Source organism: Microtus pennsylvanicus, chromosome 1 (assembly GCF_037038515.1).
Source record: "Microtus pennsylvanicus isolate mMicPen1 chromosome 1, mMicPen1.hap1, whole genome shotgun sequence".
Taxonomy (NCBI): domain Eukaryota; kingdom Metazoa; phylum Chordata; class Mammalia; order Rodentia; family Cricetidae; genus Microtus; species Microtus pennsylvanicus.
Genome location: NC_134579.1, coordinates 192,497,370 through 192,733,864, shown reverse-complemented (window position 1 = coordinate 192,733,864; position 236,495 = coordinate 192,497,370). Strand labels below are relative to the sequence as shown.

The 236,495-nt window shown below is 43.4% G+C and overlaps 1 protein-coding gene across 2 annotated transcripts; it reads left to right on the top strand.

Annotated features, from left to right (window-relative positions):
* The first annotated feature begins 27,410 nt into the window (after positions 1-27,410).
* Positions 27,411-230,728, top strand: Map3k5 (mitogen-activated protein kinase kinase kinase 5). 2 transcript variants are annotated; one of them, XM_075948136.1, is made up of 31 exons: positions 27,411-27,594; positions 27,814-28,516; positions 91,851-91,990; positions 105,558-105,581; positions 110,853-111,046; positions 112,159-112,327; positions 113,331-113,437; positions 115,177-115,347; positions 135,180-135,292; positions 145,093-145,252; positions 147,364-147,517; positions 155,568-155,675; positions 164,929-164,978; positions 167,676-167,771; positions 170,859-170,940; positions 181,434-181,567; positions 186,988-187,115; positions 187,508-187,644; positions 190,891-190,996; positions 195,360-195,517; positions 197,899-198,076; positions 198,847-198,867; positions 206,496-206,673; positions 206,764-206,932; positions 212,510-212,695; positions 216,331-216,436; positions 220,329-220,578; positions 225,177-225,289; positions 226,113-226,225; positions 228,707-228,783; positions 229,413-230,726. In XM_075948136.1, exons 1-31 carry the CDS (start codon positions 27,502-27,504, stop codon positions 229,471-229,473), a joined length of 4,479 nt encoding a protein of 1,492 aa, XP_075804251.1. In that variant the 5' UTR covers positions 27,411-27,501; the 3' UTR covers positions 229,474-230,726. The 2 variants fall into 2 exon arrangements, with proteins under 2 accessions (XP_075804251.1, XP_075804243.1); XM_075948128.1 differs by lacking the exon at positions 27,411-27,594 and having other exon boundaries at positions 27,703-28,516; positions 229,413-230,728.
* The last annotated feature ends 5,767 nt before the right edge of the window (positions 230,729-236,495 follow it).

Here is a 236,495-nt window from a genome sequence, read left to right as displayed (position 1 = left end):
TGCTATTCTGTTATTTTTCTGATGCTTACAAAATAAAAACCACAGCAAACTCTGAAAGCAGCTAATGAGTCCAAAGATAACAAATAGTGCCGTGTTGCCCAAGGTAATTTGAAGTCAGACAACAATGGAGCTAAGGGAAAGAACTGTTATCATATGCAATTAACTGTCTATAGATGTTATATAGTTGCACTGTGCTCATATCTCTGGGTAATTAAGGAAAACTTGGACTCATTAGTTCGTTCATTCAAACATTTGCCAAGCATGTGCAGAGTGGAAGATGAATATGTAATTTGCCAAACCAAACACCGACAAGTGAAAGAGATTATTGTTACCATTAAACCACTCAACCTGCACAGACCAAGTCATACACCAAGCACAAGGCTGGGCTTTTCACGAAACTCAAAAAGCGCTGCTGGGGTCCGTGCTTGAACTCAGGAGATCACAAGATAGGAAAACTGCTAACTGTACTGAAAATGCTGTTGATGTTAAGATAAATATGTACAAGTGTTTTGGGGGGGGCAGGAAAAGTTTTAAGAAGGAGGTCATCTGGGGTGAATGCCTGCGGTGAAGTGGGTTTTCCTTTAAGGAAAAAGCTGGAAACCATTGGGATCAGGAGAAAGGTGAAAACTCAGGAGATCTAAATCCATAAGAGATGGAAGCTCACTGGGCAGTGGTGGTGCATGCCTTTAATCCCAGCACTCGGGAGGTAGAGGCAGGTGGATCTGTGTTCAAGGACAGCCTGATCTACAAGAGCTAGTTCCAGGACAGGCTCCAAAGCTACAGAGAAACCCTGCCTCAAAAAACCAGAGAGAGACAGATAGACAGACAGACAGACAGACAGACAGACAGACAGACAGAGAGGTAGTGAAGGGTACTTTATGTAGACAAGACAGTTAGCTGCTGGTTCTATGCTCAAATGTGACGTCTTGTACACTGTGCCCAAGGAACGAGACTTCGGCTGCACTTTAACTAGAAGAGAACTATTCAGGTTTTCAAGTGTGGGTCATTAAGTGAGTTTTCATTCACTAGCAGCGCTAACTGGAGACTAGAGATTGGTGATGGGTGTGCCATTTAGATACTTCAGCAATAATTCAAGCAAATAGATGGTAAGCCAAGATGGGGTGGTGGTGTTTTGTTGAGAACTATGGTAGAGGGTGAGCTTAAGGGTCAAATAAAGAGAAAAAGTTTAAATCTTTCCCAACTTTCTTACTTAGTGTCTACATCAACACAGGAACTGTTGATTGAAATATGGACAATGGGAGCATGTGGTGATAATTTGTTTGTGTTTTAACAAATAAAGCTTGCCTGAAGATCAGAGTACAGAGCTAAACCACTAGAGGCCAGACAGTGGTGGCACACACCCTTAATCCCAGGACTCGGGAGACAGCGGCAGATGGGTCTCTGAGTTCAAGGCCACCCTGAACTACATTAGCTCGGTCCAGTCTCAAAGTGAAACAGGGTCAAGCAATGGTGGCCCACACCTTTAATCTCAGTGCCAGGGAAGTGGAGGTGGGCGGAGAGAGGATTATAATGCGGAAGAAGACAGCACCTCAGATGCAGTCTTCATTCTACTGAAGACAGCAGTCAGAGGGTGCAGTCTGAGAATTAGTAGAGACAGGATCGCCCCTTCAGTCTGAGGATTCAGGAGAGGTAAACCGTCTCTTCGGTGGTTGGCCACACTGCTTCTCTGATCCTTTAGCTTTCATGCCCTAATATCTGACTCTGGGTTTTGTTTATTAAGACCAATTAGAATTCATGTAAAGGAGCAAGTTTGGGACAACAACGAACTCCAGTTTAGCATGTTGAATGCAGATTGTGTGTAGTGCTTGACACAGCAGAACGGAGCCCTGACAATGCGTGCAGATAATATCTAAGCCATGGGAATGATTGTTGAGAATGGCATAAAAAGAGAAGAAGGCTAAAGACAGAAGGTGGGGACACAGTGCCACACGAAAAACCTGGCAGTGGAAAAGCTATAGAAGGTTAAAGAGAGCCACAAGATGGATACTGTCAGCTCATTTATTGCTTGGTTTAAGAATACTGCACAAGCCAGACATGGTAGTGCATGCTTTTAAACCAAGCCCTTGGGAGACAGAGGGGGTGGAGCTCTGAGTTTGAGGGCAGCCTGGTCTACAGAGTGAGTTCCAGGACAGCAAAGGCTGTAGAGAGAAGCCACATCTCGAAACTATCCCCTACACACACACACACACACACACACACCCCTCAAGCTGGGAGGATTTGCATGCTATCTTCTTATGTAGATTTAAATGTTTAAGGAGTGGATTAGACAATGACACACCAGGGTTCTTAATGCCATGTAAACAGCTAGTGAGTTCCTGGTATTCATAGCAGCTCTGAGTGCAGAGTAGACCAAAAACAGTGGCAATTATTATGATCATAGCAGGTAAGGATTTGCCATCAGGAAGGAGCTCAGATGTTTAAGAAATGGAGCATTTCTTTATTTTTTTCCCCGAGGAATTTATATATACATCCCTGTGGGGGGCCCAAAGAAGGCCTGAGTGAGTGTGTTGGGGAATGCTATTTTCAGCTGTGTGACTTTTGTTTATGCTGCATTTTATTAACTCCGAAGCTGTGATTCTTTGCCTGTCTAAAAACACCTGATGGTCCTAATAAAGAGCCAAATGGCCAATAGCGAGGAAGTAGCAAGGACAACAAGCAGAGTATAAATAAAAGGAGAAATCCGGGAGGAGAGAGAACAAGGAGCAAGAGAAGGAGGACAGGAGGACACCAGGGGTCAGCCACCCAGCGACACAGCAAGCCATGGAAAAAAAAGTAAGGTATACAGAAATAGAGAAAGATAAAAGTCCAGAGGCAAAAGGTCATTGGGATAATTTAAGAAAAGCTGGCAAGAAACAGCCAAGCTAAGGCTGGGCCTTCATAACTAAGAATAAGCCTCTGTGTGTGATTTATTTGGGAGCTGGGTGGTGGGCCCTCAAAAAGCCAAAAGAACAAAACATCACGCAGCATGAATGTGTAGAGAACAGATGAAGTCCTGAATGAATGTGTGCTGCTTGACATGGGCACAGCCATGTCAGGAACACTAATGCCTCATACCCATGGGAACTGCGAGATCCTTTCCAGAGCGAGGCTAAGAGGGACGGATGGTACAGACTTCCTCTGGTCTGCGTGTGAACCTTGACAGTGTGTATAAGTACAAGTGTGTACAAATGATTGAGCAGTGCTTGTGAAACCTAGCAACTGAGGCTTCAACCTCCCAGCTTGTGAAACCTAGCAACTGCGGCTTCAACCTCCCAGCTTGTGAAACCTAGCAACTGCGGCTTCAACCTCCCAGCTTGTGAAACCTAGCAACTGTGACTTCAACCTCCCAGATAGTTGCAGCCTGAGACCGCTGTCCTGTGAAAGCCTTGTCCTCCCTTCCTACAGAGACGAGCTAACTCCTCCTGTGCTGTACATAATAAACATGCTGACATTCTGGCTGTTGATGTCAGCTTTCTGGGACATATGTCTATGTGTCTTTTCTTTCTGTGTGTCATTCCCTCACTACCCCAGTCAGGTTTCCGGGACCAAGTCATGCTAGACGCAGCGTCTCCCCTTTAACTTTTAGAAAATCCGATCTTAACTTGTTTAAGGCTTTTGGCATTCAAAGGGGGGCGTGTTAGCATCTGACCTAGATTATAAAGCTCATAAAGACAGGATCAGGATGCTGTTCGCTCTCTAGTAATTAAACGGGACCTGGTAAATGGTGAAGCGTCTTGTCTTCAGACAGCTCCCCCAGTTGAGTCTGAGTGGGCGTGTGAATGTGCACTTGAGTGTCATGCTGGACATTGAGAAGATACCTGAGATCTCCATAAATTATGTTGCGGTACTTCTCATACTGCGGGCTACCTCCTTTCAACCTCTTCTTCATTACTGACATCTCAGAGTCAACTCTTAAGTTGTCCCTTCCCAAGGACACCTCAGTACTCTTGTTTAGTGAGTACATGCCTTCACCAAAGGTCTGGCCAGTTTCTATGCCAGTCCTCCAAGTAGCTGAAGGTAGGGGCCACATAGGTGCTGGTCACCTAATTGAATGAAGGAAAAATAATAATGAACCTATAGGAAAACACAACATCGTAATTGTCCTGTAGCTCTGTTAATGTGTGTGAAAGGATATTGATCAATTATTTAATCCATAACATCAGGATAATAAATATGTAGAAGCAGACTAGCTGGGAACTATGCCACCTCTCACTTCCAAATGAGACAAGCCCCAAAATCTTACTCTCTATTACCTCAGAATCTTGTGAGATGACTTTCATGAAGCAGATTCTTAGGCCACTCCAGGGGCCTATTCATTCAAACTCTCAGGATAAAATCAGACACGGAGGTTGTTTGTTTGGTGCTGGGGACCAGCCCAGACCTTCTCAAGCAATGCACACGCTCTAACATACAACCAGCTGGACCCACAGCCCAGAAATTTATTGGACAATGAGTACACTCCATGTAAGGCGTGCGTGGTCATGGAAGTTTGCACTCAACAGAGGCGTTTGTATGTCTGTTTGACCCAGGACCTTTGCCCTCAGGTCCAGCACATGTGGTGTGACTTCAACTGCATTCCCTATGTGCTGTTTTTGAGGATAATCAAGATGGCTTACATAATCCTGAATTGGTGTCAACATGAAGACTGTTGTTCACTCGTGATTACAAACACTGGCAAATTCAATCCCAAGTGAAACTGTTATTCTGATTACATAAAAGGCTCTCTGAACTCACAGGTAAAAGAGCAAGGTAATGGGCCTGTACTTTTCGAAAATAATGACATGTAAACTAAGAGTTTAGCTGGACTCAGTGGTACACGCCTGTAATACCAGCATGTCGTGGACTGGGAAAAGAGGATGCCATTGGAGGTCTGCCTGGGCTATAGAGCAAGTTCAGGACCAGCTTGGTCTAAAAAGTTATATCCTGATTTGAAAATAAAAAGAACAGGCTGGAGAGATGGCTCAGAGGTTAAGGATACTTACTGCTCCTGCAGAAGACCCTAGTTCAGTACCCAGTGCCCATATAGGGCAGTTGACAGCCACCTGCAACTGTGGATCCATGGGATCTGACACCCTCTTCTGGCGTTACTGGGCACTGGACTCACATCCACACCCCCCATACAGATACACATGTATACACATAATCAAAAATTCTTTAAAAACAGACACACAAAAAGTAAAGAACTGTTTTTGATTAGTGCCCACTGCAGAGATAGTGTAACTCATGCCAGACAAGCGTCTCAAGCTGGGTCTTGAGCCAGGAAGGTGCTTGTACCATCACGGGTACAAGCGACAACAGTATTCAGTGAGGTTTCACATCTAAGTTAATTTCCTGTCTGTGTTCATTGACTTTGTTTTTGTAGGCATGGGTTTTAGTAAATATATATGTGTGTGTGTGTGTGTATACATGCATACATATGTACACACACATGAACACATATATATCTTGCAACTTAATCTTAAACATTCAAAATGATAGGTAGACAATACAAGAGCAAAGAGAAAGATAGAACAAATACAATAAAATATTAACATTTGTAAACTTGTGCAAAAGGAAATGTGGAACTTCCCTACACTTTTTTTCTGCAGTATCACTGTCTGCAGGCATTTAAGATAAATAAAGGTAGTTTAAAAAGTCTGATGGATTAAGAAGAAACTCCCATGACAATGTTAAGTCAACTGAAAAGTTTGAGCATTATTCAAGTACCTACTGTTTACCAACTTCTCCTGAGATTGACTGTTCCTCTCTATTGCCTTCCAGAGGGAAAACATTCGAGCAGCTTCAAAACAAAATTAACTCGCCTTTCTCCACCTCCCCCACACGATTTGCCCACGGATTTCTTCTGAAAGATTTTTCTGTTCTTTGCACCCACGGCGTTTCTGTTGTCGGTTTGTTTTTAAGGCGCCACCTACGCAGGCACAGTCTTGCCTTCCTATCCCACAAGAAAACTCCGTCCTCTTTAGCTTCTCCATCAAGACTGAATACTCCCAGAAATTCCAACCAACTCTAAAACTGGATTTCTAAAAGTGAAAGAACCACAAAACAAAAGCTTTCATCACAAGTCTATGAGAATTACAATTGCTTTTCTTCTTTTCCCTTTTTTTCTCAAGTCATAGAGCAACTCCTCTTTGTAGCAAATTGGATGAATAGGAATGTTTATAAGGCAACTATTATATTAAGACTGCCTTATAGTGAAGAAAGCATGACCGAATGACAAAGGAACTTAGATTTTGACAGAAGACCCTTTGCCATTTGGGGGTTGTATTTTCCTATTTACAAAATAAGAATGGTGGATTTGATCTTTTAAAAAATATTTTTATTATAGCATTAAGGCCTGCTAAAAAGAAAATTCCCCATACTGAAAGGATATTTATTTCAAACTAAGCCCAGCAGAGGGTAGCCAAGCTTTATTCTGTGCTTGAATGATAACTGGGTAATGTTTCCTTTTATTGGGGAAGTGATGCTGAGCAACCTTCCCAATCTCAAACTTAATTAATGAAGTCAATAATTATCAAAATCACTCTCCTCAAGGACTACAAAACACTGTCACAAAATTAAAAGAAATGATATGAACCTAAATTAATTTTCTTTAAAATCTTAGTATTTGTTTTTGAGATATTCATCCAAGTATCAAAGATGTACAGAAGTTTATTTTAAGAAAACGATGTATGCATACAGTTAATAAATATTTGGAAAGTAAACAATGAGAAGTGAATTTTCTCACTCCGGATCCTTTAATTTTGAGTCTTAATTGTCAAAAAAGGAAATGTATCTAGTTTCCTATATCCATGGTGTTCTGAACCTGAAGATTTAACCAATCTATGGAAAGCATTTGAGGAACAAAATTATGTCAGTACCAACCACAGAGCAACATTTTCCTTCTTGTCATCTGTCCCCAGACAATGCAATTTATGCAATGAAGTTTTCTAAAGAAGTCTTATGAATCATGCAGAGCCTCCAGGCTGACATTAGCTGTCTAGAACATCATCATTTGCAGAGCGATGGAATAGTCTAGGTCAAGAGCCAAAGACCTCTTTGGCTAACTTTCATTCCTTTAGATAATTGCTTTACGATCAGCCTCTGTATCTGACCTAACAGCAGCTTGACTACCAGATAAAACTCTTGGTAGAGCTAAGCAAAGAGATTTGTAATCTCCACCAACCCTAAAGCTAAGAATTATTTCTCTTTCTTTCTTCCTTCCTTTTATTCCTCCTTTCTTCTTTCCTTCCTTCCTTTCTTCCTTTTTTTTTCAAGACAGGGTTTCTCTATGTAGCTCTGGCTGTCCTTAAACTCATTCTGTAGACCAGGGTGGCCTCGAACTGACAGATATCTGCCTGCCTTTGTATCCAAAGTGTTGAGATTAAAGGAGTGTGGCACTGCTGTCTGGCTATGCTAAGATTTCTATAACACATAAGAAGTATAGAAGAGAACCTCCTCTTGACTGCAGTCCAGCTAGGTGACTATTTCCTCTGCTATATAGGGAGTTCGAGGCCAGTCTAGGCTACATAAGACTTAGTCTAAACTTTTTTTAAAATTGCTTTCAAAGGGGAAAAGGTGTGTGTGTGTGTGTGTGTGTGTGTGAGAGAGAGAGAGAGAGAGAGAGAGAGAGAATGTGTGTGTGTGTGTGTGTGCGCGCGCGCGAGCGCACATGATTTACTTGCATATCCATAGAATATTTCTGAAAAAAAAAACAGGCAAACATGTCACAGTTTCTCTAGGAAGAAGAATGGATGCCAGGCAGTAGTGGCTACACCTTTAATCCCAGCACTCGGGAGGCAGAGGCAGGCAGATTTCTGAGTTCAAAACCAGCCTAGTCTACAAAGTGAGTTCCAGGACAGCCATGGCTACACAGAGAAGCCCTTTCTTAGAAAGAAAAAAAGAATGGAGACACTGAAAGTCAAAATTGAACAAGATTTACTAACTAATTCCTGTGTAGATCTTCTCTTCTGCCTTGTGGCAGTGACCATTTCTTGTTAGGACGAGACTCCACCCCCTTCCGTACATCAGACTCATGCATTGAAGCTCCAGCTTCTCCATATTTAGAGCTGTATTTAGGGACAGGGCCTACATGGCACTAAGTGAAGTTAGGAGACAGCATGAGAGTGTGGTCCATATGCAGCGGACTGGTGTCCTTATCAGAAGAGAGTGGCCACACAGTCGTTATTACCTTCCTTGACGTGGAAAGGCCGGTGAGGGTCCACCGAAAAGGCCACCACAGGGCCAAAGACTGCTGGCTGCAACATCCGCTCTAGCACCAGTTTCTAATACGGAATCCCCTAAACTGATAGTTTCATACACGGGCCCGGGTTTACACCTCAAGTTCCCAGACCAGCTAACAAGCATCCCTTTCGTAAGTAGACAGGGTTGGATGAGGTTCCTGGGATTCCTGCCATTAAGGAGCTGGCTCAGTAAGCAGGGATGCCCCTAGTTGATGCTCCCTCCTGTCGGGGGGACAGGGACACAGCGCCATGCTATTACCTTCTGTAGCCTCAAGAGTTAGCCTAGACTTTGAGGGACGTTCACTCAGGCTGTCCAAGGTTTGTAGTTTCAGTCCTAAAAAGAATTTCGGGACTAGCCAGTGTGTGAAGCACAATTGATAGTTTTAAGAAATATATTTTTACGTATATTAAGCCTAAGTTAATAGTTAAGAGAATGAGGCACTTAAGAAAACGTAAGACATAGTCAAGTGGGAGTGTATGCTTCCCACGGGAGACTATGAGAAGGTAGGACCTACCCAATTATCTCAGGATTTAACTAACTACCCAAGTATCTCAGTTAGGATTTCTACTGCTGCGACAAAACACCAAAAAGCAAGTTGGGGAGGAAAGGGTTTATTTGGCTTCCACTTCCACTGTGCTATTCATCACTGAAGGAAGTCAGGACAGGAACTCAAGCAGGAGTCTGGAGGTAGGAGCTGATGCTGAGGCGGCCTGCTCAGTCAACTCTCTTACAGCACCCAGGACCACCAGCCCAGGGATGGCACCATGCACCATGGGCTGGGCCCCATTTATCACCAGTTGGGAAAATGCCTTATAGCTGGATCTCATGGTGTCATTTCCCCAGCGGAGGCTTCTTCCTCTTTGATGACTCTAACTTGTGTCCAGTTGACACAAAACAAAACCAGCCAGTGCACCCAGTGTGAGCATAGAGTAACCCATCATCCTAACATTGGCCTTCGATGACTCAGGTTATGTGTCAGAACGTTGCTAAGAAAACTTCTTTACCTCCTCTTTATTTTTTTATGCATGGTGGGAGAGTGCCATTAGAGACGGCATGAATAAGGCAAAACCAGAAGCCACCAGTTGCATAAGAAGTTGAGTATATGCCCTTTCCCCAGAAAAGAGTTTCTGGTGAGATTCCTAGGAAACTGGGTCTATGGCTAGGAAGGAAAAAAGGCTCCCAAGTTGTTCATTGTGCTGGAATCCTTGCTTTGCTTTTCACAAAGGTGTCGATTAGAGCCCAGAGGGAAAGGGTTCATTTTCCTCCTCGTGTCCCCCACATTTTCCGTCTTTTTCTTCTGCCTCACTAACGAGTACCTGGTGAGGCTGCTGGAATGTAACCTGTCCTCCATCAGCCCATGTGTTCAAACACTTCAGCTCCAACTGTTGGTGCTGTTTAGGAAGGCTGTAGAAGCTTCAGGAGGTCTGCTGGAGTAAGTAGATCGCTGGGGTCAGGGCTTGAGGGTTTGTAACCCAGCCCGACCTCCCATTTCTTAGTTTAGACACAAGGTTTGCGGCTGGGCCCCTGTTCCCACTGCCATGCCTTCTTCTGCAGCTGTTATATCTTCCCGCCACAAGAAAATGATCTCCTAGAATTGTGAGCCGATACAAAAATAAACACTTCCTTCCGATCAGGTCACATCAATAAGAGAAGAAAGGAAGCATTCAGAATGTGCACTCAATAATGAGATACACTCGTCATTTCCAACCATGAGGTGATGATGTATATAAACTATACAACAGGGCTGGGAAAAGAGGAACAGAAAAGGATTCAAGAGCCTCGGAGAGCTGGGAAGATCAATGGAGGCCAGGACTAACCAAATCTTGACCTGTTTTTCATGAGAAGAAAATGTACATATTTTCCAAGCCTCCGTTATATTTGGATTTCTGTTACATGTACTCGGTGGATGGAACACATACCTCTTGAAGGTAGCTAGCTTTACCACACACTGATATGTGAAAAGTTTGGCTTGTGCATTCAGGCAATGCTGCTGTGGAAAGACAGCCTGTTACCATGCCCTCAGATTTTGCTGTAATTTTATAGAATGAGCTGGGAAAATGCTAGAACTTTTTGTATTTGCTATATAGGGGTTAATAAAATATTGAAGTAAGCAACCATCAAACAGCTGGAACATTGGCAAAGAGTGGTATGGGAAGATTTATCCAGTCTAAGCTAAAAATAGTACGGCCCGCCTGGGAAGGACAGAGGCTGGGCCGGCTGGGGTAAACTGTTGACCGGAATTCTGGCCATAAAGTAGTTGGGTTGGGTGGGGTGGGGCTGGGGCTTCAACATACTGCCTGCTCCTTGCTGTGAGATACATGAATATATATTGTGAAATAGGCCATCTCCCCTGAGAGATTTCCTGAAGAATAAAACAGTTAAACATACAGCTATTAAAGCTCACACTGGATTTCAGGCACCTTGAAGCAAAGTTCTGTGTTTTTAAGTTGTTTGTGTTTCTGACACCTTGGAGATAGTCACCATTTAGTAAACATACCATAAATGTTGGACAGCTGGAGTTCAACTAGAATATTAAGAAATAAAGTTCGTGTTTGCTTCAGCCTCTTTCCTTCTCTTGCTTCACATCCTTTTCTCCATCTGTACCTTCTGAAAGGAGTTCTGGGATGCTAAGGGTTTCTGTACAAGCAAAGGACTACTTGAAATCCATCGCTAGAAATATGTTCCCTGTGTATTTATAAGTGGATTACCAGAGGATTGCTCTTATTATGTATGTTTGTAATCTTACCACTTAGAAATCTCAGGCTGGATGTTGGGCACTGGGATCTGGGAGCCAGCCTAGTCTACATAGTGTGTTAGAGGATAGCCTGAGCTACATGATACCCTGTTTCAATAAGTAAGTTAATAAGTAAATGAGGGAGCCATGTGTGGTGGTGAGTGTCTTTGTTCCTGATGCTCAGGAGGCAGAGGCAAGCAGGTCTCTGAGTTTGGGGCCAGCCTGGTCTACAAAGAAAGCCCCTGGACAGCCAGGGCTACACAGAGAAATCTTGCATCAAAAAACTAAAGTAAATAATAAAGGAAGAAAGGAAGGAAGGAAGGACGATCCCTTTTACTCCACTTATAATAATATCTGAATATCAGATCTGTGAAATGATTTTCCAGGATTATCTTAACTATCTTCCTGTATAGTACATCTATCTATCTATCTATCTATCTATCTATCTATCTATCTATCTATCTATATCTATCTACCTACCTACCTATCTACTATCTATTTGTCTGCCTATTTATCTATCTATTATGCTCACACATAATGATTAAGATTAAGATGACTTTGACCAAGACTGTGGCCAGCGTTGGAACGGGCTACAGGACGAAGAATACAGAGGCTTAGTCTCAATATGCTTCACACCTCTCAATCCTATCTTTACTTGCAAATTTTTAGGCTTTGGTTTCTTCATTTGTAAAATGGAAAGAGCAGACCAGAGCAGTCATTTCCAGCTAAGGAGTTTTGGAGTTTACACCGAGTTTAAACAAACAATGCTAAGTATTGCGAAAACCTAATAGAAATCACACATTCCCAATGCTGCAGTGTGGGCCAGTTTAAAATGTCCTTATTTATTTTTGTTTCTAGAAAAAGTGGCTTCTGGTGGCAGGGTAACTTCTGACTGTGGTGCCCTGGGGAAAAGGACAGTTGGGTTACTTATTCCTAGCCCAGCAACCAGATACCTCAAGGAAGCAGAAAGTTTGCTCTAACTCGTGGCTTTAGAAAGTATTGCCCATCATGGCAAGGAAGAGAAGGTCTTAGGGGCTGGAATGTGTGGGGTCTTTTGTGGGCAGCCTGACCCCAAAGCAGAGTGCTTGGGCTAGACAGAACAAGAATTCTATATAATTTTGAAAGGTGAGCCTCCAGTGACCATTTTGTTAACTATACCCCAAGGGCCTAAGGTTCCATGGTCTGCCCAAATAGCAATACTAGCTGGCAACCAAGTATTCCAACACACAAGCCCACAGGAGAGATCTCAGACTCAAGCCCTAACATCTGAAAAGGTTTTTCGACATTATCTGTCTTAGTGGGCCTGCTGTCTGTCCCGCACACCTACCTTACTGGGACTCTCACTAGGAGCCATAATGAAGAGGGAGGCACCGAGGTACTTACGCCCATCAGAGAGATTCTTTCTCCATCCATTATAACCTAGACTCCAACCAAACATCTCAGCTTCACTTAGAAAAACTTCCTCTTGTGGTTAGAATATGCCCATATATTTATTATCTATCCTCATTACCATTTATGGGTTCTTGGCATTGTTGACCTGAAATAGAAGCCATTTTTGTATGTACGTTTGTTGCCCCTTAGAGAGTAACTTCCAAAACTGGCCAACACCACGGAAAATAATGAACTAACCATGTAGATGAGCATGGCTACATGTCAGGTTTCTGTAAGAGATATGCAATCATATTTAAGTTGTTCAGTTTTTATAACTACTATGGTGCTCTCATAAATATTCTACTTGCAAACATTTTCCCAAGACACATAGTTTTATAAGGCTGGTTTATCCTTCCTATAAAGATTAACTGAAAGTAAAATAGAAATACATTGTGTTTTCTGCCAGGTGAGCCATGATCATGAGTAAATTGGCAGATTGCCATGTTTAAGGCTGCATGTGGTAGTTATGGGTTAAAACACATAGGGAAAAAAAAGAATGGATGATGTCCTTCTTCCTCTGAGCCCTGGACAACATTGTCCTTGGGTATGAAATAGACCTTTAATGGATGTTTGATGGAGGGGATTCCAATCATCATCTTAAACCATCTTCAAATACACAATGAACACTTAAACTGATGAAGGCCTTTAGTGGCCCTTCAAGCTCTAAGAGTCCCTGATTAGGAGCTAATTGTACTCATTTTTGTATCATTCACCACTTGTTTCTCAATTGCACTTCCTTGTTCGAAGATTTTGAGCATGTGGAATGGAAGACGGGAGACAGCCAGTGTGAAAAATGGTATAGCGGAGCCTCAAAAAATTTAAATGTAGATTTGGGCATTGGAGGATACTTCTGTCATCTCAGCACCTAGAGGTTGAGGCAGAAGGATTATAAGCTGGGGACCAGCCCGGGATGCACAGTGAGGCACTGTCTTTAAAAGAAAAAAAAGTAATAAATGTAAAACTACCAAATAATCCTAAAAGTTCACTTTTGTGTGTATATTCGCAACTGGAAGTAGGAGCTCAGAGACTTTCAAGTCCAGAACTGTGTTCCTCACAATAGTAGAGAGGTAGAAGTGACTACTGGCAGATGATATGGTCTGAACGATTTTGTTACGCCCCAAAGTTACATACTGGATCTAGCCACCAATATGATGGAGGATACTAGGAGGTAGGAGGCAGGACCATTGTAAGATTAGCGACTTTGAAAACAAGAAAGAGGGTAAGATGGAGAGAGAGAGAAGGGAGAGAGGAGAGAGGGAGAGAGAGAGAGAGAGAGACTTGGCATGCAAGCATGATGACCTGAATTCCATCCTCAGAGCTCACATAAAGGTGAAAAAAGAGAGCCAAGATTGTCCTATGATCTCCATGTGTTCTGTGGCACGTGCCCTCCTCCCAACATAATATCTATGAATTGAACGGGAGAGAGAAAGAAAGAGAGCCTTTCCTCATTCTATCATATGAGAATCCAGTAAGAAGGTTCTACCTGTTCAATGTGAGCCTTTGCCCCCTGCCGGATCTGCTGGATCTTGTTCATGGACTCCAGAAGAATGAGACATAACAACTGCTGTTCGTAAACTACCCTGTTATAAAGTCTTTGCTAGGGTAGACTGTGACAGGAGGTGACCAGGTGAATGAAATATCGTGTGCAAAAGTGGGATACTCGTCAGACCTGAGGTGAAAGACATTCTCATATGGATGAACTTTGAGGACGTCATACTAAGTTAAATAAAACAGCCAGGAAAGAATAAATACTGTGTGTGTTCACTTATATGAAGTGCCTAGCGTCACAGAAACTGGAACAACTGGGAGAAGGAGGGAATGGGCAGTTATATTGCTTGGCGGGTATGAAGTTTTTGGTTGATACAAAAGTACTGGAAATGATTGGTTGTGGTTGTACAACAATGCAAATCTATGCGTCACAAAACTGCACACTTAAAAAAGGTGAAAATGGCAAATTTTATAGAATGTGCATTTTATCACAGTAAGAAATTAGAATCTTAATACGATTGTTGATGTAAGAAATATATTTACTTCTTTTATAGGTACAAAGAAAAAAAACTACCCAAACTAAAACTTTGGGTAGCTGATATAATGTAAATGTAGCCGAATATACATTCCCCGTTTGCTTTATGGAAAGGTAACAATTAAGAGAACAAAGGCTTAAGTTGGAAACCTAAGGTTGACCCTAAGTCCAATGTCTGTGTGATGGAGAGAATCTGGCATCTCCAGGTCTACATTCAGTTCTTGATCATATGTAATGATGGACCCTGCCTTGTCTAAGTGACTGGAGAGATGCTGGATAGACACCTCCTCTGCAGGCTCAACTCAGTTCCTCCTTGGCAGGGTCACATCGGCTGGCTCCGCTACAGCTCCATCGTGGTAATTCCACCGTGAAGGGCTGTGTGGGTTGCACATGTGGTAGGTGTAGTTAACTGTGAGTTCTCAGTCAGTAGAGGCTGTTTTAGCTATGTGCTTTCTAGGCTGGCATAACCACTATCCCTAGTTCACATAGAAAAGGAAAACTCCAAGGTCCCATTCTCACTTACTCTTCTTCACAATCATTCAGAAATGAGGATTCTTCTTTGCTCAGTTTTACTTACAATAAGAAACTTATCACTCCAACACATACCATTGCCCCTTAAAATATTTCCTCAGGAATTTCAATAGCTGCAAAATGGCATAAGTTCAAGTTTATTGAAAAATAATGTCATTAAAAAGTTTTAAAACCCGTGTATTGTTCTGAAACGCACCCAGTAGATTCTAAATGTAATAGCTATAGGATACTATTATTGTATTAGTTAACTATTGCTATGTAACAAATTTCCCCAAATCTCAACAGTTGAAAACAATCATTTATTATCTTACTGTGTCTGTGGATTAAAGCCTCATTCTGTCACAAGGCTGCCATCAAGGGGTGAGGCAGGGTTCTCATCTGCAGGTTTGACAAGATCATCTCTGCTCACACACATTAATGTTGGCTGGATTCAGTTCCTTGATGGCTAATGGCCAGAGACATCCCTCAGTTGCTCACACAAAAGGCTTTCCACATGGTGGTTCAACATGGCAAATGGCTTTTCTCAGAGGATGGGAGGAATGGAAGAAGGGAGAAAGACAGAGGGAGATGAAGGGAAGGAGAGGCGGGGGGGAGAGAGAGAACGAGCAGGAGGACATTAGAGGGTTTCTATAACCTCATCTTAGAAGCGTTATCCATCCCTCGTTGTATCCTCTATAAGCAATATTATGTCCGTCCAACCCATACTCTTCATGGGGGTAATGGGGTTCATGCAAATAAAAATCCCTGGAAGTTGAGATCATTGGCTCCGTCTCTGAGCATCTACACAGCAAAGGGTTAGAGATACCTATTTACCAGTTTGTAAAAGTATCTGAATTTAATTTTCAGAAAATAATAGCCTTTCTTCCTCTATTTAGACTCCTAGTTCCATTCTCCTCATAGTGTTCCATCTGTATGTATGCCTGCACATCACAAGAGGGCACCAGATGTCTTACAGGTGCTTGTGAGCCACCGTGTGGGTGCTGGGAATGGTACTCAGCACCTCTGGAAGAGCAGTCAGTGCTCTTAACCTCTGAGTCAACTCTCCAGTGTGCAACTAAAGATTTTTGAGACAGAACTCTGGGATGTTTGTCTCATTGCCAGGCTTCTCATTTGTGCTCTGCACACAGCTGCTAGCGTGGAAGGAAGGCTTTAAAAGCTCATAGTTCTTTTATTCTCCTCAGATTTTTTGCTAATGTTTATACTTTTCTATAGCTATACTCAACACTATTTTACTATCTTCCTTATGTTATATCATCATACTATATTAAATATGCAAACTAAAATTTCAATTAAAACATTTTCTTGGATCCATGGATTTTATATTTTCTAAATTTAATTATAATTTATTTATTATTAACACCAGTAGAAAGTAATTATATTATGAACATATAGCATTATATTGGCCAAGTCTACAAAGAACTTAAATAAAATTCAATAAATAATTATTGACAAAAAGCAAAGTGCCATTTCACTTAAACAACGGGGCTGCTTGCTTTTCTCGTTATACTTTCTTGATCATTATTTAGAATGAGTCAAGGCTACAAGTTATAAACAGAAAATGAAGAGTTTGCTATTACCAATTATTAAGTGTCTTGTTTTCAAGGGAAGGCACATCACATTCCTGTCAAGCCAATCCAAACTTAAAAAGCATGTGAATGAATAATAAACAAGCTGTGGAGAGACTGATGAATGGTAAAGAACCCAACTGAAAATTAATGTGGATTTGGAGGATTCAATAAACATCTGGGATCTGGGGGTAAGTAATGAAACTATCCCCTTTGCAAAGTCTGCATAACTATTCATTGAAATAGAAGACACTGACTTAGCCCCTTAAAGAATTTTTAAAGCCTTCCTTCCATGCTAGCAGCCGTGTGCAGAGCGCAAATGAGAAGCCTGGCAATGAGACAAACATCCCAGAGTTCTGTCTCAAAAATCTTTAATTGCAAGAACTCAGCGCCCCCGCCCCCACTAGAGGGCACCCCACTCAGGCTCAGGCCCCTTCCTACAGCTGAAAACTGAGGACAGTTACACCTAATCAGGTTGAGGTGATCTCACAAGGTACTGAATGGGAATGCAAGGGAGGGCAGTCGTGAGACAGCCAGCTCAATGCCCTGGGAGTCCAGATCCTCTGGCTATTGTTCCCTTCCCCAGGCAGTAAAGATGCTCATCCTACTACAAGTTTTATTTCAAAGTAGGGATGCATGGCTGTGAAGGTGGAACATCAAGGTCATCAAGGTCTTCAAAGCAGAAGCTCCAGCTCAGCAGGTGGTGCGCACCTTGGTGCAGCAGTTGAAGTGGCCTGGCTTGAAGCAGGTGGGGCGCCTGCATTAAAGAGATGTGGACTCCACATCTGGCCACACAGAGAGCTAAACACAGGGACCAAATAAATACTCTAGGCTTTACAAGTTTCACCCCAGACTTTCTTGAAAGTCAGCTTGCCCTGTTGAATTTAAATAGCGTTGATTGGCAAATTATACTTAACGCTCCTTGTTTTCATGTCAGTGGAATAAATTGAGGTTTGTTTAGAAAACTTTTCAAAAAAAAATCTTTAGTTGCACACTGGAGAGTTGACTCAGAGGTTAAGAGCACTGACTGCTCTTCCAGAGGTGCTGAGTTCAATTCCCAGCAACCACACGGTGGCTCACAAGCACCTGTAAGACATCTGGTGCCCTCTTCTGATGTGCAAGCATACATAACAGATGGAACACTATATACATAATAAATAAATAAATCTTAAAAAATTAAATCTCTCATTGCCAGGAAGCATAAGAATGACCAGGACTACAGAAACAACGTTTTTTTTCAGGGCCCTTCTCTACTACTGCATGTGCGGGCTCAAGGTAGGAGGGACTGGCTCCAATTGAGATGCTCAAGCACTCAGAGACGGGGCAGGCAGAATCATATTCATGCTCATGGCAACAATATAATTACTAGATTTGGTTACGAATGGACATAATGGTTTGATAAGACTGTCAGAACTCATTGGTGGGGGTTCAAGAGATAGCCCAGCTTCTACTTCTCTTGTAGAGGACCTAGATAGGTCCCCAGCACCCATTTGGGCAACTCACAACTACCTTTAACTTGAGCTTCATGGGTTCTCATGCCCTCTTCTGGCCTCCACAGGCACCTGCACATACAGTCACATACCCAGGCACAGACAGGTGAGTACACATAATTAGAAAATAAAATGTAAATCTTTTTAAAAGTTATTAGCAGTAAAGACACGAAAAACTTTTGTTGTTCAATTGTTCCACTGACACTCAATCCCGTTCATGCTGGGTAGTAGGACTGGATATTACAATAGTATCTCTTGTATGATTTACTATTTGAATACTTAGGAAATATTGATAATGTCACAAAGGCTAGAGGAAAAGTGGGTGGGAATAATACTATGGGAATTCATATCAAAGCTGTTAGAGCCAGCAATTTCCTCCAAGCTACAAGGAGTGGCCACGAACTTGCAGTGACCATCAATTTCTTCTGCTCACACCTCTGACCTTTCTCTTGGGGGTTGCCATCTACGCTATGGGCCCACAACTAAACAAGCCTGGGCTTAAGACTTCATGTAGTGTATATGGTTCCCAGTTCATGCATGGCCCATGTAGCGTTAGTTAGAGTCACCCCCTTGCAGTGCGGTGGGGAAGTCTTATTCTTTTCCACTTTGAAGAGGAACGTTCCTGAAATAGTGGGCTTAGAACAAGGTGTGTGCCTTAAAAAAAAATTTGTACTACATCGAAGTTATCCTGTCCTTTTTGTTTCTGACTTTCTTTCTTTCTTTTATTATTTATTTATTTATTTATTTATCTATTTATTGAGGCAGAATTTCTTTGCTTAGCCTCGACCGTCCTGGAACTCACTGCATAGATAAGGCTGGCCTGAACTCCCTCTCAAGTGCAGGAATTAAAGGCATGCGCCACCACACCCAGCTTGCCCTGACCTTGAATGAGTAGAAACACACCTTGTCTGGAGATTTTCTTAAATCGACTTCTGAATAGCCTGGGTATCTTAAAATTAGAGGTCAGAATAAACCTAGAACATAAAGGATAACAGAACTGCCTGTATCTGAAAAGAAAAATCCTAGCAAAGCAGCAGGCAGAGAGTTGACAAGCGATTTTAGATATTTGTGAATGTTAAAGCTTGGGTTTTATAGTGCAAGGTCATTTGTTTTACAGGTAAACTTTCCAATTCTTTCCAAGAAGAGCAAGGAATGCTGATAATCATGGTAACGTTCACGTGGTGATTCTCTAAGACTCACACACTCCAGGCCTCCAGCTTTCACAGGCGACTTTGGTGGGTTGGGTGCGTGATTGTCTCACTGGAAACCCTTGGCATTCCGAAAGGCTGACTGGGAATATATTGGTAAGGGGAAGCTCAAAGAAACAGAGGGAAATTTAACAGTGTGTGGGAGGAGAATAGGGACTTCAAAGGCAGGAAAATAAGCAAGGATCAAAAAAAGAGGGGGCGCAGTTCTGAATCTCTTCTAATAGTGAGGTCTCTGATTTTACAAAGACACAGATTGACCTTGTTGTTCAACGCTGCCCTGTCATTGGCAGAAGAGTGACTTAGGAATCTGAGAGATTTGATTTTTACCCCAGTATTTCCTTCTTTCTTCCCTCTGTCCCTGCCTCCCTCCCTCATACTCGCTCTTCTTTTTTTTTTAAAAAAAAAAAAAGGATTTGTTGTTGTTCATTTGTTTCTCAAGCAGGGTTTCTCTGTGTAGCCCTGGCTGTCTTGGCTCTGTAGACCAGGCTGGGCTCAAACTCATAGAGATAGGCCTGTCTCTGCCTCCTGAGTATTGGGATTAAAGATGTGTGCCACCACCACCTGAATTTTTAAAATTACATTTATTTATCATTATTTATTTTGTGGAGAAAGGGCATGTGTCGTGGCTCACCTGTGCAGGTCAGAGGGCAACTTGTGGGAATTGGTTCTCTCTTACCATGTAGATTTCAGGGGCTGAACTTAGGGTATCAGGGTTGGTAGCAAGTGCCTTTATTTGTGTTGTGACATTGGACATTGAAAAAGAGAACCGTACCTAATACAGAAAGTCTGAACCAATGAAAGTGCTGAGAATAGAAGGTAATGAGAGTTCAGTCTCAGGATGGGTCATTCACGTCAAACTCACCTCCCCAGAGATCGGAGCAGGGGGATTCTTGGAAGAGGGTATGGACAGAAAGTAAGACCCAAAGCATCGGTAGGAGTGCAGTGAGATGCTGTCTTCTGGACTTGATACTGGCTATAGCACACATGAATTCACAAGAGCCAAGGTTAGCTGTACGAGACCTGCATAACATCAAGCCATTTAAAAATCCAGCATGGATAGGGGAGGGGCTTCCGAGGCCTCACCCCCAGCTCGGGAGCTCTTGCAGTTGATAGCGGCTAGGAAGTAGGATTGTTATTTTATTGGCAGTACGTCCATTCTCTAGTGGATAGCGCACTGCTGACCACATGGGAAGCACTAATGTGATTTAGTGGGCTATAAAAACAAAGGACATGAAGTTGGGAGGGCGATGTTTTGGGGGGACTCCAGCAAGTGTTGAAGGTGGGGAGTAGGGTAGATGGGCTCATGATACATCATACGCAGGTATGAAATTTTCAAAGAATAACTAAAAATACCACTTAAAAATAGAGAGCAAGGCCTCTGGTTATTTACATGAGATAAAAATTCTATGAAAACCACGCATGGTTTGGAGAGAAGGTAAAATTCTCAAGGTGAGACAATAAAGGAAAACGCAGTGATGTTAATGCTGAGTGATACTGGCCTTGATTTCTCTATGTCTTGTTACATTTATGCTCTACACAATTTTACTTCGCTTCTAGTTTTGTTTGAATTTTTACTTATTTTAATGTGTGTATGTGCATATAAATACATTTTTATAATTCATAATGACCCAACTCTAGTATTTGGAACAGCGGCCTGAATGAAGCAAGCCATGTGTCTTTTTGTTGAAGTGTAATCTTGCTGGCTGCTGGTGTACTTACTCTCACACAGTCCATTGTCCTCTGTTAAAATTATTTTGATTTAGATACAGGTTCAGGTTCAAGATGTTTTCTTATTTCATTCTAGGTCAAACTATTTCATAGGCCAGTAGTGGTATGACCTTCTATCAACAGATTTAGAATACCTGGTTTTCTCTCTCTTTTTTTCTACATTGGTAGTTATTGATATTAATTCATTAAATGTAGCACATGCTCATATTTTAATTCCATTATTTGTTCTTTATTTATTGGTAGGCTACTTTTGTAAAGAGTAACTTTTCCTCTTTCATTTATGTGAGTACTCTCAGAAACACCTGGGATATGCGTGTTTCTTCTTTTTCCTTTTGAGACAGCGTCTTACTATGTAGTCCTGGAAGGCCTTGAACTCACGATTCTACGGGGTCAGCTTCCTGCGTCCTGGCATCATAGGAGTGCACCTGAAGGATATTCTGCGGCAACCCTGGCAGGTCCCCTGGCGGGCGGGAGATGGTGTAGGTGGGAGACAGACAGATATGCCATGTGGAGAGAGCTGGGGTATAGAGTTTATTTAGTGGGTATTGGGAATGGTAGAAGAGTTAGGGGTTATGGATGGGAGGGGAGAAGGAGAGAGAGAGAGAAGCGGGGGTGGGGGGGACAGAGAAAGAGGAAAGAGAAGGAAGAGAGAAGAAGGGGGGGGAGAGAGAGAGAGAGAGGCAGTAGTTACCTCTTCAGAAGAGGGATGGACAGAGAAAGAGCTTGAAGATGGAGAGAGGGATGAAATCAGCTTGTCTTGGCAAAGGAGAGGGGGAGATTGAGGGCAGGCTGGGCTTGTCTCTTAAAGGGACAGGGTACACAGGTGACAGGGAAGGTCAGCAAAATGATAACAGCACTCTTGGCCAGTTCACACTGGGTTATGGAAAGTGCTATAAACATTTAATTCATTTAATCCCTCTTCTTGCCAGTTCACCCACTTTATCCATGTTTAACCAATTAGTTTTTTTTAACTTCATTATTAATTCAAGATTTTTTTAGATTTATTTATTTATTATGTATACAGTGTTCTGCCTGCATGTATGCCTGCAGACCAGAAGAGGACACGAGATCTCATTGTAGATGGTTGGAAGTCACCATGTAGTTGCTGGGAATTGAACTCAGGACCTCTGGAAGAACAGCCAGTGCTCTTAACCACAGAGCCATCTCTCCAGCCTCTTAATTCAGGAATTTCAATGTGCACAGTGTGCTTTAATTAGTTGGACTTATTGTCCTTATCTCTATTCGAATTCTCCCATGTTTGACCTATCAATGAGGTCAATAACACATCCTAGGTTAGTTAATATTGCTCTATTTTTTATTTTTAGAGTTTGCACTTCTAACCTTTATTATTATATTATTATTGCTGTGTATAACAGTATCATAATTCCAAAGTCAAAGTCTACAAAAATAAGAAATGTTTTATTCAAGTCTTCTCTACCTATTCCTCCCTTTCCAATTTTTAAAAAATTTCTTTCCATACTAAGAAATATACAAACTTTAATTAGTTAATTTTGAGACAAGCTCTCGCCATTGCCCAGGACTCACTGTGTAGCATGGACTGGTTTCAAACCTGTGATTCTACACCACTGCTTCTTCTTGAACGCTGGGGTTACAGACCTACATCATTGTGCTCAACTAACTGTGTCCTCCAACGAGCAGGCAAAAATGTCTACGCCTATGGAACTATGTCAATGACGTCATCCAACAATTCTGTACATTAATTACCCAGTCTACACATCCTGGGGCCCAGCTGACCCGCTTTCTGTCACTGTGAGCCGTATTTGTCTTTTCTACACTCCATACTACTGACGTATGCATGTCTGTTATCCTTATCTTTGTCCAACATGATGTTTTGATTACCCAGTAATTGCTTTTACTTTTATTCATGCAATTTTTATAAGACAAACAGCGTTATTAAATTGTAAGTGGCTCCAGTAAGCTACACATATTCACCGTGTAGAGCTTGGAAACATTGGGGGAAGAGGGAACACAGCAGACTTGAGACTGCTATTCTCAGAAAGGGCAGTGTTCAACGCTGGGTTTCTGAACATTTCCTTTATCTCTTGCTAAAAATACCTATGCCTAAACTGTGCAAAGAGCATGGTTCATGCTGGGCACCTGCTTTCCTTGTGGAGTCTGGAATCTTTGTGAACTCCTGGCTACCCAGTCTCTGAGCTCCCCTGGTAGGTAACACTTCACATGCCCTGATTGCTACCACGTACTCCTGAGGAAATAGTACCCTGACAAACACTACTAGGAGGATTCCTAGTTGGGCTCTTGTGCCCGATTCCTTTGGGCATAAACATGAACCACATGCTTAGCTGTGTGATTCCTCTTAGCGAATTTTCCACTTAGAGGAGACCTTGAGGTAAACTTACATCAAGAAAGTATGTGTATTTATGCATTGCTTCTACTACTCAAGTTCATTGATCGGGTTTTCCATGGTGTATAATCTGCTGTTAATTGCATCTAATTAAAAATAAATTTAAATATGGGCAATGTGGCTTACGCCTTTGATCCCAATACTTGGGAGGCATGCAGATTTCTGAGTTAGGGGCCAGCTTGGTCTACAGAGTGAGTTCCAGGACAGTCAGGGCTACACAGAGAAACCCTGTCTCTAAACATCAAAACTAAAAAAAAAAAAAAAAAAGAAAGAAACAAATTTTTGAAACTGTTCCCACTCCATTCCATTTGGTTCTGTTTTGCTTTTTTCCTCTTCAATATGCTCATGTACTCATTTGCATCCTATATTTTCAAAAACGAATAACTGTATTAAAGTCTTTGGTATGTCTTCTAGTCAATTCTGTGGTTGTATTTTAGAGATTTTTCTCTTTATTATTGTTTTTGTTCGGGGTGTTTTGGCACATGTCATATGTATTTTACCCATTTTGTTACAGCTCTTTCAAAGTTTAGATTTTCTCACTAGATTTTTTTTTTTTGATACACAATTAGTTACTTATGGGTAACCTTATTTATGGGTGAACTTTCTGGTTTTTTAAGCTAACCTAAAATGCCCTTTAGAATACTCTGCTCTCTCCAGGTATTCTATGTGGTCTGTACCCTGGCTTCAGGAGGGTGGGGTGGAGCATTAGTTATCTCTGGATCTGTGTTAGCTGTGGTATTTGTTCATTTTAGGTCCCCCCCCCCATAATTACGCTATGCCCAGAAGTGGCTTTTGCCTGAACTGAGGTGTTTTATTCTATACCTGTGCTGAGAAGTATCCACCCGAAGACTTAAAGAGCCCTGCACACACATTCCTGCAAGTCTTCTCTGCTTCCTTCTCTCAGGTTTGAACGGCCCCATTCTGTGTTCAGCCCAGGACTGTTGGCCTCAGCTCATCACAGCACCTGCCTTGAAATTCCTTCTCATCAGAAAGTTCATCTCGCTCAACCTCTCTTCTCTCCTTGTCCTATCACTGCGGATAGTGCAATATTTAAAAAATACAAAGTGGTGGGGGATGAAGATAATCAAAATACATGGCATAAAATTCCCAAAGGAGAGATAAAAATATTTTAAAAGAACAGAACGTAGACAATATGTTGTTGCCATTTTCCTAAGGAAGTGAAATGCAGCTTTGGCTCATTTAAAAAAAAGAGATCTAGAATTGTCTCGATGTAAATAACTAGAAAAACCAGGGGTGGGGACTCCAGCAATGTAGTCTTTCCCACTCTCTCTCCTTCTGTGTGTGTGCACACATATGTATGTGCGCAGTGCATGTTTATATGTGTGCATCTGTGCATTCAGGTACATACTCAAGTGTGTGTAGAGGTCACATGTCGACTCTGAGTGTCTTCCTCAATCGCCTTTCCTCTTATATTTTGAAACAGGATCTCTCCTTAGTCCTGGAGTTTATCAATTTGGCTAGGGTGGCCAGCCAATAGGCTTCAGGGATCCACCAGTCTCTGCCCTACTCTGGCTCCCAGGGCTGGGGATTCAGGCACACACTGAGTACCTGTTTTGTTTTTCTTTTATAAGTAATGGGGGTAAGAGAGAGGCTCCCAACTCAGGTTCTGAAACTTGCAAGTCCCCAACTCTTGAGATAAATCTTTGTAAGTGGGATTTCTATGCCAAGCATAAATGTATATGGAATTTTGCTAGATATTAAAAATGTCTCTTTACATTTTTTTAATTGTATTTTTTGTTAAGACAAGTTCTTGCTAGGTAGCTAGCCTAGGCTGGCTTCAAATGTGAACTTTTTGGCTCAGCTTCCCAAGCGCTGGGATTACAGGCCTGGGCCCACACACTCATTATCTTCATTATTTTCCATCCCGCCAGAAATGAGAGTGTCCTTAGATCCGGTCTCAAAGTGTGTGTTGTAAAATGTCAGGAATTTTGCCAACGCATTTAGCAAAAGTGGTTATATTAATATAGTTTTCAATTTGTACTTGGATTTTTTCTATATAGATAAGAGTTATCTGTATTCCCATGACCATGAATTGTACATGGCTTTATGTTTCTTTCTAAATATATTTCTAGGGGCAGGAATGTATGCGGAAGTTTCTGTTCCCCAGGAGCTCCCAAATAAACACGCTGAGACTTACATTAACTATAAATTCTCAGTCGGTGGCTCAGGCTTGTTACTAGCTAACTCTTACATTTAAATTAACCCACATTTCTTGTCTACCCCCTGCCACTGGCTCATGGCTTGTTAACCTCATTTTCTACACATCCTGTTTCCTGTGCGTCTGGCTGGCACCTCCTCTGACTCTGCCCTTCCTCCTATCAGCATTCTCAGTTGGGCTCTCCCGCCTAAAACCTTCTTCCGTTCAGCTATTGGCCAGTCAGATTTCTTATTAGACCAATCACAGTGATTGTCCATTTTCACATGGTGTAAAGGAATATACCACACACAGATGGCTCACTAGTTAGGTGAACATACTACTCTAGTAGAGGACCAGAATTTCATTCCCAGTCCCTCTATCAGTTCCAGGGGTCTGCCGCCTGCTCTGAGGGTGCCTACATTCTTATGCACATATCCACAGGCAGACACAAGTGAAATACATCTTAAAAAAGAAATTTTTATCTTTTTCCCATTTTCAGAAACGCATGATTGTGGTACCGGTCTCAGATAACATTTTATTTGTCTACCTTACGCTCCATTTGCCATGGAAACTTATTATCAAGTTTATAATTTTTTCCTTTTAGAGTTTTGAATGCCAGTCCTGATGTTATTTTCATTTCCATGTTGTAATACTTACCCTTCTATGTATTAAGTACTTGCTTAGTTTAGGGCGGTCCTTGCGTTGACCTTAGGTGGCTTGTTTCCTCTGGATTCATAGAAACTTGGGAGCCTTAAGAAGCACTTGTTTAGGAGCCTGGCAATGCATGCTTACCACCTCGAAACTGGAAAGACCATGCCATTCAAAATGAACTTAGTGACTGCTTCAAAGGACCTTGAGTGGCAGGTGAGTTGCCCAGGCTTCCACTGTTTGGGGAGTACAATCAAGTCACAAAAAGGAAAACGTTATTATTTGGAAACTAGCAATAAAACGCTGCAAGAATGTAAGAATTAGTCATGGCTGTAGTCTGAGTTTGTCGCTTCCCCTCAGGTTCCTCTATGCAGCAGCACCAAGTAAGGCTTTGGGGAGCTTGACATGGAATTTTTATTTTTGTTCTTTTATAATTTGACTCACTAACCTCGAGTTAGGAAATCCAAATCCCTTATCTTTTGCAGCTTGCTCTGGTTTTCCTGACATGACCTAACAGCATTCTGAAAGAGTTCTCTGGGAACTTACCCATCTGGTTTTGCTTCCCAAAATAAGTGAGAGCCTTTTGGTTGCGCTCAAACAATCGACCCATTTCTTTTGTGTGCGGTTCGATTAAAGAAAAAAAAGGAAATAAATCAACTTCTTTCTTTCAATTTCGGATGATAATTTCCCCACATCCTCTATGTTAAACATCTGGCGAGCGCGGGGGGGGGGCATTTTAAGATGATAAACCAGAATATGAAATCATTCAGTCCTGGAGCTAATCAATTACTCATTAACGATAACAACGTAATCCACTGGAAATTTTACAAACGCAAAGCACCAGCGGCTGCCACGATAAATTTAGCCGACCACTTCTAAATTTAGCGCCCCTGTCACTTATAAACCACTTTCCAGTTGAGGCCTGGGCTCTAGGGTGCTAGCTGGGATCATCCCGCCTCTCGGCACGCGGGCCACCCCCGGAGCTTCCAGCGCCACTCGCGGTCCGAGTGCATGCGGCCCACGGGCGGACCCGTGCGAGGCCCCGTGGCTGTGCCCAACGCTGCCACCGCCTGGTGGGGCTGACCCCGACAATACAGGCTAGAGACATTTGTTAGCGCCTTCCCGCAGGGGTGCGCGCCCTGGGCTTTTCAGCCCCCTTGCAGGTTCTTTAAGGTCTGGGAGCAGTGTGCTCAGTGCAAGCTGCAGCTTCCCAGCAGCGCCCTCCCCAGGGGCGGGCCCTGGCTCTCGGTGCTGCAACGAGTGGGCGGCCGGAGGCGGGTGGCCGAGACGACGAGCGGCTGTGAGACCGACGCTGGGACTCGGAGGGTGCGGCGATCCGGTGAACGAGAAGAGGAAGGAAGGAGGAGGCGCCCCAGGAGTCGATGCAGGGGAGCTGCGGCCGAGCAGGGAGGCGGGTCCTTTCTGGTGCGGCCACCGCGGTTCCGGGACGCGACCCGGGGCAGCCCGCCCACCGCGCGTAAGGTGTTCTCCAGGTAGCGCGGCACCCAGAGGGCGCCCTCGCCCGGCCCGCGCTCCGCCGGCGACAACGCGCTGCTCCCCGAGCGCGGCGCCCTTGAGCCGCAGCGGCCGCGCAGGTTGGCCGCCGACTGGTCCGCCCGCCAAGAGGAGGAAGCTCTGTCCCTTCCCGCTCTCCGCGGCTGGCGTCCCCACCCCGTGGACTCTCCACCCTGCAGCGGGCTAGCGGCGTGGCCACGGAGGCGCCGAGGAGGGGCGAGCCGCCTCCGGGCAGCGGCGTGGCCCCGGGGGACAGGGCGCCCGAGCGGAGGCGGCGACGCGGCGGCGAAGGCGCGGCGCGCGATGGCAGCTGCCTAGCCCGGCGTGCACGGAGCAGCCCGGAGCTGTGGCTAGCCAGACGGTGCGTCTGGACTGGGGACCCCGGGGTCGCTGGCGCGGCAGCCCGGCAGGCAGAGATGGGCACCGAAGCCGGCCAGGGCATCACTTTCTCCGTGCCGCCCTTTGCGTCCGCGGGCTTTTGCACCATCCCGGAGGGTGGCAGCTGCCGGAGGGGAGGAGGAGCGGCGACGGCGACGGAGGGCGAGCCGAGCCAGCTGCCTCTGCCGCCACAGCCACCGCCACCGCCGGGCAGTTTCTGGAACGTGGAGAGCGCGGCCGCTCCTGGCACCGGGTGCCCTGCTACCACCCCCGGGTGTAGCGCCACCCGAGGCCGGGGCAACCCTGGCAGCGGGGGCGGCCGGAGAACCACCGTGGCATATGTGATCAACGAGGCAAGCCAGGGGCAGCTGGTGGTGGCCGAGAGCGAGGCCCTGCAGAGCCTGCGGGAGGCGTGTGAGGTGGTGGGCGCCACCCTGGAGACCCTGCATTTTGGGAAACTGGACTTCGGGGAAACCGCCGTGCTGGACCGTTTCTACAACGCAGGTGAGTGGCAGTTTCCTCGCTGTGGCCGCCGCCGAGTTTCCCTTGGCCGTCATCGTGGAGAATGTTTTGTTTTGTTTTGCTTTCACGGGCGGGAAGCAAGCTTCCCATTTACATCACGCCCATTGGGAGCAACCAAAGAGGTTGCGGGACTATCCTGGAGCCCGCCGCTCCTAGCAGAGAGGGTGTGTTGGTGCAAGAGACTGTTCGGGAGATTCGCTGATTAATGCTGTGGAGCCCCTGGTTCCAAGTCCAAGGCTTGAAGAACATTTTTTTCAGCATTGCGAGATCAATCAGTTCTCGCCAGTCGGTATATCATTAGGTTTTCCTTTCACACACCTGTGGCCCTCCGAGGTGCTGTTCTGTTCTCAGTCTTGGGAGGAGTACTGAACGCCTGCCTTATGCCAAGCAGTCAGCCGCCTGCAGAGTGTACGTGTGTGCGTTTTCAAAGCATGGCCTGACCTTGCCCAATTCATTTCACCTTCAGGTTTCTGTGGCTTGAATTTCCCATCTTCTTACCAATTTGAACAAATGACTGCACTACAGTGGACTACATCACATATGTGTGATCTTTGTTAGAGTCTTACCCAAAAAACCAGTGTGTGTGTGTGTGTGTGTGTGTGTGTGTGTGTGTGTGTTTAATTTGCCCCAGATACTGTGGTGGGTTTTGGGAGGGTTTATGATTTAACACCGTTAAAAGAGTTACTATGCTATTTAATGACAGATTTGGTTGTCCATTAGAGTGATTGCTAGCATATCTATGGGAAGGGGATGTCTCCTTTTTTAGCTGTTTCATGACCGAAGCAATTAGCTGCCTTTTAGCAGATGTCAGGAATGGCAACGTGTTGCTGAAACGCAATGAAATCAAGGAAATAGACATGCTAATTTTTATAATTGTGGTGGTGGGAAAATCAGGCTTTATATCTTCAAAAACAGTAAGCTGCTTATGTTTGTGATCGCGGGTTTTATATTTCAATCTAATTCTCTTACAGCCTCCCTTCCAAACACCTGAAGTAGGCTTATGTCTGTTTTGGAATTCAGCCAAAGCTGAATATTTTAAGAACAAGAAGAACTTCATGTTAAGGAAGCCAGACTAAATAAACTGGGAATTTCTGGTTTGGGTATTTTTTAAACAGTCTGGTCTTCATAACTGAACATGAATATAATATATTATAGCTTGGTTCTTGGGGTGGCTAGCTATAAAAATTACATAAACATAACTTTTCTAAAAATTATAGCACTCTTATTTTTGGATTATATTTTGGAAGAAGCTTCAAAGGACCAAATGATATGAGAGGAAAAAAGCCAAATAAAAACTTGAGCTTATTTTTATTGCAATGATAGAGCGGGCATATTTTCCCTAGGAGTCCGGAAAAAAATTCTTAAACCATCAGCTAATATGAAGGAAACTTTTCTAACAAGGCCTTTCTAACAAGGCCGTCCCCTGTTCGTCTCAAATACCATCTCTGCAGAAGGGAGAAAGGTTAAAGAGCGCAGACATTGGAGTCTGTCGCACTTAATCCCGTGTCCCAGCCTAGGATAAGAGTGTTACTGAATCAGGCGGGATAACGAATCAACCCAGCGCTAGTCCTAGGCCTCTTAGGCAGCGACTGGTTAGTGCAGAATGCTGACCCTGAAAGAGCATAGGGGCCTCTGGCTGCCTTTATGGAGGGCACGTTTGCTATTGGAATCAAAGAAAGTATTCTGCGGGGGGGGGGGGGGGGGGGGGGGGGGGGGTGGATTCTGGGATCAGGAACTGGCAAAGGTTTGCAGAGACATCAGGTGCCGTGAGGACCAGCGGTAAGTCTGGAGACTCCCTTGTTAGTGGCCAGCCTTGCAACCCACTGTTTCTGCCACCTTAGACAGGCCCGAGTCTAGTGTCTGCCCAGCTGGATGATCGCTTTGTCTGTTTGTTTTGTTTGGTTTTTAGAGACAGGGTTCTCCGTGGAGCCCTGGAACTCCCTCTGTAGACGAGGCTGATCTAGAGCATAGAGAGATCCGCCTGCTTCTGTCTCCTTAGTGCTGGGATTAAAGGTGTGAGCCACGGCCACCAGGCTGTGAGAAGGTCTCTTATTCAGCCTGAAGCTCTGATGGGATAGGGGTGGTGCCAGTTTGTCCTGACCCTTCGTCTTTCTAAACTGAAGGATTTGGGCCTTGATGGCAGTCAGACTCAGGTTTTCCCCTGATGTCTAAGAGAGTGGTCACTCTCCTTCCGTGTGAGCTGGCCAACTGTTTTCGTTGTTGTTTTGTTTTGTTTTCTGTCCGAGGCCAGACAGAAATATGTGAGACTCTTCAGTCTTTCAGGTTTCTCTCACAGGTTCCCAACTCTGCCATGAGAACTGCCAGAAGCAGTTTCTAAAGAAAAGGATTATGCCATTGAGAGTCTGAGGCTAGCCTGAGCTATCCAGTGAGTCAAAGGCTAGCCTGAGCTACACAATGAGACAGTCTCCTTTTCAAAAACAGAAGCCAAGCAAAGAGAGTATGGCTGTGGGTGACAAAACCGTACTGGTAGCCAGTTTTAGCTTGCAGGCTGGCTAAGTGTAGAAAATGCAGGTCCCTGGGTCATGCATGGTCTTTTCTCTATTCCCCACCTTCATCTGGAGATTGACTCCTTAGGACACAGCAGGAAGGGCATGGCCCCTCCAGGTGGGCTATTCATCCAGCTCTGTCCTATACTTGTGAGAAAGGCTTTTCTTGTGCCTTCTAGTTGGGGTTATTTATTTATTTGAAAAGTTCACCAGGGCAGAAGTGGAGAAAGAGTTGAATCAAATGTCTAAGATTTCCCTGAATCCTGTGTATCTATGCAAACAAGAAAGCAGGCCTATTGGAACAGGAGCTCCGAGGTCTGGATTTCTGGTCTTGTTTCTTCTGTAATCTTGAGTGAGTCATTTAAACTTTCAGGAGAGGATGGTTTGAATGACCTATTCTTCTTTAAATTTTCAGTCTTATTACTGCAAATGACTCATTGTACTTCATAGAGATTTGTAAGTGCTGGTTTATGGCCTGTCCTTGGTCCTGAGGCGATCAGAGAGTGGGAGGGTGGAGCCTGTGACTGGGCCATCACAGAGTCACAGAGCCCATGTAAAGGTCACTCAGAAGCCACAGATTCCCACACTCAGAGCTAGGGTAGATGGGGTGAAGGGTAACTTTTTTTTTCCTTATGGTTTGAGACAGGGTTTCTCTGTCTAGCCCTGGAATTCCTTGAACTCGCTCTGTAGACCAGGCTGGCCTCGAACTCAGAGATCCTCTTGCTTCTGCCTCCTGAGTGCTGGAACTAAAGGTATGCTCTACCACTGCGGGTCAAAGGGTAATTTTTTAAAAAAAAATGTCTATTAATGTTTTGCCATGGGAAGTTTCGGGTCCTCAAAAACTGGAGTTACAGACAGTTTTGAACTGCCATGTGGGTCGTGGGAGTTGAACCCAGGTCATTTGGTAGAGCAGTCAGTGCTCTTAACTGCTGAGCTATCTCTCCAGCCCCCACAGGGTAGCTTTTTAAAGGACGAGGCACCCGAAGCCAGATGGGAGACTGAGCAAGGACGGCCCAACCTGGGTCTTGTTTATTGTTGTGGCTTCTCTAGCACTGGAAATTGCACCTTGTGCATGCCAGACAGGAGCTCTGCCACTGAGCGGCAGCAGCCCAGAGCCTGGGTGGCAGCATTTGGAAAGGAAGGATGGAGCCCAAGTAGTTCAGCCTAGTAGAATGAAGAACGGGATAAAGAGTGCCCATATTGTTAGACTTTCCCCTATTCTGTGTGCTGATGTCTGTTGAAAGAATGCATTGGAACTGAAGTTTTCACCGAATTCTGGATTTTATTATTAGTTATTCCGGTTTGTTTCTGGACTGTTTGCCGTTCTCTTCTTCTCTCAAGTAAAGCTGATTCATGCTTTATTAGTGTTGTCGTGAAAACCATCCATGCGTCTTAGAGATAGTTACGGCTTTATATATAAGAGAGTCTCGCTCAGAGATGGTAGATACCAAGCCAGACCACACCTGCTCCAAGTCCTTTGCATGGTAGGCAGTAAAAGTCTGCAGAGGCTACGGGTGTCAGTGATACAAGGGGCTGCCTTTGTGGATAGACCTTCAGTGCTCAGAATTTGAACTTGCTGTGCAATGGAGGATGACCTTGAACTTCCGATCCTTTAGCTCCCATCTCTTGAGTGCTGGGTTTAGAGTCTCCCTTAGTACAGGGTATCGAACCCAGGACTTCATGCATGCTCAGCCAACCAAACAACATTCCCAGCTCTTAAAAATCCTTATTGGGCACTGGTTCTGTGTGTATCTCTGGAATGACCTTCCGTGTCTCCTTATTTTGCTTATGAAAACACTGAGCCGTAAAGAAGTTCTGCGTGTTCATTCAGGTTCAATGATTTAAGATTGCGTCACATCTTTCCTCGGTATGGTATCAGTGTTGGAGGCGGCGGATTCCAGATTCTGGCTTTGCCAGGTTACACCTATGGAACCCATGCACTACTCTAAACACTCAGGAAATGATGTTTCTGATCCTTTTTGAAATGCTCCTCTGGGTCTTAGACCAGTGGCTTTTGCTCTGATGCATTTTGTCAAATGCCCCTGATGCCTTTGGTAGGAGGAGCATCGGCTTGGATAAGGGAAGAGGCTGAGAGAGATGATGCGGGAAGAGAAGGGTGCTCAAGTGAAAGAGGAGGTACGAGCAAGATGTGGGAATACCTTCACTTCTTTCAGCTTTCTTCCTCGCCTACCCCGCTTAGGGCCTTCAGCTCCCCGCTGATGTAAGGCTTAGGGACTGTGCTTGGCTCAAAACCACCTACCTTCCTCTTGGTGGGCATTGGATTAGATGGACTGCCCACTTCCCCTTTCCTTCCCATGAGCCATTATTGCATCTGCCGGGGCCTTCCTCTTAGCCTGACTCATTGAAGATTGCAATCTCCTGCTCGGTGTTTCATGCTCTAGCAATCGTGGGGAGCCGGAAGGAAGCACGTGGTAGTTGAAATTTTAGGCTCTTAGCTTTTCTATTTTCATCCACATTGTGTTTTCATTGGAGTTGAGTTTACGCTCAAAGTGCCCCCCCATGCTGTTTTGCCAGAGTGGCGTCTGACCTCTCTGCGCTTTGCCTCCATTGCCTCCTGCCCACCTTCTTAAGATTTCCAGTTCTGTTTGGTAAAATAAAACATGAACCTTGGACCCCCCCTGTCTTAGACTGAGTTCTTGAAAGTTTTCCTGCTGACTTCTGCATTTCTGCTTTCGAGTCCAGTCCAGATTTTGTAAGTATTATCATTTACTTCGGGAGAGAGGATGAAGTATGTGTTCCCAGTGAGCTAGTAGTTCCCATGAACCCGTTAAAAAAAAACTCGAGAGAACTGAAATGTACTTGCCAAGACTTTGTTTTTCTAACTAAAGATATTCTAACATGAAGAGAAACAAAGAACAACAATCTAATATAATGGTCCTAAAAAGGAAAGATGTTTTTGTACTAAAAGATGAGCCCGTAAGGAACTGGGGGGATGGCTTAGTGGGTAAGGTGCATGCTTCAAAGCCCGAGGACCTGAGTTCAGATCCTCAGAGCCCGTGTGAAAGCTGAGAACACAAAGGGAATCTGCAATCCTAGTGGTGGAGACTAGAGCATAGCAGGGCTTGCTAGCTAGCCAGTCTTGCTAAATGGCGTGGTCCAGGGTCAGTGAATAATAAATAGAGGTTAATGCTGAAGATCAGAGGAGCAGAGAGGCCTGTCACTAGAGAGTTCTTTTACTTCTACAGTGTTCAGACCAAAGGGGCGATCCTGTCCTCAGACTGCCTCCTCAGATTGCATCCTCAGACTGCACTGCTCCTCCGATTGCATTGAGCTCCTGTCTCCCCCCCCCCCCCCCCCCCCCCCCCCCCCCCCGCCTTATATTCCTCTCTCCACCCAGCCATAGCACTCCTGTCTGCACTTCCCTAGTGCTGGGATTAAAGGCCTGTGACTCCCAGGTGCTGGGAGCACCTTTGTGTGAGCTCTGTTTCTCTTTGTAGACAGATTCAATCTCCAGTGTGGCCTTGAGTCCTGGGATTAAAGGTGTGAGCCACCACTCCCTGGCCTCTAGTGGCTTAGCTCTCCACTCTGATCTTTAACCAAGCTTTATTTGTTAAAACACAAACAAAATATCATTACAGTGAGGGACCCCCATCTTAAAGCACAAGGACACAATGTGGAGAGCAATAAAGGGAGACTCCTGAGGTTGTCCTCTGGCCACCTCTACATGTGTTAGTACAGGTAAACACCACATGCGCATGTGGACATACACACACACACACACACACACACACACACACACACACACACACATTTAAAAATGTTAATCGTGCATTCACCCAAATTAAGAAGGGACTGGGAAGCATGACTCAATGCGAGAACACTTGGCTAGCATTTGCAAGAACCCAAGTTCAGTCTCCAGCACTCCAAACAGCAACACCAGCAACCACAACACTGAGGGCAACCATAGCATGAAGACTCTTGCCATGTGGTGGCCCAAGCCTGCAGTCTTAGCCCTTGGGAGCTAGAGGTAGACAGGTTAGGATGAAAAGGTCATCCTCAGTTATAGGACGACGCTGAAATCAGCCTGGACTACATAAGACTGCGGGACATAACCTCAGAATAAAGGATAGGCCTTTGCATACAATAGAGGTATGGGAAAACTCAGAGTTAATCATTACTTACCCATGATGCCATGGGTGAGTGAAGACTGTATTTTGTCAATCAACACAGCAGTTTGTGTTCACAGCCTCTGGCCTGAACTACCCCGTGGCCTCTCTGTACTTGTCAGTCCCTCTAGTTCTCTAGAGAAATAAGTCTCAGTCCAGATTTCAAAAGAGGAAACAATGGTAAGTTCATTGGATCCAGGCGACCTACCTTCCTACCTCCGGTTGCTTGGACTTTGAAGAAGAATAGCCCCTGTGGTCACCCACACATACTTTCTTCTTGTCTTGGCATGCCACTGGGTCAGCTCTTGCTGCCTCGTCTAAACTTGGAGCACAGTGCAGCCTCTTGGCTTCTTGGATAACTGGCTAATTGAAACAAAGTATGATTTTCCTAAATGAATTGTAGTAGAACCTTTGCAAGAAAAGAGTGTGTGTGTGTGTGTGTGTGTGTGTGTGTGTGTGTATGGATATGGATGCATGCATGCATGCACGTGCATGTGAATATAAAAAAAGTTCTCAGTATAAAAAAAAATAGATTCTTTTTAGAGCTCCCATTTCTTACCCCAAATAGTCAACTTACAGATAATCCCGACTGGCCTTGCTTCCTGTTCCTATGGCCATGGTTTCTTTCCTCCACTTGGTTGACTTGGCCTGTTTGAGACATTGTCAGCTGGTAGCCTGAGCTGGTTCCCCTCTCTAGGTGAGACCTATGTGTAATGCCCAGCATTGTCTCGCCTCACCAGGGCTCTTGGCGAGTACCAGTTTCCTGGGAGTTCACCGCTACAGGCCAGTTCCTCTGTGGTAGCCACAGGGACTATCCCTTGCTTCCTGTTTCGGAGGCCTGGTCTGAGCTCTGTTTAGTTCCTGTTCGGGGCTCAGTTGGTTCACAGTTTCTTGTGGTGGAGTGGGAGATTCATACGCATAAAACCCAGTGAATGCGTAGGTCTCTGCACTACAAGGTACCAGCTCCGTGGGTCTTCTTAGTGCTTCTTTCAGCCCTTCTCCTCAAACACCCGTCCAAATCGGTCCAGCGACAGGAGACTGCTTGTTTTTTTTTTTTTTTTTTGGTCAGGGATTCTAAGACTCTCTCCCCTCCCCTCCTTTTTCTTTCCCTCCTCTCCTTTCATTTTTATTTTAACTTTTTACAAAGGCATAAAAACTGAGAGACAAAACACAAGCTATGCTGTGGTGATCATCTGAATGGAGACGAGAGGGGAGAGGGAGAGAGAAACGTGAAGAGGCCTTCTATATAGCAGGACAGGGCTTTGAGGCTTAGCTAGCGCTAACCAAGACACACAGCGTGTCAGAACACACTCCTTCCAAACAGACCTCTTCTCTTGCAGTGGGGACTCAGCAACGAGGAAAGAACTGCCCATGGTACATGTGATTCACCCATCCAGGAAGTTGTATTCCTTCACACAGGGAGTCTGAAAATGCCCATGACCTGTCTGTCAGTGCTTTCTGGCATCCGCAGCCTCTTTCATTCATACCTGCGAACTTCTTGCTCAACAGCAGCACCAGAGAGCTGCCCTAGTACGTATCAGGGGATGCCCGTCCATCCATTTGCTGACCACAAACTATATGAAACCAAGTATTTCCTAAGCTAGGAAACTCTTCCTCATTTAAAATTCTTGATTACACTGGGCCTGGCAGATGACTCAGTTGGTAAGGTGCCTGCTATGCAAGCTGGAGGACCTGGGCTCAGAGCTACAGAGCCCACATTAAGGAAGGAAGGGGGGGGAAGGGAGGATGGTGTGGTGAGTGCCAGACGGTGACTTTGTGGGAGAGGATAGACAGACAGATCCCTTAAGCTCCCTGCCATCTAGTCTAACCAAATCAACAGACTTCGGTTTCAGTGAGAGGCCATGTTTCAAAACACCAAGATAGAGATTGAAGAAAGATGTCCTGTGTTAACCCTGGACCTCCGCGTGTGTACCTGGATATTCATCCTTCTCCACGTGCATACATTTAAACTAGCAAGTGCACCCCACACATGCACACGATTAAAAAAAAATTCTTGACTATCTCAATTTGTTAAGTAGAACTAAACCTGGGGCTGGAGAGATGACATGGGGGGGGGGGGCTAAGAGCGCTGGTGGCTCAGCGTTGTTGTTTTATTTGAGAAGTGTCTTACTCGTTAGCCCTTTTCACACTGGCAATCCTCCTGTCCCAGCTCAGTGTTGGAATTACCAGTATGCACCATTACACTCAGCTCAGATGCCTCTTGATGTCCTATTCAAGCCTTCTAATCTGCATATTGTAGAGAGAGAGCCAGGACCAGGACGGACTGTCATCCCTGCGTCCAGCGGCACTGCTTTCCCCTCTGTCTTGGCATTTCTGTGTATATCTTGGTCACACTGGTGCATGGGGGATTTCACATGGCCAGGTTAAAATCCAAGTAGGACGTTCAGGGCTGTGTCGTCCACTCTTGACGTCTTAGCTGAATAGAAGGAATATATGTGGCAGTGTATTGTCTGTATTTTAAAGAATGCATGACTTGGTCAGCGTTACTCGAGGGATGGATTAGTCATGTCTTCCCACCGTTTTAGTAACCTGGATTGTCTCCCCACTGGAACACTTGGTATATGTGGAGTGTGCCCACGCACTCACTGCAGGTGTCCTCTGTGGTGACCAACAGTGAAAGCTGCAGGTCAGACATCTTAGTCCATGGTGGTCACATGACCATCACTGTGAGGGTGAACCGTGGCGGTGCGCTTCACGCTGCTCAGTGACTTCTTGCCAGTTTGATGACACCGGCTGACATTTTTCTGTCAATACCATCAAAGGAGACAGGAGCCTAGCCAAATGCTGGCTTACCAGTCATTTAAGCTCAGGCTTTTTTTTTTCCCAGCCCAGGCGAGTCTTGAGCCGGATTCTGAGTATGAGAGTCGGAGGGATCGGAGACAAAGACAGAGCAAAGAGCTGTTCAGTGGAATGATGTACAGAGACGGGCTCCCATCCTAGCCTGTTCACGCTTTCGTGAGCAGTTTTCTTCCGAGCCTCACTGGCTCATCCCTAATAAGATAACAGTTGTGCAGTAGTTCCGTCCTGATGGTTTTATTAACTGACTGAGGCAGAAGATACACTGGAGAGCTTTGAAATGGAGATGCAAGTCTTTGGGGGAAAAAAAGGATTTATAATATGTGACTGTTTCCATGGGAACAACTGACGTTGAGGAAGTCAAGAATTCCCTGTATTCCACATTCCTCCCTAACTGGCTAACTAGAAATAACAGTAGCAGCAAAACCACCTCGGGGGCTGGAGGTGTATTGCAGTGTTAGAGCCTCCAAATATCAAGGCAGGGGCCCTGGGATCGGTCCCAGCACCACTAAAATAAGTAAACATTCTTAAAGTGTAACTTGTAAATTTTTTCAATAGGAAAAAGAGCACCAGGAAGGTGAACTAGACGTTCAACTGCCCGAAGACCACAGTTGTTAAACACGTGGCCATACCTGGGTCATTTCTCTTCTCTTTAAAGTCATTCTGGAGGCTGGAGAGATGGCTCAGAGGTTAAGAGCATTGCCTGCTCTTCCAAAGGTCCTGAGTTCAATTCCCAGCAACCACATGGTGGCTCACAACCATCTGTAATGAGGTCCGGTGCCCTTTTCTGGCCTTCAGGCATACACACAGAATATTGTATACATAATAAATAAATTTAAAAAATTAAAAAAAGATAAAAGCTGCTTCTAGAGTCATTCTGGAGAATACTGAAAGCCTCTCCTCTGTTTCCCTTCCTGGGAAAACTCGTCATGGAAAGTCCTGTCTTGTTCTATCGTAAACAATGATTTTCAAATACATAAAACCATAACCTACACATACATGTCTGCCAAATATTTAATTAACTATTTAACCCTGTATTTAATTATGCATTTCATTGCACATGTGCCAGGGTCCTTGTGTGGAGGTCAGAGGATAATTCTGTAGAAGGATTGAACTCAGGTCATCAGGTTTCTGCAGCAGGTACTTTTACCTGCTAAGCCTTCCCACCATCCCTCTGCCTCATTTTTTATGCGTAAATCATGACTTCTCTGTGGCTCAGCATCAACAATGTCTCCAATCCGTATTTGCCTTTTATTATCCAAATGGAATTTTATTTGTTTACTATTCTTATTCTGGCCCAGCCATCCAGGAACTTGGCATTCAAATGATGCCATCTGCCTCTGGGAACTGTTTTAAAGATTGGGCAAGATCACATGCGTAGAGCATCTAGCCCAGCGCCCAGCAATCCTGTTGTTTATTTGGGTATGACTTGCTTGAAATTATAAGGCCAAACTCATGTCTTTGGTATGTAGAACTTCAGAGCAGCTACGTGTTCTCTGGAATAGGTTTAATTTCAATCTAAAAGAATACATCTATCGGAACCGGTGCAGAACACCAACTGTGTTCTCCTTGGTAACAACAGCGACTTCCCGGCATAATAACGAATCTAGATTTCCAGGCTCTACAGGAGTCATCCTGGCATATTCTTGGTGTGTTTATAGACTCAGAGCCTGTACCTCTTACCACATCAAAACCTTGGGGCCATCCTGTTATTCAAATGGTACCACGATCTCCACCATGATTAGAAGCCCGTGTGATAGCACCGTGTTCTAGGGCTTTCTCAGGGCAGCATCAGCTTCAGAGAGCAGGGTTAGCAGGCCGAAGGGAGCAACATTTGTCTTAAGTCAGACAGAGCTCCGAAGAGGCAAGTGTAGAGACAGAGAGACTGACCATCCTTCAGTCCAGGGAACTGTCACAGACATGAGTGAGGGCGTGAGAGAATTTGGATCCTTTCATTGGAGGGCTGGACTTTTATCATAGATCCTCTGGGAACTAATTGTCCAGTTTGAAAGGTGCGTGTTCCTTAGATTGTCTTCTCTTGATCTGGCTGTTAGCAGCGTCAGTGGGTCATGGGCATACCTGATAGAAATGCAAGTGCCTCTACTCCCTAGCAATACATACACATGTGTTGTGGTACAGAATCAATTGATTTCTACCTTATAGAAAAAAGCGACTGATATTTACACCTACAGACTTGCCATACACACTATTAACCAGTATTCCATCTGTTAGCAAATTCATTTCTACTTCTCTGATTATGTGTGGTATAACTTCTCATTTGATCCAGTTTTTATATCTATTATATAATATTTGGTTCTCTCATTAAATAATGAGTTAGTTGGTCAAGTGTGGTGGCCAATATTCAAGAGACTGAGACAAGAGGGTTACAAGTTTGACCACTTGCTTGGGTGACACAGCAAAACCCTATATTATTAAATAACAAAAGAAAAGAAAGGAGAAAAACAAGAATCGAGAAGAATAGCTCAGTCAGTAAAATGTTTGCCAAACAAGCATGAGGACCCGGGTTCAATCCCACCTAGTACCCACTAAAAGGCTAGTAATAGTGGACCATATTTGTATCTCTCTCTCTCTCTCTCTCTCTCTCTCTCTCTCTCTCTCTCTCTCTCTCACACACACACACACACACACACACACACACACACACACACACACACTAATATAAAAATTTTTAAATGAGGCAGAGATATGCTCTCCCTCCAAAAGCTCTAAACACCATTGTGCTTGATGACGACCAAATGGTTTCTCTGGTAGTTCACACAACACCTTTGAGGACTCCTAGCCAGTATGGGAGAAGCTTCCAGGTCCATACCAGCATGACTGTGCTGTGTTCTGTGACTCAACTATGTGGTGCCCTCAGCAGTAGAATTCTGGATGGTAATCAAGAGCGCTATATGGTAATAGCTTATAATGTTTGGGGGGGGTCTCTGGGTCTAAACAACTGAATGGGACATACTCTAGCAACATTTGAAATTATTTGGGGGTCACGTGTATAGCATTAACATATGTTAATCTCACTGTGACAAAGCCTAGGTTTGGAAGAATTGCCTTGGGAAATTAGTTTGGGTTGGTCCAGTGAAAATTTCAGTCTTCAGTTCTGGACAATAGAATTTCATTTTCCCCAGAATTCCTAGTTTCTGGGGTATGCTGAGTTTTTACTATTTAGCCACCACAGAGTAAGAAAAGGGCTGTAGACCATCTATCTGAGCAGAGAGCTTGGTTTACAGACTTCCTGAATTTTTCGGTGTGGGCGGGTATGGGTGGCTGCAAAGCAGAGTTGGGGTGCAAATTGCTTGGCATGACCAAGGGGATCAGAGAGCAGTGTTGCACGTGTTCGGGAGCTATGACAGAGCCTTTGCTTGCCAAGCAAGTCAGTGCTGCCAGATACCTTCTGTGCTTAAAGTACACTTGACTGTTGGCAAATCCGAAATAAAATCTCAAAGGAAATGCTACCCTAGGTTCCTAGCAGAATTGTCAACCCTGCTCTGTCTGAAAACAATGGTTCTCAGCCTGTGGGTCACCACCCCTTTGGGGGTTGAATGACTTCTCACAGGTGTCAGAAAACACAGATGTTTATATTGTGCTTCCTGACAGAAGCAACGCTACAGTTACGAAGTAACAGCAAAAAGACTTTTATGGCTGGGGGTCACCACACCATGAGGAGCTGTATTAAAGGGTTACAGCAGCAGGAAGGTTGAGAACCACTGTGGTAGATCTCTTTGTTGCTTCTGAAGTCTGATATGATGGGCTGTCAGCATTATGAAGTTTTCCCACAGACACTTAGGCTTTTTCTTCATTGCTATTAATGTATAGGAGATTTATTTACAAATTCATTTAGCATATGTTAAAAGGGGTGACACATTTGTTTCATCAATATTAATTTGTTTATATCAGATCAAAATTTTTATTCTTAGTATTTGTGTGTGTGTGTGTGACCTGTGTCACAGCACACATATGGAGGTCAGAGTACAGCTGTGTGGAGTTGCTTCTCGGCCTCTACCTTCCCATCAGTCGCAGGGATTGGAACTCAGGTCTCCACACTTGACATGTCAGTTGCTAGGACTCTTTCCCTGTTGAGATATCTTGTGAGTCTCTCAGACCAATTTTTAATGACAAAAATTCATACTATTTTTAAAATTAAGAAACAAGTTGGATGCAAAGATGTAGTAATTAAGAAAGCAAATTGCAAGAGTATCTAAAAGCTGGTAACATGTAAACATTCCCAGCGTTCATCAGTGACAGGGTTAGAGGCGGCTTACGTGGCTCTCTGTAGAAGTCCAGACTGAATCCTTCTGTAATTTTACTCTGTTTAAGGCACCAGCAGGCAGCCATGGAGCAGACAACTCCAAGGTGATGAATTAGTAGGTATCTGAGGCTAAGGAACCTTCATGGAGTATTATTTATAACTACCGTTGCCTGGGGCTCGTGGGTGTTCATGATAGCTTCCAGATAGTTAAACCTTGATATCCATGACACTCCTCAGTTTCAGCAAAATCTGCATCTATCTGTGACTAAATGAAGATCTGACCTACCTACTAGTTCCCTGCAATCCTAAGTCACATATTCTCATGGCTTGGTGACATATAAATAGTAACAGACAGTCCACTCTCCCTGCCCCCACCCCCAGTGTCCAAGCTTTACAGAACTCTGCATAGTAAAGATTTCTTTTAAATCAAAGTCACGTTCATCTTTCTAAATAAATAGTGAACGTTCTTCTTGATGGATAGATACCCTCTGATTTTCTAGACTTGGCTCTTGTCATCAGGTATTTTCCAGCTGTGTGGCTTAGGCTGGTTTTGACTCTGGCTGCTTCATCGTTCAGAGTTTTGGGATTATAGGCGTGCCCCACCGCCCTCGACTGTGGAATCTTGGAGTGATCCTAGAAAGCAGGAAGTTGTCCACACTCGAGAACTGTCACCATGTGTCTTGACACTGCTTGGGAACTTGGAGGCAAACTCGTACGGTTGCATCTGTGCCTTGTCATGCTTTCGTTTTCCCGGGTTCAGCTATTTTGATCATCATTTTTGTTTTCTGCTAAAATAATACCATTAGGTGCCCTGGAATTTGCAAGGAAGACACAGGAAGCCGTCCTCACTCTTCTGTTTTGAAACTCCGCGATCTTTGGAGCGTTCTTGGTTTGTTTGTGAGCCCGTTAGACATGTGCCTGAAGAGAGATCCGTGCCAGAGGCTAAGCCTCATTCCAGTTGAGATTTTCCAAGGGAATAAAGAAGATTTAGGCTGTGACTTGAGACTCTGAGGCCCGCTGTGCTTCCAGCCTTCAGGGTAAATGCCAGAAGATGAACTTGAGACTTGGGCTAGGGTAGAAACTGCTGGCGACTTTAGCTCTACTTGAGAGAATTATCTTTTCAGCACTTGTAAGTGTCCCGTTTACCCACAGAAGAGCCGCTTAGCCAGCTTTTGAACCGCAGTAGATATCTGACATGTGGTCACAGGGGAGTTTCCTCCTGAGTCAGCATATCACAAAGCTATTTATGAATGTGACCCTAGCACTCATTTTCATCTAAGAATAATCCCACAACTATTTCTCCTTCGACGTTCCTTCTCTTTTTAAGAGCCGTGTAATTTTAAATTGCACGTTTTGGATAATCACCTTTGTTTACTCCGTCTAAACCTGATCTTTCGTAAAGCTGCTAAGTTGGTTATTATTTGCTTCTAGGGTTCAGTGTGCAAAGCAGAGCGGATTCGTTTTGGTCTGTTCACAGCTGAACACACTTGTTCACATCAGGAGCTTCAGAGAAAGAGCGAGAGAAGCCCCAGTTCCCACACCTCTCCAGGGCATACCCCAGTGATGGAAAAAAACCTCCCACTCTGTCCCATCTCTTAAAGGTGCCCAGTGGCAGCATCCTGAGGCAAAGCCTATAGCGGCAGGGGCACCTCTGGGGAGGCAGTCAAGATCACACAAAAGCAGGGGACTCACCACTGAATTGTCCTTTTTACACGCATATAATTTTTGTTACATTTTATTTAGAGGTTTGTCTCTCTGTATCTGTGTGTCTGTGTGTGCGTGTGTGTGTCTCTGTGTATTTGGCAGAAGTGTCTCTCCGTGTGCGTGTGTGTATGTGTGTGTGTGTGTTTAGCAGCAAATGCCTCTACCTGCTGAGCCCAAGTTGAAAATTTAAAAGAAATAACCGGAATTGAAGGTTACAGTATTAAGGAACTTTGGTCAGGGAAATTTCTGGAAAGTAAGCAATGTTAGGTGTGGGGATAGGGTTCTGACTGAGTGCTGGTGAAGAGGCAGAAACGAAAGATTTTGAAAAGTGTATTTTTCAGCCCATGAAATGGCCCTGCGAGTAAAATCACTTAGTTCTGTGCCCAGATCACATGATGAAAGGAGGGAACCAACTCCTGAGAGTTGTCCTGTACCCATGCCCTACACAGTCTCTATAATAATAATAATAACAACAACAATAATAATGATAACAAATAATGAAAGTAAAATTTAAAAGTTAAAGAGCAGGCTGTTCATGAAAGGAGCAGAAAGGGAAGTCAGTCTTACAGGAGCGGTAGGAACTGCTCCAGCAGAAAGCACATTGGCTCTCCCTGCCATTGTCTATGCCTGAGAGACAGGACAAGGTCAGCATGCCCTGCTCTGTGAGAACGTGGAGCACAGATCTCCAAGGACTGTATCGAGAACCCTTCGAGTGAGCTTAAGATAGTAACAAGTGTGCACAAACCAAATTACATCTACTGGGTTTTGTGCTGATTTTATTTTAAAGTGTAGGTGGCGCAGCCAAAAGTCACCATTTTCCTTATTTGATTTTTTTTTTTTTTGGCAGTGCTGGGGTTAGAACCCAGGGTGCCACGCATACGAGGCACATGGTCTGCCTCTAAGCTACAGCCCTGAGCATCTCATTCTACTTTTCATTGGCTTAGGGTTGCTTTTCTGCTGCCATTTGCTAACTTAAATGTATTTGAACTCACAGCGAGACACCTTAAGCTTAGGAGTTTCTTACTGGCAGGACTCAGTCTATAGATGCGTGGGGCTTTTTCAGGAACTGAGAGAAAGAGATATCAAAGGCCAGCTAAGTTTTATTTTCATCGATCCTCAGTAACCAGACTTCAGAGGTTTTCAAAAATTAAGGAGCCGGGCTGGAAACCACATTCATTTGTTATTTCTCAGCTTCTTGAAACATTTCATTGCTTGTAGCACCAGCTATGAATAAAAATTACTCCCTTTTTAAAAGTGAGATCCTTTTGCTCACTTCCCCATTTTATAAACCGGCAGGGGAAACAGTTCACATTTTTCAAAGCTGCTCAATTTTTTTATGCTTTCTTCACTGTAGTTTCCTAACCAGTGTTCAGTGTTCAGACTGCTCTGACCAGATTCTTCAGTAAACCCGAGATGAACGTGAAGACACGCCCAGCTACCAGCTGTGCCCATTCATTTGCGCTTTCATTGTGTATTTGCCCAATGCGAAAAGATGCTGCCCAATCAGGAATGATCTTTCTCTGAAGAGCTGCTGATGTCTCATCTGTATTTTGGGGATCAGCATCCTTACCCATCTTACTTACTGCACGGATAAGGTGCCCTGTGCTGACTGCGGTTTCTGGAGATGCCCTCTTCCATCTTTTGTGCTATCGCCACCACAGCAGGACAGGGAAGGACCTGTCACGGAGAAACACCTAAGGTTTCTTACATCCTTAAGGGTGACTTTAGCAGGGTCTAGGTCTTCTGCTTTTTCAATAGAGTGGGAAACCAATATCAATTCAAATACAGCTTGGTGTCCAAGTACATCTTCTGCAGTCTTCCACACCCAGGGGTACCATAACCCAAGGATGCCCAAGTCCTGCATTAAGAAATGGAGCTGTGTTTGCCTGTATCTATGAGCATCCTCTGTTATCTTCAAGTCATAATGTGAGTGCCCACTGCAATGAAAGTGCTGCACAAGCCGTTCATGTAAGAAAACAAAAATAGTACATGTTTAGTAGAGACTCCATCTCCCCCCGCCTTTTTCATTCTGTTTAGCCAAGGCCGGTTTTTAATCCCCAGTCATGCTTCAGCCTCTCAAGACCATGGTTCCCAGCTGGAAATAAGTTTTTTTTTATAAGAAGAAAGCCATGGAAAATTAATTTTCCCGTAAGATATTTATTAGCTTGTACTCTTTCTAAAAGAACTCTTTTAGAAACCTGGTGTTTTGAAGGCTACATTTTAACTCTCAGATACAAGGGGAAGAATTGGAATTTATTAGAAATTTCATTTAGGTCAAGTAATGGTGGCAGCACATGCCTTTAATCTCAGCACGTGGGAGGCAGAGGCAGGAGGATCTCCGTGAGTTCGAGGCCAGCCTATTCCATAGAATGAGTTCCAGGACAATCAAAGCTACGCAGAGAAACCTTGTCTCAAACAACAACAGCAGCAACAATAACAACAAAAGAAATTTAATTTAGTTTAATAGGACTCTTTGTGAGATGTTTTATTTAACTTAGGATAGCACTCTGGTGTTCATTTGCTCTGAAGTCTCTTAACAGCCCCAGACATCTTTAATCACAATCACCCGCCCCGTTTGCTGAGGTAGAGGTCCTAGTTCCCTGTGCCCTGAAACCCATGGGTGGGCTGATGAATCTGCTGAAGGCAATGAGTGAAAACCCGAAAGGGACCTTTAGCTCTGCTGGTCACTGTGAGTAAACTGAGGCACGGCAGGTGGGGAGCACAGAGCTGTCAAGAACCCTTTCTCAACCCACTTGGCCCTGAGACCCGAGGTGCCTGGCTATTTTTGTTTGCAAATCCTCAAGTGTTCCTGGAAGTCATCTTTGCCAGCATTTCCTTGCTCGTTCTTGCTTGATCTTGTACTAAAAGGAAGCGAGCCTCGACCCAGAAGTGGTCCCATGGAGCAGTTTGGTGCAGATTTGCAGGCAGACAGCGTCTGCTTGCTGGGATCGGGTAGAGGACTGGCTCTTGTCTTGTCTTTAGCAGTTCCCATGCTTTGGGACTGCACCAAGTAGTTTCTTCCCTACCTTATGACCTGTTGTGTGGCCAAGATGGTTCTCTGGGGACAGAGATGATTTCTTGAGATGTGTGCAGTTTAAATGTGTCCACATGTATTCCCAGTGGTGAGAGAAAAATAAAGAATGTCTTGTTAATAGAGAATAGAGGGCTAGAGAGATGGCTCAAGGGTTAAGAGCACTGACTGTTCTTCCAGAGGACCTGGGTTCAATTCCCAGCACCCACATGGCAGTTTACAGCTGTCTGTAACTCCAGTTCCAGGGAACCCAACATCCATGGAAAAACACCAATAAACATTAAAAAAAATTAGAGAATTGAAGTCATGTATTATAGTGACCAAAACCGAGGCTGGCTTTGGAAGACTTCTGTCCTCCAGTTGTTACTCCTGTGTTCATGTTTCTCTAAGAAACTGGGTTTTTATCTGCTGCTCTCGTGTTTTGTTTTGCTGGGATTAATCTTTGGGCCTTGTGCGTGTTGACGAAGTGCTTGGCACTGAGCTCCTCTCCAGAGCTCCAAGCTTCTTCATCTACAGGGTGGAGATACAGGCAGCTACTGTCCTGCAGGCCTCCTGAGAAGTTAAATGTGATTATGCCAGTAAGGAGTCTTCATGCCATCTTATAGGCCGTGGACCACCAAGAAAATAAGGATTTCAAGGCAGTATCTTATCTGATCTATACTCTGCCAGTTTTTTTAAATGTACTTTTGTTACTGTAAATTAAAGAGAAACGTTGAAGGGGATCAGATTTTAAATACCTAACTTTTATTAGTAGCCTATATGAATAAAGTCCTCCATAGCTAGGCTGTTAACTCTCCCATATTGTAACAAAATATCCCCAAGATGATCAATCCTAAAAGAAAGAGGGTTTATATTGAGTCCATTTTCCGGTTTCAGAGCATAGTTGATTGGGCCTGTTTATTTGGGGCCTGTTGCACAGCCTCAGATGATAGAGGAAGCCTGTTTACTGTCTGGGGAGATAAAAGAAAGAAACAGTGGGAAGGTCCAGGATTCTACCACCTAGTGGCCTAACTGCCTTCCACTAGGCCTAAATCTCCTAAAGATTATACTAGCTCCCCGTAGTGCCACAGCTTGAAGGACAGACTTCCAACTGGGGTCTTTGTGTGTGGGGAGGGGGAGGTCATTCAAGATCTAAACTGTGGCGTTAGGCCTTAGTGGCTAAAGTAGTAGAGGCTGTCACATTGGAACCCAACCTGGTCATAGTGGTTCCAAAGCAGACAGTGATCTCTTTCACAGAACTGAGAGCTGATGTCCCAAAGCCACCCATCCCAGCATCAGCATCCGTCATAAGGCGGGGAAATGCTACTATCTAGAGCGAGGAGACTTGTTCTGAGTTTTGGTCCCACCTCTTCTGTTTCCTTTTGAGAAAGGATCCTTGAGATCCTTGCGTGAGAAGGCCTGTGGGGGCAGATTAACTGAGAAAACATGCACAGAAGGCGAGCAAGCGTTGTCTTGACCAATATTTATGTTTTAGTGTTGGTTTATTATTTTGAGAGGTCCCTGCTCCATTTTTTTTCTGTTGTTTTGTCATCACATAGAACATATTGCCTTCACGCGGCAGCCTGTTATCTGTCCCATCTTATGGGTTGAGTGGGCTCCTGGGTGTGTCCCTGCTTTGTTGGGTCTATAATCACCTGGAGACTTAGCTGGGCTGCAGCGTCCCAGAAGGTTCTTCCGATGACTGGGTATTTATTTAGCCATCTGCTTGCCTCAGATACCCCTCCTGTATGTGCCGAATGGCCTTTCCGTGCAGCTCGATGGGCCTTCTCGTCTGCCTTCTGAGAGAGCATCCTGTGAGAGAGTGTGCCAAGGAGAAGGAAGTAGAACCTGTCAGTTATCTGAAGCAGATCTCAACTTTTTTTTTTTTTTTGGTTTTTCGAGACAGGCTTTCTCTGTGGCTTTGGAGCCTGTCCTGGAACTAGCTCTGTAGACCAGGCTGGTCTCGAACTCACAGAGATCCGCCTGCCTCTGCCTCCCGAGTGCTGGGATTAAAGGCGTGCGCCACCATTGCCCGGCCGATCTCAACTTTTTAAGAACATCCTTTCTGCTGTGTTCTCTTTGACCAGAGCGGTCACATTGCCAAGCTGGAGTCAAAGGAAGGGGACTGCCTCAATGGGATAGAGAGAGTGTATGCTTAGAGGGGTCAGGAATTGATGGTGGCTGTCTTTAGAAACATTTGCCGCAGTCCGAAATTCTTGTATATGTCACCCAGATATGCACAAATGCAGCTGACCAATCGGGCAGGTCAGTAGCTTTCATCCCGTTTTTTGTCCCTGTCATAGCCCTGTCTTGGAGAGCAACCGAGGCTATGGTTTTGAGAATGGGCATTCTATTTCTAGAAAGTGGTCATCAAAAATAGAACAGCTACAGGATCTGGAAAACTGTCTTCCTCTATACATTTCCAGAGTCTGTAGATAGGCCTGGTAGAAAAGTGCCTGTCTGTCCTGGATTTGTTTCTGTGGTAATGAAATAACCTTGGCAGAAGGAAGCCTGGGGGAGAAAGGAGTTTATTTTTTACTTACAATTCCAGGTTACAGCCTGGAGTCTTGAATGCCTACTTGCTTGTGGTGCTTGGTTCAATCTCTCTTTTTAAAACAACAACAACAAGTACAGACAGGGACTCACTAGGCGACCACGCTGGCCTGGGACGTACTATAGTAAATCAGGTGGCCCTTGATCTCACAGAGAACTACCTGTCTCTGTCTCCCAGGCGCCTGGCAATTTCTTTGTATTCAGTTCGGCACCCCTTGCTTCCTGGGCTGGGTCTTCTTCCCACATCAGTCAACGTAATTAAAGCAATCTCTCACAGACGGTCCACAGATCAGCCTAGTGTAGATGCTCTCTCTTTGAAATTCTTCCCGGATGATTCTAGGTTGTGTCAAGCAGACAATTAAACTAACCATCATGCCCTCACGACACCAAACCTGTGACTTTTTCAAGTAAGAGTATCTGCTTGTATGCTGACCCCACTCCCTGTGTGTAGAGTATCTGCTTGTATGCTGACCCTGCTCCCTGTGTGTAGAGTATCTGCTTGTATGCTGACCCCACTCCCTGTGTGTTTGCGCGTGTCGGGGTGGCATGGTTGAACAGTGGGATGCAGACATTCACACTGGCTCGTCTGTGGGATGAAGGCAGCGAACAAACATGCAGAGACCCTTTTTATACATGCCGCTAAGCCAGTGGTTCTCAACCTGTGGGTCGAGACCCCTTTGGGGTCAAATGACCCTTTCACAAGGTCTTTTCACAGGGCTTGTCTATCAGATATATGATATTTACGTTATGATTCCTAACACTAGCAAAATAATGGTTATGAAGTAGCAAAAATAATTTTATGGTTGGGGGTCACCACCCCATAAGCAACTGTATTAAAGGGTCACAGCAGAAGGAAGGTTGAGAACCAAGGCTTCTCAGCTAACTACTTATGCAGAACAGTGGGGGATATTGCCTTTTATAAAAGCATCTTGGATATACTACTCCCCCACACACACCCGGGAGGGGGCTGGGCTGATTGTCACCTTTATCCTCTTCCTATGAAAAATGGGGATGTTCTATCGGGAACTCACCAAGGCCAGCTGGCCTGGGTCTGAAAAAGCCTGGGATAAAACCGGACTCGCTGAACATAGCGGACAATGAGGACTACTGAGAACTCAAGATCAATGACAATGGGTTTTTGATCCTACTGCATGTACTGGCTTTGTGGGAGCCTAGGCAGTTTGGATGCTCACCTTACTAGACCTGGATGGAGGTGGGTGGTCCTTGGACTTCCCACAGGGCAGGGAACCCTGATTGCTCTTTGGCTGACGAGGGAGGGGCACTTGATTGGGAGAGGGGGAGGGAAATGGGAGGCGGTGGTGGGGAAGAGACAGAAATCTTTAATAAATAAATAAATTAAAAAAAAAAGAAAAAGGCAAGACAGGAAGGTGGCAGTGGCATTTTTCAGAGACCTTCTGGTAGCAGCAGTGGCGGAAACCTCAGGAGTCTGGGAGAGAGGAGAGAGGAGAGGCCTTCCCTGAGGGTCAAGTGCAGACTGTGTTTCCCAGACTGCTTTAATCTGCAGAAGGCCTGCATCCCCAGAGGGGTTTGCAGCCAGCGTCAGGCTCCAGATAAAGACGAGTCCAGGAGGTTCTTTTCCTCAGGACTTTCCCTGCTTCTTCCCACTCGGCTTTGGAAGCAGAGCCAGTTTATTTATCTTCTAGTGTTTTCCTAATCTAAATTCTCCTCCAGCCTTACCCTCACACACTCGCTGTCTTATTTCTGGTGCGATCCGTTGGCAGGCTGGAGCACTTAGGAATGGGAGCCAACCCCTCCAACCCCTCCTTACTCTTTGGCTGGGGTGCACCTGAGAGTCATGTGCAAACACTGGACAGCTCTTGGCGGCACGGCCTATCGAGCGCACTGTTTACATTTGGAAAAAGCCTTGGTTCTTCTGTTAGTGAACAGAATGTCTCCAGCTTGAACCGCACAAAGTCGGATTAGGTTTTTCTGTTTGCTTCCTCCCACCTCCACCCCCACTCCCTTTCCTGCTCTTTCTTCAGTGTCTCGTGCTGGCTGTCAGTATAGATTTTCCTTTCTTGCTTTTGTCAATTGCTCCAAACGTGGCAGGAAGATCCTCAACTCAGATGAGAAACAAAAGATATCTGCCTGGCTTTCTTTAAGGACATTGATTTTTGCATTTGTATAAGGGCGGGAGAATTAATTTGTAAAATATTTTGCTTCCTTTTCCGAATGTGACCAAACACTGTCTAGAAATTTTTAATCAGGGATAGATTTGCTGGCTGGATAGACGATGCTTTTGACCGGGGCCTCGAGTCTTGGGTTTTTCCTGCTTCTGGGGACCTCTCGGTAGCTGCCTTTCTTACCTTTCTCCCCCAGTGCTTCTCTTCTGAGCTGAGCTGCTCTGAGGGGACCCTAGAAGCCGCATCCTGCTCTCGGCTCCTCTCATTGGCTCCTGTTATCCCACCAAACAGGGCCCTCGGGGTCACTGTAGCCCCCTGGGACCAGATCCAACCTCATCCCTCCCTGCTGGCTTACCCCTGAGCAGACAGACAGTTTGCAGGAGTCTCTCCATGCCTGCCCCAACCACACTCTGAGCATACTCTTTCTATGCTTAGACCCCCTTAAGGGTCTGTAGTTTTCCTGGGCTGGTAGTTTCTGGAACCAGCAGTTTAGGAAACAGGAGGATTCTTCTAGATGCTTTGGGTCTTCCTTTCCTAGACTTTGCCTCCTGCAGTTTCTGGATGGAGTTGCCTTCTGCTGGTCAGAATTCTGAGAGCCTTCTCCTAAAGTAACCTGGAGGGGGTCCTTTTCTGTCTGCCATAGTAGCTTAGCTTAAGTCCACTTTCTCATAATGCTGACCTCTTGATGAGGCGTGTGCTGTTGGGTTAGATCATTTGGTTCCTGGTGTCCCCGGTGTTCCCATGTGATTCCCATGTGAGTCTCTGAAGCATTTGTCATGGGCTGTGGGCTTCCCTCGGAAACATCCGTAGGCTGCGTGGTGTATAACCAGCTAAGATTTTCTCACGGTCTACAGACTGGGAAGTCCAACATCAAGGCACTGGTAGATTTGGTGTCTGATGAGGGCTACTTCCTCACAGACAGCGTCTTCTAATTATAGCCACAGGTGGGGAAGGAGACACGGTATCTCTCTGGGGTGTCTTTTATAAGGGCGCTAATTCTGTTTATGAGGGCTTGTGTAATATACTGAGTAAACATTAACAAATAATACTACTAATTAAATTCCTCAAGCAGATGTGATTTTCTATCCACAATGTATCATGTAAAAACTCAGGAAATCAGCCAGTTGATACCAGTGCATGCCTTTAATCCCAGCACTCAAGAGGCAGAGGCAGGAGGATCTTTGTGATTTTAAGGCCCACCTGGTCTACAGAGGTCCAGGACAGTCAGGGCCACAGAAATAAACCCTGTCTTGAAAAACAAAAGACAAAGAAAGAAAGAAATCGGGAAATCTTTTGTCGTTTGTTCTATTTTTGCTGTGGCCTAAAAGGGGAAGTTGATCAATACAGGAAGTAACAGTGTCTTGCAGTTTAGTGCAGAATTACAGATTGTAACTGCTTTGAAGTCTTTCATTGTTTCCAGAAGAAAGGAAAATCCAGAATCATGACGATGAACTGCCACGGCCGGCATGCTGGTTTGTGCTGAGTAGCTGCAATAGTGGATGCTTAGACCAGCACGGTGCAAGTGGCACACACTAAGTAGGTAAATAGAAAGACTCTTGCACAAGATGACGGAGGGCATACGGACTCACTGAATACACTCTGTGCGTCCTATTTGCTGCCTTTTGTGTCTGTAAGAACAGAGCTCAAAAGTCAAGCAATGGCCTTACTCCTTACAAAACAAATTTTCCGTATTTACTTGGCAGTTTTAGATGTCCTACTTCAAATTAGGAAAAGACCTCCCTCCCTCCCTCCCTCCATCTTGTCTGCCTGCCTGCCTGCCTGCCTGCCTGCCTGCCTGCCTGCCTGCCTATCTATCTATCTATCTATCTATCTATCTATCTATCTATCTATCTATCTATCTATCTATCTATCTATGTGTGTTTGTTTTTTGAGACAGGGTTTCTCTGTGTATCACCTAAACCCATTTTATGCAGTGGTGGGGATTGAGAACCCATGGCCTCTTCTTTGCTAGGCGAGTGCTCTACCAACTGAGCCGCAGTCCCACCTAAGTTAAAAATGCAAACATGATTTTAGCATCCTTTCACTTCTCTCTTAAAGGTTCTGTGGGATTTTCCTTTGAGGATTGTAGACAGAATTCTACATGTTCTTGGGAAATAGGGGGCAATTTGTGTATAGGCTTTGTTTTTAAATTGACTTTATGTGTGGTTTCAACATAAAGATTATTTCATGAAACCCCTTTTGGGATTTTCCCAAGATTGTGTTTTTCTTTGTTATAGCCTGGTTTCTGTCACCGATCTCTGCTTGTTACCCACAGTGGAAATGCAGGTAGCGTCTTACTCACCTTTGCCCTTTATTGTTTAGAGGCGTGCCTGGTGCACACTATTTATTCAGTAAATGCTTATCAAATGAACAAGGAAGCGAAGTTACACAGAGTAACAATTTGCTTTCACAAATCTGTGTGCAGTAAGTGGAAACACAGAAACAGAACTCTCACTGCGAACATATTGTTACCGAAAGCTCAGAACAGGCTTTGGCAGGGTGGACAGGATCTTACTATGCTGCCCTAGCTGACCTGGAAAGATAGAGACCCGGCTAGTCTGGAATTCACAGAGACCTACCTGTCTATGTCTATGCCTCACTAAGATGTATGCCGCCATGCCCTGCTCAGACCACTCCTTCCTTCCTTCCTTCCTTCCTTCCTTCCTTCCTTCCTTCCTTCCTTCCTTCCTTCCTTCCTTCCTTCTCTCACTCCCTCCCTCCCTCTCTTCCTCCCTCCCTCTCTTCCTCCCTCCCTCCTTTTTTTTTTTTTTTGACAGGGTCTTGCTATACCGTTCTGTTCTAGGACTCACTATGTAGCCCAGATTTAGCTCGATTTCACAGACATCCACTGCCTCCTGAGTGCTGGGATAAAACACATGTATCACTATGTCTGGTACATTTTTATTTCTTAAGATAGAATGCACTTAAACTTAATAATTGGTTATTTAAATAAAGCCCTTGCACTTTTGATTTTCAGTTGCTTGCTGATAGTCTCTTATTTTATTGAGTTCTCTACTACATAGACAAGGGAGACGGGGGAGGTGAATTGCTTCTAATGCCTAAGTATCTCGATTGGTTGCCCAAAGTGTTACATTATTTGATGGGGCGATTGTAAACATTGAGTAGGTGGGTGAATCCTATAGCTTTTTTAGATTCACAGGAGCTGGAGTTAGAAGCGGTTGCGAGAGGCCCTTAATGGGTGCTAGGAATTAAGCTCTGGTCCTCTGGAAGAGTGAGTGTTCTTAACTGCTGAGCTAGCTCCATAGCCCCCAAATATGTTTGATTATGGGCTGGAGCTAGCTGCTCTTCAATCGGCAGAGTACTTGCCTGCCTTGGGTTTGATTCCCCCACTTCTGCATAAGCCAGGCATGGGGGTGCAACTGTTGACAATGTGAGGACCAGGGAGGTGGAAGCATAGGGATATCTTCACTCACATGGCAAGTTTGGGGCTAGCCTGAGCTACATGAGACCACTTCCACTGTCCTCCTCCTCATTGTTATGTGTTGTCATTGTTACTAATGCAGAGTCCTAGAAGAGTGCCACAGAGAGCTATTGAGACATCATAAATTCTAAGATAGTTTTTATTTTGATGAACTTTTTATCACGTGTAAAGTTATGAGACATTAAAATGTATATCATAGGATATCATAAAGAAAAAAATTAGTTAAAATAATAGAAGTGACTTAAAAACTGCAAGAGTTTGTTATATAATAACTTTTTGAAGTACTCTAAAATAATAAGTAAGAAAAATGCTGGGGCAAAGAAAAAAATGAAGATTATTTAAATTTTATTATGGTATAATGACACTAAATTGCAGTATATTTGAGTGAAAGGGAAATGAAAATGATATTTGTTGCTAAATTGCTGAAGAACCCAATGTACTGAAGATCGTTTTGCAGCAATCTTACATTGGCTGCTGGTATTAAAATAGAAAGACTATTTCTTTGATTCTAATACTTTTATGTAACATCCCTGCCACCACTGTATCACTTCAGATGCTTCAATTGTTTCTCCATTTTATTGTCTAAAATGCATTCGTGTACATATTGCAACATATGGGAACAGTTCTCTAAGGTATAGAGTTCTCTTGTTCGTGTCCAGTGTCTCAAGTAGGTAAACCCAGCAGCAACATTGAATCTGGAGAATGGTTAGTATAAGCATGCCTCTTACAGGTGTGTATGTGTGTGTGTGTGTGTGTGTGGACCGATCTGACTAGTCAGAGGATGCTCCTATAAACTCTTGCTTCCTAAGACAGAGACAGCACCTTTGACCCTGTTTCTCTAAAGCCCTGACTTTTTTCTTGGAGGCTGTGTTGAAACTGATAGGCTGTTTGAGTTGTGTTTGGTTAGGTTGCTAAGGAACACCACAGTCCTGACTTGAAATTTCCCAAGAGGTCTAAGGAGTGGGTATACAGTCAGAAAGGAAAGTGAGGCAAGAAAGCCTTGGTTGTTCAAGGGTTCTGCCCGGGGGGCCCATGGAGAAAACTGACCGCTGAACCAGGCTGGAACTCAAACACTCTAGACTTTGTGGCCTACATGGTTTGGAAGAAAGCAAAACAAAGATCCTTTCTACCTATTTCTTCTTTTTTAAAAAAATATTTATTTATTATGTATACAATATTCTTTCTGCGTGTATGCCTGAAGGCCAGAAGAGGGCACCAGACCTCATTACAGATGGTTGTGAGCCACCATGTGGTTGCTGGGAATTGAACTCAGGACCTTTGGAAGAGCAGGCAATGCTCTTAAGCGCTGAGCCATCTCTCCAGTCCCCTACCTATTTCTTCTGCATTACTGAAACAGGAGCGTCGTTAGATCACAGTACTGATTCAGTGGAAGACCCTCACAACCCTGGAAAACTCCAATGGCCTGGAGTAACCCTGGCAGCCAAGTTCCTGCATTCATTCAACCATTCTCCAGACTCATGGATGCTGCTCACCTATTTCAAATACTGGAGGTCTAATAGACACGAACCAGAGAACTCTCTATATATATCTTAGAAAACTGTTTTCATATATTGCAATATATAAACAAATGAATTTTCAGTATAAAATGGGGAAACAAAAAGGGAACCTTTAAGGCGAATCTCTTGAGAGAGTCCTGGGGGTAATTCTGTTAAGGGGGAAGAGGGAAGAGAGTTTATTTTTTGCGTGTGCTGAACTGATGCCCACTTGAGGCCGACACATCTCTTCCAAAATTCTCAAAGATGTAGTTTTCGTTCTTCAATTCCTGTTTCTCACCTAACTTTTGCAGGCATCTTTTCTCCCACACACTAGCTTTCTGTCATCATAACAAAACACCTGAGATAGTCAACCTTGTAAAGGGCAAAAGGTTGATTTGAATTCAAAGTTTTAAGAGGTTCGAGGCCATGATTGGTTGACCCTGCTGATTTTGAGACTTTGACAGGGCAGTATATCATAGCATGATGAGCACATGGCCTATCAAAACAGCCTAGTTTGCTGGGCAGTGGTGGTACAAGCCTTTAATCCCAGCACTCAGGAGGCAGAGGCAGGTGGATCTCTGTGAGTTTGAGGCCAGCCTGGCCTACAGAGCAAGTTTCAGGACAGGTTCCAAAGCTACACATAGAAATCCTGTCTCGAAAACCAAAATTAAAACCAAACCAAACCAAAACAACAGCCTAGTTCATGACCAGAAAGCAAAACAAACAAACAACAGCAAAAACTCAAGTAGCAAGTCAGGGTCTCAAAAAGGCACACCTCCACTATCTAATCACTTAGTAGGGCTTCTTCTGGAAGGTTCCACTATCCCAGTAATGACAGCCTGAGACCAACCTTTTAACATATAGGCCTTGAAGAACATTCAGGATCCAGACTCCAGCACCTTGATGTAATAGAAGCTGCTTCTTGATGAGTCAACGAGGACTTCAGGCCTTCAGGAGATTGAGGGTTGGCCTTCATCCTCCTTAAAGAAGCAGTGAGGTAGAGGCTGCTCATTTGTTTACTGACCGCCTGGACCCGAATAATAACACAGACCATATATTAATTACAACACTGTTTGTCCAATAACTTAGACATATTTCTAGCTAACTCTTACATTTTAAATTAACCCATTTCTATTAATCTGTGTATCACCACAAGGCACTGGTAAGCCTTTCTCCTTTGGCAGCTACATGGTGTCTCTTTGACTCTGCCTACTTTCTCTCAATATCTCTGTTTGGATTTTCTGCCTGGCTTTACTCTACTAAGCCATGGGCAGAAACAGCTTCTTTAATAACCAGTGGTAATAAAACATATTTGTAACATACAGAGGGGAATCCCACATCATCTCCTCTTTTCTCTCTAAATAAAAAGGAAGGTTTTAAATTTAACATAGTAAAATTACATATATAAAATAGGTATCAAGCAAGAATTGCAGTTACAATATTTATATCTACTTTATCTTTTATCATAACTAAGGAAAACTATAATTATAACTATCTATTCATCAATTCCATCAAAGACTCCAGAAAGATATAATATTATCTAAGTTAACAGGAAGTGCTTTGTAAGCAACTTCCAAAACTCTAGAATTGACAGAGACATCTTCCTGCCTGGATAGTCACCCAAAGTTCTTCTGTAACACTGGAACATCCATTTTAAGCCTACAGGTCCATAATATCCAGTAGACTTTTCCATGAAGCAGGAAGTTTGAAAGACTGTTTTGCCTCTTGGCAGTTTGCCAGACACTTTCTTCTGTATCCTGCAGAATTTCTGGCAGACTTTCATGAAGGCTGCAGATGGATGCCTCTGTCAATCAGGTCTTTCAAAGGGTATTCTGTGTGGTTAAGTCCATCTCAGCCAGAAGACCTGAAGCTATCTTAGATGTTGGACCATCTGGGCTATTGTTTCTGGGAGTCTTTTTTTTTTTTTATCAAAATATTAGCCTGTAAGGAATTCACAGCTTTCTGTTTTCTGTGGAAACAAAAACAGAACTTCCTTTTCCAAAGCAACATATCCTTAGACCCAAATTTTGAAGTCAAGATACCTTTAAAATATATGTTGATTTAGCTTAGCAGCCCATACAATGAACTTTCTCTTTGTATATAGCTTATTCACAGACAAAAGTTTTAAAAACACAATAATATGCATAATCTAAATTCTCTGTATATTTTCCATCTTTATGTGGCTTATTTTTTTACTCTATTGGTTTTAATATTTATTTTATTATCTTTAGTCCTTTAATCTATAACTGTCCTACTCTGTCTTTAAAGACTTTGTTTTATTTTTTTATAACTGTCTATATTATTTTTCTTCTCTCTCTCAAGCCTATGTACATTTTTAAAATTCTATGACTCCGTCATTTTTTTTAAAAATATGAATCTGTCTTTATGACATATCTTTAATCATTTTCTGACCAGGAACACCTTTTTTTTTTTTAACTAAGCAGGTGTGGCTAGGACCAAATCCAACATGGCAGAAGTATGTTTACTGCCAGTTCTATGAGCCATGCTCTCTGCCCCGGCTCCAGAGGTGCAGTAAGTCCATGTCACCATTAATCAACCTGTAGCACTCTGCTCACAAAACTCACTGAAATGCTTCATAGCTGGACCTCCCGAAAGAGTCAGACTGGCCTTTTGTGCCAGCACAAACCAGGAAGCTCTACCCTAAAGAATTGCTGCCAATGCTGAGTCAGGAAGACCTCTCTTAGAGGAGCCGAGGTGCCCCTGTTCACTGTCAGCAAATAGAGCCCATCTGAAAATAAAAAAAAAATGCAGCTACCAAGAGGCTGCACTAAACTCTGTTCTTTTGTGTCTAGAATTTCTTTCCAAGCTTTTTCAGGTTTTTTGTAGATGGAGGCTGCTCATTCATTTCCTGGCTACCTGGACCTGGAAACTATATTAATTATCACACTGTTTGGCCAATAGCTTAGGCATATTTCTAGCTAACTCTTACATCTTAACACATAACACATCAGAGTATTACTGGCAAACCCCCTTTTCTTGAAGTACTCTTCTCTTTTATGGAACCTGGGATACAAAAATGGTCTCCCTGTGGAGAGTCCCCTCAATGAGCCTACTATATGTTTGGAAAGAGGTCATTTCCATGTGGTTGACTTAGTTGTACCATCCATGATCAGCTCCCTGGAACGACTACGAAGATGCATCTTTTCAGCCCCTCTTCATTGCTCAACTTCTTGTCTACTTTCCCAATATCTGCTGAACGTCTTTGCCAGCCTCAATTTTGATGTGCCTTTGATACCCATGTGTCTGTGTTGTCTCTCGACTGGTATTTTTGTCTCCTCTTCAGTTTCCTTTCTTGTTTCTTACTTCTTTTCTCATCCAGTCATCTTTTGAAGATCTTATGTATATAAAATAGTGTTCTAGTCTGTTTGGATACCGTGAGTTCCAGGTTGGAAGGGAAGTCACTTGTCCAGAGAAACGGTCATCAGAAAACAGCTTTTTATTTGTTTAAGTTCTGTGCATAGTAATATGTCATGGCTTATGAAAGGGCACGGTCCTGATCTGAGGGTATGAAGGATAGGAGGGTGCATTTCTCTGGTGGAGCAGAATTGTGCATGAAGAGCCAGAGGTAGCTTGTGCAAGAGGCTTGTGAGAGAGGCAGGAGATCAAGTGAGGATGGCATCAGAGACTAAACTTAAAGGTCCCAAGTCTCTTCCTACGCCACTAAAAGCGGTTCCAGGCAAAAGGATAGCGCTATCATCTTTACTTTTGTACAGACACCAACATGACCATTATACAGCAAATGGACTAGACAGAGGTCAGTTAGGAAGCCAGATGGGCTAGATAGATGAGGACAAACATACAGCTTGAGCAGGAAGTAACAATGATGGCTTTTCCATCAGTGACTGGAGGAGGAGGGACCCTCAGAGGCATAGCAGCTAAGTGAATGGTGTAATGGTTTTCTCCACACGTGAAGACAATTCGGTCTTGTCGGTGAACCTTGGGACTACGTCTCACTCTGTTTTCTCCTTCATAGCCATTGCTGCCACTTACCAACTGTCCTTTGTCCCTCTTCCTCATACTGTTGAAGAACCTTCCTGGGGTTTCTTCTAAAGATTTCCTCCACTTCAGCGCGGCACCTGAGTGTTCTGGAAGCATTCCCTTGGACACGAGATAGCCTAGACCCTGCTTTTCTCAAACTGACTTTCCTAATATGCCTCCTTAACCAACTCAAGCTTCCTACTTCCTGGGAATGTCTTTCACTGCCTGCCCTGTCTGCCTCGGAAGATTCTCCCTCCCTACAGGGCCCATGTCTCTGAATGTCAAGGCCAGGTCAACACTTCCCATGTGAAAGGTCATCCATCTTCTCTCACACCTTGTCTGCCTGTCTTGTGGCATTTGGGACCTTCAGACAGATCCCATTATTTCCAAAGTGCTCTGTGGTCTGCTTCATCTTTATATTTCACTCAGACGTAGCACAAATGCCTGAACAAGACCGAATAGATTATCTCCGGAAGAGTGAATAAGGACACCGCAAACCTTTTGGCCTGAGTCAAGAGAATCTTTAGGTAACCTAATCTATGTACTGTATCCCATTGTTTAAGCCTGTGCTTTTAGACAGGATTGTAATAAATGTACCCAAGTGCTTTCTAGTCCTTCTAAATTCAGGGAAAATCTGTCTATGGTTCCCCTGATGCCACAGATTACCTCCTTGTCATTTATAGCCTGGTAAGGCCAAGAAAGATCTATGCCTTGTTCTTTGCAGTCCTTGTTTCTGAACGTTACCCCAAACAATAGATTGAACCCAGAGCTTCATACATGCTGGCCAGGTTGCTCTATCACTAAGTTCTATCTATGGTCCCTGCCTGGAATTTTTTTTTTTAAAAAATAAAACAAATTCATGGTGACTCACTGTGGTGAACTAAGAGTAGCTTCACAGACTTTTATGATAATAATTCTAGTATTAATAGCAAAAAATTAATAAAGGTCTCTATTGCTGTTTTGGTGGAATAGCAATTCTCAGGTAGATATTGTTGTGTATAGCATTTATGGAAGATGTCATGCAATAAGCAAGCAGACAGTGAGTTTCTATTGTCTCCCTATTGGAAAGAGTATGATGGAGAAGAAACAATGCCTCTTGCTTCTGTGGTAGAAATCCTGGCAGGGCAACTATAGGGAGAAAGGGTTTGTTTGGGCTCATAGGTCAAAGGAATCAGGGTATCGCAGTGGAGAAGGTGTGTTGGTGGCCCCTGGACAGTCTGTGGTGGCAGGACTTGCAGAAGCAAACAGAGGGCCAGACTACAAGTAGGGATAGTTCTATAACCCTAAAAGTCTGCCCCTATAGCCTGATGCCCTCCAGCTAGACCCCATGTCTGGAATGTTCCATAAACTCTCCAAACAGTGCGACCACCTGGGGACCAAGTGTGTAAACCCAGGAACCCGTGGGGGGCATTTTGCACTCAGACCATGACGTCACGGTACTGGGGTGGGCTGGAGTAAGGTGAGCTGGTGAGAGCGAGGAGGTAATAGAATCAGAGCCGATGTTAGCAGGAGCCTGGGCCAGACAGAGAGAGCAGAGCTGGGCTCCTGAAGCCCCATCTGTGCACTTCAACCCCGTCCCCTTTGCAGCCTGATCATTCCCTCCTCCTTCCTCACTCATCTGTTGTTCTTAACCAGCCTGAACTTCTGCACTTTTCAACTCTGCTTTTCCGTGCTTCTGTCTGTCTGGAACAGCTTTCCTCTTCTTGCTGGCGTGAAGTCATCCCCGCGGAACTTAGGCAGGATCTTGCTCCCAGCTCCTGGCTAAGGCACGCTCTTACCTCCTGCCTCTCATCACCCTTCTGCAGGGAGAGATAGTCTCTCCCTTCTCTGCTTTCTATGCGCCATAGACATTGCTCCAGTGGCCCTTCCTGATTGAAATTACAGGGGATTTCTTTGAAATTCTTCTTGCCCTCCAGTGAAAAGTCTTTAAGAGGAGGCACGCATATGGCAGGATCATCTCAGCTGTGCCAGCGCTGAGAACCTTGCCTGGACCAGAAGAACTATTAAGTTATTGTTGAAGGCTTGAATGAGTGATGAGAAGGAGACAGGGAATGTGCGAGAGAAGGAAGAATGAAGGGAGGCAGAAAATGGATGTAAAATTCTTTTTACAAAGGACATTGAGAAAAATAAACTTAAATTAAAATAATCCGAGAGATGTTTCCCTAAATTTAGCTAGTGCCTAAGTGATTGCCGTGGTCACTGTGATTGCATCGCGTCCTAATCAAACTGAAAACTCACCTACATTTCGAAGGGTGGTAACCTCCTGAAAGTAGGCGTGGCTTGGCGTTGCCTTTTTGAAGTCAGCATGTTTTCAATGTCTTACATATTTGGTGGGTTAGATTACAAGAATGCACGCCTGAATCTACTTTCTGTATAACCACATCCCTTCCAGCCTGGGCTGGAAAATAACACTCCAGGCCAGAAGACAAGAAGCTTGACAAATTGTTATTCTCTTTGCAAGCAGCATGCAGAACTTTTCTAGGCTGAATCCTTGTCTTTTAGACTTCACAGCACATCAAAGAGTAAGAACTGTTCAGTTCTGCACTTGTGGGCTGTAATTGCCAGCAGTTTCTGTATCTCGGGACATTTTGGTAGTTTCTTGTTCACAGGGCAAAAGGAAGAAGCAAATAGATCTCTAGTATGTTCCTTTTTGTCTCTGTGTTTGTGTATGTGTTCTCTACATGTGTGTGTGTGTGTGTGTGTGTGTGTGTTTGTATGTTCACTGGCATACTTGTGCACGTGTGTCAGTGGGAGCCAAATGTTGACTTTGGGTGTCTCCCTTAATTGTTCTACGCTTTATGCTTCTGGGACAGAATCTCTTATTGAACCTTGAACTTGATGAACCAGCGAGACTGGCCAACCAAAGAGCTCCATGGATCCAGTTATCTCTGCTTCCCCAATACTGGGATTCTAGGCACATGCCAAGGCTTCTTACATGGATGCTTGCACAGTGAGCACTCCTCACTGAGCTCTCTCCCTGGTCCCTGTATATCCCTTCTTTAAAAGTCACCGCTAGGGCTGGAAGATGGATTAAGGTACTTGATGCTAAGTCTGATAAACGGAGTTTGATCTGTGAGTCTTGCACGGTAGAAGAGAACCAACTAATGTAAATTGTCCTTTGACCTGTACATCTGCATGCATATGTGCATATGCACACACACAAAGCAAATAAATATGATTAAAAATTTGCCATATTAAACAGGCCATTACTAGCTTTGACCCAAGTCCTCGTGGCTATGTATAGAAGCCTTTGCATGATTTCTTGAGTGTTTCTCAATGCTCATATGCTCCAACTTTCACAAATTCCCTTTGGGTTGTAGCAAGGCAGTCTGGAATTCAGATCCTTTGACTAATATGTGATTTCAGCAAAGATGTTGCTGTAATTCCAAAATAAACATTTAACATATGTAGGAATTCAGGATGATAGATGTTACGGTGACCTAATCAAAAATGAGGGTGGTAGGATCATCAGCCAGAAGAGTGAATGGAGCCCAAGGAGAATTGCTTTTTGTGTGTGTGTGCGCGTGTGTGCACGTTTGTACATACACACACACACACACACACACACACTCACGGACTAGATAGTTAAAAAAGAAAAAGGCATGTAGGGATGGGGCCATTGAAAACAACGAAAGGAGGCTATCACTCACTGGAGTTAGAAGTCACGAGAAAGTTTGATCTAGCAGGAGTCCCAGAAGAGAGGAACATTCTCCAAAGTCATCGTTCTGATAAGCATAGGTGAGAAGATAGAGCATGAAAATTTGGAACCTCAGCAGTTCCTGAAATGCGTTGCTAACACATTCCTGGAAGAGCATCAGTGGGAAATTCTGCATTCTTGGAAGACGGAGACAGTTGGGTAAACACACTGCAGGTCTGGGACTTGGTACAGCTTTCTTCAGGAGGAGGAAGAGGAGGAAATGTGTGGGAATGACAGATCTGGGACCAGTTTCTCCATCAGTTTAAAAAGCAAAAAGCAAGCCTAATTTTGAAGTCTAGACTTAATGTTTTTTAATGTTTCTTTGAAAGGTTTTAAAAATTGTATGTGTGCATGTGCATGTTTGTGTGTGTGTGTGTGTCTGTCTGTCTGTCTGTGCTCATGTAAGTGCAGGTGCCAGGGAGTCCACATAAGGACGTTGGATCCTCCGGACCTAGGGTCCAGGTCTTGTAAGCAGCCTGACACGGGTGATGTGGGTGCTCGGAACTGAACTGGGATTTTCTGCAAGAGCAGTACACTCATTTCTCCACCTCCGAAATACGTCTTGATATCAACACATTCTGAACTTGTGAGGTTCTCAGTCTGTCAAAGAAGTCATTTCATGTGTCGTTTTGCTAATCAACAGAAACTCTCAAGCGCAACATGAACACTAAACGGGGAGGTGTAGATCGTTTCTCAGAAGCCCACTGGAGAGAGCTTTGGACTACCCTTTATTAATTAATCAAAGTCTGGAAGCACAGAACCCTGTGACTCGCCCAGCCAGTGTGATGTGGAGAGAGATCTGGGCTCCTTCTCTGAGTCCTGCTTTGGTGGCTGAACTGGGGACGGGGGTGCTTATAGGCAGTGCATCAATTCACCTGCTCTGTCCAAACAGCCCTGGGTACCTCCTTAAATCCTGGAGGGACATTGTGTCACAGCCTATCCAGGTTTCCCCACCAGCTTCCTCACTCTCTGGCCTCTGAATCCGAGCATCAAAAAGAAAAAAACAAAAGAAAAAAGAAAAAAAAAAGGTCCCCAGCATTTTGTGTGTATGTGTGGTGTGTGTGTGTAGTGTGGTTACAGGGTCCAGTCATGGGATTGCATTGGTAAATCATAGCATTTTTCCAAGCACTTCCTTTGTCCAAATAATATTCCAGAAGCTTTCCGGATCGGGTGTTCATACTTGGTGCAGAAAGGCGGGACAGACACGTGGTGAAGATGGACGGTGGACAGCAGTGGCCCTTCTGTGCCTACACGTGCATCTGCAGGGCTCTACACATGATTCGGGAGTCCGGCTTTATTTAGGATTTCCTACTTTAGGGCAGAAAATGCACACACAGGGGATTCTTTTAGAATCTTGGCATTTTGAATTCTCTTGATTTGTTCCTGGAAATGGACATTTGACTGCCAAAGAATCCCTGTCTATCTGGTCGACCTGCTTTTATGTAGATAGCATCTACAGTACAGGCTGGCTTGCCTTGCCTTGTAGCATGCTTATAACATTCCTTGTACCCTTTCTTTGGGCTGACAATATGCTGATGCCTCTTGTGTGTTGGGCTCAAATCCAGGGCTTCACATGTGGCAGGGAAGTATCACTGAGCCCCACCCCATTATATTAATATCGTTCTCTCCCCCTTCCTCCTCTGCATTTCCAGTCTGGCTATGTCATAATAACAGTCTCTACTTTGGCTGCTCAGAGTGTCTGCTGTACCTCTCACTCACCTGGAAGAGAGTGGGAAAGGCAGGTTGTTATCATTCCTGCCTGCCACAACTGCATTGGAACCTGTTCTGTATTGTTTTTTAAACCAAGATACCCTGGTGATTCATGCCCACATTAAACACGCATGCCAGTCTGAACTTGGTAATTTTTTTTTACCTTATAATCTCCCACGCATCCTTTGACTCATTATTTTTGTATACTGCCTTTGAGAGACACTAATGACCTATTAATAGTGAAACGTGCCTCTGTCACCCATTTCCAGCGGGCACCATCTTGATGATTAGTCAGTATGCCGTCTTCATTAGGAATCATTTACTGAGAGGCAGCTCAGCTTGTGCTTCCCTTCGGAAAGCGCTTTGACTCGTCACTGGCTTCTTGTGTTTTCCTGGGCCAGTATACCCAGTGTAACTCTGATAACTGAGCAGGAAAGGAGTGGAGGTGTTGTAACCAGCAGGGGAACCTGTCAGAGAAGCCATGCTTGTTGTTCTTAGTTGTCGGAATGTTTCTGGAGGAAAGGGGATTTTATCTAATTTTTTTTTCAAAGTTGTTTTAAGAAAGCGGAAATAGAAGCAAGACTAAGAACTAGAAAGACTAAGAAATTGGAGGAAAGACAGAGATGTGGCTCATTGGTAGAACAATTACCTGACATGTGTTTGCTCTTCAGCACTGGGAAGAATAAACGTTAAAGACAGGCTGGAGAGATGTCTCAGTGGTTAAGTGTTTTCTGATTTTTCAGAGGACCCAGGTTTGGTCTTCAACAGCCCTGTCAGGTGGCTCACAGGTATCTGTAACTTCACACAGGTACATGCACAAAGACATTTTTAAAAAATTTAGAGAGAAAAATATTTTACTTTTATGTTTAAAATATTTTTAAAGAATTTGAATATTCTGATAATGGAGGATGTCCATCCTTAGAACACAGATGTAGTAGAACTTTCTTTGTACCACCAGCTCCCAAATAATGACACAGAGACTTTATTTATTATGAAAGCTTGGACTTAGCATAGGTATGTTCCCAACTAGCTCTTAAAACTTATATTAACCCCGTTATGTTATCACATGGCTCGCTACCGTTCCTCCATACTATGCGTCCAACCTGCTCCATATCATCTCACTGGTGAACCCCGCCCCTCTTCTTCCCAGAGTTTCTGTGTCTTCCTGGAAGTCCTGTCTGTTCCCTCCTGGCTAGCTATTGGCCACATAGCTCTTTATTAAACAAATCAGAAGGCTTCTTAGCAGAGACACATCTTCACAGTGTAAAAAAAGATTATCCCAAATCACTGAGATGCTCAAGACAAAGGCCACCAGGGTTGCTGCAGATAAGTGGCGGGAAAGAACACTTGATGATTTCTCCACATCTTCCAGGTCCTAATCCTCATTGCCTTTTCTGTTGCAAAAGGGGAGAGAGAGAGAGAGAGAGAGAGAGAGAGAGAGAGAGAGAGAAGAGAGAGAGAAACCTGTAGATCTGTAGACTTGGGTTATGTCTTTTCTTCTCAGTGTTGATTACATATAAGTTTTGTCTTAACACCCAGCACATCTTTCTCAGTGTGTAGGTGGTGTCGTCTGCTCGTTGAGATGTTAAATCCATCACTCTCCACCATGTATTGTATTCTAACTGTGATTCTCAGTTCCTCACTGATTTGTTATTTCTCACTGTACTTATTTATATTTCGTGGATGTGTACGGGCATGGTTGTGCCATGTCGTACATGTGGAAGTCAGAGGACACTTGGTGAGTGTTTATTCTCTCCTTCTGCCATGTGGACCTGGGAGATCAAATGCAGGTTGTCTTGGTGGCAAGCATGCTTGCTTTCCAGACCATTGCTAGTAACTTTAATCTAAGGAGACTGTTGTCAAATATTTCCACGGACCGGTACTCAGAAATTCATAAATCTTTTTTTTTAATTTTTTGAGACAGGGTTTCTTTGTAGCTTTTGGTTCCTTTTTCCTGGAACTAGCTCTTCTAGACCAGGCTGGCCACGAACTCACAGAGATCTGCCTGCCTCTGCCCCCCGAGAGCTGGGATTAAAGGCATGCGCCACCACCGCCCAGCAGAAATTCATAAGTCTTTAACATATCTGTATCTAATCGTGTCTAGTTAGCTCACCTGCCATTGCCGTTTTTAATTTTCTCCACATAATTTTTCAGGGATCTGCATCTGTGCACAACTGTGTTTTCCTGTTCACCCAAAATTTTATTAAAGACTTATTGCATGGATTCCCTTATGTGTAGGTTTAAGAAAGAGGCAACTTTAAAAAAGACTGTGGTAATTTAACATGTGATAAAGAAACCATGGGAGGGGTCAGGGACAAAGTGTTCATGTCAAGACCTGAGTGCAACCCACAGAACCCACAGTTAGAAGCCTTTAAGTGGTTACAGGCACCTGTAATCCCAGCATTGCTATTGCTAGGTGGGAGAATTGGAAGCTGGGGGGAGGGGCAGCTAATCTGGAGTATGCAGTGCATCTGCCGAACAAAGACCCTGCCTCAACAAGATGTCCTGAAAGTTGTCCTCTGGCCTACACACACACACACACACGTGCACGCACACACACACACACACACATGCATGCACGCACGCATGCACATGCACGCATGCACGCACACACATGAAAGAAGAGAAGGAAGAACCACTTACTTTCTCCAGGGAGCCCATATAAACACATACATACACACACATATATAAACATATATATGTATGTATACCCATATACATGTATATATATATGTTGAATTACTGGCTATAAGTCATGTATGTCTTTATTGTCAAATAGCACATGTAAATTTCATCTTTCCTATGTTCTCTGAATGTAGCACTAAGTGAGCAAGCAGCAAAAACATGGCAAGCAGCTTGCATGAGGCATGGGTGAGAAGAGCCAGGCTTGTGAATAACGGGGTTTCATTTTCAAAGTCTACTTTGAGAACAGGTGTTGTGATTTTCATGGCCAGGACCCTGGGTATTCTGGGAGCCCAACCATTCCCATCTCTTCAGCTCAAACAAAAGGGAAAAAAAGTCATTCCAGGGAAGAGGTCCCAACATCCTATTCACCCAGGAGCCAGAGACAGACAGAGCCTGCTGGCTTTTCATAGCAAAGCCTTTCTAGGTCACATCAGCGCTGTGTCATTATCAGAGAGTATGTTTGTGCTTCTGAGGGCAAATTGCAAGTGCAAAGGAGTCACTTTCCTTCCCTCGCATTTGTGTGTAGAGAAAATGCATTTCTAATAATCTGACCTAAGAAAGGAAAGGTTATCGTCTCTTCAAACAACTCAGAGAAACTTTTCTAAACAGGACATAATAGCTGATGCAAAAGCTCCAATTAAATTGCTCCCAAAAAATGAAAAAAAATGATTTAATAAGCAGCAAGTGCGTGCCAACTGCCATCCTGTCAGCCCTGTGGACAGGAAGAATTAGGTCCCCTCCGAATACTGCTGACACCAGCTTTTATTAGAAGAGCAGCCATTTATTCCCACTAATGTGAAAGGGAGTCTTTCTTGACAAGATGGCGAAGGAGTGCAGTAATGGATCCAGATGCCGAGGTCGGCAGCCTGCGCCTCGCACGGTTGCTGGATGAGTGGGCAGTTTTAAGGCGGCTTCCAAATCAGCGGTTCTCAGTCTCTTAGTGAAAAATTGGAGTCACCTGATTCTAAAAAACAAAGCCCTGCTGCCCACGCTACCCCCCTCCCACTCAGTGTACCAGGACCTCCTGGGTGAGAACGGGGCTCAGTGGATTTTGGAGTGCCTCTGCTAGCAGTGTGCACCTAAGACTGCATGGCATGAATCACGCTTTCCATGACCAGGCCTCACAAGTGTACTTTGTCTAGCCAGGCGGTCCAGGTGTGGGCATCAGTGAGCATGGCACAGGGCTGGATGTCTGTGTGCATTGGGGTGCGTGGGGCCGAAGGTACCCGTAGGTGGCCTGGATGGATCCTACTTTTAACATGATCTTGATGTATCTCGGGAGGGCTTTGGCTTTTGTTAAATTGTCAGCTGACTGCCTTGTAACCCTGATACAATGATCGCAGATTTAGGGGGCAGGCAAGAGGGAGGTGTGCGTGTGTGTGTGTGTGTGTGTGTGTGTGTGTGTGTGTGTGTGTGCGTGTGTGTGTGATTTTGGTGTATATATGATTCTTTTTAGAATATATTGTATACACACATATACATTATGTTTTGGAGCAATTTTAACTTCATAGTGTTACAGGAGAAGAGATAATAAAGAACATTCTTATTCTTATTCCCTCCCTATTCCTGTAGCTATACAGCCTCTTCCACTGTCTGCCTCCTTAGCAGGGTGACATTCATTACAACTGATGAACTTTCCCTGGCTTATCATTGTTGCTTTTCAACCCATAGCATGCAATAGAATTTATTCTTGGTGTACATTCTACAAGTTTGGATCAATGTATGACGTCATATAGCCACCATTACAATATCGTTCAGAAAAGTTGTACTGCCCTAAAAATCTTCAGCTATAGCTGTTCACCCCTCTCGGCCCACTACCTACTGGCAAGCCCTGATCCTTTTCCATTTCCTCCCTATGCCGTTTTCAGAACGTCTCATCGTTGAACTGTGTGGTATGCCGGCTTCTTTCACCTAGTAACAAGCATATATTCTTTTTATGTCAGCATGTCTTTTCATGGCTTGGCAACTCAGTTCTCATGGCCCATGTGTGCCACAGTTTACCTACTCACTTACAGGAGGATATCTTGGTTGCTGCTAAGTTTTCTGGTGATTATGAATGAATTATGGACATCTGTGTGCAGGGTTATCTCCTTTATCAGAATAAGTTTCAACTCATTGGACAAATGTTAGGGGAATACAATTTCTAAATAACAGGGGCAGATTCTGTTTTGTAAGCATCTGCCGATCTGTCTTCTGCAGTGGCCATGCCATCTTGTCATCCCTCCCGCCGGGCCGTCGCTCTGCATCCTCAGTGATCGTGTTACTGGTGGTCCATCCTGATCCGTTCAGTGTAGTCTCACGGTTGTCTCGTGTGCAGTTCCCTCAGGCCAAAAGCTATTGGTTACATTTTCATGCTCCTTTTTTTCCCATCTGTTTCTCTACTTTGCTAAAGTGTGTGTTCAAGTGTTTGCTCTACCTTTCAGTCCGACTGGTTTCTTTGGGGTTTTAATTCTTTTGTATATTTTTGCACAGCTCTTCTGTGTCAGATATGTCTCTTGAAAAATTCATCTGCTGCTCCGTGGCTTGTGTTCTGATTCTGTCCTTTTCATTGGCATCAGAAGGCTTTGGTGGTGGTGGGGGGGATAGGGTCTTACTGTATTGGTTGGCATGAAACTTACCGTGTAGATCAGACTGGCCTAGCAATCATAGAGATCCACCTGCCTTTGCTTCCCAAGCACTGGGATTGTAAGTGTGTGCCAGCATGTCTGGGCCGAGGCAGAAGTCCTCAAGTACATCCTGTGTGTTCGTTTGTAGACCATGCTTTTGGTGTCCTGTTTAAGAAGTGACCTCCCTGTCTTGTCAGCGGTCACCTAGTTATTCCCTTGTAATTTCTTCCAGGAGATTCAAGTTTTATACTTTACAGACAAGTCTATGATCCACTTGTGGTAGTTTTTCTGAAGAGTGTGAGATCTGTGTTTAGATTCATATTCTTTTCCTACGTAGAAATTCAGTTGCTGTAGCCTCCTTTATTGAAAGACTGCCGTTGTTCCATTGTATAACTTCTGTTCATTCTATTCGTGGGAACTTATTTCTGGTTCTCTTCCATCCACCAGTTCATCTGTTTTGATTTGTTTTTTTTTTTTTTTACTAGTATCACATTGTTTTGATGACTGTAATTTCAGAGTATGCTGTGAATTTGAGTAAAGCCAGTGCATTGGCTAATTTTGGTTGTCAGATGGACAAACATGGAGAGAAAGACTAGCTGTGGAATTCCATCAGGTTGGCTGGTGGGCATGTCTGTGGGGGCATTGATGACTGATGTGAGAGGGCACAGACCACTCTGGACAGTGCCATCCCCGGGGAGGTGGTCTTGGGCTATAGAAGACAGCAGGCTGACCAGCCCCAAGGGAAATGAGCAGTGAGCTGTCTTCCTCCATGGTTTCTCTTTCATTTCCTGCTTCCAGCTTCCCTTGACAATGGGTTGTAACCTGGGAGCTCAAACCAGCCCTTTTCTTATTACTTGTGGTTGTGATGCTCATCACTGCGACAGAGAGGCAAACTAGTACAGCCAGTTCCCTGGCTTCATGCTTCTCTGCCTACTCTATCAGCAATCCCGAGTCTTTTGCCTCTTTAGGCAAACTTTAGCACAGGGGTCCTCAACCTTCCTAATTACGACCCTTTCATACAGTTCCTCAGTGGCGGTGACCCCCCCCCCCACACACAACACAAAATTCGTTTCCTTGTTGCAGTAATTTTGCTACTGTCATGAATAGTAATGTAAAAATCTGGTATTTCCAGTGTTCTTACTGGGGTCATGACTCACAGATTGAGAACCACTGCTTGTGGGACAGCTTGCCAAAACTCACACGGAAACTTTTTGAGATTTTGCATGCAATTACTTTTCTCCACCTCTCCATCAACAGAGGGGAAGGGCTGTTTTGACAGTCTTGAGTCTTCCTCATGTCCATGCACATGGACCACCTTTGCACGTATTTAGTTCTTTGATATCTTTTCATGGTTTTCTTTATATAGCTCTTACACATATTTTATTAGACTCACAAATGACAACAATTCATTGTTTGAGGACTGAGAAGAAAGCTCAGTTGGGAAAGTGCTGACGACGTGAGCGTGAGGACCTGAGTCTGATCTCCCCAGATCCACTTTAGAAAGACAGGCACTGTCGACATTCTACCATGGAAAGACGAGGGATCCCCGGCCGTCATCCTCAATGGACGACTTCTGACAGTCGATAGCTTCTGGGGAAGAGAGAACCAGCTTTGTCTAAGAATGTGGCCCGTGGGGGGCCCACCATGCTTCAGTTGATGACTCCACACCTATGAGGATCTAGGCTGCAAAGACTGGACTTGGCTTATTAAGGGAAAAAAAGAATCCCAATTTGGGAAGGGGAGAAGAGGTAAGAGATGGATTCGGAGGCATAGCAGGTGAATCTGACCAAAATAATTAATATGAGATTCTCAAAGAATTGATAAAAAATATTGCATTAATAAAAACACAGAGTGGTACACATTTATAATCCCAGCTCTGGGGGGTAAAGACAATAGGGTCCCTAGGGACCGCTAGCCAGCCAGTTTAGTCAGATTGGAGTGCTCCAGCTTCATTGAGAGACTCTGTCTCAAAAATTAAGGTGAAGAGAAACTGCGCATGTACTAGCAGTCACCTTAACATGAACATGCGCACACACGACACACAAATTCATTTTGGGAGGTGATAATATAATTGATATTATATTTTAATTTCAAATTCTATTGTTGTAAGCATATAGAAAAACAGTTGGTTTTGTATATTAACCTTTAAATTTTTTCCGTTTATTTATTTATTAAAAATTTCTGTCTCTTCCCCTCCACCTCCTTCCATTTCCCTCGCCCTCCCCCAATCAAGTTCCCCTCCCTTGTCAGCCCATAGAGCTATCAGGGTTCCCTGCCCAGTGGGAGGTCCAAGGACCACCCACCTCCATCCAGGTCTAGTAAGGTAAGCATCCAAACTGCCTAGGCTCCCACAAAGCCAGTACGTACAGTGGGCTCAAAAACCCATTGCCATTGTCCTTGAGTTCTCAGTAGTCCTCATTGTCAGCTATGTTCAGCGAGTCCGGTTTTATCCCAGGCTTTTTTCAGACCCGGGCCAGCTGGCCTTGGTGAGTTCCTGATAGAACATCCCCATTGTCTCAGTGTGTGGGTGCACCCCTCGCGATCCTGAGTTCCTTGCTCGTGCTCTCTCTCCTTCTGCTCCTGATTTGGACCTTGAGATTTCTGTCCGGTGCTCCAAATTGGGTCTCTGTCTCTGTCTCCTTTCATCGCCTGATGAAGGTTAATATTCAGGAGGATGCCTATATGTTTTTCTTTGGGTTCTCCTTATTTAGCTTCTCTAGGATCACTAATTATAGGCTCAATGTCCTTTGTTTATGGCTAGAAACCAAATATGAGTGAGTACATCCCATGTTCCTCTTTTTGGGTCTGGCTTACCTCACTCAGGATAGTGTTTTCTATTTCCATCCATTTGCATGCAAAATTCAAGAAGCCCTTGTTTTTTACTGCTGAGTAGTACTCTAATATGTGTACATTCCAGACACAAAGGCAACCCACTGACTGGGAGAAGATCTTCACCAACCCCGCAACTGACAAAGGTCTGATCTCCAAAATATATAAAGAACTCAAGAAACTAGACCGTAAAAATCTAATCAACCCAATTATAAAATGGGGCACTGAGCTGAACAGAGAATTCTCAACAGAAGAAGTTCAAATGGCCAAAAGACACTTAAGGTCATGCTCAACTTCCTTAGCGATCAGGGAAATGCAAATCAAGACAACTTTAAGATACCATCTTACACCTGTCAGAATGGCTAAAATAAAAAACACCAATGATAGCCTTTGCTGGAGAGGTTGTGAAGAAAGGGGTACCCTCATCCATTGCTGGTGGGAATGCAAACTTGTGCAACCACTTTGGAAAGCAGTGTGCCGGTTTCTCAGGAAATTCGGGATCAACCTACCCCTGGACCCAGCAATACCACTCTTGGGAATATACCCAAGAGAGGCCTTATCATACAACAAAAGTATATGCTCTATGTTCATAGCAGCATTGTTTGTAATAGCCAGAACCTGGAAACAACCTAGATGCCCTACAATGGAAGAATGGATGAAGAAAGTATGGAATGTAACCTTTAATTTTGAATCATTTTTTGACCACTTACAGTTCTGAGAAGTTTTTTTACTTGATTCTTTGAAGTTTCACTGTAGACAATTATCATATTGGTTAATAAAGCCAAGTTTTGTTTTCTTCTTTCTAATCAGTATGCCTTTTACAGATAGTCCCCCACTTATAATGACTCAATTTATGATTTTCAATTCTGCAACAGTACAAATGTGGATAGTCATTCTGGCTTCATTCTGTCCAGATATAGTATTAGTGAATGTAGACTATGAAATACTTATTATAAAGTTATTTTTATGAAGAAATCCTCTTGCCCAACTTGATTGAGGTATTCTGATCCTATTTAAGGTAGGTCATGAAGGCATGATATTTCATAGTGAGGCTTTATTGAATGCACAGTTTTGTTCGTTGGGGTTTGTTGTTGTTTTTATTTCCTTTTTCTGTTTTGATTTTGAGACAGGGTTTCCCTGTGTAGCTCTACCCATCCTGGAATGATGTCTGTAGACCAGGCTGACCCTGCCTCTGCCTTCTGAGTGCTGGGATTAAAGGCACACGGCCCCAACTCTGGCTTGAATGCATATTTGAATTGCAGGATTTTCAACTCACAAAGTTGTTGGATATAACCCTGCTGTAAGATGAGTATTATCGTCATTTTTTGTCTTGTTCCATTCATTAGGGTTTCAGTATAGTGTTATAAAGGAACAGGGAGATGAGACACCCTTGCATTTTCATAATCTAAGTTGGAAAGCTGCTAACTCACCATTACTTATGAATGTAAGCCTTGAGTTTTTTTGTAGCTATTTGAACACAGGCTTTTATCCTTTGGATTCAGTAGCAATTGTGAACATCTTCTTTATGCTTCTGCAGATATAAGGTAGCAACTAGACAGGATGGCTATTGAAGCAATATTTATAGCGGAATAGTGATTTTCCTCCCGTAGTATATGGGAATATGTATGATAATGCATGAATGAAATGTACCAAAATGTCTGGTATCTCCACTCAGTAATTAGCAGTTATTTTAGAGCATGCATTCTGTGACAGTGGCGATTATATATAACATATTTATATATGCTATCTATACCTTTAAGACAAATCTCACTATATTGATGAGACTGGCTTGGAACTCACTGCGATCCTCCTGTCTCGGCCTCCAAAGTGATGGGATTCTATGTCGGAGACACAGACGTTTTATTTTCCAGGGCTGTTAACAGTGAAACAGTTTACATTTTTACCGTTTCCTTGGATGTGGCTTCACTCTGTGTGCTTGTTGTTGGTAGTCACGTGGCTGCAGTCATCTCGGTCGTCTGTTTAGCCAGGTTGTGGACGGGAACACGTGTGCAGTACCATAGTGAGATGTGGTAAAGGTTACTGGAAACCCAACATCAAGACAAGCAGTGGGTCTCGGAGTAAAAACCGTCTGCCATGTAGAATTATTTCTTCTTTCAGAATAGTCATCATAAAAGTCTTTCGCCTTTGCACAGAGTTAAAGTGATCCAAATAAATGGTGGAAAATTACTGCGTTAGTACCGAAGCTCATATTAATAGGTCTGGCTTGTCTATGATGTTACACTCAAAGGAATGGTATGGAATGGTTTAAGAAAACAATTTGTGTAATACATCTTCTAAAGTGAGCCAGCATAGCTTCAGAACCTTTGTAAACATACCACTTAGTTCATAGTTGGATTATGGATGGTGTGGTTTCAAGTTCCCTTATTTTCTTTCTCCGTCCTTTCCTCTTCTCTCTGTTGCTCTGAAATAAAGCACAATGGGCAGAGAGAACTGGGGGAGAATCTGGGACTGGCCATCTGGATTAAGCCAGTTCCCAAAAGAATATTTGGACTTTCGGTCCAGGACTTAAGGAACACATGGTCTGACTTAAAGCCACTTTGTCTTGTGGATGTCTGTGGGAGAAGAGAAAAGAAAGTCTTGACCTTGGCATGGGTGTTTCCAAGTAAAACACGTGAAATGTGACATGAACAAGAGAAATCATGAGGATAAAGGTAAACTCTTGGAGGAGAGGCAAAAACAAAAAAAAGGTAAAGGAAAAGGAATGTTAGGAAAGAGGTCCATGTGCTTCACCCTTGCCCCAACTGCAGGACACTGACCAAAGCCAAGGTGGAAGGCTGCACCAAATGGGATGCATTTTACTCCAAGGTGCATAAAGGCTGACATTTAAAAGCTGGCGAGGACATCCTGTACCACTTATGAAATATTCCTTTTTACTTGGACCTGGGAGATTTGAAACAAAGCAGCTTGTCTGTAAGACATGTGACCAGTCTATGGCTGAGTTCTTTGTGTCGAGACCAGGCCTCTGTGGGCATCTATGGCCACTGTCCCTTGGAGGAGCATTTAATATGCAGTGTCTGTTACATTGCTCAGAACCCAGTGGGGCTACTGCAGATCAAAAGGAGACTCAACCAGAAATGGCAGCGGGCTAGGTTGGACTCACCCTTTTCGGGGAATCTCTTTGACCGTTCTAGGAGGTGGTCGTTTTGTTTCTCTTGTTTTAGGAGCATGAATTAAAAGCTATCCCCTTCTATCAGATGTTATTTCTTCAAGGTGTCTTGATTAAGCAGGCACTTACTTTTTCCCCACCCACACCCCCAGTGTAGACAGGCAGACACTGTTACACTTGTAGTATAGTGTATGTACGTGTGTGTATATGTATATGTGTGTGTGTGTGTATGCATACACACACACACACACATGAACAGACAGTTGCTTTACATGGCTTTTTGTTTTTGCAACTATATAAGATTTGATTACATTTTCAGGGGAACCCCCATCAACCAATCAGGTCGGCATTTTAGAGTCCAAAATATTCAAAATATTTGGTGTTTAGAGTTCAAAATGCCCGGTTGCACGCACACACACACACACACACACACACACACACACACACGTGTGTGTATGTATATGTAACCCAAATAAATGGTGGAGGGTTTTTTTTTTTTTTGCAAGAGAATCTACACAAACTTCCTATAGAACTACGAGCATCTGGATGATGGGTCTAGAAAGAGAATACATTTAATAGTAAGTTTAAGCGTATTAAGCCACAAGTAAAAACCAGCATCTTTCCTCCTAAGAGTCAGAGGCAGTACTGGAAGTAAATCTCCCAAAGTAATTGTACAACTTGACTCCTGTAAACTTCCGGTAGCTAGAGCAGCTGGACAGGTGGCAAACCTCTCTTCATGCATCAGGGGTGATGTGTGTACACATTTGTAGATGGGTGGAGGAGGAGACTCCTGGGTGATGCAATCACAGAACTCTGGGACCTGGCCTTCCTTCCCAGTGTCCCTGTGCTGACTTGACCCTGTGTTCTGCTGCACCTTCCTCCTACCTCCTTCAGAATCTCCTTTCAGAACCAACCACTCCCTGTTCTGTGCCCTGTGTGTAAATTTCATTTGACCCTGGTCTTGCGCTCCTGGGCCCAACTGTTTCACTCACGTAAGACTGCAGACGTGTCTAACAGCTGCTACCAATCCCTTTGACCCCCCACCCGGCCCCCATGGTGTCTGTCACGGAATAAACAAGGCGGGAGAGCAGAATGGAGTATTTCCAGACTGTGGTGTTTGGGGTTGCTACAGAGACTACTCCACAGTGTGACAGGGAGACCTTGAAAGGCTCCCTGGGAGGGCAGAGTTAGGGTGGTGCTGCATGTGGCAGGAGCTGCCTTGGTATTTTCTTCCTGCCTTACTGATGTCTGTTGTGCAGGTTCGTGCCCATTGCCCCACCAGGGATCAGCCAAGGGCCTTTTCCTCTGTGATTGCCATCTGTGTGGCTGGTCTTCTAGATGGACAACTGTCTGTTCACGTGACACTTCTGTACTTTTGCTCATCTTTCAAATTAAAGAGGAATACCAAAATTCCTAGAGTGAGTTCCTTAAGACCATTTAGTTTTAGTTGACACTGGGAGTAAAAAGACTCAGTGGTTCCATTTCGGGAGGTCAGTCTGTCAGCAGTAAAAAGATGATTTGGCAGTGGAGGGTTTTAATCCTATTCATTTGCCTGATCTGTCGTACTCAAGAAGGAAGCGTAACACCCTCCCGCAATGAATTGTTGAACTCCAACGGCATGTCAACACATGCGCTAAGAATGAAATCATACCGGCAGAATCATGTTTACACGTCTATTGTGTCAGAACTGCAGAACCATTAGGAGATTTGTAAGTCTAACGAGGTGTTGAGCAAAAGTGTGGCAGGCAGGCAAGACCAGATACCTCTTGGCACGTGGTTGAAACCCGGTGAGAAACGTCTGTGGCTGAGCTCCTGAATCCTGGAGCATCCTGGTGATCAGTCACACCTCTGAGATGTAGCTAGACTTACGAGCACAGAGGATGAAGTCAAGGGGGGGATCCTCCAAGCTTACCAGGGTGAGCAGTCTTCTCTGCCAGATAGACAGTGTACATCTAGGTTTCGCTTATTTCCTACGTCATGTCTGCTACTGAGCTATACCCCCAAGCCAGAAATTATATATATATATATATTCAAGACAGGGTTTCTCATTGTAGCCTTGGCTATCCTGGAACTTGCTCTGTAGACCAGGCTGGCCTCAAACTCACAGAGATCCACCTGCCTCTGCCTCCATAGTGCTGGCATTAAAAGTGTGCACCACCACCCCCTGAGGAGAATCTTTTGGACAAAGAATATATATATTGTGTGTAACTAGGCACCACCTTTCATTTTCAGCATTCATACAATTTAATTAACATGTTACATATTTTTTCCTATAAAAGATAAGGCTGACTACCACGGTACCTTGTGAAACTTAAAATGATTCTTTTATTTATTTTTTCATTTTATTTCATGTGTAATGGGTGTTTTAACTGTGTATGTGTGTCTGTGAACCACTTGTATGAGGTGTCCTTGGAGACCAGAAATGGGTGTTAAACTGTAGTTACAGATAATTGTGAGCTGCCATGTGTGTGCTGGTCATTGAACCGGGTCCTCTGGAAGAGCAACCAATGCTGTTGATCACTGAGCCCTCTCTCCAGTTCCATTAAAATAATTGTTTTCTTAATGTCATGAGATATTCTGACCATTTTCCAAACTTTGTCTCACAAAGCTGATGAATTTGTAGTTTGGCAGGATCCAAATAAGATCTACATTGAAACTGACACTGTCCCTTCAATCTTTGAATTTTCAATTTCTTTCTCCTCTCCCCCAGTCATATGTTTTTCTAGAGTCCGAATTGTGGTTATTGGATCGCTGTGCTATGTAGACATAGCACACTTAAATGAGAGTGAGAAAGTTTTTCTTCAACAAAAATAGAAAAGTATTTCAATCAAAACAGTCAAACGTGATGGAATGGCCGCAGATATTTTTGCTGGAGAGCAACGTCAGGGGATGTGTAAGTTCTCTCCGGCTGCTGTCTGATGGCTCTGCGAAGAGGTAGCGAATGTCTAGAATGATAGACAGTAACATCCTGTACGAGATGCATATCCGTGAGGAACAGGCTCCTTCCCAGATGGTTGCTGGAAGTTCATGCAGCTGAGGCAACGTTCAGTTCACTGGGTCCAATACTTGGTGTGCGTGGGGAGTGGGGTTACTCCTGTAAGATTCTCATGGCTACACAGTTCTCGGGGTGCTTGAGACCTTGCTGGAGCATGACTGAAGATGCAACTTGGAAATTTTAATCAAAATTGATCAAGCAAGGCAAGAAACAAATAACCTACACTTCATCTGCAATCAGAAGCACATTAAACTTTTTGAAAAAAAAAAAAACCTTCAGACTTTTCAGTTGAAAGTTCAGCTGAAGTTGAAGTTGAAAGTTCTGACGTTTCAGTGTCTTAAGAAAGATTAATTACTTAGGGCTATGATATACTGTGTGAACTGGGTTGGTAGAAAGCCGAATGTGAGATGGTTCAAACCCAGGTACCTTCAGGAGGTGTAAGGATTCCGAGGAGCATACAGCAGTTGGAAATATTGATACAGATATGTGTGCTACCATAGAAACCTCTCTTCTACCTATTTCTACCTCTGATTCAAGGGTGGTCTCTGCCTGATAATGGATTTTAGGTCTTTTTTTCTATCCCCCTACCTTGAACTCATGGCCACGGTCCTGCCCCTGTTCTGAGTACTAGGATTACAGATATGTACTACCACGCCCATCTAATGCCATAGAGTCCTTCTAAATCATTCCCTAATCTATCGTTATTATCATAGTATTAAGAAATAAATTCTTAGCCAGATGTGGTGACTCACAACTGTGATATAAGCACCTCAGAAGTGTAGGTAGAAGGAAGTTTGAGGCCAGTGTGGGGCTCTATAAGAAACCATAGTAAATAATAAATGAATAAATGCATAATTAGACCCTATTGGAAACTTGGAAAGAGAGTAATATGACCTAATATAAAACCCAATTTTGTAAGCCAAAGCAGGGGTAGCACACACCTTTAATTCTAGTCCTGGGGAGGCAGAGGCAGGTAGATCTCTGTGAGTTCGAGGCCTACAGAGCAAGTTCTAGGACAGCTGGGTCTACACACAGAAACCCTGTCTTGGGAAACAAATCAACAAAAGACCTTAATTTGTGTGTTTAATAAGCCATAGTATATAGGGGACTGTCGTGTGTGTTATAATTGAGGTGTCACTCAGTGCACAGACAAGTGCCTGTGAGAGACGGGCATGGTAACATGCACTAGCAATCCCTGTAGTGGGGAGCCCTTGCCAGGTAGTTCCTGGGGTTCTTCTGGTCGGCCAGCCTGTCTTACTTAGTGAATCCCAGGTCAGTGAGAGACCCTATCTCAAGAACAAGGACATAGTGCCTGATGAATGACATCTAGGGCTGTCCTACACACACACACACACACACACACACACACACACACACACACACACACGAGCTGTGTAGAAAATAAGATCTTCGTAAAGTATTGGCCCAGTAGAAGATACAAATCATGGCTTATCTAGCTTCTTTGTGAGCTGGTGTAAAGGATTCCTTGAAAACAGAATTTGGGTACCATCAATGTTGTGTGCTCCAAATTCTTTGCTGGAAAGGAAGGATTCTTTGGCAACCCAGTCCACCTATAACTGAGAATAACTATTCATGAGGCTGAACCTTCTATGCTTGGACCAGGCTTTGGTCTCTGACCGTTAGGTTCTACAAGACTGGATAGTCTGCAGTTTCTCCAGGTCTATCATTTCTCCTTCACACAGCTTCAATGGAAGCATATGAGAGCCAGGGCAAAGTAGGGTTTGGCGGTCTCCCAAGGAGCTGGGTTCACATCTCGTTCTGTTGCTCTGGTACCATTGTCACTCTCACAAGTGACAGAAACACTAATGAATTCCTCTGAGTGCAAATGGAACGCACAGAAACTCAGGCAAGCCACCATTGGCCATGTGTCTGGTCTTGCCCTCAGGATTCAGGTGGGTCCAGCCATTCCTGGTAGGAGCGTTCTCTCTGTGGAAGGACCCCAGCTCTCTGTACAGCAGAGTTCACCAGCTAAAGCGAGAGACCTCAGCCTCCTTCCTTCCGTTTCATCCTTCTTTTGTGTTTTCCATGCAATACTTCCCTTCCTGTACTTAAAATATCCTTTCTTTATTACTCCTCCTCTCTGCCACAGATCTAACCCCTCTGTCCCGTCTACATTAATTAACCCCTTTGGTGCCCTAATTTTTTGCTGGTATTCAAATGTACTGAGCCAACCCTAAAATCCTCTGGCTCTTAAGTGTCATCTGATCTCCTCATTTTCTTACAAAACATCCTTATCAGAGATCCTGGCTAATAATCCTGTTTCTCTGCAGGTCTCTGGAGTCTTCTCCACTCATAACCTTTATCTCCTCATTTCACCCAACACCCTGAATTTTGTTGCGTTCTCCTCCTTCTTCGGGTGGTGACAGCTCCGTAATGCTCGTGGCAACAGAAATTGTTCCTCTTCTGCCCCATCATCTACAGCACAATTCTAGATGCTCTCGGGCTAACTTATTTGGGAGAAAGGTCTTTGCAGCTGTGAACAGGTTAAGGATTATGAGATAAGAGCATCTTGGGTTATCTGGGTGGATCCTAAAATGCCACCCTGAATATCTTGATAGGAGATGCAGAGGGAGATGACATTACATGCACACACAACGCAAGCCTTGGCCGTATGACATTTTCGTTTTGGACTTTTGACCTTTAAAATGCAGTACAAGTTTCTGTTGTTTCATGGCAATCAAATTTTTGGTAAGTGGCCACAGAAGCTCTTTTAACATTCTGGATAAAATGGTTAACCAGAGATGCTTTGGTTTTCCCCAAACATGCCCAAGAACCAGCACTTAGGTGGAGAAGCAGCACCTCACCAGCACTCCCCCCAGAAAGAGGGCCCCACTTGACCTCGTCCCCCCTCCTCACAGTGTTCACTATGATGACCTTAGCATGGTTGCCACTCTACATCACCCTCATTCTTTACGCTGCACTTTTTCCTTCTTCTTCTCCGGATGAGAGATTACAAGCAGGGCTGCTATGAACATTCGTTGCATGTCTTTAGGTGAATGTGTCTCTGTGTTTCCATTGGGCGTGTAGCAAGGAGGGGAATTCCCGTGTCCTTGTTCACAGTTTTGCTCAGTGCTGGCTGGACAGTCTCTTCTGCACTCACTGCTACCGTCACAGAGACTCGTAAATCTTTCCCTCTGATTCAAATCTTTCTGCTGAGAGTCAGAGTCACTACCGGCATGAGTGCATGTGTATAACATCTAGCAATACATATACGTACATACGCTGGTCTGACTTTTAGTGTGAGCTAATTGAAACTCAGTACTGCAAAAAAAGAAGTTTCTGCTTTGTGTCCCTTTCTGTGTTCATGAGCATGTTTAATTATTTGGGTTCAAATCATAATCTTTCATTTTTCTTTGCCTGTGTTCATCCAAACCCTAAAATCTACTGCCCACCTTCGTACTTTCTCTACCTTATTTTAGGGGCCCATTTTCTTCTGGGCATTTCGTAAGTGACTCCTCCTCCTTCCATTTTTCTTTTGTCTGTCATCCACCCACCGACTGTAGACTTATGCTCTCAAAACAAGCTTTGGTCCTGCACACTTCTAATTAAAACTCACGGGCATGGGTAGATGATAGACAAAGGCAAACTTATTTATGTTGGCTTTCTATTTATGTTTCCATAAACTTGACTTCCAGATCATTTCTAGGAGAAAGACTCAGATAAGTCTTCATTACCAGATACTGACTTATTAACATTGTCTTCATACGTGTTTTTATGCTAAATTGCTCAACGCGCCTCCTCTGCACATTCCTTGCAATGGCTGCATATGGTTGTCAGTCATAGAATCTTTACTATCTTTAGCACCCATAAAATCCTAATAGTTTTGTGCAGTTATTATTTTTATTGTTGTTGTATATATGGTGCATGTTTGCATGTGTATGTGCATGTGTGCCTGTGTTTGTGGCAGTCAGAGATTAGTATCAGTCATCTCCCTCAGCCAATAGCCACCTTAATTTTCAAGACAGCCTTTTACTGACCCTGAAGCTTTCTGATTCAGACAGATGACTGTCCAGTGAGCCCCAGGTGTCCTCCTGTCTCTGCCTCCCCGGTGCTGGGATTCCAGAGGTGTGTTGCTGTATCTGCATTTTTGATGTTAGTTCTGGGGATAGGACTCAGGCCGTCATGCTTACAAGCAAGCTCTTTCTAGCTAAGTTACCTCTTCAGCCTGTTCATCTTTGTAAAGGCCACCCCTGGAGGTGCCAGATGCCCCTTTGAGCATCTCTACCAGGCCTCCATTCTCAGGTGAAAATCAGTAGCTTCAGCAAACTACCTCAGTCCAATTATGACACATTATTAACTAAGCCAGTCAGGACTAGGCTGGGTTGGGGAGATGCCATTTTTATGGTTACTGGGTACAGGTGCCCAGAGAGATGGCTCATCTGGGAAGAGCACTTGTTCTTGCAGAGAATCCAGGTTCAGTTCCCAGCACCCTCATGGCAGCTCACAATCATCTTTAACTCCTCCTCCAAGGGATCCAGTACCAATTTTGGCCTCTGTTGGTACCAGGCACACTCACATAGAGCATGCATATAAATGCATGCAAAATATACACTTAAGATAAAAATAATCTTTAAAGAGGAAAGAATGGTTATTGGATGGAGATGTACTTCAGTGGTAGATTGTTTGACTAGTATGCCTGAGGTGCTAGGTTCAGTCCCCAAGAGAGAGAGACAGGCAGAGAGACAGGGGGAGGGAGGGAAGAAGGGAGGGAGGGAGGAAGGGAGGAGGAAAGAATGAGAGAGAGAGAGAGAGAGAGAAAGAGAGAGAGAGAGAGAGAGAGAGAGAGAGAGAGAGAGAGAATGTGAGCAAGAGAGAATGATAGAGGATGTTTCATGTGTGAATCAACGTGCATGTTAGTTTGCTGATGAGGCAAATGTGGACCTGTGTATTTGATTGACAGAAATGTACATCGTAATACACAATAGAGTTAGCCAGGTGACAGCTGAGAGGCTGGCGCCGTGCTACTAAAGCTAGGCGGATAGTGATTGTAGGAGGAATGGACAGTCTGTCAGGACAGTGATAGAGTCTTCTCTTATCCTTCCTGAGAATTCCAACAGGAATTCCAACATTCTCAGCGTACAGGAGGAGTGTCGTAGTTTCCCAGCATTATATGCTTGTCACTTTCGTATCTATCTAATCTTCAGAACCCTTCTGGGACACTGCTTGCAGATCCTAAGTAACATTTTAGAAATCCCCAGTTGTATCTCGCATCAAATTATTCATCAAATGGGAAAACCAGTGGAATGGAAGAGTCAGAGGATGTGTATTTGGGGGATGGCGTGTTCTTTAGGGGCCCGTTCTTGCTTCATCCTTTGGGAATGGTTGACCTAGTGTCCTGTCTTTCTCTCTGACCATCCCCCTGGCGTCTTTCTTTTCCTGGGCATCTCCTGCACGGCATTTTATGGGCCGAGACTGCTGTGTTTCGCTCACTCTCTGGGGCTTGCTGTCCGTTCTCCAGCTCTCCAGGCAGACAGTGCCCTGTTCACACTGGTGCGCCTCACCTCGCCACATGGCACCGAGTGTTCCAACCTCTGAGTGCCCCTATTGATTTTTCCACAGTGCCAGCTGCCTTGACCTTTTTATCAGCACCTGCCAATGTGTGTTTCTAACCCCTCCCAAAAGAGGCAGGACTCTGTTTCCCTTTTAACCTTCACAGTTCATCACAGATAACAGAGCCGTGTGTGTATGATAGGTATTCAGGATGTTTGTCACATTAAATTGGTGTTAGTATGTTGCCTTAGGAATTAACCCGTTGTGATTGGATAGGGAGGGCCTGTGTGACAACTTGGTAAGCTCTTAGAGATTGGCCCTGTGCCATCTGGTGGGCAGCCTCCTATAGACGTATAGTACTAGCCACATTGATCCTTGGGCTCTCGCTTTGTTGTGAGTTATCTGATATTTAAAAAAATCTATTGAATAGATAAACATTAGCAAGAGATTAATGTTTTTGTTTTCAGCTCTGGGTTTTAGGAGCAGCTGTGACTCATGTGGGCCATTTAACTAACAGATACTGTATTATGAAAGGAAAAATTCAATTAAAGAGGAGAAACGCAAACTTCATATTATTACGAATCATGTTATTTGATGATCAAAGTGCAATTGGGCTCAACAGGTTTGTTATTGCCCTGAACTTCATTATGCTTTAGTAATCTATCACTTAATCTAATTTTATGCTCCATTTAACATTAACCCGGTTGGGGCAAGGAAACAAAGTATACTTTAAGTAAAAATCTTGGAGTTTTTGTTGTTGTTGTTTTGGGTTTTTTTTGTTGTTGTTGTTGGGTTTTTTTTGGTCTAAACTTAAAATGACTGGCTTTGTCTAGGATTATTTAACATTTTCAGCATTACCAGAGAACTCAACTGAGTAGAAATTAAAAGCACTTGCTGGGGCTGAGTTCATGCCTTTAATCTCAGCACTCTGGAAACAGAGCAGGTGGATCTCTGTGGGTTTAAAGCCAGTCTGGTGTATATATTAAGTTTCAGGCCAGCCAGGGCTACACAGTGAGATCATTCTCAGAGAGAGGGGAGAAGGAGGAAGGGATGGAAAGAGGAAGGGAGGGAGTTTGCATTTGTTCACGAATTATGTGGGAGGAGGAACATGCTTTGGTCCCCAAGTCTGCTTTGTCCAAACCTCATTTGTGTTCTAAGGTCATGAACTTCTATCTCCTGCAGGTACAGGATGTTACTCAGGGACGACCTAAAAGCGTGAACTCTGGAGCCAGATTCAGGGATCTGAATCCTGATGCTTCTGCCTTTTAGTCAGTCTGTGCTGATGTTGTCTCTGTTTCAAATGCCCCAAAATACTAATATTATTTACCGCCAAGGTCCATTCTCAAGGTGAACTGAGTTCATCTAGTGCTTGACACACACTAAGTGCGAGACGTGTGTTGGTGAGAGAGAGCAATAAACCGCCCCTCCTGAGTATGCGCTTCGGCAAGTGCAGAGTATCGTGTTTGTTTATTGAAATATCCTCCTTCAACGTGTTGTCAGGCCTTCCAGTCATTCTCATGGAAGCTGGTTTTCACCCGTTTGTGTCCTACTGGTGAGAAGTTACCCAAAAGAGCCAGAAGGTTGTCATAAAGATTTTTTTTAAGTTAGATAATAAAATACAGCTTCTTAGAAGGTGCCATATTGCTGGAAGCCCTAGCTAAGGGAAAAGCAAACAAAAGATGGAAAGAGCATAGATGTTGGACGGGAGGAAACAAAAACCTTGTCAGGTATAGATGACACAATTGTGTAGAGACCCCAAAGAACATACCAACAAAGAAGTCAATGTGCGTAATTCAGTTTCATCTTCCAGAGTTGCCTATGAACAATGAACTATTACAAATTGCAAAAAGTATATCCTTCACAATAGCACCCCAGATTTGAAACCTATTAATTTGACAAACTGTGTATAGGGTTGGTATATTGAAAAATTATAAAATGCTAATTAAATAAATCAAAGGAGACCTGCATAAATAAAGAGATGTTCCCTCTTCACAGATCTAGAGACTTACTATATCAGGAAACAGTCTTAAGCAAATCTCAGGGGGATTATCTTTATAACTGCCAATATACAGTGTTCCATCAACAGCCTATTCTACAACTCATACAGGAAAGCGAGTTGAACGACTGTTGAGTGTTGGCCCAGGGCTAACCAGGTCTTCTGTGGCTAGCGTGTAGCATTAAGTCCCTTCATGCATATATCCAACACTTCCACCTGGGAAGCACGGGGTGACGTCAAACCTCATGTCTGTGTCTGGCGAGCCATAAGAAGGGGGATGAGTGGCTTATTGGTCTGAGGTGGAATTTTTCCTGAAATCGTCCAGATGCTGTGACCTCAGTGAGGCTCCGTACTGTGTTTGCAGAAACCTGTGCCCTGCCACCATGGAACTGCTTCTGTCTGTGGCTTCAGGTTGGGAAGTGGGGAGATTTGTACATCCCAGTTAGCATTGCAGCAGGTCAATGGTTTCTACACTGGACGGTCATAGATATACCTCAGGTTTAGGATCTGGCAATAAGGTAGCAGAATTTATTGGTAAGGTTGTATAATAAGGTTTGAAGTTTAAAAGAAAAACGCCAAGCACTTCCTGAATCTGTTATTGGAAATCCAGGGAAGGCCTTGCTGTTGAGAGTTTCAAGGTCCTAGGAAGGTTTGTAAATTGATGAAAGTTGGTTACTTGAACAATTGTTTTTGTAGAACTTTGGAGCATCGAATTTCAGGGCCCCAAAGAACCCTGGTTGAGGCTGTGAAAATTAGTTTTTAATATTATTGATTATTTTGGGGGCAGTATATTACTGTTCTGTGTTTTCCATATAGGTAGGCAAAACTTCAAATTTGATTTTGCTATGGACAGTTGAGACTCCTTAGGGGTTCTTTTAGGGACCTTGGAGGACCCCTTAGGGGTTCTAAGAGCAGCTGTGCTGTATACTGGGACTGGTTAAGGTCTTGTTGATCCCTGGAAGCCCTGTGGGTATTTTATGACTCTCTTCTTTGTAGAACATGTCCCCATTAATGTCCAGTCTCTAGAGGTCTCTGTGACCCCTTCCTGATATTGCTAGAGCTGTAAGACCTTTATAGAGGTGACTTTTGTCCCCTAGTCCCCTAAGACCCAGCTGATAACAGGACAAGAGCCAAATAAATAATTTGTTAGATGTGTTTAAGTCATATGAATTAAAAGGACTTAAGATTAAGGTTGTGTGTATACCTGTTTGTTTATATGGCATTTGGGGGACTTTTTTATATGAATATTTCACATAAAAATATATATAGGTGGCAGACAGACACATAAGCAGAAATACCAAGTCATAGATCCAAGCTAACAACTGGGAACAACAGTAACAAAATGATACAAAGGATTAAATGAGATTACCTCTTAGGAAGGCTCTAGCTAGAAACTCAGAGAACCTATAACACACTTGCTTTAATTTGAAGTATACTCTTAGTAAAAGAAAGGCAGAGAATTTGTATCTCAACAACATAGTCTTACCTAAACATTGAGAAATGAAAGGTCAGCCAGGTTGGATCAGGGCTTCCTATGTAGACTTAAGAGCTAAACTAGTTACCAGGTAATGCTCAGGTAGGCAGAGGTCTAGAATTGAGCCTGTTTATACAGGGACGAAATCCTCGATGATCTAGATCTTGATCAGACTTGGACTGAGTTTTTGATAATACATTCCAGGATGAGTCAAAGGGAATAAAAGACAGGAGACTCATTGTGGATCCTCCTTGATATGCAGTGTTCACCCTGACAATGTCTGTTGTAGGCAACAGGAGTTCCTTGCTGTCTGGAGTGAAAGCCAGTTTCAGCATACAGCCTTCTTTCAGGGAGTACCCAGAATGGAAGGAGCCTTCCATTCTGTGGAGGTGACGCTGCATTTACTACAGAGTTCAGGCTGTCTGGTTGGTTGGTCATGTTTTGCGAACCATGAAGGGTACAGATTGAAATTGGCTGTGAGGGAAAGGGGACTCACTGATCTGGAGAAAGCACAGGTACTCAATGGTCCCTTGAATCAGGAAGTCTGGAAGGAAAGGACAACAGGAAATATATAGCCAACATCACATGTTCTACACCCTGCAGCTGTGAAGTGTCAGACCAGGAGCAAGGGCATGGGCGGGAGGAAGTCCTCATGGCCTGTGCTGATTGCGCCCTGGATGAGCTGTGGCTGTCACGGTGCCATTTGGAGAGAATGAGGAAGCTCCCCTGAACCTGTGGTTGTTTTGACCATTCCTCTAGGACCTCCAGGCCTATTGAAAAGTAGTTTTGGGCAGGGTCTGTCAAGGAAGTGAGAGAAAACATGGCACTTCAGTTACTGTTCTACTGCTGTAGTGAAACACCGCATCTAAGGTGATTTGAATAAAAATGGCCATGCAGGCTCGTATATTTGAATGCTTAGGCACCAGGGAGTGAAACTGTTTGAAAGGATTAGAAGAATTAGGAAGTGTGGTTTTGTTGGAGTGAGCATGGCCTTGTTGTGTGTTACGGGGGGGGGGGGGGGTGAGCTTTGTAGTTTTAAAAGCCTACTCCAGGCCCAGTCTGTCTATCTGCTCCCCCCTCCCCCAGTCTGCCTGCAGATCAATATGTCAAGCTCTCAGCTACTGCCCAGCACCTGCCTACATGCCCAGCACCTGCCTACATGCCTACAAGCTCCCTGCCATGATGATAATGGACTAAACCTCTGAAATTGTAAGCAAGCCCCCACCCCACCCCATTAACTGCTTTCCTTTTAAGGGTTGCCTTGGTCATGGTGTTTCCTCACAGCAATAGAACACTGACTAAGACTGATCAAGACAACTTGTAAAAGGAAGCACTTAGTGGGGGGCTTGCTTGTAGTTTCAGAGGGTTAGTCCATGACTGTCACTGTGGGGAGTGTGACAGCAGGCATGGGACTGGCGCAGTAGCTGAGAGCTGATGTCCTGATCCACAAGAAGCAGGCAGAGAAAGAGATGGGGGGGGGTTGGGGGTGCTGATTTGGGCTTTTGAAACCTTAAAGCCCACCTCCAGTGACACAACTCTTCCAATAAGGCCACACCTCCTAACCCTTCCTAAATAGTTCCGGTAACTGTGGACCAAGCATTCAAACATAAGAGCCTATGGTGCCCATTCTCATTCATACCACCACAGCTGGTCTTATTTCTGGGCCATTTATGAGAGGTCAGTATTTAACAATGAGAGCTGGATTGCTTACTATAGGAAAATCCCACAGCACCGTTTGTCTTTCTTGAGTTACGAGTGTGGCACTAGGAGTCATTAGGAGCTCAGCTTTGATGTTTGCCTAAGGCAATGGAAGTCCCTGGGTCCGTCTTCGAGCAGGCAGGATTGGATTATTAGAGACTGAGGCAGTTTACTTGTCAGATAAGTCCCCCGCCCTCCCAGTTCCTTCTGCAATGACTTTCACCTCTCAGCTCCCACTTAGTTCCGTCGCTGCATGCCTCCCCTCCATGTTGGGTACATTACATTAGTTCCCTTTATACATTTTTATTGACGTGCTTAAAGGAGATGGAGAGGAAGCTCAGTTTTGTTCCTGCGATACTGTTTTCAGGTTTTCGTTACTTGAAATGAGGCGTTGTTGATTTTGCAATATTTGCATCTGTGATTATATTACTTTCCCTAGTCACAATGGTCTGTACCTCCAGGTTTTTTCTTTTTCTTGATCATGCTTGCCACAAACTGACCATATATGAATTAATAATTCATTTTAAAGATAATTGTGGACTGGCTAATGCATTTATGTTTAAAAAATAATCTTGTGTGTGACTGCGATAGTCTATGGACCTTTTACCAGTTTTCTAACTGGTGTAATTACCTTGTAATGTCGAAACCAAGCAGAGCCTCAGGTACTGCTTCTCACCTTTGCAGCCCTTCCTTGCTTTGCAATACTTGTTTGACTTTTTTCTTGTTTTTTTTTTTTAAAAGTACAGGTTTCTTGAATTCTTATAACCCACTTCCGGCAGACCTGCATTCAAAACTCAGTGGTAAACAAAGAGGGAAAATCCCTCCCTTCTCTCCCCATTTCCTCCTTTGAGTACTGAGCTATTGAGACACATGTATGCTTACTGGGCATGACATAGGCGTCATCTTCTGGTTTTTCTGCTTGCAGATATTGCGGTGGTGGAGATGAGCGACGCCTTCCGGCAGCCATCCTTATTTTACCATCTTGGGGTGAGAGAGAGCTTCAGTATGGCCAACAACATCATCCTCTACTGTGATACTAACTCCGACTCTCTTCAGTCCCTGAAGGTAACACCCTTGCTCCCTCAGCCTTTGCCCTCCACACCAGCAGTGAGGGCGGCATTTCTGTCACCCAAAACGTTCTAAGCAGCTTGCATTTGGGAGTTGTTATTTTTGTTGGTGCGGTAATTGGGCAGGGATTACTGGTAACCTTGTGAGGTCTAGCTCACTGAATATAAAACTGTGATCATTCGCTAGTAGAAAAGCTTGGTTGACTTCTGAGTTCCAGGTCACGTTTCAGCAAGGAAGATTGGTGGCTGGTGCCTGTAATCTCAGCTCTTATGGTATTCAAGCAGGAGGATCTTGAGTTCTAGGTCAGCCTGGGCGACATAGAAAGAGGTCCTGCCTCAAAATGTCAGGAACAAAACACGCATCTACAATAACGAAACTCATAAAGCAGGAAGTCATCAGTCCATACTGTTGATAAAGATCATATGAGATATGCCAAGCTTTGCCAGACGGCTGGGGACTTCTCTCTGCTCACCAGGCTCCAACTAAAAGTCTGCTTGCTACTTGACAGTGCTTTCAATAAGACCCTCTCACTGCATAGCCCCAGAAAATGGTGTATACTTTCAGCTAAGATGGGAGAAGACAACAGAAACGATGTTTCTGCAAAATTCAACCTGCTGTAGTATCATTTTCTCCATTAATAAGCAACTGCCAATATACAGGCATTTACTTATCCAATGTAGTTGGCCGAAAGGCTCTAGCTATGAGGTGTGTAGCACACAGCTTTAATCCCAGGACTCAGGAGGCACAGGCTGGTGGCTCTGTGTGCGTGCAAGGCCAGACTGCTCTATATAGTGAGTGGCAGGACAGCCAGGGCTACATAGTGAGAACCTGTCTCAAAAACAATAGAAAAAAAATAAAAACCTAAAAGGGTACTTGCCAAGCAAATGATTTTACCTTGTGCAATTCCTTGAAAAGCGGGCTGTAAAAACCTGGGCTGCTGGTTCCGAGATCACTCATTTCCTTCGTGAAACTGGCAGCGAGCTTCATGAGGCCTTTTCTCATTTCCATTTTCCAGTTTACAAATCAGAGTCAACTTGGGAGACAAAGCCTTAGGATCCAGAATCTCGTGGCTTAGCCATTGTATCTAGACTTCCATCTGAAAATCAATGCAGAAAATCTTAGTACCAACTCACCTTTACCACACACTAAGGCCTAGTTCCTCTGAATGGCCTACAGAGTCCCATTAAATAAACACATCTAACTGCCTGCCAGACGCTCGTTGTTCTGGACTAGGAAGGCATAACCCGGTGCAGTCCTAAGACAGTCTCGCCAGCTTGGCCTAATCTGTTTTTTATCTATCAAGAAGGATCCTTTGAGAGGCCTCAGTCGCTCTTTGTACCCGTGTCTTTCTACCTTTGCTATATTAGCAGTTGCTAGCAGTGAGATTGTTTTGTTTTGTTTTGTTTTTTTTGGACTTCATTTGTCTTGGGATCAAGCTCTTTTTTTGGGGGGTTTTACATTGAGGTCTTTGGTCTGTTGGAGTTGATTCTTGCATCGTGTGATAGATATGAGTCCAATATGAGCCCAGTTTCATTCTTCCACCCATGGACATCATCTAGGATTTTGTTGTTGTTTTGTTTTGTGTTTGTTTAGCACCATTTGTTGAAGCTGTTGTCTTTTCTCTAGGTGTTTTTTGACGTTTTTGAGAAATGCCAGATGGCTGTAATTATGTGTATGAAGGCCAGAGGACACCCTCAGGGAACTCTCACTTTAAAAAAAGAAAATAAAAGTGTCTCTCGTTGGCCTACAGCTAGGCTTGCTGTCCATCAAGCCCCAAGAGTGAGCCTGTCTCCATTTTTCCCTAAGGGCTGAGATTACTATTACGTACCGTCGCACTTTTGTTTTTTTTAATGTGGGCTCTGGGACTTGAACTGTCAACACAGTTCACATTTCTTATTTAGGCTGTTTCTAGCGAGGTAACCCGAAAGAGTCCTATTTCAAAGAATGGAAATAATAGAGAGCAATTTCTGTAGCCCCCGAGTTTCCAAGTCCTAAAATGTCCTGTGCTGCTGAGAAAGCTGGAGCTTGCAAGGGCCCGGCTGCAGCTTAGCTTTATTCCTTTAGGTTGTAGTTAGTAGTAAGTGTAACTTGGCCACGCTTACTGTCTCCTATCTGCAAGGAGAGCTGCAGTGAACAAAAGCAGCTGTTTAACTGGTCAGTGGTGGCTTAAACCTTCCATCCCAGCACTCGGGAGGCAGAGGCAGTCAGATCTCTGTGAGTTCAAAGCCAGCCTGGTCTACAGACCAAGTTCCAGGACAGCCAGGGTGGTTACAGCCAACTAACCAACCAAACAAAACAACTATTTAGAATTATGTTATCATAGAAGAAGCAAATAAAACAAATGAAGGCTCTCCCTCTATTCACAGATTAGACGGAATCAGAGAATTCCCTCTCGTTCTAGCTTCACTTATATATGCGCCTTGGACACGAGGAAAATACAGCTGTGGTGTAGGAGGTCCTTCTGTCTATGGGTTGCTTTCACTGGTTAATAAAGGAACGTTTCAGGACTATAGCAGAGCTGTAGGGGAACAGAGCTAGGGGGAGAAAACTAAATGGAATGCTGGGAGAAAGAAGGCAGAGAGAGAGATGCCATGGACCCACAGCCAGAGTAAGACATACCGAATCTTTACTGGTAAGCCACTGCCATGTGGCGATATACAGACTAATAGAAATGGGTTAAATTAATATAAGAGTTAGTCAAGAAGAAGCTAGAGCTAATGGGCCAAGCACTGATTTAATGAATACTGTTTCTGTGTGGTTATTTTGGGGCTAAGTTAGCCAGACGGCCTTGATGAACAAGAAGCCCTCTCCTTTGCAGGACAGCTGAGCTGCTTTATTTTTGTTTGCTGCTCTGTGTTGGAGGCAGCAATCATATTCTCTCTCAGTCTCTCTCTCTCTCTCTCTCTCTCTCTCTCTCTCTCTCTCTCTCTCTCCTTCCTTCCTTTTTAAACTTTCATTTTATTTATTCTTTATATTTTCACATCATGCATCTCGATTCCATTCATCTCCCTGTCCATTCATATCCACCCTCTGCCCTTGCAACCCCCCCCAATAAAATGAAATAAAATTTAAGAGAAGAAGAAAAAAGAAAGAAAAATCTCATCATGAAACCTGTGAGTCACACAGTAAACCTTTTGTCCAATATTTTTACTTGCAAGTGTTCATTGCAAAGAATCATTGGTCTGGTTTGAGGCCTCTGGTTTTTGCCATACCACAATACTAGGCTCTCACTGGTATTCCTCTTGGATATCCTGTTGTTGCCCTGTGTCGTGGAGATCCTGCAGCTTTGGATTTGCAGGACCCCTACATGTACTCCAGGAGATCATAGATGGGGAGGATATTGGGTTGCGCCAACTCATAACCCAGGTTCTGGGGTCTGGGTATTTCAAGTTTGGTCAGCCTGCTAGCTCCCCCCCTTCCCCTCCCCCCCCCCCGCCCTCACCACCAGGGTGAGCTCTCCAGCATTACCGCAGTTAGTTCAGCCTAAGCAGTGATAAGCAAGGGGAGGGATTGATCCTCTGGCTTTCATGGCCTCAGGGTTGACTCACCCCCACACCTACACCATCAGGGCCAGCTCTACTGTATTGCCCAGGAAAGATGTATGGGCCGCTCTCCCGAATGCTGCTGCTGGTGAGGGGCATGGACAGCTCTCCTGTTCTTATGACCTTAGGACCAGCTCTCCCAACTACCACAGGAGGCGAGGAGCTGTGTGTGTGTGTGTGTGTGTGTGTGTGTGTGTGTGTGTGTATCTGTCTATCTGTCTGTCCCCTGCCCACACTATCATATGATGGATGAGGGGCGGGGCCAGATCTTCCAAGCTGTTAACAGGGTCAGCTCTACTGTGCTGCCCACTCTCCCCAGCGCTGCAGCTGGTAAGGGAGAGAGTCAGCTCCTTCTGCTGCAGGTGGCCCAGGCAAAGAGGAGAGGGCATCTTTCCCTTGCCCTCACCTCCACATGGCAGACGAGGGGGATGTGGCCAATTATTCTAGTCTCATATCCTCAGGGCCGGTTTACCCACTCCCCTGCCAGCAAGGTCAGCTCTATCTTGTGATGCAGCAATTCCTATTTGCCATTGAGTTCTCAAAAAGAAGTCATAGAAAAAAAATCTTAGCAATGTAGGATCCTTGAAAAAACTAATTAAAAGAAACTAAAAGTTCTTTAAAATTTATCTATGGCTGAATTGTTTGAAAGAATATTTGGAATCTAATCTTGTCATGCATTTGTGGTAGCATATATAGTTATTTATGTTTTTATTGAAAATAATTTTTCATAAAATATATCCTGATCATAGTTTCCCCTTCCCCAACTCATTCTAGCTCCTCCCAGCTCTTCCCCACCTCCCCACCCACCCAACTCCATGTCCACTATTTTTCTCTTTCTTTAAAAAAATCAGGTAAGCAAAACAAACTAACTAGAAACGCACATGCGCGGAGAACAAGCACACAAAAAACAAACCTATAGAAGCCCAGAATCAGAAACTATAATGTACAAGCAAAAGTCCAGTGAGCCCAGAAAAAGCCGTATGAGACAAAAAGTCTCCTAAATACCATTGAGTTCATTTTGTGCTATCTAGTGATGGGCATGGGGCCTGCCTTTAATTGTGATTAATATTTCCATAGGAAATTAACTATTTTTTAAAAAATCTTTTCACTTTGAGAAAAGGAAAGTTGACTCTTACTTTGGGATCGTTACGTTTTCACAATTTTCTGTACCTGCTTGAACTTACAGACAAGATTCTTAGCTGAGATTTATGTTTCCATGAAAACAGGGACTGCTAATAACCGTTAGCTTCTGATTATTTCATGCATTTGAAATGATCAGGGATAACAGCGCAGTGAGTGGCAGCCGATAACGCCAGAGTGGTAGCAGGTATCTGGACTCCACTGGCCAACTAGCTGTGGTCCAGATGCTTGCTCTCAAAGAGAAAGTCCTCCCCATCCCCCTACAGCTTGATAACCGCATCTTCCAGTAGACACAGACAACAGATTACAAGGAGAGGCATACACAGCTGCTGCCATGGAAACACTCGGGATCACTGAGTGTAAAATCAAAGAAGGACAAGAGTTGAAACTAAATCCTTTCTTCATGGGAGAGAGGGAAGGGGGGATATATTCGGTCTCAGAGGAGGAGTGAATGGGTTTTTGCCCCTTCAGAGAGAGAGAGAATGTGATATGCTTGAGTGTGTATGTATATTTTCGCATTATGGACATGTGTATAATGTTTATATACACACACACACATGTATGCATGTATACATAGGTGCAGTATGCACCTGGAAGCCTAAAGTTGATGGATACCTTGTTCACTGAGGTAAGATGTCTTAGTGAAACTTGAATCTTACTAGTGCTGTTGGTCTTGTTAGCTAGAGACAGAAACTACTGGTGGGCTGCTGATGTGGGATTCTCTTCTGTATACTGTGAATGCATTTTCTTAACCACTGGTTAATAAAGAAGCTCTTTGGGCCTGTAGCGGAGCAGAATAGAGCACTCTCCGCCTACAGGCTGCTTTGCCCACCTGGCATTAATGTAGGTTTCTAGGGGTCTGTCCATAGGCCCTCATACTTGCAAGGCATGCCCTTTAACCTCTGAGGCATCTCCCCAGCCATGAGTGGAGTGTTTGTGTTTGTGCAATGAATTCAGCTCCGGGCCTGATGCTGTGCAGTTACTCTACCATGGAGCTATGTCCCAGGGCATGGAATAAAACAGTTTTTTTTTAATGGGAGATAAATAGGCCAAAGAACAGACACTAACCTGGGTCATAGTTCACTTGGGTTTTGACAGTGGCATGCAGTGCCAATTCTGCTCTTTCTGCCTGCTCATCCATCTGGCACAGGACCTGACCTTTAAATATATAAGAATAGGAGACAGAAGAGAGAGAGAGAGAGAGAGAGAGAGAGAGAGAGAGAGAGAGAGAGAGAGAGAGAGAGAGAGAGAGAGGAGAGTGCTATGCAAGAGAAGGTCAGAGAGGTCTTGGTTCTGAGATGCCTTTTACATCAGAGTGCTCAGCATGGCAGGGTCACTCTGGAATACTGTTTCTCTGAGCCCTAACAACCATTTCTTTCATCACCAGAAATTCTTTTAAGACAGAACTCCTCCTATGCTTGGTGCCTTTCTTCTCCTTCCCTTCATCTGGGGACATCCCCCTCCCTCATGTGATCTACTTGCACAACAGATTAGAATGAAAAAAAATTAATGCTGCTGTGTGCATCAGATGGTTGGGAATTCAGAGCTCTTCTAGATTCCTGGGGCATCATGGGTCAGAGACTTGCCTCTGCAGCCCTGTACCAAAATCAAAACTGAAATCCAGAAAACCATTTGTAATCCCGACGACAGGGCTGGGATAAGTGGGACATGAACTTATGCCTGGCAGCAAGGTGAATTGGTACAATTTTTAAGAGGGCAACTTGACAATGCCTAATAGTGTTAAGAATACAGAGATGGAACATATATTATAGAAAACATGGCTTACGCGGGTAAAGAAATACCACCAAGAACATTTAGGTAGGATGGTCTGTAATTCTTCTCCTCAGAAGAAAAGAAAATATCTCATAGGAGAATGACTATCTTTTGGTAGTCATTTAGTAGAATATTATAGAGCACTTAAGGTGAATTAACTGGAATGTTCCACATTTACATGTATATTTCATGGTCATATGGGAAATCATATTCTACGTTTATGACATCATGCCCACTATACAAAAATACAGATGTGCAGGACAATGCAGTAATACACTTTTACATTATGAATGGATAGAAGTGTGCTTGGAATCACAACCTTCAGAATAGTTACCTCTTTGGGGTGGTGGAGATGATTGAATTGAGGGGTGAGGAGCCATCAACTATATCACTAATGAAATCTAAGTTTAAGTGAGACTGTGAGGTAGACTTTTTATACACTTGGGACACTTGCCAATGAAGTGTTTTGAAGGAAACGATTGTTTATGCCTTGTTGTTCTCTATGCACACATGTTAACTACATACATTTGCATACGATTTGACTATTGGAACTCCCAAATATTTTTAGTGTCTTTCTCCTTGTGTTCTGGCTGTGATGGGAAGTCCCCGCAACATCTTTTTCTCTTTCTGAATTGAGCATCTGCTCTTCCCTCATTTGCTCCACTGCAGAGGAGGTGCCTCTCCAGAGTTGGATGTGCACGTGACCGACGGCCATGTGGCTTGTGCCAAATGTGACAGCTATGTTGATTATTATTCCTTAGTCAAGAAATTTGGTTGTATTTTTCTCGTAAGCTATTGACTGGAAAGTGCTTTAGAGGTGGGAATTTCCCTAACAGACTGTTGTCTGTGGCAGTCTGTCTGTGTATTTACCCCCACACTCTTTTTTGTTGGCTGAGGCGCATACACATTGGCCCACACCGCCTCCCCTTGCCTGGGTACATTCATTATTTCCTCGCTGGCAACTGATCAGCATCTCTCCAGGAAGCGACACTAGAAATCTCATGTGCACTAACCCAGATCTGTAAGAACATCCTTAAGTCAGCTCTTAAAAACATGCCGCTTTTAGACAGCAGAGCTTTTCTTTAAAACATTAAAGGTAGATCTGCAGTGTGATCCTGCCGTCCTACTGTGGCTACGTACACAAAAGGACTCAAAGCAAGACACGGCAGAAGTATTTGTGTGCCCGTGTTTCTGGGAAACGTTGGTGGTGGCAGAACATGGGGGTGACCGCAGATGTCTGTTGACGGAGAAGTGGATGAACAAAGTGTATATACAAATGATGAGCTATTAAGTCAGCAATAAAGGAGATCCTGCTGCAATGGGGTTGGCTATTAATCGGTTGCCATGGCTGCTTCTTCAAACAGTTCTCTCCAACTTGACCTGTGACCTTTTTTTCTGCAGGTACAGAAGGAGCTAATTTCCTCTAAAACTTGTATATGATGTTAGACATTAAATCTGGCTTTCTGATAACATATTCATGGGTCACTGAAGTAAACAGATGTTGTTGTGAAAGAGTTATGATATCCATACTCTATGTTTTGATATTTATGCTAGTTTGTAGTTCATTAGAACATCAGGATAATTTTTATTGCAAATACTTTTAAGTTTAAACTGAAATCATTTCTGTATCGCGTAAAAACCACTCAGATTACAAAATGCTTTGAAACTTACAAAGATGCACTTCTTTGCAGTACTGTTTCCTTCTCTTAAAGCTTTATCTTGCTGGAATTTATACTTGAAACTAAATTTTAATTTTTCCAAAGGCATAGAATGCTTATCTTACTAATGGATTTCCCCCAGCACTTTAAATCTACCAGCATAGCTGGTGTTGCAAAGTACTCATCCATTAAAACTTCTTTAAAAGCCACTTAAAAATTATGATCCTGTGAAATCCTCTGGCAATTAGTGAATTGGAAGCATCGCCCCCCCCTTTAAACAGCACTACCATGGACCCTTGTGACAAACTCCTGCATGGTTCACCAGCTGTCATCTAGAATCAGCAGGTTTTAAACTGGCGTTCTGGCCTCATCTACTTTTCACCCCATATACTTTCTACATCACAGGAAACCCTTCACCCCATACACGTACTGTATCACAGGATGACGTCCTTCACCCTGTCCGCGTACTGTATCACAGGATGACGTCCTTCACCCCATACACGTACTGTATCACAGGATGACATCCTTCACCCCATACGCGTACTGTATCACAGGATGACGTCCTTCACCCCATACACGTACTGTGTCACAAGGATGACATCCTTCACCCCATACGCGTACTGTATCACAGGATGACACCCTTCACCCCATACGCGTACTGTATCACAGGATGACGTCCTTCACCCCATACGCGTACTGTGTCACAAGGATGATGTTCTTCATCCCATACACTTACTGTATCACAGGATAAATTCCTACATCCTATACACGTACTGTATCACAAGGATGATGTTCTTCATCCCATACACTTACTGTATCACAGGAAGAAGTCCTACATCCTATACACTTACTGTATCACAGGATGAAGTCCTACATCCTATACACTTACTGTATCACAGAAGCGCTTCATTCCATACACTTACTGTATCACAAGATGGAGTACTACATCCTATACACTTACTGTATCACAGGAAGCCTTCTATCCCACATACGGTATCACAGAAGCGCTCCATCCCATATAATTACTGTATCACCGGAAACCCTATATCCCATATACTTATTGGCAGCCCTGATGTGGGATTCCCCTCTGTATGCTGTGCATATGTTTTATTACCATTGGTTAATAAGAAGCTACTTCGGCCTATGGCAGGGCAGAATAGAACAAGGCAGGAAATCCAAGCAGAAATAGAGGAGGAAAGAAGGCGGAGTCAGAAAGATACCATGTAGCTGATGAAGGAGAAAGACACCAACCTTACTAGTAAGCCACAGCCTTGTGGTGATATGTAGATGAATTGAAATGAGTTAATTTAAGATGTAAGAGCTAGTGAGAAATATGCCTGAGCCATCATTCTACAATGGTCCTTTCTGTGGAATCTGATCATCATGGCAGATAAACCCATCATCCTATTTGGGTCCTCCATCTTTGAGATTACCAGTGTTTTCCTATGTCTTGTGACTTTTTGTACAGAAAATCATTACACCTATAACTTATTTAACAATGCAGTTTTTAAAACAATATCAGCGTGCACTAGAATAATTTGATTCAGTGTGGTGTTGCTGAAAAAGGTAGCTGGTGCCAAAAGAAAGTTAATGATAGCAATAACAACACAGTACAAAGTGAAGTTTGTGTTGGGAAGTTGTCAGTGGTGTGTGAGTAAAACCTCACTCATAACCCAACTGAAAGAATGTACGTAACTCCCACCAAGAGATACTTTTTAAATGATAGGGAATAAAAGAAGAGGAGGAGGGAGAGGAAAAGGAGGATGAGGAAGAGGAGGAGGAAGAGAAGAAAAAGGAAGAGGGGGAGGAAGAAGAGGAAGAGGAGGAGAAGGAGAAAGAAGAGGAGGAAGAGAATGAAGTAACAGCACAGAATGTCCTCTGTGATTACTTTCCAGTCTTGCTATAATGGAACCTGATTATTGACACAGATTGTTGGAAATGAAAGCCAAAGACTCCTCATATTGTTTTACCCATAACCATAAACAACACGGGTGCACAACATCCCTAGATCTGATTGACAGGAGTCAAGTTGTTTGCTTTGATGTGATGAGTACCTCATGTTACAAATGGCTTTTAAGTACTTCGGGTAGCTCGACCAATTTCCGTCATTTCGTTTTAACCTATGATCCAGTGAGAGTGGCAAGTTAAGTACTCGCTTCCTGGATTAAACAGCAAAGAGTTTCTTATGGTTAAGAAATTAGCCCAGAGCGACAAAATTTCGGACACACGCAGCTGGTGAGTGTCAGGGCGATGAGTCCTCCCTCCGTTGACTCATCGTATAGGTCATAATTGATGACAGTGCTCGTATGGTGTGAAGTGAAAGCAGAGGACGCGTAAGAGCAGTTCTGCAGGGACACAGCATCCTGGTTCCAGTCAGCAGAGGCTGCGGTCATGTTCCACAGAGGCGTTGGCTCATCAGGCCTCCCTAGCACCTCCCTCCACACTCCTCCATTTCTGTGCCTGGTGTACAATGGAGCAGTAGCTCCTGTTCCAGGGAAGTGAGGATGTACCACCGTGTATTCAATAGATTTCTAAGTGATGGACATTTAAGGTGCTCCTGCCTCTGCAGTTGCACTGTACACTGTTCCAAAATCGCTCAGCATAAAGTCTTTTGGAGGGCGGGGCTAGGGGTGTAGCTCAATTGGTAGTGTGATTGCCTGGTGTGCAAGAAGCCCTAGCACTGGCAAACCCTGGGTGTGGTAGCACACTCCAGAAGAAGAGGCAGGAAGGTTGGCAGTTCAAGGCCATTTTTGCCAACGTGGTGAATTTGAGACCAGTCTGGGTTACATTGGGATTCTGTCTAAAAAACAGAGGAACAAGCTGCACTTGACCACTAAGTGGTTACAGAACATACTTCTTTGCTCTGCAGCTCTTACCTAAGATAGCACTCTCTTCTTATTTCTGGGTCAAAATGAACCTTTTGCTTTACCTCAATGATTATATTAAAGGTCTTTCTCAAATGTTTCTTTAATTCTCTCTTCTACGTATAGTCCCAAGTGTCTTCTTGGCTCCCAAGAGTAGCATTTATTGATTCTCCCATGAGCCCCTGCTTTCCATCTGTTCCAGCCTGGACACCCACCCACTCACGTATTGCCTCCGTGGTTTGCCCTGTTCTTCACAGCTTAGCTTCTGACCCACCTTCTTAGCTGACCTCCAGTTCTATAAGAATATCTTCTCAGGGCTGGAGAGATGGCTCCGTGGTTAAGTGCACTGGCTGCTCTTCCCGAGGACCTTGATTCAATTCCCAGCATCCACATGGCAGTTCACAGCTGTCTGTCTCTCCAGTTCCAGGGGATCTGACACCCATCACACAGGCATACATGTAGGCAAACACCAAACATAAAAATAAAAATAAACCATTAAAAAAAAGGATCTCTTTTTTGGAGAAACCATAGCCTTTTGTAAGAAACCATTTGTATCTTTCTTCTGCCTTTAGCGTGTGTGTTTCTCTTTATGATTGTTACCTCTCTTATTGCTGTGATAAAATAACTAACAAGAAACAAATTGCGAGGGAAGGGATTTATTTTAGCTTCTGATTCAAGAGACAATCCATTATTACTGGAGTTCATGGCAGGAGTGTGAGGCTGGGACTCCTCACAGCAGTGAGTGCAGAGATGGATGAAAAATAGACACATAGTTAGGTAGGTAGATAATAGATAGATAGATAGATAGATAGATAGATAGATAGATAGATAGATAGATAGAAGATAGATAGATAGATAGATAGATAGATAGATAGATAGATAGATAAATAGATGCATACCAGATCCCTGGGACTCATTTTCCAGTGGCTAGCTTCTTCCATCTAGTCCCTACCTCCTCAAGCATCAGTTCTCAACACTGACCCCTCTTGTGGGGAGGAGCTGTCAAATGACCCTTTCACAGGGGTTACATACCAGATATCAGTCATTTGCATTACAATTCAGAACAGCAGCAAAATTACTTCTACAGAGAGTAGCAACAAAAATAATTGTATGGTTGGGGTCATCACAACATAAGGATTTGTATTAAAGGGTCACAACATTAGGAAGGTTGAGAACCCCTGTCCTGCAGGTTTCACAGCCTCCTAAAATAGTACCACTCCCAAGGACCAAGTGTCCACATGAGCTGGTGGGGGCATTTCACACTCATTTAAAATGTAAACAAGTCTATTTGTTTGTTAACTCAATAGCCCAGGATGGCTGGGAACTTGCTATGTATCCCAGTCTGGTCTAAAATGTGCTACCAGCCTCTTTAACCATCCTCCTGTGAGTCTGGCTTGCAAGTGCTTTGTACCAGCAAGATGATGAGGTATTGAAGGACACGTGTGTGCACACACACACTCACAGATACACTCACACAGACACACACGCTGCTCAACACTGTCGAATACAGTTTCCTGATCTATCATTGTTTTTCTCTTCTGCTGTTCTGAAATATGCAAAAAAAAAACCACCCTCAAATACTGCTCAATCCTGAAGCTCTTTGTGGCTACCCGTGGCCCCGTGTCGATTTAGCATCCGGATGCTGGCCACTTGGCTAGGCTCTGTCTCTGCTCTCACCTTGCTGGATCTGGCTGCTCTCCTGAGCCAGATGGACTCTCCAGAAAGACTCCACAAATGCCTTACATTTCCTGTTTCCATGACAACACTCATACCCTCTTTCCTAGCATGCAGTCCTATTTTCTGTTTTCTAAATCATGCCTCTCTCGCCACCAGTGAAGCTAGTGTACCACAGTCTTGCCCAGATTCTCTCCCCAGTGCCTCTAGTAATTGTGATGCCTAGAGACAATAGAAATGGACGTGGCTGCCTTTTAATGCGAGCTCTGGTGGGGAAGCTGCGCATCTAAATTATCTCCAGGAGCTCACTCCTTGCAACCTAGAAGACGGGGATATTGTCTGTGTGGTGTAGTTACCCATTACGTGTCTCATTGAAAAGCATCCAAATTACACTTACTTTTGTTGTCGTCCTTATTATCAATGTGTGAGGCTACTGTTGGCCTAAATACCCTTTATTATTTCCAGCGACCCGACTTGATGTGCTCGGTCCCTTCCCTCATGTGAGAGAGACAGTACTTAGGGAAATCAAACACTTTAATACTTCTCTCAAGGAGCTCCTTCCTAATTAGGTTATTCTCTGCATACGCTTTCTCCAGAAGTAAGTTTGAGGTTATCCTTTTTGTCAATGTGTACGTGCTATTTGTAACATGTTATTGTTATTAAATTGAAGATGACACTTTTGTGTTCTCTTATCTCCCTTAGAGAGATAAGAGATTGTCAATTTCTCATATGCAGAAGTTTAAATATATAATTTCTGACTGCAAATATCAATGCCTTTCCAGTGTTTTTCTGACATTTCTCATCCATAATATAAATGGTAGTACAAATTTACCTGCATACAATAGTTCAGTAAGAGCCACTGGTTTTTTGCTATACATTTGCTAAGGTATTTTTTTCTTCTCTTATTTTTCAGGAAATCATTTGCCAGAAGAATACTGTGAGTATTTTGCCTAATTTTCTAAAAATGTGTAAATCTTTTCTTTCCTGTGAATTTATCTGTTATTTTTTTAAATCCTCACAGCTGATCAATTTTATTTCTTATAGTTCTTTCTAGAACTTCTCATATATTGGTACAAGCACAATTGTGTTCTCTAGCCCATCATAGTGAAATATTTTAACAATGGGAAACTGCACTAATACCTGCTCCTTGTATATAAATTATGTTTCAGGAAAGACTTTCACAGTACATTCAATGTATTGCAATTACAGTTGGTAGTAACAGGCATATAACAAAACAACAATAGATGTGTGTGTATAGTATTCATATATCAATACACATGGATATATACATATAGGCATATGTATGTATGTAATATATGATCTATCAATATATATAACACATATTGTTTGTTGTAGCGGTGTAAATGAAGGCAGACAGAAATTATAATAATATATTCAGCTTTAATTGGCTAAAGACTCACAGAACCCGTGGTTCCAGCGGAGAACAGGAAAGCAGAAGGGGCGGGGGAGAGCACACCAGCAATATTTATAAGTAAAAAATATTCTCAGGCGACCCCGCCCTACAAGCAAGGTGATTGGCTGGGGCTACCCCTACAGTTGGTTTTTCTATTGGTCTGTCACGTATCTTCTATATTGAGACAGTCAGATTCTTAGGTTAGCTATTTTTTTCCCCTAGTGCTGGGAACTGAACACTGTACGTGGGCATGTACGTAGTAGGCAGACGTTCTACCACGGAGCTAATTCTTCAGCCCCTGTCCTTAAGCAGTGGACTCTTCTTTGAGCTCTCACCACAGGTTGCTGCCCCTTCACACAGAATTAAATTAACACGAAAAGACATGGAATATTTAAACTTTAAAATTTAAAAAGACTGCATGAAAAATGTTCTATTCCACAGCAATGAGAATGAATGGCCTTGTGGGCTGATGGATGTGTGTTTCATCTTAGGGAGTAAGGAAGTGTTTAAGAACTCTAAAACAGATACGCATCTACAATTTAGAATGAAAATAATATATGATTTAACACTGCCCATGATTCCACATGAGATGATGGGATTAGCATTGCAATTGGTAGTTTTTCTTTGGGTCAGAAAATTGAAAGCATCTGGTTAAGATTTCACCTCAAGGAAGACTTATTGCAGCGTGGATAATGTGGCCACTATAAAACCTTATCCTTCACATCTCACCAGGAAATGAGCATTTACCACTCCATGCTTCAACGCAATGCAACACATTTTACTCGGTAGGTATCAGTTCAGCGTGAACTGTACGCCAGGCCCTGGGCTCACTGCCTACCTAGGAGACTCACACCAGTGGCTGAAAATGAAAACAGTCAGAGGCAGGCAGATCGCTGTGAGTTCGAGGCCAGCCTGGTCTACAGAGTTCCAGTACATCCAGGGCTACACAGAAACCCTAATTTAGAGAGGAAGGGAGGGAGAACACGTGCTCAGTCATATTTGTAAGTGTTGTATGTGATGGAAAATGTGGGAATGCCAGAGTTTAGCTGTGTAAGAAGACAAGTAAACAAACGTTTTAGGAAATTAGGGCAACGTGACATGCTGCAGAGATGGTGGCCATTATTATATCAAGGTCCACCGAAGAGTCAGCATTCCCTGAGCTTGAAGGGCAGGAAGGATAAGAGGAGTGTATACCTTGTGAGCAAGCTGCCCATTGATTTAGGTTCTGCTGTGATCCAGGGACAAGGGTGCCCTTTAAAGGACTTGACTTGTGCACACCTCCTTCAGCATGTTTGAATGCTGTGATGTTTCCTTCCAGATGTGTGGCTCCCTTTCCACACACACTGAAGTTCTTTCATCTAGTTCTTAAAGACTGCAAAGCAACATCAACACTGCTAATTTTTAAAACAACAAAGATATAATTTGTTAGAGTGAGACTAGGTTTTTGTGGCTTTCCTATGCTTTGGGTAAGAGGAATGACAGGTCTAAGGTTTTGAGCCTCAGTTTTTTGCACACACACACACACACACACACACACACCACACACACACACACACACACACACACACACACACACACACACCACGTGGAAAAATGCATCATGTTGCATCCTTGTTCCTCTTTCCTACTTTGGCAGTGACTTGAGTCAGAGGGTTAAGTTGGGTGGCTGTGCTCTGAGATCCTGGCAACATCATAGAAGGACACTTTAGTCTTTCTGGTTGGTCTCCCCATCACTTGATTTAAATCAAGGACAACTTGATTTAAAACTCAGATCTCCACCTCTGGAAGTCCTTCTCCTACTCTGCCCGACAGACTCATTGCTGCCTCACTGCTCCCATCCGGGTGTTTCAGAGCATAACAGGCTTCATGAATAATCAAATCTGGCCTTACAGGCAGTTGGCACTTCTCATGCCTGCAGTAATCTGTCACGTAGTTCATTAAAGTCCCTGTGAAGGTCACATGAGGAGGTTTCCCCGTCCCTGGCAACAGCCACATGCCCTACATTGAAAGCGTTTGGGCTAAAAAAATCTTAACTATACAAACACTAGGAGCTGGAGCTAAGACTATGTGGTACCTTACCTGTAACCTCTTTTCCTCGAGTCATAGTCACACAGGCACTGAGGTGGTGGCGACAGTGGGGCTAATGCTTGTCTTAATCCAATCAAGTACTTAGTTAATGTTTGCCAGTTAGGGCAGAATGGAAGAAAACACACACTCTCCGTGTACTCTTGAGGCTAGGGCTCCTAGGTCCTCTAGGAGTGACGGAGTTTGTCATATGTCCAGCCTACTGCTCAACACTTTGCATGTGCTTTTCTTCATGGGTTTTCTCTTAGAAGTCCCTGACATTTCATCCAGCTGTATCAAATAATACTGCGGTCCGTGTTTAAATTCCCATCATGCACCCCTGTCCCCTGGTGGAAAATTTTGCCTTCATTCCCAGTCTCTGGATCTAGGAAAAACATACTCTTTAAAAGTGAGCATCCCAGCTCAGCCCGCTACAAGCCTCAATCTCTTGGAGGTCTTCCCATAGTTGAGCTGGAGATAGGGTTCTATGTGGGGTTTGTTGCTGGAAGTTCCTCAGAGAGCTGTGTGCTCATCAGTGAGTCTGGACCTGCAGACTTAAGTCTTTCTTTCTTTCTTTCTTTCTTTCTTTCTTTCTTTCTTTCTTTCTTTCTTTCTTTCTTTCTTTCTTTCTTTTTTAAGATTTATTTATTATGTACACAGTGTTCAGCCTCCATGCCTGCAGAAGAGTGCACCATATCTCATTACAGATGGTTGTCAGCCACCGTGTGGTTGCTGGGAATTGAACTCAGGACCTCCTGTACTGGGGAGGTCAGGAGTGCTCTTAACCTCTGAGCCATCTCTCCAGCCCTGAAGTCTTACTTTCTATTGATGTGACCATTCTTTGCAGGAAGTCACATTTGGGTTAGCTCTGGCTCCTCCTCCTCCTTCCTGTATAAGGTGACTGCTCCCCTGACCCATCTGATTCTTCATGTAGGTGCGGAGCACATGCTAAGCTTTCTCCATTGCCGCTGCTCCGATCTGGTTCTGCTGCCCAGCCTTCTGCCTCCTTCCCTTAAGTCTGGTCTCTCTTCAGTCCATCCTGTTGTCTACCCAGAATGCCGGAGTGCACAGTCACTGTGACTATCTTCCCTGCCCTGGATTCTCTGTAGATTCCCTCACTGCTCGGAATACATAGTTGAAAATCTTTCGCTTAGCCCTGGCCCTTCCTCAGGCCCTAGCTGCAGTGAGATTCGCTGACCTGGGATTGTACAGTCCAGTTAGTTCCCTTTGTCGTATTCCTAACAGTGTTTTCCTTGGCATGGATGTCCCCGCACTTGGCATAATCTGGAAACTGCTAGGTCAGCCCACCCAGGTCTCAGGGACTAAGGGGGAAAGGCACAGGCTGAAGCTAGCAAGGGGGAGGTGTAATGAGCTGCGGGCAGGCCTGTTTTTTATCCTGCCTGGCTCCCGCATGGTTAGCTTTACACCAGAAATAACAACACACAAACTGTATTCATATAAACACTGCCTGGCCCATTATATCTAGCCTCTTCTTGGCTAACTCTCATATCCTGCTTAACCCATTTCCAATAATCTGTGTAGCACCATGAGATGGTGTCTTACCGGGAAAGATTCAGCATGTCTGACCTGGCGGCTGGCTCCATTGTGTCTGACCTGGAAAGGAGAGACATGGCATCTGTTCTCACTTCCCTTCTTCCCAGCATTCTATTCTGTCTACTCCACCCACCTATGTTCTGACCTATCAGGCCAAGCAGTTTCTTTATTAATTAACCAATGAAAGCAACAGATAGACATATGACCTTCCCACATCAGGGAGGATGTGCAGGGGTCAGGCTCCTGGGGACAGCAGTATAAGCATCACCTCACAGGCCCTGTGGCAGGCTTCCTGGAGCTGTAGGGACCCTCGTGATGTAGTGTTAAAGACTGGCTGGGAACCAAGTAGAGAGAGGCTGGCGGGTGAACAGTGTGGAGGGGAGAGTAGGCCAGGCGAGCCAGTGACAACCAATTGCAGACTCAGCCCGGTGTAAGGGGCGTGGACCTCAGTGTTAGCAGAGAAGAGGGGACAGTCAAATCTGAGGTTTACTGTAGAGGAGGGTCTAGCTAGGGCTGTGACAGTCTCAGATTTCAGTGAGTGGGAGACAGTGCAGTGTGGACCTGGAGGACAGCAGATGTATCCTGGCCTTGCTCTCTGCACCGCCTTCCCAGGGAAGCCCGTTCACCATAACTCTCAGGATTTTGCTCTCCTGATGTTGTGTCTGACTGAATTCCCATTCCCTGAAGGATGGAAGTTGTGCTTAAATTATTCTTGCTTTAACATGTGTCTTAGTCGCTATGTGCAACAGTGTATACTTTTGTTTTTGGTTTTCCAAGACAGGGTTTCTCTGTAGCTTTGGGAACCTGTCCTGGAACTAGTTATTATAGACCAGGCTGCTGGCCTCAAACTCACAGAGATCCACCTGCCTCCGCCTCCCAAGTGCTGGGATTAAAGGCGTGCACCACCACCACCTAGCAAGTAATACATATTTAATGGTTGATAAAAGATACTTTATCATGTGTAAGTCCTAATTATACTGAAGTAAGCAATTAAGGAGACTGGAAAAATTCTATTTTCCTGGGTCACAAATAAGAAACGAATCTTTTCTGCTTCCCGTTGCACTCAGAATTATTATTTAAAACAGGAATTTTAGTCACTGAAATGTGACCTGGCACTTTTTCGTCAATGTGATGTCCCTAGACAAGCTCTACTGCCTGGTGTCCCTGTCTCCACAGATGTGCACTGGGAACTACACCTTCGTCCCTTACATGGTGACGCCACATAACAAGGTCTACTGCTGTGACAGCAGCCTCATGAAGGGGCTGACGGAGCTCATGCAGCCCAACTTGGAGCTCTTGCTGGGGCCCATCTGCCTGCCTCTCGTGGATCGTTTTGTTCAGCTTCTGAAGGTGGCGCAGGCCAGTTCCAGGTAACACTGTGCTCACGCTGGGTGATGACTGTGAAGCGTTAGTCTGCCTCGTTTCCCTGTGTATCTTGTCACGGGTTCCTAGTTAACAGCCAGGAAACCATGCGCGGTAGCCTCTTGGTGGAAAAAAAGAATAGGTGTGGTTTTAGTTCCTAAGTTAAATGTCATTTACTTGGTTCATAAACAAGTTGGCTCCCAATCTATAAATTGTTTTATAGTAAAGACAAACTGATAGATGGATGGATGGATGGATGGATAGATAGATAGATAGATAGATAGATAGATAGATAGATAGACAGACGATAGATAGATAGATAGATAGATAGATAGATAGATAGATAGATAGATAGATAGACAGACAGACAGGCAGGCAGATAAGAGGAGAGAGAGATAATTTGTTATGGTTGCATCAGAACAAATGTCCAGGGACTTTTAATGTAAGGGTCAGAACTCTGTAAAAATTGCTGAGAACATAGTTTAGTTAGGAATAATCTTCTGGCCAGTGATTTAGCTCAGCAGGTACTCGCTAACAATTCCCACAACCTGAGTTCAGTTCCCAGAGCTCAGATGGTGGAAGAGGGTGACTCTAACCACCACACCCGTGACATGGCAAACACAGATGCACACCTATGGGTAATAAGTAGAAAATGGAAAATAATTTTTTGAGACAATATACCTCTGGCTGGCCTAGACCTTTCTATGCAGTCTCAAACTCATGTGCCACCATGCCTAGCAAATATATATATATTTTTTTTTTAAAAAAGAAAAATCAGCTGTTTCTGTTAGTGGATAATGATACTGAGCCAGAAAGGCAAACTTATATTCAAATCATAGGCATATCTAATTTATTTGGGATAACTTCCATTCAAAATAACAAGATGAAAAATAAAGTTTGGACAGTTTTTGAAATATGGCAGAAATTGAGAAGAATACATGGCCTCCCATCTCCCAAATGTCTTAATAATGCCAAATATGTTAGGTGTTCCTTTGGTAGATATTAATGAGCTAAAAACTGCTTATGGACAAATATTGTATTTTTCCTTATAAAAAAATTACTGTTTCTCACTGAATTGTTTGCTAGAGTTAATTCTTTGAAATGTGTGGTTTTCCACCAGCCAGTACTTCCGGGAATCTATACTCAATGATATCAGGAAAGCTCGGAACCTATTCACTGGTAAAGAATTGGCGGCAGAATTGGCAAGGATTCGGCAGCGAGTGGACAATATTGAAGTTTTGACAGCAGACATCGTCATCAACCTGTTGCTTTCCTACCGAGATATCCAGGTGAGAAGATGCTCGAAGTGTCTCTTGGGTAGCGTGCTGGGGGAGGAAGGGATGCTGGTGTTGGATTTCAGCCAGCTAATAGGTAATTCACATTGTTGCCACGTGGAGCCGACTGGTAAGTTTCCACGGTGTGATTTCATGATGCAGGGACTGTGACATATTCATTTCCTCCTCAAAATTGCTCACATATCCAGCTCATGGAGGCTTAGTTCTCCGCTGTGAGCCTTGAGCACACCTGTCAGTCAGCCAATGAGAGCTTTGTTCTGGCAAACAGCAGACTTTCTTACTGCTTTCGGAATGTATCTTTTACTGCCTGAAATTATGCTACTGAAAATTGACAGTTCCAGGAACAAGAAAGATGCAACTGATTCACTGTACAACAGCGATAGATCCTGTAACATGGCACACCGACACACTGTATCATTGCTACCTCCTAGATTTCTTTTAAGATCTGGAAAGTAGGGTAAAGCTCTCAGAGAAGAATGTGCTGTCAGCATTGTAAGTATGAAATCCAGATAACTCCAGGTTTCTCATTCCCATATCTCGCCTCTCGACCCCATGTGAAACTTCACCCACGAGAGAGGCTCAGTACTTGGAGAGCTGTGGCAACCCGGAGCCTGTGGCAGGAGGAACTCCCCTCACAGGAGATGAAATCATTTTGCTACTTTCAGCAGAAGTTGGGGCAGTTGCTCCCTGGCCCTTAAAGTGGACCCCTGCAGACCCAGAGTCTGGCTGTGTGAAAAGAGCCAGTCATGTTTCTGCGGTTTGTTTGTTTGTTTCTTTGGGTTTTGTCAGATATCGTAACTGTATTTTTTTCATGCTTACATCCATATAATAGGAACTTCTTAGGAGAAACACCACAGTTGCTTCTTGGGTTTTCAAAGGTCTCAGCAGATTCTAACTTTGCGTTTAATCCTCTTTCTCAGCTTCATATGCCTGGCTGTCAGAGGCATTTGGAAGTTTCTCCTAATGGCTTAATGCTGTGCTGTTCTTTTGTTGAAAGGACTACGACTCTATTGTGAAGCTGGTAGAGACACTAGAGAAATTGCCGACCTTCGATCTGGCCTCGCATCACCATGTGAAGTTTCATTACGCATTTGCCCTGAACAGGTGAGATACTCCCTCCTGGGGTGGACTGACGTGATAACTTCCCAGCAGCATCCGGCTAGAATGTTGTACTGTATCTACCTTAGCCACGTGCCATACTAAAGGTGTACCTTCTGATTGTTGTTTGTGTTTTGGGGCCAGAGTTTCACTCTATCTCTCAGACTGACCTTGAACTTTTGGTCCTCCTACTTTGATTTTTTGAGTGCTGATATTACCAGCCTATAAGACCATGCCTGTTCCGAATCTGTGTGTGTGTATGTGTGTGTGTGTCTTTTTTCTCTCTCTCTGTTACTAAAAGCCTCTTGTGCTATTTGTAGATTTTAATTTGTTATCATTTTTTTTCTCGGACAAAGTTCGTGTTTGGTATTTATAGTCTTAAAACATCGATATCTTACTGATATGACACTACTTTTAAGCAAATATACTTATCCTTGGGTATTTGTTGGGAATTGGTTCTAAAACCTTTTAAAGAAACCCAAATCCAAGGATGTTCAAGTCCTTATATAATGGAATGGTATTTCATGTAACAAAGAGAAAAATTTTATGACTTCCCTTAGAATTTTACTTCTATGTGTTTTTTGTCTGTCTTTCTAAAATCCAATGGAATGAAAAGCTTATTTGTATAAAGCAATGTTCTAAGATCAATGTGTTTTATATAGACGGTAAAGAGCGATTTTGTGAACAAAGGATTTGAAACAGTGTTGAGATTCTGAGAATACATATGATGACTTTTTTTTGATATGTATGATAATTTAATTTGAAATGTATCTTGTATACCATATAACTTATTCATTTAAAATGTCATATATCTTTGATTTTAGTATATTTATTGAGTTATAGATCATTCCTACAAATTATAGAATTTTTTCACCCTACAAGGAAACCTACCCATTAACAGATACCCTCTCCCCACACCCCAGATCCTCTTGCCCCTGGTAACCACTAATTCCCCCTTCTATCTCAGTAATAGCTCTTTTAAATCTTTCACATGAGTGGAATCATATTGTTGATGGCCTTTTGCAACTTATTGTTTTTATTAGCATAATATTTTCATCGTTGAAGAAATATAAAGTATGATTTTGAGAATTATATGCACCTATTACTTAAAAACGAACTCCATGAACCTCAAGGCCAGTCTCTGTAACTCAGTGAGTTCCTGTGTCAAAATAAAAATAATATAAAAAAAGACTTGGGACATAGCTCAGTGGTAGAGAGTGTGTCTAGCATGCCTGAGACCTCATGTTCAAGTCCAGTACCACACGAACTACATAAAGCATCTTTCTTAGAGGCTTGGCCACGTGCAGGAACCAATCAGCCATTGGGTGGATTTGAATTTGGGTATTATCTGTGAATTAATTTGCTCACTGTTTCGGAACAAAAGCCTTTGAAAACTAATGTCAAGAGTTTCTCTTTGAAGTAGTTGGTCACAGGGGTCACACTTAATACTCCACCAACTCAAACCTGCTCCTAGGTGACAGTGAGATTAGGGTTCTGGATGGGTAAGTACAAGTTTATCATGTTGATCAGAAAAGCAACTGCCAAGAGATCCTTGATAGACCCAGTAGACATGCATTAGGATAGGAAAGATGAAGGCAAGGTCCATAGAGGAATCTCAGAATCTAAGTGTTTTTATTCTGCCAAACTTTACTGATGTGAATCAACACATAAAATAGAATTTTTAAAAGGCAATTGGTCTGTAATTGCTTTTCTGATCTCTGTGGAAACCGTGTTCTCTACTTTAGGAGAAATCTCCCGGGAGACAGAGCCAAAGCTCTTGACATCATGATCCCCATGGTACAGAGGGAAGGGCAAGTTGCTTCAGATATGTATTGCCTTGTTGGCCGAATCTACAAAGACATGTTTTTGGATTCCAACTTCACTGACACTGAAAGCAGGGACCATGGAGCATCCTGGTAAGACTGGAGGAGGGGAACACTCTGCTCACTCCCGGTGCTCACAATTGTGTGCAGGTGATGGGGGGGCAAAAGCATTTCCTTCTGTCCTTAAAGGGATTTGAACTTTGGTGCATAATTTTTATAAAATCGATTTAACATGGAAGAGTAAGTTTGCATAACAGAAGACTCTCCCATATCAAAATGGAATTTGATTTGAAGCGTATGCTATGAAAAGCAAAATACCATTTTGTGAAAAGAATATAGAAAAAGCATCCAGAGACTTGAAGGAGTAGAGAAGGCATACAAGTATGTGCATAAGCAAACTTAATATTTTAAGGATTTTAATTGTTCCAGCAGGGTTTATTGATGGAGGAAGGTCATTGGTTAAAAAAATAAAGAAACTGCTTGGCTGGCCCTCATAGGTTAGAACATAGGTGGGTGGAGTAAACAAAACAGAATGCTGAGGAAGAAGAAGTGAGCTCAGGCTCTACAGCTCTGCTCTCTGGAGCAGAGGCCATGCTCCCCACTCCCGGGCAGATGCACGCAATGAAGCAAGCCGCCGGGTCAGACATGCTGAATCTTTCCCGGTAAGACCGGTGCTACACAGTTTATTAGAAATGGGTTGATTGGGATATCAGAATTAGCCAGTAAGGACTAGAGCTAATGGACCAAGCAGTGTTTAAATGAATACAATTTGTGTGTTGTTATTTCCGGTAAAGCTAGCCAGTGGCGGGAGCTGGGTGGCGGAATGCAACCCGCAGCTCCTTACTACAGTTTATTGTGTGATTTGATTTCTAAAGTTTATTTAAAAGAATAAAGGGCCAAGAAAATAGGCAAAGCAATTTTGGAGAACAGATGGAGGGATTTGCTCTATCAGACAATAAAGCTCACTATAAAACGAAAATAATGAGATTGTAGTGCAGCTGAAGTCTGGGTAGATGAGACACTGGAACAGAATGGTTTATATCCACGAGACTATATATATATAACAGGGTATGGGAAGCTCATGAACCAGAGGAAGAAATGGCTTTTCAGTAGTGGTACTAGGAAATGTATTGATCTCTCCAGGAAAGCAAATAAAGTTGCCTCTCTATTTTATTCTCTACATTACTTTATTTTATTTTTTTCTGGTGGTAGGGAGGGATCAAACCCAGGGCCTTACATATGCTAGGCAAATCTAAGATACAACCCAGCCCAGGACCTCTTCCTTAAGCTCTGTGCATAAATTTAATTCTCAGTGAATCAAAAGATCCAAACACACACATACCAAAAAAAATGTGCTAAGGAAAATACTTTTAGCATAAAATCTGTAAATTATGCTTATAACTTTGGGTTAGGAATGAATTTCTTAAAGAAGGCTTCAAAATACTAAACAGACAAGCAAGGAAATCCCCAAACAGGAGCAGAAAGGGAAAGATTCTGGAGGACAGACTGTGTTAACATGTGCCGCTGCTCCTTAGAGTCATGGCTTTGGGGGAGGGTCTGGGTGGCTTCTGTTCTGCTGATCTTCCTGCTGACGACTATTATAACTGTTGGGGAAGGTTAGAAAGCAGTGGAGCTGGACCAGAGAGCCAGAACCTCGAGAGCTTCCCCCAGTACCCTCTCTGGAGTGCAGGGCTCGGGACAGTTGGAACTCAAACAGAAAACCACGGTCTTAATGGCCTAAGGAGTTGATGTTTGGTGGCCAGAGTGCCGAGAAGTAACCCTTGAGTACTGAACATGCCACAGAGGGACGAGAATCAGAATTTGCATGTGAACTGCTTGGCTGAACTCTGGGTACGTGTGCACATAGTGAAACTGAAAGAGCCTTCGAGTAACGTGGTAGCTGAAAAGTTACAGAGCTGCACAGATGTGTCAGCAGCTGCTGGCTGCAGCAGGGACAGAGGTTTGAGTTTGAAGTCACTGGGTTGGAGAATCTCAAACTCTCGATTGAAACTCTAAAACGTCAAGCCTTAGGATGGAGGGAGTACAGTAATTTAGATTATCACGGAACTGTGTGGATAAAACTAAAACCAAGCCTCCGTATGCTAAGAAACATCAACAATACTTTATTTGCCTCTCCTTGCCTATGGTGATTTGTGTGAGAATAGCCCCCATAGGCTTGGTGTTTGAATGCTTAGATACCAGGAGAGGAACTGTTTGAGAAGGATCAGGATTAGGAAGTGTGGCCTTGTCAGAACAGATGTGGTCATGTTGGAGGAAGTACATCACTGAGGGTATGCTTTGGAGTTTCCAAAGGCTACACCAGGCTTTGCATGCATGTTCTTTCTCTCTCTGTGTCCCTCTGTCCCTCCCTCCCTCTCTTCCTTCCTTCCTCTCTTTTTTTCCCTATCATTCCCTGTTTCTGCCTGCTGTCTATGGATCAGTATATAAAGCTCTCAGCTATTAGTCTAATACCATGGCTGTCTGCTTTCTGCCATGATGATCATGGACTAAATCTCTAAGATTATAAGCAAGCCCCCAGTTAAATGCTTTCTTTTATAAGACTTGCCTTGGTCGTGGTGTTTCTTCACAGCAATAAAACAGCCACTAAGACAAAAGTTGGTACCAGGGACTAGGGTATTGCCTACCATATTGTTGTTGGAGGAATGTGAATTTGGGACTTGGGGCTAGAAAAGTGGTCGAATGCTTTAAGGGGGAACTTAATGGGCCATCTTAGTAGGAGCATGGAAGACAGTAGTGCTGATGGTGATTTGTAGTCTACAGGCCCGGCTAAAGAGGTTTCAGAGGGGATGCATATTAGCAGCTAACCTAGAGAGTACTCTAATGATATTTTGGCAAAGAATGTAACTGCTTTTTGCCCTTGTTTTAAAAGTATGCCTGAGTTTTTAGATTATTTAGATAATTATGTAGATTATTGTCCTTGGCAGAGGCGATCTCAAGACAGTCTAGTATTGACTGTCATGTAGGGTTTTGTTTGTTTGTTTGTTTTTTAATTTTCGAGACAGGGTTTCTCCGAAGCTTTGGTTCCTGTCCTGGAACTAGCTCTTGTAGACCAGGCTGACCTCTAACTCACAGAGATCTGCCTGCCTCTGCCTCCCAAGTGCTGGGATTAAAGGCGTGCACCACCACCGCCTGGCCACTGTCATGTAGTTTTGATCACCCTTATATAGCTCCACAATGGAAAGGAACAAGTGAGGCAAAGAGAAATACAAAATGTACAGTTTGAGGAGAAAAAGAGCACCAGGAAATGTAATGTTGGAGCCAAGTCTTGTGTTCAAGGAGATGAACAGATGAAAGAGAAGCCTGATGCTAAATGGGAGTAAGGGAGTGATGACCTCAGGGCAAGACCCCATCCAATTAATTCTGCAACCCGTGAAAGGAAAAGGTCTGAGGGATTTCCTAGGCTTAAACAAAGGCAGGCTTATATAAATGTGTTCAAGGAGTGGGGCAGGGTTCCAGCTGTAGCAAGCAGAATTTGGCATCTCTGGCCATGTTTTTTTGGCTTTAGAGTCAAGGAGGATGCAGGAATAAAAGGATTTTGAACATCCTCCACCCATTGAGGAAAGCCACTGAGGTCAGATGTGTGTCAGGGGAGTTCCTGCATGGATGCCTGGAGAGGCTGTTGCAGGAGGCTGTGAAGGTAAAGCCTGGATTGTCTTGGAGATCCCAATGTATTGGGGATGCCAGATCCCTGGGATACCTGCCAAGGAAAGCTGCTGACAGGACATGGAACCATCCCAAAAGAGAGAAATGTGTTGCAGTCAAAAAAGCTGGAAGGAGATGAGGAAGAGTCATCTAATATAGAATTTGGAATTTACCCTGCTGGGTTTCATCTTGCTTTGGTCCAGCATTTCGTCACTATGTTCCATTCACTCTCTGTTGTCATGGTAATGTATATTCTGTGCCTTTGTGTGTTAGGTGATCTGCTCTTTGATTTTACAGCGGGTTACAGTTAAGAGACTGCCTTGATTCTCAGAAGAGACTTTGGTCTTTTGAACAGTGTTAATATTGAAAGACTGTGGGAACTTTTAAAGTTAAACTAAATGGATTTTTGCATTATGATTTGGCTACAAGCCTATGGGGCCAGTGAGTCTATGTCCCCTTAGACTCATATACTTAAATGCTTAGTCACCAGGGATGGAAATGTTTGAGAAAGATTAGGATTGGGTGTGGCCTTGTTGGAGGAAGTCTATCACTGGGAGTGGGTTTTGAGGTTTTAAAAGCCCATGCTAGGCCCAGTCGGCCCTGCCCCAAGCTACCCTGCCTACTGTCTATGGATCAGTATGCAAAGCTCTCAATGATTGCTCCAGCGCCATGCCTGTCTCCTCCCCTTCATGATGATCATGTACTAACCTGTAAGCAAGCCCCAATTAAATGCTTTCTTTTATAAGAGCTGCCTTGGTCACGATGTCTCGTCACAGCAAGAGAACAGTGACTAAGACATAACCAGACTCTTAAGAAAAAAGAGAATTCAGACTCTGCAACACATTCACTGTATCTATTTCTCCATGAAAAGTTACTGAAGATGTGAGGAAGAAGAAAAGTATGATCCATGATCAACAGAAAAGCCAATCATAGAAACACATCCATTGGGTTGATCATGGTGATAAATACATGCCCATAATCCCAATACTCAGGAAGCATAGACAGAAGGATCAGGAATTCAATGTAAGTCTTAGCTACACAGCGAGTTTGGGACCTGCCTAAGCTACATGAGACCCCATGTTAGATGGAGGGAGGGAGGGAAGGAGGAGGGAGGAAGAAGGGAAGAAGGAAGGAAGGAAACCAAGCTATGGGCAAGATAGGCTTTGGAACTGTCAGAAGACAAAGACATAAAAACAATGATAAAATATTAAAGAATATAATTGAAAAGATTCTAGAGCTGGAAAATAGCATATTAAAAGTTAAATATCACAGGTTAGGACTCACAGCACATAGGTCAACTATAATATAAGAAAAGGTCAGTAGCCTTGAGAAGTTATTCAAAATCAGATTAGAGCAGAGGGAAGAAAAAGATTGAGATAGAAATTAATAGTCTTAATGACCTGTGAAGACAGCCTCGCTGCATCTTATACAACTTTGAATTTGAAGGTCAAGGAGGAAAATGACTTGAAGCATTATTGACTGATGGCTACTCCAGTTTGATTAAGTGAATACATCTTCACCCCAGAAGTTTAGACGGCCCAGCAAGACACTCACAGACTAAACAAAGGAAAGCTTCTATTGACACATAGTCAGTGTAAAGTGTTAAAAGTCAGAAATGCAAGAAAATGTCCTGAGTATAGACTAAGAGGGGCTACATTCTTTAAAGGAGAGGGCTAGTTCTCATCAAAGGAAGCCAGAAGATGGTGGGATGGCATTGGAAAGTGCTGGAAGAAAAGGAAGGTCAACAGAGGAAATGTGCCCACTGATGGTTCTCTCAAACATGAAGATGGAGATGCTGCTATTACCCAGAGAAGTTAGCAATTTGTCGACTCTAGACACAGCAGGTATATACACTTAGAGAATGTTGTGACTTAGAAAGTCTTTTTAAAACTTGAACAGAGATGAGGTTGGTGTGTAGCTCAGTGGTAGAGTGCTTGAATGAGGCCGTGCAAGTGGAAATTTTTCAGGTGTTATTTATAGAAATTTTAATGCCATGCAAATGTAGAATCAGTATAGATACATGGATGGGTAACTCCCAGTAGAGAGGGAGGAGTTGAGTGAGATCTGGTAGTGATTCGTGTGCAATTTTAAGTATATTTAATATATTTCGTTTCACAACTGAATGGTGGCTATATTAAAGCACAACTTATAATGTCCTTTTGCACTCCTTACTGTTCCTAAAATATTCACCAATTAATGTATATTTTCCTGGGTACAACTATATGGGTAAGTCTCTGCCTCTGTATGTTAAAGGAAGTCGCCTCTTCAGGAGGTTCTAATTGATAGCCAATAACACATTGTTAATATGGGAAGCTGAGATAGTCACATTTAAAGTTCATGCCATCCCACTAGCTTAGAGGGAGCCCTTAAACACAGCAATGGCTCGAAAGCCAAACAGAAAACTAATGGGACAGTGGTTTCCTAGATCCTTCACAGGAAGCTGTGGTTTGAAATTTTGAGTCTGTACTCAAGTGATTCCTACAACGCAAAGAGTTTTGTTGTGTCTCTTGACCATTTTTTTCCATCTCCTGTAACAAAGGAGTGACATTTATGCAGCATATTTATTATTGTGAGATTTATACATTAAAATATTCGTCACGGCAGGGGGATTAGAAGCTGCTGTTTGAGGAGTTTTGTGCCCAGAATGAATGCTTGACTGTGGTAGCGATAGTGTGCCAATAACGATCCCACACACCTGGTTTTCATGGTCTCTGAATTCAAACGCATCAGTCACAGGGACAGTTGAAGCATTTCTTTCCTCTTTTGAAAACAGAAGTTTTGAACTACTGAGAGATAAGTCAAGGTTGTCTTAAGTTTACTTAAGGAAAGCAGAGATTTTTCTGTCTTCTTTTGGTTTGGTTTCAGTTTTGCAGGTTCCTTTTTCACAATTTTTGTTTAGCCCAAGATCAACTGCCTTTGTTATCAAGGTCTTGAGGGCCAGCCAAAAATGTCTTTGTTCTTATGATTTCATTCTAAGCTACTTCTGAGTTTTCTAATAAGAATAAGAACAGCTGCTAAAAGTCAGTAGACTCAATAGGAGGCCTTTGGAGTTGATCACGTGTCTTGTATTGATTTATTTAGTAATGGGAAAAATGTCACTTCACCAGGGAGCCTGCCCATAACTTACCTCCAGCGCTGTTATGTTCGTTTATCTTCTTAGACACTAAGACCGGCCCCGTCTTAAATGGATTTACTTTTTAATGCTTGTACACTGTTTAGCTGTTGCATTTTCTTACCGTTTCAATCCATCTTGAAGGGCATGCCCTTTTCTCGCTAGCATGGACCCATGCCTCGCTTTCGGTTAGAGCTGAGAATGAAAGCTGCCTCACTGGGGTGCTGACATTAAAGGATGCTGCTGGGTTTACCGAGTACCTCTTCAGACGTGTCCAGCATCACGCCTGCCCTGGGGCCTCCATCTCAACCTGATGTCTCCACTGACCTTCTTTCTTGAGTCATAATCCTCTCTGTCATTGTGCGTCCACTGCAGGTGTGGGGAGGTAAAAAAAAATGCAGTGTCATAGCCAGCAGTCAGTCCCTCAAGCCTGAGTCATCGATTGAATCATTCCATGTTTGTTTGGAGAAACTGTGATCCATGCTCCATAGAAAGTTTAAGGACAAGAGCTTCGACTCAACAGAAAAGGCCCCCAGGCAGTTGTTCAACAACTGTGATTCATAGTGCCCTTTCTTACAAGTCCTGTTTTAAATATTGTTAATAAATCCAGTGTTCCTGCCTCATGGTGGAAGGTGAAAGTTCCATCCTTGTCTGTGCATATCACCTGATGCAAGTTGAGCTGTGCATGGCATCTTTTACTGCCCTGGGGACACTCCAGTGCACAGCTGATTTCTGAGGGTTTTAGTTGGGGATTCAGAATGTAAAATTACAAAATCAGAAAAAAAGGATATTTTTGTTCTCTTAATTTTTCACAATATGATTTGTCATTATAATGGACTTTGGTTTTTGAATGTGATGCTACCCAAAGGATAAGGTTGGGATGAATCTATATATTCATTCCAATGGTGACTGAAACACTCAAGAAAAGATTGTTTAACATGTTTTTCATGGTTGTTGGCTCAGTTATTTAGTTCACTGAAGCCCTGGAGGTTTGCTGGAATCATGCTACTACATTCATGCCCTGGCATTCATGGGGAATTAGATGTAAGACACCTAAGGATCAAACCCCATGGGAACTCAAGTTCTTAGCTACAATGCTGTGGTAATTGTGTATAACCAATGCAAGCAGTCCTTCTGTCTACCCGATTTGTCTACACAACTTATGAGAAATAAGGACAGATTACCACGCCAGAGAGGTACCAGGCCTCCTTTAAGACCTATCTATATGTTTGTCTTTGGATTCACCTTCTTATTTAGCTTCTCTAGGAACATGAATTATAAGCTCAGTGTCCTTGATTTATGGCTAGAAACCAAATATGAGTGAGTACATCCCATGTTCCTCTTTTTGGGTCTGGCTTACCTCACTCAGGACAGTGTTTTCTATTTCCATCCATTTGTATGCAAAATTCAAGAAGTCCTTGTGTTTTACTGCTGAGTAATACTCTAATATGTATATATTCCATACTTTCTTCATCCATTCTTCCGTTGAAGGGTATCTAGGTTGTTTCCAGGTTCTGGGAACTCAAGAATAATCGCAGTGGGTTTTTGATCCTACCCTACTGGCTTTGGGGGAGCCTAGGCAGTTTGGATGCTCACCTTATGAGACCTGGATAGAGGTGGGTGGTCCTTGGGCTTCCCACAGGTCAGGGAACCCTGATTGCTCTTTGAGCAGATGAGGGAGGGTGACTTGATCGGGGGAGGGGGAGGGAAATGGGAGGCGGTGGCGGGGAGGAGGCAGAAATCCTTAATAAATAAATAAATTTAAAAAAAGATTAAAAAAAAAAGACCTTATCTATAAAGAAAGAATTGAAATGGTCACACTTAGTTGTTCTGTGGCATAACCAAACTAGAACCCTGTCTGGTTTGTGTCTTTGAGCATACATTTGAGCTGTTTGGGATTTCATCTAATTCACGCTCACTAGATGACATAGCTATAGGACTGATAACTTTGGAAGAACTTGTATTACCATAGTTTTGTGTTTCTTATGTAACTATTGGGATTTATGCATCTGGCATTAATCTTTGCTTGATGTATATTTTTTATCAGCTATATTCTTTCCAATGAAGTTGTCCTGCTTAAGTGGGACTGGGATGTGGTAGATTTGCGAGTGAAGTTCAGAAAATAACTTCTCAGACCAAAAGCCCTGGGTGGCTGGTCTAAGCATTTTGCTATTTCTTGAGTAGGAACAACCACAGCTATTGCCTATAACCATAATGCAATTGTTGTACTCGCCAATTTATAATAGTGGCCACTTTGACGTCAATAATTGTTGGAGGATCAAAACAATCAACCTTTTGTTTTCATTATCTCTTGGCAAAGGGGCAAAGAGACCGGAATATTTTGACAAAGGCACACTATGAAACTTACTTCTGCACTGATCTTGGGAATAGAAATTGACAGAATCTTTCTGGGATGCAGTTGGCATTGTGAATATAGAGCTCTGGAATTATTCATGTTCTTTGATGCAGTTATGTCGTTTGGAACCTATCCTAAAGACACAGCAGATTTACTTACAGTGACATCCACTACAGTGAATTTGTGGTAACAAGAAATAAGAAACCTAAATGCTAACAAAAAGGAATTGTTTAAAATGAAGGATAGCATCTCAATGAGGTGAAATGCATTCATACAAGGTTGTGGGGCTATTGTGTGTGTGTATATGTGTGTTGTTTGTTTTGACAGTGGTGATACAAAATATACCTTAAAAGAAATTGACCACTCTAACCAGTATTGAGAATACAGTTCACCGGCATCGAGTACATTCGTATTGTTGTGTGTCTTTTTAGCCCCACCTGTCTACAGACCTCTGTTGTAGGAAGGCTGCTTGTTTGTTCCCAGCTGCTCAGCTCCAAAATAACCACAAGGAAACTATATTATTTGTGATACTGTTTGGCCAATGGCTTAAGTGTATTTCTGGCTAACTCTTATATCCTAAACTAACCCATCTCCATTCATCTGTGTATCACCACACCACGTGACTGTGGCTTACTGGCAAAGTTTCAGCATGTCTGACCCTGGCGGCTCCATGGCTTCTCCATGACTCCACCTTCTTTCTCCCAGCGTTCAGTTTAGTTCCCCCCCCCCACCTCTGTTCTACCCTGCTATAGGTCCAAAGCAGTTTCTTTATGCGTTAACTAATAAAAGCAACACATAAACAGAAGGACCTCCCACACCAGACCTCTCTCCATCTTATAAATCTGAAATTCTGCACCCTTTAAATAGCTTCCTCTCCTCCCTAATCTGAGGCCCTGGGAATCACAATACTACTTCCTGTTTCTGTGAAGCTATTGGAGGTACCTCATATTTGCTTTGCGATTATGGTAACTGACTTAGCATAATATTTACAAAGTTTATGCATGTGATAGCCTGTGCCAGCATTCCTTCCCTTTTAAAGGCAGACTCCTACATATATATGCCATATTTTGTCCCTCCGTCTCCAAACATGTTGGCGCTTCTATCTTTTGCACATTGTAAACAATGCTGCTATGAATATTAATATACAGCTATCTCCCCAGAGCTCTCAATTTCAGTTCTTTTGGATGTGCATACTCAGAAGAAAATTGTGGCTTTAGAAAAATGTTTCTGGTGACGTTTATCATGACATATCAAATTACAAAGCAGATTATGAAACAGCATCGTTTTTCTCTTTTCAGGAAAAAAAAGATTTTGTATAAATGAATGGAAGAAGCATTGTTGGGGGCTTTTAAAATTCTTCCTCTGAAATTTCTGCTGTGAGGAACGAGTGTATAAGTAGTTGGAATTAGAGCGAGGGCCGTCCCTGGTCGCAGGTCACGGTGGCAGGGGAGGCGACACTCATTTCCTACACACGCTGTTTTGCTTTGCCTTTGAAAATTTCATGGGTGGTAATTTCAGAGGTCTCTCTAGAGGCAGGAAGGAGCGTGAGATTCTAATCTCATGACCCAGGTGGCACCAGCAGAATCACAGCTGTTATGTCACGGAGGAAGAGAAGAGACAGCATGCACAGGTATACATCAAAAAAAATTGAGATGAAAAGCAACTAAAATAATTATTAAAATACAGACCGAGGGTAGACAATGCTAGGGAAGAAGGCTCAGGCTTTGGAATCCAGCAGAACAAGGTCAAGTAGGAACTTGACCACTTCTACACTGCCTGACTTGCTATTTCTGTGCTCCAGTTTCCTTATTGTTGGGAACGGCCCCTGGGCTCAAACAGTTGTCAGTGCTCTAAATCCTGGACCCCAAGTGTCAACACCTAGTAAGAACGCCATAGCCATAATCGGAGGCTGCGACTTTTGTAATCTCTCTTAGTAGTTTGGTGTTCACCACAGGTTTCTCTGGTAGACCACATCACAGGAGCTGTTATATTAGTATTAATAGCATTCTCTGTAGCAAGACCAGCTCCTAGCTCAGGCTCCTAGGTTTGGTGCATGTCTTCGTTGCCCAGTGACGTGGTGTTGTCCACTGAGGAGTATGTTTTGAGTCTTTTTAATATGAGTACACACGCACACACACACACATTCTAATACATTATACCTGTAATTCTGTCCTTTTTGTTCCTTTATAATAGCAGGATTTTTTTCTTCTCATGCTCTTCCTTTTTTCCTGTTTGCCTTCTTCCCTCTTCCCTTCCTCTTTCCTTCCCACCCCTGCTCCTCTCTGCCACCCTTCCATTTTCTGTTGAACTCTCTGCTTAGGTCTTTTCCCCATTTTATTAAAATCTGCAAAGAATTGACTTTCAGTATCGCTGGGTTTTAAGTTGCACATCTACTTCGTATTTCATTGATTTTTAAAAATCATTTCTTCTACTTCAGTGATAATAGATAGTCCTTTTTGCTAGATGGAAGCTGGGAGCATTTTTTTTTCCAATCTTTTTCCTTTCCCAGCACATTCTGTGAAAGATATAAGTTGTTCTACTCCCCCAGAAAAGTCAGTATATTGGGCTTATTATATAGTTCCATTCAAATGCAGTTGTCAGGATGATTTCTACTGTGATCTTCAGAAGTGGAATGTCCAGTATCCAGATATATCTTTCTTATTGATTTCTACTGGTGCAGTTAGGAGAGAGAACACACAGCATTATTTCTGTTCTTTGAAACCTGTTTAGAGGTCTTTTCTGCCCTAGAAGGAAGCCTGCAGGAATGGGGAGCAGCATCTCAGATAACACAGATTAAAATGGCATGCTGTCCTGTTCAGATCTCCCATACATCTGTTGATATTCTATGTGTTTGATCATCATGGAGTGTTTTATAATCTCCAGCTACTATTGTAGACTCATCAAATTTTTAAGTTCTATTATTTTTTGTTGTGTATGCTTTGAAGTAATGGTAATAGATGCATGTAGGACTATTACATTTGTACTATAGTCTTATCACTATGAAGTACTCTGCCTTGCTTTCTGTCTTTGTCTCTTATAATGATATGAAGTTGGCTTATTTCAGATATTACTATAAAATCATATCTGTATACATCATTGTAACTTCCTGTGTCCTTATACTTAAAGCAACTCTTTAATATATATGTGTGTGTGTGTGTGTGTATTTGTATATTATATATATTTGTATCTTTTTCTTTCTTTGCTCTCCTTGTTCAATTCTGTTTGTGAAATCTTTGTATTTTAAGTCATGAACATTTAATGTGGAAACTGAAGAGTGGGCATTTATTTTTTCTCTTGCTGTTCATTGTTTCATGTTCTTTGTTCATTTTTTTCATGCCTGCATGATTTTTAATGAAATAATTGAGCATTACTTTGTCTTGTCTAATAGCTCATTAGTTCCTTAGTAATACTTCTAATTACATTCCTTTAGTAGCTCCCTAATGGTTACTATTACATCCATCCAAGCTCTCTAAAGTACAAGAACTGATAGAATCGATTTATATGTGCATATATATGTATATCTATATTATGTATTCATTATATGAATATATATGTGTGTATACACACTCACACACACATATACACTTTATGAGAGTGGCATGCAGGCTGTGGTCTGGGTATTCTAACAGTGTCTCACAATGGAAACATGAAGAATTCAGTAGTTGTTCATCCCACGAACCTGAATGTCTTACCAGACCCAATCTGCTATTGGAGTTCTAAAGGATTCCTGGAGTTGTTGATCTTGTCTGTGATAGAATCCCAAAGAAGGAGGTGAAAAACCAATGAAGGAATGCCTCAGAAACAGAGTAGATGAACCTGCCAGCAGGAGTGAGGGCAAGCAGGCAAAAGCAAAAGCTTCCTTCTTCCACATCCTTTTATATGGGTTGTTTGTTATGAGAAGATATGGCCCAGGTTAGGTGGGTCTTCATGTCTCAAGTATTCAGAACAAGAAAATCCCTCACACCAGCCTACAGTCCACAACCCCACTGAACCTAAACAACAAAGAAGACCTTAAGAGAGACATTACATGGATCTACATAGGAAGGAGAATAAGTCAAGATTTCCTGAGTAAATTGGGAGTGTGGGGGTCATGGGAAAAGGTAGAAGGGGAGAGCGGAGGAAGGAAGGGGAGTGGACAAAATGTATAGCTCAATAAAAATAATAATAAAAAAGAAAAATTTTCACAAGCCAGATATAGTAGCACACACCTTTAATCCCAGTACTCATGAGGCAGAGGCAGGTTGGCTGATCTCTGAGCTAGAAGCTAGCCTGATCTACAGAGCCAGCTCCTGTCTATGGGACAGCCAAGGCTACAGAGAAAAACAATCCCCCCCCCCCAAAAAAAAGGGAAAAAGAAAAAAGAAGAAGGAAGTTTCTCACAGACAAGCCTAGAACTTGTGTTTTATTTAATTCCAAATGTAGTAAAGTTGACAACCAAGGCTAGCCATCACAAGAAAGGACTCTTGAACTATACATACTATCTTAAATTATATCACTGTTTTCCTAGTAAGGAACCTTGATTTAAATAGTTAATAGAGGCTATAGTTAATTGAGTTTTATATAGCCATGCATTCGCCCATTTTGATATTTGTTCTTTCCGCGACTCAGATGGACCTAGAATCACTTTTATTGGTCTGAAGACACTCTGGTGGTTTTTGTGGTATGGATCAACTGGCAATGAGTTCCAGTTTTGGCTCTTCTCGAAGATCCTACTTTATTACCCTACCTATGAAGTTACATTTCTGCTAGCTTCTATTGTTTGCATGAGAAACATTTCTTGTAGCTTCTATTATTTGGATTGCAAAATCAGATTTCAGTTTTACTGACTCTTTGGGGGTTTTGTGCCTTTAGTCTTCTCTAGCCAACTTTCTATTCTTTCTTCATTCCCTTCCCCCTCCCTCCCCTTTTTTCCCTTCTGTTTCGGGACTCCAGTCATATATGATGAAGGCTCATCCACTGAGCTATATCTGTAGCTCCCCTCTGGTCAGTTTTAAGATTTCTCTCATGAACCAGATGGGGTGATGCCTACCGGTAGAGACACCGAGGCAGGAAAGTCCCTTGTGCCCACAGTTTGGCAGCAGCTGGGCAGCAGAGCAAGGCCTTTGACTGAACAGTATTTTTTCCTCTGTGGGTTTTTGGTCTCAGGATTTGGACTGTTTTATTTTATCTTTCTTGAATTTTTCTAAACTTCCTGAGTCTGTGGGCTGATGTTTTCAGCAGCTTTTGAATATTTTTATCCCCATCTTGAGCTATTCCCTGTGTTACATGTCCACTCTCTTCTGGGCATATAAGGATACATATGTTGGGCTTTTTAACTAGGGCCCATATGTCTCCTGTGCCTTCTTCTTTTCCCTTTTCCTTTTTCCGTTCTTATTTCTTTTTCCACTTCATTTAAATTATACTTCATTTACTGTTTTGTGTTTGTTATTTATTTATGTCACCAAAGCTCTCTTCTGTTGCGTTCAGTGTGTTTTTAAGCGCATCTTTCTTATCACACGTGGAGTATGTGTGATCCAGATCGTTTGATATTTGTAGACTCCAACTCTGCGTTGCTCTTTTTCTTAGCTTTGTTCATATTTTTCTGTTCTCTTCGCCTTGTGTGTCATCATTTTACTGTCCCCATCTTAAAGACCGCACTCGCTAGCAAGGCCACCAGCCTTCCTGGCCCCTGTGGACTCTTCGTGAGTGGTTCACCTGCTCTGACTTCCCATGATTCTCAACGCTTCATCTTGCACCAGGCACCCTGCACTCCAGAATTAAATTAGGACCACAGGTCACACTGTGTTCTCAGACAGAGCATGGAGGACAAGAAGCTGCTGATGTCAGCCATTGCGACTGAGTTGAATTGTGTCTGAGTTCAGCTTGGGTTATCTAACCTGTCCGTTTTGTCCTTATCTCGGCTGTGACATTTTGACTTTTGACAGAGAGCCTGGAAAGTCTGTCTGCACGGGATATTTCTTGTCCACATTTTGGGGTTTGAGATTTAGCTTTATTCTTCTGTTCCAAACCTTAGTAAATTTCTTGTTTGTTCAGTGTGTGTCTGTGTGTGGTGTGGGTGCATGTTCGTGTGTTTGTGTGTGTACCTTCAGATGCATATGTCCGTGTGTGAAGGCTCGAGGTCACCTTAGGGTATTTTCCTCAATTCTTTTCCAGCTTGTTTTTTAGGCAGAGTCCCTCAATGCACACGGAGCCCTTTGATCTCCTAACCTGCCTGGCTAACAAGGCCCACACATCTCCCTGTTTCCACTCCCTAGTACTGGGGTTATACTGCTGCCCCACCCAGATTTTTCTGTGGGTGCCGGGAGTCCAAACTCAGGTTCTCATGCTTGCTGAGACATCTCCCCCACTCTAGTAATATCTTTATGGAGTGATCCCTTTCATGTGTGTATGCCAGGCTCCTTTGTCTAATGAGACTTAACTCAGTGGCACCTGAGCATTTGCATCAGTTTTCAGTCTGTCGTCCCAGCATGTCCAGTCCCAGAGTCCTGCAAACCCAACCCATCCTTCGGTGCACATCCTGGGGAGGACTTCAGCCATATCGTCGTCTGAGGCTCCTTCACAATCCAACTATGCAATTACCAGGCAGCCCACTAGTTCTATTTCTCCCAAATAGACCTTCAAATCGACAGAGTGTCTCTGTTTACAGCAGGACGAGCCCAGATCTCCCTTTTTAGACCATTTCCTTTTCCAGAATTATGTTTTATTTTCCTTTAGAGGTGTTCAACTTTCACCTTTTTTAATGACATCATTTTTTAATTGGAAAAAGAAAGGTTTTTTTTTCATACAATATATTCTGATCACAGTTTCCCTTCCCCCAACTCCTCCAGATCCCCCTGGCCTCTCTACCCACCCAATTCCACTGTCTTTCTATTTTTATCTCCTTTTAGAAAACAAGCAAATAAAAACAGTAATAATAATAATAAATAGAAGAAAAACACACACACATTTCCCCCAAAAAAACAAAATTAGAAACCATAACATACACGCAAAAAGCTGGTAAGACAAACACTGTCCAAACAAAGTATCTTAGGTCTGCTTTTGCTGTGATGAAACACCATGACCAAAAATGACTTGGGGAGGAAAGGGTATCTCCCTCCAAGTTCCATATAACAATTCATCATCAAAAGCAGTAAGGGCAGGAACCTGGAGAGGGGCGCTGCTTACTGGCTTGCTCCTCATGGCTTGGTCGGCCTGCTTTCTTATAGAACCCAGAACCACCAGCCTAGGGATGGCACCACCCACAATGGGCTGAGCCTTTCTATATTCATCAATAATTAAGAAAATGTCTTACAATGGGATCTTATGAAGGCATCCTCTCTGATGACTCTAGCTTGTGTCCAGTTGACTTAAAACTAGCCAGTACACAAAGTACCATGAGACAGAAAGTCTACGATAATGCCATTGAGTTTGTTTTATAATGGTTATCTATGCTGGACATGGGACCTACCTTTAAGTATGGTTAATGTACTCAGTGAGACTCCATTGGAGAAAACTGATTTTTTCTTTTCAGTTGGAGAGAGTTTGGTTAGTGGTGCAAGCCCGTGTCCACTTCTTCTAAGCCCTGTGATGGCGCCCCATCTGGTCTGAACCTGTGCAGGCTTGCTGCCAAGTCATGGTGAATTCATATGTGCATCCATCTGTTGTGTTTGGAAGGCACTGTTTCCCTGGAGTCTTCCTTCCTCCTCTTCGCCATAGCTCCCCGAGCCCTCAGTGGAGGGGCTTGATGAAGACATCCCATTTAGGACTGGGTGTTCTAGAATATCTCAGCCTCTTCACATTGCTCAGGTGTGGCTCTCTGTGCTGTCTCCCATCTACTGCAAGATCAGGCTTCTCTGATGATGGCTGAGCGAGGCACTGATCTCTAACAGAATTGCATTAGGAGTCATTTTATTGCTATTTTTCCTTAGTAGGGCAATAGTATTTGGTTTTCCTCCAGACCTACAACCTGTCTAGTCTCAGAGCAGTATCAGGTATGGGTTCTATCTCATGAAGAATTCTTAAATCCAGTCAGAAAGTGGTTGGTTACTCCCACAACGTTGGTGCTACTATAGCTCCAGCGTTTCATGCATCAGGCCACTGTTGTCGATGGCAGAGTCTGTAGCTGGGGTGGTGATTACCCTCCTCTTCCAGCAGCATGCAGAGTACCTTCCAGTACCATGAACACTCGTCAGCAGGGGTGAAAGCTCTATACAGGCACCAGCCTGACTTCTCTGTGTTCAATGAGATATGTAATGAGTCTTCAGCAATAGGGCCTTACCATTAGTGTGTGGAGAGCGACCAGTAACCTTGACAGTAGCCTGAGATGATTATGGGTTACCATGGGGCTTCTTTGGCCAACAGCTCAATTAGATGCAACCCATTCTTGGCAATGGAAGTTTTACTTGGCAAAAGATGTCTCCCCTTAATTTAAATGGTTCGTCCATTTCAATTTCTTTTATGTATGTATATATTTTAAGAAACTTCTCCAGTAGTGGGTTTCCATACGATGCCCCAAATGCCCCTTATTGTTAGTTGTTCCTCCCCATATTCCTACCCTTACCTATCTCTTCCACCTGCTCCCTATTTAAGGTTCTCACTCCAGTATCCCCAGTTGTCTCCCTATAACTGTATATTCTATTTCCCCTTCCTTGGGAGATTGTATTCTCTCCACTAATCCCTTATCTAAGTTCTGTGATAATATAGATAACATGCTTAAATGCTAACATTCGCATATAAGAGCAAACATACACTATTTGTCTTTGGGATCTTTTTTTTTCTAGAATTTTAGTTTGGTGATTTTTATGGTTGCTTTCAGCAGTCTCTGAAATATATAAAAGTGTGGTAGATAGAAAGATAGTAGATAGATAGATAGATAGGTAGGTAGATAGATACATAGATCCCTTTCCTTCCTTGTATTGGTTACTTTTCTTGTTGTTTTGAATGAATACCTAAAAAAAGAACTTCAGGGAAGAAGGGCTTGTTTGGTTTCATTGTTTCAGAGGATTCCATTCCATCATGTGTTGTAATAGGAGCGGCGGGCTACGTTCCTGGCACCCGGCTGCCCGCACGGCTAGCTTTATACCCGAAATAATTACACGGAAACTGTATTCTTTTGAACACTGCCTGGCGCATTAGTTCCAGCCTCTTATTGGCTAGCTCTTACATATTGATCTAACCCATTTCTAATAATCTGTGTAGCCCATGAGCTGGCTTACCAGGAAAGATCTTAACCTGCATCTGTCTGGAGTGGGAGAATCATGGCAACTCTCTGACTCAGCTTCTTTCTCCCAGCATTCTGTTCTGTCTACTCTGCCTACGTAATTTTCTGTCCTATCAAAGGGCCAGGGCAGACTCTTTATTTAACCAATGAAATTAACACAAAACAGAAGACTCTCCCCCATCAATCATGGGTAGGATATTCCATGCTTTTTGTTTCTTTGTTGAGCAATATTGTGTGGTTTGATATTACTTGAAGAAAACAAAATTTGATTTCTCTCTTCTCCTACAGTTTTTTTTTTAATTAAGTGTCCACTTGTCTGTGAACAAGGGTCTTTAAGACATAAATGAGAACTTGTATGTTGTGACTTCCCTTGATGTGACCCTCGTTTTCCATTTAGAATGTAAATATCTGTATTTCTAAAAGGATACAAATATTTTGAATAGTTGGAATTTCCTTTTATAGTCTGCAAATATTTCTCAAACAGAGTCAAATGATGAAGATTAATAATTATTTGGGGGTTTTTGTTTGAATTTAGACATTTGTTCTCCTTAAAAGTAAGCCCCTTGAGGAAGACACAGAATCTTCAACATTCCAAAAGATGCATTTTTGTTTAATGTTTAACTTATTTTAAATTATGAGGAATATCAAGTACAAATGAAAGCCAAGAGTATAAATATACTACTCTGCCTACCACCACAGCTTTGGTATTCCTGTCTTTTAGCTATGATTTAAATAGAATAACTTTTATAATGTACTTTTCCTTATGTAATCTTTTTAAAAGATGTATCTTCAAATGGTCATTTATTGGGAATCCCGTCTATGTTTTCTTCATTCTGATTTTCTTTTTGATTCCATTTCTTATTTGTTCATCTCTAGCAGATTCTATTGGGGACAAGAATGCCTACTTTTACTTTTCTCCTTCATGTCCAAATGAAATGATATCACTGCCTGCTTAATATTGCGTGTGTGGGATCCCTTCAGTGGCCCCGAGGATGTGTCACCTTGAAAATTGCAGCAGATAACCAAACACTGGTCCTTTTAAGTGTGGGTGTGCTTTCCAGGCTTGAAATTCAGGCCCATGAACATTCAGAAAATGGTTTTGTGCCCTTCCACCTGAAATTACCGTACAGCAGCACAGCCTTGGACTTCATCAATGTCTTCCTGTCGCTGGCATTTTGTTGTTTCTGTTACTTACCTGGGACTCAGCCCTTCAGGGTGTTGCCCAGGTGATTCTCCTCGGTGCCTTGTGTATCTTAAGGCATTAAAAAATATGTTCAGAAGTTTCATTTTAAGAATTTATGTCACACGTATTTATACATTTCTGGTAGATGGTTGAAGACAAGAAAGTTTTAAAAGATGGGGTCACTAGGTCGAGGATGACTTAAGTATCGGAATCAGAGGACGTGGGAAGTCAAGGATGTGCCGTCACTTACACATTAAATCCTAATAGCACACTAGATTCTGGGGCGGAAGCCAATGGAATACTTTTTTGCTTGGGCACTGGAGTTATGCAAACAGAAGTTACTGCACACCCAGAGTTTCGTGATTGAGAAAGTAAACTTGAACATTTCGTCTTTTTTTTTCCCCCACCCTAGGTTCAAAAAGGCATTTGAGTCTGAGCCAACACTACAGTCAGGAATTAATTATGCAGTCCTCCTGCTGGCGGCGGGGCACCAGTTTGAATCCTCCTTTGAGCTTCGGAAAGTTGGTAATTGCAGCTTGATATTTTTAGAGGGAATCAAGAAACTGGACCTAAAGTCATGTAAAGGAGAAGACCCTTGTGCTTTTTATTCTAGCTAATCTAAATTTCGGGGTAGGGGTGCTAATGGATCCCCTGGATCAGAATTTATACTAGTGTATGGAATTTGTATTGGGATATAATTCCTAGTCTTACTGTATCTTTTTCCTGGTTCCTGTGGTTACAACTCAAACTCATACTGATGATACAGGTTCTTCCCTCACTCCCCAGGTCCCTGGGCCTGATAGTTTTGTGGGATATCAGGCGTGTTTTAGATCATGTGTCCAGGTGCTTCCAAAAGAAAAAAAAAGGAGAGAGAGACTGTTGGGAATGGGGATGCACAGCTGTCAGCCCAGCATGTGGGCGGCAGAGGGTTAGAGGACCATGACTTATGAGTATCACCAGCTATCCTGGCCTCAAGGATAGCCTGGGCTACATGAGTCTCATGACAACAGCAAAACTAAACTGGAAGGAAAGGAAGGAGGGAGGGATGGAAGGATGGAAGGAAGAAAAGTGGGAGGGAGGGATGAAGAGAGGGAGAGGAGGGAGAGAGGGAGAGAGACAGAGAGCAAGAAAGGCAGGAAAGCAGGCTGGCTAGCTGGCTGACTTCTAGTTTGCTTGTTTTCGTTTTTTTGCTCTAAACACAGATGCCCCTGTGATTTCCTGGTGGTGGGAGCGAAGCCCGCAAAGTCCCTAAAATAACAATAAAGTAGTTGGCACTCTTGATGATAACTGGTCCTCTCAGAGACGATTTCTGAACTGTCGCCCTTGATAGAGTGTGCCCTTCGCTCCGGTAGCTGTAGCATCGTTTCATCTACTGGTCTTCTTTTGGAATTTAAATAAATTAGGATTCACATCTTTGTGAACCAGTTTTGAGTGGTGGTTTCGATTTAGTTCTGGGGTATTATTATTATTATTGTTGTTGTTGTAAGTTTCTAGACCCTGGAATGTCTTCTGTGGTAACCAGATGTTGTTCTGGTGAATAGTTAAGCCCCTCCTTAGAGACCTTCCCAATTCTCGGAGGAATTATTACCACAGCCACAGAAGTCTTGTGCCTTACTTTTCACTAGAGAAAAAAAACCACTTATGTTAGTTGAATTATTCACTATAAAAGAAAATTTTCTTAATATTTTAAACTTGAAAACAGTTCAAGTATCTCTAAGGAAAAATAAAGTCCCTGTTTTTTGAAAGCATCTCCTAAGAAGGACTTTCAAGATCTCCATCATGAACTGTTCTAAGATACGTTTAAAGGTAAATATAGAGTCCCAGGCTCAAGGAATGATAAAATCTAACACTGATTTTATTTTAACTGGGTTGCACTTGCATTAAAGCACAGAGTTGGGTCACTCCACCTTTTGTCTAAAATCAAGTGAAATAAATTTTTGACTGATAACTAAAATCAGAGAAAATGAACATCAACTTTTGCCTTTTAGAAGTGACTCCAAAATATTGCATCTTAATTTAAAAACTTATCATAGCCCAAACTCACTCTCCATCAGTGGTCTCAGCATCTTGTGGCTGTGCTCTTTGGATGGGGCCCTTCAGTCTTCATGGGATTTGACCCTGATTTGCCTCTGTAAGTCAAACAGTGACAGTGGTTAGGAAATGCACTTATTCTTGCTCTCATTTTTACGTGGTGTATAGATGAAAACAGCTAGCTCACTGAGGTTGGGAGAGCTAGAATGTAACTTCACAGAGTAAACACTGTGTTTTCTGCCAAGAAGAGCTCATAACATAGTTTGAACAAGCACTTAAACATGAGGATGCCTTTAAGCTTTTGAACATTGGGCTGGGAAGATAACTCATTGGGTAAAGTATATGCTGTGCAATCAGGAAAGCTTGATTTTGACTGCCCTCCTCTCCCAGCCCACATGAGAAAACTTGCTGTAATGGGCCACCTGCAGCCCTCTTTGTTGGAGACAGACAAGCCTGAGCCCGGGGCTCTCTGTCCAGACAGCCTACCCTTCTTGGTAAGCTCTAGGCCAGCAAGAGACCCCACCTCAAAAATAAACAAATACGAAGACAAATGGCACTTGAGGAACACCAGAGTTTGACCACTGGCATCCATATGCCTGTGTATACACAAGTACCCCCAGATACGTTATCCTCACGTCCAGGGACATGCACAACAAAAATTAAAATATCGAAATCGGGACATTTCATCAAGTACAAAGGCTTACAATTTGACTTGATGTGAATTTTAGCTTCTATAAAAGCTAAGTTTCAAGGTTATACAATATTATCATGTAAAACATAAATTGCATACCCTCATTAAATGATACTTAACTTTATATGTTATATTTCAGTCAGTCAGAAATTATGCCAATCTAAAATGGGCTGACCTAAAATTAATATTAATAGTAAGATTAGACTATGTGTATTTTTAAGAGAAATGGTTTAGGCAAATAAAGTAATAAACTATAGTAATAATATATCATAATATACAAGGAAAATAAAGCTAATGGCATGTTTGGCTTTTTTTCCCTTTTTTTTTTTTTGAGACAAGGGTTTCTCTTAGTAACAGCCCTAGCTGCCTTGAAACTAGCTCTTGTAGACCAGGCTGGTCTTGAACTCACAGAGATCTGTCTGCCCATGCCTCCTGATTGCTGGGATTAAAGGCATGTACCACCACCACCCAGATATAAGAATGAATTAAGAAGTAATTCTTAACTATCGCGTCTGAAGCCAAGGATTCTTTTAGTCCATTTTCTATTGCTATAACAAAATAGCAGAAGATGCATAGTTCACCTAGACCACAAGTTTGCAGGTTGAAAGTCCAAGATCAAGGCGCTCCATTGATCTGGTCTGGTCTGTATCCCATTATGGTGGATGTCAAGAGGCAACAGTTACATGATTGTGCAGGGATGTAGGTTCAATAGTGACTAGACTGGCTCTAACTTACGTAACAGCTCACTCTCTAGAATGACCTTGATCCCTTCTGAAGATAGTGAGGACAGTGAGTCCAGTGAGCTAACCACTTCCCTTAAGGCTCTATGTTTTAAAGGTTCTAATATTTCCCTATACCACTATACTAAGCCCCGGACTTCTAGTACATGAACCTTAGAGGTAGATGTTCAAGCCATGTCCGAACGATCACACACTCTTGATTGTAGTTATGGGTTTGTTTAAGGTTATAGTAATTGCTTCATAGGTCCTAACTTTTGGGTAATTGATGGTTCAGCTGCTTAGAATTAGCATTTAACACATAAGGCCATATCTTAAACCTTCTATTTTAAGCTTCATAAGCTTTAAAAATTAATATTCTAATATTAAATAAAAACAATTTCTTACACAGTCTGTGGAACTTTTTAAATATGATACATTTTATAGAGAGTCAAAATTACTGTTTTGCGTCCATATCAGTAATGGTAGTGTAAGACAAAGAACCCTGTATTTGGAAATTGAGATGGATTAATATCTTAATCTCATTTTCTCTGAGCATTAAAAAATACAGAACAGGGCCACAAATATAGCTCATGTTGGTAGCGTGCTTGCCTGGCATGTAGGAAACCCTGGGTTCAATTCCCAGCAACATGTAACCAGTTCCTGGCTGCCATACCTGTAATTCCAGCACCCAGGAATGAAGGCAGGAGGATCAGAAGACCAAGGCCAGTCAAGAGAACTCTGTCCACTTCACCTAAAAGCAAAACCAAAACTTAACCAGATCAAACAAAACCTCAAAACAAAATAAAAGAAAAAATATGAAATAAATGCATTACTGAATATAAAAATCCATGTGTCAATGACGATTGAAAAAAATTAAAACAGAATCAAAACTCATTACCAACCACGAAGGACTCCCTTGTCCCTTACGGACAGAGCTTGGAAGGGAAAGGTGAAATACTTTTCCTTTCTTTTAAGAAGGTTCTCTGGCTTATGTGTTTTGAAGCTCCTCTCCAGTTGAAGATTGTTCCTTACAGTTTTACCCCCAAGAAGGATGCATTCTTTTGGAGAATACTGGTTAATTAAGTAGAGAAAAAGGTAAAGCTGATGATGACAATGATGTCACGGTAATTCACTGTGGCAGAGATTTCCAGTTAGAACTGAAACCATTAAGTAAATACCTTTATTTAAGAAGCAGACATCTTGCCATATTACATGGTGTCTCAGCAATTCCCTGATGAAATTGCTCATCACAAAGGAAAAGGTGTGCACACACGTACTGCACAGACAGCCGTGTAAGCAAAACACCCATACACATGATAAGTAAGTAACTTAATAAATCTTCAAAAAGAAAAAAAGAGCAGATGTATCTGTAGAAAGGAAGGGCCCTGCAAAGTCACCAAATTCAATCACTATTTTAAGTGATTACCATAGTTACATTTCTCTTAATTTGATGAAGTGATATTGTCCCTTGTGAAATATTCTCACCAGAAATGTTTAACTGGAAGCTTAAGGCCCAATATCCACTCAGTAGGAATCATGAGATCTAATGAAGTAAGTTAGGCGATACTATGGAATGCCAGTGGGCAGGTCCAGAATGCACGGGTATTCTGTAAGACAGCATCTCTGCTTTGAGGAAGCAATAAACAAATCTGTGTCATAGGAAAAGAAGCATGACTAGGTTAGGTAGATTAAAAGATATTTGGAGTCATAAATACCAAATGAAATTAAATGACCATTTAATTTACTAAGCTTAGTTATGAAAAAAAACCTATGGGGGACATTTGGGTAATAATTACAGGATTTATTTGAGTCAAGACAAATCTAATATATAACATTAGGGAATTAATTGCTGTTGTAATGGAGAAAGATTTATAGGAGAATTTTCTAGATTCCTTATAATCTGTAAACATAAAATATCTGTGATTTAGTTTGAAAGGTTCAGCAAAAATAACCAAGAAGCTGAAAGAGTAACAAAATGTTGACAGTTGTCCCAAAACTGATCATTCATTGTAGTACATATGTATGTATGTATGTATGTTACATATGTATGTATGTATGTATGTATGTATGTATGTATACACACATGTAGATCTGTTTGGCTTCTCTGTGTTTCTTGAACGTTGCATGCTAAGCTAGTGCTCTATTGCTAAGCTACACTCCCTACTCCCTTAATATAGTATATTTTCTATTTGTATATGTTTGAAATTCTTCATAATAGAAAGCCAAAATGAAAGAATTAATCTCTGTCTTTTCGGAAGCTTCCAGATCTCTCTGGACTCTGCTCTCCTCATTGCAAAGGGAAACATCCCCTTGCTTGCTGTGTTGTGTGCATTGAAAGAGTCAGCATTTTTAATGTGCTCGTTGCTAGGCAACTAATGAGTGTTTGGTCGGAGCGCTGTGTCCTCATTTCCCCATAAAACAGCCTTGAATTTAGTCTCAGCCGCCAGGTGGAAATATGATGATAAAAGCCATGCCATTGAAAACCCCCTGGTGCTTCCAGGTCAGCCAGTCCTAATGAGAGCTATGTTAAAATTCAAATTATATCAGCAGACAGTTCGATGGAAGAAGTTGTAGGAAGTTATATGAAATCACAGAGATACAACACCCATTGCTTATAACTTAAGCCAAAATGTTTTGCACAGAAGAAATTTACACTTTTGGTAAAATTATAATTGATGTACTTGCATCCGCAATTATGCATAAAGACCTTTTAAAATGTTCCAGTGACACACACCTGTGCTCCCAGCACCTAGGAAGTAAGATGTTGTAGCCTAGAACCTAGCATAATGCTCCTTCTGAAGCTCTGCTCCATGGAAATATCCTAAATACAGATGCGCTTCTATGTACTGAGGTCCATAATGTATAAGTGCTCATGAGAAAGAAAGGTCTCCTAAGTATAAAAACATTAGAAGAACTGGAAGATGGCTCAGTCAGTAAAGTACTATGCCTTGAAATCATTAGGACCTGAGTTCAGTTCCCAGAAGCTACACTGAACAGCAAAAAGTAAAAACAAGGCAGGCTTGGTGGCACGTGTCTTTAATCCTTGAGAAGCAGAGGCAGGCAGATCTCTGAGTTTGAGGCCAGCCTGATTTGCAGAGGGAGTTCTAGTACAGCCAGAAGTCACACAGAGAAACCCTGTATCAAAAAACAAACAAACAACAAAACAAAAAAGTAAATAAATAAAACAAACAGACTCAAAGCTGAAATGGCAGTTGCTCTTATAATCCCACTACTGAGAAGGCGAAGATAATGGATCTCCCAGGCTCGTTGCCCAGGCAGCCTAATCAGAGGTCATAACACCCCGACTTGCTCTCTGACCTCCATACACACTTTCAAATCATGTGCATGTGCTTGTACATGCATGTACCTGAACAAACACAGGTTAGAGCCATGTTTTTAACACCAATCTTAAAAGCATAATAGTTTTATATAATAACAAGTTTTTTTAAGATTTATTTATTTATTATGTATGCAGTATTCTCTACACATGTCCAGAAGAAGAGGGCACCAGATCTCATTATAGATGGTTGTGAGCCAGCGTTTAGTTGCTGGGAATCAAACTCAGGACCCCTGGAAGAGCAGCCAGTGCTCCCAACCTCTGAGCCATCTCGTCAGCCCCAAATGTGTAGCCCAGGCTGGCCTTGAACTCATGATCCTCTTGCCTCTGCCTCTTTCAGCAAATCCCACCAGCGTGCACCACCACAACTGGCAAAACCAAGTTTTATGCATCATATCTGAAGAACATACAAACTCATTTGCAAAACAAACAAAGCATGAAAATGTGGTTAGTCACAATGGCTTAAAAAAACACAACTCAGTTTTCTAGTGGCCCTCACCTCCCATCTCCAACCAATCAACAATTAGAACTTCATGATGAAGAGGTTACTGAGTACGTACACAAAGCTGGGTATACAAGAACATAATGAAACATGGCTGTCTATCCATCTGTGCTTTGGTAAATAATTTATGATTGTCCATGTGCTAAAACAATATCTCTCATTAAAGATAATGCATTTTGAGATTGGTAAGATAGCTCGGTGGGTATGAGTACTTGCCACCAAATCTGATGACCTAAATTTGATCTTCAGATTTCCCATGGTTGAATCCAGCCAACTCCACCAAATTGTTCTCTGGGGTCTACATGCTCACTGTGGTGTGAGCATGACGATGCAATAGGCACACACACACACACACACACACACACACACACACACACACCATACCCTCCACACAAAGGGAAGTAAATAGATTAAAACATTTTTGTCCAAATAGTGAAAGGATGGGGTCATGATCCTATGGCAAATTTATGCCATTGTTAAAGTCAATAACCATAGAATAACATTCTAGATTTTTTTGACAACAGGACTCTCTATTAGATTGTGTCTGGATTTTACTATTTTCCTGGAAGTGTCACATAATAAAAAGTTGTTTATTTTCAACCAAGGTTGGTAGATACATTTTTAGTGTCTCATTTTTTCCTGCCTACTTTTTAAACTTTTTTGGAGTGGGGATGCCCAGCTCGAAGATCTGTGGTGTGTTTGCACAGGCAGGTGCAATTGGTTCCAACTTAGTCTTTTTGGTGGCAAACTGTTCTCTTTTTAATTTATCCCCACAAAATGTGAAGATCATCCAAATGCTCATTTTCCCTTGAAATATTTATGGTTTAAGTAAATTATGTAATAAAAAGTAACTTAAAGGTTATTTTGTTTTAGTTATAATTCTCAAAAGGGTAAAATATTACTCCCAGAAAATATAAAGTAGACAAAAGTACATGATTTTATCTAAACCATTTAATGTGGAAATCTTAATATGACTATATGTCTGGTCTGGGAGGTGGTGGTGCACGCCTTTAATCTCAGCATTTGAGATGCAGAGGCAGGCTGATCTCTGTAAACTAGAGGCCAATTTAGTCTACAGAGTGAGTTCCAGGACAGTCAGGGCTACACAGAGAAATTCTGTCTCAAAACAAAAAACCAGAAAACAAAAAACAGAAACAAAATCATACATCTGAGCTAAAGAATGTTTAAGAAGTAATGAACACTTTAATAAGAAATATTATAAGATTTCTACACTTGATTTTCTTTGAGGTTTGTTTATGTTCTAACAGGTCACAGATCTTGGGAATTATACTACAACAGGAATTATTTCTACAGTAACTAGACAAAAATTTACAAGTTAGTAAGTAAACTTCTATTCATGAACCTTTAAGAGGCAGTAGATGTACGTTCCTTGAGTGGCCTCTGTCCCTATAGCCTGTTAAAATATGTCCTACTTTGTAGCCCTATTTTTAAATAACGAAAATAAAATTTGGAGATACTGGGAATTGAACTCAGAATCTTATCCCCATGTGCTCTACTGTGCATAGCACTGAGCTATTCCCTCACCCCACACCTTTACCCTCTTCCTGTTGTATAACAGTCTCATTAAGTTGCCCAGGCTGCTCTTGGATTCTCTCTGTAGCCCAGGCAAACCTTCAACTTCTGATGCTGTAGCCACCTCCGCAGAAGCTGGGATTATAGGCGTGCGCAACTAGATCTGGTTTCAAATCGTTTTTAAGGTAATGAATACTAAGAGCATTAAGCAATTCTGCAAGGATATATGTGTATTAATTAAGCAAATCAATATGATGAACAAATAATACAGGACAGTTATAATAAAATGTAAGGAATGTAGACAAGCAAATTTGTCTTGAGCAAAGTTGGAAAACTCACATTATAGTATCAAGCCGTGTTAGACAGTGACAGTAACAGGCTGGGGCTGTAACTGTAGGGTGCCTGCCTCTCATGCAACAAATGTAACCAGTGTAACAAAGAGAAAATGGATGGTACTAACTAGACAGAGTCTTTGGCTTTATAGGTTCCTGACTGATAATATATATGTAATGTAGTGGCATTTCACTTGTATTTTAAGAAATAAAGCTTGCCTGGAGATCGGATTGGTCAGCCTTACAGCCAGGCAGTGATAACACACACCTTTAATCCCAGGAGCCACACTAGTTGCCATAGAAACCAGGCAGTGCATACTATTAATTCCAGTAGTGCATGCATTTAATCCCAGACCTAGAGAGAATTATAAAGAAAGGAAACAGCTCTCAGGCACAGTGTCATTCTGAGATTCCTGGAGGCAGGATCGCCCTTTTGGACTGAGGTCGAGGTAAGAGCCAGTGACTGGGTGCTTCGCTTTTCGGATCTTCGGGTTGACTTTATTGATTAAAATATAATTGAAATGCCACTACATTAGATTGTGTGTGTGTGTGTATATGCACACTATATATACAAACACGCTTTGTGTTTCAGTTTCCTGATAGATGTTTCAGTACAAAAAAACACAAGAAAATCCCCTTTCCCGTTATTCCACGATCCATGCTATAACAACAATATACTCGATTTTCTCATCTTACATGTATGCACATATGGACACTTTAAAATTCTAGACTGTGGCACACAAATGCTGGGTTTTTCAACTAAAGATAATTTTTGCTGGGGCTGGAGAGATGACCCTGCAGTTAGCAGTTGTTTCTCTTGCAGAGGACCCAGGTTCAGTTCCCAGCACCCACACTATGGCTCACAACCATCATAACTCCACTTCAGGAGTTCAGACACCCTCTTCTGGCCTCCGAGGGTGCCATGATGCACACACATATATGCAGGCAAAACCACTCATACATATAAAAGTAAATAAAAAATAAATATAATTTTTAAAAGATATTTTTATTTTCTTCTGTGTACATTTTGTTTGGTAGGACATTATGCCCTTACAATGCATTTGATTCTCATCAATAAGCACAAACATAAAAGCTATTTTGATCTTTCAGGACAATGAAAACTTAATTTCATGCCCTGCCTACCTGCGGTGTAACACCCTGCTTCCTCTTCATCTCCTAGGGGTGAAGCTGAGCAGCCTCCTGGGTAAAAAGGGGAACCTGGAAAAACTGCAGAGCTACTGGGAAGTCGGCTTCTTTCTGGGAGCCAGCGTCCTGGCCAATGACCACCTGCGCGTCATTCAGGCGTCTGAGAAGCTGTTTAAACTGAAGACACCAGCGTGGTATTTATCAACCTTCGCGTGCTTCTGCAGCTGTGTTTATTAGATAGCCTCACGCTCTCCTTCATACCTAGATTGTATGATTTCTTCTTAGGCTAAGATCCGGAATCTACGGGAAAAATAAAATTTTCATGAAGAAAATGCATTGAATTAAAAGTTTTGATGACGTCACTTAGCTTTTCCTACATATTGGACTTCCCAGCCAGGGTCACTCATGTATACTGTGTAGAGGTTGCACAGTCTGTGCCTTCCGATCTGACCCATACCCCAGATCTGAGACCACATCTTCGTCTCGGCTACTCTGGGCTCCATTCCAAATGCATGCTCTTTGTTTCTTTCACGATCCAGTCTTGGTTTTGGAATTCTGGCTCTTGGTTTTCACTCCGTTTCATTCCTAGTGTGAGAGACACATTGGAGTGTTTTCTGATGTGTGTGTGTGTTTTGTTAAAATTTTCAGACTGTTTTTCGGAGCTATCCAAGTCTCATCATTGTCTGTGTAGTATTAGAGAAATAACAAAGTTCTTTCTATACTGTGGACTACTTTAAAAATAGTGCTAGTTCTGTTCTGGCACACATGGTGACTGACTTTCAGGGTAAAGACGTGAAAAAGTGTAACAGCCATGCGGAGAAAGTCCCTTCCTAGAGCACGTCTGAGTCCAGCCTCTGAGCGCCCATGGCCCCAGAGCTGACTGCTTTGCTAACATGGCCCTCCTGGTTCCTTACAGACTTCCTCATCTGCAGGTCTCTCTTAACCAGTCCTCGATAGCATCCCTGTCTGGCCTTTCCTCTTCATCGAAATCCTTAGATCAATCCAGTTTAATAGTAGTCACAGCTGAGAGATAAAGTCCATCTTCGTGTGGCAAACACTGTTCACCCTCTGCCTTTGCAAACCCGCTCTCGTTCTGCTGTGGGTCCACACTGCACTCTCTGTCTAATGAACATACTGCACCATGGTGTCTGCACGTTTGAATTTAGCACTTGCCTAAAGATGCCTTTCCAGCCTCCTTGTTCATCCACCCGGGGGATTGCTCATCCATTATGTTTTGAGGAGGATGCTGACTTTAGACGTTCATGTTCACCACCCCCCCCCCCATTCCCATCCTGCTTTCCTGCTTCTGATATTCCTCAGTATGTCTCTGTCAACACTGAGGTCTTTCTTTAAATATATCCCCACTGACTTTATCCAATTTGTCTCCATGGCACTTGAGGACAGGGGCTGTACCGACAGCCTCATGCGTGTCCACAGCAGGCTTTGGGTAAATGCCATGAACTAAGCGAACCCATACGTGATGCACTCAGTCGTACGTGCCCTTTCTTTTTGATGACTCTTCTGATGGCAGAAGAGATTGAAGTGTGGATACAAAGAGCTTTAGGTGCCCTGGCCTCTGTTACCGAGAAAGCAGACAGCATCCTGTGCAGTAGTAAAGCAGCCACACAATGATGCCTATTACGTAATGTCAGCTTCCATGTCTGTGGTCTGCAAAGTGCTTACACAGCCACCGTCCTGCATGATTATCTTCGTCCTCGTTTCTCCTTTTTCTTTTGAGGCACCATCTGTCTTCTTACATTTGTGGATATTTGTATGATTCTTAAGTTCAATGGCTCAGAGTGAAATAATCTCTTACGCAGGATCTATTTCGGAGACCTTTCTTGAAAAGGCATATTTAAACACAAATGTGTCCACCTTGTCCTCAAATTGAATATAGGCATTTAAAACTCATGTGTTACAAACAGTCACCTATATGTATTTTTAAAAACGTGTTGCTGGGAAGGGAGCTCGGTTTTGAAGCATTTGCCTGGAATGCACACGTCCTGGGTTTGAGCCCCAGCACAACAAATAAAAAACAATTTAGGGAGATGTTTGGCCCCGGGCCCAATTTATTTAAACCTTCTAAACATGAGTTTTCTCATCTTTCAGAAACATGCTTTGCTGAATTTTTGTGAAAATTGAACGTGTAACAGGACCTGCTATTTAGCACATAGTGAAACGTGTTTGGTAAATGTGGAGGCACAATTATAAGTACAATTGCACTGGGAGAATAGAAAGAACACTTATAAAGTGAAAATGGGGTTGAGGGGAGTAGGTGACCCTAACTCTGTCCTTTCGCTCTCAGGTACCTCAAGTCTATTGTTGAGACAATTTTGATATATAAGCATTTTGTGAAACTGACCACGGAGCAGCCCATGGCCAAGCAGGAACTCGTGGACTTTTGGATGGATTTCCTGGTTGAGGCCACCAAAACAGATGTTACTGTCGTTAGATTTCCAGTGAGTACCTTCGTTTGCATCTGCATTCAGTTCTGTGTTGCTTCCTGTCTTTAAGGAACGTCTGCCTGTTTGATTTTAACTGTGCAGTGTGAGCAGCTACTGTGCACAGTATAACTTGGTGACCATGCTGATTTTACACAGATTGACTTGTTTTGCCTTGCTTTTTACTTTGTAATGCTTTACCATGGCTTTATATTTTGAGATATAGTAAGTATATAGTTAGTATAGTTATGTTGCCGAAACTGGTGTTCCACACCTGCCTCAGCCTTCTGCGTGCTGAGTGCTGGGATTACAGGCATGTGCCACCATGCCTGTTTTAGTTGAGTTTTGAAAATAATGACTCTTCAAACCAGAGAAATGAGATACAACTTGATGTTTGAGGCAGGGTTTTGAGTTGCTCATTCTGATAAGTCCGGAGGCTGCTTAGAAAGCAATAAAAATACTGTGACCTTGGCTAGGTCAAGGCAGCTCTTGAGCCCAGACAGAGCCCAGACGTTGTTGGATACTGCAGTTTTCTTGCCCTGTTTTCAGTGTTATCAGCATTGTTGTGACGAAATGATCAGCTCAGTTTGCAATTCTGTCTCAACCATTGTAAGCCAGGTAGGTCAGAGTTGCCCTGTGGCCACATAGACCCAGGGAACAATCACTGTTTTTATTGCTGCAACTCTAGAAAACGATGACTTGCAGTTTGGCCTTCAATTCAGTTTGTCTGGTTTCAAACTCGTATGCGTGTGTGTGCATGCATCTGTGTGTATGTGTGTGTGTGTGTGCGCACGCGCATGGGTTCACAGGCATACACACAAATACATATATATACATATTAGTGCATCGACAACTTTATTTGTTGTGTATGTGTGTGCCTGTGTCTGTGTGTCTGTGTTGTGTGTGCAGCCATAGATCATCCTCAGTGTTTCCTCAGTCATTTCTCAAGAGCTGTCCACTTGTCTGGGATTAGGCTAGGTTGACTGGTCAGCAAGAACCAGAAATTCGCCTGTCTCCACCTCTTTTGTTGTTGTTGCTCAAGACAGGGTTTTCTCCTAGAACTAGCTCTGTAGACCAGGTTAACCTTGAATTCATAGAGATCCACCTGCCTCTGCTTCCTGAATGCTGGGATTAAAGGCGTGTGCCACCACTGCCTGACCTGTCTCGACCTCTTTCACAGTAGGATTATACAAGCATGTGCCAACATATATGACTTTTTACGTGGGTGCCGGGGCTCAAACTCAAGTCTTCATGTTTACATGGCAAGTACTTTACTGATTAAGCTAACATGCTCGCGCACACACACACACACACACACACACACACACACCTTTTAAAATCTGCATGGCTCATCTTCACAGCTAATGCATTCCCACCCTACAACACTCAGGATACACCAGATTCAGAGTAATATGACAGTGGCATCCATCCATGTCTTAATAGCAGCTGGCTTTGTGTGCGAACTATTTCCAATACACTCTATAATCTCAATCTTCCATATGCAGGGGACGTGACAGTTCCCAATTCTTTTCATAAACCCAGATTTCTAGTTTCTGTTGGGAGGATCATCCGCTTCACTTAATTCAATCCATTGCTGGAGTGAGCATGCTTTGCTCCGGGTTCCCCACGAAGCCTTGAGCTCAGCAAGAGGCCTTTCAAAGGAAAGTGCTCTGCTCTGTTTCCTAGAGCAGATAATGTGCAGCCTAGGAAAGTCCATACCTTGGAGTGAGCTAGAAGTGTGCCCCGAGCGATAAATACGCTGCTGAAAGCAGAGCACACGCCCTTCGGCAGAGTTTAATGGACTGCTGACTTGATGAGCTGACTGTCCGACAGGATTCGTGAGAAACCCGCGGGAAAGGAGAGTGTTCCCCGCTCACTGTTCCAAACTCCTTTGTTCAGTGTGAGCCAGCCAGTCTGTTGTAGTGTAAAGACGTGAGTGAAGAAATAGGATTGGGAAGTACGGAGGAGCTATGAGATTACAGACTCTAGGTCCAAAAGGCTTTCTTTTCTTTTTCCCTTTTTAAATCTTTCCTCTATTTTAAATTTTCTTGCACTTTCATTCCCCTCCCCCACTTCTCTTTTCTAGACTGAGGATCAGATGCAAAGCTAAGCAAGTGCTTTACCACTAAGGGACACCCCTTGCCCTTATCTGAAACAAAAGGTTAAAAAAAATGGAGGTGGGCATGGGGGACAAGCCCTCACTATATAGCAGACTGGCTTTGAATTCCGTGTGTATCCTGAACTAGTTTCGAACTTGAAATTCTCCTGCCTCAGGTGCAAGATTATTGGCATTTTAGGCACATGCCACCACACCCATCTTAGAGAGTTTCTTAAGCCAGAAAAGACCCATAGTTCCTTAAAGAAAATATTATCTCATCCTAATTGATTTAATTTTTAAATGGAGTCCATAAAGAATTTGCTGTGCAGGTAAGGAAACCTGAATCCCACCTGGATAACCCACATTTTAAAAAAAAATCTAGATTCAGTGATATTCATCTATAATCCCAGTGCCAGGGTGACAGAGATCCACTGGCCAGCTCACCTCGTCTACTCATTTCCAAGTCAGTGAGAAGCCCTTTCTCAAACACCAAGGTGAGGGCCTGAGAGATGTATGACTCATTGGTTAAGAGCACTGGCTGCTCTTCCAGAGGACCTGGGTTTGATTTCTAGCACCCACATTATGGCTCACAAGGGTCTGTAGTTCTAGTTCCAAGGAATATGACGCCCTCTTCTGGCCTCCATGTGTAATGCACCCATGTGGTGCCCAGACATACTTGCAAGTAAACGACCCACACATAAACAAATATATATATATATAAATAACAGACAGTCCTTCTTAAGGAAACACTGCTGATCTTGTCCTCTGGCCATATTCACACATGCACACAACACTTACCCAAATACACATCTGGACCCACACAGGCAGCACTAATAGGTACATACACACACAACAAGGTGGAGAGAATAGAGGACTTCTTCAGCATGTATTGAACTGTAAAAAAAAAAGGAAATATTGGTCAAAAAACCACCATAAACATGCAAAATAGACAACTATGAAGCAAGAAAAAATATTGAATGCAAATGCCGAATATGAAAGTTAAAGAAGGTGATCCTATGGCAAGCTCGTTAACCTGATTAAGTAGACAGGAAAACACAAATTAGGGCTAGAAAAGGTTCTGGGTCTGCTGAACTCAAACAAGTAGAAATTTTACACTTGGCAAATATCCAGGGACAAGAACATTTTAGATTTTGCTGGTGGACATTAAGAATTGCCAGGTGTTCTGGAGAATTGTCCAGGGAGGGGATGTTGAGAGAGACTGTGGAAAGGACCATGGGGACTTCAACTGTATTTGCAAGGTATGTTTCTTTAGAAGCTGTCATGAATCAGGTGCAGTAGAGAATTGCCGGTGTGTTCCTTGGGCATCAGCATTGTGTTCCGTGGGCATCGCCAGTGTGTTCCATGGGCATTGCCATTATATTCATCGGCATGGCCATTGTATTCCATGGGTGTTGCCTTTGTATTCCATGGACATCAGCATTGTGTGCGGTGGGCATTGGCATTGTGTTCCATGGCATAGCCGTTCCATGGACATCGGTGTTGTGTTCTGTGGACATCGGCGTTGTATTCCGTGGGCATCACCATTGTGTTCCATGGACGTGGCTGTTGTGTTCCGTGGGCAGAGGCAGAAGGGTACATGTTATCTTGCAGACTCAGTTATGACAGTTTGTTTGGCAGCAATCCCATTTCCTCTCAAAATTTCATGGTTTGTTTGTGGCTGTCTGGTTTTGAAGAGACTAAAACAGAGTGTTTTGTGCTTATTTCTTCCACTCCTCCTCCAGAATTCATAACTTGAAAACTCAGAATTGCTCTCCCAGGCTTTGTTGTCACGCTGAGATCAAAATTGTAGTTTTCTAATTCTCAATTTACCCAGCGCCTTGCCAATGTGATATAGACACTCTCAGTGATCCACATGCCTACACTCTACCACTGACCACACTCCTGCACTGTGCCACTGACCAAACCCCCCAGTCTACCACTGATTCAGACCCCCCACTCTACACTGACCAGACCTCCCCCACTCTACACTGACGAGACCTACACTCAACCACTGACCAACTGACCAGACCCCCCAACTCTACCACTGACCAGATCCACACTCTGTTTGGCTTTTTTAAATTTTGAGATAAGGTCTTACCAAGTTGGCCATGCTGATCTCAAACTTCACATCCCAGCCCAGCCCCCAGAACAAGCGTGCATCACTATCGCTAACTAAACTTTCCTACACTTCATTTTCTATAAAGCTTGAGTCTACCAAGAAGTTCCAGATTCAATAAAAACCGCTTTCCAGTCAATCACATGCCTATTTTCCTGTATTTGCATATATGAATAAGCGTTGTAGAAGCTGCCAAGACATTATTTGCAGAAATAAGAAAAACATATGGTAAATACATAAAATATATACAAGACATAGATCATAAAGCAGCAGAGAGGGGTGAGGGAGAGAGACATACGTACATTTGTACATACACACGTGTGGTAGTAAGTTGTCCCTGTATCTGGGTTCCCTCAGAGGGAAAGGCCCTTCCGGTGCTGTGGCAGTCACTATAGTATCTCACTTATCCTCACAGTAAGTAGTAGCTTCTGTGGCTCATGCTTAGGGGGCTTTGGTGGCCTTGATTAGGATGATCACATTATTTTACGGAGTTCATTCAAAAACCCAATAGAGAATGCAGAAGAAAATGTGTACTGGGATTGTTTCCATTTGTCTCATTTCCATAATTCCCTTCTTGTTATCCAAAGAAAAACACAAGCAAACAAACAAACATGACCAGAGATACTGGAAAGTTTGTGAAATTATTTGGATGGTCCTATTCATTTATACTCAGTTTGATTAACTTCTTCCTTACCTCCTTCAGGAGAGGTGTGGGGCGGGGGGTTTGCTTCTCACCTTGCATTAACCTGAAGACCACCAACTTATCACCTAATGCCAGGAGCAAGAAGGGAGGAAGGGCCCGGTGCTCAGAGGCGTTGAGAGACTTAGATATACACAGCCTGCTGACATCGCTATTCTGTAAGGCTCCGCCCTGCTCTCCTGCTTCAGCAGTCAGCAATCATTGTAACGTTGACGAGTGTGAAAGACAGGGAACGGAAAGCCAGAGTATACACTTCATGAAGGCTTTATCCAGCGCCACAACTCTGTTGAGTTGCCTCATTTTGGGGGGTTGATCCCTCTTCTTTTCCCTCTCTTTCTCTCCTTTCGTCTCTTCCTTTTCCACTTCCCTTCCTTCTTCTTCCCTTTCCCCTGCATTCCTCTGCCTGTCTGTGGTTCTTTTATGTATGCTCCAGATTCCTCCTCTTTTGTCATATCAAGGGCAGATCAAAGGGCTTCACAAACTTTGGGCAGCGATAACCTTGTTTTTGTTCCCTGTCCCAAGTTGAGAACACATAGTTCAGAGTTCATCTATTAGAAACATTTGGAATGACAATAAAGGCATAGTTCAACCGGAGAGGGAGTTCATAAGAGCCTGTGCTTGAAATAATGTACCCATAGCATTGGGGAACAGGGTCTCTCATTGGTAGGTGGGGAAACTTGAGAAGATGTTTTTGGGGATCCTATCTTTTGTTCTCTGTTACTTGTTTTCGTATCTGAAACACTGGGTTGTTCAGATGTAGCTGGAATTTTCTTGAGGCCGCCATCCAGCTCCCAAATAAAGACACAGAGGCTTAGTATTCATTATGCGTGCTCAACCTTAGCTCAGGCTTATCCCACTAGCTCTTAACTTTATTTAACCTGTTACTATTCATCTATGTTTTCCCTCAAGGCTTATCTTTTTTTTTTCATTCTGTATGTCCCACTTTCCTGCTTCCTCTATGTCTGCCTGGTATCTCCCTCTATGTCCCCTGGCATGTCCAGCATGGCCTCTATGTCCCCTTATGTTCCCCTATGTCTCCCTATGTTCCCTAGCATGTCTGGCATGTCCCCCAATGTCCCCTGACATCTCCCTGGGGTCTCATTTTCTTTCCTTTTTTACACACCTAAATTCCTCCTCCTACTTATTCTCTCTGTCCAGAAGTCCTGCCTATACCTTCTCTCTTGCTATTGGCTGTTCAGCTTTTTATTAGACTAATCAGGTGACTTGGGCAGGCAAGGTAAAACGGCAACCCATCTTTACATAATTAAACAAGTGCAACACATCTTTGCATAGTTAAACAAATATTCTACAATATAAATAAATGTAGCACATCTTTCTATAGTTAAACAAATGCAGCGCCTCTTTGCATAGTTAAACAAATATTCTGCAACCTTCAGCTATGACAGCACCATTTCTGCAGTGTTGCTTGAAAATCGGTCTTCAGTCTTAATAAGTAGCACCGAGCTTAACTGACTAGAATTAGAGCCTTGGTTTACCCAGTAAGGGGCATAGTCCTGAGTCAGAATGCAAGCTCTCATTGTGAGGAGATTTGTGGAAAAGCCTCTTATTTCATAACAAAGGCCTTATCAAGAAATAAATTGGTGAGCTCTAAAAGCTTTTTATATCAGAGTAAAGGAAAATTTGGGGGTTCACCTGCCCCCTCTCTATTTCTATGTATAAATTAAGTTACATACGTGCTGTGTTATGGTAACCTTAGAGGGGAAAGGATGTATTGTTCCTGGTATGTGGCAGTTTTCTGACCCATATTCTTGTCCCTCCTTGTTCAGGCTGCATTGTATGTTTTAGTGTATTGGGAGTTTGTTATTTCTTGATGACAGAGCCGTAGGAAGGCTCTCCGGTTTTACCTGGTAAACTTGCTTGGTTCATGATTGCTTCTGAATGTAATTTTAGTCAGCAGAGCACAAAGAAGCATGCCAGCTTCTCTGTAAGGAAGTAATGGCTTTCCTTCCTTCCTTCCTTCTAAATATCCTTAACATCCTAAACAAAAAATTTAGGTCTTAGGTCTGGGGATATAGTCCAGTTGATAAAATGCTTGCCTAGCATGCACAAGTCCCTGGGTTCAGTCCCCAATGCCTCTAAAACCAGTAGTGAAGGTCTGTGATCCCAGGTTCTGGGAGTTAGAGTCAAGATAATCATATTCAAAGTCATAGCAAGTTCAGGGTCAGCCTGTGGTACACACAAGCCTGTCTCAATTAAAAAAATGGTCTTTAAGGGTCTATACAAAAAATAACTATCATAACTTAAAAATTAGAGAGCATATGGTATATTGATGTTATTCCCTCTTGGTATAAAGTATTAGTAATAATTAAACTCTTTCGTGTAACTTTTCCATGTAGATTCTCAACTAGCTTATCATATGCCCTTCATAACATCTGTAAATAAAATAACAGCAAATTTTATTTCTTATTGAATATTCCAGTTTTATATGGAAGGCAATGCAAAGATAATTTTAATATTTCACAGAGCTATATCTGATTCTTTGGTTTATATATAAAACTCTTTCAACAAAATCCCAAATTATTTATAAATCCGTTTTCATGGGAAGAAGCACCATACTCCCAGCTCCTTAGGATAAAGTGTGACAGCAGAGATCTGGAATTTCTATTCTAGAAATAGACTCTTTTCAGTGTATAGAAGTGTTTTATCATGTTTCTTCCGTTCTTTGACACGTTTATTTTAATAGAAATAGCATATGCATTACAAGATGATTAATTTAAGCTTTGGGAGTGAGGTATGTATATTGCTTCATAGCTAAGCTGGCCTGAAACTCACGATGTAACCCAGACCGACTTTGAACTTTCAGTGGATCTCTTCTTCATCTCCCGAGAGCCTTGGGTAGAAGCAAGAATTGCCATGCTTGCTGAAGCTTTCCAAAATGGACCAGTAAGTTCTCCAGGGATAACCGAACTATAGACTTTGAAATATGACTTCCAGTCCGTTAGCAATAAATGCTGATGTATTGCTGGACCTTAGGATAACTGTATATCAAGGAAAAACTCAGAAAGCTCCTAGGGACTCTTTAGAAGTTAAGGTGATTTCCGTAGCTGACGCATCTGTAACCTCTTCTACGTAGTGTTGGATTTACTGTATCAGTTGTCACTAACGCAGGCTTCTTTGCCTTTTTTCTTTCTAGGTATTAATATTAGAGCCAACCAAAATCTATCAGCCTTCCTACCTGTCTATCAATAACGAAGTCGAGGAGAAGACAATATCTATTTGGCACGTGCTGCCCGATGACAAGGTAAACTGCAATTAAGATAAGACTTTCTGCCTTTCCAGTCTCACTTCAGTAAATGGGCTAATTAGGAAGAAATAGTTTGACTGTGTTTGTCTTGGCATAAGAGCATGCTGCCGTATAAACATCACTACTTTTGGGTTATGAGTTTCATCAATTAGTCGGATATACTTGAAATAATTCAGCTTTTTAGTAGAGACGGTATAACCATTTCAAGTGTGCTAAAAATTGGGATATTTCTTTGTTTTAGAAATTCATGCTGTAAGCTCAGTTATGCCCCGAAGAAGTAACTTTTCAAAATTATGCCAAAGAAATAAGTTTTAAAACTGAGGTCGCAAATGACGTGTCTCTTAATTCTAGAAAACGTGTTAGGACAAAGCCCCTTGTAAGTTTAAAGTGGGCCCGTTATTGTTATCTTTGCATCTGGCTGCTTGCTTATCTAAATAGCTGCAAAATTTCAGATTAGCGCTGACTCAATATGGTCTGGATAAAGTAAGATAGGATGGACTTCCACTTGGTTCCTGAAGGGTCTTAGACCCCCACCCCCCAGTCCTTATACGCTCCTTGGCAGCGTGCGATCAACCTTTGCATGTTGGTGGTTTGTTCAGATTTTGTTCTTTGTTTTGAGACAGAGTTTCTCTTTGTAAGGTAGGCTGGCCTCTGCATTTCAGCCCTCAGCCTCAAGTACTGAGATGACAGGCATGATTTTGTCCGTTCTCATGTGCATGCCACAACTCTTAAAACATAGAAATCATTGCCGGATGACCTGTCCAAGCAACAGGAAAAGGTGTAGATATTTGAGAAATCTTAGGAGAAAGTTTATTTCAGGGTTTTTCCTAATTGTTTTCTAAAATACCCTTAATTTTCTTTAAACATTATTCATTCACTGGTTCCATGTGCAGATGTTGGCTGAGCACCTGCTGTGTGCCAGGCACTTAGCAGGCTCTGTATTAAGCAGCGGGGGGGGGGGGGGGGGGGGAAGCACTTTCTACAGGATGAGTGAACTCCGCCTCTCATGGCACTTTCTCCCTTGGGAGGCAATAAACCGAGGAGTGAAACCTGCAGGTGTACGCAGAGGCGATAAGGGTGAAATAAAGCATGCGCTGGGTACGAGTTTGCAATACTGCTTAAGTTAATAGACCTGAATTTGCTTAGACTTTTGTCACTGCTTGTGTGCAACATGGATTCCCTAAGTTACAGTGTCCTTATCTGTACAAGAGGCAATAAAATAATTAATAATAACAACAACAACAACAACAACAGCAATATCCACCTCTAAAGACATGGAGCTGTTGCAGGTCTGTCATCCCAAGATTTGGGAGGTTTAAACAGAAAGATCATAAATTCAAGACCACTTTCAGAAACACAGTGAATTCCAGGCCAACCTGAGCTAAAGGAAACCCCACCTTGCCCCCTTTGAGTTTGTTGTGAACAGTGTATGAAGTTGTGTGGGTAGGGTGCATTTCACAGAGCCCTTTACTATACTGAACGCCACAAATACTTTCAGGATGATAACAACAAACACTATTTAAATGGCTGCTTTTTGTAACCTTATTTTTAAGACCCCAGAATTTAACCTTGTTTCATTCTTTAAACAATATGAAGGTATCGTTTGGGAGAGTGTAAGTATCCAATAGGTCACAAACTGAGCTACCTGTTGTATAAGCCTACAAACTAGCCATAGGTTGTGATCTTTTGTGTTATGCTCAGAGTGAGTCCTGGGCACACACGCGCATGTTGTTATGAAAATCGCTGTGTGATTCTGATGTGTGGCTGTGGTTGAGAACAAGTTTAATAATGGGTGTGGGCATACTGAATGACTCAGTTGGGGAAGACTCATTACGTCCTTGACTTTATGGCTCAATTGGGCTCCTAGGGGTTGTAGTTTCCGAAGGCTATCTCCTGGAAACCTCAACATTTGAGTGACCAGAAGTGGCTTCAAATCTGGATTTCCACTCTATGTCTGATCTGGTTAGCAGAACCCACATGCATTAACCAACGCTGTAGGAAGCTCTGCAGGCCCATCCACACAGCGTGTCGGTAATACAGGAAGAGTAACTCATGCTTTGGGGTAGTCACATCAGCTGGGCTGAGCCTTTCCCAAATTCCAGGTAGGGCCAGGTCCTGTAACCTCGATCAAAACAGCAACAAGTCACCTGTCATGGAGCTGTCGTTTATAGAAGAAGGGGTGCCTTGTGTTTAAATGACCAGGCAGCTACCCAGAAGTACTGGCATTGGAAGTTATCGTATGTCTGAATGCAGTTGGTGGTGTGAAGCCTGATAAGGTGTAGTGCTTTGGCAGACATACTGAATGCCGGATAGCATGGAATCACGGCACGAGTGTGCACAGGAATCCATCTTCAGAAGTAGGTCTGCTAGCTGCGTCTGAATGGCTTCTTTCAGAACTGTGGTCTTTCCAAATCCAACCTGTGGAACCCTGGCCCCACTACTACTTTCCAAGGACAGCTATGGGCTGGCTGTGCTGGAGTTTTATACTTTGCCCACTAACAGGTTATGATAACTGTGGGATCGTCACCCGACAAAACACACCTTACCCATGTTAGGGCCTGCCACTATGAGCAGTATTACTGTGAGGCCTGGTTGTCTAGCCCTTAATGAAGATAGTCCCAAAAGATAGTATTGTCTTTTCCTATAGTATTAACTTATTCCTAAAGGAAAACTGCCTGATAAGGAACTTTATGACAGCTAAGACATTCTCTGCGTTCATCACTTTGTAAGGGGAGAATGGCCGACCTCCACGTCAGTAACATTTCTGGTACATAAGTGAGTTTGCCCCTGGAGCATCATGCTACCTGGGAGGAACACACTGTGACCAGTGTGACACTCTGCTTCCTGACTATAAGGACTTCGGTGGCTCATGGGACCATGCCGGATTGTGAGGAGGTCTCTGAAGTTCAATGAGGAACAATGAGTAGGGCATGATGTCTTTTGGGGGGATACAGTTAGGACTGGGAGTCTGGGTTTTGGTTGTGGACTAAGGAATGATTCAGGTGGGGAGAATAGAGCAGATTCCAACAGAGACAAAGAACAAATGCGAGCATGGGATGCCCAGGGGTGGTGAGCGGCCTTTTTTGGCTCACCAGGGGGACGTGATGCTGGCGGTGGCAAATACACTGGTAGGCAGGATGGTATAGAATCACAACTTGTTTCCTGAGTGAGAAAGGAGAATCTGGACATGTGCTGGTAGGAAATGGTGCATCACTGAAGCTACTTAAAATCTAAGAGCTGTCAAGAGTGCAACCCAGAACGGCCAGGAACAAGGTCAGAGTGAAGCCCCGCAGGTGAGAAGGCCTCTGTTATCTATTGCTTGCGGGGTGACCTGGGCAGTCTGTATAACTTCTTCCTGTAGCCTCCATACATGGAGAAAAGACGATGATGGTACCTTAGGGAATGTTGTGGAGAGTGCATGAGATAGTTACCAGGAATTCTCCAGCAATGGGCTAAAGGCACAGAACACACGTTAATCGTGTTTTCGCTATAGCTGGAAGACTTAGCGCACCTTGACGTACAGTTAGGGAATCTTGGAACCTGAAGGGTCACAGGAAAGAAGGAAATAGTTAGAATTGAAGTAGCTAGATGTTGTACTAGGACAGTGGGGTCCCAGCTGCAGAGTGATGGGTCATTTGAAGAGAAAAAAAAATCAGTGTATGGTTCAGCCACTCATTAGGAGAGACACTAAAAAGGAGTAAGTATTAGCAGGCTCAAAGTCGGCCAGGGGGGTCACTCCAGTAGGGTGTTTAGAAGGAAAAGATGAGAGATACAGGACTTTTATTTTAGACCCGGGCACTTGGAGCTGTGACCTGCAGGCACCTACAGAGACGAAGCTGAGCGTGTGTTCTTGTCGTGTTGCGTTAAAGTGCAGTGCCTGCTCGCAGCACTTTGACGTGGACGCAGACATGTTCTTATACTGGGGCGAGAGCAAGACGGGAAGAGATTTTCAGAGGCTTGACCGGAAAGCGCAAGGTTACCCAGGGACACTTGGATCAGAATGTGGCTAAAGGAATTAGCGACAAACGCGGTCCCGAGAATGAGCGCAGAGCCAATAGAATTTGGAAGACAGGAAAAGAGCAAACAGCGAGCCAGAGATTTCTGGAAACAGTGCTTTAGTTGTTTTTGTTTGCTCTTCCAGAGAGGTTCTCTGATCAGTGGACCAGTGGGCCTGGTGGGGCGTTCTCAACCCTGTGACAATTTTAGGAGCAGCTTTTACATTGTGCTAAGAACTATGTATGTTGTGACATTCACTGAGTATATGAGGAAGGGTTATGTATTAGTTAAGGCATGAATTATCTCTTTGCCTACTTCCACTGTCTTTTAAAAAAAAAAAAACCACTACTATTTTATGAGCATTTTGCTTGCATGCATGTATGCACGTGCACCATGTGTGTTTCTGGTGCCCACGAAGGTCCCCTGGAACTGGACTTACGGACAGTTGTGAGACACCATGCAAGTGCTGGGTCCTCTGCCAGTGCTCTGAACTACTAGGCCGTCTCTCCAGCCCTCCCGCTGCCTTTTGGCGCGCGTGGACTGCGCTTGTGGCATCCCATCCATATAATCTTCATATTAAAATTGTCCTTGCCAAATGTCCCTTTGGTTAGTAAGTTGATTCTCTGTAAACTGCATTCGCTGTTGACATCATTCTCTCTACCTTTTACCAGCGGAAGTGGTAGGATCTCGAGAAAGACAAGCCTTTATTACCAGCCTTAAGTTTGTAACTAGTAAACAACCAATTTAATAGATTGTTTGGTAAGCAGGAAATGGGTTATGACCTAGAATGTCATGATTTTCCTAGAATTGAGAATATTGCTTTTTATTTGTTATGTTTCTTTCTCTACCTGCTCAGCGGTTTCTAAAATGTGGGATGAGCTATTGTATTGTCTCCAGACTCTGCTTCATACTGCAATTTTCCAAAACCTTCAGACACTGTACACCAGTTTCCGGAACTCTTGGTGAGCTACATTCCATTTGTGGGGCACAATTCCTTAATCCGAGCTGTGTCCCTTTTCCCCAGAGATGTCTGCTGTTTAGAGTCAGCACTTGAGAAAAATCTGCACAGGTACCGTGGAAGAAAAACCTAGATCCAGAGAAGCCACATGCAAGATACTTTGTGGGGCTATTTGAAATTCCTCCCTTTTAGGGTTGAATTTTAAGCAACTGTTGGCCTGTGTTGTGCTTCTTCATCACAAGTGTGGCTGGCAGGGACCCTTCAGCACTTTGAAGGCTGCCTACCTTCTCGGATCCCAGCTCTGGCCAGTGGCTGGGTAGATAGAATATGTAAATTGTGTGAAGGAGCATTCTTACCCAGTTCCAGGTAGACACGCTCTCCCGTTCATGCTGTGTACATGCAGCCAAGTAAAATAGCTCAAACACTCAGAAAATGGCAAGAAATTCCGAGATGGCTTTCTAAGGGGGATTTGTGTCTGCATTCTGACCTGAGTTCTCTGTAAGCTGTTGGCTGTCCTTTCATGGTCTTAAACCCTGCTACAGGCATTGCCTCACATGGACAGCATCCTAGAAAGGAGAGCCCAGCCCTGCCGCTCAGAACAAAACTGCATCATGCCTAAACCAATCACCAATATAGAAAATGAACGTATTGTGGCCAGTTTAGAATAAATTCAATGTCCCAGCAGAACCTGAACAACTCCAAAATCAAAAACTGAAACAAACCAACAACAACAACAATAAACCTTTGCTGTTGCTGTTGTAGCTAGGGAGGTACCGCTGTTACCCCAGATAGCAATAAGGTCTAACAGAATATAATTATTAAATTATTACTGTCATCCTCATTGTTAGCCTCTCGTTCTTATTCTTGCTCTGGCTGGGGCATGGGATCTAGAGTGGACCAGTTCCTACAAAGTGGAGCTGTGTGGTGGTTCAAATAGGTGACCGTGGTGGGGTCTGCTTGGCCTCCAACTCTGCATCTTAGACCCTTGTAATTCACTTTGCAGCTCAGCAGTGCCTCCCTGTGGTCAGTCCCTCTCTCCACGCAGGCAGGACCTCTTGCAGTGCAGTGGCTGCATCTTAGGCCCTAAGGTGTCCTGGCAGGGTGGATCAGCCCAGTCTATCCAGGAAACCCTTCCTTGGTTTCTCCCAGAGCAGGGCTGTTGAAAAGCTTGATTTGCCGGTATCACCTACCTGTGTTAATGTTTGCTGTGTTCAGTGGCTGCTTTGCACACTCCCCAAGCCTGCTCTGCTCTCATCCCTGCTTGCAGTACTGACCACAGTCTTGGGGACAGCTCAGTAGCAGGCTTTAGAGGTAAGGATGCATTGCGTGTGAGCAGTAAGCAGGTCAGAAGTGAAGCCTCGAGGCTACATAGTTATTTAGACACTGACCTTGGTTATAAGCATTTTCATGTGTATACCAGTCTAACATATGTGTGCAGGCAGGTACACATGCACGTATATGTGTGTGTGAAGCCTCCGCCCAATTCTTGGTTATTTTATATGTGGCCCCCTTTTATGTACATGTATATACATACACATTTTCATGTGTATTCCAGTCCACATATGTGTGCAGACAGGTACACATGCATGTATATGTGTCAGTGAAGGATCCTCCTTGGTTATTTTATTTGTGGCCCTTTTTATGTACATGTATGTACACATCTTTATGTATATACCAGTGCACATATGGATGTGGGTACGCGTGCATGTCTATGTATGTGTGTGAAGGCTGGAGGACAATCTCAGGTGGCATCCCCCTGAGTGCTGTCCACCTCCTTTTAGACTGAGTCTCTGAATGGCCTGGCACTCACCAGTTAGTGCAGTCAGAACAATGGTAGGATGGGAGGGTTCAGGGATCCTCCTGTCTCTGCCTCCTCAGTGATGGGATTGCATGGGATCTGCCACTCCCTGGCATGTTTGCATGGGTTCTAAGGGTCAAGCTTGGGTCTTTGTGTTTTCAGGGTCAGTGCTGTGGTACCTCGGTCACACCCTTGGTCTTCTAGGCCTTTCTACACTGTCTTCCTTCCCTGTATCTTATGACAGTAGAACCTGTTGTGTGCTAACTCAGCTCAGAGCCCAGTAAGGTGCTCTGACATTGGTTTTAGAGTACTTTGCATCAGATTTGAGAGGATCTGTCTGCACTCCTGGTTGCGTGGCCCTAGCAAAGACTTATGTGCTAAGGATAGAAAATGTAGCTTTTTGAGTTGCTTTTGCCAAGAGAAGAGTTCTGGGGCCACCTCAGAGCTGCAAAGTTGAACATCCATTTTACCAACCCATCCAAGACTGCAACCTCATAGCAGCTGTAGGAGCTGGCTTTCCTGGTGGTTTTACTTTAGCATGCTATTAATTTTATGTCATGGCTAAACATTTTTTTATTTCTATTCTGCTATATGTTATAGTTAAGAAGATTATTGGGGTAGTTTTATCCTTATTGGAGGATGAGGCCAGGTGGGGAAACCATCTAAGAATCCCAGGTGGCCTTTGTCATAAATATTAGCAAGACTGATGACTTTCGTCACTGTTGACCATTGGTTTGGTGGAGGAGCTTGATGCATTTCTCATTGCCTAGCCTAAGTTCAGAGTCATCCATTAGGTCTTTTCATTACAACCAGAGTTCTGGGGAAGGTAACTCTAATTAGCTGTCAGCCTCCTGCAGAAGGAGCAATCATCCGGGTGCTTGGTAAAGGAAGTCAGTTCAATTCAGTTTGATACTTTTGATAGTTTAAAAGAGAAAATTAATCCTGTCAGGTCATTTTTATAAGACTGTCTAGCAAAGTTTTTTTTTTTTAAAAAAAATGCTTGGATGTTCTGAATAATTAGCCAAACTGTGAGTATCTGGCATCTTTCTTTAATCAGGGAATCCAGGGTAAAGGTCATGGCCATCTGAACTAACATCCAGGCCCTATACCGGTCCGGTTAGGTAGGCTTAGGCATAGACTCTTCCATCCATTGCTTTCCAATATGTCAGTTTGGGAGACGTCGAGATTTCCAAACATTTGGATAGAGAAAATAATCTGAGGATAATTATCTGATGGTTATTATGATATGCTTAATCATAATTGAGAGATAAATTTTCAATTTTTTTAAATATGGACTCGGTGAATCACCCATATCTGTCTATTACATAATAACCCTATTTTTATGTTCAAACACTATTAGCATATTAAGCTTTTCATAAATTAGGTAATAATCCCTTAGAGTTGTAATAGGCACCCTGTACATGCATATACAGTTTCACACACCACACACACACAGTTTCTGGAGAAAAAAAAAACACCAGTTGCCAGTTTAATTGAAAAGTTTTATCTTTCCCAAGCTGGCTATGGAGCTATGTGTCTGGAATCCCAGCAATCAAGAAGCTTGATGTGCCAGCCTTTGATGGCTCTTCATGGGAGGCCTTACCCTGTCTGAGAAGTGGGGATAAGGTGGGGGCGGGGGAGTGAGGAGTGGCAAGGGAGGGGGAACTATATTTGGGATGTGAAATGGAGAAAAAAAACTTTTAAATAAAAAAGAGGCAAGAAGATGGCAAGTTCGTGGCCAGACTGAACTACAGAATCTGCCCCCTCTCTCAGATTCAAAAGGAAAAAGAGAATTATTTTTAAAACCTTACAAAGACTTTATTCAAATTAATTGGATTTTTTTCTCAGAAAAATGAACATTGTCTGTGGAGATAGCTCAGGCAGTATAGTGTTCTTCACAGGTGAGAGCTGAGCTCCACTCCCAGAACCAACATAAAAAAACCAGGTGAGGTGGTATACTATGCTCCCAGACCTGAAGAGCTGGAAACAAGCAGGTCTCGAGTGACAAGCTCCAGGCCCGTGGGGAATGAAAGGCATCAGAGGAGCCGCACGTGAGGCTGTCCTCCGGCCTCCACATGTGCGCTTCCAGATGTGCCCTCAAATGCACAAGTACATACATGCATGGAAAATCATTGGCAGGTATATAAAAAGAAAATAATTGCTGACTACAGCAATCTAATTGTTGTGATCACTTATTTATTTTGTTTGTTTTGGTTTGGGTTTTACTTAAAGCATAATAGTTACAACTAAAATTAAGGTTTACGTTTAATGACAAGAACGTTCAGGTTTTTTTGAAAGCTGCAGTCTTGAAGTAAAGGAATTCAGTAAACATGACTTTTGTGATCTCAGAATGAAACGCAAACTCCCTAAGATAACTTGCTCATGAGGAGAAATGGATAGGCTATTAAAACTAATAAAACTCAATTATTTTATGATGTTATTTTTCACGCGGACAACTTAGTATTTTTTGTCATTGCTCTTCTTCTCCTGTGTTCCAGAAAGGCATTCACGAGTGGAACTTCAGTGCATCCTCTATCAGGGGAGTAAGGTACGTTTCCCCGGGACACGCGGTGTGCTTAGAAGACTTCCTCTGAGATATTCATAGCCCAGATAGAACTCGAAATCATAATTTAAATTGAGAAAAAATTTCAGGGATCCTTCTTTGTTGTCAAGAGTCAGCCACCAGCTTCTCTGCCCCTGTTATAAAGAGCACCTCGTCATCGTGGGTCCTCCAACTGATATCATGCTCATTACTCCGGGCTAAATGTGAATTGAGGTGGCAAAAAGGGAATCGTGTGGAGGTCCTCTTCTGCTGGCTGACCTTTTGGTTAAGGCTGGAAGATGTCTTTCTGTCCTTTAGGTTACCAAGAGGTCTGCAGGACATCTCCCAGATTATACCCTGGATCTCGTATTCATGTTGATGAATGATAGGGAATTCATGAAAATTTCCCCCAAGGTCACTGCTGATGCAATTGTGTTGTGAGGTCACAGTGACAAATTCGAGTCCAGACCTCAAACCTTGTCATAATGCCAGTGGCTTGGGGAAAAAAATAAAAAAAAATAAAAAAAGCTTTCTCCTGGGAATTAGAGATAAGGTCAGTGATCAGAATTGGGTATCAGGGGCTGAGTGTCCGGAACTTTGTCACCTTAGAAGCCTGTGCCACACAACTCATTCAGCCTGCAAACTGAATTGCATTTACTACTGTTTACCCCCACATAATGGGAATGGGAGACAACAGACTTCTGCGGGCCAGTTGTGCAATATCCTGTTGCTTTTGCAATAGCTGTAATTGGCTTTGTTAGAGCCTGAACTGGCAGCGTGGTGAGTCACCGATAATTTTAGTGTGCCCGGTAGAACAACTACCTGTTACCTCAGGAGTGATCTGAATAGAAACAAGCGCGATTACGAGTCTGACTCACGACTTTCCAATCAATACCTTCTCAAATAAAGCTGTCTGCTCTTAATATTTAATCCTTAAACCACTCATTAGCGAGGTACTCTTTCTTTATTGCTGCCTTCTCCGGCAATCCATTTAGTACAGCAACAGTGTATTACACCTCATCAGCTCTGTTTTACGGTGATTTAGCTCTTATTAATTAGGCCTGGCAGGGCCTTGCCAACACTTCTTGTGATTCATGTTGTGGATAGAGAATGCCTCCCTCTGGTGATGGCTGGTTTACTTGTTGGGAAACTTGAGTTCTGGTCTGTGACTTCAAAGACAGCCAGCTTTTCCTGGCTTCCTCCTCTATAAAGAAAGGATGACAAGCCAAGGGGCCATCCAACTAGGTCAGCAGTTTGCCTTGCGTCACCTCCGAGTGTGGCCAGCTCAAGCCAATGGCATGTGGTGAGCACCAGGAGCACCAGCTGTGTGCCATATTGAGTCCTGTTCTGTTAAAGACGGAGCAGTGACGAAGACCTCGTGAATAATTCGCAGTCAAGTGGGAAGGGGTAGCAAGCGCCTAACAATCAACGGCCACGTGATGTGAGATGAGTAGGCTATGAATACATCCAGAGGGGAGCGTCATGAGGAGTCCTTCTGTCTGGAGTAGAAATAGTAAAAGCTAGAGGGGAAAGGGTCTCATCTGGGCCTTAGATGATGACTAAAATCAGTGTTATAAGATTAAAAATATAAAGTCTGGGCATGCTGGGACATGCCTACCATCCTTGTACGCATTGGGCTAGGGCAAGAGGATCATGAGTTTAGGGTTAGTCTGGGCTTTGTAAGTGAGCTTGAAGCCATCCTAAGGCACACAGGAAGACGATGCTCAAAATCCCAAATGAAGCTGTGCATTCTAAAAGGAAGAAATAGCAGGTGCAGCGGTGATAATATGGCCGTTATGTTCATGGACCAAGTTGGGACCATGGCTTGTTTCATCAATAAAATGTCTTAGACAGCAGGCACAGTCTCAACAGTCACAGGCTTCCATGCTCCAGTAGCCGAACTGAGTGGTTTGGCCTGTAAAACTTGAAATAATTTCCCTATCTGACCCATTACAGGAAACATCGGTCAACTCCTGACACAAACTAGCATGTCCTAACTCACCAACTCAGAACGGTTCACATGTTCTAAAGCAGTGATTCTCAACCTTCCTAATGCGACAACCCTTTAATAGAGTTCTTCATGGTGTGGTGACCCCAACCATCAAACGGCTTCATTGCTAATTTCTGTAATTTTGCGACTGTTATGAATTGTAATGTTAAGATCCAATGTTTTCCAATGGTCTTAGGCAACCCGTGTAAAAGGGTCAGTTGACCCCCACAGGGGGTCACAATCCCCAGGTTGAGAATTGCTGTTTTAAAGGAAAGTACTTGCTAGGGCCACACCAAGGGCTGGGCCACATTGCTCTGCCCTTTCAGCTCTCGAGCTAGTGCAGCGACTCTGCCACCTGTACGAACTGCCTCCCTAGCTCTGAAAACACTTCCCAGAGGCCTGGAACCACCGGGGCTAGCCAGCCGGCTGGTCAGTGCTATGCCAGACAGGACTCGTGTCCATGCCAACCCCAACGTGTGGCACAGGTGAACTTCAGCACCCCAGAGCAGCCCTGTTCTGCACGTTTGTGTAGGAAAAATACATAATTTTAGTATTATGGTCTGGGGACTATCAGTCTTGAAAGTGATACTGTCATAAATGGCAGTGGCGTCCAAGCAGGTTTGGGTATAAGAAATATCGATCTTTTCTTCTGCATTAGAGATGCGTGGAAGGGCTGGCCCCTGTCTGAACAGAGTGGGGTTTGTTTGTTTCAGTATCTCCAAGTTTGAAGAGCGCTGCTGCTTTCTTTACGTGCTTCACAATTCGGATGACTTCCAGATCTACTTCTGCACAGAGCTGCACTGTAAAAAGTACGTATCTGTCCTTCGCTTGGAGGGGCTGGTTTCTCATGGTCACTGTTTTCAGGAAAAGTTTCGCATGTGGCTTCTGTGGAAAACCGATGGTGGAGCAGTTGTGCCGGCACCCATTATTATTATTATTATTATTATTTTATTATTATCATTATTATTATTATTACTATTATTGGTTTGGTTTTCTAGACAGGGATTCTCTGTATAACAGTCCTAACTGTCCTGGAACTAGCTCTTGTAGATCAGGCTGGCCTTGAGCTCAGAGGTCCGCCTTACTCTGCCTCCCAAGTGCTGGGACTAAAGGCGTGCGCCACAACCGCCCATCTAAGACATTTTTAATATTGCTTTAGACTCATGTGGTATTGGCTCTAGGATTTCTGTTTAACATCAGGCCCTTGCTTTGTCAGTGTATCTTACACAAATAAAACATTAGCCGAGGTAAATTGTTTAATGGAATACCTCATTTTTAAAAAGTTTACTTACTATAGATGAGTGCCAAATTTTCCATAAAGAGATTATTTAGCATAAACTTACTCCTGTCTGCAATGGACACTCTTCATCCTACCTACTAGAAGAACTACCTGGTAAGCATTAAATCAGCACCTGAGCCCCACTGCAGACCAGTTATACTGGATTCTCACTGGTGGGCGCATAGCCCAGGATCTGGCCTATACCAGTAAAAAAAAAAAAAAGCCTAAAAACCTATGACCATATTCTCCCCGGTTATTCTCTTAGTTAAGTATTTCATATTCCCTAGAACACAGTGGTGAGCAATAAAGTAGAGGAGGAGCAAATAGCCACTTAGAAGCCAAAATGTAGGCAGAAACCCGGCTGAACTTTGATTTTATTGAGGGTTGTCCTTTTTCAAATAATTGCCATAATAAATGTCTGATAGGCTAATTCAGTAGACAGTATTTGTTCTTGATGCTCATCCCTAGCCTGGTATCGATTTTGATCTTTCGTGAAATCCAATTAGATAAGTATGATTACCATCTTCCATAAAAGAAGGAAAAGAAATAGATTTTTAAAACTACCTTAATATCGTATAACCAGTAAGAATAAAACTGGGGACTTGACCCAGGCCCATGCGAACTCGAATCCATGCTCCTGACGTATATGGCAGACTGCTGCCCCACAGTGCTATATTCTCTTACGATGATCATAGTGAGAAGTTTCCCATTAATGGCTGGTGTGTGTCTTCATCTCCGGTCTTAATCTTTAGCTGTAAAGCCATTTTAAAAGGTTCTTCTTTGCTTTCTTTCCCCTCTTAACTGACCTTACTTTTGTTTCTAACTCACCCGGATATTTAATCTTACTTAGGATTTACTCTTATTCCACCCAATCATGGGATTTTGTTTTGCTTTGTTTCCATGCCAACGACCTCCAAGAAATATGCTGTGGGAATGGAGAGTAAGAATTGGCGCGTGGGGGGGGGAGGGGGCACACAGTCAAAATATATTATATGAAAATAGTGTTTTTATTAGGCACAAGGGAACTCTGTAAGTAGGCTACAGACTCCAAAGTCTCCTCATTCATTGGTTCCCATTAGACAGAGCAGCCCTTGGCCCTAGATGTTCAATGAGTGTTGGTTGAATGGGTGGAAAGATAAACTGAGGTACAGAAATAATTTCTGAGTTGTGTAGGTAATCTCATCACCTGATAGCCTGCTTTCTGTGCTTAGCCTTGCAAATAGCATGCCCTGCCTGTGAAGCCAGCAGCCCACGTATCCAGTGCATCCCTTAGTTCATGTGTCAACCACTGGTCTAAACTTTACTACTTTACTTAGAGGGTAAGGGACAAATTTATTCCTCACTTCCATTACTGGGCTCTGAAACTGACTTTAGAAATAAAATCTAACAAGCATTTTAAAATGTCATCAAAAGAGAGGTGGCTCACCGGGCAGTGGTGGCACGTGCCTTTAATCCCAGAACTCAGGAGGTCTCTGAGTTTGAGGCCAACCTGGGCTATAGAGCAAGTTCCAGGACAGCCAGGGCTACACAGAGAAACCCTGTCTTGATAAAACAACAACAAAAGTAAAACCAGAGAGGTGACTCTGTCTCCAAAGCACATATAAGCAGTCTGCTAAGGTCACATCAGTGTTTCAGACTGTCTTTATAGTATCTCCACATACAATGATGAAAGTGCTCAGGCAGGAGATTTAGTAACTGAGATTCACAGGTACTAGACATTCTGGAATAGCCAGAATAGGGCTATTTTGTTTATTTAACAACAATAGCAGGAACAAAACAGCATTAACGTTTATGAGTGCAGTATTCTGCGTGTGCACTTTATAAGGATTTCTCTAAGTATCTTCCCAGCCTGTGGAACAGGTACACCCCTGCTTTGCAATTAAGTACCCAGAGAAGTGAAAAACTTTGCCCAAGTCACATAGAACCCAGTGATCTTGATTTGATAGCCAAGTCTACATTCTCAACATTTTTATGACTTTGTCTAACCCTTGTGTTCTAGGTTCAAGTTACATTTACTAGTATTTGCAGTCAGAAATCTCTAGAACAATCCTCCCAATCTGATATTTCTTTTTGTGCTCCCACCCTACACCCCACAGCTCCCCAAAACACACAGATAATCCTGGTGGTTTATTTGCCCAAAGACTCTTGGTTCTTAAATTTTGCTCCGAAGTCGATTTGGGATCTAATTACTTAACTAACAATGGTTGGGCTGAGAGTCTTTCTGCTTGAGAGAGCTGAGCCTATGATATTCATTCACCAGAGACTATCACTGGCAAGCCCCATAGGGCAACCCCACTTCTGGTTGCTCCTTAGCAGGGTGACCAACCAAGAGGCTGATCTCTGCTGGGCTGCCAGGTAGATACAGGTATTGTATTCACTAAGATTCATGGGCCATTCAGAACTTTTTTATGAACAGGGCTTGTGTTCCACGACTGCCCCATTCCACTGACTGATGTAAAAGTTCTGAGCACGCTGGTGGCAGGTGGGGCTGAGGCAGGATGTTTGATGTGTTTAGTGGCCCTAAATGAATTCTCCACCTGAGCGATTGTTGGCTTGTGATGGGTTTACTGAGCGAAGGTGAAGAAGCCTGCGCTGTGAATGCCAACTCTCGTTGTAGGTTCTTTGAAATGGTGAATACCATCACGGAAGAGAAGGGCAGAGGCACAGAGGACGGAGACTGTGAAGGGGACTCCTTGGAGGTAAGGGCTGGAATAAACTGCGCTTTACAAATGAGCCTTTGAAAACTGACTCTAAGGGGGACTGGCAGGGATGAGGTTCTTCGCCCAGGGATGAGTTGAATCATGGAGGCACTCCATCAAAGAGGGCCTGGAGAGATGGCTTAGCGGTTCAGAGGCACTCTGCTCTTCCAGGGGACTGTGTTCAGTTTCCAGCACCCATGTCAAGAAGCTCACAACTGCCTGTAGCTCCAGCTTCTTGAAATTTATGTGTTAACATAAAGTAAAATTGAAAAAGAAAAACAAAACTATAAACTAAAACACATGTATATGTACATTGTAGGTCATTTTGGTAATTTCATCCCATTCACTGAACTAAAAAAAAAAAATTAGCTGTTGCTTAGTAGAGTGACAGTTGAAAGAAAAATTTAATATACTAGCCAACCATTAATGCTGTCTGTGGTTAGATTCTGTGATTATCTAATGATTATGTAAATTTTATATCAATAAATAAGCCCTAGGCCTCTTAAAGCTATAGAAAGATGATAGTTCTAATTTGGAAAAACAAATTTCTCCGTGTGTTATCTTGCTGGTCATAAAAGAAGTAGATAATGATACTTATTTGCATGTCTTTTCATTCTGTACTTTTAGATTTGGGGATCAAAAGATTGTACTGGACTAGGTCTCTCAACTCCAGTTGGGGACTGGGAACTAATTTCGCTATAATAGACCACATAGCACAGATTTAATTGCCTTAGATTTGTGATTCATTGGTCTACACTTAGTCTCTTGTCATGTAAAAGGGAAGTACGTCATGTTGCAAAGAACTCTATTCAGTGTTAGCATATGGGGTTGGTGTTATGAAAGGCCCTTCTTGACTGGGCATGTTTATCAACAGCACCGTGACCAATTAACTAAGGAGGGGACTACCAATGTTTCTTCCTAGGAACAGCCAGAGGGTTCCGCTAAATCAGCCAACCTCTCAAAAACCAGCTTGCAATCTAATAATGCTCTAAGTCATGCCAGCTCTCCCAGCGCACCCTTCTCCACTGAGCATGGGCAGACCAAGCTTGTGTGCCAGTTCTCCCTGCGCACCCTTCTCCACTGAGCATGGGCAGACCAAGCTTGTGTGCTAGAAAACACCTGCCCCTTGCGTCTCATCAGAATAATTTAAGTCCTCTGACAGAGAGTGGTTTCTGTGGTATTCTCAATGGGCTGCACGGCCTTGCCCAAAAATTCAAGCATCTTTTCTTTTAAGAGTTTGGACTCAGTTTGCCATTTTGCCTCATCTTATCATAGTTGCTCAATTAGCATAGCATTCTTGAATGGTTAAAGGGATCTTCTGGACTGAAGGATGACGAGGTCTACTTGGGTCCTTCCTTTCAGTGCCTTTTCATAGCCATGGCTGAACATCATTTAGCCTTAACTTACATGTTTGTATAGTGTATAACTTTCCAACATATATTTGATGATGTTTCTTAAATATTTTCGACATTTCCTGTTTAAATTGTTTTTTTCGATTGCTAGTTTATTAAAATGAATTCCTTAACTTCCTGACCACAGACTTCTTCAAACTTCAGCCCATGTATGAAAAACTAAAAATAATTCCTTTTCTTGTCAACCTCTATACTGTATGAGAACTGTCTTAGAGACTATCTTTAAACAATGGTTGGAATTTGTACACACAGCAACTATTTTGTATTTGCTTCAACTGAAATTCGATTATTCATGAAGCCTTTTTGAGTGCCTTATCTCAACAAATAGAAACTCTTGGGAGAGGTGGTTGACTAAGAGATTGGGAAATATGACTTAGAAGGAGATTGGGAAAGATAGCTGACCAGGAGATACTTCTTAATGTCTTTATCTTCACTTAGGACGTTGTCAATATTGCACAGATAATGTTAATGTGGTTCCATAAGCTCCGAGTCATGGCCAACCCCAGATTTCCTGACATTTAAAAAACTTCTTAGAAATCAGAGTTAGAATCTTTCTCATTTCAATACCAAATGATGGGATGGGTACAAGCTGCTTCTGCTTGTGGCCAGATCTCTCCTGTTCAGAGTTGAATCTGCTCCTAAGAGATCTCTGAACTGGAGACAAGAGCCATGCATTCTGGTTCTGATTTTGCCAGTTATCAGCTTTGTTTTATGCCCTTGCTTGTCTAAGATAACTTTCATCCCTTAAAGTTGAACAAGAAGGTCTTGACTGTCTTTTCTCAGCTTTAAGTTTTGAAATAATTTTCCAGATTCATACTCTGGTGATTTGAAAAAAAAATGGTCCCCAAAGGGAGTGGGGATGTGTCCTTGTTGGAGAAGGTGTGTCACTGTGGCTTTGAGGTCTCTTTTCTCAAGCTTCCCTCAGTGTGTCAGTGAGCTCTCAACGCCAGCACCATGTCCGCCTGCACACTGCCATGCTCCCCATTCTGATAAGAATGAACTGAAACTCTGAAACTGCAAGAAAGCCACCTCAATTAAATGTTTTTATTTAAAGGAGTTCCCGTGGTCATGCTTTCTCTTCACAGCAATAAAAATCTCTAAGACACTACAAACTGTTCAAGGTAGTTTCAAAGATAACATGATATCGTGTCTCAGGAGACCTTCCTGTCCTCATACAGCAGTATTTCCTTTTGATTCAGGGCAATGCATTTTGACTCAAGGCTGTGTTTTTTCTGGAAGGGTTATGAGCCCATCTTCCTAGTAATTTAATGTGTTGGTTTATGGTGAAGTCTTCAAACCATTGAGTATAGCTAGCCATTAAGGTTTGAATGCTTACTACCTACGATTCCTGTATTCTATTGCTTACCTTCTAATACATCCCTGTAGAGTGAGGGTGGTTGCTCCATAATCTCTTCCAGATACCTGAGAGATGTTCAACCCCAGCTACTTACCTTCCCTGCCTTTCCTCTTGTCACCCTCAGAGACCTCCAGTTCAGACTTAATCTTGGGATTCTCCAAGTTTTTTTTCCCTCTCACCACTTTTTGCTGCTCTTTGTAGAAGGACTGCAAAAATCTTTGTGTTTCTTGTGGTCGTGCTCAAATATCTGACAAGAAGCAACTCAAGAGAAGGAGTCCTAGGGGATGAAGTCTATAAGGTGTGCAGTATTTTTTTTTCCGGTGGGGGCGCATATAGTTCTAGGGGATGCAGCCCATCATGGCGAGGAAGACATGGCGGTGGAAGCAAGAGGAAGAAAGTAGACAGGAACTTCAGGTCTGCTGTACTGACCTGCTTCCAACAGCAAAGTTACTGAAGGTTCCACAATCTTACGAGAACAACCCTATGAGCCAGGGACCAAGTATTTAAACATATGAGCCCATGGGGATAATTTCATGTTCACACACAACAGGGAGGTCTCTGGATCATGCAGTGTCCCTAACTCTCTCTATGTATTTTCTCAGTGCACCCTGTGGTCTAACCATTCCATGCCCTTCCCTGTCCCATGCACAGCAGTTGACAAGTGTTGCAGCTGTCACGCCTGGTCGCCATGTCTTTCTGACATGTTTCTCTTTAAATCGTTTTTAACCTCTCCCATTTCTCGCTTGGCTCTGTTTCCATGAGTTTTCCCTGGTTTTCTGCCCCGACTTCGCCCACTATATTATTTACCATGCAGCAGTACACCCTGAACTATCAAGAGCTAACACGGGCCCCTCTCTGTCACACGCGCGTGCCTTTGTACCTCTCTTTGATGCATCAGCTGGCACAGGACTGAGGCGTCAGACCAGCATGCTTTGTGAACTTCTCTCAGCGTTGTTCCCAGTGAACACAGGGAGAAAGCTGGCCCCTTGTGGGTGGAGCGGGGACAAACTCCCTGAAAGAACATTTTCCTTTGACTCAGACACCTGCATGGTGATGGAAGATTTTACCATTCCTTTTTCTGTTGACTTGTAAACAGAGACTCTACATCGATTTGAAATGATCATGTGACAAACTGGTTTGTTTCCTTTAAGATCCCATTTCTGTTTTTGTGCCAATCTGAAATGTGAATGTACAGTTAGGTATCTGATTAAAAAGTCTGTCCTTTAAAGTATTGTTGAGATGTGGTGTAAGAGCAACATCAGCTCGATAATTATTCATTCTGTCGATCTTTTTCCTCTACCAATTTAAGTTCTGTACCTAGGGGCCTGCACATCAGCTGACAGAAGGCAAGGAAAGAGGAGGAGGCACAAAGCTTTAGTGATAACCGATAAAAAAAAACATGTACGATGCCCAGAAGTGACTTTCTAGACAGCTAGAGTTCAGTGTGGATATACATCTTAATACTGTCTCCTTAATAAATGTGAAAAGGCATTAATACAGAATACAAAATATATTAATACCCTTTCTCTTTAGGTCCCTTGTCAGTGCAAGGACTGGGGGATCGCTGATCTCTTGTTTGTTCTTGCCACTCAGATCTTCCCTGCCTGCTCTCTTGCCATCTCAGTTTAGACTGTTCTGGACAGTCAACAACAAAAAAGCACGATTCTACATGTATTCCCACCTTTGTTTGAAATGCAGCTGCCGTCTCCCTTAGCAACAACCTGACTTGCTAACCTATTGCCATGGAAATAGAACACAAAATTTATAAGCAGTGTAACCATGCCTTCAAAAGACCTCCCTTCTTCCCCACCCACGTCTGTCTTTCCACATTCATCATTGGACAGGTTGCTTAGATTATCCCCGATGTTTCAGGTCCCCCACCCTCACATCCCTACCCGGGCAGATTTCCCTGGACTGGATGTCCTTCATCCCAAGATTAAGCACCTAGCATGGGAGTATTGTCTAATATGGCTCTGGGTACTCACAGTGATGCTTAGTGTTGCCATCAAGCAACTGATCCCTCCTCGCCCTCCTGGGTACTCAGCCCCCATTCTAAGCTCACTTTTCTGTCTGTCATGTAGATAATTTCTGGTCCTTACAGAAGAGCCAGCTACTGCCCATCTCAGTGTCCTTTCAGAACTGCCTTTTTGATTCACGTCTTTATTTTGTAAGAATAGAAAAATAAGTAATAAGGCATCAAAAAAGCAATTGCCATTGAGGTGGTTTATTTTAATCATACTTTTTTTTAAAAAAAAAAAACAAGATCTGATTTTTATTTATGACTGCTTTTTTCCCCCAGGTAGATGTTTTAACAAAAGTAGTCTTTGGATGCTTACGTTCCTGAAAGACACTGAAAGTCAACGGGCCCCACCCACGTACATGTTCTTCTCTAGACTAAATCAGTAGCCCTGTGGCAAATATACTTGCAGCCAAAACTAAACTGATGCTGAACCTTTTTTTTTTCCAGACAAGCTCTCAGAGCCCAAGCTGGCCTCAAATTATAGTCCAGGCTGCTTTTGAGCTTCTGACTCTCTTATTTCTACTCTCAACCTGATACTAACACCAAATCATTTGTCACCTGCTTGTCAAAGTTGTCACTATATCCCAACTTAGTTATTAAGCAAATAGTTACCGAGTGCCCTCTGCCAGCTAACGCTAAGATGAGCAATGATGATGCAAAACAAGAAGATGCAAGGGGAAGACAGGGCCAGTGGAAAGTGAGCAGAGGGCGCAAAGGTAGCTCCTTGGTAGAGCGCTTGCTTGGCATGCACCACATCTTGAGTTCAGTCCCTAGCAAAATGGTGACACCCATGACCAAAGGGAAAAGAGAAAGTCTTGGAAGCATGTCAGGCCATCTTGAGAAGTCAGTGAATGATTGATGGGCTCGTTCCTGCAGCACAAGGGAAAGCCGCTTCTGGGGTCTTCCCCACTGGAAGAGACTGCGGAGAAAAGGCAGGAAATAGGGAGCAAGTGGCTGGAAGGACGCATGGTCATGCTGTGCCAAGGATGATCTTGAAAACAGCCAGGAGCCAAGAATGCAGAGCTGGCAATCCTAACATGGATGGGCACTTCAGAACTTTGGATATTTCAAAGTTCAAAGTCATCTCCCTAATCTTATTAGAGAAGAAAGCGACAAGGGTGGAGGGAACAGGGATTGGTGGAGACTTCAGAAGTAAGGCTTGTCCTGAGGTACTAGCATTAGGACGGAGATGTACCCCGGTACTGTGAGTCTGCACAGAGGAACCCACATAGTATTTGTCAATGGCTTTGATGTAGGGAGTAAGGAAAGAAAAGATTGGAGTCTGAAAGGTCAAGGTTACCAGGCATGTGTTTGAAAACGTGAGGGGGTGGTAAGTGGGAACAGACAACACACTGGAACATCGTTACGATGCTGGTCTTGAAAACAAAATACTCATTTTTGAGCTATGTGTGATGGGGTTCCCTATGGCATGTTGTTTTAATTACTATTCTATTGCTGTGAAAGACGCCATGACCAAGGCAGATTTATAAAAGAAAGCATTTATCGGGATTTATCGGGGACTTGCTTACAGTTTTAGAGGGTTATTCTATGACCATCATGGTGAGAAGCAGACAGGCACATTGCTAGAGCACTGGCTAAGAGTTTTCCATCCTAGTCTGCGGGGGGGGGGGGGGGAGGAGAAGGGGGGGAGAGGCTGTTGTGGGCTTTTGGAATGTTAAAGTCTACGTTAAAGTCTACCCCTAATGGCCCAGCTCCTCTAACAATGCCATGCCTCCCCGCAAGGCCAAGCTTCCTAACCCTTCCAAACCAGCTCATCAACTGAGGACTAAGCATACAAATCTATGCGCCTGTAGGAGTCGTTCTCATTCAAATAACCACACATGGATAGTGGGAAGACCACAAAGTCTTGATTTTGAAGATCTGGCTTTAGACCACAACTCTGATATTTTCACTGGAAAGAGACTTCTGGCCATGTGTAAATTAATCGTGATCATGTCTTTCTCACCATGAAACACGGACTTCTGGAGCACAAGTGAGGAAGGCGATTTGAACTTTTTTCTTTTGAGTTTTAAAGCCCTATAATAATACAAACTGTTGATCGTTCTCAGGCTGGTGTTTAGGTTTGTTTCTCTGAGAGGGACAGTGGCAAAGTCGAGCATCTTTGTTAGTGGGATCCCAACCAGCATAGCACAACGTTACCAGACTCTAGACCATAGGAACTGGGTGTGGTGACAAACTCTTTGGTTGGTATTGTTGAGCTAGTCTTTTTGCATCTTTACCAGATCCTGTTTCATATTCCAAGTCTGGGCGGATGGCTACATGATCCCTGATGCTCGTCACATGCTCACCCTCACATTTGTCTTCTCTCAGGCAGAGCTCCCTGATCATCTTTAGAAACACTGTCCTCTATCTCCACATTGGGCGTTTATTCCTAGCATGGGAAGGCTCTTTTGTGTAGCTCTGGTACCTCACGATGCATGCTCAGCATTGGCATCAGGAGAACAGGCACCTTTACAGAATTTGCCCTATGTCCAAGAGATATGACCCAGCTGCCTTCAACTAGGGCTTTAAAACATGTTGGAAACAACCTGGGGCTGATGCCAGCATGGGCGGTTGGGTCGCCAGAGTCTGATTACTCTCCTGTCTTGGTCATTTGTCCTTTTTATTTCTGACTTTATTTGAGACGGTATCTCATTTAGCTCAGAATGACTGTTGAACCCCTTTTTCTGAGGATGACCTTGAAGTTATGATCTACCTCCCAAGCTGAGGATTGGAGAAGCATATCATCCTGCCTCTTTTTAATATTTGCTTAGTGTGCATATGTTGTGGTTAGAGTTGCTATTGCTGTGAGGAAACACCATGACCAAAAGCAAGTTGGGGAAGAAAGGGTTTATTTGGCTTACACTGCTACATTATAGTCACTGAAGGAAGTCAGGACAGGAACTCGAGCAGAGCTGGAACCTGGAGGCAGGAACTCATGCAGAGACTATGGACGGGTGCTGCTTACCGGCTTCTCAGTCTGCTTTCTTATAGAACCCAGGACCACCAACCCAGGGATGGCACCACCACCATGGGCTGCCTTTCCCCATTAATCACTAATTAAGAAAATGCCCTCCACACTTGCATACAACTTGATCTGATGGAGCCATTTTCTCAGTTGAGACTCCCTTCTCTCAGATGACATTGGCTTGTGTCGAGGTCACATAAAACTAGCCAGCACAGTGTGTATGCCCAAGAGAGCATGCAACTGCCCCCAAATGGAGATCAGGAAAGAACTGGAGTCATTCTGTCACCTTCACCATGTGGGACTGAACTCCGGTCACTTGGGCCTCCACGGTTAAGTAGCCTTGTTCCCTGGATCATCTTGCTGGCCCCATGCTTCTTTTTATAATCTTTTCTGTCATTGGTTTTTTTTTAGTATTTTATCATTTTCCTGTATATCTGAGTGTGAATTTATTTATCTCCTATTTAAGGCCCAATTTCTAGAAGTTGCATTTGATTGTTACAAAACTCTCAAGTCGATTTTATTCTTTCTTATTTTTAAATGTCTCAATTTATATCCTTATGTAATATTTTTCAGTTTCTTGGCCATTAGAGTTTCTACTTCAAATTTCTGTGCTACAATTAACCAGATATGGTGGGTAGCACAGTAGCACACATCTGTAATCTATCCCAACAGTCAAGAAGTAGAGGCAGGGGAATTATGAGCCCCAGGCTAACATGAGCTACATAGCAAAACCCTGTCTCAAGCAAAATATCTGTTAGCTATATGCATTTTTAAAAGTTCTGTTAAAGCCTCATTGCCTGTATTTGTCTCTTTTTCTTTATAAGTTTGTCAGCTGTGCTGTGTGTATTTCAGGGCCATTTTCTTTCTTTCCTTTTTTTGTTTGTTTTTTTTGAGACAGGGTTTCTCTGTGGCTTTGGAGCCTGTCCTGGAACTAGCTCTTGTAGACCAGGCTGGTCTCGAACTCACAGAGATCTGCCTGCCTCAGCCTCCCGAGTGCTGGGATTAAAGGCGTGCGCCACCATCACCCGGCCTCAAGGCCATTTTCTTAATGAACATAAAAATACATGACCATAATCATCTTCATGAACAATGTATTGGCATTTAATGTTAAATGTTCTGGCTTTTATGAACAGTGGGAGCTGTTTCCTAATATTTTGGCTGGCTTTTGGGAACCTGTGCCTCAGACTGGTTTGCCTTGCCCAGCCTTAGTACAAGGAAGGTACTTAGTCTTACTGCAACTTGATATCCTGTGTTTTGTTGATACCCAAGAGAGGCCTGGCCCTTTCTGAACAGAGGAGGAGTGAATTGGGAGGGGGAGGTGCAGAGGGGAGTGCGGGGGGTGGGAGGACAGGAGGAGGGGAAAATGTAGTCGATATAAAATAATTAATTAAAACCTTTTTCTGACTTTTAAATGTAAGAAATTTTTTTCTTTTTTAAAGCAGACAGTAGAAATCACTCTATAAGGCAAGTCTGTTGCCAAATCTGCACTGCAGATAGCTGTAGACAGCAAGGGGCTTTCCCCTTCCTGTCTGTAGCACCTTTCTGGGTTCCCCAGTGACACAGCTTGATCACTGAAGGATCCTAAATGCTTCATTTCCTGTCCAGGGCTTGAGTCTTGCCTTTCTGCAAGACTTTCTGCACCTTTTGATGTGCCGCCTCCAGGTCTGAGGTGGCCTCTACATCGTGTTCTCTGTCCCCATTAACTTTGTGATTCAGTCTCCATATTTGACCAGTATGCATGACCCTTAGGAGCTCGGGAGTGTACATGTTTTATTTTTACATAAAAGATCAAAAATGCCCTCTATTTTATTATTTTTAAAATCCCTTGGGGGATTTTTCAGTCTTGCTTCTGTCCTGCGTCCGTGGCCCACTTTCATTCCTGGAAGTGCTTCTCACTGCTTTTGTCTCATTTTGCTCCACCAAACAAACAAAAACGAAAAGTGACCTGGGAAGAATGACTTTTCCAACACTCACACCTCCAACTCCTCTCCTCCTCCAGCCCCTTCCGGTGCTTTTATTGTCCTGGCACAAAGGAAGTGCTTCTGTAGCACCCTCAGCTGAGTACCAGGGACAAGATTATAAGAGGTGGTGGACATTAACAGATGTAGTGTCAGGCAGGTGGTGAAAATTGGGAGCCAGTGGGGGAACTATTGTGGCGGGCTCCTTAGAAAGGCACTGACACCCTCAACCATGAAGCTAGATGGTACTCGTCAAGAACACGCTACCTGTGTTGTGTTCACAGCGTCAATTTTGTTATTCTTACAAAAGTTGTTACTTTCTAACAGTTTTTGGAATTTTTCCTATTTTCATTAATTTTTAATTATCATGCAAAATAATGGGTTTCATTGTGACATTGTCGTTATTAGATCATTATACTTTGTTTCTGGATAACCCCAACCTTCCTCTTCCTACTTTATGGTCCTTTCCTCCCCACTCACAGTTCTTCCTCTGCTTACATGGCATCTGTATTATATTGCTCACTCTTGTTCCCCTAGGAATTCCATCTAACTATTTCACTTGTAAAGCCATGTTAAAATAAGGAAAGTATTTGTGAAAAGACTTGGTGTTCTCTGGTAGTACCTGAAATCTTAGTACTTGGGAAGTAGAGGCCAGAGGATGGTAAATTCAAGGTCAATTCGGACTATAAGACAAGCCCCTCTCTGAAACCTAAAATGGTGTTTTGAGTGTCGCTTTCAGCTAACGTCTCACTCTTCTGTCCCCCATCACCCTCTGCAGTATGACTACGAATATGATGAGAACGGTGACCGAGTCGTGCTAGGGAAAGGCACGTACGGGATCGTCTACGCAGGTCGAGACCTGAGCAACCAGGTCAGAATTGCTATCAAGGAAATCCCAGAGAGAGACAGCAGGTATGGTGATGGTTGCTAATGGAAGCTGTATTCTAAAGTGCTTGGGTTGTGAATAGTGTGGCAGAAAATACTTGGTGATAGTCTTGACTATTGGAACTGTCTGGAAACTCTACTGTGTTAGTTCTATCCCAGTTTTTCTGTTCATTTAGTGATATTTTTTTTTTTTTTGTACAAGACTTGGCTAGGGGGAAAGAAAATTTCCTTCTAAGGGAAGGGAATGGCTTTCAAAAAGCAGAAAAGAGGATGTGGTCCTATGTGTGATGGCCATGGGTCTTGTTGGATCAAGGTGGTTCATAAACAAAAAGAGATGGAGAAGCAATGCAGCCATAGTTTCTAGTCGGCCATGTAAGGAACTGCAACATCTTGCTCCTCCAGCAAGCAGATCACTGAGCAAACTGAGAAACCAACAGCCCCTTTAAGCTCCATCAGGGAAGACAGTCAACTGCTCCCTGAACTAGAAAGGTAGAGAAGAGGCAAATGCAGCCAGTCACAACTGGAGGAGAATCTCCATGGGAAGGGAAACAGTGTGGGCTAAAGAACCCCAACTCTGGCTAACAAATTGCTGGAGGCTCAGTGTGGAGGTGTCTGGAGGATTAAGAATCTCGGGGGACCGCCTCTTGGGCAGCCCTACACTTCTGAGTTTTAATCTATAAAGTTATTTTTTTTCCCCCACACGTTCATTTTGAATATAAGAGAAAATCCATTGTGTTCCTTGCAGAGGAAAGGAAATAATTTTAAAATATGTCAGAGGATTTTAGTCTTTTATTCAAGGCCCATTCTCAGAGAGCCAGAGCAAATGTGGAGAAAGAACCCACATTTGTGTAGAATCCAGCCCAACAGCCTGGAGACACAGTGACTGAGTCACAAGAGGAGGGAGCATTCTTAACCCCTACTCTCACCCCGCTCTTACCACAGGCCACTGCTTTACATAGCAAAGGCCTGTTTACTGGGATTCTCTTGCCCAGAGCATCTCATGTACCATTCAAAAAATACCTTGCGATGTGCTAAAAGTAAAAATAGAATCTAAGAAGATTGACAAGTACAAGAACCAGAGCTTGATATGGCAAGTTGGAGTTAGCAAACTGGAAATTTAAAACAACTGATTAAGAAGAGTGTAGTAGTACCAAAGAGTTCCACAATAGCCTGGAATGGAGTATAAGAAGGGTTTATTTATTTGGAGATAAACTCACAGTAAGGAGTAATCCACAGTCCTCTGCATGTGCGCTGGGAACTGGAACCAAATCCAGTAGAAAAGAGGACTGCCCATGCTTTCTGTCTGCACTTATAATGCGTGAGACCATGCCCAAAGTGGGCCAGTATCTTAAAGGCTGTTGGCTGAAGGACTTCCCATAACACCTCCCCCTTTTGTCTAAATAAGAGAGTTCTAAACCTGATACAAAATTATATGCAATAAGGGAAAAGAAGTGGCAAAAACATACATAAAAATTAGAAATAGTAAACAAGAAACATATGCTAAATGTTTCAATAGGTATCCTGTCCTAAGGGGTCTAAGTCTTATAGTGAAAATGGCTTGAAAGTAACTATGACTAAGTTACCCTCATAGACCTGAGAAGGAAAATAATATTACTGAGTAAACAAGAAGTGCAATTAAACAACTTCCCAAAGGTACAAGAAATGATAGAGACAACCAGTTACCTGGGTAATCACCCAAAGTCTCATTTGCAATGTTGGAGCAACCAAATTTGGCTAAGGCCATTAATATCTGGCAGACCATTTTCAGAGGCAGGAAAATTTGAAAACTGTCTTACCCTGTCTTGGCAAGGATTGGCAGTCATTTTTGCTTGTATCCTGCTTGTCCAGTTTGGACACTGTACATTTTCTCAGTGATCGGGGCAGGGCAGTTCTTTGCCCAAAGACCAGTTTTGCCAAGAAGAACCCAAGCTCCAAGTGGAATGTCTTCAATGCCCAACATTTTCTCAGGAATAGATCAGTACTGCTAGGATCAGTCATATCTCATGTCAACAGAATTCTAAGTTATTTAAATGCCATATTCTACAGTTCTTTGAAGTGTTCGAAGATTACCTATCTATGCGGAATTCAATCTCTGTGCATCTAAAGAACCTGACTAGTATAACTATGACAAACATGGATGACTATTGACCTGTAATTCTTCATACCTGTGTTGCGTAAAGACTGAGGCTTCATATTAAACAAATTAAACAATCTTTAACTTATGTGTAGCAAATGAAGACAATGACCTCAAAGTGTAAACAATATATATAAGTATCTTGGTCAGAGGTAGGAATGTATAGTGCAATATGATAAATATATGCTAAAATTGCATCAATATACAAAATATCTTAAGCAGAGGTATAAACATGCATGCATACAATATGACAAAATAACTTTGTATAGGTGCACAAATATTGTAAACAGAAATAGGAGCATATTCAATATAACGAATACAGTTTGAATTTGTATCAATATATGAGAATCTATACCAATGTAAATTGACTATAAATAATAGCTCACGAGTAATACACTAATCTACCTGTTATTCCATCCCATCTTTTCCCTTTTTTTTTTCAAAAGAGATCCTTGAGCCTACTTCATTTCCATCCCAACCCTATACCAATTATAATCAAACCCTAAATGATATCCCTAACCCTGAGGACAAACTTTGCTGGGAGAGGAAATGTCATTTTCTAGAATTACTTCCAGCTGTCATGGGGGCGATGTTATTTCTATGGGATCCTGTAAAAATAAAAATGATGGCTAAGTTTCATGATAACTCTCTGGTACAATTACATATAGTCTCTGAGTAGTCAATAGGGTTTTTCTGAAATGCTTATTTGAAGTTCTGCCCAGAATGTTGTAAGAAGGTGCACCATCTCAGGTAGCCAAGTTGGAATCATCTTGAGCAGTTTGTAACCCAAAACCAATCTTAAAGTGATGCTTTTAGCATAATGGCATCATATCTACCAAGTGGAATCGCCATTGTGGGGCCCCATCTTTTTTTCTGAGGACTTCAGAGATTACTAAAAGGAAAATTTATTCTTCATTGTAGAAAACTTAAATATTATTCATATTAAAACGGAATGTTTCAATTTCTATAGACATATATTCAATGAAAGGTACCATAGAAACAAAAATAGAAAGGGGAGAAGAAAAAATGTTTTGAATGCAGAGTTATGACAACAGTAGTCCCTAGATTTTTATCTCCCTTCTGTACCACACCAGGTGGCTCCTGGTATGAGACAGAAACTCTGAATTTTTCCTTTAACAACATTCTTGGATTTAGAGAAGAATAACCACTGTCCAACTCCAAACCAACTTTGACTTTTAATAAGTGATGACTACCATTATATGATTGTTTATTCCTAAACAGAGGATATTGGTATAATAAGTTAGATTTCTCTTGCTTGGTGATTCTTTCTAGATAGCTATCTTAAAGGCTATTGGCTGAAGGAATTCCCACAACAGAAGAGACTGCAGTTTCTGGCTTAAAGAGATATACTTAATGGGTCACCAGAGGGAAGAGAGGAGAGGAGCAGATGGATTATTTGAAGAAACAATCCCAACTATACACAATAGGTCATTGCAGAAGATGTAGGAAAACAGTCCTCCTGGGAACTGAATAGCTCTGATAGCAGGATTTCTTTTCTCTCTACCCTAAGGTGCCGCCTGAGACTTTGTGTCTGCAAAGGCGATTCCTCTCTCAACCTTCTATTTCTGGCTCATGACTACTTTTAGTTTTTCTGATAGCACTCCTACAATCATGGAAGATAAAATTGGATTATTCGTTATCCTTCCTTGACCATATTTTAATGCAGGCTCCATCATGAGCTTGTTTTGGCCATCTTCCTCGCCACCCTCCAGTGATGGTGATGATAGGTCCCATGTTCCCCTGAACTCCCTGGTAACCTGGGTGCCAGATCCACTTGTAAATCTACAGGCATCTCAAAGTTAACGTGGCTAAAACAACATATAGAGGTTCAGTGAGTTGCCGCCGCCTGATTGCTACAGTACACTTTAGCCACATCCCTTCTTCATTCCACAGATGGATTTAATGCACTTGGAAGAAAAGCATTTTTCAAATTATCTTGCATATTAGGTTTATTCAGATGCTACTATACACACAAAGCATACTAACAACAAAATAAATGCTCTTGGTTCCTGTTCGTAATGGTACAGTCAGTACAAGTCTTTGAAAATGCCTGCATGGCGGGCCCTTCCATTAAACAGTCACTGTGGGGCAGCTTCCTGATAAGTGTCCATGTGCCTTAGAAGAAATCTGGATATTCTCCTGGGAAGGACAGTCAGTCACCAAGGAGAGTCACTAAAGGATGTGGTGGCTGCAACTGATGCAGAGTGGAGTACACTTGCTTCCCGTTGACAAAGAGGGATCCTAGCAGCAACCATGAATAAGGAAGTTTTCTCCACCTTGGCACATGCAAGAGTAATAACCTGAAGTCAGCCAGCTGCTTTTTACACCACGCTGTTTTCTCATTCCTGCTTAAACTATGTTAAACCTGAGCTGTTCTGCCATGGCCAGCAAAGCTCCTGTCTGTTTGGACCAGATGGTGTCATGATTTACCAGCGAAAGCCGGTTAAATCATTGCAAATTGATTTGTTGAAATCTTATTATTTGATAAACTGTGTAATAACTACACAAGTACTCATTGATCGTGGAATTCTTTGGCATCTATTAGATTTATAGTACTTCATATAGCTGTCAGAAGTATGGTACTCCTCCAGAAATATAAAAAATACTATTAGAATTTGATAGTCATCTAGAATAAGCAAATGGTTTTGAACTCTGGTTTACACCTGGTCAGGCAAAAATGATGACATCGTAGGCTTTCTGAATTCGGAAGGTAAGGGTTTTGAATCCGTGAACTGAAAGACACTGCACTATAAATGGTTTTGTGGTTTCTGCTAAAAAGTTTGTGGGCTTTTGGGAATTTGCAGATGAACATTAAAGATACTGGGAATTTCTGCCTTCCAACAAAAACGTCCTGAAATAGTAGTTCTGTTGCTGAAGCCAGTGGAACAGGATGCCATGCTGATGTGGAAAGTCGGCTTTGTGGATGGCATCCAATCTCCTGGATTCATGTCTTAAGTCTGTCACCAGCTTTATGATCTTGGGTAGTCCTTCTCTCCATGTGTTACTTCTCTTGTCTGTAAAATTGGCATCCCTAGTAGTACATTTAGTTAAAAGAAATGAGTTAGCATATACAAGGAGCTGTGAACAGTGTTTAACACTTTTCTCCTTGCCCTGCCACAACTGCGTTGCCAGAGTTCATGAGAAATAAAGACCTTAGATGGCCTAAGGATTAGATGGTCATTGATTTTGTTTATGGGTGCAATTTAGCTGCCATTTTCAGCATGCATCGCTTAAATTAATACTCTAAAGTCCGGCCGAATGCTTAGCCTATTGACATTTACACATCTTCCAGATACTCCCAGCCCCTGCATGAAGAAATCGCCTTGCACAAGCATCTGAAGCACAAAAACATTGTCCAGTATCTGGGCTCCTTCAGTGAGAACGGCTTCATTAAAATCTTCATGGAGCAAGTCCCAGGAGGTAAGATCCGCTCTCCTTGCTTTCAGAAATGCAAATTTCTAAGGCCTGGGAGAAGACTTAACTGCATGGAATTATTCATGTTGAAAGAAGGTGACACAGGTGATATTACCTTTATGCTTATTAGCAGATATTAAAGAGAATTTGAAACTCTTCGGCTTCAGTCATCGTGACTTGGATTAAAGCTAGCAATTGAGCATCCTTTTACTTAGACTGTGTGGCTGATGACTGCCTCCAGAGTAGGGATATTTTTATATTCGTGTTTGAGCCCAGGTAACTAGAGCAGTTTCTGCCCTGCCGTGAAGAGCCACTGCAGTCTGGATCAACTCGTGTCCCATTATTAATATGTGATAAGGAGCTTGGATGAGTTTTACCCACATTTTCTTATTTTACAGGAAGCCTTTCCGCTCTCCTTCGTTCCAAATGGGGCCCATTAAAAGACAATGAGCAAACGATTGGCTTCTATACAAAGCAAATACTGGAAGGATTAAAATACCTTCATGACAATCAGATAGTTCACCGGGATATAAAGGTAGGGTGCCACATGATTCATTCTCCTGGGGTCCTTTCTGGGTCATTATTTTGTTTGAAAATACTAGGTTGTGTTCTGAGTGTGAACGAGGAATAAGGAAATCATGGCCATAGCGGAGCTGTCAGTTCTGGTCCACGCTGCAGGTATGTTCGTGTTATCGTCTTCCATGAGAAATGGCCGGCCTTCTTACCCAGGGAAGCCAGTAGACTTCTAAGAGCACTGCGGGGTGGAATGCAATGTCCCCAAACTAAGCGGAACATGGTCTCTTCCGGGACAGCTGCCAGGCCTATTAATCCTTATACAAATTTCTAAAATAAAAACTTTAGCTTCTCTTGAAAAAGAAAATTCAAAACTAATAAAACTTGTTTGGGCGGGCAGGGACTGGAGAGTTTGCTCAGAGGTAAGAGAATTCAGAATTCAGAGGTCTGAATTCAATTCCCAGCAACCACATGGTGGCTCACAACCACCCATAATGAGATCTGGTACCTTCTTCTGGCCTGCAGGCATGCGTGTAGGCAGAACACTGTATACATAATGGTTAAATCTAAAATAAAAATCTTGGGTTTTTGAAATTAAGATATAATTACATCATTTTTTCGCTTTCCTTTCTCTCCAACCCTTCCCATATACCCTCCATTGCTGTCTATCAAATTCATGGTTTCTGTTTCTTTAATTGTTGAGATAAATATTCCTAAATATATAAAAATAATCTGGTTAGTATGTGTACTGTTAATTGACTTCAGGGTTGACCACTGGTCTTGGATCACCAATGTGGCTGCTCTTTCTGGGGAAGACTAATTCTCCTGCTGTTTCTCTTTAGTTGCCTGTAGTTCTTTGTCTGGAGTTGGGACCCCATGAGATTCCCTGTCGCACGCATAATAAAAACCCAGAGACAGATATTGGGGTTCAACCTGAAGATCAGAAAAGCAAAGCATCCAACCACTAGAGACATCTTTTGCCTCTACCAAATCTTCAGACCGAATGGGCGAGATCCTGTTTCCAGGAATCCTCAGACTACACACTCCCACTGAGTTCCTATCTTTCCCCCTCATATTCTTCTCTTAGCACAATCATATTGCTTCTGTCTCTACCTTCCTGGTGCTGGAATTAAGGGTGTATGACTCCTAAACACTGGGATTAAAGACGTGAGCCACCACCACCTGGATCTGTTTCTAGATTGATCTTGTGTAGCCCAGGGTAGCCATGAACTCACAGAAATCCGCCTGCCTCTGTCTCCTGAGTCCTGAGATGGATGGTGTGTTGTTGGCGGAGACCTCTAGTTTGTTTTCCAGCCACCCAACTTGAAATAATCCCACAGAAATCTGTATTAATTGCAGTACTGTTTAACCATTAGCTTAAGCATATTTCTGGCTAACTCTTACATCTTAAATTAACCCATTTCTATTAATTTGCGTATCAACATGTGGCTGTGGCTTATTGGCAAGGTTCTGCCGTGTCTGTCTCCAGCAGTAGCTACATGGCTTCTCTGTGACTCCACCTGTTCTCTCTCTATATCTTTTCCAGTCTGGCTATATTCTGTTTAGCCATTAGCCAAAAGCAGCTTTTTTATCTATTAACCAATAAAAGCAGGACACAAACAGAAGGAATTCTTACACCATTTTCCCTTTTCTCTTTAAATAAAAAGGAAGATTTTAACTTTAACATAGTAAAATTACATATAACAACAGGTATCAAGCAAGAATTACAGTTACAATATTTATGTTTTATCTTTTATCATAACTAATGAAAACTATAATTATAATTATCTATTCTTCAACTCCTTCAAAGACTCCAGAAGGATATAATGTTACCTAAGTAAACAGGAAGTGCATTGTAAGCAACTTCCAAAACTCTAAAATTGGCAGAGACATCTCACTGCCTGGACAAATCACCCAAAGTAACATTTCAGGCAGCCATCTTCAGCCTACAGGCCCATAGTATCCAGCAGATTTTTACATGAAGCAGATGTGAAATTTTCATATACACGAAAGCCTCTTCAGAAAAGTCCGTCCCTGCCTCTGTATGTTGTAGGGTTCTGCCTGTTTTCTCTATTAGCAAAAACCCAGTGAGTTATTGACAGAGCGTGGTTTTCTTAAAGTGTGTTCCTTTTGTAAACAAAGCCAAAAAGTACAACGAGCAAGTAAAAAAAAATCATTTTATTACATTTCTTTTTTTATTTATTTATTTTTATTTTTTTAATTAATTATTTATTAAAGATCTCTGCCTCCTCCCCGCCACCGCCTCCCATTTCCCTCCCCCTCCCCCGGTCAAGTCCCCCTCCCTCGTCAGCCCAAAGAGCAGTCAGGGTTCCCTGCCCTGTGGGAAGTCCAAGGACCTCCCACCTCCATCCAGATCTAGTAAGGTGAGCATCCAAACTGCCTAGGCTCCCACAAAGCCAGTGCATGCACTAGGATCAGAAACCCATTGCCATTGTTCTTGAGTTCTCAGTAGTCCTCATTGTCCGCTATGTTCAGCGAGTCCGGTTTTATCCCATACATTTCTTAGAGTAAGCAAGGAGAGGTTTTTGTTGTCGTTTGTTTTACTTTGAGTAAAGGGGTGCACCTCCTGAACAAAGAGAGGAGTGTCTTGGGGAGCCTGTCCATACATATTGACATTGGAAGGGGCAAGCACGTGCCTGAGCATGTGTGATTTAAGGTGTCCATCCTAACTGTGTTCAAAAGGTTAAAAAGCGAGCATAATACTGAGACTTTAGAATGGTAGTAGAAAAGAAAGGAAGGAAGGAAGGAAGGAAGGAAGGAAGGAAGGAAGGAAGGAAGGAAGGAAGGAAGGAACAAATGGGAGTGACTGTGTAGTGGTTCTTCTCAATGTGAGGTCTCTTAGATGGGCAGCAGCGTTCTGATGTCCTGAATGATGTAAAACATGTAAGAAAACAACACAGGAAAGAACATAAAGTGACTGGGACCTTAAGAAGTTATCAGTTATATCGGTGTTGTGCACAGGTAACCCAGGCTGACTGTAAGCAGTGGTGAGCTTTTTCTCAAGGCCTTGTTTGACCTTGTAACCTGAACAGGCAATTATAAACAATTGATAGCATATCAATAAAAAAAATTATATCAAAAATTGTGTATTGGGAAGAATTCTCTATTGAGATCAACTAGTAACAAAGAACACAGTATGAATGTCATTGTTTGTTCTGAGGGCATTTATTTTTTTAATTAGACTTAAGCCAACCACAAACAGCATCTATAAAAAGATGACATTTTGATTGGAGCATTCTTTCCCTAGGGTGACAATGTATTGATTAATACCTACAGTGGCGTTCTCAAGATCTCTGACTTCGGGACATCAAAGAGGCTTGCTGGCATAAATCCCTGTACCGAAACCTTTACAGGTAGGTTTTTACACTAATGATACAGATCTTAGATAATTAAAGATGCAATTGCTGAGCCCGAGTGTAAGGTGAGAGATGAACTGAGCCAGGGTTCTCACGGAACAATGTCAGATTGCCTGGTGCTCATGGTAAGTGTTCTCTGAGGTCCGGCTTGCCCTTCCTGTCTTCTGTGAGTGGCTCATTCTTCTGCTTTATGCCACCAAAGATTACTTTCCACTTTCCACTTTATTTGTTTTCTTTTATTTGTTTTGCTATTTATTTTGTTTCCTGTCCTTTTTCTTTTCCCGGTTCATAGCCACTCTGACCCTCACATGCTATTTTTTTCTTTAAACAAACATTCCCTAGCCCAGCCTCTCTTGAGTCTTACTCATCCCCAAATCACTTCCTATCTGGGCTCCAATTTCCCTCTTTCTTAGTCTGTTTTCTCCCAGGAATCAATTCCCCTACTCCACAATATAAATAACCTTAGGATTTCAATTCAGAAAGAGGAAGTGACTCATCCCAGAGGAGGCGGAGGATGACGAATTAGGCAAGCTCAGGGGCTGAGCTGCCTGCAGTGCAAAGTCCTGGGAGGGCAGGGACAGCAGGTTCTACAAAGGTGAAGCCGGCCAAGGGGGAGCTGGAGCCCAACAGATGGGTGACCGTTCATTAGATCCTGGCCTGCAAACTCATCTCTGCTCCATATTCATAAGCTGACTCTTCAGAAGTGTTCCGCTCTGTTATTATTAGAGAAGGGAGGGGAGCCAGGGCCAGAGACTGATATAGCAAAAACAAAAACATGCATGTTGCCCATAGCAAGGTGCATCGTATGAAATTCCCAAATAATTAATAAAAATATTATGTTGGGGGGGAGAAAAAAGAAAAAAATTAAAGAGGCAATGATTTATCTTTGATTTAATGGAAAGCAAAATGGCCAGATGTGCTCATTTCTCAATCCCCTGGGGTAGGTAGAAAAGCATCGGTTGTGTGCATAGGGACATTGATGGAGAGAAAAGAGAGGTGTCCGGTAGTGGTGGTAGTTTGTACATGATGGGGCTTAGGATTTCAGCCCTCCAAATCTTCCAGTCTCCAGCTAGCCCTGTGCCTATGCTGGTGGCCAGAGAGGCAGAAGAATGAGGGAGACATTCTCAGTACGTTTCTCAGATTCCCCTAGTCAGCACCACCTCCTACACGCCACACGGTGTATTCCCGACACAGGATTACCCGTATTTACAATGTATTTTTAAAATGTATCCAAACCTACCAGCAACTCCCATGTTTGCGTTTCTTTCCTCGTTCTCTATCAACTTGGCAAGAGGCAGATTAGATGCTGCCCAGACCCGGAACTTGGAAGGTGATAATTCCAACTTCTGTGCTGGTTTTGGGCAGGATGCTGATTTAATAACCTCTTCTCATCTTAAAAACTTGTCTGGAATCCCCCAAGGCATTGTAGGGAAAGAGTCCTCACCAGAGCCGTATGCCTGTAACTCTCCCACTGGCCACACATGAAGGTGACATTTAGGCCACTGACTAATGATTTCATATCTTTCTCTACTGCTGATCTGAGAGCCGTAACATGCAAGACCTTGGTCCTTGCAACACAGGGGCCTTTTTAGTCCAATTTGATGCTCTTAGGGGGTCACGGCATCTCATCACCTCTAGTGTATGTGGACCTGGCTCTGTTTCACCTCTTGGTGATTTGACCGAGGGGAAAGGCAGTGGTGGTCTTCATTTATAGAGCACTGACTGTATACTTTGCTTGGGTGCATGGTGTAATACGCACCAAAATTTGTATATGAACCTAATCCTGAGGTATCATTATCCCTATTTATGGTGAGAACATCAAGGTTCAAACAGTTTAAATAACTTGCCCAAGGTCACAGAACCTGTTAGTAATAGATCTGAGGTTTGAACAAGACTTTACATGCTAAGTGGAATTAATTATCTTCGCCTCAAACCTTTCCCACCCACACTCTGCGCTGTCTCCATGGAGGGCCACTCTAGACCTTGGCTGTCACTGACACCTTTTCTCACGCTCCAGCCCAGTCATCCAGGAAGCATGTCTGTTCTGGCTTTAGAATGTATCCGGAAGTTGATGGGCAGTCGCCCGTCCAGTGCCGCCGCCGCTCTCCCGGCACACCGGCCTTGCACAGCCTCGGGTTCTCTACTTCCACGTTTGCCCCCTCCTAGTCCTCCACACTGCATCCAAGTGATGATTTATCATCCGCTAGAGCCCTCAGTGGCTGCAGTTCAGGGTAAACGGAGCCTAAGCCCGTATGTGGGACAAGACATGACCTGCTTTGGAGCCCAGTTTCCAGACCCCATGTCTTACTGACGCAGCATCACAAACACAGACTGCCTACATTTCCTCATAGTGTCCCCTGCTTCCCTGGGCTACTGCACAAGGTCGGAACTAGGGCCAAGGGCTCATGCCACTCCCCGTCCATACTGTCCATACCCTTCCAGCTGTCTGGCTTTGCATGGCCCCTCATTTGCATAACCTCTCATCTCCCTTCTCGGTTGATTTGTATCCACACTTACGGTTTGTCTTTAATAATAGCTCTTGACCTGTCTTTGAGCCATTAAAACACTGGGAAGAAAGAAAGAAAGAAAGAAAGAAAGAAAGAAAGAAAGAAAGAAAGAAAGAAATCAAAAGGAAAAGAAAAGACATGACTGCTCCTAGAGATGGTGGAGGGGAAAGTTCATTGTAGGTAAAGAGGAAGGGCATTGGCAGAGGCGGGGACATCTGGCAGAGTCCAGTATGGACATAACCAGGCTGAGCTAGGCCGTGTGGGAAGAGGGGGAGGAGAAGGAGAAGGAAGAGAGGAGAACCAGGTACAAAAGCCTGGAGGCTAAAGGTACAAAAGGGGGCAGGTAACCAAAATATGTGAGGAAGAGCCTCTGGGGGAAGGGCAGCCCAGCCCCTGGGCTGAAGAGTTCAGACTGCAGGGCTGGGTGTACCAGCCATACCTGGTAACAGGTGAGTGATGCCGGAAGACCCAGGAGGCCAGTCCACGTTGATATGTTAGAAAGGTACCGCAGACATTTGTCCTGGGTTTGAAACGCAACAGTTCTCAACCTTCCTAATGCTGAGACTCTTTAATACAGTTCCTCGTGTTGTGGTGACCCCCCAAACAGAAAATTGCTTTCGATGCTACTTTATAGCTGTAATTTTGCTACTGTTATGAATTGTAAATACCTGATATGTGGAATATCTAATATGGGACCCCTGTGAAAGGTCCTTAACCCATCATGGAGGTCACAACCCACAGGTTAAGAAACGCTGTATTAAAATTCATCACTTAGGGCCACAGCAGGAACTGCATCTTTTGATAGACAGAATCACATACTCCAGAAGTTTTGGGATTATTTTTCATCATAGCTCTCAGAGTCTTGGTGCTGTCATGAGTTAAGAAATAAAAATGATCTCTTTTTTCCTAGTTATTTTTGTCTGCGCTAGGGCTCACATATATGCTAAGTAAGCACTGTGCCCCTGAGCCATATCCCTCTCTTTATGGACTCCCCCCCCCCCCGCCTTGAAACATGAAGAATTGTGCAATTAATGAGGCTATGTGATGTTTGAATACAAGCATACATTGCTTAACGTGGCACATTGGCCTCCACAAACATCTAAGCATTTGTGTGAAAGCATGAGTCCCCTTTCTAGTTTTGTGGGTTTTTTTTAAACATTTAACATTATCGCTACCTCCTGTCACCTTGTTATAGCGTAGGAACCGGAACTTCTTTTCTCGGGATTATAACAGTGCTGACTGAGCTACTGGCGCCCGTTCCTCTCACACACACACTTTCTCCCGCTCCTAATAACCACTCTCCTGCTCTCAGCTTTGATGAGACCAGGACGTGTCATTGTCCTGGCTTCTATCGCATACAGTAGCGATTTCCAGATGGAAACACGTGAGGCAGACACTGGGTTTGAGAACTGGGAGCTATAGCTTGAAAGAGATCAGTGAGTGAACTAGATTCTCTCTGGCAACTTTTATATGAGAGCCTTTATTTTTTGGAAGAACTGGATGTAGAAGTGTGTGTTTATTCCCTATTGTTCTGGACAAACACCCATGGTCAGAAGCCTCCACAACATCCCTTAGAGGGGTATATCAGCCGTATACCACTTTAAGAGTGAGAACACCCCACTCGTAACCATATGCTGTTGGTGAATGATTGGTTTCACTGACAAAATCTATTATAAACACTTCCATTTCTTACTTTCCTTGACTGCAGAGAAAACTGGATTGCAAAGAAAGATGGGACATCAAGACCTGGACCGTATTTTTTGAACTGTCCTGTTTAGGTAGAAAAAGTGAAATGGTTCTTAAGTATCAGTCTTTCCCTTTCTAAAGTGGAAATGTGTTTACATTATTTCCAGGTACCCTGCAGTATATGGCACCAGAAATAATCGATAAAGGACCACGAGGCTATGGGAAAGCCGCGGACATTTGGTCTTTGGGCTGCACTATCATCGAAATGGCCACTGGAAAGCCACCGTTTTACGAACTAGGAGAGCCGCAAGCAGCCATGTTCAAGGTCACATATCACAGATAGAGATCTGTATGGATGTTTTGTGCGTGTATGAATGTCAGAGTGTGTTAAGAAGGAAAGCTAGGGTAACACATGGTACAATCCAGTCAGTGCAGGGAGCCCGGCTCTCCCCACTCTGCCGTTCACCCCCGTGCCACGGCCTTGGCTTTCTCAGTTCTCAGTTGTGACTCAGTGTAAGCTTTTACAGCACAGCATAAATGCTCCAGGACTCAAAACTCTGTAGGAAATATGTGGAAAAATGTAAGGACATTTTGGGGCTGGGGATCTGTCACAGTGGGAGAGCTCTTGCCTAGCACCCCTGGGTTCAATCCATAGCACATCAAAACATATATACATACACATGCACACACATGTTCGTGCACACACATACATAAATTCTCAAAACAATATTTAAAACTATTTAGAAATCACATCTAATTATTTTCCTTATTTCCCTACCACAGGTGTTTAAAGAATCCATTTTTATAAAGGGTATAATTACCACCTTAAGTAAATCAACCTTATTTTCATGTCTGTTCTTTTAGTGTGTTTAGCAATGGGTTAATTGTAGGAAGTGAGAGCACACTCCACCCCAGTGTAGAGGGCAGTGATAAAGAAAGGGGCCTCAGATTTGGGAATCTAAAGAAGGTCAGGGTAAGGCAGTGCCGTGCCTGAGACCCCATGATCTTCTGCAGCCAGGCTGCCTGTTTCCCAGGAAGCCAAGTTCTATGCCTGCTTTGTAGCAGAGACTTCTGAACATTTGTTATCCCCAGCCTGTTGCCCGCCACAGCTCAGCCCTCACTCCCTCTGCGGGTGGCTTCTTGTAAGGGTCCCTTGTTTCTTACATACCTTCCACGTTTGTATATAATGTGATCTACTTTAAGCTTGTTGAAAAGCTGATAGAACACAGTTGATGTGAACATGAAGAATATATGTGGGAGGCTCAGAGTTTTATCCCTCGTTCTAAGCTCCACCCTTGGCACTGAAGAAAACAACAAAACAAAAATCAAAAATCCAGAATGCAGATCAAACCTGCAAGAGCAATGAGAGGCAAGCATGTCTTTCTCTTAGCCTGGCCGGTCTCTGGCCATCCTCTAGACTTCTCTAGAACGCTGGGAAGAAATGCTGCTTCATGACCCATACTGCAGTGGTTAGTATGTAACAGTTTAGCACACCTCCATCGCTGAAAGGCAGCCTTACGTGTTCATGGGAAGCTCCACTGTCTCAGGCTAGGTCATCTAGCCGCTGACATTGACTGACCCTATTCTGATACAGGCTTCAACATGGTCAAGGTATTTGGAACATTGGACAAGTTGTCTGTCCTCCTTATCCTCAGTAGATACAGAATGGAGAGAATAAGATGATCTCTCACAGGAATTTTTGGAGCAATATGAGAGCTAATCTATGCAAAGCACCTAAAATTATTTTTAATATAGAGTAAAGGCTATATGGCTATTACAAATATATTATTATTTATAAGAATACATTTATATACATCAAAACTACATGAAAAGATCATTATGTTTATTTTTTGCATGTGTGTAAGAGAGTATGAGTATGTGGGTGTCTTTAGTCTCTGACCCATACATGTAAAAGCCAAGGGACAACTTCTTTCTTTCTACCTTGAGTTCCAGAGATCAAAACTCGGGTGCTCAGGCTTGCTTGACAAGCACTTTTAAATGAGCCGCCTCACTTGCTCCTTTAAGTTTTTTTTTAAATACTAATGGTAGGAAGTAGATTCTTAACTGTAATATGAAATATGTTTTAATTTCAAAGTGCTTTTAAATATTTCTTAATTCTGGTGATTTGAGATGGGGAAATACAAGTTATGCAATAGAGGAAAGAACGTGGGCTTTAAGCAAAACAAATCAAGATGCAACCTCATGTCACTGAAGCCTTCTTTTCCTCATTGGTATAAAATAGACAATATTTAATTTGCCAAGTTGTTGAGAGGATTCAGTAAAATGTGCAAATGGAAAAACTCCAGCCCCACAATATCTGGCATACTGCTATTCTGAACAAATCAGTGATCACAACAAATATCTTTTTTGGAGTGCAGGGTGTGCTAATGAGTTAGTTCTCAGTCTTTGAAGGACTGTCTTTATAGTTTGTAATGTGAATGTCTTCAGCTAGTTACTCTTCCTACATCCTTCGAAACATTAGAAAAGCATTCTGTAAGCTGTCTGTAATCTACAGGAAGTGCATTCCAAGTCACCTGGAGACAAAACACAAGCAGGTTGGGGATACGGCTCAATGTCAGGACGTGTTTAATTCCTGGCACCACAGAAAAGAGAGAAAGGAAAAAGGGGACAGGGGAGGAAGAAGGAGCTGGGAGAGAGAGAGGATCAATGCTCAGGAGACTCATTCTGCTCTTGAATCTGCTTCAGGTGGGGATGTTCAAGGTCCACCCAGAGATCCCAGAGTCCATGTCTGCCGAGGCCAAGGCATTCATCCTGAAGTGTTTTGAACCAGACCCTGACAAGAGAGCCTGTGCTAATGACTTGCTTGTTGACGAGTTCTTAAAAGTTTCCAGCAAAAAGAAAAAGACACAACCCAAGCTTTCAGGTATGTTGTTACATGAGGGTGCGGGTCAGACTCTAAATCTTAAGCTTTTAAAAGGGAAAATGTCTCCATACGTAAACATCTGTGCTCAGAATCACTGGAAATTGGGATAAACAGCATATTGTTCTTGGTCATTCGGTTCTGTAGCAGGAAGTCATGTTACTATGAATTTCACAAATGCTGGGACCTCGTGCATAATGGTCTTCCATCACATAGGTTATAGTTACTGTACCAGCCTCTAGCACCTTCTAGCGTTGGGAGTTTCACAGTGTGAAAAAGGTAAACTGAGTCCTTCGGAGTTGAAACTCCATGTCGCCACTAATGGGTTACAGGCTATAACAAACCTCTTAAATTTCCAGACATCTGGGCAATGTAACCTTTTAATGGCAGGCAGTAGAAAATACCTGCTACTTCTCAGCGAATATATTTCTGAATAATTACCAAAAATGGAAGGAAAGAAAGGATGAAAGGAAGATAGGTAGGCTGATTGCCACTGATAATTAAAACACAAGTATAAGTTATAAGTGAATTTCGTCAATAATTACATCATTTATTTCAGAAAGGGAAATGAGGTAAAGGAACCATTTGTCCTTGGCATGTGGATGTTTATACTGGATAAGGACAGACAGATGGATGTTTAGAAAAGAAGTTGATCCCATTTCAAGCATTTGGGGTTTTTTTTTTTGTTGTAGTTATTGTCGTTGTTGACGTCCCAATTTAACAACAAAGCTGTGTGTGTTTATTTATGCTGTTCCCTTTTTTTTTCTTCGCAGCTCTCTCGACTGGATCGAATGGTGAGTTGGCTTCATACCATTGCCCAACGGGCTGAGATCTGGCAAATTGCGATACACCCCATACTTTCACGGCGGCTTCCTCCTGCCCTTGGCTTGCTTGGGAGGCTTCTGTACACCAAGGATTTGTACAGCTGTCAGCCTGTGTTAAAGGGCAGTGACTGTTTGTGAAGTCATCTGTTGGGGTGAAGGCTGTATCTTCTTTTCAGTTGGCTGCTTGTGTCTTCTTGGGAAATGTCAATACCATACACCTTCGTCTGGCATCTTAGGACAGACATAGACTCGAGGGGGCCAAGAGCTATGGTTTTGGTTTCTTGGGTCATCTTTTGCAAATCATAACCAAGAAGCTGAGTTTGCCCTCAAGTCAGCTAAAGCATTTCAGAGAATACTAAAGAAAGGGGCGTGGCTGCGGATGAATGGTTGATGGACGCGCAGGTGGCTTCAGTTGTCTGTTGTGTGTTGGGGGAGGGGTTGGCACGGGTGGGTCTTGGCAGCTTGTTCGGGTGCCTCATAGCCTATAGCAGAGGCCCATTCATTAGGCTTTCCCCAAGGTGGTCACTCCAGTTTCCTTCTGCAGTTCTGAGCTGGGGGTTGGCTCTCAGATGCAGAGAGACAGGCTTAGACCTCCTTCCTCCGCAGGCATCCTGGGATGTAGAAAGCTGCCCCTGCATTTTCACAAGGTAGACCCCTGCAACACTGCTTGGCTTTCTGAGCAGCCTGCTTTGCACAGGAGCCAGGGGGTTTTTGTTGTTGTTTGTTTATTGTTTTTTTCATATATGACATGCAAAAGCTTACTTGTTTTAGCTTGTCACCCTGTGCTGATAACGACACCTACTTCCCAGATTTGATTCTGAGACTAAGATGATGTTCTGGAAGAGCCTTGGAGCTGTGCCCGGCCGCTCAGTCTGGCTTTGTTTGGTCCCTTCCCACGTGGCATGGTTTCCATTCCCCGGAAACATTCCCATCACATATGCATTAGCATCCGTGAGCTTCACTGTGCTCGCTTAATGAGTTGTACTGCTACCCACAGTCTTCTCAGTGAGCATGCGCCTCGGACTATTGTGGAGATGTAAAGCGCTCTCTGCTGGTCAGCTGTGACTCTCCCTCTGCATTCAGGGTAATTCCGCAGGAATTTAGACTCTGCCCTGGTTTTATAGTCTAACTCTAGTTAAGATAGTATAAATCCTTAAGAATTTTAGAGAGTCAGTGAATAAGTGTTGGGGTCAGGGCTGGGTTACTTTGTTGATCGAGTGGCCTGGAACATGACTTACCCTCTAGTGGAGGCAAGGAGACCCCTGCTCCTGGGATTACGAGAATGAAATGGGACCACGTGTGACAAGACAGCTGTGACTGTGCCTCCTGCCACTCTCCTTTGCTGGCTCAGGCCTCCTGTGCTCAGCCCCACCCTGCCTCCCAGTGGCTTGTGGAGAATGGGAGACCACAGCCTGTAGGCCCCCTGCTCTTTCCCTCAGAGCCCTCCTGAGTCTCCAGTTAGAACCCCCTCAGACCTTCCGAATTCTCTGAGCTCTCCTTTCCAGGGATTATCTATCCCCTTTACCCAAACAAGGTGGTGACCTCAAAGCGAGGGGCTTCCCTAAGTCCCCAAGGAGACTGTTGAGGCTCTCAGCTGCACAGATGTCAAGACTCACAAATACTTCCCTCTCCTCCTTAGTAAGCAAGGTATGTGTGCTAAGCCAAATCGGGACCCAAAGTAGCATCTCATTGTCCCCTGGAGTTCCTGTGACCTTTATACCTCCTGTCAATAAACCTGTGACCATAACCTGGGTTTCTGGATGGTAGCTGATAGGACACCTCTTTCCTCAGTGTATTTGATAGACCATCTACCTGTTTCTGTCTAGAACATAGACACTCCCCTTCCAGGAAACCTCTGCCCTCAGAACTCTGCTGGTGATTAGCATACTTGCAGAAGGGAGAAAGCTGGCCATAGGATTCAGGCTCACATTCCCTGGTGCTCTTCAAGAAATATTAAAGAAGTAGCAAAAGAGGGCAGGGAACTGGGAAGGGAGCTTGATCTGGGATGGTGTCACCAACCAGCAGCAGATCCATATCTCTGTAATAACAGAAATGTCCCGTCTTCACTGTCCACTGGACCTTTGTGTTTGTCCCACATTCAAACACAGTGCCTATGACTGAGGCATTTAAGAGTTAATGTAAATCACCATCTGGGGATTCTGGCTACCGTGCTGGACGGTGACACCATTCATCGCTTTCAAAGCTGAGTGGGGGATGGCTTGCTTAATAGCATGGATTCAATAACGCTATCCACGTAGCACAAGGAGAGTTAGAGGTGGATGCTCAGTTTGTAGAAGTGACTCAGACTGAGCTCCTTCTGCTGGGATTACCCCGGTGCTTGCCAATCATTAGATGCCTGGCCTTTCCCACGGTCTGGAAGTGTAGACTGGACTCCTGTTCTCTGGAAGGAGCTTGGTGACTCTTAAAGCAGCTGAAGTATTTGGGCATCTGGAGACAGCCAGGCTGACTGGGTAGGAGGCTTTGTGTTGGAGGGACCTTTGTCTCTAGGTTGTCTTGGAGGAGAAGAGCCCAGACGGTACCTGGTGCTCCTGAAGAGCATCTCCCATCTGAAATTTCCTCATAGAAATTGTAGTCAGCAAATTCCCTCTTTTCCCAAATGGGAACACACCTCGTTTCTCTATATTAATGGCTCTTACTCCCTGAAATGGAAATTCTCAGCAATCTGGGTCCCATCCACAGATGGGCCACCTGCCCCTTCCCCAACCTATCCCTGACCAGATTCTGGTAAAACTGTCCTTTCATGGATTTTTCCATTGACCCCTAAAATTTAGTGATGCAGACCGTTCTCTAGAGACACACCTCTGAGGTGACCAGTCTGTGGCGAGGCTCACCAGCCTCTTCAGATTTCCACAGCCAGCTCCCCATAGCCACGGGCTGCGTGGAACTTGGCAGAGCATTGGCGGTAAGGCTCTCAGCGACTGGAAACCCTTCCCAGCTCCCGTCTTTCCTCACAGTCTGAGAAGCCAGTATAACCATATCTGAGTCGGGACCCAGGCCTCCATGCTGTTAAGGGCCTGTCGTCTTGTTCCTATGGAAGCCTAGTTCTTTCTCTCAGGCCCGCAGAGCTCCAGAACATGAGAGAGGAAGCCAAACAATCTAGACTAGATTCCCCCATAAACATGTCAATGAGTATGCCCCAGTACCCTTTCCATCCCACTTCCCAGCCCTAGGGACAGAAGCATCCATCAAAGGCCCATTCCCTGGGTGGATCCTTTACTCTCAGGCTCCCTGTCTGCTCACCCTGGTGGGTGGCATCTGTCGTGATGTGATCTCCCTCTGACACCCCCTTGCCTGGTCCGTCACTTTTCTTCTCCCCCGTACCATCACAGATTTATGTCGTGAAGTTTCATGTTTCCAGATCTCTGCTTTCTATTCCTGGTAGTCCTGGATTTGCCTGTCCACTTGACCTCTGAACCTGATTTGACTAAAGTTGCCAGTGAGACCCCTGGAAGCAAATCCAACAAGAATGTTCTCTGTTTTCTCCATTTCTGTGGGGTTCCTTGCCCTAAAGGCTGTTCCTTCTTGTCCAGCCATGTCCTGTGCAGGTCTCTGAGGCCTCACCGGCCCGTCCTCTCATCTTCTGGCTGTGTCCTTTCCCCTTTCTGTAAAATATTAGCTTTGTGAAACCTGCTTTGTGTTCTCTCGCTCTTCCCTAAATTATGTCGTTCCTTGCTTTAAACTCCTTCTAAACTGGGTAACGAGGGTCACACCTCTGACCCCAAAACTTCTTCTGAACCTCAGAACTGTAGCCGATTGCCCTGTTCATTTTGCAGATTGAGTGCTCGAATAACAGCCTTTGTCTCCTAACAAGAATGTCCCCTCCAGCTTGTATTCTTTATCGTCAGTACATGAGTAGTCTGTACATCTTTTCAGTGTTGGAGGACAGACACCGCAGGGGCATTCTGATTTCTCATCTTAACATCCCCTTCTTCACCCTGTCTGTAGGTGCGGTTGGCTAAACAGTCTAGAATGAGGCTGGGCTTAGCAAGAGAAGCGGTGAAGGACCCGGGTCACAGATTGACTGATTGCCCATCTGTCTAAGAATGAACCAGGACTGTGTTTGGGGTCCTTTCCATCCTAAAATGATCGCCAACCCTGGGTTCTGTTGTAGGAGCTGCGGTGGGCTGTGTTCCAGCCCAGCTCCGCATTGCTAGCTTTACCAGAAATAATTACACGGAAACTGTATTTTTTTGAACACTGCCTGGCCCACTAGTTCCAGCCTCTTATTGGCTAACTTTCACATCTCGATTAACCCATTTTTAATATTCTGTGTAGCCCCACGAGGTGTGGCTTACCAGGAAAAATCTTAACCTGCGTCTGTCTGGAGTGGGAGAATCATGGTAACTGACTGACTCGGCTTCTTTCTCCCAGCATTCTGTTCTGTCTACTCCGCCTACCTAATTTTCTGTCCTATTAAAGGGCCAAGGCAGTTTCTTTATTAACCAATGAAATCAACACAAAACAGAAGACTCCCACATCAGGGTTCCACCCTTAAACATGTACACTTTTGCTGGGCAGGTGGTGGCACACGCCTTCAGTCCCAGCACTCAGAAGGCAGAGGCAGGCAGATCTCTGTGAGTTCAAGGCCAGCCTGGTCTACAAGAGCTAGTTTCGGGATAGTCTCCAAAGCTACAGAGAAACCCTGTCTCCAAAAACCAATAAATAAATAAATATTAGAATAATAATATAAAAAGTACACCTTTACCCCTATTAGGCCTCCTTTTAGGCAGTCAGTATCCATAGCAACTTTAAAGCTCACAGGACACAGGCTTTCTCATTACTGGCTACTCTAACTGCATGATGAGACCACAGAGGTAAAAAGCTGGTTGACTTAAGGCCTTGCTCTCTCTGGAGATACACACGCATGTGCGTCACACAAAGTACATTTACAGAAACACAGGATTGGAATGCCTTACCTGGTAGCACAAATAGTATTGATCTGTCCATTACCAAGAACATCAGTTCTGTTGTGAAATACAAGTGATCACAGTGCTGGTTCCTTCTTTACTGGGGAAGAATGGAGTCTAACTGATTTATGAACTTACACCTGCCTGGGCTGGCCAGGGCTCGGCATCCTCCTGCCTCAGTATCCCAAGTGCTGAGATTACAGTATGTGCCCCCAGGATCTAGCTCAGTCAAGTTCTTACCAATGCTCTTTTGCTGCCTGTTGAATATCTGCTTGTGGAAAACATTTCCATAACATTTTCCTAACTGGAAAAAAAAAATCCACAGGCTGCTCTAGTTTGCTTTCTTTTGCTGTGGTAAACACCAGAACTAACTGCGGGAAAAGTTTATTTGGCTTACTAGTGATGGTCCATCCCAGAGGGAAGCCAAGACAGGAGCTGAAGCAGAGGCCATAGAGCAATGATGCTCACTGGCTTGCTCAGTTCCTCTTCTTCTTCTTCTTCTTCTTCTTCTTCTTCTTCTTCTTCTTCTTCTTCTTCTTCTTCTTCTTCTTCTTCTTCTTCTTCTTCTGATTTTTTTTTTGTTGTTTTGTGTTTTGTTTTGTTGTTTGTTTTTTTTTTCAACACAGGGTTTCTCTGTAGGCCAATCTGATTCAGGTCATTCTTCAACCAAGGTTCCCTCTTCCCAAGGTCACTTTAGGTTTGTGTCAAGTTGACAGCTGAAGCCAACCATGACATGGACTGAAGAGACAGCTCAGTCAGTATAGTATAGTGCTAGGCTACCTGCGTTTGGTCCCCAAGACTCACATTAAAATAAAAAAAAGTCAGGCATAGCATTGCATGCTTATGAACCTAACACTGGAGAGGCAAGGGACAGGGGGATCCATGGAGCTCAGTGGACAGCCAGCTTGGTCTACCGGGTGAGTTCCAGGCCAGTGAGAGACCCTGCGCTTCAAAAACAAAGCATGTGTATGTATGTCTCTGTGTGTGTGTCTGTGTGTGGTCTGTAAACATTACTTGAGAAACAATTCTGGATTTTATCCTTTGGGCCCTACACATATCATAAACACATGTATACATATCTACAAACACACGTGCATCTGCATGCACATACAAGATACTTGTTTATCGTAGAAAATTTGGAAAACATTTCACCCTAATTAGATCATATCCTCTAGAAAGAACTACCATTAATATTATGGCAATGTTTCATGTATTTTCTTTCAGTTATATGTACAACATGTAACATTTACTCTCTCTCTCTCTCTCTCTCTCTCTCTCTCTCTCTCTCTCTCTCTCTCTCTCACACACACACACACACACACACACACACACAAACTTACGTACATTGAAATCCAAAATCTAAAAGTACCCAGAGAAGCCTAAGGCATAATGAAAGGCCCAATATTGGTTGATTTAATTGTCAACTCAACACGTCCTAGAACCTCCTGTAAAGAGAATCCTAGTGAGGGATTGCCTAGATCAGTTGGCCACTGGGCATGTCTGCAGGAGACTATTTTGCTTAGGATAATTAAGGTGTAAAGACCCACTCATTGTGAGCATCATTCCCTGGGTTTGGGTCCTGGACAGCCCTGGCTTCCTGGAAGTGATGGCTTTAACCTCGAATTCTGGATTAATATGAGCCCTTTCTCACCTGTGTTGGGTTTGCCAGTAATTTTCCCCCTGACAACGGAAAGAAACTAGGACAGTTACCAGAGAGAAGAGTGAGTGATTGCAGACGCGTGCTGGTCCGTGGCCAGCGCCCCTCTGATGACTGCTGACGTGCACAGCGGTGAACGGTGGGAGGGGGCCCCTGCTGACTGATGACCTACTGTCTTTGAGACTCGGGTGATCTCAGCTCAGCCCAGCTTAAGAGAAATTAAGTAAAAAGAGGTTTCCAGGCAACCACGGATTCTTTTTTAATGACTCTCCACTTGCCTTTTTTAGTAAGAGATGTTTGTAGTGTTGAGACAGTAAAGATGTTTCTGGCAAAAAAATTACTGTCTTTAAAACCAGTGCGGACAGAATGTCGGGAGCTCCTGTTATGCTTTCTTGGTCGCCATCAAAATAAAGCAGAAGCCCGTGTTTGCCATGGACTTAGGTTCGGGCAACTAGGAATGGCCGTAGAGGTCAGTTGATCCCTTGGTTTCCGAAATTCTCTTAGCAACAAAGGCTTTTTCATATGCATCCTCGGATTGCCATGGGGTGTGGCTGTCAGCATAACTGTCTGAGGTAAAGCAGGCTTGGAACCTGTTGCAACAGCCCCTTAGCATCCCATTCCTTCCCACTTCCAAGGCAGCCGCAGATGCTAAGGTGAACCCGCACACTTGTGAAGATAGAGCTTAAAGTTGTACATCTCATCGTGTTTCTAGATGTGGGAACTGAGACCTGTGAATATCAGTGTAAGTCGTCGATTAAAATAGATTAGAACCCAGGACCCGCTGAGCCTACCGCCTGGTTTTCCTGCCCTGGGAGACATTCCTCTCAGGGCTCAAGAGGCCGTTTCCACTTGACTGTGTTGTACAGAGCAAGGCAGGGACTGTGATCACATGACCAGCTTCCTATATGGCGTGATTTGTCTGCTCACTCCCATAATGGTCTCTTTCGCGGATCTGCTAGCCTGTGTGGTGTTTTTAATGAACTTGCTGCCTTCTGTCCCTTCTCCCATCACAGAATATCTCAGAAGTATCTCCCTGCCGGTCCCTGTCCTGGTGGAAGACACCAGCAGCAGCAGCGAGTATGGTTCAGTCTCTCCTGACACAGAGCTGAAGGTGGACCCCTTCTCGTTCAAAGCCAGAGCCAAGTCCTGCGGGGAGAAGGATGGGAAAGGGATACGGACACTCTTTCTGGGGTAAGGAGCTGACTTCTTTGTGTTGAAGTACCCTGGGAAGTGTGTGGCTTAAGGAAGGAAACCCTGGCTTACGCGGCACCGTTATTACAGCATTCCAGATGAAAACTTTGAAGACCACAGTGCACCCCCTTCCCCCGAGGAGAAAGACTCCGGCTTCTTTATGTTGAGAAAGGATAGCGAAAGGCGGGCCACCCTCCACAGGATCTTGACGGAAGACCAGGACAAGGTCGTGCGGAACCTGATGGAATCGCTGGCCCAGGTAAAACATAGTGGGCACTTCTCTTCCTGGAAATTGGCAGTTTATTTGTAATGTAATTTGATTTCTTTTTCTTTTGATGATAAACGTCCACTGTGTTGCCCAGGTTAGGCTCAGGCTATCCCTGTCTATCTCCTGGTTAGGTGGGGCTACAGGGACATTCCACTGTTCTCTGGCCAGACCCTACATGTTTCCCGTGTCTTTCCGACATGGGCTTGTGGCAGATGTTCTGAAGTGTGAGGCCACTGTAGGACCCTGAGTCAGAAGACACACCTGCATGCTGGGTGTCCTAGCCACTGGGAGACTGAGGCAGGAGAATGGTGCCTTCTACGCCACCCTGGGCTACATAGGGAGACTTTGTTTAAAAAATAATAATAAGCCGGGCGGTGGTGGCGCACGCCTTTAATCCCAGCACTTGGGAGGCAGAGGCAGGCGGATCTCTGTGAGTTCGAGACCAGCCTGGTCTACAAGAGCTAGTGCCAGGACAGGCTCCAAAGCCACAGAGAAACCCTGTCTCGAAAAATCAAAAACAAAACAAACAAAAAATAATAATAATAATAAAAGCCCTCTTCTTGGATAAACAAAGAAGAAACCTTAAGTGTTGAAACTCTTTGTGAATATTATTGTATGTTGAAAGCAGTGTTATTGCTATTTACTCTTTTTCTTGCTTGCTGCTCTTTGTTTCCATTCCCTCCCTCCCTTCTTTCTCCATCCATCCTCCCTCGCTCCTTCCCTCCTTCCTCCATCTATCCTCCCTCGCTCCTTCCCTCCTTCCTTCCTTCATCCTCTCTCGGTCCTTCCCTCCTTCCTCCATCCATCGTCCCTCAGTCCTCCCCTTCTTCCTTCCTATCTCCCCTCAGTCCTTTCCTCCTTCTTTCCTGTCCCTTGGTCCTTCCCTCCTTCCTTCTTCCACCTATCCTCCCTTGGTCCTTCCCTCCTTCCTTCCTCCATCCATCCTCCCTCAATCCTTCCCTCCTTCCTTCTTCCACCTATCCTCCCTTGGTCCTTCCCTCCTTCCTTTCTCCATCCATCCTCCCTCCATCCTTCCCTCCTTCCTTCCTCCACCTATCCTCCCTTGGTCCTCCCCTCCTTCCTTCCTCTATTCCCCCTCAGTCCTTTCCTCCTTCCTTCTTTTCCACCCTTTTCCCCTCCCTCTCTCCTCCCGTACCCCTTCCTCTCTTGCTTTCTTCCTGTTCTTGTATTTTAACAGAAGAACTGGTGATATTAAGGTATTCACAACCCTGCTTGAAATAATCCGATGTTGAGACTAATGGACCCTCAGCAGTCATGTATGCACTCTGTTTGAGTCCACGTTAGTGTGCATAACTTAGTGGCCATGCGCGTATACCTGGACGGCACAGGCAGATTCTCACGTTAAGAACCTCCACCTGGCCCTCCACAGTGCTTTTGCTGTTCGTTCCTTTGTTCATTCAATCAACTCACAAGGATTAGGCCACGTGGAATAGCTGCTCCTCTGATCACTGGAAGCATCAATGGGTCTAACAGAAGCCTGGCGTATGAGGTCATTACAGTCCCACAGGGAAGGCCTGGCAGCAACGAGCAACTGTGTAGTATAGTGCAATGTCTGCACACAAAATAACTAAATAACTATTTTCCCTGTTACGTTAGCTTGCTAGGACTGCCATAACAGAATGCTACAAACTAGGTGTCTTACACAGCAGAAATTTGCTTTCTCACAGTTCCAGAGGCTTACAGTCCAAAATCAGGAGGTGGGCATATTGACTGTCTTCTGAGGACTCTTCCCCTATGTGACTGTATCTCAAGATGCCCTTCTCTCTGTGTGTGGGCACCCCAGTGTCTCTTCCACTTTATGAAGACCTCAGTCCCAGTGGATTAGAGCTCCATCCTTATGACCTGACTTAACCTTAGTTATCCCTTTAAAAGTCCTCTCCCAAACATTTACCCAAGAAGTTAGGCCTTCCGTATATGTCAGGGTAGGGTTCACGGTTCCATTCCTGGGGAAATCCTTTCCCAGGAATGTATTAGGTCTGTTTACAGATACAAGGAAACTTTTCCTCTCCATAGATACACCAGAGAAAAAAGGATTCCCACAGCTCCAGCACAGCAGGCTACATCTCAGATTTCTTGTGAATACAAGCTTTCATCCCACTGACCGTAAATCCTCAACACAATGCCTCTTGTCCTCCATTAGTCCTGTGGACACCAGGGACCCGACCGCCTGCATGAACTGCTCATGGCCATGGTCGCTGTGGACTGCCCATAGTTTCTTTCCTCTTTTGGTCCTGGGAAAATGGCTACAAGGATGGTAGAGGAGTGGACCAGGCTATTAATGGCTCTCTGTCCAACAGCTGGCTTGTTCTTGTCTTCCATTAGGACAGATGTGGAGCCAGACTCTCTTCCTTCCCTCTTTCTTACTGTTCAGCTCCAGCTGTATCCTGAGAGCCCCACGGGGCATCTGTGCTGTTCCTTAAGCTTCAACATTGTGTCACCATAGAAATTCCCCAGTATCCACCTTTTGGATCCCATAAGAAGAACAATGTGTGTGCCGAGAAAGACTCTGGCTGCAGGAAGAGCTTAAGTGACACCATCTGTCCCTTCTGAGAGAAACCTCGGGTAGCCCTCGTGGAAAGCTGTCTCAAGCAGTGACCTAGAGGCCCAGGGAATGGGTGCTCTGGCTTGAGAGGCAGTCAGGCCTCTAGGTAGGGGGATAGGGTAGTGTTCATGGATGCTGGGTGTGCCCGTGGGAGTCATTCAAGAACCGGACAGACTTAGTTAGGGAAAGCCAAGGTTGGATGCAGGGAGTGGGTACATGCCTTCCAGTTCATTCGGTCACTCAGCAAACACTGCCAAATGCCAGCTCTGTTCAAGTGCAGGGGATAGAACAACGAATGAAATATAACTCGGTATCTCACTGAAGCTGACATTCTAGTAGAAAAGGAAACTGGTAGCTGTTTGTTAGATGTATCATAATCATGCCCCACAGTTTCTCTGGCCATTATCCATGTGTGTGCTCATTCAATCCTCAGGATGCCAGTCCTACAGGGTTGTCCTGTTAGCAGCCACCTTTTCCAGACATGCCTATAACCCAGCATTTCTGAGCGGAGATGGAGGATCCTGGGATTGTGGTTAGCTGGCAGAAGGAGCGGGCTCTCAGTTGAGTGAAACACCTTTTCTTGTAATAAGGCAGAGAGGGATAGAGGTGAATACCCAATATTGACCAGTGGTCCTTCACATGTATGCATATCTACCCCTCTCTCTCTCTCTCTCTCTCTCTCTCTCTCTCTCTCTCTCTCACACACACACACACACACACACACTCACACACACACACTCACACACCACACACACTCACACACACACTCACACACACTCACACACACACTCACACACACACACACTCACACTCACACACACACTCACACACACACTCACACACACACTCACACACTCACACTCACACACACTCACACACACACTCACACACACACTCACACACACACACTCACACACTCACACTCACTCACACACACACTCACACACACACACACTCACACACACACTCACACTCACACACACACACTCACACACACACTCACACACACACTCACACTCACACACACTCACACACACACACACACTCACACACTCACACACACACACTCACACACACACTCACACACTCACACATAATCACACACACACACACTCTCACACACACACACACACTCACACACACACACTCACACACTCACACTCACACACACTCACACACACACTCACACACTCACACACACACACTCACACACACACACACACACACTACTGGAGAGGACTTTTGCAGGAAAGCTGTGAGTGCTTGGGAAAGGCTCATTGTCAGATGCTCCCGTTGTTCTGAGCCACATTTGCCCTGCTCACAAAGGAAGATGGTGCTCCGAGTTCACACAGAGGGGCTGGCGTTAGCACAGAGAGAACGGCTGAGCAAGTGAATAGAGTCGTCTGGACAGGAAGCATTTTCCAGAGGAGAGAGCGATCTTTCATAGGACAGCAGCGTGCACGCGTCCAAAAGCCAGAAGCAACATGGTTCTGTTTTGTTTTCTAGTTTAAAGCAAACCCGGTGTCAAAAATAAGTGCTCGCTGTCCGTGCCATCGGCAGAACAGTAGCCGAGATCCCAGTGTCTGAATAACTCGGTTTTCTTTCCTTCCTGGTATCTTCCTGGTGTTATGAAGTTGCCTGTGAATCTTCCCTCTGGCTGTCATTTAGTTTGTGGTGAGAAAAAAACAAAGTGTATAATTGTTCTCAGTGTAATTTTAAAATGTTTCTTTAATGACAGCCTTTAGGCTTTTCAATTTAGACTTTTCTCATGAGAACTGAAACATGGAACCAAACTCCCAAATCAAGATTTTATGTAGACAAAGAAGTCAGTCAATGGTGCTTCCGAAAATTTTTTGATGGTATTCTGATAATTGGAATTTTATTGGCCCAGTGGGGAAACTTAATTTTAATAATATAGTAAGAAAATGCAATATGAAGCAGTAATGAGCTCAATAATAATTCTGTTCTTGAAATTAAATGAGGAACAATAACATCTTTAAATTGGGCTTTTTTAAAGATTTGTTTATTACATATACAGTATTCTGCCTTGCAGAATAACATACTGCCAATAGAGGGCACCAGATCTCATTATGGATGATTTCAAGCCGCCATGTGGTTGCTGGGAATTGAACTCAGGACCTCTGGAAGAGCAGCCAGTGCCCTTAACCTCCCAGCCATTTCTCCAGCCCCAGATAAGGCTTTCTTTACAGAAGCAGTGTGCCGAGCCCAAAGTAAGAATAAATAAATAAACAAACAAACAAACAAAATTTCTTTGAAGGAGAGATCTATTTAAATGTATAAAAATTACCTTTTTATAACTGATCACTCAGCGGCTGTTAAGGAATGGCTCCAATGGGGTATCTGAGACTGGACCGTTTTATGACGAGGAGCTGACTTTAAAGGAAGGGGAAGGACGAAGGACATGCAGTGATAGTCACACACAGCCACGAGAGAAGTAACCCCTTAGTACCTGGCTGAGCCTGGCAGAGAGGAACCTTGGCCATTAAAGCTCCAATGGTTCCATCTTTTCTCCTCCTTGGCTGCTGCTGGCCTTGTGGTATGCATCTCTTTTCCCTGCATATTGTCATTCTCAGCTCCCTTGGGTGCACTGGACACCCTCTTTTATGACCTTTCTGTGGGCAGATGTGGAGACCAAGATTCTCCTGCTCAAGGCCTCTCTCTCGCTCTCGTGTCCAATTAACGTTTCTGAGAACAAGAGTCGTGCTGCCTGGGCTTAGCTCCGTTTGGGCAAAGCATTGCCTAGCTGACTGTGTCCCGGCTGCCGAGCACTGTGAAGGCTAAGTGCTGTTCCTCCAAAGGCTGGTTAGTTCTGGCAGCAGTGATGGCTACCAACAGGAGCCACGGGGATCAAAACATGCCCCCTTTTCGTTAGCAGGAGGCCTTTTCGGGGCTCAGTTCTTCCCAGAGAAGACGATGAGAATGGGAAGCTCCTGGCTGACGTGTTCGGCCCAGAGTAATTGAGGCCTTATGGGTTTCATTTCCAGGGTGCTGAAGAGCCTAAACTCAAATGGGAACACATCACGACCCTCATCGCGAGCCTCAGAGAGTTTGTGAGGTCCACTGACCGAAAAATCATAGCCACTACACTGTCAAAGCTGAAACTGGAGCTGGACTTCGACAGCCACGGCATCAACCAGGTGCAGGTGGTCCTCTTCGGCTTCCAGGATGCGGTAAGTGTGGCAGTGTGCCCTTGGCTCTCAGGAGAACGGGATACAATTGCAATTCTGTTCCCTTCACTCTTTCAGTCCATTCCGTTCTTTTTGGATGACAGATGTGAAACATTTATTGGGTTCCTCCAAAGATAAGAGACCCAACAGCTTAACCAACATGGAGAACAGCAAGATTTACAAATCTTGGTTTCTCCTAAGCATCCTGTGGTGACTGGCTGGCTTGCTGTTTATTTTGGAGGCCTCAGAAGCACGGTGCACATAATGCCATACAAGAAATGCCATCTAGTGGCCATTGAGGAGAATGCACTATGCCCGGGAATGCTGTCTGCTCAATAGGGGATCCCCCTCTGCCAGCCATGGTTTTTCTCCGGTTTCCATATAGAACTGTTTGATAAGTGTTCACTATGTTCTAGCCAGGAATATAATTCAGAGTACAGACAGATGACGAGCGAAAATTAACCCACAGGATTAATTCATGAGAGAGGCCACCGATGCTATGCAACACAAAATAGAAGCTGGTCTGCAAGTCTGATTCAAGATTCTTCCTGTTATTCTTGAGTAAGGCTTCTCTGTAGACTTTTGTGCCCCAGACGCCTTAAGCCACTCTCAGTCCCCCTTACAGAGATACAGGAAACAGAGATAAAAGGTGCCTTGATAGTATCTGTGATGTGGATACAGAATGTCACTGTATGGTTTTATTTAAATTTTAAAAATTAATTAGCTCTTACTGTATTATCGCTCCGATATGTAGATGGCTTCTTGACATTTGTATCTGAAGTAACAAATGACCCTTCATTCAAAACTAAGTTCTTGCCCTTCAACAGCCGCTGGTGTTCTGAGTGGAAACTGCCTGGCCTCCCTGCTGTGTGAGGAGCAGGAGCAAGGGCCCTGACTGGACTGCCGACCTGAGAATGGGAGCAGCCAGCAAAGCCCAGCACTAACATTAAATGCTGAGATGTTCACACTGCCTCTGTGGAAACCCTGCCATCTGCAGTGGAGTGAGATGCTATAGCTAATTTGTGCTTGCCCGCGCATTGGCTTCCAGGAAAGGGGTTGGAAAGCAAACTGGCTGCAGGATTCAGAGTGAGAGCTATTTAGCTGTGATCCCGGGCCGTGGGCCCAGGTCAGACACAGACATGCAACTCCCTCGCTCCTGGTCTACTCTGCCCGTCCAGTGTTCTCCGTGGGCAGTGTGCTGTGGAATGAGGCATTGGGCAGTACGCAGTATAGTGAAGAGCTGGGTGGGGCGGGGCACAGCTATAAAAGATCGGCTCTTGAGAGAAATAGTCCAGTCTCCTAAAGGATACACCGGTTAGTTACATAAGCAGGTCAATCCACTTAAGAAATGGAAGCGTTTCAAAGTCAGTCCAAAAGAATTTCCTGGAACAAATGAGGTCCAAGAAATAGCTCATTTCCTTGGGAAGCAACTGCGACAAAGAAGTCCTCAAACGGACTCTCTCCTAAGTGGAGGGATTTTGATGAGACTGGACCAAGGGAAAGACTGAGTGACTGTTCTTCCAGCTCTTGGCATAAGTTCACAGCTCAGCCACCATTTCCCAGCTTCCACTGGCTCTCTAAACATAGATAGCCCTGTTCCTGCAGATGCCACTGTGAATACTACTGCAGATGTAGTAGAATCCATTGAAATGCTATGAGAAAAGTTTGTCCTTAGAAAGTCAATGCACACAGTGTTGTACTAACAAAGGGATTGTTCAGTCTGGGAAAAAAGAAAGGAATTCTGACACAGGTTGTAACATGGATGAATCTTAAAGAATGTCATGCTGCCGGGCGGTGGTGCACACCTGTAATCCCAACACTCCAATGGCAGAGGCAGGGCAATCTCCATGAGTTCAAGGCTGGCCTAGCCTACAGAGAGAGTTTCAGGGCAGCTAGGTCTACACACAGAGCGATCCTGTCTGAAAAAAACAAACAAACAAAAAGAACGACACTCTAAGCTAAACAATCCGGTTACAAAAGGGAGAATACTTGGATGTCAGTAAGGTACCTAAAGCAGTTAGACCGCAGAGACAGAAGCAGGTCAGGTGTGCAGAGACCGTTGGGTAAGAGTGAAAACTTAATCAGACTGAGTACCGAGTTCCAGTCGTGTAAGATGAAGGGCTCTAAAGATAGACAGTGAGGGCATCAGTACAATAGCGTGTGGGTGTCTAGTGCCTCGGAGGGTCAAAATCATGAATTTTATATTGCTAAAACTCATCGGACTAAATAAACGTGATTAATATTGGAAAATTTTGATCTTGTGTATTTCACGATAGTTTTCAAAAAGGGCAGAAAGGTCGGGTGTGTGTCTATGTTAGTGTCTGTTGAAATGGGTGAAACTTTACAATCATTGTAAAACGTTATCCTTACAACAAAGATTATTTTGTGTGACTAGGATTTCTAGGATATTCGAGCAGATTATTCCCTTGTATAGAGAGGCATCAGCAACAGTGGGGGTGAGACGGAAAAAAAAAAAAGACCAAGGTTGTGGCAAGGCATGGGTAGTACACAAATGCTAATGTCTGCTCTCGTCCCTTGATTTCCCCAAGTCGTGGATGCGCTTAAGCATTTGACTGTGTTAAGGGGCAGTCATGGTATTGAAGGGTAGAGTTTATCTTTATTGAAAACCCTCAAATTCTCCCTGTTTTTATGCCCTCCACCCCAGCCTGAGTACCCAAGATTCAGCATGCCCATTTCACCAGAGGTCTTCCCATTTAAATACCGTACTGGCCTGAATGAAATGTGACCATCAAGGTCCAGTAGCCCAGGTTGGCCTCAAACTCATGAGCCTGCTCCCGCCTCAGCCTCGTAAGCATTGGGGTTGCAGGTGGGTACCAGCACACCTAACTTTCGATCTTAGTTTGAAGTAACAGTGTTTGTTTGTAGCGATAGGAGTGGTGGGCCGCTTCCCGCCACCTGGCTAGCTTTACCCGAAGTAATTACACGGAAACTGTGTTCTTTTCAACACTGCTTGGCCCATTAACTCTAGCCTCTTACTGGCTAACTCTCACATCTTGATTAACCCATATCTCATAATCTGTGTAGCACCACGAGGTGGTGTCTTACCAGGAATATTCTTAACCTGCATCCATCTTGGAGAGGAGAGCTATGGCGACTGGCTCACCCTTCTTCCCAGCATTCTGTTTGGTCTATTCCACCTATCTAAATTCTGCCCTATCAGGCCTAGCAGTTTTCTTTATTAATTAACCAATAGACAGATGACCCTCCTCCATCACTTGTTTCCTGGTAACATGAAATTATTTATAATTTAAGGTGGCGAAGGCTCTTAGTTGTTTCTGTAGATAGATGTTCAGCCAAGTGCTTAGATCGGCTGGGGTACTTGCAATTAGAATATTAATGTAGACGAGGGCTGGTGAGATGGGTGAAGGTGCTTGCCCCTGGGCCTTTTGACCTGAATTCAGTACTGGGAACCTACATGGTAGGAGGAGAGAACTGGCTCCCACAGGCTGCCCTCTGATTTCATATGCATGCCACAGCATGCACGCGCGCGCGCGCGCGCGCGCGCGCGCACGCACACACACACACACACACACACACACACACAGGGCAGGGGGAGAGAATAATAATAATAAATAATTTTAAAAATTAAAGTAGGCTAAAGGTCACTTTTTTTCCAGGTCAATAAAGTTCTCCGGAATCATAACATCAAGCCACACTGGATGTTCGCCTTGGACAGTATCATCCGGAAGGCTGTGCAAACAGCTATTACCACTCTGGTTCCAGGTCAGAAATCGCTAATGGCTATGCAAATAATTAGTACTTGCATATGTTAGATGGCTCTTCCCCTGTCATTTCGTTTCTGTTGTTTCTTTAGTGTTCTTTTAATAGAATTTATTTATTTTTATTTTATGTGCATTGTCGTTTTGCATATATATGTCTGTGTGAGGATGTCAGATCTTGGAGTTATAGACAGTTGCAAATTGCCACATGGGTGCTGGGAATCGAACCCAGGTCCTCTGGAAGAGTAATCGGTACTTTTAACCACTGAGCCATCTCTCCAGCCCCATTTCTTTAGTGTATTTTAGAGCACTGGTTGCCTTTTAAAAAAAAATGATCTCCAAGTCACCGTCTTACTTTCTTTTGCTGTGGTAAAGACACCATGGCCAAGGTGATTGACAGAAAAAGGGTTTAGCTGAGCTGCCTGAGCTTTCGGCTCCAGATGCAAGGGGCCATCACATCATGGGGGAGGCATATCTGATGGAAGCAACAAGCCCAGAGCTCACTTCCTGAACCACAAGCATGAAGCCAGCCGAGATGGCAAACTAGGAGTGGCTCAAGACTTTGAAATCCCAAAGCCTGCTCCCAGTGGCACACCTCCTCCAGCAAGGCCATCACACTTCCTAAGCCTTCCCAAATAATGTCACCAGTTAGAGACTAGGTACTCAAATACATGAGCTTTGGGGTGGCAGGGGGCATTCTCATCCAAACTAGCACAGTCACCAAATAACACGTCTCTAGCACATCCGGTATACATGGTGATACACCGAGCAAAACATCCGGTGTGAGGCTGGGAGATTTGCTTTGAGCAGCGTTCTTGGCCCTGAAGAAAAACTAAAGACTCTAAGATGCCCCGGATAGTTATGAATTTCAGTGGATAAGATACCTGAGCACACAGACATGTTTGTCGTCTCCTGAAGCGGTGATTCTCAAGTCTTTCAATGCATTCAGCAAAAATCACAGCTCTCAAGCCCATATCAGACCAGATCGGCAACAGTCTTCTACAGTTGTGTCCCAGGAATTGGATTTTTTAAAAAGAAAATTAAGAATAAAATGTTTTAGATAAATTGCAAAAATTGAGAGAAAGGTGCAGTTCCCATATGCTCTGACACGCACATCGCCTCTCCCAGGATCAGCATTCTCGGCCTGAGTGGTTCATTTGTTAGGACTGATGAGCTTGTACTAGCACATCGTATCATAGTCCCCTGGGCTCTTTATATAGGAAGACTTCTAGGTCTGTGTCGTTAGTGGGTTTGGTTGACTACAGTGATGTCTGCCCACTATTAGGTTATTATAGAGAATATTTCTCTGGCTCTGAGAAGATCCTCTATGCGCTAGTTATAGAAATCCAATATGACTACCTCTCTCAGACAATTTTAATGCATGGTGGGATTGGAAATCATTGGCCTGAACATACCCCCGCTGTCTTGGCAGTGAAACACATAAGGCATAAGTGTTTATAAAGTCATCGAGGAGTGTCTTCCTTCTCTGAGGCAAACCTCTGAAGTAACTGCACAGTTTATTCAGTAATAAAAACTTTTTAAGTCGAATGTTTTATACTTGTGTTCTAAAGGTAGAAGGGAGAAACTTCAAAGGATCAATACGAAATATTTTAGGTCACCAATTTTAAAGTCATGTGAATCCTTCTCAGTTCCAAAGATACCTTGCTTGGTTCGCAAATGTGGGGGGAACATCCTCACTGCCTCTGCTTCCTAAGTCTGTCTGCTGAGAGGCTGGCCCTAGGTTGTGGTTTCTGAACACCATCCGTTATCACATGGATGGTTGCTCCTCGACCTTCCTAACGCTGCGACCCTTTAACATAGCTCCTCCTGTGCTGGTGACACCCCCAACCAGAAGATTGTTTTCATTGCCACTTCCTAACTGTAGTTTTGCTACTGTTATGAATCATAATGCAAATACTTTTGGAGACAGCAGTTTGGCAGAGGGATCCTGACCCACAGATTGAGAGCCACCGCTCTAACAGATGGAATTTGAGGTCCTGCTGAAGTGGGAGGAGAAATATAAAATGACCTTGAGATACCCGGTGGTGACAGGAAGTAAGGAAGACTCTGCAAGGTCAGGGGTTACTGGAAGAGCACTCGGTCCATCTTAAAGAAATTCCCACTAGTCTATGCTGGAATGATTAAACAACAAAGTGAAATGAAATAAAAATAGTATTGGGTTATAGATCCGTATTGGTAGTTTTTCTATCATTATAACAAATCCCTAAAGTTTATAAGAGAAAAAGTTTCTTTGGGCCAGTTTGTTCGGGCTTGTGGTGACACGTTGTAGCGCAGGCATTGGGCAGAACTAAGCCTTTTGATCTCATGGCTGGAAAGCGCAAGAGATGCCAAGCAAGAGATTGGGTTCCACGACTCACGGTGACATAAACCCCGCAATGACCACAGCTTCTAAAGGTTCCTCCACCTCCCAGCGGTGCCATACTAAGGACAGCCCTTACTACCTGGACCTCTGGAGGATGCTTAAGATCTAAACTCTAGCAAACCTAACAGGACAAAAACCTGTGGTCCAGGATGAGATAATCACTGACTAGGTAAATAAATACACGGCAGAGTCGGAGGGCGTGAAGGAAGTAGGAAAGCCACCGCTATGCAGGCACTAACAGTCATAATTATTGCAGGCAAGGACCATGAATGACTGTTAAAATTAGTAGGAAAACAGTGGGCTATTTCCTAATCTCTCATTGCAAGGTATTTACTAACTACAGAGGGAAAACAGTCATTGTGGTGGCCGAGCCCGCAGACTTCCTCAATCAATAAAAACACAGTAGTAACAAGACCATGGACCATGCACCTCTTGCTATGAGGGCCTCAAGAAGGGCACAGCATCGGGGCTGTGATATTTTTTTCAAAGATGCAGTCTCAACTTGATCATGGCAGCTTATCAAGTGTACCTAAAATAAAGGACATTCTATAAATATCCGAATAGCTGTCCTCAAAAGTGGGAAGTTCTTAGGAGGCTAAGACAAGAGGATCGTGAGTTCAGGGCCAACCTGGGCTACCAGAGACTCTGCCTGAGCGAAACTAAGACAAAGAGAGAGAAAAAAGTCGAAGGTCATGAGAGTTAGCACAGAAATACCAGTCACAGATTGGAGGAGACCAGGAAAGTGGGCACTGCAGTGAAGGAACACTGTCAGGAAAGGGACAGGCTCACCAGGAAAGCTGGTGGTAGTGTCAGGGTGTGCGGCTGTGCAAGCCAGTCATCCCAGCACATGGGAGGCCGAGGCCGGATAGTGGACGCGGTAAAGACGCTGAGGTCCTGTTGTTGTTGTTGTTGTTGTTTTTAAAGTGAAGGGAAGGAAGGAACAGCAGGAGAAAGAGAGAGTGAGGGGCTTCATAGTGTCTGTTAATTTCCTGGTTCAGACAGCAGGTCTGAAGTCACATGAGATGTTACGGTGAGGGCGAGCTCCCCACTGGTACAAGCAACACTCTGTGTATCATGTAATGACCCCGTTACTGTAAAATGGTTTCAGAATAAAAGTTTTAAAAGTGCACAGACTCCCTGTCTCCAAACGATCGCCCAGGACAGACTGAAGTTGGAGCGCCTTGGGAGTTCTTTTCTCAGGCCGATCATTGGGAACACTGAGTATTTCTTGTTACTTCTCAAGTGCAGTGGTGCCCAGACAGAGAACTGTTGAGCATAGACACCAGGATGGCCTTGGAAAGCTGAGGAAAACTGATAAGACAGGCGCGTATTATTTCTGGCATTAGAAATGATCTTTAGGGCTGCTCCAGTTCCCCCTGGAAGAGCTCTGAACCAGTGCACAGAAACCCACCTTCCCTTGAAAGGGCAGTTTGGGTAGACTGCATGGGAACCGATGCATCTTAATGCATGACTCAGTCGATCTTATTTGTTAATACTGTATTTTGCCACGTAGAGCTGAGGCCACATTTTAGTCTCGCATCCGAGAGCGACACAGCCGATCCGGAAGACTTGGATGTCGAAGATGAACACGAGGAACCCCCTTTGAATCCAGCTGTCCGGAGACCTCAGGCCCAGGCCGTCATCGAGGATGCTGTGGCCACCTCGGGGGTCAGCACGCTCAGCTCCACTGTATCCCACGATTCCCAGAGCGCTCACCGGTCTCTGAATGTGCAGCTTGGAAGGATGAAAATAGAAACTAATAGGTAATGGGGGGGCGTGGGTTGGTTGCCTTTTTTCTTATTTCTATAAAAGTGAATAATTTGAGTCTACTTCAGAAGTCCGGCCCACAGAACACACATGGTGACTCCGTCATCACCCCATCCTAGAAAGTTAACTGCTTCTCTTTTATAAAGCAAGAGGTGTTGATGTTAGCTCTCATAAAATCATACTGTCTGCCTCCAGCAAGGGCGAGCGCTCGTCTGCTTGCTGCTCTGCCTCACGTGCACTGGGATTTACAGAAAAACTGAGTTGTGATCTCGTGAACCCTTTGGAAACAGCCTCGGGACAGCCTGTTCCTTCCAGTAGACAGGGAGAGAGAACAGAGAGTGCCCGTCATGTCCAGTTCTTTTAGGGAAAGATCTTGCGCTCAAAGGATAAAACTCAGCCATGCATCCCGAAGCTTGAAGGTACCCGGCCACATCGGTGACTATCTGTACACGGTGTGTCGCCATCTGTGTGGGGTTTGTCGCGGAGGATTTGCTGAGTGTTTGGTAGCGTAGAACCCACGCCATCCAATTATCAAATTAGCAGTAAGTACTGCCTGTTTCTTGCAGATGTTGGCGCGGTTCAAAGTCCGAGTCCTTATGATTTATAGCTTCCTGTGCCAGCCCCTGCTGACATGTGGGAAGCTCACTTTATGGCTCTGGGTCTATAATGAGAACTTTTAGTGACTCAATAAAAGGTGTTCAAATATTTAGAGACCTTCGCTTGATGGGCTAGTTGTTCACCAGGGTAAGGAAAGGTAACTCGCTTCTTATTGTAAGCTTTTAAAAGTTAGGCTTCAATATGAAGCCTACTTTTTTATGCATCCCTACTTATCTTTGAGGGTTTTCATGGGGAAACATTTTAGAATTTGGTGGCATCGGCTTTGATGTTCATATGCTAGCTTTGTCCTCTGTTTCCAGCTCTGCCTTGTTCCTCCTTTCTCCCATCCATTGTGGTGGCTGCTCACTTGGTCACCTCACTTTGCCCTGCCAGTCAATCCTGACCGGAGCTGGTTCTGGAACCCCTGTTCTGGTCTCTGGGGGAAGAGAGGTTCCCCAATTACTATGCTTCTCCAGCCCTGCCCATCCATGGTTTCTTGTCAGAGCGAATCTGCAGGACAGCTATTCTGTTTACAAGAGAGCCGTTTTGTCTGCTTGTCTGCCTCCAAAACCTATCTTCCCACCATGGCTATGCTGGGACAGGACCTGCCTCTTTAAACACGTCCCAGAAGTGTGTATAGCTCTCCCTTCTCTCCCGTTCCTGTTTGCTCTGCCTGGTGCTCACCATCTGGCCCTGTCTTCTGTCTACCATGTTTATGACATCTACAGTTCCCAGAAGTCATGGTCTCCCTGCTGTTTCCGTCACATCTTCATGTGTCTTCCCTGAGGTTCTTTTGCTTCCACCTGAAGCTTTGCTTCTGAAAACCTAGCCACCTCTATCGAGAAGGACATGCGTGTTTGTGATTTACATTACTACATAGCTACCTTTTGTAATAATCTACACATTTGTGTGTTTTCTCTATATGCTGACAGCTGATTCTGTGAAATCTAAGGACCACTGACCTCTTTCCTTCCATAGTATTTCATCAGAAAAGCGATGTGAGGCGCAACGTTTCCTTCACAAATAATTTGAAGAAGGGTGGATGGTTTAGTAAAAGCAGCAAAAAAAAAAACAAAAACAAAAAACAAAAACCAAAACAAAAAATAACGGCTGTTAATGTCTGTCTTAGTCCTCTTATGCTTTTAGTTGTATATTTATTATTATTTCATATTTTTTTCAATCCTTTTATACAAGGTCTCATGTAGCCCACACTGGCCTTGAACTCAGTTTGTAGCTGAAGATGCCCGTCATCTTCCTGCCCGTTTCCCAAGTGCAGAGATTATAGGCTCCACCTACACTGACCTTCAGTTGACTGTTGTTATGGGGGTGTAGCTCAGTGACAGGATATTAGCCCGATATACACAGGCCCTGGTTTCAAGCCCCACTGACCCCAACTACACACACAGGAAAGAGAATGTATTTAGGAAAGGGTAAGCTTAGGACCTGAAGAGATGGTCTGCTATGAAAACATAAGGACCCGAGTTCAGTCCCCAGCACCCAGATAAAAGCTGGATACAGCAGCACATGTCTGTAATGCTAGCACTAGGGAGTTGTGGCCCGGAAGATCCTTGAGGCTTGGTGCCCAGCCAGCCTATTCAATCTGTGAGTTCCGCGTTCAGTGAAAGACCCTGATGCAGAAAACAAAATGGAGAGTAATTGAAAAAGACACATGGCATCGAATTCAGACACACACACACACACACACACACACACACACACAGAGAGAGAGAGAGAGAGAGAGAGAGAGAGAGAGAGAGAGAGAGAGAGAGAGAGAGAGAGAGAGAGAACTCGGACACATACGAATACATACACAAAGTCTTTTTATTTTTTATTTAGTTTATGTGCACTGGTGTTTTACCTGCATGTATGTCTGTGTGAGGGTATTGGATCCTCTGAAACTGTAATTACAGACAGTTGTGAGCTGCCACTTGGGTGCTGGGAATTGGACCCCTGAGTTAGCAAACTGGCCTCATGGCAGCTCCTTGCCATACTTTCCTGAAACAGAAAGGAAGACACCTGTCAGCCTTACCCATTCTTTCCCTGCTAACTAGTATGTGGTGACGCTAAACACATGGGCTAAATCCACACTTCAGGTGAGTGGTCTTAAAGCCGGACCAGGAAGAGCTGCGGTAGCCTGGTGAGGTGTCCTTACAACGTGAAGTTCTTGCTACTAGAGATGAAAAGGAGCTGCATATCTAACTGAGTTCCAGAAAATGTCCATGTCCTTTGAGAAGACAATAGCAATATGCTGTCACCTTTCTACAGGTCTATAAATCAGCAAGGCAGACAAAGATACATTTAGATAAAAATCGCCCATTTAAAAATTCATCCAGAGCTCGCATCCCATCCTGTCACTGTCATGGGCGCTGGTGTCGACAGAAAGTCTTTGTTTAGCCCTTTGTTTTCAGTCTCTGCTGTTTGACCCACCTAACTGTGCACAACATTTTCTCCACGGTTTCTTTGCCTATGTGTCTTCTCCGTCCCACCTCTCTCTCCTACTGTACCCTGCTTCTGCCTCACCTCTGCTCCCAATTCTCCTGGGACCCCTCTCCTTCACAAGGGCTTCATCTTTAGGTCCTCCATGGAGTAAATCTTGGGGCTCAAAATAAGAGCCCCTTCTTGGGCTTAGCACTTTGTTTGTGTTGTCTCGTGGAATTCTCTCAGTAATCCTTTCTAGAAGTTTCCCATTTCCTTTTAACAAGTGAGAAAACTGGAGCCCAGAAGCATTGGGAAATGTGTCTAAGGTGAACACAGGAAGCGTGCGGCTGAGCCAGGCCACGGAGCCAGGCTTATCTCTCAGTTTCAGCGTGCTGCCTACACAGCATGGCATGTCAACGGAAACACACAGACGTTTGGCCGTGTGTGGTCCTGGAGTAAATCTGTCAATGGTTAGAGAGTGAAACAGAGATCGCTTGCTGAGCGCTGCCGGCTAGGCAGTAATTTGTCTTAAAGGTCTTGTTAATAATTGTGTTTCATTTTTCCTAGATTTATTTAATGTGTATGAGTGTTTTGCTCACGTGTATGTCTATGCACCACACATGTGCCTAGTGCCCTCTGAGGTCAGAGGAGGGTATTCGATTCCCTGGAACTGGAGCTTTGGATAGTTGTGAGCTGCCATGTGGGTGTTGGGAATTGAACCTGGGTCCTCTGCAAGAACAAATGCTGTTGACCGACGACTCAGCCATCTCTCCAGACCCAATAATTAATATATTTTAAACTTGTTGGATTGTCGATCAAAATTACTCAGAGATAGTTTTCTAGAGGACCAGAACATCAGTTTCTATAGGCTGGAGTGTTTCCTCCCAGAAACACACTGGGTACGGCCAGCAGGCCACAGGTTGGTTTTCAGTTGCAGAGGGAGCCTACCGTGGTCCAAAATGAGCATCAGAATTTCTCTTTCTGATGGTCTTGGGAGTGCACCAGATCTGCCAGGAGCACGGCTGGCTATTTAAGTGTCTCCCAGCCTTACCCACCCCCAGAAGCGAGAGAGAAAAGATCAGCGCTGACAGGATTGCCACAACAACCGTTAGCCTTTCTTGAGGCCTTGTCTGTGCCAGGTATTATAATAGGCAGTCTCACCCAAGTCCTCAAATTGTCATAGTTTAAGAAGAATGATTGCAGTGGTGTCACACGCCTTTAATCCCAGCAGAGGCAGAGGCAGGCAGAGCTCTGAATTCAAGGCCAACCTGATCTACAGAGTGAGTTCCCCAGGACAGCCAGGGCTACACAGAGAAACCCTGTCTCAGAAAAGAAAAAGAAACGAAAAGGAAGAAGAAGAAAGATGATTACAAGTCTCCACAGACCTGCTACATGCCCGTCTACTGAGAGCTCATTACACATGCCCTCTCTGACCCCAGCCCAGAGCCACTGGCATCGAGCCTTTTATTTCTATAAAACCTCTGGGCTCGCTGTAGCCTGAGAAAGAAGCCCACGCAGACAGAATAGCTGTTACCTCCTGCTTCGTTATCCCATCAACCGGTGTGCGTCTCTCCTGCAGATTACTCGAAGAGTTAGTGCGGAAAGAGAAAGAGTTACAAGTGCTCCTCCATCAAGCTATTGAGGAAAAAGACCAAGAAATCAAACACCTGAAGCTTAAGTCCCAGCCCATAGGTAAGCAGCAGAAAGTCCCGAATTAAATCCTATCTTAGGCATGACTGTTCAATCAGGGTGCCACAGAAGGCTGGGGAGCCAGCAGGCAGGTATATGTCACAGCTCGGTAATAGCTCCGTGACTGACCAGCCGGACAGAATTCTTTTGTAAAGATCCCCTTCTTAACTGTAGGGACTGATCATCTTCTATGAGCACAGTAAAAATGCAGGCTCATAGTTACTCTTTGGAGGATAATGTTTTATTGAGGTAAACGAGGATCTCCACTGTTTCCGCCTTTCTTCTTAAAGATTTCACAGAGTGCCAGAATAAAATAACGCTCCTTTTGTTATTTAGCATTTGCATTCAGCATATTCCAGCTTTCCCCCCCTCTGATTTGGAGGGACTTAAGTAGGATAAGCTTACAGAAAAAAAAAAGAGCCATAGGTTGAAACATGTTTTCTGAGAACTTGGAAGTTGTATCTAGAGTTATTTGTTCGGGTATCTGGATTTGTATTAGTACAAATCATGGGGCAAAGAGCTTATAATTGTATAGTATTCTGCTAACTGTTCCTGTTAGTTGTATGAAAAATCCAAAGCACAGTTTGGGTGCACAAAGTTAATTCTCAGAAACTCGGAACTTCAGATACAAGTATGAAGAGGGCGTCTCATTACAATGTTACTTCTGACTTTCCCTTTATTTCTGTTGTCATTTATAAAGTCTATCTTCAATCGCTTCTATTAGTTCTTCTCTGACAGCCTGCAAATTAGCAGGACATTCCCATGAATGCTGAGTGTTCCAGATTACTTCCATGAAGCTAAAGATTCCCCCCAATTTTGGTTCTAGATATCCCTGGGTTTCCCACGCGCCGCACGAACTCTCCTGGCACAACCACCGAAGATTCTGAACTTACTGGCTGGCTGAGAGACAATGGAGCTGACGAAGACACTATAAGTCGGGTAAGCTGTGATGTTCTGCTTTTCTACATAATGATGTGTTTACTATGTCCCAGGTACCTCAGACACAGGGGACACACTGCTAAGCAAGTCAGACATAGTTCTGCCTTCCTAAGACCTAAACATTAGGAGAAAGAGGTGAATTCCACTGATTTTTTTTTTTAAAAAAAAGTCTTACACCAGCAAATTCTGACACACAATTTTTAGGTGTGTGTAAGTGTGTGTGTGTGCTTATCTGTGTGTATATCTGTGTGTATGTGTTTATCTTTCTCTCTCTCTCTCTCTCTCTGTGTGTGTGTGTGTGTGTGTGTGTGTGTGTGAGAGAGAGAGAGAGAGAGAGAGAGAGAGAGAGAGAGAGAGAGAGAGAAAGAGAGAGAGAGAGAGAGAGAGAGAGAGAGAGAGAGAGAGAGAGAGAGAGAGAGAGATGAATGAGTCCAAAGGAATATGTAACTATAAACTAGGCCAGCTGTGTAGACGGGGACAGGGCAGACAAGGAAAGGGAGTTCGTTCTGGGGCGCAGTATGCGATGAATAAAGACAAGAGGTAAGGCAGACAAGTGCGCCATGTTGTCCATAACCTCTAAGGAGTCTACTGTTTGTGGGCTGAAAATAAGGAAGAGGAAGGAGCGCGTGGAGCTAGAACTGCAGGAAAAATGTCCTTTTGTTGCTGCCACTTTTGTTAAATTTTTAATTCTTTTATAACATTATTAGTTTCCACTAGGCAGTGGCTGTTCATTTGTTCCATGAAAAAAGTACGTGCAGCTACTGTGGATTTATGTCAGAAATACTTCCTGTGTAAACCACATGTCTATTACAACCTAATTCCTCTCTCACCATCGTAGCCTCAGAGTTAGCATGACAAGCATTTGACTTGAGATTATATGTATAACGCATGCATACTTACATACATACGTATGTATTAAGATATACTATTTGAAACTGAGGAGATGCCGCTGCAGTCAAGAGTGTGTGCTGCTTATAGAGCACCTGGCTTTAGTTCCCAGCACCCACATCTGCTGACTCACCAGATATGATTCTAGCTCCAGGGGCTCCAATGCCGTCTTCTGCAGTTCAGCCATATCTGCACTCTGTGCACACACCCACATACAAATACATATACATACACTCTGTGCACACACCCACATACAAATACATATACATACACTGTGCACACACCCACATACAAATACATATACATACACTGTGCACACACCCACATACAAATACATATACATACACTCTGTGCATACACCCACATACAAACACATATACATACACTGTGCACACACCCACATACAAATACATATACACACACTCTGTGCACACACCCACATACAAATACATATACATACACTGTGCACACACCCACATACAAATACATATACATACACTCTGTGCACACACCCACATACAAATACATATACATACACTCTGTGCACACACCCACATACAAATACATACACATACACTCTGTGCACACACCCACATACAAATACATATACATACACACAGCAACAAAAACTACTTTTAAAAGACATAGTATTTTTGATTTGCTATAAAGGACCTCTTAATAATCCTATATTATCGTCAGCTTTACAATTTAAAATAACTAAAATAAGATTTTCTTTTCACAATAAAATTTACGGTCTCCTTCGAAATCTACATTTAACAATTGGCTTCTAACGAAATTAAAATAACTCCTTTACTAAGAGAAAACAATACACCCAACCAAGTTCTCCAAAACTGTTATCCTCTTGGGCTCGAGTCACACTCAGGGGGAGTCAGTAATGACCCACTAAATCATTGTCCCTTCTATTTGCTTTAAAATTAAAAGCTCCGGTCTCGTCCAGAATTGCAGTGGGTTGCAGGCAAGTCCCTGCTATTGGCTATGAAAACTTCAAAGGCTCAGTATAGGCAATAATGTCCCAGGAATATTGATCTACTTGGGAACAAACAGAACCGCTGAGCACTAGAGCTGTTCAGTACAAACACTAGCTGCCAGCGATCTCCGTAATGACAAGTGAGATTAAACCTGCGTCTCTTCTAATCCGCAAGCAATGTGAATCATACGAATGCGTTTCTTTCTAATTTGGTCACCAGAAGGCTTTTTTCTTTAATAATTCCAGAAGGTTGGTTTTTTTGTTTTGTTTTTGGTTTTGGGTTTTTTGTTTGTTTTTGTTTTTTTTTTTTTTTGTGGCTTTCCTGTTAGAGTCATTCTTTTTTTTTCTTTTTTGGTTTTTCGAGACAGGGTTTCTCTGTGTAACAGCCCTAGCTGTCTAGGAACTAGCTCTGTAGACCAGGCTGGTCTCGAACTCACAGAGATCCGCCTGTCTCTGCCTCCCGAGTGCTGGGATTAAAGGCGTGCGCCACCCCTTGCCAGACTTAGACTCATTCTTAATTCTTAGCAGTGTTTGTCTTGTGGGCAGCCTTCGTGTTTTGAAGCTACACAAAGCATCTTACTGTACACATACTCTGCTCTCTGCAGTTTCTGGCTGAGGATTACACGCTCGTGGATGTTCTCTACTACGTGACACGGGACGACTTAAAGTGCCTCAGACTAAGGTACCGCTTCTCCCCACCCCCTTGCTTTTGGTTGTCAAGAGGGAAAGAACCCTGGGTTGAGAACAGGAAGCCTGGGTTCCTGCCCTGCAGGGTCCCTCACCAGCTCTGCAGGCTCAGGAAGGGCTGTGTCTAGTTTTCAACCCTGAGTCAACTGAGTTAGTTGGGCCAGCCTATTGGGGAGAACTCTGATAACCAGTATTTCTGTTTAAGTGTGTGGCAATCAACTGGAAGCGAGTTCCTAAATAATATCACAGGCCAAAGTCATGCAGGTTCTCCGAGGCTGCTGTGCAGAAATGCTCACAGTCCTATAAACAGTAGATCTGTCCTTGACTCACCGGCTAGACTACTTTGTATCGTCTGGTACTGTTCCTTGTCACAGCCCAAGCAGATCCGTAACTGACAGTCCTCTCTATAAAGACACAGTTCAAGAGTGCTGAAAACATCAAATGGTGTCTTGTACTTGGTACTTTCAGAAATGGACGGGAAAGGCGTGAAGGGGCGTGAGAAAATACCATGTGCGCAGAATACATCAGGCCCAATATGCCTGTGCGCTTCATGGCCCCTGTTCTGTTCCAAGGGCAGTTCCAGGGGACGGTACTCTTCAGCTTGTTCTTCTGTCTTTTACATAGGGGAGGGATGCTGTGCACGCTGTGGAAGGCCATCGTTGACTTTCGGGACAAACGCGCCTGACTTCAGCGGGGATTCTGAACGTCTACACAGAAATGCCCTCCTTAGGGGAGGGGAAGTTGGAGAAGAGAAAGAAGCTGCACTTTAAATCCAGTATTTGTTTACTCGTGTCAAAAAAAGAAAACGATAGACAAAACACAGTGAAATTTCCTAACTTGTGTTTCTACATGATTCCTAAGGACTCTCCGAAAAGGCTTTCACTGTCGTCCTGATTAGCACCCTAAAGCTGAGGACTGTTTTGGTCTGCGCCCTTTCATGGAGATAGTTTTTGAGTCAGCAGCTATTGCATTTTCAGTCCGGTGTTTAGCACGGAACAGACAGGACATTTCATGTGACAGTGTACCACTGGATCAAAACCAAAATGTGACCGCAACCTTTTAAGGATTCTGTGTGTGTGTGTGTGTGATGTGCCCTGAGCACCTGAGCAGAAATGCGTAATTTGGATCGTTGTACAAAGTTCTCTCGTTCTTTCTTTGTAAGTGCACAGAACCTAAGAGTGATGGTTTCTACTCTCTGTACCAGTTGTCGTATTGACTGTATTTTGTAACTTAAGTGTCTGGCCCGAGTGTGTTTGTCGGAGGTGGTCATGTACTACTGAACTGCACCAGTTGCACATCTGGATCATGGTGATGTTAGCTTGTTCTAGAGCTACCCATTCATTGTGTCTTATTTACTCAAAAAGTAAAAAGATTGCCCACATGCTACTTGGACGATGTCCAGAACATGGTTATTTTGTGCTGACGAACTAGATGACTGGGTTAAAGTATGACATTAAGTAGAATCTGTCTCTGTTGAAGCAACGAAAGGACAGCTGGGATCCAGATTGTTCTTTGGGGACAACAGAGGGGCGCAAGAGAGTGGTCAAAAATTTTAAAGACTCAGTGTACTTTTCCCACGTTACCTTGAAAAAGACGGAAGCCATTCCATGTCTTAAGAGGTTTGCAAGAAGGATTCAACTGGACGTCATTTTCTTTTCTGTCTCCTTAATGTGGTTCTTGTATTTGGGTTTTTTTTTTTTGAGCCAGATCTTATATTTGTATGAGCCTTCCCACGTTAACAAGATGAGAGCTGAAGCTCTCAGATGGATGAATAAAATGACTTTCCTACATTTGCAGGGATGTGCTTAGGATGTGGGACGGAAACTACAAAGAGGCGGTCGAGTAGCATGACTTAACCCGTACAAAAGTCTCCAGTAACAGAAATTGTCTTTATTTCTATGTGAAAATAAACGTACAGTGTATCATGCTGCATCTGGATATATGGAATATTCTCCTGAATATTTTCTCATTTGACAGCAACAGGACTGATCATCTCTAAAACACTCTAACTTTGGACAGGTCATTAGTTTCTTGACTCCTTTGTGGGAATTTTGAAGAAAGTAGGTTAAGACACAATTTGTCTCATTAATTCCAATGTTTTAAATGCTTCTTTTTATACTATATGTACATAGGATCAAGCTACCCATTTTCAACTAACCCTTCAATTATATGGTCTTTCCTTAGGTCTTCCCCACCCCCAGTGTGTAGAAAGAGCTGTGGGCTTCGTGTTTTTCATCCTGCCCGGCTCCCACATGGTTAGTTTTACACCCGAAATAACAACACACAAACTGTATTCATATAAACACTGCCTGGCCCATTATATCTAGCCTTTTCTTGGCTAACTCTCATATCTTGCTTAACCCATATTTAGTAATCTGTGTAGCACCGTGGTGTCTTACTGGGAAAGATTCAGCATGTCTGACCTGGCGGCTTGCTCCATAGCATCTGACCAGAGAGGAGAGGCATGGCATCTGGCTCACTTCCCTTCTTCCCAGCATTCTGTTCTGTCTACTCCACCTACCTAATTTTCTGACCTATCAGACCAAGCAGTTTTCTTTATTGATTAACCAATGAAACAACAGATTGACAAATGACCTTCCCACATCACCAGTGCCTGTCTCTGTTGCCTCCCACCCCACCTGGCTTTGAACCTTCTTAATTTACAATATGTTACAATGTGTTCCCAAGTCACCATCATTAGGCTTTTGCTAACATTTTGTATCAAGCACACAAGAAGGCAGTGCCATTGTGGATCAAGGTTCATGAAAGGTTTGTGCTGGGAAGGCCTTTAGCATTGCCCATGCCAGGGCTTCTCAACTTGGATTTATGTTCAAATGACCTAGATGCTTTTGAAGTAATATAACAGAGTACTTGCATAGTAAGACTATGTAAGACTTTAAATTCTAGCAACACCATACACAACAACAAAAAGATACTGATCTGCCATCTGAAGGACTGGCAGGTATCTTGGGAGTGGAGAAATAGCTCAGTGCTTAGGATGCTTACTGCTCTTCCAGAGGATTCAAGTTTGGTTCCCAGCTCCCACATCAGACAGCTTATAAGCTACCTGTAACTCCAGCTCCAGGGGAATCTGTCTCTGGCCTCCTTGGATACCCAAACTTATACACACACACACAATTTAAAATCTTTCAAGAAAACAAAAAGAGGACCAGACACATTTTAAAAATTCCCCCACCAGCGATTTAACGTGATCAAATTCTACCTCATTTCTGGGCCCAGTGAGAAGCAAAGAGAGAAAGGGCCCCTCTCCTAGGGGGGTGGTAGTGAGATGGTGACTTCAGTTAAGGTAGAGACTGTGGCCACCTGTTAGCCCAGAGGAAAGCTCCCTCCTGACCTGTGACCTCTGGCAGATTAGCCTCTGTGAAATGGGGAACTGCCTTCCTCCAAGGGCTGTTCTGAGACTCAGACAAGGTAAGGTCCTTAGTCGGTGCTTAGCGTGTGCTCGGAGCTCAGCTGCTGCCTGCTCCTGGGATGGTCCTCATTCAGAAGCACCTGTGAAATACTGACTGTGGGCCAGGAGTTAAATGATTCAGGGGTGAGTGAAGGTGCCCGCCGTGCGAGCCTGGTAGTCTGTGATCTACCGATCCCCCGAACTCAGGTAAAGATGGAAGGGGGGAAGTGATTCCCTGGTTGTCCCCTGAGCTCCACCCGTGTGCAAGCTGAGTTCTGCACACATACAGCACAATCAATAAATGCTAGGCTACTAGTACATGCTGTGGTATGAGTTAAGACATAGTTCTTGCCCCTCAAGCCCAGCGTCAGAAGTGGAATCAAAAGTGTAGGAAGGGCTATGGATACATCTGCCAGAGAGAATCAAGAAAAGCTTTTCAAGACAAGGAAGGATGAGAACTAGGAATATGGTTTAGAAAAAGAAAAGTTATGCAGGGAGAAATAAGATAGCTTTTCCAGAAGTGGGTCTAGTGTTGTTGTTTTTTTTTTTAAACAGCATTCTTGTCTCTTTCTCTAAATTCTGCTGTTGCATACTTTGTACCCTTCATTGCTAGGCCACTACATAAAGGAGTTTGATAAAGATGAACTTCACCCATTTGAATGGCTATGATGTGTAGCGCACTGTAGCACCATAGAAGAGAAATAAACAACGCCCATAGAGTATGATTAATACAAACCCAGAGACAGAAATTGGGGTTGAACCTGAAGGTCAGAAAAGCAAAACAGCCAGCCACTGGCTCTTAGCTCTACCCCAGTCTGAAATGGCGATCCTGCCTCCAGGAATCTCAGAATGAGACTGTGGGTGAGATCTGTTTCCTCCCATCTTATATTTCTTTCTAGTGCTGGGGTTAAAGGCATGCACCACTACCCCTGGTTTCTATGGCAAACTAGCATGGCTACTGGGATTAAAGGTGTGTGTCACCGCTGCCTGGTCTGTAAGGCTGATCGGTGCAGCTGTTTTAACTTCAGGCAAACTTTATTTATCAAAATACAAATGAAATGTCACTACATTTCCTCTTTTTGTCTAATATAAAAAGGGAAGGCTATAATTAATATAAGAAAAACTATACAATAATTACAGTGACTATATACAATATATACAGGCAATAAATATATCAACAATGTCTAGTCTATTTGCATTTAAAAAATTTAGAGAAAATTCTCCATAGCTATCTTATCTTGGTGAGTCCAGAGTCTTATACCTAATTTACTTCTTATCATAACTTACTTTTTGCATCTGGTAAACTATAACTATCCAATCTTTAACGCCCTCAAAGGCCCAAGAATTAAATAATAGTAACTGAGTAAGAAGGAAGTGCAAGCAAGTGACTTCCAACAAATGTGCAAAATGACAGAAATAGCTGGCTGCCTGGACAGTCAGCCAAAATTCCTCTGCAAAATGGTTGGGGCATGTATCTTTGGCTTACAGGCCTATTTATTTGATAGACTTTTCTGTGAAGCAGGATATTCTGAAGGGCTGTCCCTCCTTGTCTTGACAATGTTGGGCAGTCACTTTATTTGTGTACTGCTTATCTAATTAGGACAACATACTGTCAGCAGTCGAGGCAAGGGCATTTTCTTGCTTAGCAGCTTGCTTTTGCCACAAAGAAAGTAAACGCCACGTGGAGTTTCTTCAATGCCCATTTTCTTCTCTGAAGTAGACGGGTGCTACCAGTAGTAGACATGTCTGATTGTAATAAAAAAAGAACCTAGGCTATTAAAACATCTTAAATGTCATATTCTGTAGATCTCTGAAGGGTTTGAAGATGACCTGTCTATCTAAAATATGTCCTTGTTTGACCTTGAAAACATACCTAATGTGACAAATTCGATTATAACAGATGACTAATTACTAACCTTGTATTTCCTTTTATCCCAAACAGTTAGTAATAATAATTTTCAAGGACTAGAAATTTGCACTACATCGATGAGTTGTAGAGGTACAATACCTTGAATAAAAGTAGAAATATATGTATAGTATATTCTAACAAAATTAATCTCAAATTTGTATCAATATACAACATTTCTATACTATATACAAAAAAATCAATCCTATGTAAAACATTTAAAACTAGCAGTTGCTTTTTAAAAATAGAAATAATAATCTACCTTTTATCTTATATCTATATCTTTTATCTATATCTATATACAAAAAAATCAATCCCATGTAAAACATTTAAAACTAGCAGTTGCTTTTTAAAAATAGAAATAATAATCTACCTTTTATCTTATATTTATAACTTTTATCTATATCTTCTTTTTTTCTTTACAGAGTAGATTTAATAATCTACCCTTTTATCCTATCATATCTATATCCTTCGTTAGAAATATCACTAATGCCCACAAGTGCAGACAGTGTGTATGACATCAGCATATTTCAACCTATGGACAAATAAGATAACTCATAGTGCCAAACTTTACGGAGACTCCCTAGAGCACAAACAAGACAAAGTCCCTGCCATTAAAAATGTACATCAGATTGAAGACCCAAATTTGCACTAAATCAGGCAAGTGTGAAACCCAGCGAGTGCTAGTGAAGTTCAGAAGGTAGACCACTGAGCCAGGGCAGGTGGACACATTCCACGTAGGAGAAGGCTGCTAACTGGCTTTCGAGGGTGGATAGTGAAGGCCCAGAGAATCACCATGGGTAGACAACAGGCTAGGAGGAGATTCCATTAGCCAGGAAAGCAAATGCTCCCTAGTGGTAAAAGTTAGCGAGGGGGAGGGTCCCAAGGACCTCTCAGGGAATGGGAATGGGGAGGGAGTATGGCTGACATCAGAAGATGTGGAAATAGGAATTCTCTTAAAAAGGTTTGAGCCAGGGAAAGCTGTGTAAAGTCATCTTGTATTAGATGATTAATAACCTCTTGACACGGTGTAAGGGGAATTAAGGGGAGATGAACTGAACAGGGCAGTTCCAAGCCTGTCTCAGATCTGAAAGAGGGACTAGCATGGGTCAGGCTGGTAGGAAGCCAGGGTGGCATGAATGAATCGTGACGATCTGAGAACTATGGGCAGTGATGACAAGGGAGAGGAGGGATAAATGCCGAACCCATGTGGGTAAGAGAAAGATTCCAAGGGAGATATTCGGAGAGGGTGTGATATGTTGAATTCACAGCAGAGTATGATAGAATTGTACAGGGAATATTGAGAATAGGCTAAGGGCTGATTTCAGTCACTAAAGTGCTTGCCTTGGAAGCTGAGGACCTGAGTTCAATTCCCAGAATAACATTTAAAAAAAAAGCCAGGTGTGGTAGTGTGTGCTTTTAGTTCCAGCACTGGGGAAGTGGGGACAGGCAGATTCCTGGGACTTGCTCACCAACCAGCCAGCCTAGAAGCAAGCTCTAAACCAAAGGAGAGAACATGTCTCAAAAAAAACATGGTAAATAGTGTTCTGAAGGACACCAAGAGTTTGACCTCTGGTCTTGACACACACACAAACATGTATGAAAAAAACATGCACATACACACAAAATCTAAAGACTGTGTTGGACAAGGTTGGTACTGAGTCAGGGGTATATGTTCTAGACTTGAGTGTCACCAAGGTGGAGCTAATCGTAAATGGGGATCACGAGCAGCAAGGCAGAGAAAGGAAAGCTGTGGCTTGAACTCTGGGAAGGATGGAGATCTCAGGAGCAAATGGGAAGGAGGAGGGCTCCAAGTCCACAGGGGAGCCTGAGGAGTCAGTGGTGAGTGAACAGGCAGAAGGTAATGCAGAATCATGTCCACATATAAAATAGCCAGGGGACCAGGGGTGGGGGTGGGGAATGGCGTTGTGCTTCCATCATGAGGTGAAGGACCTTCCGTCAGGAGGTGAAGGCAGAAGATTCATGAACTCAGCCTCAACTACACAATGTTTGAGGTCAGCTTGGGCTACATGAGTCTCTAAACAACAACAATGGCAAAAACCCAAATAAACAAACAAAAACCAAGCCAGTCAACCAAACAACAAATCCCAGATGTCTAGGGGAACCATTGATTGAAAAACACCTAGTAACTTGGTCTTGTGACTCGGAATGCTACTATAGGTGAACAAGAAAAACGGCATGTCTTGTTTTTCAAATAACTACGTCTCAAAATCCCATACTTGTTAATACTTTAGTTGAACAAAACATGTGACAATGGATGGAAAGTGAAGAGGACAGATTGTGGGGAACCAAAGGGCCCTGGGTGGAGAGGCATCTGGGGGCTAGGGAGAAGAGCGGGAGGTAAACAGAGGCTCGGCTCCATCCCTGG

Bases quoted from the DNA above. Each gene is read 5' to 3' on its own strand.
- Map3k5 (XM_075948136.1), top strand. From the start codon at position 27,502: ATGCAGGGGAGCTGCGGCCGAGCAGGGAGGCGGGTCCTTTCTGGTGCG. The intron at 155,676-164,928 runs GTAAACTGCAAT...CCTGTGTTCCAG, and splicing joins ACGTGCTGCCCGATGACAAG to AAAGGCATTCACGAGTGGAA. The intron at 220,579-225,176 runs GTAATGGGGGGG...TCTCTCCTGCAG, and splicing joins ATGAAAATAGAAACTAATAG to ATTACTCGAAGAGTTAGTGC.